The sequence below is a fragment of the Numenius arquata genome, chromosome Z, assembly GCF_964106895.1.
Source record: "Numenius arquata chromosome Z, bNumArq3.hap1.1, whole genome shotgun sequence".
Taxonomy (NCBI): domain Eukaryota; kingdom Metazoa; phylum Chordata; class Aves; order Charadriiformes; family Scolopacidae; genus Numenius; species Numenius arquata.
The window spans coordinates 14,173,700-14,462,057 of NC_133616.1; the positions used below are offsets into that span (position 1 = coordinate 14,173,700).

Genomic DNA, 288,358 nt, shown 5'->3' on the forward strand with positions numbered 1-288,358 from the left:
CTTAAGACATTTTGTAAGAGAGATGTGCCTCGTAGCACAGGAGATCAATTCATACATCTCTTTTTATCAAATCTCAGTCATGAAAGGGCCTTTTGCTGCAGAAGGGCAGTTTACTCCCTCAGCTGGGAGGGAGACTCTAATTTGCTGGCACTTTACGATTAAAAAGAGGCTGAAAAATTATGAGATTCTTTCATCTACAGCTTTTTTCAGGTATGGGCTGTAAACCAATACTCTGTTATCTGGAGAACTGCTGTGAGAGAGAGATTGCTGTTTCATGGGCGTTGCAACTTTCGTTTTTGTCTTCAGAGTAGTTTATGGGGAAGGGGCTACTGCCTTGTTTTTTCTTAGAGAAACAAGCAACTGATTTGACTTGCGGGTGTCGGTGGATGAAAAGCCGGCAATGTGCACCCCTGGGAAAGCCAACTGCATCCTGTGCTGCATCCAAAGCAGTGTGGCCAGCAGGTCCAGGGAGGTTATTCTGGCCCTCGACTCCACTCTGGTGAACATTTTCATCTTCAGACATCTGCTGTCAAGGCCTGAATTCTTTACAAACAAGTTTTGTTTGCAAACAAGCAAAGCCCCTTGCAGGTACAATGTCTTGATAACCTGTACAACTCAACTGCTAGCAAATTGCCCCATTTGTGATAGCCAATCTTGTCTGGAGAGCATTTTTTTTTTTTAAATTACGACTTTTAATATGTTTGTGCATCACAACATATCCATCAACATTTACTGACTGTGAGGCTGTAACTACCATCCAAAACAAAGCCTGAGTCTGATAGTTTTCACAAGCCTTTTAGGACAAGATTTATGAGTCACCATCTTGTCCCTGCTTTCTCTTCCTTCCCACAGCTGGCTGTGATCATAAGGAGACTTCTGTACTTAGCTAACATAGGATTTTCAGATTTTTTTTCCACCAGGAACAGAAGGTACTTATTGATCATTTCTTTGCTGCCCCTGTGGAGAAAAGAGAGTTTAAACCTTTGGGTGAAGTCGTAGTTTCATGGTTTGGCCCGGCTCTTAAGGCACCTGCCCTTTTCCTCGGGAGAAGATCACTCCCAGTACCAAGTTCTGCACTCCGGCCAATCCTGCAGGACAAGCTGATGCAGATGCTGAAGACTGCTGAAAACACACAGCCAGTTTTGTTCTCTGAGCCTACAGAAACTGTCAATTCTATCCTGATATATGTGTAATCCTGTAACAGGCTTTCTTTGAACCATATTTCTTGATGTTGGTCAAGATGCAGCTTCACTGAGAAACATGCAAATTCTTTTTCCAAACTATTACACTATTGGGTGACAGTAATTAACCACTGGAAATGAACACACTTGTGACTTCCACCAAAAATTCAAATTTCTTCACTACAAACATAAAAACTACTGCCATTGGGAAAGAGTCACCACAGCTGCATCTGTTCAGGCTACCACAACTAGTTGATGGCCACTGACCACATGGGAATGTTTTCTACACACGCCTGGGCACTGCTAGAAGAGCTCTGACACAACAGCATTATATAGATGGATGAACAGCAATGTTTTACATCACTAAGCACTTGTCCTTAATGTCTTATACTGGTGTCTGATCTTCCTAATAAGAGTCTGTATTTCATTTATTGGTGCCTATTTGTATCTCTTTCTTTCAAATATTCAAACTCTTTTAACATTTCTCTAAACTATTGTACAAGTAAGCTGGGTTTAAAATACAAGAGTAGTGCACATGCACATGAACATAGTGGCACACAGCAGTGCCAGTGCTCTGTGTCTGAATCACTTTACAGCAGAAACTAATAAACTCACTTTTATTAAACCAGTTTATCACAATTGTTAAGTTACAAAAATAATTTTATCCATAATGATGTTAAATATTAAATACAAAGGTAAAACAGTTGTGCAATGCTCTTACAATAGAATAAAATTTTTTGCACACTTGAGATGGGCAAAGTAGATGACCCAGAAGTTCTTGTTTAGGGCTGTTGGTCTGCACATACCAACAATATTTAGTTCTTGTTGACTTGAAGACATACGGAAAGCAAACTGCACTTTAAGGAACTGAATTTCATCTAGGCAAGACTGAAAGCAGTGAAGATTTATGTGCTGCTTAAGAAGAAAACCAATGCAAACCTCAATCCATTTAAAGTACATCAATGATTATTTTAAAAAATGAAACCAACCCAGCAACTGCTTGAAAGTGCACAGCAGATGAGAAATGCTGTTCACAAGTCTTCCACATCTGCTACCATTGCCTCAATTGCACTCCAGTCCAGTTTGCTGAGGATACTTCCCGTGCTCTCAGAAACACCATCAGTGTCAATCATGCCGAGAGGAGACAAACTCACGGGATGCAGTGCAGAGGCCTATTGGCAGAAAAGAAGATGAGTTGAATCATCACATATCATTCATGGAAAAGACCTCTGTGCAGCCAGTAGAAATGATCTCACCTTTTTCGAACATGTCCTAATCAAGGTACGTATCTGATTATTCTGCAACAAATTAAATTTATTTTCCTGTTTATGCACTTCCACTAGCATCTGCTGCCTGGACAGGCAACATGCCTACAGAGTTGTTATAAAAACCATTTATTTCCAAGGCTCACAAGAATGACTTTGCTTGTAAAGGCAAAATGTAGTTCTGTTGAATCACCATCATTTTTGTCTTTCTGCATCTATCCCACCCACATGTTTTGAATAGAGAACTACATTTTACATAAAGCAGAAGTAAACAAAGTGTTAAATGGCAGGTAGCAAATCATTCCTAGAATAAGCAGACATCCTACCTGAAACAAGGAGTCATGAGTATCTTGAAGTATCCTTTGGATATCATCAGGCACAGTCCAAGGACTTACTATGTCTCGATCAGCCTCTTGATCAACCTCTTCTGTCTGAACTGCAGCAGCAACATGTGGTGGCTTTTGTTTTGATGTTCTGCTGACTCTGTGCTCAGCAGCTGAGGAGAAAACAAGTTAACCACAGCACTGTAACATTTCTTGCTGTTTTCTTCTGAACGTCTTGAAACCTCTCCAAGAACAGAAGCTCTAAGTTCTCAGAACTCAAGCTGCGTGTAAACACATATAAGAGCAGCATGCCCTGTTATCTTGAACTGATGTGAGGTCATGGCACAAAAAATGCTGCTCATCCCTTCCAGCATCGCACTCTGAACTCTCCCCAGGGCAGAACAAGAAGGGGAGCAGGGCTATGCATGGTGCCTATAGCATCCGTGTCCTGCAGAACCACAGAATTCCCTGGGTTGGAAGGGACCTTTCAGATCATCTAGTCCAACCATCAACCTAACACTGACAAAACCCATCACTAAACCATATCTCTAAGCATTATGTCTACCTGTCTGCCAGGAACGGTGACCCAACTGTAGTGCAGTCCCAAAAAGGGACATTATTTGACAGAGGAATAAAACTGTATAAATTCTGGTTTTTGGCCTCTTAGAAGACATGGAACTTTAGTGAAACCCTTAGCAGTGATGAGATATACTGTAGGAACAGATAGAAGAAAGTGATGCGAAATCAGAGAAAGATCAACCTGTATTTAGTTTAAAAAGAGCTTGTATGGAAAGGAGGAGAATGACTTCCCACACGCACAGAGGTGAGTGATCGATTCAGGAAAAACGCCTGTCTGCTTACTATTGCTTCTGTCCCTTTCCTGCACTGCCAACTCAAATAAACTGACGTTTGACTAGCCACACAGGATCTCTATTATGCCACTAAGATAATTTTGGTGTAAGGGAAAATGGAATCAACCCATAGTATTTTCTAAATTTCAGACTGATTCTCTCCTCACTCTTTTTCTGTCTGATCAGAAATTCTGCACCTGTAATCAAGTCCTGAATCTGTCAAAGAATTTGGTAAGGAGGAAACATTTATGGGAGGAAACTTTTATGGATCTAGACCTACACAGATCGTCACAGGGAAAAATGATCACTAAAATCCAAAGTTTATTTTTAAAAAAAGTTCTCTCATAAACTTCTTCCACTCTAACCTAATGACAAAATAATATCTTAATTACAGTGCAGTACAGAGGGTTAACAAAGACAATTCCTACTTTAAGAGCTCAGGAAGTAAGCAGCACAGAAACGTAAGGGAGAGGCACAGTAATTGCGTACTGTACTGCTAACTAGCACCCTCTCTGTGGGTTTCTGGTGAAAGAAAGACTCAAGTCCTCTGTCTCTCATGACTTTGTAATGTCTGTTTCAAGAAATCAATGAAATCTAGCCCATTTGCTTCAGTAATCTTGGAACTGCCATCTGGCTAAAACCATTCAGGAGGTAAATAGAGGTGACTGGTTGAAATTTTTCACAAGTTTCTAATAAAAAGTGGTTTTATGCAGGGGAAAAAAATGAATATTTTTATTCTTCTAAGCTAATGATGTGTCTCAGGCCTGTGTTGCATAAATTCTGCCCTGCATGTATTTTGAAATGTGTTTCTCTGTGTCTTATTTTTCCCCTGTATTATGTGGCTGAACAGCACTATGTCATTGCTCTTTGTAACTTACACGGTCTTGAATTAATGGGACAGTTTGTAGCATTTCTCACTCTTCCTCTGGAAATACTTTTCCGTAGGAGCATACAGGCATTTCCTGGAAGGACAAAGAAAGCATTTCCCCTGTTAGGTGCAGCACATCAAAACTACTCACAAGATGCTTCAAATTTTCATCTATGAGCTTGCTTCCCAGATTACACAGTACTCTTGCTATGTCAAATTAAGCTACTTTGGATTTAGAAAGAGATGATAAGGAAAGGTAACTCTCATCATTTAACAGGCCAATTGCAAATGCACATACAAGGCACAGTTGCAAATGCCTCAGGACAGGAAACCTCCAGGACTGTAAGTCTGACTTTTGACACAGGTGTTAAAGCTCCTCCCTCCCAAAAATCTGGTAGTAACTTGAAGATCATCCTCAGTATGTGCCTTCATTATGAAAGTTCTGTTCTTACCCCTGGACTGTGTTAAACCAAGAGTTGGGGTGAAACGGTGTACTTTTTGTCCAAAGCTGGGTTTGGCAGCAATTCTGCTCCTTTCTGACAGAACAGGACTTTTCAGATGCTCTCTACAAGAAAAAAAAAAAAAAACCACAAGAAAGCTCAAATACTTACCACTGTTTACCATGTACCGTTCTTCCACACAACTTAAACATAACAGGGCTTATTCAGGCAAGACAAAAAGGCCACAGAAATCACCTTCAGCCCACTTATCTGAGGATCAGCATCACACGCTACTTGTGGGGCCAACAAGCCTCACCAGAATCAAAACTGCTGGTAACCACAGTGAATAAATATCAAATTGGCTTTATAAACAGACAGTTTAGGTGCAAAAAAACTTTATTAGTTAGAAGTTACTGTCATTCCTAAGGTGGCTTTGTGCATGACATTCCTTAGCACTTCTGATTCTGGCAGGGCTGATATGCTTAAACTGCCCTTGGACACTACCAGCAGACTCTGTACAGCACTTGACTACGTTCAGGGTAATGCTTTATCCTGGAACTTTACCTACTAAAAAGAGATGCAGAAATACTTAAGTCTGGAAGTTACAGGATTGTCTGAAGTACACAGTTCCTCCTGTTATTGTGGAAAACATAAAATTCTATGTAAAAGAAGAAAAAGTATTCTGCAATATACACCTGGATTACATACACATGTGATATTAATGGCATCAAGTAGAATAAATTTACAGATTTATAATACTCAAATACCATCATCTCTTCAAAAAGCCATAAGCATTGAAGTGCAAAAGAAAGAAAAAGTAAAATCTTAGGTAATGAAAAAAATTAGAAAGGAAGGGAGTAAATCTAGAGTTTCCTGAGCTGTAATTTAAGTAGCCTATATGCATGTACAGTAGTATTTTTATTTCTTTCTTACTTGTTACTAGACGCTCTTCAGACCATTAACTATGGTGCAGGCTATAGCCCTGTAGAACTGCTGTTGAATGGAATGGGTTAGGACATTGATTACAGCTCTGACTCTAGAGCTGGCTTATTCTGGGCTCTGAAAGGCATTTTTCAGGCTCCCTCTAAGATTTGTGCTTGTGGGTGTAAGAAGACTAGTACAAGAATTGGTACTGGTACAAGTCCTCTGAACCAGACAAAGTGTATATTTGATTCTGCCAGAATATAAAGCTAATCCTATTCCAGCTAGGTACAGACTGCAGGCAAATTTGAAGCATGGTAAAGACACCAATATATCAGAGCAGGGTTAATGCTTAAAGTTGTTACCCTTTAGCAGATGCCATATGCCTTTTTCTGTACTCTTGAGGTGATCTTGACCTGGACAATGGTCTATGTTCATCTGCAGGTAAAACCACTGTTTCGGACAACATTTCATTCATCAGAGAAAGTGCTTGTGATATTCTTATACTGTGATGTTCAGATAACAGGGCTCTATGAAGAAATAATATTACATATTAACTCATGGTATCACTCATTTGATTGCTGCTGGCTTGTGAACCTTGTAAGACTACATGATAACCAGAACAGACGACTACAGTTTTGCAACTTCAGAGAAGATATACTAACCCTTTTAAGATCATTAGTAAAAAGCTAAAACATTTATTAACAACAGGTTTAACAGAACAAATGAGTCAATATTAGAGGGGGGAAAAAAAAAAAACCAAAAAAAATGGTATTTGGAAAGTGAAAGATACAGTGAAACAATGAAACACGTTCAGTTTTTTTTAAATGGTAAAGCAAAGATGATTTGTGTATGTTTTTGGTTGAAATGCCATTCATATCTGAAGTTTCATAGACAAGACAGTTAAAACTACCACTTCCTTAAGACTGGAAGATTAATACATAAATAAGAATACCACAAGTTACATCTATAAGTAACTTTTTTATAGCAACTTACTTGTCTTTTTCTTCTTTTGTCTTCTGGAAGAATTTAATATCCTTTGAAGTAAGACCACAATGCTGTGCAAGAAAGTATAATAATCATTAGTTTATTCTGTATTGTGGTCTCATTCCAATTTCTCACTCACAATATGTAGACCCATTTGACTTGAAAGGTACTGTTTAAGACACTCTCCAGAATGAAAAACAATAAGTAAGCATATGGCCCTACCAAGAAATTCAGTTAAGATCGTCTCTACAAACTTCCAGGCTCTAAAAATATACTGAAAGCTTGCAGTTACACCTTCCATAGCTCATATGCTTAAAATATTAACATTCTTAAGGAGATGTTTTCACTGTTAAGCTCAAATTTTCAAATGGCCTCACCTTCACTTTCCTAAAAATCAGTGACATTCCTAACAATAACTAATTTAAAAAACAGGGCAAGGCTGCACTTTGACCTGTGTTTGCTAGGGCACGATTTGAATTTTTTAAAACTTTCTTCTGAAAAAAAACCCACCAACAAACCGTAAACCAAAAGCTGAGAATCCCTCCCCATCTAATGATTTCAGGAGAAAAGCCTACAACAAAAGCGTCAGGTATGTATTTATGGGTTGGCAACACAGGAGAGGGAGAAGCAGCAGCTATTTTTCCTGAATCACTTCCCTCTACACATGCACAAAAGCGCAGCCGGGTTCAACTCCGAAAGACTGTTTAAAACCAGAGGAAATACTGTATTTCATGGATGAAATCTGTTACCTGTTCTAAAAGTGAATACAATCGAATTACTTAGTAACAGGAAACGTCTGTGTTTTATATGTTTGCTTCTTGGGAGTTAAAACCAGTAGAGCTTGAACATGAAAAAATTTCAACTGATCAGTAAAAAGTACAGGGATATATTAGCTGTTTCTGGGTCTCATCTCCTGTAACCCTGGAGCTTCCCCTGACTCAGCAGTGTCTTTTCAGGTCCTGAAGGTTTTCAGGTGACAAATGCATATTTTAAGACTTAATACTGGTTAGGAAATAATTTCTGAACTACTTTTTTACCTTTTTTTCCCTTCAGTTATCTCCAGCACACTGCAGATCATAAAAGACAGATGTATCAGGCCATAAACATGTTTTTACTAATTAAACTTAAAATTAAAAAAAATGCTGGGAGGGACGGGATTGTTTGCTGAGCCTGTATTGACACCAGCCTTCAACAAAAATATTCATCAGAGACTTGAGATATGTGCCATATTCTAACATCTCTGCCAACTGTCTGTAATTGCATACACTTCTCTGTGTGTGAATGACAAGGATGGCTGCCCTCAGTATCCTGCTGCGTTCGTAGAGGATGCTGGCATCTGAACTCTGCTTTTTAAACTCATTGGGGGTTTTCAAGGTGTGTGTGGGAAGATGAAACAAGATGTAAACACAACTTTACAACTTCTGTAGTCATCACTCTCTGAATGTTAGATGTGTATCCATTACACTCAGGTGACTGTACTTCCTGAATCTAGAGCTGAGGGAGAGGTCATAATTGCCACCTGCAGCCAATTGCCATTACTGCAGCCTGTGAAGAACACTAGTATATTTGCTTACTGATCACTCCTGACACAATTATGGCCAGTTCCGATAAAATAAAATATATAAAACCCCAACGTTAAAATAGGAAAAAAAATCACCAATAGCCTTTACATTATCTAACCTGGACAATCAACACTTGTACAATACATAGTAATATTTTTTTTTTTTGTGTGGTTGGACTTGATCTCAAAGGTCCCTTCCAACCAAGAAGATTCTGTGATTCTGTGATAACAGCTACTTCTTCAAGATGCCCTTACCACATTCTTTCTTGGATTGAATGGATTTCTCTCTTTCTGTCTTTGTTCATCCAGTTTCTTCAAATATTCTCTCATTCTTTCCTTTTGCTTTCTTTTCATCCATGCTTGTATCTCTCTCTTCTCCTTTTCTGTTTTTTGAGAATGTCCAGCAACAGAATCATGAGCCCTGAGAGCAGATGTAAATGGGGAATAATCTAGCACATCCTTTAAAATGCAAACAATGGCAGCTACACATGATATAATAAAAATAATGCAATCCCTTTAAAACTCTGACTCAGATGAAAGTGTAAGTAACGAACAATGGGGAAATCTTCTTCTGCAAAATTTTACTTCATAAAATCCTGGCACACAAGTAATTTCCAAGAAGTTTCCTAAAATATTTCTTCTATTTGTCAACTACATTCAGATAATAGGGCCAAAACTTTAAATGTGGGCAATCTGCTATGGTCTTTATAGGATAACTGGCACAGAAAAAACTGGAAGGCATTTTGCTTTGATCTTTCATTTTCAAGCGTGTATGGTATAAGTACCTACGAAAAGAAAAAAAGACCAATGAGATTCTATCATCCTTTTAGTTCCCTCTCCTCAACCTATGAGCTCCTTCACAAATCTATCTATACAAAGTAATTTTAAAAACACTTAACTTATAATACTAACAACAGAAAATCACAGCCAATAAGAAATGCTAATGTAACTTCATCCTCAAATTTCTTCAGAAATATTTACTATTTCACCTTGCAATAGTCTTTAAAGTAAGCATCTGGGTAAGAAATACTTTCTTCACTGTAAAACTAAAAGCACTGACCTAAAATTTAAATGTGAGCTTTTCCAAGAGAAGTGTTTCAATTTTAAATGGCTCGTTTTTCACAGCCCATTTTGAAACTTCTCTCATTTTCAAGACTGGCAGGCACTAATAATTCCAGAATCAACAGAAGATACGTGTGTAGTAAAGTAAGATTATCTCTTGTAGCTGCAGTTCAACAGAAAGCTTATTGACTGAAGTTTTAAAGCCTTCAAAGGATTAGAAGAACTTTGACACATTTGAAAGTGATTTACTTTATGGCAAAGGGAAGTGTTATTATCAGAAGTATTCACAGTTATATGTGAGAATAACTATGTGAAATTGAGTTGTTTTGAGGTCTTTGGTCAAGTTGGATTAAATACTACTTGAATATATTTCTGAAATTTTCAGTAATTTTGAAAATATTCACATAATTGCACAAAACAGACCAGGTAAAGACATTTATATGTTGATGTAGTCACTAGTAATGTGTTTGGAATTCTCAAAGGATCACAAGGATGTTATGATCTGTGCGCAGATTTATGTTTGAAGCTCTTGAGTGCCTTTTACAATTTGAATAAATGTTAGAACAAGTAAACCAGAGCACTACACTCTACTTTAATGAGTCACTGGAACATCCTGAAACAGGTATCTTAAATTGGTGTGAAGCATTTCACCAAGCCAACTGATTGTCTGACATCCTGAACAGCTGTATTTTTGCCTTGTAATCAACTGGTATTACAAACAGAAGTAGGAAACAGCTGTAATTTCAAGGTATCTCAGGAAAGAGCACAGCTGATTTTATAACTGACAGTCATGAAGGTGTAGAAAGCCCCAGCAGGGAGGAGAGCATGACAAGCTGGAGTCTGTGGCTGAAAGCTTCTGAAGCTGTTTTGTCACTGACAGGAAATTTCAGTTGCCTTTCAGAACTCCTTTAGATGGTTTCAGTCCCCTTGGTTGAACTGAATATGTGTATATAGACTTGTGCTCCAGCCTATACCTGGCACAAGAAGAAACAAGCAAGTAGGAAAGAAAGAATTTTAAAACCAAAATAATAAAAAAACCAATTAGCACATTTGACAATAATGGCCAGTAAACTATTGGCTATTAAACAGTTCTAATACTAGTCCCATTCACATCAACTCAGATGACATGCTCTCTTCCATTGTTTATGGGGTGTGAACTATGAGAAGAATAACCAGGTTAAAACGATTTAGCTAACACATAATAAAAAACATCCACGGTATTACCTAGAGATTTTCTTAGCTTGTATTTTTGTTAAGCCCAGCTCCGACAGAGCGACATCACCTCCTGCTACAAGATCACTAATGATGTCAGTAACACCACTCAGACCAGTAATTTGCAGGGGATCTTCTAAAGAGCTTAAAGTTAGACAGGGGGAAAAAAAAAAGTTACTAATTTAAAGCAGAACATGCCTGTAAGAACTAAATCCTTCCTTTTATGCTTAAAACAAGAAAATTCAGGTTGTTTTACCAAAAGCCTTTGGACTGAATTTTCTTTCCCCTACATCTCAGTGTGCTAGTGCACACAAGCAATACCTGGATAATGTGCGTAGATGCACTGTCTTAAAAAAGCTACTAGCCATCACCTTAGCTTTGCTGCCACCACATACACTTTACCCAACTTTGTAGGTCCCCAGTGTGAATGGGACAGAATGAGCGAGACTGACAAACACTGAGGGTATTGCAGCAAAGAGGGCTTGAATAAACCATCCAGAAATACAGCCCCATCCCCAGCTGAAGTGCCTGAGCTCCACTGGGGTGCATTTGGTTGGCCCAGAGGAGGCTGAGCCTGGCAGCCCAGAAGGCCAGGAGCACCCACACGGGTTGTACTGCTGCCCATGCAGAGCTAAGGCTGTGGGATACTACCAGTTTCAGGAACACCAACTCTCAACGACCTTCTGAGCAAGAATCAGTGTGAGAGAGAGAAAAGTTTTACCTAAATTCCGCCCATTTCTTTCCTCTCTTTTAATCAGTTGCTCTCAAAAAATCTCATGTAGTTTATGATTACAAGCTGCAGTTGCTTCAAGTTATTCCTTTGGGTAAAAATCACCATCTGCTAAAGTTTATTGCCTCACACCCATCCTCAAGGTTATATAATCACTTCCTAACCTACTTCAGTCACAAAGCAGTTTCGCTTAAAACGCGTTAAGAAGAAACTTAACCATTCAGTTTAATGTTATGCTTCAAGCGAAACAATACAGGGTGGGTAACTGAGCAGAATGACCAGGAAGAAAGGGAAGCCAGCTACTCTTTTCTACTGCACAGCTGGATCCACAAGACTAACAGCAGCTAATAGTAAAAAACATGTATGTCAGACCATTTTATTTAGTGCATAAGATCATTCCAGCTCTGAAATCTTCAGTCTGTTGTTTTACACTGTTCATATGGTAACACTTCAAAATCTTTCTGGTCATAGCTGGCATCAGTAGATGACTACTAGCAGCAACTACAAGTACTCGTTTGAAAACAGTGTTTTGCAAATAGAAGAAATAACAAATGCACATAGACAACAGCACCTTCTACATTAACAGCTCTGTTACTTTTAACTAGAAAGCAACTTTGGATGCTTCTGCAGCTTTTGCATAAAGTAAATCTAACAGGCACTACTAAAATCAGAGTAAATGCCAGAAATTTACTAATAAAAAAGGCTTCAATTCAGTTTGAAAACAAATGCCTAGATTTTCATGTAAGTGACAGTTCCATCTTGACAGTCCCCTTTTTGGTATGAATTTAAACTGAACAAATTTTCAATAAAACTAATGTCAAAATACATACCTATCGCATAGGTCTCCACATACATGAATGCCTGAAACAGAAACAGTCTTTGTTAATAAAAGCCTTGCACTTGTACATAAACTAAAAATTACACATGTTAAACAGCCTGTGGGATAAAATACAGAAATACATAAACCTGAATACGTTGACACTAAAAATAAATCAATGTTGTACATAGGCTTAATGACTTGTTAGAGAGCATGTCATTGACTGCCAGGTCAATACAGAATTTTCAGAGAAATTATTTAACAGGTCCTTGACTGACATTGATAGTTTTGCTAAGAAGAGGAGATCACGGTTGTCAGCCTTCTGCCATGATCAGACTAAGCTTATCAGTTCCAACTAACTGGAAATTATCTCTTCCAATTAACTATACAGCATTTTATGGAAAATTAACAGTTACCACTTACTTGAAGAAGCCAGGCTATGAACTCCTGGAATTCAGGAAATGTGGCTAAAGAGCAGTATGGCTGTCTTGGAATGAAGAGCACTATTACCCTCCCTAAGCTAAACTGTACTCTCAAGAAATTATAGTTGCAATTTAGTATCACCTACAGTTTTCTTAGCTTGCAAGTAACAAGTTTATACTTAAAACTGTAAGTGTATTACTGTTTATAAAATTTATCTGGATGTGCATGCCATTTAAGATTCATTTCTGCTGTATGCAGATACTGGAATCACATCTTAACACCTTTTAAGATAGATTACTGCAAATGTGACTGTCAAATGCATGTTCACCCATACAAAGTATGTATCGTTTTTAGAAGCTTGAATACAAGCAATGCAGGCAATATGCAGACACTCTGCCTTTTTAAGCACAGACAACAGGTTGCTTGCATAGTTATTTTTCCTCCTCCTTTTAATGCTACTGCTGTCTTCATAATTGCAAAAATCAATTTACTATCAGTTTGCAAAATGAAATGAGACCTCATAAAATAATGTTTTAGGACACAGCCAGTAGTTGCTGCATAATGATATAAACCAATTTATTTTGCTGCTGTGGATTGGATATAATTAAGATCTCACCTCTCTAGAACACAGGAGGATAACAGAGATGATAAAGACAGCTTTGGGAGGAAGCTATTCTGTGGCACTGTGCCTATTTATGTTCATGTAACTAAATCATAACAAACCAACACAGTGATGGGTTTCAGAAATAGACCCAAATAATGGTGAATTTGATTGCAAGTATAATTCACTGCTGAACTGTTTTCAAAGCCTAGTGACACTGTTCCATCTTGTTATCAATGCACATTCATGAAGCCATTCTAAATAAAGCAATCCAGAAAGACTGATAACTGACTTTTATGAGCTCACTGGCATTACATAACATTCTGTATAACAGCAATGAGAAAGCATTACACCAGGAAAAAATGGTTCACTTATTTTTAAAAGGAAAAAAGGGGAAAATAAACATTAAAGATTATACCAGAAGATGACTTTGTGCCTCTGGGAAAGTTAGAAGCAGAGCCTGCAGAGGCAGGAGAGTGTACTTCCAGTGTAGTATAACTGGGTACAGGGTATTCCTCCTTTTCATCATCTATAACATCTTCAAAAATCATGCCCCTCAAATAGTGTTCTGATTCTATGAAAAAATAATAAATATAGTAATTAGTGTAGACCAATGAAAAAAAGCCCACAATGCAAAAACTATCACTCATACCTATTTGTTAGTGGCATATTTAGTTTATCTGTCAAGCCTAGAACAACCTGAACCTAGTTGTGCCTCCCTATGAAAGGACACTACCAGAGCTGTGCTGTATGTACCAGTCTTGTACAGGTGAGTAAAAAGTATAAAATATGAGTTACTCTGTGTGAGGCTAATGGACATCTTAAATATTGTTTTATGCATAAATACAGACATAGCCATGATTTGGTTCTACCACTTGGCTTTGTATTAACTTCATAAGTAGATTAGACTATCTTTTGGTATGAATGTAAAATGGACCTGAGGAATGTACCCCCAGCATTATCCTTATTGGCACAGTATAGTAGCTGTAAGTAAACAGGTACTATATAATTAATTGTTATACATTAAATTATTCAATACATCAGCTCTAGCAAATAGTTAAGCTTTTATTGATATCAGCAGATATTACAACTAAATAGGCACCAAAGACGTATGAAAAAAGTTACTTTATATACACAGAGAAAACTGAAGACAAATTTCATACCATTTTGTATCAGCAAGCAAAGCACTCATAAGCACCATGTTTTGATTTTATGATACAATAGAAGTACATACTATCATCTTTAAATTTTTATATCCAGTTCCTGTATTATGATTTTGGAAAAGATCAAAGTATACAGATATTTTAAAACTCATTTTTGTGGAAGCAGTACCCATAATACTCAGATTTTCTACCTTTAATTTTATTTCTCTCTCTCATATTTTTAATTTTTGGTGCATATTTCAATAACACCTTTTAGGACTGCAAAAAATTTCAGCAGTAATTAAAAGCTAGTCAAGTTTAATATTCAACTGCAAGTTTACTATCTTTCTGTTAACTGAACACATACCACCATCGATGATTCTAGTATCTTCAGAGAATGAAGGACGAGCATCGAGGTCTGAATTGGCAGCCATTTCAAAATCTTCTATTATTTTCACTAGCTATAAACCAAAAAACTAAGTAACAATATATTCTTCAAAGTATTTCTGAGACTTACACCGCAGATAACTCATTCAATGTTTGCTTTAAATATGATTTTTTCCTCAGAATCTTATAAACATTTTAATGGAGTATCCTTACTCAAAACAAAGAAAACAGTTCATGAATCAAAGTAGCTCAAATAAATTAATTTCATCTAAAGAGTTCAATCTTCTGGACTCCTACTCTGAGAAAAATACATATGAACTGTATTATTCTTGTGAGCAGTTTTACTCCTATTGATCACATTATCCATATTTTAAAAATAGCTGGAGTTTTCCAATATACGTTAATACCTTACCTAAAAATACAGAAATATTTTTCCATATTCTACGTAAGTCTGGATTTTCCTGAAGTTTAAAACTAGAAAGTGAAAACTAAAACTGACTAGCCCAGATTAAGACATTTTCCTGAACATTATCCTTACAAAAAACAGGCCTCAAAACTGATTTTTAATACATAAAATAGTTATAAAAGGAATGACCAACTGGTGTGCACTGAAATAAGGGCAAGAAAGAAAATTGGTTTATCTTAGGGATTTGGCTAGATAAAATAAAACCCAAATGCAGTGAAATGCTGAAACAAAGAAAGGATATGTAAAGATATTTTTTTCACTACAGACTTTAAAAATCTGGCTAGATCGTCACCTTGATGAAGAATATAAGTGATTAATCATCCTTCTTAGTGTAATAACTGTGTGTAGGTGACACAATGAGGTCCCTAAATTTCTGTGAGCACATGGAAGGACCGGGAATGGACACTAGTAGTTTGAATGATTATACAAAAAGTAGATGCTGTGGAACTACACAGGGCTATAGAATTAATTCTGTGTTAAGCCAGGTCTACAGGAACTGGAAATAGACTTAGTTTTCTTGATGTGCAAAGAAAGAAAATTTTTTTTTTACCACCTAAGTAAAATGAGAACATAATAGCTCATTCTTAGATTAGACACTCCCAGTTTGCTCTAAGCTACTAAAAAAGTCAAAGTAATGTGAAGAAATAATTGCCAGCATTCCTCATTTCACATACATCTAAAGTCAGCAACACCTTGAGTTTTAGGCAAATGACACTAGGTATAGTATTAAGAGGTCAGTCTGTTGAAAAATTTTCGCTTTTAACCATTCTCTCTGTCATGACCTATAAAATAGTAATTCCTGAACTATATAGAAGATCATCTGAATGCACTATGTCCAAAATGCTTTTATTTTATTTCTATATTTTGATTTGTAAAGACATGAAAAAAGACGTTGGGGGTTGGACTAGATGATCTCCAACCCCTTATCATTCTGTGATTATAATGTAAATATTTTATGAAAATAAATAGGAACAGCTTCCAGAAATAGTCACATAATATTCTGTAGAGGCATAAATGCAGAAATCTTTGCCAAAAAGTTTTGCTCAGCCTCAACTTTTGTGCTGTTCCATTTTCCCAGTTACAGAGAAATTAAATTCTTTCACAGGGAACATCCAGTGTACATTCACTAAGAACATCACCATTCTGACCAGCATTTGGTCCATTGTAAGCAACCATGTCAACCAATAGAGGAAGCACTAAATGAGAAAGAACTGCATATTATTATGCTTGATCTCTCTCAATATACATTAAGCCGATTTGAAAATACATCATTCCAAAACATGTTTTGTTTGTAATTGATCTAAGTTAGAAAATTGTTTCAGACACAGTTAGCAGTCAGAACTCACCAGCTTGGTATTTCTGAAATCCTCCTCCATATTTTCTGTTATGTTCTGTAGTGCTTGTAATTGCATATCCATTTCCTGCTGCTTTGTGGAAAAGTATTCTTTGTCAATTACTCTGGATGGAAGCCCTGAAGAAGGGAAACTGCTGTCATCTTCATGTACTATGTTCCAAGTTACATTGTCTCTAGCAGAATCTGACTTCTTATCTTCCTTTTGCACTTGGCTTGATAAATTTTTCAGATGATTGTCTTGAAATAAAAAAAAAAAAAAAAAAAAAAAGAGTGCACCAACATCGCTGAATAAACTGCAAACATTTCAGTACCACAAGTAATTAGGGATAGCTGTGCTATACCTCATAGTATGTTTTAGGATGCAGGAATTGTCACAAAAGAAGTAAAATGTATAAATGTTTTGATGTATAAGTCTAAAAAAGCAGGAGGTGAGCTGGGGAAAGGCTGCAGATTTTCTGTGAGAGATGAGAGTATTATAACATAGGCGTATAGCTTCTTTTTCCTGATTTAAAAACAAAATGGTTTACCTTTCTTCTGAAGCGCCTCGGGTGGAATTGCATTAGTAACTGAAGCTGCCATGTGGTGAAGTTTTGCAGTAGATGGAATTTCAAACTTCTCATTTTGCTCTGCAGTAGCTATCTCTTCTTCAGACTCGGGTATCATGGGCAAATTGTTAAGGATGTCACTGTCTTCAATGTCAATCACACTGATATATTCACGTTCACTCTAAACAAGAACAAGATTATTAAGAACTATAAAGTACATGTTTTGCATACATTGTTTACAATATGTTGTCAACCATTTACTGTGTTTACCGCTTACCACATTGAGTTGAAAGGCCTTTTGTTTTGGAGACAAAATAACTGCAATCTTCCCTATGATATTATACAACTGACTCATCCAGATATAAATAACCCAAATTCATGAGGTAAGACAAACGGTGTATTTAAAATTTATTATAACTATATGTACATTGGACCACTAACCAAATCAGGTGCATCTGACAGACAGGATGGCAAGGATCTCTCATTCACTTCAGTGGGGAATTTCGAGTTTAAATACACATCTGGAGGTAGTATCTCAGGGGCAATAGATGATTCTATGAGAAAAGAATAATAGTCAATATTATATTTACAGTAAAAACCTAGAAACTTCAGACAAACTGTTTGTAAATAGGCCTGCATTCTCTAAATAAGAAAAGCTTTGATTAGCACTTCTTTTAAAAAACAAAGATAGACAATGTAGCTTAAGAGGTATCTTTAACAATAAATTGCTGAATTATTCTTCATTTTGGTGATACTCGAAAGATTAAAATCAAACCAACATGCTGCAATCTAAATTGCTATAAATTTCCAATTCCCTCCTGAAGGGGTTAAAAAAATAAAAATCTGTATCTTTAGTTGATCTAAATAAATTATACTACTTGGCTAGAAAGATCTCTAATAAACTATCTGCAAAGAAATCACGTGATGTAGAAAAATATTTTTCCAAATGGAACAACACTGTTACATTTTAAAAGAAAGGAAAAATTACAATGCCCACTTGGTACCATAGGGAAAATACTTAGGTACTGAATTCTACGTAGTACAATTTATCAAGGATTTATAAAATGGGTGGAGAAAACCCAAACCAAAATAAGTCTTCTTTAGCCAAAATCAAAGTTACCTTCTATTTTTTGTTCTACAAACTGACACAAAGGATGACTGATTTGGAATAAAATTCCTGCTTGAGAGCGGAACATTATTAATTGGCATGTAGCTATGACACAACTTAGTAGATGCATGGAACAATGATATAATTAGCTGAGCTACTATAGCTCAATTTCATGTGGAGCTGTCATGTCTCTTAATATCCCACTGGTCAATCCATTTGGCCTACATAACACCAACTCCCCAAGATTAAGTGCCACTAAAATCAAGGTAAAATCCACAAATGTACCTCCTCATACAGGAATACAGAAGCATAGGTACATTGCACCATGAAAAATTCCAGCCAAACTTTTCATAAACAGTATTATAATTATTTTACATTTGGTTTCAAGAAGGTGGGTAAGTTAGCAACTTCTTATCTATGTCCTGCATTTAGCTACCTCATGTACAGAACCCATGTTAAAGTTGTAATATTTTTATAGACTTCCCAAACAACAAATGAAGTAGAGAAAGACTGAAGCCACACCTGACACAGGAACAGACATAACTGACTCATTTTTTCGAACTTCAGAAACCTCATTTCCAGCACTGATTCCAACATCCTGATATGATTTGAGCTCTTGATAGGAAAAAAAACAAAACCAAAATAGATTAATTTAAGGAAAGTTAAGACACTGATGGCACTATCTGAATGTACATTTCTGATTTCCCTGCTCACAATCAAAGCAAAGCTTGGGGGGAAGACACAGGAAAACAATTTCACTCACATGTGAAACATTGTCTAAAATGCCTTTAGATAAAGTCAAGCTAAGTTAAAAGGAGCTTTCAGAAAAAGTCAGAGAACTGACTTACAGAAAGCATATGGAGACTCTTACAAGACCCTGTTTTTCTCTTTAAAAACTTACTCCATTTTGGAAACTGACCAAATATCACAATTAACAAGAAGCAACATCAAAAATTGTTGCTGTAGATCACACAGGTAGCACTTACCTGGCTGAGTATTTGTACTTGCATCTTGAGTTTCTGCTGTTTTTTTTCCTGCAGAAGCCATGTAATATAGATCTGCTGAAGTAGCAATTGCTTCCCCCATTGCATCTAAAATGCAGTAATACACAATAAGTGTCTACAAATGATACAAGAATTAGAAACCTCTGAAAGCAATGATATTAACTTAAAACTAAGGGCTCCAACAGATTTTTCTTTGCATTTCTGACATACAATTTTAACCTTTCTCTAAGCATACTTCAGGAATGATTTCAATAAAACTTTTAGTACCTGCCTTATGTGAATATGCATCCGTATGGAAACTTACAATGTTACACTGAAGTGAAATCAAGGCTGAAGTTTGTACATGTAATTTTTAAATGAAATATTATAATACGCTATACAACAATAATTTGTTTCATATTTGAAAAGGGGCAAAATATTTATGACATGTATAGCTTTATTTCTTTACTGATGCTTCTACAGAGATTTGCAAACCAGTATTTCTCTAAGAATCCATTTCAGACAATGGATTGCATTTTGACCTCTGAAAGGACTAAATATTGTACTGAATTAATATTGGAAAGGAGCAAATCTTTCTATACATATGGTCTTCATTTTGTAAGCTAGAAATATTGTAAACATTCAGTTTCTTTTAAAAGACCCTTCAATTTTGTGTAATTAGAATATGCAGGCAAATAAAATTGGAATAGTACCTTTTAAAAAAAAATAAACTGATTTAGAATTTGAAAGCATTGTTTACAGCATTCTTCTGATGAATCACGTGAACAGAAATCATTGTGAACCAGTTACTGGAATTCACTCAATAGACTGTTGTTATTATTGTGTGAAGTCCATTGTTTATAAACATATATACGTGATTGTCACTTATTTTTAAGAAAACTTAAAATACTTCTATTTACAGATAAATGATACGAGATCTTAAATTTGCCTGCATGTCTCTGCACACCAACCCCCTAAGAACTGACTACCCCAAAACCAGACTGAATATCTGTTGTACATCCTGAAAGGTTTTTCTGTTTTTCTGGTGAAAGATCCCATAAGCCATTATATGCTGTACTGCCCACAGACTACACAATTGGGTTTTAACATCTTGATGACTATAGAGTTTTCCTTTGAAATCCAACAAACTTCTATTCCTTGTTTTATTTTATTTAAGCACTCAAAGCATTAAAAAGACTTGTACTTGCCCACTGAAATGAAAAAACCATCCTGAAGGTAAGGTGTAGATTTTGCTTGTTGATCCTAATATTAAGAGAAAAAGAATTATCATAAAAATTAGTTCCAATGCCAATTAAAGGCTTTTTTGATGCTGCTAACTTTCCAATATACCTCATTTGAGTAATAATTTGGGAAAAAAAAAAAATAAATCATTGTAACATACTTTTCTTAACCCCTTTTTTAGTTCTTCTGATCCATTCCAACTCAGTGGAATTACTGGCTATGTAACATTCTTTCCCATATGTACATTGCAGAGATCTGCAGTAACATTCTTCTTTGAGAATACGCTATCTGTACCATATCATAATTAACATCTATGTATTATTATCTGTATTACATCTAACATCTCCCAGGTCTGGTGAGGCTGTCCAGCTGCTGTCCTGGACAGGGAAGTCTCAAAGAAGGTATGCTATGGGTTAGAAATAGAGCCTGCTGCTCTGCGTAGTGATCTAACTTTAAATCTGGTAGTATTCTACCTTGGAATCTGGTACTTGCAAGGATAACCCGCAAATAAGTTAAAAGATATCAAAAAGGCCCAGAGAAACAAACAGTAGAAGCCTATAAATCAAAACCCAGCTTGACAAAGACTTTTATCAGTTTCTTGGCTGAGACAGAACTGAGACCTCATGCTCCTGATCCTCACTCTTGTATTGTCATCATCTGGCCTCACGTGAAAAGAGTACTGCCTGGGTCATTTGTCCTAGCATTACCATCAGGCCAAATACTTTTTTTCCCCAAGAAATTAGTGTTTGTGTATATATTTACTTTAAATGTACATACAGACAAATATCTCATCAAAACAGACAAGCTCATGTCCCAGGAAAAAACAAGAGCAACCTTAGAATACTTTATAAAAATAGATCTCTTCTTTACAGGAAATGCAAGCATATGAATGAAAGATGCATGCTGTTTCTAGGCTGCAGCCTGGAACAGATTTACATGATTGTTTTGGTTTACAATTTCCTGCTTCCTTCTTTCCTGTTAATACTTGAATGGAAAAAGGCAAAGGAAAAAACATATTTCTATACCTCCGTCTGTGATTCAGCAACCATTACAGTATCGCTAATACTGATGATTGAGTCGTCTGGGCAGAATGACACACTTAGTTTCTTCTTTTCCTCCTTCTCTTTCATTTGTTGCTTATCACGCCTCTTTTGTCTGTCAACATATTAATTACAAATAATAAATAAGAACTGCACTGAAATAATGAAAGTACCTATCATTGTTTTCTATGAAATATTACTATTAAGAAATATACACTGAAATAAAGGTGGAAAAGACAAACACAACTGTCACATACTAGAAAACTACATAAAATTGTTGTAGGAACTCATAAAATTACTTAACAATCACACCAAAATCTGTTAATTATCTAATAAGCTATTTATATCAAACATTATAAACTGCATAGCATTCCAAATCTGTATTTTGTGTATAATAATCATCACTAGACAAAATGCCTGTAATGAATCTATAAGAAATACTCCAGCAAGAAACAAACCTCCGAAATTGTTGACATTTCTTCATTAACTATTTTACTTAAAGTTGTGACTTTTCTTTACTATAAGTAGATTGTAAAACAACACTTGTAGCTTCAAGCATTTCAGCTGCCAATATAAAAACAGGAATTCTAAACTCCAGGTACAGTTACTTATGTATCAATAATTTTTCACCTTAAGAGTGAACAAGTCTGTGTTTCCAACTGCTGGAGTTAAAAGCATCATAATCAGAAGCAAATGTTCTGTTCTAGATGCAATGACATCATTAACTCTTCCATGGAAAACACAGATCTGTGAAACATCAGGAATCTGTTGACATTATATGACAACTGAACAAAGACATGCATGCAGCTTAAGCAATTTGTTTTAATTGTTTGTGCAATCAATTAACAAAGGATATATCAAATTTCAAAAGTAATGAATAACATACATATTAAAACAAGATAAAATATCCCTTCAGCAGGAATTTTGCTAATCACTGTATGGATTCAGAAACAGAGCCTGTATCTTGAATTATATCGAAAGAGCTTCCTTCTTGAATATTACTACTAACAGTGATGATATGCGGTGCAGACAGTAGCCTATTAAGGTTCCTTGTGTAAGCAGCAAAGCATTTCATATATATAGCAAACAGCCAGGTGACAACAAGACTTTAAACCACAGACACTGATATGAAAAACATTTCCTCTTGAATCTTCTTATCAGCTTGGTAACAGCAACAACACCTTCATTCCCTAAGGCTATACTTCTGCTGTGTCTTTACTAATAATTGTTATTTTATTCTCCTCCAAGAGAAATACATCCAATGCCACTTTGAAACTGCTGTTAAAACTCCCACTAATTTCAGAGCTAGAAGGTACAGGTTACCAGTAGATGTTTCAAAATGAAGACCCACTTGAAAAGTTTGACTTGCCTTTTTCTATTATTCTGCACATTTCTTAGTTCAAATGGCTCAACATCAGTTTTTAGTAACTGGATAGGTTCGGTTTGGTCTTGTCCAAAGGAAGTACCGGGCATAGTATGATGCTTTTGGCGTTGCTCAAATGCAATGAGATGTTGAAGTGGAATGAGTTTTGGTATCTGGAAGTGTTCAGAGAGAGAAGCAAAAAGGAAACAATGATACAGGAAACACAGAGGGGAACCCCAGTCAGACTGGATTAAAAGAGAATGTCCAGTTTGGACCTCAGTTACACAAACACAACTCCTGTAGCAATTTGTAAATAAAGTGAAAACGTAATATTAACAGTGTCAGACCAGAATCTCAGCTCCTGTGTAGGTGTAAACTATTTTCCGAAAGTAAACTAAAAGATATGATTTTTCTCTGTGTAATGTATCTCACTAATATTTGCATTGCTAACGTATGTAGCTGAGGATGAAAGCAGGAAACGTGCAATGTAGACAAGGACTGAAGAAGCACCTTTCAAGGAAAAACATTTCCATTCTTTTCAACTGGAATGTACAAGCATATGTGAGTCAATCTGAACAACATTTTTCAAAACATCAAGTTCTCAACATCCAGAAGATAGTATTTTCCTACCAAGCATTTCAGCATTCCATTTCTGCCCTTACAAAAGAGGACTTCTTACTGCATTCTTTGTATTTCTGTAAATAATTCTATTTAAATTTCTGTAAAGAACAGAACTATTTTTCACCATATAAATATTATCCAGTATTTTAGACTAAATTCTTTACATTCATTACAAATGGGCTGAATGTTGATGAACTATGGAATGTGGAATCAATCTAACATAATTAAAAACATTTTCAAGCTTGCATCCTGCCTCACATTGAGATGCCAATAAGAAGGTACCTTAGTTCCATATCCCTTCCAGTAGCTATGCTCAACACTACTAAACTCTATAGTCTGGAAACATTAACTTATTTTTGATGAATAAGAAACCATGAAACTGAAAAAACCACTACAACTTAGAAAAAATACATTATTAAAATCCGGTACCTTCTTTTTTTGAGGTAAATTAGCATGGAGTAGTGGTATTCCCGTGGGCTGTAGTGTTTCTCTACAGTCAGTCTCCTCTGTTGCAGGTTTAACAGGTATTAAAGTAGTAGTGATTGGCTGCCTTACAACTGGTGGAAGTCTAGATACTGAGTCAAGTTGCAAGTGCAATAGCGGAATACCAGCGAGGTTCTGCGTGATCAGTGTTTTGTCCATATTCCCATTTGCGGAGAACTGCTGCTGAGGTGAAACTTCTTGCTGTCCTTCATACAGATCTAGATTCAGGTGCTTGGGAGGTCCCTTATGCACTGTTTCTGCCCATCGTTTCTCTTCCTCGTGCATTTGCCTTGGGATCTCAGGATCATATCTACTCATGTTCAAGGCTTCTTTTGACTTACTCTTTCTTTGTGTGTATGAAGACTGGTGGTTACATAAGGAATCTGATGGACTCCAAGCTACTCGTGGTACTGGCGGTGGTCTAGCAAAAGCTGATGACATTTTTATTGGATGTAATAATGATGGTTTGAAATGATAACTTGATTCAAGCTTAAGTAAAGGAAATCCATTTGAGTAATTCAGGTTTTTTTCAACAGGGATAAACTTCGGTGTTTTCTGGATGTCTGAAGAAGGAGCTAGGAGATGAAGAGGTTCAGTAGGTGGTGAAGAATGCAAATCTTGAGACTGTGGCATAAATCCTGTTTCCTTGCTGTGGCTTTCTAATAGGCTTAAAGAAACATTCACATCCAGATGATTCTAAATCAGAAATGCAAACAAAAGCATTTACAAGTACCTTGAAATAGCACCCATGCATTAATATGCACAAAAATGGTCTAAATCTTTTCTGCCTACAGCAATCACTACAAAAACATTTCCTAATTTAACAGCACAGACAACATATCAGACATTCTCTAAGCAATCCTGCTTCAGCAGGGGACTTGGACTAGATGATCTATATGGTCCCTTCCAACTCTAAAAAAAAATTCAGTGAAATTCAGTGACATACAGAACAGTCTTCATAATGACACTTCGATATACCTACTTTTATGTGGTCATTGTTGCTTTCAACTCTTGAACTATTCCTTGGCTGAATATCAGAGCTTTTTTGACCACCTTTTCCATTATCTTCTTGAGTGGGCAGCTGTGTTTTCAGAGAGCCATCGCCTCCAGCAGTGTGTGCAGGCTGGCTTCCTTCCATGTGAAAAGATTGATGCTGTTGCAAAATTTGTTGCAGATTTGGCAGGCTGGCAAAGGATGACTGCACTATTTGCATTAAACTCATGAAGTTGATTTGCTGTAGCTGGATACACACACACAAAGTTAACATTGTAAACAACTGTAACAGGAATCTTAACAAAAATTCTGTACCTAGGCTATGTTATAATTGTTCATTATCCTGTTAATATAGGTGACAAAATAAACAACATCCCGAAGTTTCAATAATGATTCATCTGTATGATTGTTTATTATACTGAACTTTCATTTAAGATACATACAGGTTATGCTAAAGCAAGACAAAATCCTTCACTTTTTTGGTGCAGCTTGAGTAAATGTAAGGTCACATAAAACTGCCTCAAGGTACTAAAAAAGTTAAATTGTACTATAGCTGCAAAGTTATTACAGCTTCAGAATTTTTCCTAATCTATACTATTAGACCACACTGATTTACATGAACTAAAACAGTCAAACTTTTATTATTGTATTGCTCATTTTCTTGACACAAAAGCAAGAGTTTTAAGTCTAAAATAAGTTTTAGTTTATGTGGAACTGGTAATCTCTCAAAAACAACCACACAGAGTACCTTTAAAGCAGTAATTATCTCCATTGTTTTCAATAGTACAGTTTGTAGTGTAAATACTACTGTCAATGAGATGCTCTCACCTGAACTAACTTAAACATTTCATCTTGGAGCATCTGCCTGACAGTTTCTGATGTGTTTAGTTTCTCCTCTATAGGGACTTCTTCCTTGACTTCTTGTTTCTTTGCACAAATGAAAGCATCGGAGGCAACACTTGACATAGTTGACACAATGGTCTGAGAAGGCTGACCGTCACTTAAAGAAATCTCTTTATTACTTAAAAAGAAAAAGAACAAAACTATGAAAAACATTCATAGTTCAGAATGACTATATCAGGTTTTCTTAGACCAATCCAGAAAATTTTAAAGATATCATAATTTTTCTAAAGCATAATTAATTCATAGGAAAAAGTTAATAATTAACACTGCACAGTCTTTATTGAAGAGTATGTATGACATCTTTTTCCTAAGAAACTGAATGTTAAAACAGTAGTAAAGACACAAGTTCTATCTGATTTTTTAGTCACAAGGGTATCTGAAATGTTATCTTCGCTAGAGATACAGGCAAAACCCAACAATTTGACAGAAACAGGGCCTGGTAAGTCATAAAACCAAACAGCTGATGGAAAGTGGAGGTGGTCATTATTAGCTGAAATAGAGAGATGTGAGATTCACTGTCACTTGAATAATTAAAGGTGACTTTATATATTTGGAATTAAAAATCAACAAGATTTCAGATCCAAAACCAATTAAAATTAAAATAACATTTACGAGATGAAATTTACAATATATTGAATTTTCTGAAAGAGGCAATTAGATCTTTTAGTAGGTAAAGACCATTAAGTAGACAAAGTCCTTAAATGAAGAAGAGAGGGTTAGGATTTACATTAAGTTATAAAGAAACTGAAGGACTTTGGCTACGTCAACACAAATTGACCCAAAGACAGTTCTCTATTTAAGAAAAACGCTGACATGCTACAGGTACAGGTAAACTTTGGAGGATTTTTCACAACTGAACAGGACGGTCCCCAAGTATGTGAAGAAATAGAAGCATAAAGCAGTGGCTAATGAGTAATACTGAAAAGGTTTTGGATATGACATGGGCGTGAAGGGGCACAAGAAATATTTTGGAAGACAATTAGAATGTGTAAGCATGGCCTGAAACCCAAAAAGTTTGAAAGAAGTTTTTTCTTTAAAAAGCTGGCATGAAAAACTCAAGAAGGAAATTAGACTAGAGACACGTGAAAATGGAATCCAAAGGGACACATAGTTCAGATCCTGCTCTAAACTGAAAAAACTCAGAGGACTGTTCTCAAAGTAAAACCCTGAGACTGACCCCTGACCCCTTTTGCAATTCCAACATCTTCCTGTTTATAGAAACATTATGTATATATTTATATCTATCTAGCAGTTGCTGTAGGACATACACATTTTAATATTTTTACAGAAATGTTAATATAAGTTTATAATGTTATTGTCTACTTGTTTTATGTAACAATATATATTTTGTAGTAATATTGCATAATTATAATGATTCTGTCTGGAACTAGAAAACAAAAGTACCACTTCTCTTTAAATCTTGTAGCTCTGAATTAACACGTTTGATTCATGTGATATTCTGGACAATACACAAGAGTATATGATCCTCAAGGATTACAGTACAAAAAGGTTTCACGAAAGGCTACTTAGTACTACAGTTTGCAGGTACAATGTACTATACTTGCAGAAGAGTTTGTAATGAAATCTACACATCATGTTACTCCAGACTGGAAGTTTAATAGATATAGTCCATTTTCTATTATATAAACCATTACAGGTTTATCTTACCTGGGAACTTCTGCATCTTGTTCTGAAGAGAACGACTGAGAAATATTGCTAGCAACAACCTCAGTCATGCTATAAAGAAAGAAAAAAATAGGTATTGTACAATAATTTGTTACACTGTTTATTTTCATTTTAGATACATTTATATGCATATATGTGTGTATGTGTGTATATATAGACGTATCTAAAACCTCCTGAAAAAGTATTTTAATTAGTATGAGATAAAATACCTAAAAGCCACCTGATCAGAGCCATACTGATCTGCATTGCTACAACTACTGCATTACACTGTTATTTGAGCTGGCAAATATTGACATTCGTGCTTTGTCTCCCTAGCAATCGGCAACCAACTAAAACAAAAGCACTGAAAAGGTTCTGGCCGTTCAACATAAACAGCAAGCAAAACCCAGGTTGATCTGAATTAGTGGAAGAAGTGAAAATCCAATTTAAGCAATACTGTTAATGTCTTTACAATCTGCTTTCCTAAAAAAGAAAAGCCAGTATCATAAGAAATCCTGGAGGGCCACCTTCTGTGCAGTTACTTCTCTGTCTTGCAAAACAAAAACATATAAGTTTAAAAGAGTAGAGGATTCTAAGTGTTTCTAAAAATAAGCTATTTGAAAGTTTTCACAAATGTTATATATATCTACAGGAGTATTTATTTATATGCCATCACAATTAATAAGATTTTCTAAATATTAAGACATATTAAGGCACTGTGTATCAGAGGAAACAGTTTCATTACAACAAATTTGGTGGATTAAAGAAGAAAGCTAATTGAAATAATAAAAATAGGTTGACATTTTTCTGTCATTAAAACAAATGAAAAAAAATCACAGAAGACAAAGATTCCCCATGGCAAACAATGAATCTTACATTTACAGGATATACCTTCTTCCCTTGAAAAATTTCAGAGAAATCGAACTGAGCAGCAATGTATTAAAACATATGATGTGATAATCAGATTTCTGGACTGTTTCTATAATTTTATATACATTATATTATAAATGTAGAGATATTTTAGAACATAGTATTTTAAAAATATCATAATGAAGTAAATTTCTTATGTTGTGCAAAATACCTCCTCTCTCTTTCAGAAGCTAACAAGCTTATCACCCATACCCATTTTTATCTCACCTTCTGCTTCCTAGACACCAATCTCTCTTTCTTGTACATTGTATAACAAATCAACTGTTAAAATTTCCTAGAAAAAGACTTCTCTGCCTGTATTTATCCTGAATATACTGCTCCTATTTCAGGTCTGGAGAAGGAATTGTGTATCTGAAAACTTTTCCAATAATTATTTAGTGTTTTCCCAGAAATAAAATATACCTTCCCACAAACCATGCCTTTTTTATTTGACCATTACTAAAATGACCACTCATCCACCCAGCACTTTGTATATGTGAAATGTCTGTACATGTGAAATAGCAGATGACTGAAAGTTTGTTTCAAACTATGAGTTTGTTGCTATAAACAACAGCAAGAATCCTTTGAGACTTCACTGGATATTATAATTAACAAAATACTTTAGATTTTCAAGGACAGTTAAAAGAAATTAGAACAAGAGAAAAAAAGTCTCTCACACATTCTGTTCAGCCTTTCCTTCCTCTGTTCCTCTGACTTCTGCCTTTTTATCTTCCTGGGGACTATCAACATCTGAAATGACCTGCTGGAATATAAAAAGATGCATCTGAACTTGCAAATTTTTATATCTCCCTTCCGCTTCAATAAAGCACCATTCATAGAATCACAGAATGGTTAGAGTTGGAAGAGACCTTAAAGATCATCGAGTTCCAACCCCCCTGCCATGGGCAGGGACACCTCCCACTGGAGCAGGTTGCTCAAAGCCCCATTAAACACTTCCAGGGATGGGGCATCCACAGGTTCTCTGGGCAACCTGTTCCAGTGCCTCACCACCCTCACAGTAAAGAATTTCCTCCCAATATCTAATCTAAATCTCCCCTCTTCCAATTTAAAACCATTACCCCTTGTCCTATCACTACATTCCCTGACAAAGGGTCCCTCCCCATCTCTCCTGTAGGCTCCCTTCAGATACTGGAAGGCTGCTATAAGGTCTCCCCAGAGCCTTCTTTTCTCCAGGCTGAACAACCCCAGCTCTCTCAAGTCTGTCTTCACAGGGGAGGTGCTCCATCCCTCTGATCATTTTTGTGGCCCTCTGCTGGACCCATTCCAACAGCTTCATGTCCTTCCCGTGTTGAGGACTCCAAAGCTGGACACAGGACTCCAGGTGGTGTCTCACAAGGGCAGAGTAGAGGGGCAGAATCACCTTCCGGGACCTGCTGGACATGTTTCTTTTGATGCAGCCCAGGATGGGGTTGGCTTTCGGGGCTGCCAGCAGGCACTGCCAGCTCATGTCAAGCTTCTCATCCGTGACCACCCCCAAGTCCTTCTCCTCAGGGCTGCTCTCCAGTCATTCTCTGCCCAACCTGTATTTGTGTCTGGGATTGCCATGTCCCAGGTGCAGGACCCTGCACTTGGCTTGGTTGAACTTAATGAGGTTTGCACGGGCCCACCTCTCAAGCCTGTCCAGGTCCCTCCAGATGGCACCCCTTCCCTCCAGCGTGTCGACCGCTCCACACAGCTTGGTGTCACCAGCAAACTTGCTGAGGGTCCACTCTATCCCACTGTCCATATCTCCAACAAAGACGTTAAACAGCACTGGTCCCAGTACTGACCCCTAAGGAACACCACTCATCACTGGTTTCCACTTGGACATTGAGCCGTTGACTGCAACCCTTTGAGTGGGGCCATTCAGCCAGTTCCTTATCCACCGAGTGGTCCATCCATCAAATCCATGACTTTGCAGTTTTGAGACCAGGATGTCATGTGGGACAGTGTCTAACACTTTGCATAAGTCCAGGTAGATGACCTCTGTTGCTCTGCCCTTGTCTACCAATGCTGTGGCAATATCGTAAAAAGCCACCAAATTTGTCAGGCACGATTTGCCCTTTGTGAAGCCATGCTGGCTCTTAGCAATCACCTTCTTATTTTCCACGTGCCTTAGCAGAGACTCCAGGAGGATGTGCGCCATGATCTTGCTGGGCACAGAGGTGAGACTGACTGGCCTGTGGTTCCCCGGCTCTTCCTTTTTTCCCCTTTTTGAAGATGGGGTTATATTTCCCCTTTTCCAGTCAGCAGGAACTTCACCAGACTGCCATGACTTCTCAAATATAGTGGAAAGTGGCTTAGCAACTTCGTCCGTCAGCTCCCTCAGGACCCATGGATGGATTTCATCACGTTCCATGGACGTATGCACCTTCAGGTTCCTTAGATGGTCTTGAACCTGATCTTCTCCTACAGTGGGTGGTTCTTTATTCTCATAGCCCCTGTTTTTGCCTTATGCGACTTGGGCGGTGTGGTTAGAGCCCTTATTTTATCAGCCTAATGCAAACATACTTTTGATTAAACAGCCACTTGAAAAAATCTGGCTGAAAAATAATGGAAAGCACGTACTTATCAGATGACTGCTAGAGATCAGAAATAAGGAGATATCCTAATGATTCATTTGACCATCCTTCTTTTCAAGTCATTATTATAAGTTTTTATTTTAAAATTCATATCCATATAGTACCCTTGAAATATACTCCTTAATCTCACACCCTTTAGGTAAAGATGAAAATGTGGAAACAATCCTATTACACTCAAACTATCTACAAACTATGGAATTGAAACAAATGCAGGATTTTACACGTCACAGATTCACTAGAAGATTCATTGTAGAGAATACTAGAGAACAGAACACTAGAGAAATACATTGTAGAATTGAAGCTCACAATACATCTACTGTTTCTAATCCCATTCATAACACTAAATCAAGAGTACTAGAGGCAAGTAAACTGATGGCATTGCAATTCACATTTCAGCATAACAGCCCTTAGACAATTTCAAAGAATGAAGACTTATGACCAAAGATGATGCATGAAAAAACAAGGTAGAACAATATTAAGTTTTCAGACAGGAGCAAAATTAACATCTTTCTATATTTAATTTCAAAACAAGCAAGCATGCAAACAAGTAGTAGAGTCTTTACTTAATCACCCTGTGACAACTTCCAAGACAGCACACATTTTTAGAGAAAAAAAAAGTTCTTAACACAGCTTTCTAGTATAATGAAATATACATAAAATCTGGTCTATTAACCAGAAGACAATCTGTTTTTTTTTAATTTACATGTTTTGTATATATGTGTGCATACATAATCTTGTATATTTATATGCAGTGTTATAAATTACATAGATTTAATTTATATATGTAATCATATATATTTTATATATATGGCCATACACATATTCAGTTTTAGAAACAATGAATCAGTTTTCAAAACTGCTCACAGCAGATCTCACTTTACTGCTGTGTAATTAATTACTTGTGACTTTAATTATTGGTTTAAGCAGGGGAAAAAAAAAAAAAAAATCACTAAGCCTAAATGCTTCTACCCAAGATGGTAACTTGCCTTTCCTCTTTGATATTCTGCAGACTTGATCTTGACAGAGCTACTGGAGGTCTTTGGAGTTTCATATGGCTCCTCAAAGAGCTCTACAAAATAAACACAATTACTCTAAATCATGAAACCACATGACATCGAGCACAGCTATGCGATTTCAGTCAACTGGTCACATCAATCCGCTTTTTCCCTAGCAAGGACAAAGAAGCTGAGAGATGTCTCAACAAATTAAAAATTTGTGTTATTACTGGTGATGATGCATGCAACTGAAGAAAAAAAAAAGAGCCTATTTTCATGGTAAGAATATAATAAACTTAACATACGCATACTCAGCTCTTACAATTTTCAAATCATATTTTACACAGTTGTGCATGAATATTTTTGGAATGAAAGTAAATGAGAGAATTAAATATGTTAATATACACTGTCCTATCTCTATTGCAAAAAGAAGTTCATAAATGAAAAACTCATCATAAAGTCTTGAGAAAGCAATTGTATAAAATTTAGTTATAATATAAACCAGATACAATAATATTTTCCATAGAAAAGTGAAAACTTATTTCCATTTTTTAATTAAATAAACAGAGGCATATATAATCCTATTCAGGCAAAACTCCTACTCTTCTATAAGTCAGACCATATTAAAAGGATATACCATAAAAACAAACCTTCTTTTTCTGATGTTATATCTAGCTCCTCCTGAACAAATGATCCCACTTCATTAAGATCTTCAGTCATATGAGGTACAGAATTATTCCCATTATTAATTTTCTTCTTACCAAAATATTTTGACTTTGTAGACATTCTAGTAATTGGAATTATAAAATGTAATTAGAAATAGAAATAATACAAGTATCTGACATATTTTAAGTATGCTGTTCCTCTTGGATTGCAGGCTGATGCATAATTGTAAAATAAACACTGCTGTGATATAATTAATGTTCATATACATTTTCTCTCTCAATTTCACTTAAAAAAATTCTTATCAGAGAAGACACACAATAATGGCTCAGAATACCAAAGATGTTTTGTTTCTTTAGTGGACCAAAAGATGAAGAGAAATGTCTCAAAGGACATTTCTCAAAGGTTAAGGAATCTCCATCTTCAGAACTGTGTAAAATATTAACAAATAAAATATTTACTGTCTTTTCTATCTATTTTTCTGACATGCACACAAATGAACATAGCTAGACTGCAGATCCAGGGAAAAATAAACTAATATTGTGAACTCCCACCTCAACACAAAGAAAATTTCACTAAAGAGAGTGGAATTTATCTGAATTTTTAAAAAAAAACATGGTATCAATTATATCAGAAATCTAGATTCCATTTCCACATCACTAAGTTTATAAACAACTATGTACAATTCACTTCATATGCAACAGCTATATTGTTTTCTACCAAGAGTTACATCTGCTGATGGAGAGTATTTAATCTCTTTATGCAGCTTTAAACACTGTTCATGGTTTGAATTTGCACTAAAAATTAAACATACATATAACACATAACAGTAGAAGTCTTCATACTGACATGCTGCTTAGCTGAGGAATTACAATCAACTAGACGTCTTAGGTTAAAAAAAAAAAATTACCCAAAACCAGTTTCACAAAGATCATCATAGGCTTGTACACTCTGGACATCAAGAGGAGCACTGGCCAGTATGGAAGAGCCTTCATCCATACTACAAGAGCCTTCATCCATACTACTTTCTTTCTCTGTCCTAGACTGGGCTTCTGATAGAGATGCAAATTCTTTCAGATACTGATTTTCCAGACTCTATTAATAATGAAAATTCACTAGTTAAAAAAAAAGATACCTGATACTTTAAAAAAAACCAACCAAACAACGATTTCATATAGTATGTTTATGCTTAACTTCTATTCTGTATTATAGAGCTGAGAAATTCTAGATTCACAGTTGCCTGTGCAAACTGAGTTTTGCCCCTTTTTGCATTAAGTTGTCCTCGGAATTATCCAAGGGAAACATAAAAAGAAGAGAGATTCGTCAGTGTCAATTGAGTGTCAATTGTCAAAGACACTATGTGACAATTAAATATACTCTATACAAAGATATACAATCAGATTTGGCCTTCATAACACGTAATACAAAACTCTAAAATTAGCACTGAAGAAAGTATGTGAGGCAAAAAGTCATACATAATCAGGAAGTTTGATGCACACACAAAACTTTGGCAATAAGTAGTAAGTAAAATACAGGTGGCACATCCCAGTAAACAGAAAATAAAAACCAAAACCAAGACAAAATCTCTTTTGATTTGAGAGAAAAACCTCTAAAAATCTCCACAACCCTCTCCCCTCAAAACTTTTCACACAGCCTTAATTAAAGAGGATAAGTGATCCAGTTGTTCCTAAATATAAAATAAAACAATACTCATGAGGTTCTTCCAGCAAATCTCTTCTTTTACATTAACACACATTTTCCAACTCCGTTGGAATTCAAAATTCACTTTTCACCAATCTTTATAGTTTAAGTACTCCAGTCAGACTGTATCTGCACTGTCCTCAAACACAAGTTAATCTAAATTCAGGTCTCCCTAGAGAAACTATTTCTTTATTCCTTGTCTTGTTTTTCTGTACTCTATCTCCAATACCAGGTTTCTTCAAAGATGATGTCTAAAACTAGACACAATGGCTGAACTTGTAGGAATTTGCTCAAATAACATGGTATCTAGAGAAATTAATTAGATTTTAAACAGGACTTCCAAAGAGAACTTCAAATTGCAACCAAAGTCTTCCTACAGACAGAATTCCAGTATTTCTTCTCCTGGTAACCCTTAAAGGAAAGGCTATTACTCAAGGTTTTACTGAGAAGTATGAGATAAAAGATGTGTGTTGGTTTTTTTACTGACATAACTCGCACATTTCACTGACACTTACCCCATCCTCTTTCTTACCTTAAATGTTATGCTCTTTGCTTGAGATCCATCTCTGTACAACTGTTCTAACAGCCACAAAGAAGTAAGGACAGCAGCTGATGATGTTTTCACATGTATCATTGGGAGAATCTCTTCTAAGGAATCTTGTTTATTGGAACCACAGAGCAGTCTTTTATCAGACCATCTGATCATCCACTCAAGCAATTTTGCAATATTGCTTAACTTACCCATCAATTCTATAGCTAGTTCTTCTCCTGGTACAATATCAACTATATCAACAGTTTTGTAAATGTATTTAGAAGTTGCCTGAGTTTGCAGGCTAGAGAATGTTTGGTTAGGAAACATCTGGCTTGCTGGTGCAACAGTGACTCCTTGATTGTCACTGTGGGCCCTGTAAATCGATTTGTGCTTTAAACCAAATAATCCTTCATTATGTCCTTTCATTAGGCTACGCACAGAAGGTCCTGTTGTCTGCGCAATGGACTGTAACATGGCTGGATTTTCCAAAATATTTTGGTTTTCATTATAGACAGACACTATTTCAGGATCACAAGATGCCAGGGTGACAGTATAGCAAGACCCTGCCCTAAACACACTTTGGCTTCTAGCTTTGCCTTGTCGACGTTTTAGTGTTGTATGAACATCAAAAAAGAGAGAGTTTAATTCACGCTCTTGAAGAAGTCCAGAGAAGCTAGTAAGAAACGGAATTCCAAGGTCGCTGTACTTTATCAGGTCTCTCTCAAGAATATAACTCAAAAAGAGTTCTAAAAAATTAATATATTCATCATCATCACGCTCAAATTCCCATGCACCAACTATAGGCAAGTTACATTGATTGTGTGTGTCTTTTCCATGTACTTTGTCTTTATGTTTTGTTTTCCAGTTAAGAGCTTTTATCTTGCACATGGTATTTTTGCTACCTCTTTCTCCTTGTCTCTGCTGTTCATTATCCCTGTAAGACAACAAACATAAGGATTGATAAGGACAAAAACCATCTTAAGAACTATATGAAAAAAATAAGTAAATGCAACATTAATTCCTTTTCTTTCTCTGTTGTTACAAACAGGAAACTAACAACCCCAAATTTACATTAATACAACGTTAAGGTGGCAAATTAATAAAATGCAAAATCCATAGTTTTTACATAGACAGCAACTCATTAGCAGTAACACATATGAATGTGGTCATACCTGATAATAAATTTACACTTCAATAACATATTAGTCACATAATAACTGATACAACATTAGGATTTCTAAGATTTGGTAAATTTGTAATTCTTCATTTGATAAGTTACCCAAAGTTACAATTATCCTGTTTGGTGAAAAAATTACTTAAACATTAATAGACTTTTTTTTTTTTTAAATTTACACAGAAAGGTTTCTACTGCCATGTTTTTTCATACCTTTGGAGTGAAGGTGTTTGAGCTCTCGTTTCTTCAGTAAACAAAGCATCAGAAAGTGTATCTGCTGTGTCAGCATCACTATATACCTGAGGATTCTCAAGATCAGTAAGTGTGCTTCTGCTCAGACTAGTGCCTAACGAGAATCTGTCAAAACAGTGTTCCTCATCATCTGCTGCTCCCTCCTCTGCTGGCTCCCAAATATTAATTTCTATAGGGCCTATATTCCTTGTCACACGTCTCAAGGCCTTCATTCTCACTTTTTCAGTAGCCTGTATAACAACAGACATCATTTCTTCACTTTCAGAACCTATCAAAAGAAAGAAAACCAAGAGATTTTAAATGCAAACTTCTCAGTTTTCAATTATTCTCTCAAATTGAGACATGAATGAACTTGGAATCATCATAATTATTGCCATTTAGTAATACAGACAGAAACTGCAATAAAGTGAAGAAAGACCATCACCTTCAAGTCATGATATTTTGTTATTGGTATAAACATACCAGAAAGAAAATACAGAATTTGCCACAAAAGTCTCTCAAAGTTGTCTGACTGAATACTATAATAATTGTTTTACATGGGGTATGAAAGAAGGTATTGTCACAAGTTAATTAATACGTAGAAAGAAAGTTAATTTAATATTTCCTGAAGAAGGATGCACATTACCTTTAACAACACTGTGTCTGAGTCGCTGCTGAAGTCCATTATACTTATCTCTTAGTGGAACTCTTATATCTTCAGGATTAGGAAATGCTTTTACAAAAATGTCTGCCACCTGCACAAAATAAAGTATTGTTTCAAGTAGCTAAGACACAAGTAAGGTATAATTTCCAACAGAACCTACGCCTCTAGAAAGTCTAACAAGTAGTTTTAGAAGGAGGAGAAACATTTGTGATAACCTCTATTGCTTATGTTCTAGCTTTAGTGTCTTTTACCTTTTTCACCGGTGGCAATTCTCCAAGCAGACTCAAAATTACATCTTGAACTAATTCTTCAATATTCATGAACCTGCAGAAAGGAAGCATTCGACAAGCCCACTCCACTGCATTCAGACAATGCTCAACTATGGAGGCATCATATTCATTCTTCTTCAGATCCTGAAAAAAACAACCTTGCTATAGAAACGTTAATTGATATGAACAATATATTTCAGCTAAATTATTCATATATTGCAAATTGTAATGATTCTTCCCTGGCCAACAGAAAATAAAAATCTCTAACAACTGCCAAACAGAGAAGTATACAATGCTAGGAGACCGATCAAGGGTATAAAGGACTACAACTTATATTTAAAAATAAAGGAAAAAAAAAAAAAGGAGCTTTTTTTTAAACCGGCTTAGGCAATAATTCCATTAACAGTCTGCTGAAGAGTCTGTTTGCAGTCATTTAAACTAAAACCTGTGGTTTTAACTAAAGTGGCTGTAACTGATTAAATATACTGAATTACCAGGCAAAGTAGTAATTTTACTGTGACTTAAGGTGATCATAAATTCTTTCTTGGGTGCATGATACTTAAGCCAGCCAACAGGCTTTTAAGATGGAGTAGTTAATTTTGAAATAATCAGTGATTTCTACCTCATTTGCCACTATCGCACAAAGCACAGAAAAAGTAGACTATTCTACTGTCAGATAGAGAGGCATCCTGTTTATTTGAAGCTTGATTTTTCCACTGAAGAGAAATTTTGGACTTGTTTTAAAAAAAGGAAACAACCTTTGATAAGGACAGCTGAGTTGCTAGGCTAGCAAAAATCATCATCTCTAGTGCCACAGAATATATGACAAATATCATGCTAGGAGTTTCTTTCTCTCTCTTCCTTGACCTCTGACACTAACTGATGAGGGTGTAAGTAGAAAAGACATGATTAAATTTTAATATTTTTCATTATTCTTTCTGAAAAACACCTATATATTTAATGCATGAAAAAACATTTTTTGGTGTGTTAAGTATATCTTGGTCAGAAAACATCCAAAATATCTTAATCTAATGAAAAAAAAGTAGTAAATACTTAGGTAGACAACAAGTGTAGAAATTATTGCTCTTCTGGCAGTATCTCTTCAATTATCTTAGTTAAACACTAAGCAAAAGCCCAATATAAATACTATTATAAAGATGTAGCTCACATGGACAGCACTATCCTGTAGTATCAAAAACTTACTGCACATTATGGCACTGTGCTAATTTCTTCCTATTAAGCAAATAAAAGTTCTCACAGAAATATATAGCAGACCTTTAGAATTTTTCTTACAGCTTTATGCAATTAAAATATCTTAACTATATTAATAATATAATTACCTTATGATTGTTAATATTTTCCCTTGCAGTTTGGTAGCGCCTACAGTTGTCAGATAATCTTTCACGAACATGAAGCATCCAACACAATGCACATAGCTCTCTGAACCAACCTACGACACAAACATGCAATATGGTGAGGTTCTATTTAAATACATGAAATAAAACATTTTGAAAATTTTAGCTAGAAGAAAGGAATTAAAATTATCTTAACAGTAGTTAAAGAAAAAATTTACTCAACAGTGTTTTCAACAGTGCTCTGCAGTACCACTGCAATCCCACTTATAAGTGTTCACATTCTTTCAGATATGTCAGACCCATAACACAAACAACAATTCAGAACAGCAACTTTTAGGTTAAGAGTTTTGATAACCAACATAAAAGCTGAAAAGGGAATGTGTTTCTGCACACATTGCAGTATACTATTTCAAGCTAATAAGAGTTTCTTTGCACCTGTGGATTCTCACTTGTGTTCTTTTTTCCAGCTTTATATTATTCTACTTTATTGCATACAGACCTAAAATTTTACAGGTGGTATCATCAAACTGATGGTCTCCAGAAGATGTACATCTATAGAAAACAGTGCGGAAATTGGAGTAACGAAGCAAAGTCTCTGGGAATGGCCTCAGGGAAGGAAGAGATCCTTTCATTCGAATCTATAGATAGTAAAAATAAATAAATAAATAAACAATATATCAAAATGGAAATAAAAATCAGTTAAAGCTTTGTATGTATCACTACTAAATGTACAGCCTTTCAGCTATTAGCAGAATACTGCCAAGATCAGTAAAGTTCCCTTAAGCTTGCTTTCCATTTTCTTCACATCAGTATTATGAAAATTCATTTAAAGGAATATGTTTAGTGTGAGCTGTCACATAAAAAATGCTTTTGCTTGCATGGTACTATTACCATGAAATACAAGTGCAACAAAGTATAAGAAGAGATATGATTACAATTAGGAAACCAGTTTAATCCAACACAGTCTAGGTTGCTGTCTACCAAAGCAGACTACTTTTCCCTCTTGTTTGAGTTGGTACTTCTGATGATCTCCCCATGCCAGCATTAAGCATGCAACCATGCAATGAGCAAAACGGAGGAAATATTTGTCAGCCAGACCAGTTCCTGATCTGGACCACTGCATGAATGCTGATGCAGGGGCACTGAGGGAAGGCAGTCACACGCACCTTGTTTTGTAGCAAGTCAACCTTCTTTAAACGGCTGAGTAACAGTGACCTAAGAAAAGCCTCAGTTTTCACAAAATTTTTTAATCAGTATATTCCAAGCTTGGTTCTGTGCAAACAAAATGCACATGGGTAGAATGAGATCTTATGACTCCTGTGCTCTGTGCACTAAGATGATCACCTTACCTGCAGTCAGTATCATGTTCTCTGTTATATATTCAATGCTAAGTGATCCGGAACACACTTCAGTTAACAGCTATAACTCCCAATAAAAATCACCTTGTTTCTTTCAAATGGAGAAAGAAATGAGTTTGTATGTTACAAAGTGAGTAGAGAAACATACGTAGAAGGGAACATTTTTTGAAGTAGGTATTCTGCATCTTTAAACTCTGGTTTCCTAAAAGAACTGCACATGGAGTATAAAGCCAGGAGACATATAAAAAACATGACATAAAAGTCCAGATGAGACTAATGCTTCTGCAATGCAATTTCAAGCTTGTCAGTAATATTTACAACTGATTACAAAAATACCCACAAGTTAAATGCTTACTTTTTGCATAACTTTTCTTGTCCACTTCAGTTGTGCAATATACCACTGTGCTGCAGGGCAGGAACAACGAGCAGCCCGGAAGAGCAAGATAATTCGCTGAAGAACTCCTGACACTTTCTGACGACTTTCTCTCTCAATTTTCAAAAGAATGTCATTGCAGTCTTCCTGAAAAATGCAAATTCCAAGACAAAAACAAGCCCACAAATTAGAAAGGACAAATATGATACAGAACCTGACCTAAATGTTTTTTCTGCTCCTAAGAATATTTCCCTTCTTCTTCAGAGAATAGAACTTCTATGGAACAAACAGAGGCACACATACTTTCTTATCACTATGGCACTACTTAAGTAAATGAAGGGACGTGGAAAAAAAAAAGACAGAAAAATGAGCTGAAAGAAACCAGAATGAAGATCCCATGATTATTTCATGAATGCATTCAGACAAAAACACAAGAAACTTCTGTCATGCACACTTACCTCACTGAGAGAAGCTGGCTGAGGGCAGTATAATGGTGGTGCTGGAAGATAAAGCCCATCTGGAACTAAACCATACAATTTTCTGCAAAGATCCTTGGCAGAATCCATCAAAAGCTGAAATGTTTCTGAGAGAATATCAGCATCTGCCATAACAGCTGCTTTCAGTAATTCCTGTATTGAACTATAAAGAATGTTTGCATCTTCCTCTTCAATGGGGTCTATAAAATATTAAGCACAGAAACTAATAAATTAATTGACTCAATCAATATATGGCTTTCATTCTGAAATCACAAGGTTATGTTCTCAGAATTTGCATTTGTCTATTACAATGTAAACATTGCATCTACTTGCTTTAAGATAAGGTCTCTCACATTTGAAAAGAGTATTTAATTATTAATTTCAGTTTTTGCAACATTAAGGGGAAACCTATTGTCTTTCTAGATAGAGAACTGAACTTTTCAGACATGCATTTACTTGCCATAAAATTCTGGCAAATCATTCTCACCGAGCAGGCATAAACTAGGTATACTATTGATGATGACCGTAACAACTCTTTTATCAGCAAGTATGATGATCAAGAAAAGCAAAATGTATTTGTTTGATCTCTTTTAAATATTATTACATCTTTTATTCATCTAGAAGTAGCAGGACCTTTAAAATACATCACTAGTTGGTTCCTGAAATTCGCGTAATATTATACTGCTTTACTTCCATTTCTACTCTTCCTGCTTGTTTTGAAATATGCGCTGCCCAATCTTTCTGCTACCTATCCTACTTACAGGTTATTACATACAGCATGTATATGCATGTGCATTTGAAATAAAATTCTTGGAAATGAGTACAAAGAAGAATCTACACAGTCTTTGGGATACACCTTAAATATCAATTAACATCCACCTGCTGAAGGGAACTTGAGATGTGGTTTCCAAACACACAGAAAGACAGCAAGGAATAGAGATCATGCTGGTAAAGTTTCTGTAAATGTAAACAAGGACAGGTTGATCTAGATAATTGGGGAATTTCAGCCATAAAGTATTAAGTTAGGTAATGTGACAAAAAGCTTGTATACACACATACAATGGAGCACAGAGACAACAACAGGTGGGGGAAGCTAAATAACACCTTGACCCACCCACTCACAGTAGAAAAATCAACTCATGAAAAGCTCACCTCCACAAGCCCAGAGATGCACAACAGCAAATTATGTACTCAGAGAAACAGAGTTTAGGTATGAAATCCATCAAGATAAGCCAAGAAGAGTGGCTCTCTTCAGTATCTTTTTGCTTAAGAGGGGATACTGTCAAGAAGGATAGGACATACTACAGGATGCAGGGGAAGAGCTTTTTGGGATAGCACAAGGCTTATTTGGGATCTTTAGGAAAGAAACCAAAGGTATGGCATGGAGTTGTGGCAGCCTCACCTCTGTTGTGCTCTGTCACCACATCTGTTTTCCTAGGTGAGGGACTCTTTATTCCGTGTATAGGATTTTAAGTGCCAGCAACTGGAGCAGCACCACAGGTCAGAAAGCCTGTGTCGGGACGCCAGCAACTCCAGAGACTGGAAGTAAGTTAAACCTAGTGCCAGCAACTGGAGTAGGACCACGGGTCCGAGTGCCTGTGTATCCACATGGCCAGCAACTGGAGCAAGTGAGGCTATGTAAGTGAATGTGTGAGTGCTAGCAAGTATCAAGTCAGACTGACAAGTCAGTGAACCGCCCAGAGCACTAGGGGCATGCGCATCTTGGTCTTGAAACAGTAAGACCACAGAATTGGCAGAGTGGAAGTACCAGCAAAGACCTAGCCAACTGCTGGAGACCTGCTTGTATGCCTGCATGTCTCTAAGGGCAAGACAAGGGGATATGGATACTGGAGAGACTAAGCAGGTCATGACCACCTTCCCAGAAAGACAGTGTACACACAGGTATGTGGGTCTCTAAGGTTGAGGGACCTGGAAAGACTGAGGCTCCCAGAGCAGCTAGCTAGTCAATGGACTGTATATTCAATGCCAGGTGCTGTGGGAATGCATGAATGGTATGTGCACTGGGGAAAAGGGGATATCCATGAGTGCGTCTGCACCAGAAAAGCAGAGTGGGGTTGGGGCTTCCGTGGCACATATATGCAGTTGCTGGCAACTTGGGAGGCTCAGCTACTGGGTCTAAGCCACACATACAGGTATATATATAGGCAGACCTTCATCCTCATCAGCAAGAGAGGGAAATCGGGTGGGACTGTTGGTACTGTTTGTGCGAGTGCTGAGCATGTCTGTAGGTGTTGATCTGTGTGTCCAGCTATATACGCTACCTCTGTGTGTGCCTACTAGTAATACATTCTCAGCCTTGCTAGCTGTTGGACTTGTGGGGATGGAGCTCTCAGGGTACGAGATATCACCCCCCTCCCCTTTAACAGAAAGGAAAGGCAAAAATTAAACACCATCATGTAACTAATTTTAAGTACGATGATACTTTCCCTGTTGTTAACACATTTACCTTTGTTTCAGGACATTTTTTTATTTTAATGAATATTCAGTTTTCTTCCAAACTGAACTTAGTATCAAGTATAGTCAAATAAGATTTTGGCTGATATGCACAAAGACGACATGATTGATAATACAGTCCTTTTTTGGAATTATCAAAGTCAAAACACAAACCCCTATAAAATTAAAGTATTTGAATACATTATAAAGTTAATGCAAACATTGGAGAAGACGAGGTAATTGTTTCTCTTTTGTGCAGTGTATTCAAAGAAACAAAACAGAATATGCAGTGAAAAAACATGAAAAATAAACGCAATCATTTATAATTTTATGTACCTGTAAACTGCTTGTATTTAATAGATCCTGATGTTTCAGAAGTAACTGGCTGTCCTAACAAAGATTGTAACTTTTCCTGAAAAGTCTGCATTGGTGATAAGCTTAATGGCAGGGGACGCTCTGCGTTTTTCAGTCTGAAAGTATAATGAGAAACTGTTCATAAATAACAAAGTAAAACCCACAAATAATCTAATGAAGCTCTGTTAAATTAATATTTAAGACAAAATAAGTAATCTTGACATGTTAGGTCCTACATCTACTAGCAGTCTGGTAATATGAATTTCTGAGGCAAAGGATATGTCTTGCTACAATATACTTCAAGGAAACAACATTAATAACAAAATATAATATACTAATTCCAAGCTCAAATTTACCTTGAGAATTCATCAGAGTTCTGACAATACAGCTGGTAGGCCACACCAATTGAAACAGACAGTTTCCAGTCCCCAAGTCTGCGTGTTAACCACACAGCCTCTGGAATGAGTCCACCAATGAAGAACAAATCAAGAGCATATTCAGCTGTCCACACAGATGAAAGGTTCTGGTCCCTGACAGCTTTGGTAACCAAACAGTGTTGCAGTGGAATAATACGAGGAGATAAGTCTGTGACACAAAAAACATATCTGAAAGTTTAACTAAATGTGTATGCTATCAGATGAATAATCTAGAATTCATATGTTCACATTGCTTTTGGATTCATTCCAGTGTACAATTGCTGTTTATTTTTTTAGAGGCACCCTGCAGGGTTTATCTGCAGGAGGCAGATGCAGATCATGCTATGATACAATAGTGAGGTCAGTGTCGGATATTTTTCTGCTTAATAATGCGGGATACCCAAGCACGTGCAAAACTTGTGTTTTATTCTTCCTTTCAAGATTTATTCAAGGAACATTTGAAAGTATGCTACATATACTTAGAATATTCCAGAGGACACACCTGAGATAAATTGAAATTGAGAGTTTTCCTACTGTACCCATGTACTTTGTACTCACTGTGCTGCTTATTGCAGAAGACAGACAGCTACAATGTGTTCTCTAGAAAGAGTAGTACATTACTTTAAGAGAGCGTATCAAGACAAACTGACAGCAAATTTAGTATCTCCTTGTTTCTTGAGGTCTAGATCTGGTTTCCAATGTTACACTTCATGGGTTTCCTGCAGAGGTGATCAACATTAACTCTAAGGAGATATTTGCTTCTCTCACAGTTTCTGTTTACTGTTGAGGCAATGACATATTTAGGGAAATATTCACACTAATCCAGCTTGTGCAACACAATTTTTCCAAGATTGTCTCACCACGTACATGGATCTTTGACTAATGTAAGTACTAAAATCAAGGTCTTATTTTGTAGGTTTTACGTGGAAAGTTGCCCAATTAAAACATCCAAAAGACCATGAAAAAATACATACCACTGTATGTTGTAGTACAGAAATATATAGTCAATGTACTCAAACACTGCAGAAAATCTAATCAATCAAAATAAGTTAATATTGTAGAGAAATATCTGGCTTTATAATATGAACTTACTAGTAGAGTACTTACAATAATGCTAAACAACTCTTCATTCCTGTGGACATTTAATCACTTTGAAAAATTAACTCTGAAACCAAAAATTTCCTAACAAGGAAAATCTTTAAACAGAATCTCTTGCAGAAATATGATAAATCACTCACAGTGATAAATACTATTTCTACTGAGTGCATTTCTGCTGAAATACAGGACCTAAGCGAACAAGTACTACTTGGGTTCAACAACAAACCACTTGACACTCCCACTTGTTCTGACAACATGGTGTCTGAAGCGCTTTGGCTTCCAAGAGCCCAACTGTCAAATAAGCAAAAAATGCTTTCCTCTGGCTTTTCAGTTTGGATCACACCATATCACAGATTCAATTCAACTATTTGTTAAGCACTGCTTTAGTATCACTTGTTGGAGGATTGAAGTCAGTCAGAGATAAATCTTTAGGAAAAAGTAATGCAAGAACCATGAAATTCTAATATTGCCTAATTTAGGTGAAAACAACACAGCATCCTTTTACCTGAATATCAGATTTTGATCACAAACCTCAAAGCAGGGGGAAAAATTAAGAAAAAAAGGAGAAAAAAATTATTGATGTACTGAGACGCAGTCCCAAAGGCTGGACATTCTTCAAGAAGGAAATCTAGAAGGCACAGAAGCAGGCTGTCCCTATGTGCCAAAAGACAAGCCAGTAGGAAAAAAGACCAGCCTGCCTGAACAGAGAGACCTGGCTAGAACTCATGAAAAAAAAAAAAAAAAACCAGAAACAAAAACCCAAAAACCAAAACAACAAACAGCTTATTTACCTATAAGACAGGTAGACATGGTGCTTTGGGACAAGGTTTAGTGGTGGACTTGGCAGTGTTAGGTTAACCATTGGACTTGATGATCTTAAAGGTCTTTTCCAATCTAAATGACTCTATGCTTCTATTCTATGTATGAAATAGTTCAATTGCACAACTATTAACTTTAATTACTTTTAATAATCAAGAGATGCAAAACGTGAATCCCACAAACAGACACATGGCTCCCTCAACAAAGGTATCCGAAAAAAAACAAGTTACTTAATCTTTACAATTAATGGTGCTAAACTATGAATCACCACGTTACTGCATTACAGGCAGCATTGATATACATGTGAAAAATGGTAAGAGTTAAGCACAGCAAATTAAACTGCTTTTAAAGAAAATACCTTGTTTGATGTGAAGTGGATGCAGGATGTCAATATTGTGCGGGGGAAAGATATAGAGCAGCTGATTTGTGAAATAAGCGGCCATGAATCGTGCCATGGATCGAATCACAGCCATAGCAGTTTCAGTATGAATATCTGTTACCATCCATAGTTCATGCTGAAAATACTTGGTATCTAAAAAAACCAGGTATTAAATTAAAAAAATTATGATGAAAATTTAAAATAATTTAAATTCTGAAGTTGTTTAATCACAGCTTATGTAACATTCTCAAGAAACAAGCAAACTATGGTATTACTTAATTTCTTGACAAGATTTCAGGACTTACAGAGCTTAATCTTTTACACTAATTGCACATTATATCAATATTAAAAGACTTTTATATTTTTAATGACTAGAGATTGATCTCTAGTATCTAAATTTAGATGAGCACTGAGTCAAAAAAATTGTTTAAGTTTGGAAATTTAGATTTACTACTCTGACTTAATAGAAAAAAATTATTGGCATCTGCAAAAAAATCCCACTGTCTGTCAATTTAGGACTGGTAACCAATCTAAACCCCACTATTTCATTTTGTTGTATCATAAAAAAACGTTAAACCGATATAAAAAGAAATCACATCATTTCCCCCTTATTTTTCTTATCTAAAGTCTTTCCTTGAGTGATTTTAATTTAAGAATGTTTAAGAGTCTATGCTTTCACTATTAATAATAAAACGAAAGTTAGCCAAACACTTACTCCAACAAGTGCAGCTGAAAGAAAATCTGAGGATCAAGATCTTCAAAGTCACCAAAACCAGAATTCAGCCCAGTGTGAAGAGAAAAGCATGCTCTCAAGTGTGTGTATTATGGCACAGAAATTAGATACTAGGTTATTCAAACTATCATCATACCTTACCACACTTTTATGCAATAATATAAACATACCAGAAAATTTTTCCATCTGACTCATTGAGAGCTGCAATCGTCTTAGAATCTCTCCTACCAGATGATCACAGAGTCCCTGAGCCTCACACAAGTTGTATTGATACAAGTGGCAAAATAATATTGCAAGATAATATCTAATTTGAAGAAAACATGTTCTTTTTCCTCCTGCATTAAAAGAGAAAAAAAGGACAGAAGTCCAGTTGGAAAAGAAACAATAGACACAAAACCAGACACAACAGGGTTGAAAGTACTACTTCTTCCTCCCTCTCCAGAAACATACCTATGTAAAGATATACTCTGAGAATGAGTAGAACCAAGAGGATCTATTTTAGAAAATATGATCATTTTACAGCCTTTCAGTTACTAGCGAGTTAATGCTCATCCATAACAATTTCACTTCTAGAGATCCAAAAGTTTTAAAAACAATATAGTGTGTAACTGTTAAGACATGTACAAAGACAGAAGAGCTTAGGTAGCATAGCCTTCAAAGAAGGGATGCCTAAGCCACAAAGAAACTGCTTAGACATCCACCAAGCTTCCAATATCCTGTCAATTCTTTCTGCGTAAGGTATTCCTCCTCATAGTAACTAGCAAAGATTTTTTCTCATGATGCCTGGGAAGAGACTCTGGAATATCTGTTTTAAATCAACTCCTAAACAAATTCCTGCCATAAAGTATTTTGGTTTGTTACTCCCCAAACACTAAGTCTTTTCATTTCACAAAAGAATCCTTTATACTAAAAGGAATGGATTTTTGTTCATCTGTTTTTCATTGTCTCTTTCTTGCCCAGAGATATACCAAGAGCTTTTCTGCACCAAGTACTTCATAATCACAAGAAAACACTGATATTAAAATCGAAATCCATGCAATTTTCTCAAGAAGCAGACTTAAGTTTTGACGGGTTTCTATTCAAATCCCAGCTTAATTTCAAATATGCACCCTTTATGTGTCTTGCCCTCTTTTTTTTTTTTTTTTAAGGGCAGAGGGTCACAAATAACTACATAAAGTGATTATACAACCTACCCCTATACCGCAAGAAAGACTTTATCCCTTACCTTTTGCCTTGATTTCACAAAGGGATCTTTTCCAAATGTCCACAGATTCTCCATATGAGCCTAAAAGGAACTTCTCCTCACCTATCAAAGTCACATATGTAACATATTAAAAGCTCTATATAGTTAGTTTTACATGTGCAAACACACACGCACTTACTTCAGTATTACAGATTTATTATAATTTATTTATTAAATAAATTTTATTTATTATTATTTTACATAATAAAATTTGCGAGTCTCCAGCAAATTTCTATTCTCAGAGTTAAATCTAAGTTTTCAGCATCTGATGACTTTGAATAACCCTCCTGGCATTTTTTAAAAATGCTAAATCACTATTAAATGAAAAAAAATCAATCCAGGTTATAATTCCTCCTACAAGCTTTTTAGTAATTAGATTTTTTTTTTAGATTACACAAGGTTATAAACATTAACTATATAGTCAGAAACTTCAGTATTCAAACCCCACAAGAGTTTAATGGGGAAACGCATTTTCTCTTATCTGTTTTCATATTTCCTATGACGTGGAAGACGTTTTTCATTGAAAAAAGTAGTTTTAAATTACTTAGAAAGTTGAACATAAATGTTCTTTTTCACTGTAAAGGCCCTTTCAAACAACAGGTTTACGGACTGTTATACATTTCATCTCCCTAAATGTCACCTCTCCACCTCTATTCCTATTCCAATTTTTAATCCATTGATCAATTCCTAAATACTTTGACACAAAGGTAACTGCAAAAGAGCAGATCTCCTGGGCAAAGGAGGAGGAGGGAAATAATAAACTGCTACCATAGAAGAAAAAACAAGGACAAATTTGCCATTCTGCCCTGCTAATCAGCAGCTAGCCAGTTCAGGTATTGCCTGGCCCATCAGCATAAATATTACTCTAGCTCATCTATAAACGGTGCCATGTCTATTAGGCAAACTGAATGTAAATAAAGAACATAAGGAATGCGTGGAAAGGAAGGGTAAGTTGTATGTACTGTTAGGATGAGTGAAAGAGACATGAAGGAGCTAATGTGTCGTATGAAGCACATATAAATGGGAAGCTGGGCTTATTAGTGTGGGAGAGGAAAGGAAAATAGAGCATAGGACAGTAACGTATAGGAAATTAAGCTACAACATATACTGTTTGCAAAATAAGTGTGCTAGCTTAAGTCTATTACATTAGGTTATACTAAATTAGATGCTTAGTTGAGGCTGCCTATATTCATGACATGCTCATGTCCTCAGTGATCACATGGAATGAACAGGATTTCTACAAAGAAATCCAGCAAAAGACACATTGCAATGCCCGTCTACTTCAGAGGAAATAACACAATACAAATGAGATAAGAATTCAGATCCTGCATTCAGATTCTCTAAGATATGATTCAAAGCAAACTGGACAATAAAGTCTTTTTATTTAGCTCAACAAGCTCTAAAGATTATAGTACAATCCACAGGTATACCAGGACATGAAGTATTTAAGAAAGAGTTCTGATCAGAATTTTAAGACAAGTTCCACTATTAACTTTTCTTAAATCTGGTGGTCAGTTATGGATTGTCACTAAGTTGGATCTAATTTTTCTAGTATTCACTTATCCATGCAACTACCTAACATTCTTTCCAAGGTACTAACCAGACACAGAATTAATCTTCAAATGTTGTTCTAAGGTCACTCCTGAAGACTGGAGGGTCGCTTGTATGTGACTTAAAAGCGATGAGACAACAGACTCTTCTTCTGCATTCTTGTTCACTTTTTTGTTCAGTTGCATCTGATACCAAACCACTTTCTTATACAATAATCGCCACAGTACCATCAACCTGTAGTTCAAGAAATATAATAGTATGAAAATCATCAAAAGTCAACAGTTACTTACATCTATTTCTTATGTCTACGTTTTGCATTACGTATCCAAAAACTAAATTGTATTTTGTTAACAACTACTTTCTTGACTTCAATGACAGGAAAAAAATAAAACACTTTTTGCCTTGGTTTTTGCTTTTTGACCAACAAACACGGCTGCATTTATGCAAATCTGGAAGAATCAATCTACTTTAAGCATCCAAATGCACCCAAAATGAATCCCTTGCTATCTAAACAATGGTGAAATGAAATAACCTAAGATAAACCTCAAAACATGTATCAGTGTCTTTATAAACAAGACTGATTAAAAATACAATGAAAGCGTAACACAGAACAGCAAAGACAGGGAAACAACAGACTGCAGAGTATGGGTTTAGGCCTGGCAAGTCTCTGCTGCCCTGGTACATTATTAGATGTACCAGCTCACATATGTAATAAGCCTGTTGATACATGGCCAGGGACTTGAAAAAACTCAGAGAACTGCAACACATCTGCATCATCTCCTCTATCACTACTGCTTCCATTATTAACACAGTCAGTCACATGTACAGTGCTCAGTACCTGGAACACAATTAGTCAAAAATGCAGACTATTTTCTGAGAGAAAACAGAAACTTGCCTATCAAATTCGCAATGAACACAGTATTACATTTTAAGCTTACTAAAGAAATACATTACTGTCGTAAGATTAGTGAGTTACAACACTCCTTAGGTTCTAAATCTCTTGAAAAGAACAGCTTGCTCATGTGATTAATACACTTGGATTTGAATTCTGCAGTAGAGAAATACTCCAGTGATAATAACATACTTTCTCAATAGTTGGATAGCACTCTTCAGTTTAAGCTTCTTTCAAGTTTATATTTTCAAAGGACAAAGAGCTCTGATACTTCCGTAAGTTTCCATACACTGGGGGTTTTCTTATTGCTCTGGGACACCATATCCATAATCAAGTGCAAACTTTGCTGACTAAATTGACATTGTAAAAAACTTACATATGAGGAGCATCATGGCTCCACAGCATTTGGAACTTCCGCATGGGAAGGAGTGGACTAGGCAAGAGGCACAAAACGCTTCTTAAGTTGCAATACCTGGATTGATTCGGCACTACCACATATAGTGTGAGCTGTTAACCCACCAATTATCTCTGAACTGACTGGCAGTAATTACTTTAGGCACCGTAACTAAACAATATTCAACTATAGGTCTGAGCCTTAAGTGTGTGCTTTAACAGATTATCATGGTTTTCCATAGATTATGACACAGAAACTAAAGGGTGTTGTAATTAGTATAACACTGAAAAATAAAATTGTTGTTCCAAAATATAGAATTACAGAATTTCTTTGCTTGGAAAAGACCTTTAAGATCATCAAGTCCAATGGTTAACCTAACACTGCCAAGTCCACCACTAAACCTTGTCCCAAAGCACCGTGTCTACCTGTCTTTTAAATACTTCCAAGGACGTGACTTTCCTGGGCAGCCTGTTCCAAAGCTTGACAACCCTTTTGTTTCGAATATCCAATCTAAACCTCCCCCGGCACAACTTGAGGCTCTTTCCTCTTGTCCTATCACTTGCACTTGGGAGAGAAGACCAACCCCCACCCTGCTACAACCTCCTTTCAGCTAGTTGTAGCGAACAACAAGGTCTCCCCTCAGCCTCCTTTTCTCCAGACTAAACAATCCCAGGTCCCTCAGCCGCTCCTCATAAGGCTTGTACTCTGGACCCCTCACCAGCTTCACTGCCCTTCTCTGGACTGGCACCAGAACTTAGTGCCTTTCTTGTAGTGAGGGGCCAAAAACTGAACACAGTATTTGAGGTGAGGCATCAGCACTGTACCAGTGCTGAGTACAGGGGAACGATCACTTCCCTTGTCCTGCTGGCCACATTATTTCTGATACAAGCCAGGATGCTGTTAGCCGCCTTGGCCACCTGGGTTTTTGACCAACACCCTGAGGTCCTTTTTCACCAGGCAACATTCCAGCCACTCTTCCCCAAGCCTGTAGCGCTGTGTGGAGATGTTGTGACCCTAGTGCAGAACCTGGCACTTGGCCCTGGTGAACCTCATACATCACTGGCCGTGGCCCATGGATCCAGCCTGTCCAGGTCCCTCTGTAGAGCCAACCTACCCTCCGGCAGATCAGCATTCCCGCCCGACTTGGTGTCACCTGCAAACTTACTAAGGCTGCACTCAAGTCCCTTGTCCAGATCATTGATAAAGATACTAAAAGAAAACAGGCCTCAGTGCTGAGCCCTGAGAAACACATCTTGTGGGTTTAACTCCATTCACCACCACTCTTTGGGCCTGACCATCCAGCCGAATTTTTACCTGGAGAAGAGTACACCCATCCAAGCCTTGGGCAGCCAGCTTCTGAAGGAAAATGCTGTGGGAAATGGTGTCAAAGGCTTTACTGAAATCCAGGTAGACTACGTCCACAGCCTTTCCCTCATCCACTGAGCAAGTCAACATGTCATGGAAGGAGATCAGGTTAGTCAAGCAGGACCTGCATTTTGTAAACCTATGCTGACTGGGCCTGATCACCTGGTTTTCCTGTGTATTTTTTTTCCCATGCAAAGATCATCCGTACCTTTTTTCTGTTTTTGCATCATGCTTTACTGCTTGAGGAGGCTCTTGAAGCAGAGATTTCAGTGAGCTGAACTGCTGAGTACTACTCTCATCAAGAACTAGGAAAATAGGCACCGTCAGAGAGTCAAGTTCCACAAGGCTATTACCATGAGGAGACGCAACAAAATTCTCATATTCTAGTATGCATATCCTACTCAGAACATGAGAAACCATTTTCAATAGACAGAAGCATGCCAAAAGGTTTTTTGAGAACAACTGATCTTGTTGCTCTCTAAGCATCAGTTTTAAAGAGTGTAATGTCAGCTTTGCCACATGCCCAGTCAGACTGGCTCTTGAATGCCAGTACAAGACAGTAAAACAGTGCTTCAAGTATTTTAGGACACAATGCATCCAGTGAATATTCTTCACAGACTTGTTTAAAGATGCATCCTGGTTTAGCAAAGAACATTTCACAAATTGAAGAATGTTGAAAAAATGGATAATGCAGTTCACTGTGTAATTCAGCAACATATCTTTCTCTTCCATATTTTTTGAAATCCCTATCTGCCATGCAGCAAGGAGGTTTTTCTGAATGGAATATAGTTCCACTGACATTTTATCTTTCTCTTCAGTATTGTCTTTTGCATGGATAGTATCAGACATAGATGCAAATTCTAAGTGGCCTTGATCAGCTTTACCAACAAATGAATGGATTCTTTGGCTAAAGAAGCTGGAAGGGCTATTGCAAAACTGCTTTTCATCATCTGATTCTTCTTCATAATCCTAAACCAGACAAAAAAAAATAATTAAATTTTAAAAAGAAAATAAAAAGTAATCAATAGTCAAATCCAAGCCTATTGAGAGAGAGCATAGTATGCAAGCAATCACCATTTAATCAGTCTCACAATTGAAATCTTTAAGCTTAATTATAACTTGCTTAATTGCGAGTAAGTTTAATCCACAGCAATTTCATCTAGCTCTCAGACTAAATGTGTATATTTGAAATAGTTGGGCAGATGGAAATGAAATTATCTAAAAATAAAAAAAACCCACAAAACATTGTAAACACAGCAGTAGTTTTTATACCAGAAAGTGAAACCTCATCCTTCACTAAGCACAGAGTATGAGTAAGAGCTTTTGCCAGGTATCCGTAAAATATAAGAGCCATACAACAAAAGCTCAAAAACTTCAACGAACAAATCAAAAACCAAAAGCATGAAACAGAGTTGGGAAAGGCTGCACAGCAACTTTGATCACAGAAAGAAATAAGATGTTTGAAGATAAAAATCAAGTTTCAGTTGAGAAAAAGAACCATATGCTGTGCACCTATAAAGAAAATAAGAATTTAACCAATATTGATTTACTTTAAATATACTTAGTAAGAGCAAATATACCTATATTGTTTGAAGAAAGTTATTCTTTACATTTAGAATACCTTAAAGTTAAATCATTTGCATAACTATAAGTGGAAAAAAAAAACCTATTAAGTACCAGTAAATCCATGGTTTTCTCACTCATTTCTGTTGTGTCCTCTTCCAGAAATTTTGGAACGGTGGAAAAGATGGAACTTTGGTTTTGAGCATGTTTTAGAAGACTAGCTTTTAAAGACAACAGTGATCGTAGACACAGATGTCTCCCTTTAGACTAAAAGGAAATAACAGCGACACAAAACATAGTATCTCTCATTAGCAAGATCAAACCAAAAACTTTCTAAACAAAACAAGGAAATCTGTCCCTTCTGTAAAAGCTTCAGTTTAAAAGTCCCAGACAGAAAAGGACAACAGGTCAGCAGGCATATGTTGCAGAGAAACAAACTATCATTTGACCATGCTTCAGGAATGCAGAATTTCCTCAGCACCATACAATTTAACTGCTTCATACTAAAAGAATCTGTTTTCTTGATCCCTGAAGTGATGCTACAAGTTTGCCAGTTTGTAGGGCTTTCTTACACTCTTACTAGTTAGGTATCTGTTTAAATGCTCAAATCCTTGCCCACTCTTCTAGCTTATGCATGAACACCATCATAGCTCACTTCTCCAAAAATCCAAAATACAAACTGAATTGGAAGAGAAGTTGTGTATCATCACCAAATGCAGAAATTCTGAACTTAATCTCTCTTGTATCTTACACAGTTGGCAACAGTTGCAGGACCTCTTCCTTCAAAGGCTTCCCTTCTAGCAGACTTAGCTTGATTTAGAATTGTCTGACAACCTCGATTGAGAACCTACCGGACACACGCACACAGCACCACTGGGATTGTTGCTGACTGCTCTAAAACAGCAGTAGACTAAGAGAGGTTTTACAGAATTCTTTTTGCATCATTCTGAAAGGATGAGTTGGTCAGAGCAGCATAATACCTGTCAATGCCCTGAACCAACTCTGTAGATATAGAAATCCCAATTTCTTTTACAGTTCAAGAAAGAATATATTGTGACAGTTAAGATTGTTGTCTTTACTACACTGAAACGTCACCCAGACATCAAAGCAATAAAATTTTAGAGAAAGCTGTGTATTCATTGTTTTCCAGATTAACACTATTTCAAAACAACTTTAAAATTGAAAGGAATTTATAGAAATATCACAGTAAACACAGTTGAGGTACTCAGTTTAAAAATTACACATTTTTACACACATGAAGTTTTTCACTTAAAGCCTACAAAATAATTCGTAACCCTACCTTGGAGTTCAGCAAATTCTGACAGATGTTTTCAAGTCGTTGGGTTGAATCAAGCAAACGGGATCTTACAAATCCTGATGGTGAAAGGTTGCTAGGACATCTAAGCACTGTTATCATGTACCCATCAGAGACAATGAGGTAGGGTAATCTTGAATGTGAAGCAACAGAGAATCTCTGTCTCATAACATCACTTTCAGAAGCTGAAGACCCAAGAGACTGACTAGAGTCTTGACAAAAAGAGTACTGCTGTCTAAAATAAAGATACATATGATAGTTGCTTCTTATTTTTTGATACAATAAGCACAAAAAGAATAGAGAAGTAATAACTTATGAACATTTAACACCACTCACACTAGTGTCCCAATACGTCTATTCAGAATTATAAGGAAGTGTCCCATTCAATAACATTATTTATGCTTGCAAGATGCCAGTATTTTGCTGCAGTTGCAACTTTTTCAATTTAAAGAACAATTAAAAAAGCTTTCAGTTATTCTCTTATTATTTCATTAATAAGTACTATATGCATTTTTTCACAATTTGACTTTTCTCACACTTTTTTTACTGTGAAATTTTAGATTTAATATAAATATATATTTATAGTAATATTTTTCTATAATTATATTTATATATTTAATTTTAAATATAACACTTTCTTATCTAGCTCTTATTGTTTATGATGAGTGTTTGAAGATGAAATTCTAAGTAGCTTCTACTATATTCATGTATGAAAAATAAAAAATCCCTCAAGATCTGAATCTTACTACTGAATCTTACTACTTCAGAACAGAAAATTTTAAGTGAACACACAAGTCTTCTCTTACAAATGAAGCCTGAGAAACCCTTGTCTTGTCAAATCACACACTGAGTTCCAGAAAGCTGTGTTGCACATGTATTCTAATACTTTGAAATAAGGTGTAAAATTACTGGGTTTTTTATTTCTTCATAGTCCAAAAGTTAGTACGTTATCTGAAAACAAAGTAGCTGCATGCATTCAATAAATAACCATAATTAAGGTATTTTAATATATTTTGGTATCTGTTTCTTCAACCAGTGTAAGAAGGCATTACAAAGCTTTGAATATTTTCATGAAGTGTCACACTTACACACTATCTGACTTTAATATTTTTTTAAAAAAATCACATTAATTCTGAGGAATTAAAGTTTAAATTCTGTTTCTTCTAGTTACTCAGACTGTTACTTTTTGTAACTTTAAATTTACGCTAAAAAGCATTATCAGAGATCCTTCTATTCCCTCATGCACCCAGCAACATAATTTCAAAATTTTGATCTGGAGTAACGCCAAAAAACATTTAAAAAGCTAACTACTTTTTGTCCGCACAAATATGTTATTTATAAGATTTGATATGGAAACGTGATGCAAAGTTCTATAGGTAAAATTAAATAGTGAGCAGAGAGATACCACTGGATTAAAATAAAACCGCACTTTTAGTACTTCTGTAAGTTTAATTTCTTCTTACATCACAAAAACATGGTATTTTTAATTACTACTAAATTCAAATACATAAAAAACCCAAATCACTTTTGTATACTTACATTTTCATAATGCCAATTTTCATCACGACAAACCCATAATAAGAAATAGAAGAGAACTACGAATGAGAAACATATTGAGAAGACACATGAAAAGCAAAGGAGTGAATTTGAAAGATGAAGTTTAAGTAAAATTGTAAAAAAATACATTAGAAAGCAAGATATAATAATATGAAAAAAAAAAATATTTTCAAACCCTTTTACCTGTACATTATTAGTGGATGAAATGGAATAAACTCTGCTGGTCCAAATTCTACAGAGCAGCCAGAAGTAATCAAGGTCAGCAATTCACCCATACATGTCAATAAAATCAAAGATCCACGTTTTAACATGCAAGCCAAGAAAAGGCTATCAGGAGTCCAACTCATATCGCCAACCCAGTAAGATCTAAATTGGGCAGGAAAAAAAGATTTTTCTGTCAAATTTCTGTATCAAAAGGTCAGGACAGTAAAAAAAGATAGTTAAAAAAAACAACTACCCCTTCCCCCACCCAACACAAACCCAAAAAATCCACAACAGCAGCAGAGACAATGTAAATTACTGACCTAATAAACTTGGATGGGACTGTACTATTCTTGCTACTACAACCTTTAAGGCTACCGGAAACAGTTACAAAATTCAAAGTGTTTAAAAACAAAATCTGAGTTGCCTAGAAAGAAAAAGTAAATAAAACATAAATGTTTGTATCAAAGTGTCATTATAGTAAAAAACAATTTCTATTAGGAATTATGCATTACATTTGATATACTGGAAACATTATTATACATGAAAGAAGTGACATTGTACTTCAATATTTATTACTATTTATTAATTTCTATACCTATATCTACATTTGAAAAATAATTAAAATTACTGTATACATAACTTTTTCTCAAACCCTCAAAATAATATAACATCCCTCTTCTCCAACATTGTTGGTGAATAACAAGTGGAGCTTTGAAGGACTGCATCATCCCATCCTGGTACACGAAATAAACTGGTCCCTGTCAACTAAAATCTACATTAAGATTTGGCCTCTGAGATGTTAGAAGGAATAACATTATGAAGTGGGAACATAACCTCCACACATTAGCCTGAGAATCATTCAGAACCTTTGCAGAAAAGATGCAGTAACTGAAATGAATTTCTTTATTATTGTATTTCTTGGAGATTAGAAGCGACAGAGGCTCTCACATAGATTTCTTAACTGAATACCGGCATTCAGAAAATTACAAGTTGTGGCAGAATTTTTTAGCTATGGATATCAATGCGAACATAATCACGCGTCAATAAGAATGTTGAAAAATCACTCATAAAAATGTGTTATTAAAGGCCTGTTACTACTTCATTCAAACTGAAATATTAGCTTAAATGGCATCCTGTCTATCATTCATACCTTAGGATCAGTTTGATTAACAGCGACTGCAAGCAGAAGTCCATCCCTTGCAAATGCACATAACAAAGCTCCTCTTGACTTTACAGACGCACACTGAGGAATCAAATTAACAAGAGAACAAGTCTGCTGTACCCAGTGGATCTGGTATGGCAAAGAACTGAACACCAAAAGAGAAAAAAAAAAAAAAAAAAGACAACAAACCCAAGAGATTAAACTGAATGGAATGATTCATGTGTATTAGAAAACCATCCTAAAGACACATAAAGCATGAACAATAAAAAAAATACAGTCTATTTTTCTTCAAAAATCTTACAAATGAAAATTACTTTGTATTTGCATGAGTTTAAAAATTATGTCAGAGAACTGAGAATTACTTTTATGGGCCAGGAATTTGGACTATATGTGTAGAACATGCAAATAAATACATATTCACGCCATATAATTAAGGCACTTGCATTCTAGCCAGGAGTGGCATCTTCAGACAGTGTAATGTGATCCAACACAGCAACACTCAGGATTCAAAAATGAAAATCAACAGTATACTGCTCTGAACAAAGCAGTTCTGGATGCCCCATCACTGGAAATGGTCAAAGTCAGGTTTGATTGGTCTTCCACCAGCAAGATCTAGTGAAAGTTGTTCCTATCCATGGCAGGGGGGAGGTTGGACCAGCCAATCTTTTAAGGTTTCTTCCAACCCAAACTATTCTATGATCCTAAAAAGATTCAAAACATGATAGAAAGCACGAGAAAGATTCCATTTGGAAGCATACCACCTAACAGACAAAAGCCAAAGCATTAACATGAAAAAATTAATTAAACAATATTAAGCAACAAAACTGAGCGATAGTTGGCATAAAGAAATTATGAGTAACATGGCTGTGAAGCGTGATTACAATTTCAGGTTGCAAGTACTACAGTATATATATATTTGCAGTTCTACACTGGGAATGTTACACTCCATTTCATTTTTTGTACTACCACAAAGGCATTACCATGCTACTGACAAACTGAGTGAAGAGTGATACTGCTTACCTGGGCAAGGCAGAAATCATTACTAAAGTTAGTATCAAAAGAGCATCATTTAACAAAAGCAGTCGTACCCCATCAAGCATAGGGCAAAATATTAGCAAGTTACTCAAGCTCAAATCCTGCAAAGGATATATCCATTTTAACTCACACATCTCACTTAGGAAGATGAATGGACTACACATGTACTCAGGATTATTTTTCAATTGTTTTTTTTAAGTCGTTGCATCAGTATAACTATTACAGTGCACAGTCCCAGCCCAGATAAAGAAACGAAGTATGGCATACATACATAAAGGCTGTTACATTAACCATATTTAAATGCTTATCCATATATGGATCATATATATGTATACATTGTCCACATATGCATATATGTGGCATGCTAAGAATGTACATATGCAAATCTAAGTAAGTGTCTGTAACCATAGGCTAACTGGACATGAGTGCAAGCGTGTTCAACTGCAGCCCTGAATCCCTGCTCTAGAGTACTTAACAAAAATGTTCCTCTTCAGCTAATGTAACTTCTAATTATCTTTAAATTTACCTAACATATTTAAAGCTATTTTCTTGCCATCGAAGAATCAAAAATGTGAGCACCAAACATTCTCCAGAGTAAAACACAAAAGAGCACAAACAGCAATCACCCAGTATCTGTGGAAAAAAAACACAAACAACAATCAGAAGCTAAAACAAAACAAACCCAAGAACCTGGTTACACACAATTTTCTCTTTAAATATTTAGATCAATAGCTATTACAATTCAGACTGAATAACATAATGTTGTCATTCAGAAACATAAAGGCTGGCAAGAATATTACTGGGCCAGATAGACTTTGATCTGATCCAGTATGGCTGTTATTATGTTGTGATTAAGTCTAACATGAATTGAACAATTAAGCCTGAACACAACACCAAAGCAGCAAACATCACTCTCAAAAGTCACTGTAGCTTCTGTGGCTCTACTTAAGAGACTAAGTGATTGTTTCAGGACGTATTTTTACCTCATTTTGTATAAAAGCAGCATGCACTCCAAGTTCTTTTTCTTCAGTAGAAGGCAACATGACTGATTCATCAGGCAAAATTTGTGTCCAACGCCCAGAAGAATTTTTATAAGAGGATGTATTTTCATGTTCTGTGCTCTCCCACAAAAAGACACATGCTGTAGGAGTAGTTAACAGTGCCTTTCTACCATCTCCAGATACATACAAGTACAATCTCATTAAACAGTCTGGGGAAAGACAACAAAACAACAAACACAACAAAGTGCTAGACTAGTTTCTGCTCCTCTGTTATTTTTTTTTTAAGAAAGAAAAAGGAAATCTCTTTTTCTTTTCCTCTATCACATGAAATCCAAGCTCCACCTTAAGTATCTTTCATTCCCAGCTTCATCAGTAGACCTTGGGCAGCAATAGTGTCAGGTGGGATGCCCTTTTTAATGCATTTTATGAATTATCATTCCCACAAGACTCAACCACTAGAACTGCTTGCTGAGATCGCCTTTTCTGAAATCCATCTTTCATGAAAACTATTCATAAATGCGTAAGTGATCTACTATCCATTACCTTCAGCTCCAAATGCACTACTGATCTTCCCCAAAATGCCAGAATTGCCTGTACAATACTTCACTTTAGAACCCAGTATCAGTGAGATTATTCTATACATGACAATATGTGACATGGAAGTTTTCAAATACGTGCCTTTACATTATTGTCTCCACTTAGCATTTGTCATAAAAACCTACCTACAGAATAAACTTCGATTTATGCGTATAGGGTTAAAACCAGATGTATGTCTGCTCTAAGGTACTGATAACCTAGTAAGGAATGTTTTTCTAGTTAAAGAGTAACCATTAAAAAATAAAATATTTCCTGTATTTAAAAATTACTTTTTCAGATTGTACCAAAAAATGGTACCATTCAAGTGACCAAGAGAACATTTGTCAGAGCTTAACTAGCATACAAATTATACAAATACAAAACTGTGTGAGAATACAGCTTTTACTTGTGCAATAACACTTAACAAAAGGAAAATCACTTTTGCGCTATACCATTTTTCAAAAGACTAATTGAAAAAAACCCACCTTGTGCTGCTGCGACTACTTTCCTAGACTCTTCAATTGCTGGCACAATTTTCAAGCAGTCCTGGTCTTTATTCCAAAGAAACAGCTCTCCTGTTGTGAGTATTCCTGCCAACCAAGCACCTGCATTCACCAGGGGAGAGATGTTTCAAAGGATATTATTGTGAAGTACTTAAACTTTCTTCCCTGCCATCCTTGCCACAGTTCTAAAGCTGACAGTGAACCAGCAGATCCTTTAGATACTACACCTTTCTAAACTGTTACAACTACTAATAAAATAACACGAGTTTATAAGAAATAAAATACTATACTTAACCATTTCTTGATGTTGTTAGAACAACCACATTTTTCAACAATGACTGCAGCCGAGGGATCTTCTTCTTTGTCTTCCCTGATGTCAGGTTAATTTCATTTATATGTTTATCATCTAGAAGAAAAACAGCCTCTTTTTCCTGTTGAAAGAAAAAAGAGCATTTCATTTTTAAAAATATTGTTTTCTACATAAGCCTGCAAATTAATGCACAGATTAATACATGTTAGAGAAATATAATTAAAAAAAAAGATATTACAGCTGCAATTACCATATTAACTTCATTCTTTGGCCGATTTGCTTTATAGGACAACATTGTATCTAGCATCAACCTACAGTCATAATGAATCTGGTGCACAAGTTTCAATCTATCAAACTCATTTTACAATCGTTATTAAAAAGTTCTTCAAAGTACCTCAACTGAACTACCTACCAACAAATGACAACACAACAACAAATTAGACACTGGTTATTTCGTATTGCAGTGTTTAATTCAGTGAGATTTTTGCCAGTGAGTTCAATAGAAGAGGGAATTGGCCTTAAATGGTTACCTACTTAAACTCAGAACACATATTAGAAGAGAAGGAAAAAAAATTTAGTCTCATTTTATCAAAAAGCTTAAGAAAGCATGTCTTTCAAAAAACACAGGATGGAATAGGAAAAAGTTTTCTTCACAATTTCCAACAGTGTACTGTAAAAAAGGTTATGAAAAACTAGAACCATCAAAACAACAAGGCATATAAGACATAGGTCTTTTAAGTAAAAAAAGAAAAGAAAAAAACCCCACCTCCCTACTGTTTATCAGAAAAGTATTAGAAGTCCAGCCACAAGTCAGTAAGATATATAACAAAAAAAAAATATATCATTTATTTCAAGAACTCTTAAGTGAGGTACATTCAAATCACTCCCTGAGGCTTTTTCTTTTTTTACACCCCCCCCCCCCCCAAAATGGAATTGGAAAGTATTATAAAATTAAGAAACTTACTCTTTACAGAATTTTATTTAAATAAGAGTTCATTGCACTTACCTGTCCAATCCATGAGATGCGAGGCCATGGTTTCCTTTGCTTGATACACGTAGAGATGAGAACATCTAGTTTAATCTCCATTCTTATTAAACCTCTATGTAATCAATACAAAAAAAAAAAAAAGAAAAAAGGCAAACAGTGGCTTTTTCACATATCTATAGAAAATTTGAAGAAAGAAAAAAAAAAGACAAGAAGTTATTATGATTTGGGGGGTGGGAATAGAAAATGGGAATCAAGATACAAGCTCTTAACTACAGCAGCTTCTGCTAAAAGCAAACGGAACTGATGCTTACCTGTATTTCCAAACCAAAACAGCTATTTTCATTCACATAGCCCACAGGCTATTTGCAGTTTAGCCGTGCAGATTACACGCTTGTTCCAGAAGGAGCTGAGAAAAAGGAGCCACAAACCACAAGGACTTTGCTAAAAGCTCTCATAAGAACGCAGAAAGCAAGTAAAAAAACCCCACTCACAGCCTCCCTAGCGCAAAAGGTAAGAAACTCGAAGCAAAACACCCGCGGGGCTCCGTGGGCACAGCGCCTCCCACCCGAGCCAGAGCTGACTAAGTGAGCAGGAGGAGGGCGTCCCCGCCGCGCAGCCACCTCACGCCGCGGGCTGACGGGAGGCGGGATATACCCCCTCACCACAACCAGGGCGCTGACGGGCCGCGGCATCACCCGGGAGCTCCGAGCCCGCCGAAATAGCCCCACCGGGCCGAAGCCCGCCGCCGCATCACCCGGGAGCACCAAGCGCGCCGCTACAGCCCCCGCCGGGCCAAAGCCCGCTGTCGCTGCTGCAGCCCAGGCCGCACTCACCGCCCTGCTGGCCCAACCGCCGCTAACGGCTACGAGTCAACGGCCGGCGGCGGGGCGGGGGCAGCGCAGTGCGCAGGCGCCGGCCCCGCCCGACGGGCTGGTGCCGCCCGCGACGCCTCACTGACGGGGGAGTGTCTCAGCGCAGGGGCTGGCTTTTGTCTGTCTCCCTGGGTTCCCTGGCAGGGCTCGGCATGCGGGTTCCCTCTGCCCCTTCGCCGCGGAGCTTGCCGGCTTGGCAGGCTGTGGTAGAAGCCTCATGCGTTTCGAGAAAAGCGGTCACAGAGACCTGACGAGTACCTGGCCCTCGGCGGGGAAAGCCGGGCACCGCGCAGGGCCCGCGGCAGCAGGGCAGGCGGGCTGCTGAGGGAGAACGTGCGCGGTCACCAGCATTCGGAGATAGGGGGTGAGTGACAGCAAGAGACACAGCTGTGAGAGACCAACCCTGTCCGTGGAATACGGGACTTGAGGTGAAATACAAGCATTTTATTTTATCGCCTTTGATTCCTTTAAATCAGCTATTCCATCAAACAGGCTCTCGTTCCTCAATCCACTTTAGACCACGTCCCTTTCTACCTTCCTTTAACCACAATCTTGATCGTGAATGAGTAACATTGGGAGAGAAGGGGAAAAAAAAAAACAACAACAAACCCAAACCCAACAAAAGTAATCATCCAGTTGTCGATAGTTTTTTTAATGACGTGGGTCACATTCATGTCGGTCAGTTACTGCCCTGTACTTGTCACCCTTTGTTTCACCTGCTGCATTAATCCACCCACCTCTCTCTGATCCCAGGTTTCCACACCCCACCAAATTTAAATTGGGAAACAGAACCCACCTTTTCTCCACCTGAGAGCCGAGCAAGGGCTGTGAAAACAAAAGGCAACGTCTACACTGAAATTACCTGCAATCATCTGAAAAATATCAAAGATAACTTTGAAGTACTCTTACTTTGAAAAACTTGTAATGTTGCCAGAGGCATTCTTATTCTATTAACCGGGAAAAAAACAAACAGCTGAAACTTAAGTCTGTGACTTGTGCCTGTCCCCAGCTCTTTGGTCATTTCTCCACATCTGAAAAGACTACTAACCTGTATTATGGAATAGGCTCAGCAGAACATACTTTCGTGCAAATATTAAAATTCAGAAATAAAAGTTAAATACTAGGTAAGTCTCGGGACATCACTTGTATGGAGTATGAACAGAACTGCAGTAACAAGACAGGGGTAAGCTGGAACATAGGAAGTTCCATTCATATATGAGGAGAAACTTGAGGGTGACAGAGCACTGGAACAGGCTGCCCAGGGAGGTCGTGGAGTCCCCTTTTCTGGAGATCTTCAAGACCCAACTGGATGCAGTCCTGAGTAATGTGCTCTAGGCAATCCTGCTTTAGCAGGGGAGTTGGACTAGATGATCTCTAGAGGTCCCTTCCAACTCTGACAATTCTGTGATTCCGTGAAATGTACATGACTTCCTTGGTATAAAACACAGCTATCAGCAGAAAATAACTCGTAATATGTAAAGATAGTATACTTTCTATGGAAATGGTACAAATCTTTTTCCCAGGACAGAGAGAAATTCCTCTATTTAAATACTTTGTGAGGGAATTTCAACACTGACAAAAGCCATTATTAAGATTTCAGCTCTATTTTGATCTAATAAGAGGTAAAAAGGAGATGTATTTTAATTTACGTATTACTTTACTGGGTGCATTGTCTGGCTGAAAATCATCAGAATGTACATGGCAGTTCAAAGGGAAAGAAATTTAATGGCTGTACTTTAAACAAAACTTTAGAGCATAGCAACTAGATCGGGTAGTAAAGGCTGTAAGTAGATAACTTGCGTGTAAATAAATGTCTTTATCTATACTTCTTTTTTTTCTTTTTTTTTTAAACACCTGTGATAGATGTATCAACTACTTATTCTCCTGGAAAAGAAATACATTAATCTACTCTGTAGGCGTAAAGCTATTTGCTTCTTTCCCCCACCAAAAATCTCTCCAAACTCCTCGATTATTTACTTACATGAAATTATTTGAGAAAGACTGAAGACCAGCATGAACTGGTAATTTCTTGTGCACGTTATACAGTGCTTACGTTGTTGAATATGTATACAATACATACCAGTAAAACAGACAAATTTCCTTGTAGGATGAGATTTTAACATCTTGGGAAGCATGTATGCAGGATGATGAATAGGCTTTGCTCCATTAAAGGAATATACACAATTTGGTGCTTGTGTGTTATGTAATGAAAGTAGACAGAAGTCACTTCTTGACTTCTTTATTTGATTTTAAACAGATACAACATACTTACTAAAATGGAATAGGGAAAATAACCTGATGGGCTTTTAATACTATTCTTTCACTTGCAATATGAACTAGAGTTCTACTACTAATTCAACCTCAAACATTCTGTTTACAGAGGCAGGCTGCATTTAAAGTCACAGTTATGAAATAATGACTATCTATGTTATTGAAAGACCTGCCAATGAACTCATGCAGAAAGTTATGGTTGCATCACTACTCCCTGGTATGACAGCATTTACAACCTGACTCATCTACATGCGCTTGTATCATCACCGTGCCTTCTGCAGTTGTCATTTCTCGTTTTGATAGTTGTAAAACTGCTATTAAGTAGATTTTACATCCCACTTTTCTCCATTACTTTAAGTAAAGAAAACGAAAAAAAAAGTTTTCCAAATATTTTTAATCCTTAAGGGAAAGATCACGCAACGTATTTTATTTCAACAGTATAAAAAAAAAGCTTGCAATTGTTAAAAAATTTGGTAGTAGTAAAAGAAACTCCATTTGTCACATTTACATTCTACAATTTGTAGATACCTTTAGAATAGCACGAATACAGGCCACGCAATCGATAACTGCAGCAGGAGATAAAACTGTCTCAAAAGTTCTTTCTGAGGATTTGTTCTTCCAGAGATTCAGTGCAGACATCTGAACTTTTATTTAATTGTTCATTTTATCTGAGCTAATGATCACGTTATTTTATTAGCAAATCAGTGAAGCCGTTCTAATTTAGCCTGTAGTGATTTAAAATTCCCAACAGTAGTCTGCACCATCAATGTTGGGTTCATAGACTGAAGTTCAACCAGGTAGCAACTAACAGCATCCAAGCAAACATTTGTGAATCGTCGCCTGTAAAGAAAACAGAATAATAACAAGTTCCTTTTTATTTCTGTATATTGGAAGTCATCTGAAATAGAAAGCGAGCATTCTTTTGAGTTTTAATGGAATAGCATATCAGCAAGACATCTGTCAGCTACTTTTAAGTATTTAACTATTTATTAGAAAAATTGATTTTTAAAATCTAATGCTTGCGACTAAGGCATAATGGGAAAATAAATGAATCATTACTATTTGATTAAATATAAACAATAAAACATGATACAGTTAACAGCAATGTGAAATATTTATTTTCATATTTAGATATTACTTTAGATATTAATACAATCAATTTATAAATTATTAGTTTATATACCAATTTAAATATCTAAAAATACTATTAAATCACAACAGTTTAGGTATTAATATCTAAGTAGATATTAAAATTAGGCAACATTCACTGAAGTTCTAATAAGTTAGAGTATCTAAATCAGCTAACCATAAAAGACCAAAAAAGTAAGAAAAGATAGATGTAAACTCCATATATGAACAGTGAATATTTACATGTATATTTTTAAGAGAATCAGAAAAATTTATGGTTAGAAGAGTTGTCAAGACTTTGCCTAGTTCTGCTCATTGTTTCTGAGACAAGACAGTTCTGACTGATGTTTGTAGAGTCTATTCACAAAAGCTGCCAAAGCTAGATTCCAAACTATGCAGGCAACTTATTCAAATACATAGCTATTCTTTCAGCTAGAAACTTTTTCTAATATTAAACCTAAATTCTTTCCTTGCAGACTAAGCTGAATTTTAGTCTGGGAGAGTGATTCACCACCAACCCCTTAAAAACAATTTGGGAAGATCTATCAATCTATCCCCATGTTTAGACTTCTCTTTTCCAGAAATAAGAACTCAGTGCTTTCTAGCCTTTCTTCATGAAACAGTTCACTGTTTCATTCATGAGGTGCCTGATTCTCATTTTCCCCCACTTTTCCCAAATTCCCTTAAATTTGTCTGTACTAATGCTTAATGTTGACAAAATTTACAAAATAATCCTCTCAGTTCCTCATGAATCTTCAGTGAAGTGAAGAAAACTATCTTTATTGAAGTAGCTTATACAGAGGACCCTACAAGTTTCTACCAACTGGTTTTGAAGAAGAAATCTCAGTAACCACAGCTAGGAAAGAAATATTGAAAAATAAAGAAGAAAAGCTTTAGGAATTGCTGAAGTGCAGTGCTTTAGGACATTTTAAATATTTCACTATTTATTAGGATATAGTTGCCTTTCTTACCTCAGAAGTACTCTGCTTGGATCCTGTACATATCCTGATAATAATACATGAATACACTCCAAAAGGTGTAAAGGCTTTTTCATTCTATTCCAATAGGGGTCCTAAAAAAAGATGCCAAAATATTAAGGAGACAAGGAAAAAAAATGTGTGTGTACACAGAAATTGCCAGCTGTGGTAATTATTTATTCATCGTAACAAAAATGTAAAAGAAATGGGAAATCAATCTATATTAAGTTTACATTTAAGTACTGTTTTGACTTTTGAGTACTAAAACATACATGAATTTAACTCAGTTTTCCATTACCTACAGTCTGTAAACTAATAGATTAGGAAATTCTGAATACCTTACACTGTAAGGAATCTGGGGGAAAAAAAGCAAGTAAATTCTTTTTGTTTTCATTCTTTTAAGCCTTTTCTACAAACCAAAAGTTAAAAATAAGACTTCTTATTCTTTATGCCTATTGCATCAATAGATTAGACAAGATGCAGTAATATAGCAAATTTTAATCATTAATAAGAAACAAAATTAATATATTCAAGATATGCTGTTCCTTCTGCAACATAACAATTCTAATCTTACTTAATCCTAAATCAGCTTTATGTGAAGTAAAAGGATTAAGAGTTTTCCTCTTACTTTAGAATTGAAGAGAATAAAATCAACAGGGGGCAAAAAAGCAGCATTAAGCCCTTTTGAGTAAAAAAATACAACAAAAGCTACAAAATTTGTATTTTGATATATCACACCTTACATTATTTTATGTTACCCACTAATAGACCTTGATAGTAGTTGACAACAAAATTTTCAATTTGTGGCTATTTTCCTTACCCGTGCTTTAAACAGCTGGTCATACACTTCAAGCAGCCTTGGCAGTGGCACTCCAATTTCTTGCATGGTGTATGTTACAAAACCTACATCCCAGTTCAAGGTGCAGACCTGTTGCTCCAGAAACTGCACTAAAAAATCTAGAGGACAAAAATAATGAAATGTTTAGATTCCACCTTGTTAATGGGAGTCCAGCAAAGAAAGGCATTTGAAAGTAATCTACTCCAAATTTCTGTCTGCCACACAGTTGGTACCAACCTTCACAGGTATCTCCTGTGAAGAACATGTAACAGTTTCCTCCAGTCTGCACTGAGGGAAGCATATGCAAAATCTAACTACTTCCAAAGATGGTATACTCACACTAAGTACTTTAATAAAGCTCTGCCACAAAACTATTCTCTTAAGAAAAGTTCATTAACATTTGTTTCAGCACAAAAGAACACAGTATCATTTCATCTACTAGAAGAGCCAGCAACACCACTGCATCTTTTATCATGTTAAGTGTCAGTAATAAATAACAATGTAATACCAAGTTGTCAAAACATGGGAGCATCTCAAAAGCAGAAAAAAGCCCCCAAAAGGATCCTGAAATCTCCTGAATTCTTTTTTTAGACTCTGACCCTGCAGATAGCAGTATATACTTCAAAAGACAGCAGATAAATTTGGCTGCCTAAGACCTTATCATACGTATAAACAAACATCTTTAATTTGTACTTCGATACAAACAAAAATTACTATTTTCTAAAATGGGATACACACAGCCATCCAAAAACAACTGCTGCTACCTTATAAGCTTCATTTACTTCCCAGTCAGGGCGAAAAGTTGTAACTTCTGGTTAAATCCCTAGAAAAATTCTAGGAAAAACAGTACCTGTAAAAACTGTAATAATTTTGTAATCATACAAGTATACTGTCCTTACAAAATTAGAGGCCAATAGGAAGTCTGTTTCTACTTTTTGCCTAATCTCCTTCTCCTCAATCCCTTGTCAAAGTCACTGTAATAATGAGCAAGTATCACAATGCTTTTGTTCCTGATTTCCTGGACAAAACTGAAAAGTACTACCCAGCTATCCTCAAGATCAACTCCATCGCTACGGGCAGCTGAAATAATTTGTTGCTTTAGTTACAGCGAAAAATTTCACAAATAACTACAGTAGTTACGGATCACAAGCATGTAAATATGTATTAAAAAATTATCAATATTCTTTCCTTTTAGATTTTAAAAAAAAAGACATTTCTTAGGTTAAAACATTTTTTAAGAGGCTAAAAAGAAAGCTGAGACCCATTCATGTAATCCGTATGTTTATTTACTATGCAGGCTAAACAACTTGCCTAAAGGAAAGTAACGAGGTGTGCCAGCGTATATCTTTCCAAGCAACACCATCTTCAGACTAAGTGCTTGCATTCTGTCAGCGGGGCTCAGAGACACGCTATCGCTCAACTCTGAAAGTGAAAAGAAATAATTTCGGGAGAACTTCAGAAAAAAAATTCCACATTTATACACAACTGCCCTGAGGTACTTAAATTCACTACTAACACATCAAAAACATACACTATTGCCAGTGCAAGACTAGCGCATGGAAGAGAAAATACAACTTTTTCTGGGGTGTAGGCATAGATATTCACAGGTTTTTATGTTTCCTTGAAGTTCCATGCAAATCTACTTCAAACAAACAAAAAATCCCCCCCAAATCCCACCACCAACCCCAAAAACAACAAACCCACAAAAACCACACTACCACATAGCTCTTCCCTCAAATCACTGTCAATGTTGTTTCCACAATGACAACCTTGAGCACGGAATCCAAGAAAAATAAAACAAGAGTAAGAGAGAGTGAATAACCCACTCATGGAAAAGGGTGAGGCAGATTATCACAGCTGAGTGTATCACACAGGCTTGCAGAGCTGTGCCCACTGCTCTGCTTCTCTATGAATGGACAAAACCCTTACACTTCCACTCCATCAACATGATAAACCCACTGAACTCCCTGAAGATTCTTTAATCTTTGTCACGATAAATTTAACATTTTTATTATAATTTGCTAATAGTGAAACCTTCAGATAAAATTTCACAGGTATTCTGAAGTCCACATATAATGGCATCTACGAACAAGAAGGAATGAAATGACTTCTTCAATGTTATCTGGAATGTGATTATTCAAGCAATACATGCAATATGCTCCAACATATACTTAAAAATATAACTTTTCCATCCTTTAGTCACACAAGCTAAAGGTAATAACATTAATGAATTACTTGTTAACTATGCTTACCAATTACAGAGTAGTCCAGAAAACATGCATCTCACTTGGACAGCATATCAGTAGCAGCACACAGTAGTCTTAAAAGCTTTAATTGTACCGTTTTCCTATAGTTCTAGTTTGTTCCACTCCTACTCAATTAAGACCTACCTTTCTCAATGATTTCTTGCCAGAGAGTTTGCACCAAGATAGGATCAGAATGACCCGCACAATGTATAATTGCAAGCTTACACTCTGAGAGCTTAAAAGGGTCAGCAAATTCTCCATACAGCTGAAAGAAAAATTACCAGGCTTTACATTTAAGTAGGATAAAAAGGAAATTTTTAAATTCAGCTTTTTGTTATTTTGTATGGTAGACATCAGACTAGTAAACATGCAACTTAAGGAACTATTGCCAAACACTAAATGATTATTTATTTTTTTTTACTACCTTTAGTTTCACTTCTTAAATACAACCCCCAGTTTTATATGAAGTTATAATTAATACCGTTAATTTTCTAATAATTTTCCCAATAAATTAAGAAGTCTAAGAGACAGGGAAGAAATTAAAGCACTCAAGATTGAAGGAATATCAAAGTACAGAAAAAAGACAGTCAAGAGTAATAGACATTCTGAGACCAGGAATGCAAAACTGTCCTTCTATTACTTTTCCTAGTCAGCTTTTTCCCCCCCTGAATGTGATAAATTGACTTTTAATACAGAGAAATTTTAATCACCTTGGTTATATCCATCAACTCAGCATCAAGTTGGGAGATTGCGTCTTGCACTGAAGAATGATGGGAATACTGTCTTTGTAATGTTTCTTGTATTTGAAGCTGGATCCTTGCAACCTTGATTAAAAAGAAAAATAAATTATTTCAAGATTGGCTTAATTTAATTAAAGTTTAAGAATACACCCAGAATTAACAAACTTATTTAAATGTAGAAATGTTACTATCTTACACCTCAGAGTCTTCTACCAACTGCATAACTGCTATGTCAGGAAGAAAACAGAAAACTGTTTCTACAGAATTGGTAATTAAAATATCACGTGCCAATGAGGCAAGTGAAATAATGCATTTACAGTAGCTTAGATTAATATTTTTCTTACTTCCATTTTCTCTTCAAGTTCATGTAGGAATTCACCATCTGCAGCTATAGAGGATATGGCAGTAGAACTTTTGGCACTCAAAATGGCACGAGCAATGTACTCAAGACGCTGCTGAAGAGAAATTTCTGTGCTGCAAAACAAATATTCAAAAGAAAACGAGTATTTAATATTTTAGGGTTAGTTATATTCTTACAAGACTCTAGGAATTAGTATGTGACTTCTGGTTTTACTAAATCACACAGGACATTATCCAACCATGTAATCCCATCTTTGTTGCACGCTCCATTCTAGTGTACTTCTCAATCCACTGCTTCACAGTTACACTATGACATTATAAAATTCTGTGTAAGAAATAACCACTTAATACTTGCAACAGGAAATAGATTGCAAGCTAATGTATAATACATAAAATAAACATATTATTTCATTCCAATAATGACTTAGATTAAAAGCTAATATATTCCATTCTTTTAAAATTTTTTTAGAACACGTCCTTGGGCACTGGCCTTTTCTTAAAATACCTAGATCATAAGGTTTTGATTTTAATTTGTTTGACTTTTCCCCAATTACCTCAATATATGCAATAGATCATACATACTCCATACCTATGCAGGTCAGCCAACTTAGCCAAGACTCTGGCTGCATTACTAAAATTTCTGTTCTTTTCAAAGTATCTCCACAGTAAATCCATATAACGGACTTTGTTTTGGTCAATCTTGGTCATCCGCACAAGGTAAGGTTCCAAAAAGGGGGCAGTAACCTGCAAAGGCATAAAGATAACAGTTACACTCTTGCCCTTTCCTCTTTCTAAAGCATCAGCATTATTACTATTAATGCTTCCAGTTCAGTGGATCCCTCCAACAAATTATTTCGTTGTGTAGAGATGAGCTCACCTGTAACAGTTTGTCCGCCAAGTCAACCTGTATCAACCAGTTGTAAAGTGCAATACTGAAGAGTTCATCTGTTGAACGCTGAGCCAGCTTTAGCATTTGTTCAAACTAAGGGAAGAAAAGGCCAAAACTGTCATTCCAGAAGTCGTTACATTACATCAAGCATTGAATACGTATGTGATAATACTTAGCTTCATGTTATTTGCATGTCATCATTTCTTTGAACACTGTACATAAAGAAGCCAATTGATGACAAATCTTGACTTTTATCTAGTTTTCTGAAGTATTCCATAATTTTTAAAAAATAATAAATTCTACACCCCTTCAAATCACACTATTTTCTGGAGTGCAGTCATGATTTTTTTGTAAGCTTCTTACATGATGCCCTGCTTCTTCATTGCTTAGCATGTTGGGGTCAGACGACAGCACCGGAGGACCTGGCTTTTTGGGTACACTGGGAGACTGAGGAGCAGCTTTACTTTGATTCACTAACTCCTGAAGGGTGTCAGTGATACACTTGTAGCTGTTCAATCTGTAAACACAGCAAAAGAAAATAAAAGCCTCACAATTTTCATTGCAACTAACTAGGAAACACTCTTCTCAGATGTTGTTATTGTATGCCTTTGTAAACACCATCATTAAAATTTAAAAAAGGACACAGTTTTTCAGGTGGTTGCCACAATCTACTTTGTTCTCAATCATCTTTCTAAGGAGTATTTCTGTAATGTTCTCACGTTTTCTGCATCTATCAGTTTACTTTCTGTTCCAGATTAATTTGGTGCCATATTAATGATTATCAAGGACACCATGCATGGCAAAACCACTTATATTATGTCCCTTATTATAAAATGCTTGTTTGTCATTACCCTGTATACCTGTAAACCCCAAAAGAGTTACTTTTCCAGTCACTTGAAATAAAGCACCTCATAAAAGGTATCCTGAAAACTTGCCTCTCTTGAAAAGCTTGGAGTCCAACAACATCCTCTTCTGGTTCTCCATTTTTATAGAAATGAAGGCCAAGGCCTTGGGGATCTTTCTTCTCAGCAGCTGTAAGAGAGAGTTCTACTACTCCCTCATAGAAACGCACTAGAAAAAAAACAACAGCAAATATCATCATTCATTATTGTATTAAATCTATGACAAAATGTAAATGACATCAAACACTTCCCATTTTAGCAAGCAAGTAAAAATAAACCTATTCACTCTAGTCTGTGTCACATAAAAGTTTATGCCTCTACCTAACCTGTGGGATTTTATGCAAGTTTGAAGTCACATATTTGTACAGAGGCTGAAATCTTGACTGTTACAACAGTTACATCTACATATAAATTATGTACTAGCTTCTACAGCACAAACCGGGATTCAGAAACATCCTCAAACAGCTTATTTGGCATAACACTTTACCTGCAGAAGTACAGTCATTTACCCTCTGCTTACATAAAGCCCAACAATTTTCCTAAAAACATTTTTACCACATGTATAAAACAAATAAACACTACAATATGAAAAAAGTGGATGGGAATATTTTTATACAGAAGCCAGTTTTTTGATGGGTTGGTGAAATCTAGAGAGGCTTTAAACAAGAACAGGTAGATATATAGTAATTGTAAGAGTTATTAAGAAACTGCTTATGGTAAACACTATAAAATGGCTTGAAAGGTAGTAAACAAAACAAAGAAAAAAGATGATGGGCACAAAAGGATACTACAGAAACTATTTCCCAGAACATGATCAGTGATTGCCTCTTACCTTGCCTATATTGAGCACAAACATTAGCAAGGTCTACTTGATTGCTGATCTTCTGGTACTCTTTCAGTGACTCTCTTAACATCTTCTCTTTTTCCAGTTTGCTTTGAGCCTGTCGAGACCGCTGAAGCAGTTCATTTGCCTAAAGACAAATGATGTGAAATTATTCACATGAACACATCATGAACAGATCCTGGACATCGTTGTAAGTTAATAAGCTACTATTCCAAACTTCAAAGCTGAAACAGGAAAAATATTACCCTCTCAAAAGCACTCTCATCACTTGACAACACAGGTTTCCAGCAGAAAGACTGTACAATGGCAATAGAGAGAAGGGCTTAAGACTTCAACAACGAACTGGGTCCCTATTCTCCCCTCACCAGTCACTTTTCTCAAAATTTATTTGAAGAGCTTCAAAGAGTGAAGTTCTTAAAATTATCTTTCCACAAATTCCATGAAATCAGGCAACAGACAGAAAACAAGACTATGCTGAGGAAAGACTGGAGTAAGAACACATTAACATCAAGAAGAAAGTTTTATTAGACATAGCATTGGAGGTAGAGACCCTATAAACACTACAAATAACTGCAAATGCTTCAAACCAGAGCTCATGTAATTTTCAGCATTAATCACCTACAATACATAAATATGCACGTGACCTGCCTTTGTTAGTTCTTGTGCTCCTGAAACTACTTGAACATAATGATTTACAAGTTGCCCAATTTACCTCATTTGAACACGTTCTGAAGTTGTGTTTTGGTGCTGTAAAATTTGGAAGTGCACTTACCTTGGAGCACACAGCATCATCAGTGCTATACAGAAGAGGACAGATATCTTGCAAATGGGCGATGATGCCATCCACAGCAGCGTTATCTCTGATATAACAGTTTATGAGAGAAGCAATGAGTGCTCCAGTCAACTCTCTGTCTCTAATCACCAAATCTTTGAAAGCAGTAACCTTTAGATGTTCTTGAAGTTCCTGAAGTTAGAAAGAATTTCATTAGTGTTTTGTTTATTCTCTTTAGGAACACCACAACATTATAGCAGTAAAATTAACAGTTTCTAGTAAATAAAAACACACAAAACTCCAAGGACTGAAGTGCACAGCATAGAAATACGTTATTTACAATACATACTGAATAGCAAAACGGAAATAATAAAGAAAGGTCTATCAATGAAGGCACTAGACCCTTGGATGTCAAAGGACAGTGCGACCTCCTCTTAGCAGACTTCCTCTGCCATCTTCACTATCCGTCACTTTTGTTTCAGATCTCCATGAGTAAGAACAGAATTAGCAGTTTCCCTTACTTCACAGGGCACTGTCAGAATGCACACCCTATAAATTGAGTATGTCACAGTTCTTAATAATGGGAACCATCTGAGTACTGTCATAGATGAAAAAAAATGACAGATGCATAAAAAGGAGGAATTTTAAAAGTTTGAGGTCTGTACTCTTTATGTTTTTTATATTAAATTACATTGAAGGCTATTACATTTTTTTAACTATTAGGAATATTTTCTCACATAGAGTTGCCAGTAGTGTCTATGTGTGGTCTATGGATGATCACTAACAGCATGAAAATACTATTACAAAAATTCTAAAACTACTGAAGACAGAGGAAAAGGCTCTATTTGTTAAACAATTAGTTAACTCCTTTACCAATACAAGAGAAAAGCTGCCTGTGTTAGAAATTGTGCTAACTCCCCAAAACAACAGTGGGAAGAGCTCTATTTGGAAGGTTTGAAAATTGTTCTTTTTAGTGTCAAAGAATATAACTTCTCAAATAATCTCTTTTCCTATCAAGTGCTAGGACAGAATGCCTAGTATTCAAATTAATTGCTTCTTTCACAGCTGGATGCAAATACAACACCAGCAAAGGGTACATAGCAGTAGCACCCATAGTTCTGTAACGTTCCTTCTTTACAAACAAGGAGAGGCTGAAAGAACTGGAATTGTTTAGCCTAGAGAAGAGAAGGCTCAGGGACCAGTGTGTGGGATCTTAATAATATTTATGAGAAAGAGTAAAGAAGGCAGAGAGAGACTTTTCTCAGTGGTGCCCAATGACAGAACATGACACAATGACCAAAGGCTGAAGCAAAGGAAATTATACCTGAACATAAGACAAATCTTTTTTAATCTAAAGGTGGTTGAACACTGGAACAGGTTGCCCAGAGACCAAAAAAGCTGAAGCAAAGAAAATTACACCTGAACATAAGAAAAATCATTTTTACTCTAAAGGTGGTTGAACAATGGAACAGGTTGCCCAGAGGGGCTGTGGAGACTCCCATCTTTGGAGATGTTAAAAATCTTACTGGACACGGTCCTAGGCAACCTGCTCTAGTTGACCTTGCTTTGAGCAGAGGGGGCAGATAACCTCCACAAGTCTCTTCCAACCTCAGCTGTTCTGAGTGCAAGAGTCTAAGACTCTGCAACCCTAGCACCCTCCACTGTTTAAGGCAAAGAGTGAATTCCTCTCAGCTGGACACCATTAGTCTATTCTTTCCAGCACATTTTGCAGAATGTGCTTAAGATGAGAACACAGTAATTTATAAAACCAGACTCATCATTAACTGTCAAAAGTAAAATAAAATCTATTGTTAGTAACACTTCCAATTTGCTAACGTTGGATGATGAGGTCAATACTGCCTGTGAATCTCTTAAATATAAACACTTACAACCTGATTAAAAATCTGTATGCGGTTTAAAATTCATGTTTCTCAATGAATTAAAGTAATACTTCCTCGGGAATACTTAGGTAGCAAAAGAAATTCAGATGTTAAATACAAACAAATTAAGATTACATGATTCAGCCCGTACCTTCTGAAGCTCGCCTACCACAACACTGAATTGGTGCTCACAAAGCAGCTTCCATAAAGCCAGTGCCTGGCAGGTTTTGCGTACAAGCTGCTGGATGCCTTGAAGTGAGGTCTTCTCAGTTAGCTGTGCCTCAGCTGAAAAAGCAAAGAGATTGTCAATAAGTAACTGTTCTACATTTCAAATTAGCATGTAAATTTTTGAGGTTTTAAAACAACAACCTCCTTAAATTTTTAACTCTTTTTTTCTCTTCCATTCTTGACTAATGCTTTCTAGCTTCGTTTAGAAGAAAGTGCCATGTTAACATTTCCCGCAAACAAATAACATCTGTTAACATTTGCTTCAAAACTGCAACAGAGGAGGAATACTTTCTGAAAAAGAAGTATGGCTTCATGCGAGTGCACTGGTTTTACATACCAGACTTCAATTTTTGCTTATACATATTCCATATATAATCCCTTTTTGTTTGATGACATGTATTTGCTTTTAGAAAGAACAATTACAATTACAACTTGGGTCAACAGCGTCTACACTATTTTTAAAGGAACAACAACAACAACTCCAAAAACTAGTAGCATTTAAATCTGGTAAGATGTATTATATTCACTGAAAGAAAAATATGGACACACTTATTACCTTGGTGGAACACAATTGCAAGAGTTTATGTCTTTACTTTTGAGTGCTTACAGTTCAGATATGAGGCAGCAATAATTATATTGTGTCATTTAGCAATCGAAAAGAGCTTATGGGCTCTGGAATGCATAAAAATGTAAAAAGTATTAAATATCTACCAGTTCTACATAATGACTTAAAAAAATATTTGCATTCACACTCTCGAAAGTGAGCAGCACAGAAAAAGAAGTAGAAATTAAAACCTGGGATTATACCCACATGGACCACTACCATCTTCAATTCTGTGTACACATCAGCAACACCTCCCAACTTGCCTTGCAAGTGCTGGGCACAAGTAACACTATAGGATAAAATGAGTTCAAGTGGGCCGTGTGACAGGCCTCTTACTTCTAAACAAAGTTTTGTAGACATTTCAGTGACTGTAACTTTGGCAACTTGCATTGCAGTATTTCTTTTTAATAGGACAACATACTCACTTGTCTCACGAATGAATTGCTTAACAATTTCTATCCTGCTATTAAGTAATGTAATGAGGAGATGGAACAATATTATGAAATATCGAGAACATTAGGAGGAAAAAAAGAGACAGGTAAGCGTACAAAGAAACCTCTCATTTTGTATTTCAATATTGTCTGAATGGTGAAAACAATATAAAGACAGCGTGTATCTACACAAAATTGAAATTTAATTCTTTGTACGAAAGAGAAGTTTAGAAGTGCTTTTAAGTTCAAGCACTTTTATTTTAGTTTAATAAACTAATATTTTAGTTTAATTTAATTTAATAAAATATACAACATGTGTTTTGCAGTGGCTCAAAACCACTAGACGTTACTGTGCTGAAGCCCAGGTTCACTTTATAGAGATATTCTCCTTTGTGGACTGCATTAAATAGTTGCAGTATTAAAGCTTTCAGTATCAAACTGAAAGGTAACATCCGTAGTGTGTAACAAAGTCTCTTGCCACAGCCAACCTGAAGGCTAGAATGTTTCTCTGTCTAGATTTGAGTAGTGTTTCTGGGTATATACTTCATCTCTACTACAGTCATACATAAAGGCTTTTTTCACGTCAATTTCACTGCAGAAGGACTGCTTCTGATGGAACAGTATGATATAGTATGGAAGCAAAAGAAAAGTGCTAGCAAAGTTAGTTTCCAAACTACAATGTTTTTTCTGAAGAACTTGTTACTGAGTATGGCATAGTGATTAATGACAAATTTTTATGGAAAAATGGCATTCAGAGGTTTTAACAAGAAAAGCGAGAAATGCAACATCCAAATGCACCACTCCCTGATACCTCTTGTTCAAAAGTAATTACATACCATGATATTTCCTCTGGAGCTCTTGCTGGACTTGCTGAGAACTTCCACCATCAGGCCGCATGAAACCCAGAAGCCTCTGTTGCAGATTAGCTGGTGTGCTGAAACTGCAATTCCAAAATAAAAGGAGATACTAGTATGATTTACTGAATCTTTTAAAGATGAATTAACAACTCATTTTAGCATCTGAACAGCTGAACCTGGAGACCACACATACATTTCAACTCAACACAGATACACATGGTATAGTATTTCAAGAACTGGACATGAAATACCACTAGTAAATTTAAAACACAATGAATAATACCTTGGGTTTCCAAGGGCTCCTACTGTAGCAAACTGTGAATTTCTATCCAGAAATTCTTGTAAACCTTTTAGTTCTTGTAGTACACATTCCAGTACATGGGATGGAACACTGCTTTCTACCTGCAAAAGAAAACAGACTTCCTTACAGAAAGCTTAGTTTCCAAACTTTTATCCAAAAATTTAGTTTTAAGTAAAGCCACTAAAAAGACAAACACAAATAAATACATAATAGTAATGCTATCGCTAGAACCCAACACAGTCACTGAGGAGGGGACATATGTGAAGATAAACAGTATTTAAAATGTTACTTTACTTGCCCCTCTGATAACCAGATCAGCTGTGTTTTACTATTTCCAACTCTGAACTAAAACGATTGGGCATTGCTAAGACACAGAGTCTTAGCCAAAGTCTTCCACAGTCTCCCAGTTACCTATAACTGGAGGAGGAAAGCTCATGTGGCAGTTAATTTGCACTGTTGAAATTACTCAGTTCAGGATTCTATTAACATCCATAGTCAGAAAAGATTTGGCTATTTTGATCATGGACAAAAAGTGAAACACCAAGATATTAGTGAGGAAGATGGTGGAAATTTTTTTTACGTTCTTACATAACTGCAATGTTTATCCTAACCCACTCAAGCATTTTATTTCTAGGCTTTGTCTGGAAGGGGTATGCAGAAATTAAGGAAGTGCTATCTAGCCATTGCCAATTAATAACAGAGATAAAATTAGAGTTAGGTTTGTTAAAAAGTAACATTCAAAATAGTAGCTTAAAAAGATTTAAAACCTACAAAGACTCCTCAGTTAAGAGAACAACATTAAAGAAAGCATTCAAATGACAATGATAATTTTTTTCCTTATGAGTTTATAATTGGGAAGAGAAGTATAACAGGGCTTAAGACATGTACTATAAGGAACTTTTAAAAGTACAGAATAATCTTTTACATACTGCAACAACTTCTCGATTGCCACTTTTGAAAACTCTCTCCACAACTATACTGCCATCCCAAATGTTTCTGCAACACAAAACAGTACTGCGTTAAAAGCCAAGTAATTTAAGCAAGTATTTTTGCAAGTCTTCCATTTATAATTTTGCAAGAAAGAAAAGGTAATGCTTTTTACTTCAAGATCTAAAATAAGGATTTAATTTGGATGAAAATTAAACATTCAAAAAAAGTTACCATTACACATTTCTGAATGCTACAGATGTAGATAATTAACAAAATATCAAATTCTAAAACTTTAATCAAATGACATTCGATGGTCTCAAATACTTTAAATATAGGCCAATGTTACTCTCTGGAAATACAGCGTAGGCAAACAGATCTCTTAACAAAAATTTCTTTCCCAACCAGCATGCAGAGAGACTACCAAGATATGAAGAGGTCTGTTCTTGCTTGGGGTGTTTATTAACACAGGACTCAACTTCCAAGTAACAGAATCCTCTTTAGTCTTGCTTCATTGCTCTGTTTTGAGCATTCTATTTAAAGCTTCTAAACAGAAAGGACTTCAAGCCAGGACTTTGATCCCATAAAATCTTTCTGCATTTCTGTTTCATCCTTTAGTAGGAGTTTGAAGCATACAGCTCATAGGTTTGACAAATAAAACCGTGGTTTTCAGTTGTGCAAATATAATCTACTCGATTGCAGAATCAATGTCTAAGCAACTTTCTTGTCCAAGCTGTTCACTAAATGTATTATTATTAATAGAGCTCTAAAGAGAATGTATTATGTCAATGAGTACTTCATAAACAACATAAAAAAGCACTTTACTGATTTCAAATTGAAATGCTTTAAAGATAGAATTCACCATCTACAAGCACTAGGGGAAAGAAAAACTATGAAACAAATTGAGTGACAGAATCTCTTTTAACACAAACACCTCACCCAATAATCCGAGCAAAGTATATGCAGATGCCATTGTGTCTTCCAGAAAATACTATCTCGGGACCCATCATTCCACTGATGGAAGTACCAGGGTGAGACATGGAATTCCCAGAAGGAAACATGGGAGTTGACATACTAGGAGGCTGTATACCTAGTGTAAAAGTAGGTAAATATTACTCACTTGAATGTAAATAAAAAAGCCTAGCTGAAAAAAAATAAAATTCTCCAGCAAAGGAAAAGGCTGCATTACCTTGAGCAGGTGTTGTCAAAAAGCTAACAGGATATGGACTATCAACAGTCAAGGGGGGACCTAAAAGGGAAAAGAAATAAAGGTAAGTTTGTTTAAAACAAACAAATAAAAAAACCCGAACCCAAAATACAACCCACAAAATCCCCATGCAAAAGCAACATTGTTGTTATATCAGGTACTTTAAAGTTAGAACCATTCCAACAGCTTTTATTTACAGTTAAATAACGAATTGCACTCATTTCTTAACAGCCCAACACTCCTTAAGTGAACCAAACAGATATGCTTTTTTCAAGAGAAGTTATTAAGCATTTTTTAATCCAGCATTCATTGATTTTTATTGCACACGATCTATTCCCTGCCTTGAATATAATACTGCCCATGTACTTTTTCTTGTTGTTCACCTTCTGACTGCTCCCACTCCTGATATGAGCACCTATTCTCAAAGCACTCACTTTCAGTCATTTAGATCTTTTTTAAAAATTTCAGTTTTACCTTAAAGCACTCAACTGGAAGAAACTGGTATTCCGTTACTCTCAATTTTTACATAGGTCAGTTGGACAAACACCACAGCAACACTGTTAACTTGGAACATTCCGTTTGAGACTGTCCACGGCCTCAGATTCAACTGTGAATACTCAACCCTTGCAAATTAAGTCTGAATAGCTGACTTAAGACCCCAAAATATGAGGAACACATCTGGTCATCTACAAAAATGTCCATGTACCATCAGCATATATGATGATATATCACAGAAAGGGCAAGAAAACTGGAACTCTGGAAATCTGGCTTTTATCAAAGAATCAGTCCTTCTTGCCTTATTCACTACAGTTCTCTCAACTTGGAAACACACAACAGTGCAAAGGATAAAAGTCCTTCACTAAACAGTGCCAATCCATTCTCAGAGCACATTCTCCTGCGTGCCAAGCAAAGCACAAGCTTGCAGAAAAGCAGCACAGAAATGCACAACTAGACCTTCAACAGAAAAAGAAGGAACTAAGTTAAAGGTGCTGTCCTAGTTTCAGCTGGGATAAAGTTTATTTTCTTCCTAGTAGCTATTGCATTTTGGATTTAGTATGAGGTTAATGCTGGTAACATACTCATTTAGTTGTTGCTAAGTAATGTTTATATTTAGTAAAGGACTTTTTCAGCTTCCCATAGAAGCTCAAAGGGAGCACAGACAGGACAAGGTGGTCGAAGGAATATTCCATACCATACATGTCGTGCTCAGTGTACATATAAGTGGGTGTTGGACAGGGCACAGGAATCCACGATCACTGCTCGGGATGGGATGGGCAATTGATCATCGGGGTGGTGAGGGCAATTGTATTGCATCACTTATTTTGTATATTATTTTACCATTATTATTATTTTCTCTTCCATTACTGTTCTATAAACTGCCTTTATCTCAATCCATGAGGTTATTGGGTTTTTTTCTCCCTACCCTACTGGGCGCAGAGGGGAGTGAGTGAATGGCTGTGTGGTCCTACTTGCCAGCTGGGGTTAGACCATGACAGGTGCCTGGCCTTTTAGTGCTAACATTATTGTAATGTAGCTTCGCATGCAAAATGTCATGGTGTTTTAATCAATTTCTGTCAGCACTGCCTGACCCACCACATGGGACATCCACAATATCAGAATCTTAATTTCAGTGGCAGTTCTCTACCCTTAGAGCAAACGGAGTAAGGAGTAGCGGAAGAATGGTGCCATCTTCTACCTGGACCTGTCACTGAAGCAAAATGGAAACACATGCTTTGATAATAGGTTTCAAAGAGGCAGATATGAGAGCAAATGATAAAAATGTTCAAACATTTAGACTTGGGAAAATTAGATTTACTTCTACAAGGAGTCACCTTATTGATTACAGAGATTCCTGTCATTTTCCCCACACCTTACTTTCATTCTCAGTCTGCTCCTAGCACTTCTTCTCCCCATAGGTGCTGTCCCCTCTAACTTGGATTTAATTTTACATCCTCACTCCTTGCCTCAGCTCCTGCCCACATTGCTATTGTTCCACATCATCAGGCCTGGAAAGCGATGCCATTGATGCATTAAAAATAGCCATTCTTCTTAGTATTTTAATACTAGTTAAGAACTCTGAAAAAGCGGGACAAAACTTCCTCCCAGTTCAGTACACCTTTCTCCAATACTTATGTATTTGGATATATGTCAAAGACAGTAATGAAATGGAATTTCTTTGCATTCCAGACAATCAAGTTTTTTCCCCAAGTCTGATGTGTAAAATTGAATGCCACATGTCAGATAAGGGTAAAGGATCTTGGAAATTAAGGAGTTCCTGATTAAAAAAATAGAATTCATTTAATTTAGTGAGTTCCAAATTCATAGAATCATTTAGGTTGGAAAAGACCCTTAAGACCATTGAGTCCAACTGTTAGCCTAGCACTGCCAAGTCCACCACTAAACCACATCCCCAGCCACCACATCTACAAACCTTCTAAATATCTCCAGGGATGGTGATTCCACCACTTCTATGGGCAGCCTGTTCCAATACTTGACAACCCTTCTGATGAAGAATTTTTTCCTAATATCCAATCTAAACCTCCCCTGGCACAACTTGAGCCCACTTCCTCTTGTCCTATTGTTTGTTACATCAAAGAGAACAACAACAACCTCGCTACAACCTCCTACATCATTATGAATTTCTTTTTTAAAAACCCTTAAGACCTGGAACTGAGTAACATATGTTAAGGGACAAACTCCTGAAGCAACTGTAGAAACGTTAAGTGAATCCAAGCAACACAGAAAGGTTCCAATAAGCATCAAATTCTGAGGAGAAAGAACAGGCACTATTCTCATTGTAGGTGGCACTGACAACCTAAGCAGTAACCAAGTGCTGAAGCTAGACTTTTTACAGGGAGAAATCACTCCAAACAACTAATCCATTTCTTTATCAAAAGTTTTCTTCTCATAAGCAATATCTAATGAAATGTGACAACATCACCGTAAGAAGATAATCTGCTACGGGCACACAACAACCAACTAACCTTTGTAAAGTTTGTACTATGGTATTCATAAATTGTTCTCTGGCTGCTGAAGTGAAACATATACCTTCAGATAATCTTAACAGATGATCTGCAACATCCAGACATAGAGTTCATATCAACCTCCCACTAAATCCAAAAATCACTCGAGAGAAACCGAAAAACTCCTGTAATTAATTAGCCAGTGAGTGGAAATCAAGAACTATTTCAGGCAAAAAGAACACAGGTACTTGGGAGAAAAACAAAACACACTGTATTTAAGGGAAAAAAAAAAATAACCTGTACAAAACAAATGTTTACTACTTACTGGCAGGAACAGGAGAACCCAAGATAGGTCCAACATTGCTTGGAGGAGGCAGAGCTGATGGAAATCTCATTTGTGCTTCTCCACCATACCTACAGTTTACATGCAAAGAAAAAAAATTCCTCAGGCTCCATACACAGTCCATTTAACTTTCATGTCTTCGAGAATTAACAGCAATTTTGGGGTTCTTTTAAAATGAGGAAAAAAACCCAGCATAACTTTTCAGAAATATCTTTGACTTCTGACAGAAGAAAACTAAATGGATCTTTCATTTTGCTTTTCATAATGCTTTCATAAATGCTTTTCATTTTATATTAAAAGCATTAACATATGCAATCACAAAGATAATTTAGATAAACAACTAAGTATTTTTTTTGTGGATGTTTTAAGTTCTGTCGTGATTTGATATGATCAGGCTTAGGGAGAAATTTACCGAATATCAAAATCAGGCTTATGCTTTACTATCTTTTTAAGGTTTGCCTTTACAGGAAAGTGGAAGGAAGGACACAGCTGAGATGACCTATGCTTATCCTTCTATCACCCACAAGCAATTTATATCCATCTCTCTCCTATAGTGCTACATGAGCACTTTGTTATGTCTTCCCTTGTTTAATACGCATCTCTCCAGACTTATCATCCACATTTTCTCTCAGATCTTGTAATGTAATTGAGTTTATAAACAGCAACTATTTACAGCCTACTGAGAGTAGCTGACTTGATCTAACACCTGCACAAGTTTTGGAAAAGAACAAGCAAGCTTTAGGGAATATAACACTTGAACTCTAGCGCAAACATACAGTGACAGCCGCACATTTTATCATTGCTTTTAACAGCTGTATTTTACCAAATCCCTTTTTTCCTCCAGACTACATGCCCTGTTAGGACAGCCGAGAGACCCATAATTTGTATAAGGCAGCTAACTGAAATGTACAAATCTTACCAAAACCCCATTTTTCCTTCAGTCTACGTGCCTTGTAAGGACAGCCAAGAGTGCCATGACACACCAACTTGTATAAGGCAGCTAATTAGAATACACATATCTGCACCATACCAAGAATATACAGTATTTAAGATATACAGATGACAAATTAATTCTCCAGAGTGGAAGCCCATACTTCTTCACTCAATTTGGAGTGGAAAAAACCAAACCAACCAAACAAAAAAAAAAAAAAAAAAAAAAAAAAAATCAACATCTTTGATCAAGAGCCATCAGGCCCTGAACAGCGTAAGTCCATTTGAATATAAATTTCCTTGGAGCAAAGGTGAACAGCACGACTAACTACAACACTAAGAAAAAAAAAAAACAACAACCAAAAACCACACACCCCTCACCGTCCCCCATCACCCCCAAAAAATTAAAAAAAATATAAATCTGTCCTTTTTCCAGCTGCCTGAGTTGGCCTCATTAAAGATAATACTACACATTGCACTTCAATGAACTGGAGTACTGTGAAGGATAGACAAGTGCATTTCAAGCAGATTAAACTGCATTTTCAATATCGCCCTCTAAATGTGGAATACAAGCATCTAAGAGGAGAAATAACAAGAAATCACCATTACAGGAAGTTTCCTTTGTTGAAAAGCCCTAAACTAGTGCAGAAGCATTCTCTACCAGGTTTAGTAGCCTATGCTTATTTTAAAACAATGCTCACTCAGGCAGCAGGTTAAAGAACCTGTACAATTATTTAGTGGCTGTAGTGATCCTGCATAATATTCAAAACAACCTGCAGAATTGAAACTTACCTGAAGAATGCTCGAGTAGCCCAGGCTGATACTTCTCTATCACATGCAGCATTAGAACAGGCCAAGATAAGGCAAGTGGCACAGGCCTGATCCTCCTAGAGCATATTACACTGTTAGTGTGGCAGCTTATATCAAGGTGATAAGAAATGTATAGAAGTTAAATTGCTCAATAACTCAACAGTAAATATTTTTGCATCATTTTATTTAGAAAGGCAAGGAAATCAGCTCTTCCCAATTATAGACAGGAAGTGAATCATAGGGATGCATCCCACTACAGCAGGTAGGTTTTTGCTCTACAGTTTTTGCAAACTCAGTATGATTACGGGTAGGAAACAATCTCTATGTCTGTCACCTAATTATGACTAAGAATCATGCATTTTCTACAGAAACGTAAATTAAGATTGTGCTTGAAGAAAAAAAATCTATACAAATAATGGTTTGCATATTCTAATGACATGTTAAAGTATCACTTAGTATGTCCTATCAAAGCACAAGTGTACTGATTACAGTGAACATTCACTACAGATAATAACCAGTGCTACTTAAAATTGTAATCCATGATAGTTTTCTTCCTGCTTGTTTACCTTAAACAAAAACATAGACCAATTACACACATTTCTACTAGCCTTCAAAATGTAAAAACTTCTTGTAGTGGTAGGAATTTCACTTTTTTAGAAACTCTTCTTCCCCTGCTAAGAACTGCATTATATTTCCATCTACAAGAATCTAAGAATTTCAGAGAAAGTGAATTACACTTCCATTTTGAAGTATCATAAAATGAGAAGTTATTTCTCATTATACAATTTTGCTTTATGTAGACAATACAGGACAAAAAGATAATACTTTAATCAATAAATGAAAAGCTAACTAGAAGTTAAAGAAAGTTTTTAGATTTACATAAATATTATAAATCTTCCATTTTTCACAACAGGTCAAAAGCTCTTACCTGATGCAACTTGAAAAACCTTTCAATCTCTTCTCCATCTCCACCTATATTGCTAACAAGCAGATGCCGCAGCTGATCAACAGGTCTGAGTTTATGAAACATAAAGCTCCCCTAGAAGTAACCCAAAATAAGTTAGAATAAAGATGTCTTTACTCTCGCCGTCCCAACACACCCTCCCCAAAATGCTTATCTTTAGCATTCTGAACTTTCCTTTGTTGCATTATTGGATCAAATTATAATGTGAACAATGCCAAAAACTCAATTTTCATTCACATGTAGAAAATTCTCTAGCGAGTTTAGGAAAGGCATAAAAAATACTGCAATGACTATAAACTCTCCATAAACTAAGTTAATTTTGCTGTTCTTAGCCTAACATGAAGCATATAATACAAATGTATAGCAAGTATATACAGAAAAGAAAGGCTTTATGTGTCTTACAAATCCTCAAAACTGCCTTGAAAAAAAAATGCATGAAGAATTCAAGATCAAAGCCATAGTAAGACTCTTCACTCAATCACCTTGCCTGCATCCATACTAACTACTGGAGAGGGTCCAATTAGTGTCTTTAACAAAGCAGATGTGATTAAACAAAGGCAGCTTGAGTTTAGAGGTTGCAACACATTAATGATTAATCTTTTTTTAAAATTGCCTATTGGTTAAGATATCAAGTGCCCTAAAATATTGCTAAATGTAATCAAAAAAGACAAGTAGGGAATTTAATTTCTTTTTTCCTTTTGTGGATTTTGTTTTTTAAAAGCCTTTCAAAAAAACCCTCTGGGACTTCTTCTATGACAAAGAAGAAACTATATATTCAAATTTCAATTGCCAACAATATTTACTCAAAGTAAATTTCTGGGCAGCCAGTGTCTGTTTCAATTTCATATAATCATGAGTACAATCAATGTTAAAAGAGCTTCTCAGATGATCTGTATCTACAAGGGTCTCCAGAGACCAACAAAAACTATTAATACACTGTACAAAAGAAGCTGGCCCAATAGCTTTGAGTAAATTTAAAGTAGGTACAGATGGTTTCAGCAATCTCCTTCCTTATTCCTTTTAATGTTAAAAATATAGTTCTTAAAACATAACAGAAATATCAAATAACGAATAAACATTTACAGGTTTAGATCAGTCTTCCAACTTTATACTTGCTCTTCTGATTTCCTATATTAAGAAAAATAATACTCACCTGGGCTGAAAGCAGAACAAACTTCTTAGGTGGCAGCATGTGTTGCTGCACAACAACAGGTGAATCAGTTATTGGAATAATGTCTTTATTTAGCGGTGTTACAATCTTCTGAACTTTAAATTCATCAATAGCAGAAAGAGCCCAGGAATGTCCATCAACACGGGTGGTCATCTGAACAACAGACAGATATTATCATAAGTCTGGTAACAGACATGGATTTTGAACATCCATGGTGATATTTTACTATTTACCATTTAAAATTACACAGAATAGAATCTGCTCTTGACACGAGAAAACCCAAAGAAAACACGCAAGTTCTTGTATTGTCTAACAGAAGGTTACCATCAAATTTACAGCTATATATACACTGCTCCTTTTGAGAGACAGGGAAATAATATATTGCTTCTTTTGGGGGACAGGGATAGAGTTTTGTATTTTAACAACTTGCAAAATGGGATCTTTTAATGCTGCTAAAATATGAACAGCAACCATTTGCTAACTATATCAGAATGAAGTACAAAAGGTATCATGAATTTAAGTTATTTCTTAAAGAATCAGAAAATGCTGCAACTGAATCATAGAAGTTTACAAGACTTTCATGGTTGGCAGCAGTACTTCAAATATAACTCAAGAAGACATATGGTAGTAGAGACATTTCAGATGACCATGTATGCTCACAAGGAAGGACTGCTGCTCAAGAACAGGGTACCGTTTTGGTTAGGAAAGCTATGTGTCTGTTACTGTCAAATGCCTTGGGGAAAAAAAGGAGGTCAGCACTCAGGATATTTATGTGTAAGTTTTTGCAGGGAATGGATCCTGAATAATTATAAAGCTCCCCTGTAAGTTAATGAAGCAGCAGATAAATCAAAACCTGACTTCAAAACTTTTATGCAGTCTCTCCATTCACTCCAACTCTACTGCTGTTCCTCCAACAATTCTATTTTTGACATGTCACTCCTCTACTTCAGACTTCTTTCAGAGCTAGACTACACGAAATGTTGCGTAAGGCAAGTAACTCCCTCCAAACCCCTCTCACAAACCCACTTACGTAACAATTAAGAAAATCAGAAAAACACAGGTAAAACAATGAAGAGATTAATCATGTCTGAAATTTAATGAAGATGTGGCATACCAGTTTAAATAAAGAAACGCAAAGTCTCTAGCACCTACATTTTAAACAATCTTTGCCAAATTTTATCCTCATCAACAAACACCACTATGTACTGTGGGCCACATCTTCCTGTGCTTGTGCACAATATGCAGCATGCTAAAAACAACTGTGTTTTCAAATAGGTTAATTAGAAGTCAAGTCTTAGGAGTCAAGGCAATTCCTTTTGATACATAGCTTGCATCAAGGTAGAAAGTATGGTTTAATTAGGACTTCCTAGTAAGACATCAGTTCCCATTCACTGATGAAACTGACTAATGATTTTTTTTTTCTTTGAAGCATATTGATTAGTAGTTTTGTAAGCGTTTCCAAACTCCTCATGAAGGTAGTATTATTCAAGTATCTGTTATCAGAAAGGAAAAAATAATACATAACTTCCATCAAAATTGTCTAAAAGTTTGCTTTAGTACCTGTGTTTCCATCATTGGCTTTTGAAAAGGGAAAGAATCGTGATTGATACACCACAGGATGTCATTATCCTCATTTTCTGAAGCTGTCATCAGCAAGACCCCTAGGAAGAACACCATTATTGTTTGTATTAGAAGCCATAATCAAACATTAGATGCAAATTCATTAATTCGTTCCTTATTTAGTAAAAATCAATCTTTAAGTCCTAATCAATTGAACAATTTGAACAGCAAATAGTTATCTCCTGAGTTTGTATGCCACGGGGGTCTTCAAGTGGTCACTTTTAACATCACTTGTCATCTACTCTAAAAGGTACAAACAAAAATAAGCCTAAAATAGGTAGAACATGCCTCAAAAGTGAGATGTTTAAACAGATTATGCATGAAAAAATATCCAGAAATTACTTCAAGGATAAAAATCATTATGTATGACCAGAACGGTCAGCAACATAGAGACATTTCCCCACTCGACCCCAGCCCTGCATTTCTGCAGCACTTCTAAAAACTCAGTCTACAATCAGAAGTGACGTAATGCTGGAACCACGTGGCGGCTGTTTGGTATCTTACACGGTATCAGTAGCTAAATGAATTAAAAAATAAACAACAGTAAGCATACATTAAACTCAGCATGAGAGGCACTAAGTAGCTACAAAGCCTATTCTATACCCTGCTTTCAAGAACTAATCACACATGCCTAGAGATATGTAGGCAACTATAAACACATTAAATCTATTTTACGGGGAGCTTAGAAGAAAAAAATTTTGATCAACACATGAACAGAGTTCTCCGTTCAAACACAGCACCTTGTATAAGAACTAAATTCTGAAAAATATGACAACCTTCCACTTCCAAAAGAGGTTTTGGAAGTGGAAGGTTGTCATATTTTTACCTCTCCCATTAACACACAGAAGCCATGCTTAGTTGGCAGTTATTCCTACTGCTTCTAACTCCCCAATGTAAAAACCCCAAAGCATGACAGTGACTGCCACAAAAAAATAATAAATCAATCTCACCTGAGCTGTTTTCCATTGCTTACCTTTGCTATAAAGAGCTCTGTGAACCTTTGAGGGCTTCTCCACATTAGAAGAAGCTGAAAATCCAGGTGGCAAACGGACATGAACCAAGGTTAACATGGAGGGACGAGCTGTTGGTTGCTTAAATGGTGAAGTACTAAAATACAGTCTGACACCTGAACAAAAGACCAAAAAAAGTCACAATTTTGCTAAACTGTGCAGATTCCATTTATCAGTTTACAAGGGGTGGGAATAGCCTTGCTTTCTTACCTGCATGTGTGATTGCTAGTAGTTGACAGTCTATGGATTCAGAATTTTCAATCACTGCTATTTGAACAATAGGCTTAAATACAGAACGATCTATTGTTCTAAAAAACAAAATAAAAAAACCCCATACACTCTCAATCCAGATAAATAAGCAAACAACACTTTTCAAAAAATATAGCACGAAACTATTTGCCTTAAAGGAAGCTTCTTATACTTATGACAATTATAATGTACCTGGCAATGCTCCCAGCAGCAGAAACTATAGCATTTTGTGAAAGAGAAGTAACCCTGGTCATTCCTTGACCATCTTGTCCCAAATCGTAAACCTGCAATTCAATAACACAGGTTAGTGATTTGCGGTTCAATTAACACAGCCTCACCTACCAAGCAGCAACTCAAACTGCTTTTATTACATCCTCATGTTTCCACATAATTAAGGAGAAGATCAAAAGGCTACTCTTTCCTCAGAAAGAAGTTTTTTAGATCTTCAGCACACACTTTTCTTACAAAAAGATGTATGGAATAACATCCTGACATACCTACAGAGAATCCCCAAGTACTAAGGAAAACTTAGAGTTACAAACACATTAGTACCATAGCCAACAGTCATTAGAAGAAGTCACATACTTGCAGCACTCCTTTTTCTGAGCGGGTGTGTAAGATATTTCGTGAGTTGTCAATGGCGATTTGTACTACAGGATCTGGGGAGGGGGGCAAAAAAGTGAGAACCAGCTAATCAACACCAGATTTGGTGAAAACAAGTTTAAGACAGAATATCTATAAAACAATTAATTGTAAATTAACAAAAACTGCAGGAGTCCCACACAGGACTCCTACCAGAATGAAGGGAATTGTTTAATAACTTCAAATTAATTTTTCACTGAACAGTGAAACAAGGTAAAATTATTCACTTAAAGATTCTACTGTTTGCAGTTATTTCACTAAGCACATACTAGTTTTGTACTACAGAACATTAACTTCAGTCATAAATATCAAACTTTCCACGTGTTTGTATATATATATCCTGAGCTAGACACACAAACAAGTGACCTGATTTTTATAATCATCAACCACTGCAAGTTTCATTGACAATAACTAAGTGTTCTGAATGAGAAAACTATTCAGGAAACTAACTTCTTGGCAGTATTATTAAAAGATTTCATTAAATTATTGGTTAAGTGTTTAGCATCAGTACTTACCATCCTCTGAGAATGTGAACTGCAGCAATGAGGGAATAAGGAAAGATAGTGCGCTCTTCGAATGATTAATTTTTCTACAGCGCTGGCTAAACCAGCCTGCTTCAGCCTACAATTGAAAACAAATAAAATACAGCATTGAAAGAAAAAACAAAACAAAACAAAAACCAAACAAAGAGTTACATTAAAAAATTAGTTAATAGGACAAGTATGAAAACGAGTGAAAATCTAACTACACACCATTGATTTAGTTGAAAAGTATGTACTATTCAACTGAAAGAAATAGATGGCCATTAAAAGGAAAACTTTTCATAAAAAAGGGTGCTGGATGTCACAATTTTATTTTTGAAGCTGACAAAAGCTGTGTTGCTATTCATCATATAATTACTACTTCTTCAAAGAAAATGTATCTACACTAATACATCAGAGTTGCATGCAACATAATTACAGAAAAAAAAAGACAGCAACCCTGACATGTTTTAGAACTCTAGATCCCACAACTGTAAAACAACGAAAAATGCCTGTTTGTAAAACCTATAGTCACCTGGTATGCTACTTCATATAAGCAGCCATCTTTTCCAGCCAAAAAGATACGCCCGTTATCGGTGGATGTTATTGCCAGAATGTAAGTGTTGTCAGTAGGGAGTGAATAGAGAGGGTCTGGTAGCAGCTGCATTCCGCCAGACATACTGTCATTGAGTGATCCGGTACCTTAAATAAATAAATAAATCACTTTTAGTTATTAATTTGTTCTAATAAATATTACAGGTCTGCGATAAGAAGCATTTTGGAAAACAGGGAAAACTATAGCAGATTTCATAATTACTAATGACTCTCAGTTACTAAACTACTCTCCAAAGTGAACCGCAAAGTAACAAATCTTCTGTTTTTTACAAAATTACAGTAAATTCTCTGTAAAAGTTTCCAAGTAAGGAAATGCAATGTTTTTCATTTCTATACATTGTCATCTCCTCTAAATTGCAAAAAGTCTAAAACACAAGATTTCTACTTTTTTTCTCTTTCACATCAAGATTGCATAGAAATAGACCAAAAGATTGCAGTCCTCTCACTTTCTCCAAACAATTTTGTATTTTCTCTATTAATATATACCATAATAAAAAAATAGTATCAGGTTCTCAATTTCTATGGTTGGAATACGTACGCCAAACAGGTTAATGTATTCACCACTTCCAAGATCCGTGCCCACTCTTTCCTTCCTCTCCAATATGCTGTTTAGTTGACATGAGCACCTCTTTCAATAGCTATTTTTATGTTAAACAGGTGAATAATACAACTCAATGCTCCTATAGGAGTCCAGGATCCAACAAGTGCACACCACATAAAAATTATTTTCCCCCTGGCTGTGACATGATTTAAAAATTAGCAAGGGGCTTAGCACATGGTCTTGCTTTTCTTTTTTTATTTAATTTTTATTTTAAAATGGTTACTACTAAAATAGCCATGTATGCTTGTTAATGCACAACTGAGAATGAGGGGAGAGGAGAGAATTACCTGCTTGTATATTAGAACAACTGAGTCCTAAAATCACAATATCCACAGGAGTTGCCAGAACAAGCAAGTGTCGTACATGAGGCTGGAAGATACCTGAAGAAAGGGAGAAAATAAAATTTTGGTTTGCAGCCAACCTCTCCAATCACAACAATGTATCCAATGTATCCATTGGAAAGACATACGAACTGATTAGAGAGAATAGTCACATTTAAGACCTGTCTAACTCTAGAATTAGAAAGGAGTACCACTCAGAAGTTCAGCTTCCAGTTCATGAAATACAAGATCTTTAAAATTACATTTTTCTTATAAACATACTTCTTTTAAATTCAACTCTATTGCCAATTCAAGTTTGACTTCAATGTTATCTAAGCAGTAGCTATGAAAAGAACTGGGAAGGCTAGAAACCAGGATCTCATGGAAGTTATCACTTGAAAGTGTAAATTTCTAAAAAGTACAAATGCTAGAGTACGGTGTGGCAAAAAAAATGCAAGCTTATCAGTGTAAATGATTGTTAAACTAAATGTTACTTTTGGCTTGTATTTAATTTCATAATGTTTCTAAAAATGAAACAAACCCATGCATCTTGCGTATGCATATATATGCACACAAAACACACAGATCTGCACATACATGTATGTAAAAAAAAAATACTCAGAAGGTTCATTAACTGCCTAATTCTAGTCACTGTCACATATTCCTTACCTGGCTTTGGTTTTACAAGACCCACTGCAAGAATAGTTTCACTAAGGCCATCAAAATAAGCCAGATCTCCCCTGTCAAAAAACAAGGAAAAAAAAACCAAAAAGACCACTCTGCATAAACCTGGTCACAAAGTATCATATAATACAAAGTATCACCTAATACCAAAGTAAATAAAATCAGATTCTGTGTATTTAAAAATTATTAATACTTATTGTAATATTCTGAGACCATCTACATCTTTTGCTTTTGGTGAAAGTAGGTCCAGCAGAATGGAATGACAGAGAAGTTTCACAGCAAAACTGTACAATTGAGCTGCTTGGTGCCCCAATAGTCAACTGCAGTATTTTATATTTTTGGATTTTGTTAATTCATACAGTCTATTCTGAATTACACAATGTACCATCTGTAACGCTGGTTAAAATCAAGAGGGAGAAATTTGTATGATTTTTTTTTTCCCCATGAAAATTATCTAAATCAAGAATTCCCAACCTTCTCTCCAGCACCTTATGATTAACAACATGTACTGTTGTTTTATTTGGGAAATGTTTTTAATACAATGTGATACAATGTAAATGTATGGATAGAAGCTATGTGAGCCACAATCTCAACTTTAACCTTTTTAGGAAATGCAACAAATATACAAAGCAATTCTTACTGAACGAATTCTTAATATATAGGCAAACAAAGAAGCAAACCTGCAAATGAGAAACACATCACTGCCTTTTCAAAATATAATCAAATTATTTTCAGTTTTATGCATTCTTAAAATAAAGTAGGCAGGAGAGCTTCAGTCACAATACTTCACAGTACTAATGCTGATTACTTACCATTATGGGAATGACCAGACACTGTACACACATCAGAGTACTTACTACATTTACTTTAAAAAGTTAGGCAATAGGAATAATTTTTTCTAGTTTTTTTGGCATAAGCAAAGCTCTAGCATAAATTCAGCAAAAATGTAGGATATATCCAACCCCAAGCAAAAGCATTTCCCTTTCTTTCATCTCTAGATTTGGCAGCAATACTACTAACTCTTAAAAATCCTTAAGCACTTATTCAAAAGTTTTAGTAAAACCTAAACCGAATCAAGATAAGTTAAACTGAATAGCACACCTCTGTGCCACCAGTAAATAATCTGCCACTACTGCAACAGCTTAATTCCAGTATAATACCAACAAGGCATATCAGGAATGTGTTCTCTACATACCCATCTTCATAGTTCCATATAAAAATGTCACTGTCAATGGTCAGCCACGCTCTGCTGATTTCTGGGAATACTCCCATCATACAATTGCACTGCATATCTGAAGCACTGCTGATGTAAGGACTAAATGCATTTCGGCTAGCAAAGGCAAAATCTCCTTTGAAGAATTTTTTAAAAATTAGTATTACTTTTTATACAGCAGTAAACAAACTATGTACCATAAACATTCAAAGTTCTTCATACAGAAACTAATTCCACCAGCAACTCCACACAAATGGAACTTGTTACCACTTGGACCCTTATGAAGGGAAAATGCACAATATTTTAGCTCATTACTGGTAATCTGACAGAAAGATTGGGGAAGAACACTATGAAAGAAAAAAGTTTGTTTCTAATATTATGACTTATACAACGTAACACATTAGTTGTCATAAGGATACGTCCAAATTGTTCCACTAGCTCTGGGGGAAGTGGTACTCTGCGGACAGAGCTGATCTCTGGAAGATTAGGTATCGACAGCAAACCTGGTCCTTGCAAAGGATAATCCATATCTGACATACCAGAAACAGTAGGGTTACCTGCAATTAAGAAAAACAAAAAAGATTAGACTTCTTATAAAGAATAAGAGATTTACAAAAAGGTTTATATTCCCTTTCTTTAACTTTACCGGATTGTTTCCTAATCCATGAAATCCAAATTAAACTATTACTCTATTTTAGATGAATACAGGCCTTCAGACTATGCAGAAAAAAAGCCTTGATACTGCAGAGACTTTAAGCATATAAATACCACTAGTCACAAGATATGGGTGAACAGATGTTTCTGTAGGAGCTGAACCATAAACAATAAATCTAAACCTCAAATCAGATATGAGCAAACAGATTTGCAAACAAACTCTAACAATAACTCATTTGGACCCCACTTTACTGCACTTTTACTGTGGTACTCTCCAACCCTTTCATTGTATGGCCAGACATTAAATATGCCATGTGAAAAAGCCAGGAGCGTATTCCTTCACCTAGAAAAACTGATCCGTGCTCCCAATATCAAGTTAAAATACCAATATGAACTGATTACTTTATGTGATGCATATCCATGACACTGCTAAGGCAGTTGCAGTTACACTTCAGCCATGCACATCACATCATGACGTTAACAGAAAACAGATACTCTTTGCTTGTACCTTGACACCTGCTGCATATATATTAGTCTAGTCACCTACAGCTCTACAGTGTCTCTTCACAGTGCCCTTTGCCAGACAGTTGGCACCAGTGAAGTAGGAAACTCTCTCTTCATGTTTTAAAGAGAACAAAACAAAAGTTTGAGATGTATACCTTAAACTGTAACTACATGTGATACACAGTTATAGACAAATGAAAGTCACTGAAAGAGGCTTAAAAGAGATTTTCAGGCTGCTTGTAACTTAGGGATGGTGCTGGGCACTTAAGTGACCCCAAGACCATTCTGCCAGAACTTCCAAAAGGCAGAACGGAAAACAAATGCCATTTTCTTCACCTTCTGGAGAGCGATGGCGCCGAGGAGCCAACCCAAGCCCATTCCTCCTGCTTGGAGAAGGAGAAATCCCTCATCCACAGCTTTCACACAGCATCCACTACATGACCCCTGCCCACCTCCTCACCCCCCTGCGAGGCCTGAGAATTCGTCAGGCTCAGCCCTGTCGCCTTCCCTGGGAAGGCAGGGCCAGCAACCGCTGTCTCCAGGGCCTGCCTGGGGCGGTAGCCACCAAGGGGAGGGGGTCGTACCCCCGCGGAAGGCCTCACGCGTGGCCGTCCCTCAGGGGGTGGCGGTGCGGTGGGGGCACGGGGGCGGTTGAGACGACGGGAGGCAGAGGGCCACCGAGCGCTCCTTACCAGGCGCCGGCACCGCCAGCAGCTCGGACAGGTCCGGGTAGCAGCGATCATCCTGGATCTGCTGGTCGATGAGGCGGCCCGCGACCTCCAGCGCCTCCTGCGCGGTGGGCGCCGCAGGGCTCATGGCGGTGGGCATAGCGATGGGCTGCGGATGGGATGATGGCGGTGATGGCGACAAGAACGGCGGGTCCGGGTCCCGGGCCGGTGGGCGGCTCCGCGTAGGGCCAGAAGGCGCGAGCTCGCGGCCCGCCGCGCCGCCACCCGCCAAATCCCGGCAGGCCTTGCGTGTGTGACGCAGTTCCGCCGCGCCAGTTGGCCCTTCCGGCGGTGGCTCCGTCCGGCGCCGGGTCCCGTGGCTGGAGAGCAGCTGCCGAAGCCGGCCGGATTGTGACGGCCTCAGCGAGGGGCCCCGTGGGCCGCCACGCCACCCCTGTGCACCGCCCGAGGGCCTGGCGTGATCTGTTGTCACGGGCCTCAAAGGCACAAACTGCCGTCGGGAGCCCGGGGGCTGGGTGAAGCCTGGGGCTGGGAATGGAGCTGTTTTGTAACTCGTGATTGCTGCCCTGACTGCGCCGACACTGTGCGCCTGGGAGGGTCCAGCGCCCGTTCTGGAGAGCTTCGTCTATGGGAGAAGCACCTGGCACGATAAAGAAAATTCCACCCCCACAGCCCTCCCCCCCACCCTCTGTCCCCCGCTCTGCTTTCCTGATGGAGAACCTGAAGTTACACCCCAAACCCCCCGGGGATTACATGACAAAGCAGGAAATTCCACCTGTGTCTTCTCAAGATTGAGAAGCCGGTGGCTGGTCGCCAGTGGGGTTGCCAGGGCTCGATTTTAGGGCCAGTACTCTTCAGTAGTTTTGTAGGTGATCTAAATGCAGGAATCAAATGTACAATAAGTAAATTTGCCAATGGTACTAAACTAGGAGGAGCTGTGGACTCCCTCCAGGTTAGAGAGGCCTTACGGAGAGCTCTGGATAGAGAGCTGGGCAGCCACTAGCTGAAATTTGACAAGAACGAGTGCAGGATTCTGCATCTGGGATGGGGTGGTCCTGGTTGTATATACAAATTGGGGTATGAGGGCCTGGAAAGCAGCCCTGCTGGGGCAAGTCAAACGAGTCAACAGTGTGCCCTGTGTGCCCAAAGGGCCAACCGTGTCCTGGGGAGCATCCAGCACAGCACAGCTGGCTGGGTGACTGTCACACGCTGCAGTGGCCCCACCTCGAGTTCTGTGTGCAGTTTTGGGCACCTCAATGTAAGAAGGACATCAAACTATTTGAGTGTGGCCAGGGCAGGGTGACCACCGTGATGAAAGGCCTTGAGGGCAAGACTTACGAGGAGCAGTTGAGGCCACTTGACTTGTTCAGCTTGGAGAAGAGAAGGCTAGGGCATGCCCTGATGGCCATCTGCACCTTCCTTATGGGGGGTAGTGGAGCAAGGGAGCACTGATCTTCTCTCTCTGGTGACCTGTGACAGGACATGAGGGACAGGACATGCCAGAGGAAGTGCAGGTTGGACATCAGGAAAAGGTTCTTCACTGGGAGGGTAGTCAGCCCCTGGAACAGGCTCCCCAGGGAAGCAGTCACGGTCCCAAGCCTGTCAGATAGACGTCAAGGAGCACCGGGGCAGTGCTCTTAAGTGATGTCGTTTAGTTTCAGGTGGACCTGCGAGGAGCAGGCAGTTGGACTCGATGATCCTGATGGGTCCCTTCCGACTCGCAATATGCTATGACTCCACGAAGATCTAGTCGAGGCTTTCCGAGCGGCGAGGGGAGATGGGCGTCGGCCGCCTACCACCCCAAGCCGGCGGCGGACACACACCGGGGCCCCGTCCCGGCCGGGGGGCGGCGCTGGCGGGCCGGCGTCCCGGCCGCTTCCTGCCGGCGCCTGTTGTGGTTCCGGGGCAGCCGCAGCATGGAGCCGGCGGCGGAGGGCGGTGAGCGGCGGGGGGTTGGAGGCCCGGCCGAGCTGACCTGGCGCTCCCGGCTGACCCCCCGCTGGTTTTCTTTCTCCTTGCAGACGCTGAGATGGTGGGGGCACCCGACCCGGAGCTGGCGGCCACCATGGGTTTCTCCGGCTTCGGTGCGTTGCGGTGCGGGCCGGGGGGCTGAGGGGCGCGGGGCGGCGGCGGCGGCACTCGGTGAGGGGAGGCGGGGAAGGCTGGCGGTTGGAGGTGGGAAAGAAACGGTCGTGGCTGTCAACCTCCTCCTCCCCCCCTTTCCACCCTCCTCATCCCCCCCTTCCACCCTCCTCATCCCCCCCCCCCCCCCCTTCCACCCTCCTCATCCCCCTCCCCCCTTCCACCCTCCTCATCCCCCCCCGCCCCCTTCCACCCTCCTCATCCCCCCCCCCCCCCTTTCCACCCTCCTCATCCCCCCCCCACCCTTTCCACCCTCCTCATCCCCGCACTGGAGCCGCTGGAGTGCCTGTGGCCAGGCTGGGTCTGTGTTCCAGCCTCCTTTTCCTTCATTTTCAGGGAAGAAAGCCCGGACTTTTGACCTCGAAGCCATGTTCGAGCAGACGAGAAGAACTGCAGTGGAGAGGAGCAAGAAGGTCTTGGGTAAGATACGGGAGCGTAGTCAGTTAATGCATCTTACACTGTGTTTTGGTTTTCTGACGTGAGGTGACATTTGAAGCGTCTCAAGCTGGTTCTCTACAGTACAAAAAACAATTACAATTTTGTTCAAGGGAGACAGTCCTAAACAGTTTTGGGCTTGGTAAACTGTAAAGTTGTTAATTTATATATGTTGTCTGAATATGTAAGAGTAGTGTGCTTGTGCAAGGTTCCTGTTGTGGGGCATAGCTTACAGACACAGGAGAAAGGTGAAGCTGTGTATTCATTTTGGAAGGGAAGTTGGTACAGACAGTTTTAATCTAGAGAGAACAGAATAACAAAGAAGAAATGTTTGTCTTACACTGAATAGCAGGTTACATAGCAGCCCACAAATTTGTTTCTGTTTCCTGATGTGCTGGAGTGGGTAAGTTTTCAAGGTGGTGGTTTGAGAGTGGGAGAAAATTATCTCTCGTGGCCTGTATCCAAGCAAATACCATCCCAAAGAAGGTTCTTGGGACACACTTGCATGTTTTAGAAACCTCTTTGCCCATACAAATGTCTATGTTTTCTCCCTCTGCTTGGGCAGTTTGTGTAGAATGTGTGGCTTTTGTTCTTGTTTTTTTTTTTTCTCATGTGATGCCATCATGGTTGAGCATTTTGTATCCTACGAGATTACACTTAACCCGCTCTCTAAAGCGTTGCAGTTTATGAAGTTATTAGACTTGAAGCACCTTATCATGAAGAAGGCAATTATGTATAAAAGGATGAGATAATTACGATGCTGATGTACTGTGTTGATTTTACACAGAACCATAAGAATAGAGCTCTGTTGGAGGTTCATTGATTTTGTGGACTTTAAGACACTGTGAAATTCAAATATGCAAGGGATTCCAAAACTTGATTTGGACCATTTTTTGTGTTGGCTGAATCTAAACACAGCAATGTGTTTCCATGTGGGAAACCTTTTCATATTTGATACTGGTTCAGTTTGAGCTATTGTTCCTTATGAGAGATCATTTGCTTACACCATGTTTTAGTCTAGGAGGGAAATCCAGTAAGAGATGCCAGCAGTGTGCCCAGGTGGCCAAGAAGGCCAACAGCATCCTGGCCTGTATCAGGAATAGCGTGGCCAGCAGGAGTAGGGAAGTGATGGTGCCTCTGTACTCAGTGCTGGTGAGGCCTCACCTCGAGTGCTGTGTTCAGTTCCGGGCCTCTCACTACAGGAAGGACATTGAAGTGCTGGAACGTGTCCAGAGGAGAGCCACCAAGCTGGTGAGGGGTCTGGAGAACAAGTCATATGAGGAGAGGCTGAGGGAACTGGGCACGTTTAGTTTGAGAAGAGGAGGCTGAGGGGGGACCTCATTGCCCTCTACAGCTACCTGCAAGGAGGTTGTAGAGAGGTGGGTGTTGGCCTCTTCTCCCAAGTGAATAGTGACAGGACCAGAGGAAATGGTGTAAAGTTGTGGCAGGGGAGGTTTAGATTAGATATTAGGAAGAATTACATTACCGAAAGAGTGGTCAGGCACTGAAACAGCCTGCCCAGGGAGGTGGTGGAGTCGCCATCCCTGGAGGTATTTAAGAAACGTGTAGGTAGACATGGCACTTCAGGGCATGCTCTAGTGCCTGACATTGTTGGTTGCGTCTGTTTGTGGGTGGGTGTGGTGTGGGGTTGTGGGTGTTTGTTTTGGTTTGGTTTGGTTTTGGTGCTTGGTGTTTGGGTTTTTTTTTTGGTTTTGTTTTGGGTTTTTTTGGCTTTTTTGTTTTATTTTGTTTTTGGTGGTTTTGGTTTTGTTTTTTTTGTTGGTTGGACTCAATGATCTCAAAGGTCCCTTCCAACCAAGAAGATTCTGTGTGATTCTGTGATTAGAAATACATAATGTTTTTAAGTCAAAACATCTTGAACTGCATCTTGAATGTGTCCCTTCCCTCCCACCTGCTTCCCCCCATACTGTTCCACAGGGATTCTTTTTCAGGAAGTGAAGTAGGAATAAACACGTAATACAAACAACCCTTTGTATTTATTTTCCAGAAATCATATTTAGAGTTCACTCATTTATACAACTGTGTGTATTCATGTACTAATTTAGTTCCCTGCACTATGAAAACTTCAAAAACTCCCTGAAGCAATCAGAAGTGTTGAAAATCTTGAAATATCAGCATCCTTGTATGATCAACTTATGTTTGATCATGTGTACAAACTAAAAACTGGAAGGGGTTTGCATTTTCCTTGTGACATTTTATTTCTCTGATCATTGGAGTAGCAATGGAAATTTAATTTATATGGAGAAGTAATCTCTTTTGCTGTTAGCTGTTCAAATATCTTATGTAGGTCTGAAAATGAAGAAAATGAGACAATTTACTGCCCTCAGCAAGCCTCTAATTTTATTATTTTCTAAAAGTCTTGCTTTTTTGTCATTTATGTGCTCTCTGTATTCAGAGGCTCGTGAAAGAGAGAAGGAAGAACAAGCTGAGAGAGAGTTTAGAAGTCGAGGCATCGGTCCATCAGCTTCAGCATCCAGTGCAACAGGAGCTGCGTCTTCATTACCCCGAAGGTACTTAAGATGTGATGGGAGATTCAATGTAACAGCTTTCTTATGAAGTGGGTTTTTGTGGTGAGGTTTTTTTTTTTTTTCTTTGAGAGCAAGCATGAGTGTCATTTAACTTGTGTGAACATGTCTATGTTATCTGAAGTATTTCAGTGGAAATACTAATTTTTGATTTTTTTTAACCTATGATTTCTTCAAGATGCATCAATATTTGTAAATAATGACATTATGTATATTTAATAGCTAATTTTGCAGTCTCCTCCCTAAGCCTGTTTGGCATACTTTTTGTAAAAATCCCAACAATGTTGTTATCAGTGGGTATTTTTAAAGTATTAGGGCAAATACCATGACTACATGTGCTGACTTAGTGAGCAGCTATTGCTCCCACCTGTAGATGGAATATACTTAAGAGAGCAAAGTGGGTGAAAAACCTCTGTATGCACATTGTATAGGTTAGTAATGGGGTTGAGAAAGTAGTTTGTTTTTACTTCAGTCTGAAATTTACTCTTAAACTTGACATTTGTTTGTTATTGACAAACAATAAATACTACTGCTTTGACAGTTTGAATTTTGAAATGCTGGGAAATCAAAAGTAGCTGAAGGTATTGGGGGCCACACAGCTCCGTTGCATGGCAGGGAGATCAGTGCGCTGTAAATTTTTAGGTTTTTTTACCTATGGATGTCTAATAACTCATACCAGATGCTAGTAGACATATGTATTTCATGGGCTGATAGAGTATATATGTAGTAGGTTATTACAAACAAACCTCTAGGATTTCCTACTGTGAACAAATTTTTGTTACAAAGTTTACTTTTCTCCTGTTGCGCTATGGAAAAATCAAATAAGCTCTGCGCTCTTACTGAAATAACTGTTCACACAATATACAACCTTATAGATCCTGTGTTACGTCTGGTGCATGAGGGGAAAATATTCTGTGCTCCCATTTGCTTTTGATGATCTTAGATACCTAGCTGATGAAATAATGGGGGATCACAAGAATTCAAATATAATGTGATTGTGTACTGTATATGGGTGACTTCAATACAAAGAATCAATTAAAACAAATGGTAAGGTGGAAAGCAGTCAGATGGTATAAAACCTTTCCCTAATCATCTCATTTCCCTAATGGATTTCACAGAAGAGAACTCCAGGGACTTTGTGTAAAGGGAAATAACAAATAGATACCTTTCAGTATTCTGAGTTATTAGGTAGGCTGCTGATATTAAGTTTTCTTTGTTTTTGTTTTTTGTTTTTAACAAGCATTGAGAAGGGAGAGCATGACACGAAAAGCTCTCCTGGAAGTTTTATATTTCCTTGTAAAATCTGATATGTAGCTTAGTACTTAGTGCTAAAAACAGGAAGCTAGTAAAGGAGACGTGCCATTATGACTCAGCTTTAATTCGGAGGAACAATCCTACACCTGATAATTTAAGTCTGAATATAGGACTCTCCGTAGTTCTTTTTATAATGTGGATTGTAGGTACTATAAACTGATCATACAGCTTTTTCTATTATCTGAAAATGGCAACACTTTCCTCTTTTGAAATATTTCAAGTGCTTTCAGTTATTGTAGCAGCCCTCATACTGACTTTTTAATTGTTAAAAAGTGGTTGGTTTCTCCAGGGAGATGTGAAGAACAGCTACTGATTCTTTTTGCTTTTGAACTGCTTTGTTGCAGAGAAATGTTTACAATAGTTTTGGTACTTAGGTATTTATGCGTAATAAATAATAAGTATAATAATTATGCTTTGTGAAATTAAAGTATTTGCTAATATATAAGAACTAAAAAACTGCGAAAATAGAGTAGGTTATGTGAGGAGAGTGAACACATGGGGGGGATATGCCCACATAGTTGCACAACTCAGAATGTTTTTTGTTATTTCCCCTGTCTGTGTGGCATCCGTGCTCTAATGTAGGTTTCCTTTCTAACTCTCACAGCTTGTTTCACTTACTGAGGAGGTAATAAGGGAAGGCAAAAAAACCAAAACAAAAACAAAACCCCCAAAACAAAAAAACAATTCCTTATACTGCTCTGATTCCTGGGAAAGGGGCTGGCAAACTGCTTATTTTTCTCTACGGCATCTGGCAAGGCTGAAAATTGAAGGAAACACCACTTCTTTTGTCCTTTCTGTCAGCACCACTCCCGGTCACTTTTAGGAGGCTAGTTGGGCTTTTGGTCTGGCTGCGTTAGGGTGTTTTTACGTTTGACTTTCTTCCAGTCAGGACAGAGGAGACCAGTAGCTGTAGGTGGAGTACTTGGCTGTCCCTGCTGAGCTTGGAGCGTACTGAAAAATAGCACTGCAATTTTGGCTGTTTCACATGCAGAGTGATTACACTGCCTCTCAAAATACTGAAATGTTTGATTTTCTCAATTTATCCTCCCTAGCAAATAAGGGTATGGTAAGGATAGGTAATTAGAAAGAAGCTAAGTATTGTTCTTGGGTGTCCATGGAAAGATCTGAAAATCTGGGACTCCAGAATTGGAAAGGGCTCCTTGGATAATTATGTTGTATACATTCTTCTCAGTGGCAGCTACAATGTGTATTTGTTTCCATTCCAAAACCAATTAACTAGTTTGACTTTTGGGGAAAAGATACCTGGTTTGGTAGTCTGGGAATGCATATTGACTCTTGAAACACAACTCTTTTGCACATAGTATTGTAAAGTTGATAGTTTTGGGGATACCTAATCTGAAGAACTTTGAAGGTCCCAACTTGTTTCTCACATGATGGAAAAGCTTCGTTTTGGTAAAAGGATATTGATAGTCCCATTGTTGTAGAGTAACAAAATATCTTTTTCTTTGAATTAGATTTATTAGATAATCATATCCTGATCTAGGTCTTTAGATGTCTCTCATTGCTATGCAAAACAAAGCTTGTAAGTAGAGCTAATATCTTTTATTAGGCTAGTAAATATAGTTGGAAAAATTAGACAAGCATTCAGGCATGCAAACCCTTCTCATCACTAACATCCGAGGACCTAATTCATGTTGGTTTTAGTTTGTTTTGATTTCTTCCTAAAATAGAATTTCAGTTGCTTATCCAACACAAATATTTGCTGTGTAGCCTACTACATGCTTGGTGTACAGATGGTTTGGGGGGCTGAGTTGGGCTGCATTCTCTGTCACAATTACATAGTTTAGAACATATTTTCTTAATCCTTTGTTATCTTCTGCAACTTCTGTGTTTTCCTTATAGTTTCTAAGTGATAAGCTAAGCTTAAAAAGAACCCCAATACTTCTGTAGTCTTCTTTTTGGCTTTGTTAAATTATCTTTTGCGGTCTGCTCACTTAAAAACTCACAAACATTTTCTTAAAATATAAGGTTCCAAATGAAGTCTTGCAATTTGAGTTTATCTCACTGAATCTGAAAGGAACATCTGATTTCCTCTGCAAGGTATCGCTGTAATGATACTCTGTATCTAGTCAAAAGGCAAGGTTTTCTGCTTATCAGTTCCACACCTTCTGCCAGTTACAATACTGTCTACTTGATAACTACCACCAGAGGGAGCACGTTTATTTTGTATAAACTGGATGAACGTGGGCTAAATAGCTCTACTTTGCAGAAATTTTCCAGTGCCAAAAATAATGTGTTCACACAACTGATTTGGAAAATAGCAAATTGATAATTCAATGTAATTTTTATAATCTAGATTTGTGACAGTATCAAACACTTGGTTGAAAGTGCCTGATTCCCTGTTATTCTTTACCAGCATTATAAGGCAAATGCCATGCTTTGTGTTCTCACTCTGGTTGTGAGTCTGGGTGATTACAGTTTTGAGTTCCACCCAGCCAACAGAGGTGTGGAGCATCTGCACAAGCTGCACCTTGAAGCAGAGTCTTGAAAGTGATCTGTAACAATACATTCTGTTGCCTTCTAAGCAGTGTTGAAATCCATACTAGTGATGTTGTACTGTTGATTTTACAACTCATCTAACTTTTTCTTTGTTTTATTTTGTCCAGTTTTTTGAACTGTCTGTCACTACGGTATTCCTTTTTTTAAAGCTTTGTTTATACTTTCAGGATGATGGTGGGCCTTCACTCTGTTAATTAACATTAGTTTATGTTTTGCTGCTAATTTCAGTGTTTACAAATTTACAACAGGTCTCAACATTTTCTATCTGAAATTCTTATGAAAGTGCTGATGTTCTTGAAATAGTATTTTTTTTAATTTTTCCATGCAGAGAGAAAACCTGTAGTGAAAGTGAAGATAGCTCAGATGAAGAGTTAACTGGTCCTTCCGTGAAACCCCAGACTTCTGCTCAAGGTCCAGCTGAAGATACTGGTGATGATGATGAAGATGATGAATTCATTGGGCCACCACTTCCACCTGGGTTCAAGGATAGTGATGACGATAATGACAATGATGACACAGAGGAGGAAGATAATGTAAGTATTTTGTTCCTCTTTCGTGTTTTAACGCTTTGAGTAGACTCTAATTATGAAGTGTGCTCTTTATGATTGAATTTGCTGGTGAAGTATGACTGTTGTTTGAAATGCAGGGGTTTTGTGTTTTTTCTAATCATTATTCAAGAAATGCAAATAATTGTTTTCATTTAAAAGTACCAGGATTTTAAAAAAAAAGTATGGTTGTGAATCTCAAAGGAAATTCATCATCAGTTAGTATACATTGTTTACTCTTTTTTGTTTTCACAATATTAAAGAACTATATAAATAAATATTTTATATGAATTTTTTATATGATGTGTTTCCTAATGCATATGTAGAAGAGAAGATAGAGGTGGGCTTGAATCTAGGGAGAACTGCTCTGAGAAAATTAACTGTGGTAATTGAGGGCTTCCTTTTTTTTTTTTTTTTATTTGGTTTGTTTTTATTCTAAACCTAAATAAGTGCAGACTGGTTTGTTAGAATGAATATGGATTGTCTTTTCTATCTATGTTAAATGCAAGAGAACCCCTGACAGCCGAACTTGGGTATCACAGATCCTCAGTTGACAAATCTCTCTCTCTATTTAGTTAAAAGTTTAATGGTTTGATGTTCATTCTCCAAAACTTACTGTATTGAATATTTTATGGCAGTGGATTTTGTGTAATGTTTTTTAGCAACAATGATAAAAGTCCTTTAAAAAAGGCCTTATACTGTTGTGAACCATTTGGTAACAGATAAAAACTTGTATGTCCTGTTACACAAATATAAACCTGATACTAAAAACCAAATTCCCAGGTGTCTCAAGGGTTTCTTGTCAATTCCTCTTCAGTTTTGACTAGGTGGTCAGTTTGGTTTTTTCTTTTCCTATAAAATCTCTCCTTTTGCATCTTGTGAACTTTAAAACATAAATTTAGACTACTGAAAATCAGTGAGAGGAGCTTCTTAAGCAATGGCATAACTGATTTTTAGAGTTAGCCTAACCTTTTGTGATCACATTTTTTTTTTTTTCTGTTGATTTCTAAACTGAGTATCTCCAAATTGTTCTTCCTAATAATTAAGGGAATTTTGCATGTGTTAGAACATCATAGAGAATTTTGCTTAAAAAACACACATCAAATTAGCTAAATAATGGTTGTTCATCTTATATACCTAATTTTTTCCTGTAACTCATGCCAGAAATTATTTGAGTTTTGTTTTGCAAATCAGAATTGAAACAAGTAGCTTGTGGTTTGACCATAATTTTGTTGTAAGGCTGGATTAAAATTTGGGAAAACTCTTCCTCTGGTTCCATGGATTGTTAGAGATGTCACTTTCCGTAAAATATGTATATACCTTTCCATTGAGTGTGCTGTCCATAATCTTGCCTACTTGTAGTGAATGAGCAAAAATATTCAGTTGCATCAAAGAAAGTTTCACAACATTGGTCAAGTAAGCTATAGTGGAAGTACACTAAATATTCAGTATCTGGTTTATTGCATGATTAGTGGAAGGCTGGCATCCTTTGACATCTCTTTTGTTGAGTAATTTTGTTAAGTTCACATCAACCAGGAGTCCTATACATACTACTGTTCCAGTTTCTGGTATAATCATCTCTTTCGTCTCAGTAATGAGTGCTATATGGATTCCTGAATGTAATCATGTTTGAACTATAGATTAGTGCAAGTTGTAGCAGACTCCTTCATTTATTCATATTTATGGAATAAATGAGGTCTTGTAGGAGAAAGTAACTAAATGCTGAGCATGTTTATATAGCATAGCAGTGTGGGAGAACAGTGGTATTTAGTAATTGAGAAATTTCAGGAAGACGCATAACATCTCTTAAGTGGTAATACTATGTATTTTTGGAAGCAATCTATATGTTCCACAGGACAGGGTAAGGATTTTAGTAGTAGAGGTAGTTTGTGAAGAGAAGAGGGGGTATCAGCAACATAATAGAAAATATCGATTTCTTTTTAACGCCTCTGTGCTATAGTATTCTGTGTGCATGCTTTCTGTTGTCCTCCGTCAAAGGGCTGCACCTTAGTAGGGCTTTGTGCATTGAAATCTTTAAAATGCCATCTATTATGCATGTAAATAATTTTGGAAAAAACAACTGGATTGTTACTTTAACTTGATGTCTGTCATACGCTGATGAGATATGGATTTTTAAAAATATTTTTTAGATAATTGCTTGTATGCCTGTTATTTATGGATTCTGAGCACTGAATATAATTATTTTCACTATCTCTCTCCAAAGGGCAGTGGGCGTCTTGTTTAGTGAAATTCTTGCTTTAGTTCTGTAAACTTCTCTAGAATGCCAAACAGAAAACAATGTGTGGAAACAGCTGATTTTACTTCAACCTTTCTCAGAAGTTGCTTTGTTTGCTGTTTTAATTTCTAGCAAGATTGTGTTATTAATTTTTTATTTATATGTATTTGAATAATGCCACAACTGTCTCAATAAAGTGGAGTTGCTGGAAACCAGAGTTAAAAAACCCCAAAGAAAAGTTTCAGACAGAAAGGTAACTTGCAGACTGGTGTGATTTAAGTTCGTCTGAACTTAAGACAATAGTTACAAAACAGTCTAGAATAGATTTGGTTGAGAATAAGCAGAGCAGCAGAAATATGAGACTTGTGGGTTTTCAGTCTAAACAGTTAATTTATAACTGGGAAGATTTTGTGTCAGCGTGGATGCCAGAGGCCTTTGGGGTCTAGAGCCTCCCCTTACTGCTGCTCATGAACTCGGTTAGTTTCTTTCCTGTGAAGGGAATCAGGAAGCAGCTGTGCTTTCCTGATTTCCTGTTGATCGATTGGTGATCACAGTATGATCCTGTGAGCCCCAAGGAAGGCAGGTGTTGTTGTTATAAGAGCTCTGTGATTCCTTTTTCTTGCTTGTACATCAGGCCGTGGTTGGTATGCACGGGGGCAGAACTGGGAGAGGAGAAATGGAAAGCTCCATTGAATAATTCTTTTGTTTTGTTTCCAGATGTACGGTGAGACTGTCTCTCTTTTGTTATCATATTTTGCTGCTGAAGTAACTTCTTTAAAACACAAGTGTCTTTATTTTTGACCCTGAAGGAAACAAGTTTTTCTTTAATACTTGTATGAGTTGCAGTTCTGTACTCTGAAATTCTGTGAACTTTGTATAACATAAAATACACCAAAATACTGGCTTTACCCTGGTAGCTTTCCACTGTCTCTCAAGCCTGACTTTAGATGTGGTTTGTTTTTCCACCTTTGCTTGCTCAGTTGTTTTTTTCCTTCTTAAGAGAGACTGCCGATAGAGACATTTGTCAAAATTGCTTGCTACGAGGTTAGCGTCTTTTGAGTCTAGGGTTGGCCCAGGACTGCCCAGCTCACATTGGGTATTTTAGTGAATAATCATCAGGTGGAAGGAGTAGCTGGTGGTTATCTTTGCTGGGAATTTTTCATACTTTATTGGTATTTTTATAGGAAAATGAATAACAGCAGTTAATTGCTGAATATTTTTAATCAGCACTGTTAGTTTTTGAGTATTACACTTTCCTGTAATTTACATGTGATATGAAGTGAACATAAATTTTTTGAGGAGAGCCGTAGATATTGCATATATGTGAATTATGGCTTGAGTTAGTTTTTTCTCTGAATTTATTTAAGTTCGTCTTATACTCAAGTCTGTGGTAGCTGTTGCAAAGCATTTTTATGTATTTGATTAAATTCTATGTTAATACTGATGGTAGTTATGTTTAACAAATAAGTATTTAGATTTAATGACATATTCATTTAGTATAATTCACCTCCATTCGGTCCAGAAGTGATGATTCTTAACAAGGCACAATATGCTTGTAAGTAGTTATACGAATATTTTACAGTGCTTGTTTTGTAGTAGTGGAAGGATTACTGTTGTATCAAGTATATTGTAAGGACCATAGGTACACTTCATATAAATTCCCTCTGATATTTTCCTCTCATTGTAGCTTTCCTTTTTACATGAAAGATGCATTAATTTGGGCAATGAAGAAAATGTGAAGAAGAGTTGTCTATTTGAATTGTGATCAGTGCAGTCAAAATCGAATCTGGTTGGAGGGGGACGAGAGACTAGACAAAGCACTCATGTCAGGGTTGGTGGGCGGACAGCTTTAAATGTAGGACACAAGCATTTTTCAAGGTAATGGATGACACCTATTAAAATACAGTAGTGAGAAAGCATGTTTTTACTAATCTTTATGTGTCATTAGAAAATGTGCTGAGATCTTTAACAGAGCTTAATGGAATGTTAGCATCTTGTGACACTTCTCGCTTGAAGCAACGGGTATAGAGGTGGTGGTTGGAAGAAGTTGCTGGGTGGATTTGTAACGCTTTGTCTTCTGTCTGGAGCTTATTTACAGTTGATTCTTCTTTAGAATGGAGAACTATTTCTCCCTTCAGTACCAAAGGGATACTAATCATGTTGTAATTATGTCCCTGAAACAAGTACAGCCTTGGGCCTCTCCAAGGCCGTACTCTGATTTGGGCATATTTCCAGAATGATAGCATAGCTGTATTCCAATTTATAGAATTGTTTTGAGACACTTTTAAATTTTTGCAGAGGTTTAACAGGACATACCAGTAACACTCATTTGTTCAGAGTGGAAGAAAGCCATTTCCTGCTGATTTAGATGGAGAATTTAAGTAGACTGTAATTGCTCCAATTAGAATTTGGCTATGGTACCAGGCTAAAAATCCTGGTGTTGTAAAAATAAAGAAATGTTATGTGAATTTTTAGTCATCCTAAGGAGTTATAACATTCATGCTGAGGATTTTCTGTCCTGGTAACTACTGAATCTTATTTACCCAGTCAAGTTTCATCTTGTCTAAAGAAGAAAAAGTGAAGTAAGCTGAACAAAGCAATTTTTGTGTGCACAACAGAGACAGGAGAGTGTGAGCTTGAGGATAAGAGGCATTATTTTTTAACTATTTCTAGTCACTGGTACATTGGTGAAAAATAGGTAGCAATTACCATTGCTTTCAATTTCCTTTTGTGTTATCTTTATATATAATTATGGGAAAAATACTCATATGTCATATATGTGCTTAATACGTTCTTAGGTCTTGGTAGTATTTCTGCTGTAAAAAATCAGGAAAATGTCTTTTCTTTATATTAAACTTGGAACAAATCATGGAATTTTTGTTAAGGATCATAGATGTGATTAATAGTGGTACAAAGAATGAGATTATCTCAAGAGCAGGTTAGACAGGATTTTCAAGCTTCACAAAAATTAAAAGAAAACAAAATCAAACCCCTACATTTTTATAATGAAGCTCTGTGTGAGAATGTGAGACAATCAGTCAGAAGCTGAAAGGGAAGGAGTACTTAAGAAACTGAGAGCATCACAATGTAAAAGAGGAAGCTAACTGGGTAATACTCTTAAGGAATGTTTGTCTTTCATAAAAAGGCATGGGTGTTTGCTCGTCTCCTCTCCAGCACAGTGCCCCAGGGTTTGTGATTACCAGTTGTCCCCAGAGAAGAAGAATGTACTTATAAGATCTCTATTGATCAGTTCCGCACAGCATAGTCACACCAAGACTTCTCTGTTGTATATCATGCCATACCTTTTTGATGACACAATATTTGTCTTAAGTAATTAGTAGTATGACTGAATATGAGCAGTTTTAGAATGTTTCCTCTACAGATGGATACTTACTCCTATGAGTTTGTTTCTAGAAATATTTTGTGAGAATATATGCACATACTTATTGACTTCAAGGTACTTAAAAATTAGAGAGAGGTGACTTTGGTAGTATTACATAAAACGTGATATGGAACATAATTGTTGTTACTATTATCCTTTTTAACGAAGTTCAGAGATATTCTTATGTCCTGTTTTTACTCTTTGTCAGTTCCTTTAGAGACCGTTTATCAGGTCAGCCTGACCTGGTGGAGCTTGTAGAAAGCTTCAGGAGCTGCTGGTACCATTTCTGTATTTGGAAAGGGAACTGCCAAGAGTGATGCAAAGTGCTCTTCATCTCTAGGCCAGGTGCACTGTGGCTGTAGAGCTCCCACCCTTGAAACATGGGACCCTTGCGCTCATCTCTCCTGACACCCTTGGTTTCTTTATAGCCAGAAGATTTTGTGGAAGCTACTGTCCTTAGAGGGATAGTGGAAATGTTTGGGGTTTTTTTTCTGTCAGGTATGTTTGGCATGGGTATCCTTGAGGCTGTAGAATTCTCTGACCTACCTCTTAAGAAAAAAATTTCTAAATCTTTCTAACCATGTATTCTAGATGTGTATCTCAGTCACAAGACTGTACTTTCAATTTACTATTATTTAACAAGAATATGTAGTTGGAAATCCTAGGATCCTAATTGCATTCATGCAATGGTATATGAACGCCTGATCCTAAATATTACTTTCTTTACTTCTAGTAGAAATTGAGATCTTTGGAGGTGAAGAAGCTGAAAGGAATTTATTCTTTAAGAACCTAAAACACTTACAAAGTCAAAAGAAAGTGGTGACTACTGTCTTACATCATGCTTTTGTTGGCTGTTGCAACAAGTTTACAAAGTACTTGTATAAAGAAGCACAAATAACATTGTTTCTATCAGTGTTAGAATATATAAAATAGTTCTATATTTGGACAGGGATCTCACAGCGATACTAACACTGTTCGATGCTGTTGGTATCACTGTGGAATACATAAACGGAAGATAGGTATTTTTTTATCTGGCATATGAATGTTATCTTTTTGAAAAAGTTGTTTATACTCTAAGCAGAATAATGAGAGATACAGGTATAGAGAAGTCTTGCATGAATGAAGAAGAAAATAAAGTGGATGATAACCCATATTTGAAATATTTATGGTGGGGATGATTAAATAATTTAAAAGGGCTATATTTGACGGAAGAGTGTAAGTGACATGCAGTTACATTTCCTTTCCAAAACAAGTCTTCACAGCATTTTCAATTAACAAGTGATTTATGTTAAACTGTTGGAACTGCAGACTGCTCCAATGACATCCTTGGAGAGTGATTTTTTTGACTCCTGGGATGTCTGCTGTTTGTTTAAAAGATGGCCTTGGATTTTTATGAATGTGAGACAACCACATCTAATGTTTTACAACTGCTCCAATGGCATCTCTTATTTACAGGTGGGCACTTAGCAGTACACGGGGACTATACATACTTGGTGCTAACACTGTCCAGATTGCACAACAATCATACTGAGTTTCCTTCCTTTACACTGGCTTATCTCTTTTTTTTTTTTTTATTTTAATACATAATACAGTTATTTTCAAATTATTAGGATCTTGAATAGTATTTTGCTGAGTTACCTTCCTTGTCTGTTGTTTATAAATTTTTATTCGATGCATCATTATAAGTAAGGATTGATGAATGTTCATATAAGCAAATGCTACAGGAATATGTTATGAAATTTTTCTGATTTCCTTTCATAAACCAAACAAATTACTCTCTCCAAAGGAACTGACGAATCATAAAGAATTATTCGTATGCACTTTTGTTAACCATCCCCTTTCATGGTCCAGTCCTGAGGCTATTGAAATGTGTTTAAAGCTCTTAGTTGGATTCCAGTGAATGCACTTACTGCTTTTTTGTAAACTGCTTATTCCTTTATTCTACTAGAGGAATTTTATTTTAATTTTGAAAATTATCAGTTTTACTTCTGTTGTTTTGTAGAAAAACCTACCTAATGAGCGGTAAGGTACAAGAAAACTGAAAAATAGTCCTTTAAGATCTTATATCTATTTATACGAGGACCCTAATGTAGTTTAAAAAGTCAAGTGAATTAAATACAGCATTTGCGTTTCAAGTAAAACTTCAGCTCGTAAAGCAAAAATTATTTTCATGTCATAAACATCATGTGCAAGAACAGTGACAGTGTGATAAATTATGTAACCTTTGCTTCCCAAAATAAAAAACAATAGTTCAGACAGGATCTTTATACAGTAGGGATAAGGAGCTTTCTGTTCAGTTTTCTAGATGAATGCAAAATAGCTAATAAATAGCTATCTCATGCAACTCAGGTTCATTAGATAAAGTTGGAGAATGAGATCCTTATCCAGGTAAATACTTGTGTTGACTTCAGTGGCACAACAGACATGGACTTCCAGTTTTGTAAGTGGGACTGAGTGTGCATAATTAGTGGAACTACCGGCATTGTACCTTTGCTTTTACACTATTGATGAGACACAAGGCACAGACAAAACGTAGTTTGCTACTAACAGAAGAAAGGCGATTTGTAACTTCCATATTTATTTCCAGGTTTAACCAGTTTAACAGTGTTTAGTAAATAAAAATGTATGGTATTTTGAAGCAAAGCATGCTCTCAAGGTGCAAATAGGAGCTTACAGAACTGAGCAGTCTTCTATGTGTGAGAGCAGTGACATGCTCCCAAAATAACCGCTCCGCATTCTGGGCAGCTTGGGACAGCAGTACACTCCACACAGGCTAGTTAGGAAGGGAGCGTGCTGCAGGGGCGTGGGCAGGTTGTTCATTCTCTGTTGTTGTGTCTGCATTGCAGTTTATACACAAGTTACCTAGCTGGTACACAAGTTTGAATTTATCTATATGTGATGCTGTTAATGTTTGACTTAAAAAAAATTCTGATTTCTTTGATACACCTTAACCCAAATATTGCTATTTTACATCAATATTCTTTCTTTCCCCCCCACAGATTGCAGTAGGGGGGCAGTGAGAACATCTTAGATGCATACCTGGAAGGTCTATTTGTCTTGCATAGTTTCTGCAGCCCTCTTTAGCAACTAGCTTGGAACCAATTTTCAGAGGAAATAGTATTATGTAAAGATTTTGGTTGGGATTATTTAGATCATTGCAGTGAGCACGTGTACATTCTTGTATGGTGAAACACAAGGTCTTAAGTAAGGATTGGACTCAATCATGGTGGACCTTTTACAGTACAGAAGCCCTGTGGGTCACCTTTCATATAATAATGAGTATGAATGCAGGAAATAAATCCTGGAAGAGCTATAGAAATTAGGAATACAACTTACTTTTCTATGCATGACCGAAATTAATTCAAATCATGTCTGGAATGAAAGCAAAAGCTAGAGTTCTCTCAAATATGTGAGTTGTTTGCGTGGATATGCTAGAAAGCTTGGCTTGTTTTTTTAAGTCAAGTATTTCACAAATGTCACAAGATAGGTGATATTTCCCCATCACTTACTGTGCGGTGTGGATTTGTGGGTTTGTCAGAAAGAGCTGAGAATCTTTATTCTAGAGTTGCAAAGTTCTGTGAATCATGACAATTTTTATACTAATGTCTGTTTCTACTAGCTTATGTGAATTAGATATTCTCTCCCTATTAGTTAGTATAGGCAAATCATAGGATTTAATACTTTTTTTTTTTAATTTAAGGAGGGAAACAAAAAAAATCAAGATATTTCTTTATGTTATACATATAGCCTTCTTCCTTTTTCCCTCCTGTTAAAAAATGGAATGGTCAAGTTTGGAAGATTAGTTGAAGGATGGAGAAGTTTCTTAGGATTTATGCAGCAACTCCAATCTTTAAAAAGGAGTGGGAAAATAGAGCTGAATTTTTAACAGAGATTTCCCATGACAGTTTTCTTTTTCTTTTATTTCAATTTATTAAAGTATGAATGATTTTTTGATTGAGTTTGACAATGTAGCTTTTGCATATTGGAGTCCTTGATTCTTCAGACCTTTCCTCGTATAGGAGGAAAAACCTGTTCTGTGGCCAAAATGTAATCAGTGTGTGTGTGTTGCGTGTGACTTTGTATTGACCACATGTAAAGTGGATCATAGCTGTAGACTGCATCTTACCCAGTGCTATATTAGAAAGCAGGTGGACGCCATTCTTTTCCAAGTTTAACCAGGTGATTATGACTTAATAGCCATGTTCACTGTTTACCTATTGGTTCTTGTGAAAACAATGATGATCCTAAATCTCTGGAGTTTCAGAGCAAACAAAATCTTACGGCAGGACAAATGCAAACACAGTAAAAAGGAGTCTATAGATAGTACACTTCTACTGCTGTGTCCTGTGACTTGGCAGTTTCTCATTAGGCAATTAGAGGGATTTAAAGCCTCCTTGACCCCTGACTGTACTAGTCATAAACTGTGCTAGTTTATGCCTGTTTTGAAATACTAAAAATGGACGTAATAAAAGACTTCAGTTTTCTCAGAATATGCAGAGATTACCTGCTTATTTTGCAGTTAGTCTTTGTCTCCAAGAGACAACTACCAAAAATGGGTGACATGTTTTCTGCGTGTTATTGAACCTTCATCTCTGGGCCTACTTTGAAGCCTGCCTTTATATTTATTGTAGGTTGAGTAAATGTCTTGCTTGCGAATGTTGCGGTTGTGCTACACATGTGCAAGCACAGAGCAAATTTTGTAAAAATGCTGAGTTGACAGGACCGAAAGAGCTGAATTAGGAGTAGAAGATCAGATTTCATTCAAAACCCAAACTGTCCATAAGTGTTATGACTGATGCAGACAGTTTAATTGAAAAGGCAAATCATGTCAGCATTAGATTTCAAGACTAATTTGGAATGCTTTGGAAGAGGTGAACTCTAATTCTTCATATTAGGAATATTCTAAGCAGAAGGGGAAAAATTAGAAAACTAATTAATTCTTAAACTTTTGAACTACATCTGAATGGCACTTAAAACAATTCTTCAGACTTTCAGAATTTCAAGCACAATTTTCAAACTAGAATCTTTCAACTCTTTGATTAAGACAGAACATAACATAGATCTCTCTATATCAAGAACGTGCTAGGCTTCACTTAAAATATAAGTTGGGGTGAGAAAATCATAGCTCATAGAATATTTACTGTTTCTTTCTCAAGTTGGTATTTTCCTAGTTGGTATTTCCCATGCATCATCTGGATTTATAGAAATTTACCTGCCTTTTTCTGACCATCCTGTCAGAACTTAGGGTCTCTTGGAACATGCTGTTCTCTGCAAAGAAAGCAGACTTTCGTATCAGGCTATAACCACATCTGTAGGGATCAGCTGGCTTTCAGTGCTACCAGGTTTGTAACCTTTTTCAGTACAAGTAGTCAGTTTATGTCTCCTGCAAAGGGAATGTCATGACGTAACTGCCTTAAATATAAGAATTAACATATTTCTCAGTAACATTCCTTCTTCAAGTACATTAATTGTATTACTTCTTTTTCTACTGAGTTCAAAACAATCACAAATGGAAATTCAAATTAAAAAATAATTAGCTTAATCATCCTCAATGTCTGCAAATCGCACATACCTATTTTACAAGACCACTGTGACACAGAGCGCTGTATCATTTTAAAGACAACCCCTTCAGCAGATAGAAGTATGTGCGTCATCCAAAATTAAATCCTAGAAATAACAATGCCAGAGCAAACCTCACAGTGTATCTTGATAGAAAATAGTTTAACAATTACGACATGGTTCTCTTTTCTGCTAACGATGGAGTAACTTATTTTAATGACTTTGTTTTAATTTTGAATTTATTACCTTTCTTTTCACACAAGACCTTCAGAGTTGTTCCTCTGTTCTATGATTAAATGCTGCCTTATCTGGCAGTTTCTTTGCTGATGGCAACCAGTTGCTTTGGGGGTTTTGTTTTTTCTCTGTGACAGACCTGTGCTGTGTTGTAATTGATATTTCTTCCCAAGGTGCCTAGTAGGGATCAGGCATCCTGTTGATCCTCTGTCCCCTTCCTGCTTGTATCCCTATCTGGTGACTCCATGTCATATTTTTGTCCTTTCTGAAAAGGAATCTCTGAAAAATGAGGTTTTAAAATATTAAATAGATGTTTCTATTTCTATTGTGATAGTGCAAGCCTTTAAGTTATAAAGTAATAAAGGAAGTTTCTGTACTTAAGAACTGCAATTTTAAAAGCAGATCTTTTAAATTTTCTCTAAATTAATGGTATAAATAATACCAGGCTTAGTCCAGTTGCTGTCCATAAAATATTTGTTTTAGGGAACACCATTATGATACACTGAATAGACAGTAAATTTATGAGAAGGCCCAATGGTAGTTTTCTGTGATTTCCTGAAGTCTTGTAGTCCAAATTAGAAACTGCAATCAGTGTTTGAATGCAGAATGAGCAGTAGTCAACTAATTCACTGCTTTTTCAGCAAAAAATGATAACTCCCCAGAGGAAGATGAATGTTGCTAAATCTAAATTAGTTATAACTATGCTATTTATAATGCTATTTTAAATCAGCATCTGCCCAAATCACATGATAGTTATGAAAACTAGTTCTACCCTGTCAAAAAATAATAGTTGTCAGCTGTAGTTAAATTCTATGTAGTTTAATGCAATTTGCATTAGTTTACCTCTTGGGAGTTGCCTCATAGTGTAGGAACTAATGGAAGCTGCTACCCTGTCTGATACTTTTAGGGAGAAACCTCATGATGGAGCCTGCAAACAAGTTTGAGTGAGTGGCAGAGTATCATAGAAATTACTGAACTTCTCTGGCTGATTAGGAGACATTAGCTGCATCTTGAAGTACTGTATAAAGTCAGATTTATAATAGCAGGCCTTTTATAATGCAGATCATACACAGCAGTTAGATGATACAGAGATGAATTCAGCAAATAAGAATCAGTAATATGAGAAAACACTTAACAGTACAATAAATCAGTGGGATAAGAACAGAGTGTGGATCCTCTGCTGTTTGTGAGGGAGGGAAGTGTCAAAAGAAGAGTATTACTCTAAGTATTAATCAGAAAACTATGGAAAGAAAAAAACAATGAAAATGTGGGATTGCGAAGATTAATTTTTCCTCCTGCCACTTATGTATGTATCAAACCTACTTGCTTTTTAAGTATAGTAAGCAGTTTAGTTCAAAGCTGTTTGTACATATTGCAGTTTTCGCAGATTAAAAAAAATAAATAGGGAGTGACTGAGGCACAGATAGTCTAAAAGAAAGATTATTTGTGGTTTTAGTCTTTCTTTGTTAGGAAGTACGTCTAGCAGGCCAGGAGCTGATATGACAATCCAAACACATGTACAGAATGTTTGTATTTGAAATAAGATGAATAAATGGTACTTAATTTATCTTTAATCTGTAACCACTCATCTCTCATCAAAGAAAACAACCCAGCTTTGGATATCATAGGTTTTTTGGAAAACGCTGTGTGGCAGCCCCTGCTAATGCACTGCCTGACTTCGGTCTGTGACATCGTTCTTGCTGAAAAGGCATGGAGGAGATCTGAGGCACACTGACAATAATCTCTCAGCTTGGAAGGGCTCATTTTACAATGAGAAGGGCTCACTGTATAAATGGTAGGCTTAACATACCATACCTTGTTATAATTACAAGTTCTAAGGAGGTCATCTCGGGTCTTGCATCCATTGGGGTAGATGGGTTAAATTGTATGCAGTTCAAAATACACTTTATGGGTTATTTGAGTTCTTTAAGTGCTAGTTTGTAAACAAGCCTATCACTTGAACAGTAATTATAATCTCAGAGCAAATATCTAAGCTTATGAAAAATTCCAGTGTCTTAGCCAGAACTCCCCCACTCCCTTTATTGTGCAAAATTTTGACAGTGTATCTCCCCTCCGCCTGTCAGTATTAATAGATACTTCTAAGCTCTTGATACCCACAACCAACTGCAAAAATCTATTTATATGCATTTGCTCACTCTTGCTAGCTTGTTCCCTCACCTATGTTCCACACTACTGCAGTTGTTCAGTATCATAGTGCCTGTGAGGATCTAAGAATGCATGAGTAGCTCATGATGGGTTTTAATAATTTTTGTACATGTTTGTGTCAAACTGATGATTAAGTTTAAAAAGCAGGGTTCTTTTGTTTTCTCTATTTTCTTATTTCTGTATTACACTGAAATTCCAAGGGCAAGTGGTTCACAGGTAGGAACAGATTACCATCAGGGTCAGGCTTTTCCCATTTTAGTAGATTGCCCTATACAGTGGTTTCTGAAATAATTTGTTTATGAAGGGAGACTTCATCTAAATAAAGCATCCAGGAGAAGTTTCTCCCTGTCTATAGAGGTTTATGGATCTCATGAGAGGAACCTGAAGACAAGAGGAGGCCATCATTCTCTACTCAGGGTTCCATTTTTGCTATCTCAGACTAGATGTTACCTGTGGCAGCCAGATAAAGTGAGGATCCAGAGTATGTGAATGTATGATACAGAAGGCAAGGTAAATTTAAAAAGCAAGCATGTAAAGAAAAGTGCCTTCAAGTGCATGTTGCACTTTGAACTTTATCTGTAAACAGAATAATGGCATTGAAAAACTCAAGATGAAACAATTTGTTTTGTAAGCTTATCTACTGTCCGTTTTGTGTGGCTCCCAGGAGGTGAAATGTAAATTGTTAAAAGGTCTGGGAAACAGTCAAATCTAGGATAGCAGTAGGTTTTATGTGAGATAGCATTAGTTTCAGAACAAAACCGTATCACTTCATGGATCATGTGTCCAAGGTGGATGTCAAACACGTGGTTAATGGGAAGAATTCAGGCTTACAGAACAAATTCCAGAAATGGGAGTTAAATTCTCCCAAGCCCAGCAAACTATGCAAAATTGGGAATCGTTGTTTTGGCTTCATTATTGTTTGTCTGGAAAATGTCCATAGCAGGGAATTTGAACAAATCAGAATAAAAATTCTTGGACTGCATTTGATTCATATTATTTTATAGTTCATGCATTGCTTCCCACCTCTTCAACTTTTCTTGTGGAAAGCCAGTAAGTGTTTATAAGCTCTCTGCTTCTCGCAAGCTCCTTTTTGGCTTATTTTATACTTTCATTTCTCTTCTGATAGAATGGCAAGTTGGACCTATGTTTAAGCACTTGCTTGTTACAGGGAAGAACTGCTGGAGGGTTTTTTTAGCTTGCTTATTTATGGAAACAGTAGTTATGGAATTGTGCATTCTCTGGTAACTTCACCAATTGTGGGAGATAAGAAGTACCACAGATCTATTTTCTCAGCAATTGCAAGACTTCATGTGTAATATGAGTGTTATATAGAGAGCTCTTTTTTTTTTTTTTTAGTGTGTTTTTTGTTTGTTTTTACTTTGTTTTGTAAATGAATTTAAGGGACTTGCATCATACTTTGAAGTACCTTATCTGAGGGATTGGATACCGTTCAGTGGGACTTGAACAGTCTTGAGAAGTGAGCCCATGTGAACCTCATGAGGTTCAACAAGGCCAAGTGCAGGGTACTGCACCTGGGTTGGGGAAAACCTCCAGGATCAATACAGGCTGGAGGATGAAAGGATTGAGAGTAGCTCTGCCTGGAAGTACCTGGGGATACTGATGGATACTGGAAAGCTGGACATGAGCCAGCAATGTGCACTCAAAGCTCAGAAAGCCAATCATGTCCTGGGCTGCATCAAAAGAAGCATGGCCAGTAGGTCGAGTGCAGGGAAGTCATGGACCTGTTGGAGCGTGTCCAGAGGAGGGTCACGAAGATTATCAGAGGGCTTGAGCGCCTTTCCTATGAGAAAAGGCTGAGAGAGTTGGAGTTGTTCAGCCTGGAGAAGAGAAGGCTCCAGGGAGGCCTTGTTGCAGCCTTTCAGTATTTAAAGGGAGCTTATAAGAAAGATGGGGACAGGCTTTTATTGGAGCCTGCAGACATGGGACAAGAAGTAGTGGTTTTAAACTAAAAGAGGGTAGATTCAGATTGGTAAAAGGAGGAAATATTTTACAATGAAGGTGGTGAGACAGAGAGGTGGTAGATGCCCTATCCCTGGAAACATTCAAAGTCAGGTTGTACGGGCCTCTGAGCGACCTGGTCTAGTGGAAGATGTTCCCTACTTATTGCAGGGGGTTGGACTAGATGGCCTTTAAAGGTCCCTCCCAACTCAAACTATTCTATGATTCTGTATTAATAGGCATTAATAATGGCTTCTGGCTCGGTAGTTTGAACAACTCAATACATGAACAAACCTGTCATACTTACTAATGGATCATTGTAGCACACCTGCAAGATGGAACTTTTTATCTCATTTGCGACATGATACCTACACATACAAGCAATTATTTTATCTGAAAATCTCACAGCAGATATGCAAGTTGATGCGTGATCTGAAATCTGGAGTTCCCTCTGTCTGTGGACTGTACTTTCTTTCTGGACTCCAAAAGAAAGTAATTGCAGAGCACCATCTGAACATCCAAAATTGTCATCTTTGCACTATGTAAGTGTGAGTTAAAAATATATTGTTAACTCTATTATGACCAAGTTGAAGATGCATGTTATCAATTCTCAGCTAGATTAACAAGATTATTTTGTACACGATTAATAGTCACTTAATTTGAATCATGTAATCCAAACTTAAATTTTAGATGTAAAAGGAAGAAGAATTTTCTGGTAATGCAAGTAATCTTTGTATAGTATAGAATATCTGCAGCAACTCCTTGTGGAGAAGATCAAGAAGCCAATTGAATAATTTAAGGAAAGATCTCATAGGATGTATCTAATACTGTGCATTCTCTAACAGTTATGGAGTAAGAAAAATATACAAGGTCTGACCATAATGTCAATAAAAGTCTGTGAAATGAGGCATTTCAGTGTGGTATGATGTTCTTGAATTCTTGCCTTCTTTCTCCATGCACACAGCTAAAATTTTATGTATTGTCTAGACAATGGTTCTTTATCATAGTCTGGGTTAAAAAATGAAAGCGTTGCTTCTGCTTGCTTTTATTCCTCAGGCTCCTTGAGGAATGACTATGACAAGGGCAGGATTTGATGTGTAGGCATCATTCCACTGGAAAATGTGTTGAGGCCTTTATTTTGTTCCTCTATAATCCACAACTGAGCAATACTGAATAATAGTTGTTTAATTGCTATGTAGAAATCAATCACTCTCTGTTTAGTTGTGTGTCTTGTCAGGTTTAATTGTAATCATTTGGAATTTTCAGACTGCGTTATGTGTGCAGAAATCAGTATTTTTGATATGGTATGCTGGAGGGGTCTCAACATTTATAAATACTATAGGAAGACATACCATAAATGCATGGAAGGTAAGCATGTTTTATTATTCTTGGGCACAACTTTTAAAAATGATGGGTTTTATGATTAAAAATTAAACCAAGATATTCACACTGGCTGTGATTTTTAATGTAGTGCTTTTAATTTGCCCTTAACATTTTTAAAATTATTTGCAGTGTCATTGGGTATTAAAATAGTTTTAACAATATGAGATACATCATCTGGCCATAATGCACTACCTTCTTCTGGCTTAAGCTTTAGTTAAAGGAATATACCTGAGTGAAGTGTGGAGAAAGGTGTGTTTCTTCCAAGCATGGACCTCACATGTGTACAATATAAATGTATCTTTTCCTCTTTCCAGATGCATAGCTAAAGTCATTTAACAATTTATTCTCATGTCACATTACATAAAATTGTGCTGCTATAGGACAGCTTAAATGTTAATGTTTTGAAGGTAATTTATGGGTGGCATGGGAGAATTAGTAATCGAAACAGTAACAGAATTGGAACCAGCTGTGGGAGCTAGATAGGAAATTGTCCTTCCTTCCTGCAGTAACTTAGACGTGCTGTAATTTTTAACCCCCACCCCCCTGCCTTCGCCCTGTGGTCGTAGATCTTCTTTGCATGACTAGCTGATGACTCCTCCCCTGCCCCCCCTTCCCCCACTGTTTAATTCCATATCCTAATTGATTAGTACTTTTGTAGACCACTGGAATATTTGTCACTATGGATATGGGACGGTATGCATAAATACCTCTCTCAAGATCCTGGAGTAAACATCTGAGTGGACACCTTTTTACAATCACAGTTGAAGAACTGTTGAAAAGTATAGTCTGTGGACAGCGCTCTCTCTAGAGATGAGATAGTTTAGTTTTGCTGATTGTAGTGAGTTTGCCCAGAGTAACAGGGTCCCTGAGGAATTTTTAAGAACTTCACAAACATTGCTGAATAAAACCTTGTTGCAGATTCCTTATGATAGATGTTATTTATTCAATTTTTTCAGATAAAGAAAGTGGGACATGCAGGAATGAAATAAATTGCACAAAATCAAAGATCAAGGATTGGTCTACACCACTGTTGTATTGTTTTAATTTGGTCATTAGAACATGTATAATTTAAGAGTTGGCTCACTAATGAGTTTGCTATTATACTGGTATAGAGGTTCTTATTCATATTGTCTTGATGCTTAAGAAATTCTGTGCTAACATGATGACTAGAAGTCTTAAAGTGAGCATCAGGCTCTTGTTTGGAGAGGAAAAATACATTTTATTGCAACTGTAGTAGTCTCCCTGTCTGTTTTAGATGGCAGTGCCAAATACTGACATCTTTTGGTTGTATTGACTTTTTGATGAGTTCAAAATTAAAATTTACCATGTGGCGCTGCTGATGGACTTAGTTCCACTGCTTACAAAACTTGCAAAAGAGACAGTAATACTTACTCTATTGTATCTATTATTTTAAAATACTTCCATAGAAGTGAGTGTAACTAAAGTAGCCTTTTGCTGCATGAACTACAAAGGCGTAATAGTATCACTGACTTTTAGAATATTTAGAGGGAGGCAGGGTTTTTTGCAATAAATTTTCAACTTTGTACATATATGCTTTCTAAATTCTAAAATACTTCATAAATAATTTTATTGTAAGATGGAAAGTAAAACTGGAGAATAGTAAAGCTATTTTAATGACTGAAAAACTTGTAGAAGTCTTCTAATTATTAAAAGGCAGGGTACTGCTGCTGGAATTCTTAAGTGTAACCTCGTTTTTCATGGTTTCTCTTGGTCAGTCAGTTGAAAGAACTTCACACACTTTTTTTCCTAACTTTGCCAAAAAGTGATAATGATAAAGTGTCTGTATAGTTTAGATAAAGGATGGTTTAGAGTGAGTTTAATGTAAATAGTTAAGTGAACTGGCTAGCAAGCTGAAAAATGTTATATGTTGTGTTCTTGGATTCTTTCATGTGTGTCTTCAAGAGTGTATTCCTTTTGGTAGAAATCACACATGGAATCTGTGTGGTACAGAAATTCTTATCAAGCTGGAAGTGAAATACGTGAATGTGCAAGAGGCGCGTGTTTGCATCTGAGCTAAGCATTTGGCACTTAGGGTCCAAAGAACTGCAAGTTCACCATTATTTGTCCTTTCTGATTTCAGAATTAATCTATTCTTTGATTGCCTACCAGGCTGAGTAGAGCTTTCAGATCAAAGATATTAGTTGTGTGTTTTGTTTCTCTTTGTTGTCAGCTGATCTGTGGTTATGTGTGCTATTTTACTGTTTTGAAGTAAATAGAAGTATTCCTTTGAGACAAAATGAAATACTCCATGCAGCTCTAAAGAATAATCGTAATAAAAGATATGTCTGACTGAAAATGCTAGTGGTTTTTTTTTTTTCATTCTTAGCATACTAGGTAGTAGTAATTGCTGTAGGAAAACTGTGTCTTGATGGAACATGGTGCTTTTTGGTGGTATGTGGCAGTTGTGCATACTGTTTCAGCAAATGAAGTATTTATATGCATTTGAAACTGAGGTGATGAAGATGGAATAGGTAGGTGGTTATGTGAGCAGAGTGTAACATATCTGAAATATCACCAGAACACTCAGCTTAAGTAAATCAGTTTCCCAGAAACTGCAAAGGAAACCTGAATGACCACAGGTAATTTTAGATTTAAATCAGTTTTATTAGTGTTTAAAAATTGTTTTAGAAAAAGCTTAAGAGAATTTCTCTGGTGTACACTGTGAGAACAATTCCCAGGTTATAAATACTAATATAAACTATGACTTCATAAATCAAGGGCTTGTTATAAATTTAGAAATTATCTGAATGAGATTTTAGAATCTAGGTGAAAAATAGTAACTTCCCGACAGCTATCTAAAACTATCGCCTGGGAGACAGATTAGGCAGGCTTTTTGCTGTACTTTAGAAGTATGATGTTTACATCTAAAAAAGGTATTTGTAAACCATGTTGAGACTCTAATTGCAATACCTTTTTTAAATTGTTAAGCCATTGGAGTCTTTTCGAAGGGGACATGCCAGTAAGTGCCATGAAAGGGAAGAGGAGATTTAGTTATGTCTGGGAACAGTCTCTGAATTACTGTTTGACCATCATCTAATAAAATATGTTCTATCTGACCTATAATAACATTACAAATTTATTATTTTTAGGCAGTCATGTGTTGGAATGAAGATTTAATCTAAGGTCTTTTCCCTTGCCAGTTAAACCTGACAAAGCACTCTGGTTCAGATCATCAGCGAAAATTTCATGAGGCTGTGAATTAGATGATGTTGAGAGAAGCTATCCGTAGTACTCTTTCCATATTGAATAAATAAATTTACTTCCTGTAGGCATTTGAAAGGAAGTTCATCTACTTAAGCACCTCCTTAATTTGTGAATGTACTCTGAAGCAATGCATTTTAGCTCACTAAAGAAAAGAATAACCTCTCCTTAGTCTTCCAGTACTTAAAATTCAAGACACAAGCTCTGTGCTGTTTTAAGTGTTACCCAAATTAAACGATAACTGGGAGAGGTAGCATTTTGTTGGGTCCTTCCAAAATTTCTGTTAATTTTGAAGTTTGTCTGCATTTGTCATATAGTTATGAGTTATCTGTGTTTTTCTATGAGTGACAGATATTGTGGGTGTTTCATGAGAATATCAGCCAAGATGATTCATACGTGTTTGCATGTATCCTCCTGTTTTCCATAATATTTTCCATTTTCTTACCTTCTTCTAGCCAAAAATTTAGATAATACACACACATAGGCCCTGATTCATCCAACCTAATCAAGGCATCTATGTTAGGAATTTAGTTGCCTTGCACTCCCTGAATAATTTATGAAGAGGAGAGATCTCCAGATGATTCAGCTTTTTCATACACTGATTCTTCTTCTTGGAGTTGTCTGTCTCTTTTTGAAGGCTGTATAGGAAGTCTGTAGTAAGTGTTTTCCATATTTAGATGCATCACATTTGGAAACTCAGATTATATGAATCTGGGCCAAACTGAGTTTAATAAAGTGCAAGTTTGCATCAGAATACATCTGTTAACTCTAGCACCTAAAAGAGAGGAAATTAAAAGTTGTTGAAACATTCTTTCAAATCTGGATGCTTCCTTCTGCGTGCAAGTTTGTGGATAATACACTCCTGTAAACCCAAAAAGGTTTCTGTTTTTCTGTTGCTGTAAAACAGTGACTTACTGATCTCTCACATTGTGGTTTTTCATATTCCGTCTTTCTCTTGAGTGTACACTTGTGCAATCTTCGTGCATATCTTAGGCATTTATTTTCAGTTTAAGTTGTGGAGGAAAAGAAGGTAAAATTGTGACTCGGAAAAGCTGCCCATTTTACAAGTAATATGTTTTTAATCAGTGCATGAGATTTAATTTGTGAAACAAAACATCAATGTCAGTGTGTGTTTGTTTGCAGAATGAATTTTAAAAAGAACAGAAAAAAATCAGTTTAAACTCTTATTACTATCTTCAGCTTTCACTGCTGTCATGGAAAATTCAGCGAGTGCCTAACAACAGCTTAAACATTTTTTTGAGTCTGAAAAGAGAAATGAGACATGTTTTCTTCCAGATCTTTGAAATATTCCCCTCCACACCCTTTTATCTTTCTTCTAATACTGTTTCACACTCAATTCTGAAGGATGGAACAAGATTCTGTTCTCTCTGTTCATCATCAGTAGAATAGCCTCTTATTTCACTTATTTCCATGTAGTATCTGTCAAAGTTGGATGTGAGGTGCAAAAGAAAAATTGCATCTTTGTGGCTCTGAACTTAAATGCAATAGAGGGAGGTTGTGCAAGGGCTGCCCAATGAAGTTTGATGGAATTCTGTAACTTCTTTCGCCTGGAAAGAGAAGCATTTGGTTTGTATTTTAGGTGATGTTTGAGAGAGAATACTTGGACCTATAAACCAAACACATTTGATACAGAAATTAGCAAGAAACAACAAGTGTGACTTGCTTTTTTGTTGTAACTTTTAAAATAAATGTAGTTTAAAGCCTTCTGCAATTATTGGTATTAGCATATTGTTGTGCCTAGAAACTGCAGCGGTTGGACCAAATTTCTATGATGTTGTTCTAACAGTTTAGGTGCACAATTCAGTGGTTTTCTGTGGCGTTTTATCTGTCTAAACCGAAGAGCTTGTGGTGTTGTACCTCTCTGCTTTGGGAATTACCGTGTCAGAAATCCCATCCTTTCTGTTGTGATTGTTGATGAGTTGTCTGTCCATTTGTTTTATTCTTACAATCTCTTAAGAGCATTTTCTTTCAATATGTTACATAGTTTACAGCACGAACGTTTTTATTGGGAGACACTACATCTTTTTTAACTGTTCCTGTCACTCTTGATTACTCTTTTAATCATGCTTATTACTTTAAGCTCTTTCCTGGAGAAGAATGGAAGATATGGAAAATTGCTACTGTGTGGTCACAAGAAGATTTCAACACTGACGGTCTGTACACTGGAGTCTAAAATAAAAGCCTTTCAAAGGCTCTCAAACTTTCCTGCTCCACCACATCGCTTTCCAGCAGTGTGGCATTTGCTTTTCCATGCAATACAGTAATTTTGGAGAAGAAGCAAGGGGGCTTTAAAAGAACTGAAAAAACATGAACATGATGTATTTAAACAAAACGCTTGAAAACTGAAAGTTCTTTTTTCTTAATTACTAGAAGTCCAGGGATTTGGAATTTTAAAACATGGTTTTCTGCAGGGAGTCCTTCATTTGGGAATTTGAATTGATACAGTTTAAGTAGATGAAGGTAATTCCATCACCATTTGATGCTAGGATTTTTTGTCCCTCTCCCACTTCCACCAGCTATTTCTGGTGTCCATTAGAAGCCCAGTTATTCTGCCTGTCTTCTAGTGAGACAGCAATCACCAGTGTCAGACCACCTCTTTTAAATTTGTTTTGTGAAATGTGCAGTTTCACCAGAAATGGAGAAGTCTCTGTAAAGTGTAGCTCTTGCCTTCTTCTCTTCACTCCTGCCCATGAACAGGCAGCATCTTCCATGTGGAGTGTAGCAAACCAGTGAGAGCAAAAGAGCAGGGTGTGACTGATTACACTTCCAGCAGAAGGGGTATTTTAGTATAGTACATAAGGTATTTAAAGTAAGTAGTAGCCAATTGCGAACACAGAGGAAAAAAAATTGTATTGTTTCCTTTATTAAATTGTAGTCTTCTGGGTTCCCAGAAAAGTTCCCTTTAAGGGCCTGGTGTGTGAAGAATTACCTATAGCTTCCAAGTCTCTTTCACTCAGGATAGTTTCCACTTAGTAAAATACAGACCTCTGCAAACAGAGCAGTAGAGGTACTTTTAGGCGTAATTGCATCATTCTGCACTTCTCTGACCACATGAAAAGGTGAGTCACTTGAAGACCTGTATTCTGACTTGTCAAGGTATTTTCTCAGGGGAGAGGTCAGATTCTAGTGGATGATTTTATTTGTCACCAAGTACAGGTCACAGGTACTGTGTGTTTGGGGTCAGTGGATTATGTCATTGTGGAATTTTTGTTTTGTTCTTCGTAGTCTTTGCTTTTATCCATTTAAGCCTATGAACATAGTCTAATGGTCATTCTAAAGTCATTCTAAAATGCCTTTTGGATGGTCAGTCTGTTAGAGGCTAACACATGGTAAAGGCTGAGGTATTTTTATTGTAAATTCTTCTCTCTGATACAGTGTAGTGGATCTTTTTATTCATTCTGTAGGTCCTAACTTCCTTCCCAAGCCAAATGTTTGTAACGTATATACCAGCCCATTCTTTTCTCACTTCTGTATCCCTCCCTCTTTTGCCAAGTCCCAGTGATAATTATTGCCCATATTCACAATCCCAAGGATATTGAAGGATATCTTGTAGGATGTAGGAAACTAGGTTTTACCTAATTTTTCCTTTTTTTTGTTTATTTTCTCACTTGTCTGGTTTGACCTGCACCATTGGTTTATCTGATTTTTTGGTTATGTCTTTGATTTTTATCAAGACATCTTGGAAACTCTGACCTAGTTTCAGCCCATGGTTTCTAGTAGCATATTTTCTGAGTATTACTTTAGGATAAGGAAGCTCCTAAAAGGAACAAGAAAAAAAAAATATCCACAGTACTTAGGGACAGTGGTGCAGTGAATAGAAGAGTGTTTTCAGGCACGGGAGCTTAACAGTCAGCTAGGGCTGGAATTCCCTGAAAAAATAACTGCGAACTGCAGATGTGATGCCTGACTAGCAGTGTCCCTTTGCAGAAATTATTTAAAAGGTAAGATATTGCATTTTTGAAAAAAACTGCGAACTCCTCAAATACAATATTTCACAAATTTAGTATATACTATCTTATGTAAGCCAGGGAATTGAGAATTTTTGTAAAAATGTTAGGAGATATGTCCACACCAAAACTCTTTTCTTTGTTTCTCCTGAAAGAGCAATTTAACTTATTGTCTTTTCCTGATATGGTTTAAAAAGGGAAAAAAAAAAAAAAGAAAAAAAAGAAAGCCAACAAAAAATCCTGTAAAGATTTAATCTCATCTAGTTTTAATTACAATACATATTTTCCAGAACAGCATTACTAAAATACTAACATCAACTTGTGTAAACTTAGCAGCTGAAATCAACAACTGGAAGACCTCAAAGTGCAAGTACACTTTGGGCAAACTCTACCTTTTCATTTTTTCAGATTTACAGTAATATTCAAGTGTATATGGAATCCTGATGTTCACATCAGCATAAAATGTATTAACTATGTTTTCCTTTGATAGTGTGAAAAAAGGATCTTATCGCATTCCTCATTCTTTGTAATGTAATAACTGGAAAAGTGGTAGTTGCTTCTGATTTTTGTGTGCACGTATAAGCATTTGTTGTAGCAGGTTAGAGATATTTATAGCATTCTCAGTCATTTAGGAAGTTCATAGTTACTAAAATAGAATAAGCCACCTTGGTTTTAGGTAAATATTTGGCTGATGTGAAGATGTTATGCCAAGATACGTTCCTGCACGTTGTTATCTTAATTTTTTGTTTTGAATAATCTGAAGAGTTATTTCAAATGTCAGGCATCCCTTGGATACTGCAGAGCGTAGCACCACTAGCACTCGCCAAATGTCCAACTTTCAGGCTCAGGCTGTTTGATTTATCAGGTGGCAGAATGTATTCTGTTCTGTTGTTCTCCCTTAAAGATAAGTAGCCAGAACAGTGTTCCAACATGAGTGCACTGTAAAGCAAAAATATTTTTCTGTGGGTGATTTACTCTTCTCATTAAGAGGGGTTTGATTATTGTCACCTGGAGGACCTAGGAATGAAAATTAAATGTTTGTTCTAGCACTTTTTGTTTATTAATAATTTAATGGTTTTGTTTGAATTATTGAGAGAACTCTTAAAGTAGTTAAGATACTCTCTCAAAATTAAATTCAGTGCTGATGCAATATAGACATACAATACCTACCTTTGTGGTAAGGTATATGAAATGAGCAACGTTATAGTAGTCCAATAAGTGGATTGGAATACAGAATCACCTTGCAGTGATTAAGATGAGAATCACCAAAACGCTGTTTCTTGTTCCAGCAGCGGATGGTATTTGTGAAAGTTCTTGATTCACACAGTACTACATCTCTTGTTGTGGGTGGTGGCATTATGAATCTTGGAAGCTGTTTGTTTCCTTTTCACACTTCCATTTTTATGGAATGTGCTTAGATGGCAAGTACAGGCGGTGGCTGTTGAGCATTCTTTGCATCCTGAGAACAGCAAATTTCAATATGTAGTACAGGAAATGATGAGGCATGGGAGATTAATTCTTATTATTATACCTTTATTTGATACTTTGCAGTGTCAATTGAACAATAAATTCATTTTCGTAATCACAGCTTCACTTGGAAATTTACAAGTTGGGAAGCAGGTGTAACTCAAAAGTGGCAAGCATGAAAAAAAAGGAAGGAATTGCCAGACGTGGATAAAGAATGAGATATATAAAGTGTGCTTATAAATTATTTTAAGATCAGACTTCAGCAACAGAAACTTAAAATGACCATGTTGGGCATCGAAATGATAGGTTGCGTCTGTTTTAGGAAACCAAGACGGTACCAGACAAATGAGCATTTTGAAAGTAATGATTCAAATGACCTTTGTAGAACTTTGCAATCACTTGAGTACTTTCAGTACATTTCTTTTTTTCATATTTGTGTTAGAGATGTTAATGTAATGTGTTAGGTGTTTTAAACTGTAATTGACTTTGAGCTTTATGTTGCTATTAAATGAAGTTCCCTGAATTACATTTACTGTGTTACAGCTGCCATCAAAGTGGCAGTTGTGAAGACCCGTAAGAGCTGGGGATAATGGCACAAGTGGAAGTTGGAAGCCAGTCCGTCGTCTTAATAAACCACATAGATAACTTAGCTCATGTAATAAATTTCTATATTTTTTCATTAATTTTGTTTACTTCATGGAGTCCTTTTATTTGAAAAGGCATTGTATAATAATGATGGATTGACTAAATTACGATTCAAGATTGACTGGTTTTGTTCTTTATTAAAGGTAGTCTCTTTTTTTTTTTAACGATTATTTGCCATATTTCTAAGGGTATATCCATGAAAATAAAAATATGGAATCACTTTCTTGTTTCTGATTTCCCTCTGCTTTCTTCTCCTCAGGTTATGACTGGTGTAAGGGAGACCTTTCTTACGCTTTTATGTATTGCAGTATTGGTTTTTCTGTTTGGTTGGGGAAGGTTTGTCATAGCATTATTTTCACAAAGGTGGATTTTGGTTGTTGTTTTTTTTTTTTTCCAGAATCCTGTCAAGAAAATTCCAGATTCTCATGAAATTACACTCCAACATGGGACAAAAACAGTAAGTGATAACACAATTTCAACACTTCTTGTTTTTCTGGAACTGAGCCAGTCTATGAAATAAGTTAACAAATACTTATTGTCAGCTAAAGTTCAAGAAGCTAATTATTTTTCTTAATTTGTTATTTTAAGCTAGCTGTTTTTCTTATTGCAATTGAAAGTATGTTTTAAGGCTGCCTCTTCACTTTATTGTAATAACCCAAACGTGCCTCCATTTGACTTAATTGTAGTATCATTTTCTTCTTCCTTTTTGTCAAATATGCTATCTGCAATTGTTAGAGTTCCTCTTCTAGGCTGGACCTTCCCAGTGTAGACAGAGGTCTAATCTAGACACTTCTTTGACTGTTCACGGATGTCCAAAGAGAATGCCATTGCTGAAGTTTTTAAGACTTCTTTTTAGCTGAATACAGATCTTCTTCATTTTCCTTGAATCTTTAAGTGCTTTTTATATACCATTCTCAATTTATTGAAATCTTGTTCTTTGTCTTTGCATCTTTTCTAGGTTTCACCTCCAATATTGCTCCTTCACTTTCTTTTAAAGAACCACTGTCTTACTTGGAGCTATCATGTCTTTGTTCTCAATATTTTTATCTCTGGGTAATCTCATCATCCAATACCAGTTCAACTGTGTTTATCTGCTGATTGATCGAAGATCTGTTTTTATAGAATGGAATTTATTTTCTGACCATCAATAGACCTGAATCTATTCCTAAATCCTTTCTCCATATTTGTCTTTATTCATTAAAAAAGAGGCTGTTGCTGTTCATCCTCTTCAGTTTGGGCCATGACTTAAGCTTCAATGAGAAAATATACTAGAATTTCTTCGATTGTTATTATATCCCTGTGAAAGCACTGTCAGCTAGTTAATAGAATTCTCACTTAGGCATTTCTGAGAGTTTCTTTGGAGAGGGGAAAAAAGAAGAAAGGAAAGAAGAATAAAACAAAAAAATATTAGAGAATAATGTTTTTTCATGAGGTTTTAAACAATATAAGGAAATGATTTTCCTTTATTGGATTTTTAAGAAAACTCATGGATTAATTTTCTGTTTATGTAATTAATATAATCATATGCTTAATAATTTAACATTCAACAATATTAAATAATTATTTAATAATAAACTTATTCAACATATAAAAATATTAAACATCAGTAATTTTTGAGTTTTATATTTGAACTTTTAACAATTAATTTCTTAATATTTATCAGGCATTCTAAAGGAGTTTTCTGGGCCTTCAAACTTAACAGTAAAGATCACAATTTATTTATTTATTTTTAATAAGCTTTCATAAATAGTTATTTTCAGAAGTGTGTATTCATTAATCTGGCATCAAACTTTGTCGTAGAATGTGGAGAGGTGATAAGGCTTACCCATTTGTTTTATCATAGTGCTAGACATACAGACATGGAGGGAGGAGACAAAAGAAGTAGCAAGCGTGTTATAAGTGAAAATAGTAAAGTATTCTCATTTAAGTCTGTAAAAGAAGCATTGTATTACACTAAACAAAATCGGAGTGTATTTTTATGCACACAGTGCATGTAACTTTTTTGCATACTCATGTGTACTAGGCTTTGCATACTAGTGTGCTAGCGCAAACCAATTACATTTTACATGTGACAGTAAATGCTTCTGCAATATGTCTCTTGAACACGTTTTCTAACAAACTTTATTATGGAATTTTTTTTAAATTTCTTTTTATTAAACCAGTAAATCTTTTGATGGCTTCTTAAACCATAAGCTCATGTTATTTCTAACTAAAAGGCTTTGCAAAGTGGAAGTTACAGTTTTGGAAGACTTCTGAGGTATTTTGACTGCATGAGAATGCAACTGTCATCACCTAGAGCAGAGGTGAATTATAGTGTGGGTATATATAGCACAGTTGGATTAGATTGGATGCAGTGAATGAAACATATCATTGAGAAAACCAGATTTTCTGTAGAAATACTATCTTTTCATTTTATTTGTTTGTTTTAGAATAATGAAACTACTTACCCATGTCATTACACACACATAAGGCAGGGAGGAACTCCATATCTTGGTATCAGTGTTTCACCCCAGCGTTTTAAAGTACAGCTTTCTCATTAAGTTCTTACAGTGTACAGTATTTCAGCTAAACCTATGTATTCCATCTGTACCTCTTCAGTCTAATGAACGTGGGTTTGATGATGACTATTCCTGTGCAGCTGAAAAATCTCAGAAAAGATTTCCCAAGCTGGAGATTCATTCCAGAAACCTGATTAATTTCCTGGTTGCCTTGCATATACAGTGTAATAGGAGTTACTGTTCTCAACAAAACTTCAGGGATATATGTGTATATACATATATATATATATAGTATTTTTTTCTCCTGCCATTTTTGGTACATAGGTGGGTATGAAAAAGAATACGTAATTAGAGGTATTCTGAACAGTGTGTCTTCTAATGTCTCATATCACAGCTGCTCCTTCCTATAGTAGCTATTGTAGAAGAGAACACTTGAGTCTATTAGTTGAATGCATGATTAATCTGGAGATGCCCTGTTTTTCTGCATGTTAGAAATCATGAATGAAATGAATGGGATTCAAAATTTGCATTTAAGTGGTAAAAGGAGCTTTTTTTTTTTTTTTGGAAACACGTAAGAGGTTGCATCTGTTTCATTTGAAAATAAAATATGTCACAGTGACATAATAGCTAAGTGGAGTTTAATTCATTCTTAGGAATAGCACAAAGCACTACATTTAAACATTTGATTGAGGGGCATAAAAAGAAAAATGTTGAATCTATAAGTAACTCTGTGAATTAGATTGCGGGGGGAAGGAAGGGGGGAGCGGGCACTGGATTAGGACATCTGGTGATCCTTTGCATTCTTTAGAAGAGTGAGGTTTTAGACATTCTCTAAGAGATAAGATTTCTGCAAGTGAATGCCTCTAAAATTATGTAGGACAATTAGATTAAGGAGGAGTCAGTTGCCTCGTGAGCAGCAGCATCACGTCTGCAACCTTGTGGTTTTCTTGAAAGTACTTTTTTCAAACTGTTGGCTATATGATGGCACTGTATGTTAGAAATACAGTGGGGGTACCAGCATGAGGAGCAGCATGAGCCTTAAGGAGAAGGTGACTAGAAATGAGTCTTTGATAAAATAGGAAATACGTAAGTTAACCTATTCTACGGGAAACTGGAAAAAGAAAACTCAAAACAAACCCATACTCTTTCATATAAGGAAACCTTAATTTTAGCAAAACAAATTTTCCATCTTAAAGAATAAATTCCATTAATAACTGGTGTTTTTATTGAAACATTTATTTTCTGTAGGTTACTTTTTCAACTAGGGATGGGAAAGGGACTATCTCATGCTAACTTCCATTTTTTAAACTGTTTTGTGTGGGAACTATTCAACAGTTTACATAAGTTTTAAAAGTCTCCATAACACTGTGTATATACTAAAACTTAAAAAAAAGTACAGTAGTAGACTGATATATCTTTGAGACAGGGTTTCTTTGGTGGTACTTCTATGTGTCTGCATGAAATCATAGTGACTGTCAGTACTTTTCATGTATACGTGTAAAGAAGATACATACAGACAAGCATACTTTTATGCAAATTATTGTAAGTTTTATACATCAATATCTGGAATTTTTAATACAGCTCTAGACAGCTGAGAGTAATTGGCCTGATTTTTAATTTTTTTCAGAAGTTCAGTGTTGCTAGCATATAGCCATGACGCTATTCTCAGGTGTTATCTTTGACTCAGAAATTAAGGCTTTTCTTCCTTTTGTTGTGTAAACTAACTTTTCTCAGCTGTCTTCAGTGGTTTATTCAGGTTATGTAATTTCCATTTCCATCCTTCATACCCCTTCCGAAGTACTCAGACATAGTACAAGCTAGTGAAAATTCAAAACTAAAATATAGCTGACGTATTTTAGGAAGAACTAGCACAGTGAATAATTTTTTGTTACTTTAGTAGTGTTTTATTTTTTGGTGACACCTGAAGAACTGTAGAGGGGGAAAAGAAAGCAAGCTTGAATTATCTTAATTTTTTTTTTTTCTGTGTAGGTTTCTGCTTTGGGGTTGGATCCTTCAGGTGCCCGTTTGATAACTGGTGGATATGACTACGATGTTAAATTTTGGGATTTTGCTGGAATGGATGCCTCTCTCCAAGCTTTTCGGTCACTCCAGCCTTGTGAATGGTAGGCATGAAGGCTGCTTTTTAACCTGAGACTGTGCCTATGTTAAGCTCCTAATAGAATGCACAAAAGTCTTGTAAGATAGCTTGTTCGAAAGACTTTTGTATCCCATTGTACCTTTTGTGGTAAATGGAATGTGAATCTAAAAACTTGTCTGCTTATGTCTTTTCATGTGGTTTCCAACAACTTGCATATTGTCCCCTTTTAGAAAGCTACAGGTGAGTTTGCAGATGAACTTGTTAATAGAGTATCAGGAAATAGTTATGAACCTCTGAAATATACAGGTTGACTTTCATAATTGGAATCACAATTAATAGAATACGCTTTCCATATGTACTCTGCTCATATAAAATTAATGAAGAAGAGAAGAAAGTTAAAACAGTTGGCACCTTTGTGGAGAGCCTCTAGTTGCTGTCTGTATTTCTGAATCAGGAGGTTCCTAATTTTCGTTAGATCTACTGTTTCTGGAAGCACTGGTCCTTTGCATTGCACTGATAAGTGAATAGCTGCATCGTATGAATTTAAAAACGTCTGTCTTTTTTAAAGGAAAAAAGCTATACATTTATTTACATTTATGTAAATATTTATATATAAGTAAATTAAAAATGATAATAAAGGAAGCGTTTTTTAGAGAGTGATTTCCATACTATCCGTACTGTTCACTGGTAATTCAGCAAGTAAATGAACCATTTACTTGTTCCAGAGAATTGGAATATGTAACTCCTTCAAAAAGGAGTGCGTGTCTCATGCACAGCAAACTTTCAGATAAACACATTCCGAAATTAATAATACAGTTGTTTTTAGCAAAATACTTTCTAATGTCTGACTAGTGTGGTGCACTTCATAAGCATACTTTGGTATGCTTAAAAAAAGGATTGAAATTTATTATGCAAAGTAAGTAGTCTTTAGAATATCTATTTTTAATCATTATTGTATGAAAAATCTACAGCTGAATTTTGGTCAGTTTGCAAGGTTAGAATGTGTGTGACTAATTATAGATGTGCCAAAATTTACATAATGAAAGACAAGACAAAGTTGGGGCTCTTAGCCTGAAAAGGGATTTTACTGATGTTCTAAACTGTGAAAAATCCGGAGAATAATAAGTGTGCTTCGATTCAATTTTTCAATTCTAATCGCTTTGACAGACTTATCTTGTTACAATAAACCAATGAATGGCATGTTTACTTTGAAAACATAACTTAGTAAACATACTGCTTTGAAGTAAGTAAATAAATAAAATTCTCCAAATGTGAAGTCACATTCAGACTTTTCTGGCATGAATTTCATTTACATGATTATTTAGCAGGATACAAATGGTGTTTTCCTCTCCTTCGTCATAACTGAGAAGTAAGAGCGAGCCGACAGTCTTTACTCCTGCAGTAGGAGATTATTTCAACTGAAGTGTTTCCAGATTGGGCAGAAGAACGCATTCAAATTTAGTATTACTTGGTAATAATGGTATAGGACACAAATATCATATAAAACCTGCAAGTACAGTGTACGTTAATGTCTAATTTCAAGGAAAACAGCTTGCTAAGTACATTTGCAAAAACTGATGGTTAAATACGAGCTTCAAGTGGTTGTTATCCCTGACATTGTTCATTTAGAGTGTTATAGGTATCTCAAGTATTTTTATATGAGTGTTCTTGGTGAAGTGTACACTCTTGTGGTTTGAGTGTGTTGAAGTATAAATGGAATAAAAATATACATATAGAATAATATTAAAAATACAATTGGCTGGTGAAAAGTTTGGGAATGTCACTTATGTCAATTTTCATGTACTAATTTTGGATTTTTTAAAATATATTATTTAAATAGCCCTTCTGTATCTTTTTGTAAACATAAAACTGAAACCATAGCTCTGTCTGGTAAAAAGATCCAAATTCATGAAAAGTTCTTTCATGCTGACATTTAGGCATCCTGGTGAGCACTGTATGGAGTATTATATAACTTACACCCAGGTGTATATATATTCTTATATTAATTTTTTCACTATGGAATTTATAGCAAGGACTATTAGCATTCACAGACCTTAACTTCAAAGAATTCCGAGGAGTTCTGGTATGAAAGCTTAGGTGTTAGCAGAAATCCAGTTCTGGAGCCATAAATTTAATTTCATTTAAAGAATAAAAAGCCTGAGAACAATTCTATATTGTCCAGGCTCCATTTTGTAGCATAATATCAGGTTACTCTGTTAATTTCTCCTTGGGTTTGGGAGGTAAGGAAAAAACCAAACAGCCTGACAAAAAACTAGTATGTTCAAACCGCACCTCAGAGTTTGAGGCGAAGGCCAAGATTAAGGCAAAGCTGTGTTACGTGTGTAGAAATTATTTGTGTGTCATGGTTCTACCCACGTCTGTAGCTCTGTTCTGCAGGTCCTGGCAGAAAGTACTCTGCACATTTGGCAGCTTTAAACCAAAATGACTTGGATTAATGCTATTAAAGGGAACTGTTTTTGTAAGTTTCCCAAGACTTTTTGCTTTAACATTAATAAGAACCAAAAATGTTTTCTTTAAGAACTGCCTGTGCAGAGCCTCACACTTGGTCATACTCCAATAAACATCTGAAAAGCGGTAACATCTAGGGCTTTGCAAATACCCTGGCTATAGAATTAATTTTTGGACATGATTTTAAAAGCCATATTCCACAGTCACAAAGGTGTTTTGTTTTTTTTTTTTTCCTTTAGGTAAAGATTGCTGAAATCTTTTCTCTCAGACTAATTTTTTCACGACTCATTTGATGAATTTTTAGTTATGATGCCATTGTGCAGGCACTGTAAAATCAGGTGCTGTCCCTTTTTAGAAGAAACTTTAAATCTAAGATGAAAACAAAGTTTGTTTAGATACGGATATAAAACTATAGCTATAGAACTACAAAGAAGCAGTGAGATGATATTGGTCAAATTATGAACAGTGCCATGTTAATCGTGTTAATGACTGTAGTTTTAATTTCAGTACTTCAGTGTCTGAAACGGTTTTCTTGGAAGACTCAGTGGGCCTTTACTTATAGTGGATTCTCTCAGAAATCAGATTTTACTTCTGGGCAAGCTGTTTGATCATATCTAGCAGCCAAATCATCTTCATGCATGAGGTGTGCATCAAACAAAAATAGTATTTTATTGTAGTTTTTAAATGTTTATTTTTCGTTCTTACATTTCAGCAGTGAAAAGTGCAAAACGTGAATCTGCTTTGTAGATGTGTTGGGTATTTTCTTTTGACAATTTTGGCATTAGAATGTGAGAAATATAACTAGATAAGTACTTCACTCTGCATGCAGTACTCAGGTGGGACTCAGGAATGTTTTGTGCTTTGGATGAATCGGGTGATAACAGCAAGAGTACAGCTGGGGAAAATTTTTTCATTCTTAAGATGTTCTACTTGTTCTAAAGCTGAATCTGATGGATACTTTAGGTTTGTCAGGTGTTTGCAGAGAATATCCTAGACTTTAGATACTGTTTCTCTTGTGGGTTTTTTTATTAACTTCTCAGTGTTTCCTCTGAGCTTAATACCACTGGTCTTCTTTCCCCTCTTCTGAGCAAGTAACCATTTTTCCTCTTGAGGCTCAGGATGCTTTTTCAGACATCACCTGTGATGTATTTCGGAAATTCCCAGATTTGAGCGTCTCCTTTCTACTGAAAATCAGAGTTTATAATAATTCAGCCAATTTGGCTGCCACTTTGTATTACATAATAGGGTGCTTGAAACAATTTTTGGCTTTTGAATTATAATGTAGTCAGTTTTGCCAAACAAACATTTTTTGAATGAGGAACTTATGCTTATTTTACATTACTATGATCAATGCAGAACTTTTAAAATATGTATTACAGTATTTTATGTGCTTTGTGTAGTAACTCACAGTGTGAGGACAGATTTAACAGGTAATAGCTACTACTGAGTCAGCCATGAAGTCACTACCATGCAAGAGGTGAAACGTTAAATTAAGTTACAAGTTGCATAGTCAGTTTTGTTGATCATCTGTTAATTTTACTGATGTGGAATTGTGTTTAAAAGTAGTTTCCTTGAAGTTACTAGGATTTACTAGAATTCTATGATTCTGTGTTCTTCACCAAAAGGAAGATAGTCCTTTGAGAACAGTTTGAATGCCATGGGAATCCAAACTTAGCTGGCAAATGCATTCCAGCCCTTAATTTGGGGCTAATTTAGCTGCAGAGCTGAAGCATTAATACAAAGTACCATTATTGTGCACATTCTGTTAGTGTGCCAGGGTATAAATTCTGTCAGGTGTGGAGGGGATACTGCTTTTTATTCTTTGCCATAATTGTAATGGTGTATAGCCAGGTAGGGGATCAAAGGGATATCTGCTTCAGATATAGCAACTGCAGGGAACTTTGTTCATAAAGCAGAATGCTGAGAGAAGACGCTGAAATTCAAAATGAACTTCTCACTCATCAGCCATCTTCCCACTTTCAGTTAATACTTTTTTGTTACTTGGTATTATTCCACAATTTCTGTCCCAGGTTTTCTCAATCAGTAGAAGACGGATGTAAGAAACCTTTGCAGAAAATAGGCAATCATCTAAAACAAAGTACACTAGGAAGATTGTTATCTACTGTCATGTTTCCAGAGTTGATGGTATATTTAACTTTTCTAAGATTCAGATGAAATTGTAGCCCTGAACAAAGGAAAAGATGCAAGAATACTGACATATGACTAATTTGCTAGGATACAATGTACAGTGGAATTTTATGTAGGACTACAGCATCATATACTGCTTTTGAGAAGATGAAAAAGAATTTTCAGCCCTGAAGAGCTGAATCTGACACATACTATTTTTCACTTGGAGTTATAAGAGCATTCTGAAAGTTAACTATGTTTGCCAGAAATGACATTTTAGGTGCCAGTTTTGTAAATAATATTGTTTGATGTCCTGTGTGGTTGAAGAAGGAATTGTGACATGTGCGCACACACACACAGAGGAATAAAAAGCTTTAATCCATTAATCTCAGGGGTTTTTTTTCCCCATCTTTTTAGTATAGGAATGTGTATGGGTCTATTTCTGCAATGTATTTTCTCACCGTTGACACTTTTGCTGTAGTGTAGGCTTACGGGAAGTGAATTAAAACAGTTTCTTTCTTTTTTCTTTGTAGTCACCAAATCAAATCTTTACAGTATAGCAGCACAGGAGATGTCATCCTCGTCGTCTCTGGTAACTCCCAGGCAAAAGTTCTTGACAGAGATGGCTTCCCAGTAATGGAATGCATAAAAGGAGACCAATACATTGTGGATATGACAAACACAAAGGTAAAGTCAGAAATTAATTGAATGCCAGGAGACTGACAATATAATGTATTTCTGCTCTTAACACGAAACCTTGTGAGGTTCAGTAAGGAAGAATGCAAAGCCCTGTTTCTGGGGTGCGATAATCCCATATATTGATACATGCTGGAAGTTGTGGGACCTTCATCCGTGAAGGTTTTCAAGACCTAGCTTGAAAAAGCCATGGCTGACCTGATCTGGTGTTAGCTTATCTGGCTTATTAAGAGGTCTCTTCCAACTACTGGTTCTATAATGCTACAACAACTTAATCTATTTAAAAGTGTGTCTCATAAAAATTGTCAGCATCCCCCATACCCTTCCTCAACCAGCCAACCAAAAAAAACCCCAACACATTAGAAACTAGAGCTGATCTAGTCTCTTGCTTTCTTCTACCCTCCATTCTTTTGCTGATAAAATTTACCTCTTTCAAGGCAATGGTTGGAGATTGTTACTGTTACTTGCATGCCATAAGTGTAAAACTAATAAGCAACAATGCGTACATTTTTAATGGTAGTTAAAATGCAAATAGAGAAGAGCTGATACTAGTTTTGAAGTATTTTAACAGTGGTTGGATTTTCACCACTTTGCCTTCTTATCTCTACAAACTGTATGAGACAAGGATTCTGTTTACATAGGTGATTTAAATTCAGGACAGTTTTTTTAAATAACTTAAACCTAAAAAATAATGATAAAATCTACTGGTCAAACTGATGATAAAGTTGATTTATTTATTGCTTGTAAAGTATAGTGCCAAATAACTAGGCTAAATGCTGTTTTGCCTAAAGCTGTTCTTGTCAGACGACTATTGCTTTTGGCTAGTGATATGTATATAAAATCATCAAATAGTAACATCTGCTTTAGTTCTTGTTTACTTAAAAATAATTCAGATTTTCTTTCTCTTGTAAACTTCTAGAATTCCAGTGTATTGTGGTCCAACAGTCAAAATGCTAAAATATTTGTTATATTGCCCCATTAACTTTTCAGTATTTGTCTCCATATTTGTGTGTAAAGCAAACTGAAGTAATTCTAGCATTGCAGGAGTAGTTTCCAAATTTCTCTTTGAACGTAGTTAATGAGCACATGGCTGTGCTTCAAAGAAGTAAAGCCAAGTGGACAAAGACATTTTATATTCATAGTCACCATAATGGAAATAGCTTACTTTGGATAAAATGCTTACATTCTGGGTTTTTTTCCATCCTAAAGAAACAGGGCTGACTTCTCAATTTGCAACTTGTAATCTTTTATGAAAAGCTCACTTGAAGCTGAATCCATCTTGAGTCTCATATTCTATTTCCTCAGTTTTATCGCACAAGGTCTTTGGCTAGTGTAGTTTGGCACTGAGTATATATATTGTGTCACCCTGGTAATTCTTGTTATTCCTGGTATTTTTGTGTAGCTCGGAACAATTTGCATGATGACATATTGATCCCTATTATTTCATCCTTTATCTGCATTACAGTTCTCCCAAGAGAAAAAAGGGAAGTATGATTCCATGCTATTTTCTGAAAGAAAAAATACTAATAGAAGAATGGCAGGATTTTTATGATTCAAAAATGGAAACAAGCAAGGATGAAATGGATTAGAGTACATAAAATCTGTTAAATCATTGTGATGTCAGTCAGCCATTACTGTGGTCAGAAGGGTTTGATTTGGCCCTCAGCTTTTGTGTGATTCCACTTGAAGGGTTTGGAGTAAAATTTGTAAACCCTTGTAAGACATCTTACAAAACCTTTGTGTTTATTTCCTTAGGGTCACACAGCAATGCTGAATTCAGGATGTTGGCATCCAAAAATAAAAGAAGAATTTCTGACATGTTCTAATGATGGGTGAGTATTGAGGCTTATCTTTTGTCAGGGTTTTTTTAGAGGCTTGTTTGGCTTTTGTTTTTTAATATTATGCCCTAATTTTCTTTAAATATCATCCTTGTAAATCTTGAGCAAGTGCTCAGGGAAATGTTAGGTGAGATCTGGAAGCAAAGATTTTACTTGTTTTGCCTCCAGATAGTGAATGTATTTTGTCTGTATTATTTTAGTTTTGTAATTTAAAATGACTTTTAATGATAGTTCATGAATGTTGTTGGTTAAATATGTTTTTACAAAAACTCTGTGACAAAATTTAACTTTACTCAGTGTATCTTCAGAGTAGAATAATTCCTATGTAGAGACTTGAATGTAACTGAATTGACTGTGAAGACAGAGTATTTCAGTTAGAACATGCAAGTTTTACGTTAAGTGTAATTGAATATTGATGAATGTTTGACAAGTGTCAAAAAGACTTAGAAATTATTTTGTGGCTTCAGTCTTGATATTTGTGGTTAGAATCAAACTGCAAAATGTCACTCTGGCGATTGTATTCATTAATAAAGTTACTGCAGCTGTCAATAGCAAGATCATGAATGATTTTTGAACTGGTGTTTCAAATACACATCTCCTTTACTCCAGACTGACAGTGAGTGGGAAGACTGCATTGCCTCACTAAGGTATATATAGTGTGGTCCATGGTAAACAGGAGACTCCAATTATCAATTCCTTCAAAAGACGTGTTGTAGAGTGGTTTGTTTTTGGTTTTTTTTTTTCCCCAAAAGGGACTAACTTACTGATTTAACACGCGGGTACAAAATGATTTTAACGGGAAAATACACAATTTCTGTTGAGACTGTGGCAAAAGAAAAAAAGACTTAAATACTACAATGTCCTTTATGGACCAATTCAGTTGTAAAAATACATACAAGTTAAGACAACTATATACTTTTTCCAGTTTGTAGACATAAAGGTTTTACTTCCATAGCAGAAGTATTTATTAAATGGTAGAGCAGATACTTTAAAAAAGTTTGTTGCTTTTTTGAATGTAGATAGACATTAGTCCAGCTTCACTATCTACAAACTATTCCAGTTGAATAGTTTGTAGATAGTGAAAAATAAACTAAGATTATATAAATTATGCAGATTGTCTAGTTTTGTCCTGTCTAAGCAAGTGCCTAATTAATACACAAATATGGATTCAGTGCATCCCTGATGCTTGGAATTGCTGTGAGTTGAAATGGCCTGGTTAAGTAGGTAAAATCCAGATAAATACTGCTATAAATGGCTGCATAATTGCATTTTCAGAGACACTACACGGCTGACATTGCAGGAAAAGTATTTTAAACCCATTTAATTTTGTTTCATGCTAGTGACAGGTCTTTCAAGGATTTGGATGCGTCATGTGAAAAATTTGGATTGCTTAATTTGCAACACACAGCACTTAAAGACAGTATTCCATCTGTGAAATTTAATAAGAACAGAAACTATAAAACCTCCAAAGTTTAATCAGTAATTCATCTTAAGACTGGAGCTGCAAACTAGAATAGAATAGTTCCAGTTGGATGGGACCTAAACCAATAATCTAGTCCCACCACCTGAACACTTCAGGGCTGACCAGAAGTTACAGCATGTTATTAAGCTCATTGCTCAAACGCCTCTTAAGCACTGACAGGCTTGGGGCATTGACCACCGCTCTAGGAAACCTGTTCCAGTGTGTGACCACCCTGTCAGTAAAGAAATGCTTCCAAATGTCCAGTCTAAACCTCCCCTGGTGCAGCTTTGAACCATTCCCACCTGTCCTGTCACTGGCTACCAGGGAGAAGAGCTCAGCACCTCCCTCTCCAGGTCCCCTCCTCAGGAAGCTGGAGAGAGTAATGAGGTCACCCCTCAGCCTCCTTTCCTACAAACTAGACAAACCCAAAGTCCACAGATGCTTCTCGGAGGACATTCCTTCCAGCCCTCTCACTAGCTTTGTTGCCCTCCTCTGGGACCTTCACATCCTTCTTAAATGGTGGGACCCAGAGCTGCATGCAGTGCTCAAGGTGGGGCCACATCAATGCTGAATAAAGCAGGACAGTCCCCTCTTTTGACCAGCTGGTTGTGCTGTGCTTGATGTACCCCAAGATGGGGTTTGTCCTCTTGGCTGCCAGGACTCACGGCTGACTCACATGGAGCTTGCTGAACTAAGAATAAGTAAGAGTCTGAGTAAGGAAGGTCATCTGGTTATGCCAATGTCTAATGAGCTTGGGAAACTTAAGTAATTCAAAGAGATAAATGAAAGTGTTGTTTTCACTAATTATTTTGTTTAAAGGCTTGTTAGTGAGTAGCACACCTTTGACAACATACGTTCCATTAGTAAATGACAGCAGTTGTTGGTATTACACAGTATCGGGTGAATTTCTGACCTCTTTCTGGTTGTCGGTCTTGCCATAGCTTTTCTAATGTTGAAGAATGCTCAAGTAGAAATGTGACTCTAAATAAATGAAGGTACTGTTTAGTGGGTTTTGAATGAAGAGAAATAGCTACTGTAATATGCTTTATTATGGTAATTTCAGAGAATATTTTGCTTAGCAAAGTAACATTAGAATAGTTAGGTCTCAGAGCAGAGATGTTTAAAGCTAAAAAAGAAATGGGCCATACTAGTGAGAGATAATTCAGAAGTGCCATTGATTTGTGCTTAAAGGAAGCAAGTTTTCTGAATTTCAAGTAAAACCAATTAAAAAATACTATTATACCAAGCAATGAGAAGTTTTTTATTTTGTACTGATTATTCTACATCATGCATAGAATGTGTTCATGGACATGATTAAATGCTACAACTGTCTGCCTGCCTGCCTATTTACACCTGACCCTTATGTGTTGAAGAACTGTATTTCATTGATTTGTAAAACTGTTTTGTTATGGTTTTTTTTTTTTTTTGAGTTAATAGATTTGCACTTAATTAAATGCAAAACTGTTGAAGAGTCTGTGTGAAAACTTGGCTTATGTTGCATGCAAAGCAAACAAAACAACTATAACAGAACTTGAACTTTGGAGTCGACGGCTTTATCAGATTAGATCAAAAGACTGGCAATCATTAGAGAGGTCTAAGTGGAGATAAGATGTCATCAAAGTCTGCAAAATGTTCAATATGGTAGATGAGCTGGCTGGGCAACTGTTGTTCACCAAACCCTCTTATACTAAGAGGAATGTGTTGAAAGTGGCTAGAGTTAAGTTTAATTAAAGAAAATACTTCATTTTGGATACTGGTGAAATATATTCTGGAATGTGTTTGTCACAGGAGGTTGCGGAGGTAGGTTTAAAAAGAGATGAGAAAAATTCATGCTCGTCAACAGATAGGAAATGCAATAGGCATTATAACATGTCTTATATGACAGTTGTGGTTAGTGAGGGGGAATGAAGGGAATAAACTATAATGGCCAGTCTTGGTCAGTATTATTATTGCTTTGTGATCAAAGACTGAATACTGGGCTAAATGAAGCTATGGTCAGATTTAGTTGGATGTTTCTTATACTTTTGTATGTTCTTCAGTGACAGTTAATAATTAAGATGGAATTTCATTCCATACTGCTGTTGGAAATGTAGTGTGTGAGTTGTTCTCACAATACAATGCTTTTCCAGTGGTTTTATATATCGTGTTGATGTGGTTTTAATGCAGATAGGTTAACTGTTGGTAAGGTCTTCTGTCTCAAGGTAGATGTTGAGACAAAGCCCAGATCTTTATGTGGCTTTGATATATAGAAATTTCAGGAAGAATGTGTCATCTAGTTGGTTTTTTTTGTTGTTGTTTTGTTTTGGTGTGTGTTTTTTTTTTTTTTTTAAAAAAAAGTCTTCCAGTCCTGGATCAGTCTTTCTACAGAGCAGCGACCTGCTTGTACCCAATTTTGGTATTCCTGACTTTATACATGGATGTGATTTTGCATTCACAGTCCTTGAAATATTCCTCTCTGTCATACTTTATCAAGAAAGTCTATATCCATAAGAGAAATGAAAAACTTTACAGTATTGCATATCGGAGGAAAGAGTGAAATCGAACACCTACTCGTCTCAAAGTTTTTTCTCCTGATGGTGCACTGCTGCTCTTCTATAGAGTGTATGTGGCCTCTGGAAATTTTGCAGTAGATTTCTGTTAGTTTTGTTCTAAAATTTGTACTAGACATTGATGTAAGATCAAATTACTTGAATTACGGTGACTGCTCTGGAATTTTTAATAGGGAATGTGATGCTATCTATATTTCTAGATGTTGAGATTTAATTCTCACATTGGAACTGCCACAAATGGCAGGTGTGGAGTAGGACACCTAGCACCGAAAACGAAAATGGGACTCTTTGGAGGGTCAATCTTGTGTGTATGGATGTAGGAAAATTAAACCAGTCTGGCCTTTAATAGGCATGAAGGAATGTTGAACATCTTCCAGTTTTGCTGGCTTTAGCCTCTGTTGGATGTCACATGAAACACTAAAGCAAGGCAGTATTAGCTCTTAAATAGAGATTTTTCCATTCTTATTGGTCAATATTTCTGCATGGACAGCTGCTGGCTGGGTACTCCAAACCTGGTTGCCGGAACGAACACCCGTTTTTAAAGATGCTTGCAAGAAAATGTGTAAGTAAGGGTTTTCAGTTTATCACCTATGAGTTTGGAAGCTGATGAAAGTAGCAGTTGCCTGTATGTCGTGCTCCTTGGGACATGCTGAATGGCAGTGTCTGAAGTTGAAGGAGAAGAGGACACGGGGGAGTACCTGAGGGATGTTAATTTACTGTTAAGCCCTGATCTGTATATTCTGTGCTTCTAGATAACATTTGCACCACCTCTAGAGAAAACAGTCATTCATAAACTGAATATTAGAACTATTTACAAATTGTGGAGTATATTTTATCTGACTACTGTAGCATTTGCATTGTCTGTCTCTTTAGTGGAATGATTGTCACTTGCATACGATTTAAATATAAAGTAAGGAAATAAAATTGCATTTTCTGGTTGGTATGTTGAAAGCAGGAATTTTCGTAATTCATGAAGACGTTAAAAAGCAAACTTTGGAAGTGGACTTCTGGAGTCAAAGGAAAATAAATTTTAAATATGCTTTAAATAAATGCTTTAAAATATTTTAAATACATATTTATTTTATGTTAACCTGCTATAACTCAAATTCTTCCTTAGGGGGATAGTCTTTATACACACTTGACAGTTTCTTTTGATTCCAGGTGATTAAGGCAGTAGTAGTATTCTGAACTAAAAAGTAATTCAAATGAAGGCTCTTAGAATTGCTATTGTACAAGAAATACTTTTGAGAGATGTTCTGTTTCTTGTGATTTATTCATGGCATTCAAATATGCTCTACATTTAAAAAAAAAAATAAAATTCTAGAAGTAGGTTGTGACTACAGTGTATTCTAATTTGTGGTTATTAGGCTGTTTGTAAATTTACTTCAGACTGCAGATATATAGGTTACCAGCAGGGAGTCTCAGTGTGTTTTGTATGACTGTTCAATGAACTCAGGGAAAGACTACCTAAGAAAAAGAAACAGTTCCTTCTGACCCGTGTTTGAGAAAAACAGAAGCTGGTCAGCATACACAGTGGAATGAGCCGGACCCTAGACCTGGCAGTTACAGAATAAGTCTGAAAACTCCTCTTGTTAGGTTGTATAAGTTCATGTCCACTTATGCAGTTGTTAGTGAATATATTAAAATTTACAGTAGCTCACTTAATTTTGTTTTCCTTGAAAATATTCCAGATGATGCCTTATCAAACATGTAATACCATACCATTAATTTTTTGCATGTTACAGTTAAGTTTTTTTAAAAAAAAATGTATTTTCCAAAAGAAGAGTTTCATTTTTCTTGAATTGGAGATGAAAAATAACTTTGTTGGCTTTTACAGATTGCTCAGAGTTTGTTAGCTTTTGGTTGCAGAAGGAAGTAAGAAATTTGTCAGTTCTGTAAGCAATCTGGTGATTAACCTGAAATGTATGGATGAATTAACCTAGAGATTTACGTAGGTTCTTTGTTTGAGTGTATTTTTTTTAAGTACATTAAATCTTGTGCATATATTCTCAGAACTCTGTAATGTTGCTTTTAGCTTTCCAACATTTCAAATGGTTAGAATAAAATTGTATCAAAAGAAAAGATAGACATAGAAAAGCAATTATCTTTTCCATGGAATTGCAGTAATTCTCTCTTTAAAAGACATGTCTTTGCCTTACCAATACAATAATTTCTGTTTTCACTAATTTGGCTGTTGGTAATTCATACCAACCTTTCACTGTTTTTAAAGCATACATACATACAAAGATCTTTCCAGTATTGGTATTAACTTGGTTTAAGCTCTCTTCTTGCGCAGTCTGTCTTTTCATTTATGGCTATGTGTTGCCAGAACTTTAAATACCCTGCAGCTATTCCTGAAAGATCATTCTGTCTCATTTAATTGCATGTACTCCTTGCCATTCTAGATAAGGTTCAGATACGGTGTGTGATCAACAACACCTTTGTCTTTTTCATAATGTCTTTACCACATTATTGAGGCTTATCTGGAACATACACTTACTAAGGCAAGCATCTGTCAATTTATCAGCAGTACATTGAACATGTCTACAAACTGCAGTAAGGTTTATAGTAACAGAAATGCCAACTGTAATGCATGGCCTGAAAGTGAAAGAAAATTTTGAAAATGAAAGACCTTAAAAATTGTTCTCCTCTCTGGAAATGCACCTGAGCAGAGTGACCTAAAAAAATACCCTGTGTTTTAAAACATAACTAAGTCCTTGTTTATATAATTCCAAAATATCAGTTGACTTAATTCTATATTAAAACAAAGGAGGAAGAGGAAACGGATAATATTGTTTTTGTTATTTGAATGTTTTCTTATCACAAATGTGATAGGTAGTGCTGTGTGAATAAGCAAGAGAGCTCAGTGATATTAAATGTTCCAGCAACAGGTGTTCTATGTCTCCACTCTCATATATTTTTTCCTTTTAGAAGTGGAATCACAGCCAAACTTGAAATTTAGCAGTCTTGAACTTTGAGATTTGTCATCGCAGCCAGGGCTGTGGTTGCTTAACAGCTGGTTTACTGTAGAAAATTCTTCTCACAAGTCTTCCTTCTCTCACCCTCTAGGAAGTTAGTGTTCATACTCTTTAAAAGGTATCTTAGGAAATATTGACTGCCATCACCAAGTGATCTCTGTAATAAGTTATTTAGGAATAAATTGTGCTTCAATATAGATCTATCTCAAATTAAATGGAGTTATTTCAGCAAAGTAACTTCAAATCTTCAGAAATAATATTTTGCATTTAAGGTACAATTTAAACCTTAGTCTTCTGTTAAACATATGTTTCAAATATGAAGCTACTCTGCTCCATGGGATAGGGTGTTAAATGAGTTTTTTTAATCATATAGTGCTACTTAGTAGGTGTTCTCTGTCTTAATAAAAAAGAGAGAGACAGATTTCTGCCACTTGTGGTGTGAATTAGAGTAAGTGTTGACTGTAGAAAGTGTTCAGAAAGGAAAAGTGAATACGTTCTTAAAATCCTTCTTTTCAGCTTTAAAACTATTAACTGTTTGACAATGGTAGCTTAACTACCTTTTTTAATGGAACAGTTGACAATAAGCTTAATTAAATTTGCAAATATGATTTGTAGTTGAAAGCACGTAAAATATAATTTATGAAGAAGTGGTTTAGATAGTATTTTGCGTGACTTCCATCTAATGTTTGCGAGCATTGCTGTTTAGGAGAATTTTCTCTCCATTAGGATATCCATTATATCTTAGATAATACTTGTGAGGACTTTTGCAATTTGATAATCTTAATGAACAGTACTGTTTCACGATCACTTTTATCTCAGCTACCTTTCACTTTTTAAATATTAACCAATTCCATCCTAATAACCAGGTTCACATCTAGAATAGCTGCTGTCTCATCTCCCCTCCCATTAGCTGCCTAGTTTCTACGTTTGTGTAGGTGACAGCTATCAGTATATGACTTCTGCGTCATGACCATTCTTTTCTGGCAAGTGTTCCTTTAGTTAGTCCCAGAACTGCATAAAGCCTTGATAGCTTGACAGAAAAGAGATTTGAGCAAGGTCTGGAATACTACTGCTGAAGATGGCCAGCAGTCAGCTTTCCTGCCCACAGAGCAATCAGTTGCTCTTCCTCCCATGTGCTGTTCTGTTTGTCCTGAACTGGCAAGCTCCCTTCAGCCCAGATGATCCTGTTTTCATTCAGTTGATGATATCTGTGCCCCATAAGCTTTAGAGCCAAGTCACCTACTAGAGTTCACATCCTTGCTCCTTAGGGGTTTTTTCGTGGTAGCATGTTCTCAGGAGAGTGTGACATCTGGTATCTCCAGCATGCTTGGCCATGCACTGTGAAAGACAGCCCTGCTGGATGTGAAACTGGGATTACATGACATTTCTCCTGGATTTAGTGCATCTAATTTTGAGGTTACATATTGTCTGCTCACTCTAGGTTGATAGCCTCTCAACCTAAGCTGATTATACTTTACGTGAATATTATCCTGGAATTTGTCTGAACTCTGTTAAGGCCTGGAGTAGCTTGGCTGACAACTGGAAAACTCATATAATTTTACTTTTCTTGAATGTTTTAAGTATCAGTAATACCCTGCATATGAAAACATAGGTGAGAGCAGAATCTGGACTTGTGCAGGTCGGTGTAAGTGTAGTTATATTGTCTTGCTGTTATGCAGAATTTGTAGATTTTGTGAATAATGTCTTTGAAGAAATATGAAATTAAACTTGTTACATATACCAACTTTTTTTGTTTTGTTTAAAAGCACCAAACAAACTGCACCACTGAATAAAGCTTTTGGATAAATATTATTAGTCCTGACACCTTCAATGTGTTAAACATTTTATGTGTAATAAATACAGTTAACACTGATCAGTCTGCAGCTTTGAAAACTGCTGAGACCATTAATATAGCAATGCCAAGGCTATTCCCAAGATGTTTGTATAAACTTTCATTAGAATCTAAGCTTCAACACTGCATCTCTCTTCACAAATTTGAAACTAGTTGGCAACGCATACTTGAAAGTAATTACTAATGTTTCATCTTTATCTAGGGGATCATTTGAAAATCTTTGTTTAATTGCAAAATCTTAGGCTTGTGCTTTTGTGCAGTTTTTAGATTTACTTACTAAAACAAGCTGCATGCTGTAGAGCATAGGATCTGCTTTGGCACAAAGTTATTGTTCCCCCAAAAGGTCACCCTGAATTATATCTAGTTGCATCATACTGCTTTATAGTGTAGGGAATGCAAACAATACTGAGGTGAAACAGCTGAATTTGCCAGTGGTGTAGTATGGCTTGGACTTCCATCCTAAGAAAAATAGTAATTCTTGCCAAGTTGTTTCAAGCATTTATGTCTGTAGGTGTATATACACATACATATTCATGTGAAATATTCTATATGAAGATGAAATTCTGAAGTTTGAAAATTTTTCTTCAAGATTTTTATAAGATACTTTTTCCCCATGACAATATTACAGTTTAGGTAAAATTTCACAATTAATTTAGAACATAAAAGAATACAATTCAGTTCAGTGATTTATTTTCAGTAGTATGAAGGTAGTGTTGTTTTTTATTATGGCAAGAAACTTGAAAGTTGTTTTCTTGGTGTCAGATGTAAATATATATTAAAAAAAATTGGTTTGTTTATCTGGCAAGCACAGAATTTAAATATTCACAGTATTTCAATACTTTCTGAACAATTTTCTCCTTTTAGAACTGTGCTGTGAGTGGAGCAAGAACGGACAGCCTTTTCAAAGGAAGGTGGCTTTTGCTAGTTAATTGCAATGTTCTCAGCTTAGCGTGGGAAGGCAGTAGTTGCAGTGTATATCATAGAATCATAGAATGGTTAGAGTTGGAAGGCACCTTAAAAATCATCTAGTTCCAACCTCCCTGCCATGGACATGGATACCTTCCACTAAACCAGGTTTAGGCCCAAGGCCCTGTCCAGCATGGTCGTGAATGCTTCCAGGAATATATGCGTTTGCTTCTCTTCTCCCAGAACACCTAGTATTTCACTTCTCACCTGTATTGTGCACAACTTAAGTTATATGGATAAGCTTTCCCTGGGACTTGTTCCCTAACCCTTTGCTGTCAAAATGAGACAGATTGGAAAAACTGTTTAATTATTACATCTTTCCTGGTCTTGGCTCACTTTCACTGAGATGGGTTAGATAATCGTTTGAGCAGCCCCATTGGCAGATCTGAGGGGTAAGTAACTTCTGACAGGATAGAAATGATGGGAGACTGGAAGTTTTAATATTTCCATCAGCTCAGCTTTATATCAGATAAGGAAGAAGACAGGAATTTGCCATTTTTAAAACTGATAGGAAAATTCCCATGTTTCATATATAGATTGTTGAGCAAACACTTCCACTGTGATGACTTTGTTCCTCAAGTATCTTTTACTATGGCAATTTCCTTTCCTGTCTTCTCCCATGAAGAATTTATTATGTCTTTTATTATGTGAAGATGAAATCCTTTCCTTGCAAGTATTCAGTGATTATTTTAACCTATAACTCAATTTAAAGGACTATTTTCTCATGAGATATGCATCTTATTTGAATGACCAGAATTCTCTGATTATTCTAGTAATAATGGGAAGCGCAATAGACTTAGTAAGCTAAACTCAAATGTTTTTGTTTGATAATGAGAAAGTAAAGTAGAGTAGACAAAAATTTATTTTGGCACATTTGCTTACAAAGATAAAATATGTATTCTGTCTAAGAAAATAAAATTTAATTGCCATGATTAATGTTCAAATCTGATTCTGTATTAAAGTTATGCAGTAATGATTAGTGGCCAGCCAAGCTTAAACCATAACCGTAGTTAATATCCTATAGATCAAAATTCTAGGAAAATATTTGCTTTGGGTTTCTGACATTTGGAATTGCAGGTAATTTCATTGTTTGCATAATGAAATTTAAAGTTTTTCCTCCTGTCAGGGTCCTCATGTTATATAATTACATGTTTTAATTAAAATCCCACTGATAAGTTACTTGGTTAGTGCCTAAGACATGTATGTGGGTGGCTTTTGTTTTTCATGAAATGAGGTGGAACAGTCTGAAGTTGCATTTCTCAATTGGTAGGCTTTTCAAAGGTGTATGGTTTCAGTGGATTATGGTTGGTCTGGAACTGCTTTCAATTCAGAAAATTCTGTTTAAGGCTGAGAAATCCCATTTCGCAAGTGGGTTAGAATATAATGGAAATTCTGTATGGGTTCTTGTGAGAAAAACTTCTCTTGTCTAATTAGTCAAACATTTTATAAATTTTTATATAGTAGCCATTAGTAAGTTACAAGCAGCAAATTACAATCTAAAATCTGTTGATTTTTTTCCTGTTAATTTCAGCGAGATTTGTTTGTGACTTTTGAAGGATTAATCTTGTAAATACATGCAAGACGTTTGTCATACGTCATCTGGACTAGCTGATAGGGAGAGATCTTAAAACTGGTAATCTGAAATAATCAAGACAACATGTTTGTGATGCAGTTTCATAAGATTGGACTATTGCCTCAAAACATATATTTTTATAAATTATTTTAATTAAAGTATATTTTATCACAGAAAGTGTGAATCTATTAAATCCTGAATGCTAAGTATTAGTCACTATTAATGATGGAGATTGGTTATTGAACTGGGTGAAGACAACAGCATGTGAGGTCACCCGTGAAGAAGAATCTTTCAAAATTAGACCCGTTTCCTGAAAGTTATGTAGGGTTAATTGTATATAAATTCTTAGTGTGAGGCTGTGGAAGAGCAGATACACTTCTTTTAAAAATCCATACACACACAGAGAATTAACTTTTACTAATGACATTGGTAAAGGATATGATGCTAATGTTTTGTTTCAGCAATTACCATTGAGACTACAGTGGAGTTATGTGTCTAGTTCCAATGACAGCAGCCTAAAAAGGATGTTGAAAGACAGTGAAAAGGAAAAATGTCAGAGAAGAATCCTGAAACTTTGCTTAAAGGAGCTCAATATGCTTCTCAAGGAGCTGAATATGCTTTGGTTTGAGTGAGATATTAAGAGTCTTGGCAATAGTAAAGAAATACTGAAATGGAGATAAAATGCTAGCCAGTTGAAATTTCTTATAATTGTTAAAGACATAACTAGATCCAGTGATCAGAAGTGAGCAAGGTTTGAACAGGAGAGCAACAGAGGGATTATGTGGCTGTGAAACTCATTAAGGAAGGAATGCAGTAAATCCTGTACTGTTTGTAGCCTTCACGTAGAAATTGGTGGATGAAATTTCTCTTTTAATCATCAAACAAACCAGTGAGCTCCAAAAGCACCAGTTAATAATAAGGCTGAGATTGGAATGGGCATGTGGATTTCTTGGTGATAAAAACTCTGATTAACTCATACATGTGACTTAGTTATTCAACTTTTTGAGGCTAGGAAGAAGTCCATACATAGTCCTTCTGAGGATGGCAGAACTGTCCATGTGGAACTTCTGGTGGGAAATGGATCTAATAGTTCTTTCTGAAGCACATTAATTGTAAGATATTTTTTCTTTTTTTAGTTGTATGTTATCTCTTCAAAATCAGTCTGCCTTCACAGTATTATCAACCAATTCCTTGTTGACTTTTTATATGATTCCCCCCAGTCCCTTGCTGTCTCTGAATCATTCCCCAGTGGATTGTTTTACAGTCCCTTTATGGAAATAATGCTAATTTTTCAAGCTAATTTTATCATTCAAGTATTTGCTAATAAAGCTTTATATTAAATGCATTTCTCTTGAGAAGGATTAGTTTGGTTTTGGAAACGTTTCATCTCCTTCTTGAAATGTTTCCAGACCTGTGATTTGTGAAATCTTCTGTTTGCTAGGACAGAAAACATCTGATCGATATTCTTCAGTTTAGCTCATTAATGGTAGTGGAAACTTCTGGTCAGCTAATGTCTGCAATTAAGATCTGCATTCATCGGTGTCTGTATGATTTAGAAGCTGCTGGCAAACATTTCAGTCTCCTAAGGTTGAACTTTTGGTGAGATAAGATGCAGATCTTCTTTTGTCATCATAAACTTACTAGGCCATATATATTCCTCCCTTCAAAATAAATAATTTACTTATACTCATTTGTAGCTTCCTCCTGTTATGTGCATCAATGTGAATTAAATGGATGGCAGAATAACAGGTACTGAAGAGTTTCAGAGAAGTTTCAGAGAAGAAGGGAAGTGTCTTCCCTTTTAATTTGGCATTAGAACTTTTTTCCAGGAGTGTTGGTTTTTTTTTAAAGAATACTTCATTTTTTCATTGAAGTTATAATAATTCTGAAAACAGACTTAATTACTTGTCTATAAGTTGATATTTCATCCCAGCGTGTGTCTGTCCACAGCATGAACTGCTTTTCCTTTGAAATTTTTTTGTTAATTTTTTAAGGACATTAGTGAGTATAATGGTAATATAGTAGTTGTCTATATGTCTATATGTAGTTGTCTTTTTGGACCATTAAATCAAGATTGTCGTTGCAATACAGTGTGGAATATATATTTCCAGTTCTTTCATGCAGAGAGACTACCTCAGAGGACCAGAGTGGACTCGTGCAGTCCATGGCCATGGCTTGTTTGCTCTAAAAACTTTTCCAAGAAGACAAAGGGTGTCTGGTATATTTTATATAGTTCACTTTTGTTTACATGAAGGTTAGCCATAGAGTAACAACTATCTCAGTGACTCTAGAATGGCAAATTTTTAACCCAGGACCCGTGTTTAGAAGGATCTAGATGACATGAATAGTCTCCTGAGCACTGTACATAGAAAATAACAGCATTATAGTTTAGTTTCACAGGTACTGATATTTTGTGGAACTGTCCATGCAGTTGTAGAGTAGCAATTCCACACTCCCTTTTTTTTTTTTCTATCCTCTGCTGAAGGTTAGCATCCTTTTAACAGAATTGGTGGAATGAGTGATGTGAACATTACTCTTCTGCTTTGGTAGAAAGTTAGCGGCTTGGTTTAAAGAGCCTCCTCATCAGGTTACATTCAGATGAATGATTTAGCAATGAAACAGCCAGATGATAACATCTTAGACAATGCTAAGGAGATTTTCAAGTACATATATAATAACATCTATTTATTCAAAATACAAATAAATTAAATATTTAACAGGTTGCTTATTTGTTTCCTCACTTCTGAGCCTTTAGTCTGAACCTACTTAATATTTCAAGCTCTTTGTGGTTCTTTCAAGTGAAAGCTGAAGTACTGGTGCAGTCTGCTGATTTCAAGAGTGTAAGGTCTTGGTGAAAGTAGGCTTCCAAAAGCATTAGAGATGTGGTAGATCTGCCCACTTTGTTTGGAAAGGCATATAATTATGCGGAATATAACTTTAAAGTATGTGTGCATGTTCAGTGCCGTAATATAGGAAGACTTTAAGGTCATGAGCATTACAAGCTTTATTTCTTGTAGTGACTATTTTTGAATTTGAAGTGAACTTAAGTGAGGCACTCTCGAACTATTGCAGATAATATTATTTAGAATTAAATATCAAATCTATGTGACTAGTGCTACATCCATAAAATTCAAAGCAGGAAGAAAGTTAGAGGTACACAAAACAACAAGATTTTATGGCTTCAAAGAAATCAGATGTTTCGTGTGCATGCATACAAGTAAACACAGAGTAAGGACCCGATAGTCTTGGACCTGGTCCCAAGATAAAATTTTTTTTTTTTTTTAATTCCTCTGTCAATTACAGAGATTGTAGGTCTCTCTCTCTCAGTTTTTACCTATGTAAAATGTAATACATTTTGCTTCCACACAAACCTGGTTTAAACAGTATTTTATATACTCTGTGTACTATAGAGCTATTGCTTAAATACCTACATTGAAATACCATGTAGATTACCTAAAAACTTGTTCTCAAGAGTTGCATGAGGTAAAAATAAAGCAGAATTGGCATTTATGAAAATCAAATTACCCAGGAGGATTTGTATAGCCACCTTATCTGTCCTCACGTAGTTGATGTTTTATTCTTTATTTCAGTCATAGCAATTCAGCTCTTTCCAATAATGAGGCTTAGGAATTACATCCGTCAGTTGTGTTAATTTCTGGTGACTTTTTTCTTGCTCCTGTCTCTGTAACAGCACGAGTTCTCATCCTCTCACACAGGAGCATGGTATTTTGCAAGAAGAGGGAGCATTGTGGTTGTGTAACAGTGAAGTTCTTTTGCTGTTGTGAAAATCTCCCCTGATTAGTCAAAATCATAAGTCTTTGGAAAAATTGCCTCTGGAGACTTGTTTGTAATACAAGAGTGCCTTCATCGAGAAATTGCTGCTATCTTGCATGTGTGTAGTAATTTGCACTGCACTGGCGTGGTAGTTTGTTTTTTGACATGTGTAAAGGTGTGAAGTCCACTCCAGATACGTGAGGATGGCTTTTCCTAGACTAACTTATCTATTTATAGATATATATGGAGTGCAGAGCTGATTAAGAGAGAACAGCAAATGAGGAGGCCTGGTTAAGAGGAGTTTGAATAATGACTGTGCTGGCCCTTGCTGAAAGCTGTATGTTTACAAAAGGGTTAGTAGAGCTATTTTCGTCTTTATAAACTATGTACGTTTATATTAATATTTTTCTGAAGTTTTTCTTGATTAAAATGTTAGCTACTGCAATAAAAAATGCAGTCAGTTGTAAGAGCTTGCATTTCAGAGTTTTTTTTCAACTGACATTTTCACTGCATAACCTCATCTTTAAAGGGTTCATACAATTTCAGGTAGATTATCTTAAGAACTAAAAATTTAAAAGGAGAGAAAAACTTGCTGCAATTCTTTCAATTTGCAGAGAAAATGGGGGACCAATGCATTCTGAATTGTGCCAGTTCTTTTTCCTCATTTATTTAAGCAAGTCTTGATATCATATTTTCCATGGTTCTGTGGAAGTGAATATGGCTAGTGCTTTGTCCCTATGGAATGGTTTTAATTTTAAAATCCAGAAGCATTTACAGACATAGGACCAAAACTCTACTTTCTACATAGCATGGTTGAAGTGAAATCAAGTGGGTTTTGTGTTACAGCTCATGTAAACACAAACTTTTGCTGAGGGAATGGAATGAATCTGCAGCAGGGGAAATTCAGGTTGGACATAAGGAAAAGGTTCTTCACTGAAAGGCTGGTTGGTCCCTGGAACAGGCTCCCCAGGGAAGCAGTCATGGCACCAAGCCTGTCAGAGTTCAAGGATCCTCCAGACAATGCTCTTAGAGATGTGGTTTAGTTTCAGGTGGTCCTTCAAGGAGGAGGGAGTTGGACTTGACCCTGATGGGTCCCTTCCAACACGAGATATTCTGTGATTCTAAGAAAAAAAGAATTATAAATTTTGCTGATTCTGCAGGTAAAAAGGAAGAGTAGAGCTGGGTATTTACACTCAATTAAAGAATAGCTGAATTACTAAGGAGGCATCCATGACTTCTAATTGGAAAACAAATTAGTTGAGAATTTTCCTATTACTTGATTGACCTGCGAAGGAGTGCTTTCAGCAGCAAGTTAAGCCTTCAAATTCAAATGTATTCAAATAAGCATGGGGATAGCTGCATGTGTGCAGAAGGGAGTAGAGAAGTAAGGCATCTCATTTACAGCATGCAGTAACAACAGAGCTGAGTTGCCAGCTGAAGCTTCTGCAGTTTTCCCAATATCCATCTCCCAGTAACTCTTGAAATCAGCGATACTGATGAAATTTGTATGTCTTTGTTGTGAGTTTGGCCTTACTGGTTTTTGAACTAGATTTATTTTGGTTCATAGAATTTTAGGTGTAAGAAGCGTGGCTTCCTGCCAAGAATATTCATGTGCTCTAAATGCATTGTAAAGCACCCTTTCAAGTTGTCTGGAGTCACAGAATAATTTAGGTTGAAGAGGACATCCGGAGGTCATCCGTTTCAATCCCCTGCTTAGTGCAAGGCCAACTCAGATCAGGTTGCTTAGGTAGCAGCAGGCTGTGCAGTGAACTAAAAGGTGAATTTCTGAACAGAATGAAATTTCGGGGCTAAGGCAAACAGAAGACTAGAGCACTACAAAGTAATGTGTTCAAACTCTAAAGATATTAGATTTTTGTATCTCATTGGGCTATGAAACAAGTTACTTCTCTGGCCTTTTTTATTTGAAAGGAAAAACATTGTTAAACATATTTTCTTAGTTGTTTATGTCCTGCTTTTACTATTTTTAAATCTACACATTCTCAACTCCAGCAAAACAATATTTCCCCCTATGTGGAGAACGTAGCTGATAAGGGAGTATAAATCCCTTAGTCTTCATTTGCAGAAATAATAAAATTTAATAATACTTTGTCTACTGACCTCTTCTTTAGACTTTTAACCTTAGATGAAGTCAGAAAAGAATATAGGGGCTTTTTCAGTAGCAGTAATATTATGATGTCAGCAGACCATGGTGACAAGTATATGAAAAAATGATACTCTATGTGGTTGTCCAGACAGGTACGGGACAGTATCATGACTCCTTGGAGACCTAAGTTTAAGAACCGTATTTCTTCTCTACAAAAGATGCTGTCTTTCTTTCTGAATTTTTGGGAGGAGGAGGGAAATGTCTTAGTTTGGTGTGCATTCCAGAAAATATGATAAATACATTAATTTATATTCACTTACACTTTATGTACTGCAGTTTGCTGTGGTCTTTATAAGCCTTTCATAAGATTTTGTGGAGATTGTACTATGACACAAAGTTTGATACTTCATACAAAAGTACAAAGTAAAACTCACTTTTAAAATTTTCTGTAGCCCAAAGTGCGTAGTTAATCTGTACAGCTGAGTCAAACTTTGCATTGTTTAGAAGATTCTGTAAATTAAAAAATTAAAATACATTGAAGACTTACAGTTTGCTTTCTTTCGTTACTTACCTCTGTTAGATTGTAATGGAACTGCAGAAAAGTGGCTGAGATCAAGATCTAAGACAGCAGTAAAAGTGGTTAGAACTGATTGTCGTGCATATAGGATCAGCTGAGGTGTTGCTTCAGAGAGATTTTAATTGCTTGACTGCTTTAATTTCAGTTCATCTTTCACTGGTTTAATGGAGGTTTCTGCTGAGTGTTAGTTCTAATCTAAGTTATTTATTGGAGTGAAGGAGAACTTGAGATCCAAATAAGCCTTAACTATTTTATAGCCATGACTAATCAGCTTTTCAGAAAGCATCCTGTTTTCCTACTGATTTACTCTTCCTGCTTTTGCAGTATCATGCAAGACTGCTCTTGAGTCATTTCAGTTCTTGCAGGTGACAGTAACTTGAACTGTTAAGATGTTCTTTACCATAAGTCTTCCCCTTTGATCTTAATCAGATGTACCCCATAGAGAGATTGATTACATCCCACTCTTAGCTAAGTGGGAGATGAGATCTCAGTTTGTTGCCTTCTGGCCTCATTTGGAAAATGACACAAAATTGTACCTCCTTTTACTTTCACAGCTTTCAGAAGTCAGTCACTTAGCATCCATAATTTATTTAATGTTCTGTATAGAAATAATAATACTGAAGGTAGATGTTGCTGGAATAGTAACTGGAGGACTTCTTGTGTGCAAAGTGCTACATAGTCTCAGGAAAATAACAGTGCTTGATTCTTTTTAAATAGCACAGCTTTAACAGAGACTTTGAATTATTATTAATTCAAAAGCATATTGACTGTTAACAGAGCTCAATATACTTTGTTAAAATCACTGAATTTGTTACTCACTGGATGAAAAGGGGGAATGGTTCTCTAGCCCACTGTATGGATGGTTTTCTGAAAACTTGCTTAAGATACTTGGCTGATTTGAACTGGAGAAGTGTTATGCTTTGATGCAGACATCAGTGATTGCCAACCTAATTGCTGACGCAAAGAAAAACAACCTCTTTCTTCAGTCAGATGTGTATCTGAAGACTTCCATCAACAAGAAACAAAGCAAATTAGCTGTCAGTGCCAACAAGAAAGTAATTCAAAACTAACAAGCTTTTTTTTCTGTTAGTGCAGTGTAGTTGCCCAAATAGTCATCACTGATGCAATCCAATATATTCAGTGTTTTAGGGAAATACAAAAGGTAATACTTCAATATTTAAGGAAATACTAAGGGAGAAAAGCTTATGCAAATTTCAGCATGATGGGCATGCCCATGGGTTTTTGCCCATACATAGGCCTTCGCAAGGGGTTTTGTGAAACAGACTACCTTGGGTTAAACTTGAGAAAAAATTCTCCGAGAAAGAAACTGTCATACCCATACCGTTTGAAACACCTGAATGAATTATTTTTTATTAATTTATGAGCCCTGCAAATGCTGTTTTCGATATAGTATATGCCTTCAATTTTAAGACTGTTTTCTAAGTCTGAGGAAGCCTTTTTCTGTATAACTGTTTTGGGAGTCTAAACAGTGCTCTAGGGCATGTTTGTGTTTTGGTTTTGTTTTGGTTTGTGTGTTTTTTGTTTTCTTTTGTTTTTAAAAAAATGCCTCAATGATTTGCCTTCCAATTTATCTTCTACAGAATTTGAATGTATTTTAAGATAGTGCTCAGTGCAGTGCATTCTCCTCTCAATAATATCGAAAGCTTTACTTAACATATTTTTTCTTCTATGTGATTTATTCTTTTGCATTGGTTCTTGAAGCTATTTGTTTGGTTTTGTGGTAGAGGGGGATGAGGTTGTTTGTTCCTCGCCATCCCCTTCGTCGGACAGTTATCCTGTCCTCAGGCTGTAATAACTGTTTTTATTTTCTTCTATTTTTCTGTATTCTAAGCAGCACTGAATGAATATAACATGCATATGGAGTCTTAATCCTCCTTCCTTGGAAATGGGACCCTTACTGGCATAATAATTCAATACCTGCATAGCCTCTACTACTGCTTTCTGTCCAGGAGTTAGCTTTAGTTAACCTTTTTTGTTTTGCCACAATTGATCTGTTTTTCACTTCCATATTCCTCCTTAGCTTTTTTTTTTCCCCTACTTGTATGTTCGTTCTCATAATATTTCCTTTCCTATCTTTTCTTGTGATATTTTGAAGTTTCTCCCACCAAGCCTTTTGTTTTACTTATGTTCAGTCTACTTGTCTTGATGTGAGGAAAATTCTGCTGAGCATTATTAACTAGTTAGCATTGGAATTGGAATACTTCCAATTAGCATTGGAAGTAGCCTGTCACTCCAACTGTTAATGGAAAAGACATACAGTAATGCTATTCTTTTGTTTTTAATCAAAATTTTCTCTCATTTGCTTTCTTCCTGATCTTCTACCTTTCTGTATATGATTTATATTTTAATACGTTATACTGTCTTCTAGGATAGTGATTATTTTTCGAGCAGATTCCTGGTATCCTCATCTGTTAGTAAAAATGATGTATTATATGTAATGTGTTTTCTAGCTGGTTTCAATTATGTAAGAGCACTGGATTTACAAATAACTATTTCAAGATCTATACATGTGGCAAAACAAATCAGACATAAGAAATGAAGGGTATTCTTCTTTAGATATGTTAAGAGCAAGTGTAGTTTAAAGTTTGAGGGTCTTTTGAAAATCTGTGAAGAAGGTATAGATAAAAATATTTTTAGAAAGGAAAAAATGTCCTGCAAAACTTTTAGGTCCCAGGTGAAACTTACTGGTTTAAATGAAAGCATTCAAAATCTTTGAAGTTAAAGACTGGAGAGAGCAAGGTGTTTACCTGAATTTTGCATTGTGTAGTATAGTTCAGTGGGAATTCACAGGGGGGGGGGAAAGAAGTTAGAGCAGAATCTTGGAACTTCTTTTATGATCCATTCTGAAATCTTCTCATGTGACTGGATGCTCTTTATTGTGCTTTGAGCTAGCAGCTGCTGTTGATAGTTGATTAATGTCAACATTTTTAATGTAGGATTTTTTTTTTCCTGTGTTGTATTTTGTCATTCCTTGTCTCTGCCAGTGTGATGTGTCAAATGTGTCTGCTCTAATCTTTGACTTTGAGAATAATGGAATTTTGGAGTTGGTCATTTTGATGAGCCGACCTGCAAATACTTTGGCAAAATTTTCAGGTTTTGAAAGAAATAACAATGTACACAAAAGTGCAAAATTCCATTTTTTCCATCATTTGGGACAGGCCCTTAGAAGGCAATAATTGAAATAGATGTGTAATTCATATGCGAATACAACGTAACTTTATGTACAGGATCTGCCGATTCAAAAAATTGCTGAGAAAACAAAGTCTTTTGACATTGGCTTGCTTTGTACCTTAGTTATATCTCCAGCTCTGCTTATATTCTCTGTGAATACTCTTCCTGTAGTGCAAAAACTGAAGCAAGGAAGAGATGGATAGATGATGTCCCCTTGTTCATCACTGCATGATCAAGGGCCTAATTAATTGTATGGACTGAACAGATTCTCTTCTCCTGTTGATAACCTTGAGGAAGGAAGGGACTGGATGGCTGAATGACTTCAGCAAATCTGGGTTCTGCTTGGATGATATTTGTCAATACTAAAGTGGTAAGATTTGTAGTATGTTAATTACTAGCTTATTTCTAGGAAGTTTGTTGCTACTCTTTATTTTTTACCATTTTGAGGAGTGTCTTTTTGTATTGTTAGCCTGACCAGTGGTTTAATCTGGAAAAACAAAAATCACTCAGTCTGGAAAGCTTGTGAGCTTTGCATATCAATAAAAATGAAGTTCTTAACGCCCTAAATAAGAGGTTCTGTTGTCAGGTATTCTACTGTGTCTTTACAACTGTGTATTCATTATAACCTGAAAGGGGTTATATAGATGTATTGATGGGTAATTCTTTGTATCTGAAGGCATCTGTTGGCCAGTTCCTCAGCCGCAAGTGATCGTGTCATAACTTGCTAGTATTTACTGCTGCTGCTTCTGTTTTCCTTTTATCAACGTGCTGCACAGCTGACTTGACAGCAGTCATGCCAAATCTGGCATGACTTTATAACTGTTATATTCTGTTCCTTGCTTTTTTTCTCATTATCCACTCAGTCTCTTTCCATCTCTACTCCTCTCCCAGACCTCCATGAGGAGTTCTGATTCCTTAGCGCAGTTAGTACTCATTCATAGTCAGTTCTTCTCTGTCTTTTTTTCTAATTTAGTTTCCCTCAAATCTTCCATACATTGACCAGCAACAGGATTTTTGCTTAGTAATTCAGAACATCTACTCTCCATGCTCTCTCAGACATGCTAATGTGTCATTGCAATTTTGAGTTGGTTGCTTTTTAATTCATTCAAACAGGACAATGGAAGTAGTTGCCATTTGTTGTTACTAGATTTTAATCTATTTTTCCCCCCAAAATAGTATAATTCAGCTGTAATTACACAAATGTTTGTAATTTCTCCTATCAAAAAAAGGGCTACCAATTTTATTTGGAAATATGGAAACACATAGGTTCATGGTTGCTTCAGCCCATTCACTGCATGTGACATAAAAATTAATTTTGATGGTTTTATTTCTTACCCTGGTAAAATGTTTTGTCTGTTAATTTTTCTGTTTGTTTTTTTTTTTTTTACATTTAGAGATTATATAAGTAACAGAGAAGCTGAAGAATTGTTATAAATTATTAAGTTGTGTCCATTTTTTTGGCAGCTCCTTCCACAGTTACAATTTTATGCATGCATTTTATGCATGTGACATTTTTGTATTCTAGTTTAAGTTAATTTAACTCTGTTCAGATGCTGGCTGTAGGTAGCTTATTTAGAAGTTTTTCTGCCAAAAAAGTATGTAAAGTTTCTCTGAATTTCTCCATCTGTTTGTGTGTACAAATTTTGTCAGTGTCTGGCAGGTGATTTAACCTTTGTTGGGTCCCATGTGCTCAACAGAAGACGACTATAACTCACTTCTGCTGAAAGAGGGCAAAGAGAATACAAAAATTGAAGTTTTTGCTGACATAGTCTTGTACCACCATGTTCACTAAGTGCATCTTCACAGAACTTTCCAGCTATTTCTTATCTATCTATTCTCTTTACATATTCTGCTTTAGGTGATTTTTCACCGTATTATATAAGCATGTGTAGGTAAGGTTGTTTTATGTCATAAAAAATGAAAAAAATCTTGCTTTAAGTTTGGTCACTTAAATTAAGCCTCTTTATATAAAAATACTTTTTAAAATGTTTTTTATAACTGATAAGATTACTTGGAATTCTGTGCTGTGCCAATAAAGTCCATTGCAGCAGTGTTCCTATGATGATTTTATGTTATAGCTTTCTAAGGTAGCCTTTTGGGCAACCTTATATTACATAGGTAGGCATTATAATATATTGCAAACATAAGCATTATAATATAGGTACTAGATGTACAACATTAAGTCTGAGCTGTACTTTAGGATTAATGTATTCTGTTGCTTTTTTGTATTTTAAGTGTGATCAGAATAGACTTCATTATTAAGAATGTACTTAATGTATTTATACTGTATTAAATGCCAATGACATTCAGTATTGTGCAAGCAAGTTTGCAGTCCAGTAGAAACAGAGGAGATGGGACAGGCAGAGAAGCTTAGAGGCATTTGACAGGTCAGGCTTTTTTGAATGTTTGGATTGATTGACTTGTTGAATTTCAGCAGACTGTATTAGAATAGTATTAGAATGGGTAGTGGCTTGTTGAATCAGGACTTAGAGAAATTTTCTGTTCTTGCAGGCTGGGAAATGCAGCTACGTAAATACCTTTAATAATTTGTGCAATACAGCAGTATTATCAATAATTTATTAGAAATTTTGACAGTAAGAACATTAGAAAAAAAGGAGTAAAAAACAGAAAAAACATTTGTGGGAAGAAAACCCAACACATACATACATGATCCCCAGTAATTAAATTAGTTGTTTATTATGGGTTATTTAACTTCTCAGTGGTCAGGAAAATATCCACATTACCTTTCCAAAAGAACATTCCCATCCTTTTCTAAGTTCCTTTGAATTGCTCTTGGCAAATGTAAGAACTTTGCAAAATCTGTTTTGCAGATGTGGAATCCACCATAAGAAAAGTTAAATTTAAACTTGTGTGGAGCCTTTTTCATGGAAGTTTTGTTTAAAAAGAAGTTTACGAAAAAGAAATTAAAAATACTTATATGGCTGTGCATATCAGTACATTAAAATTTGATGTGATAAAAGAATGACATTATATGTTGGAGGGATAGTTTCAAAAAAACAAGTTATATATTGGGTTTTTTTTACTAAAGAACAAACTTTAATTAAACATCCTTTGTTTTCAGGTGGAAAAAAGCCTCATTCAGGAAATGTTTTTCTTTTGTTTTCAGTGGAGTTCAAAAATCTTGGTTATACCTATCAACAGATAAATATCAGTATTACACTTCTGCTAAATGCTGCCACGTAGAGTGTAAAACAATGTTGTTCTTTCATCCCACACTTATTTAGGCCTAGGGAGGCTTTTATTTAGGCCTCTTAGGCTTTTTTGACCAAAGTGAGTCTCGTGGAACTGATCTGATTGATCTAGGGGTAAAGTTTTTCATTCATTTCAACACAAAGAACATTATATTGGACCCAGAGTAGTTTAGAAAGTGAAAATGGGGCTTCTGTAGTGCAGTCTCAGTTATTTTTTTGTTATGTCTGAGGAGGAGGAAGAATCATTAAATGGTACAAAATATTCTGTAAAAAAGCCAGAGGCATAATTCCAAATTGTGCTCTCTGAGTTGACTATGATATGGTATGGTGACTGAGGGTCAGTAGCAGAAGGCAAAAATAAAATAAAATACAGAAGCAGCCTTAGTTAGCAGTTGTTTGCCATATCGCCAGTTTAAAGACATATTCCCAGAAGGCAAATTGTTTGGGGTTCTGTGCTTCCTTTCTTGCTATCCCCTTTCCTTTTGGCTAGAGTGGGAGGAGTTAAATAATATAAGGTGTTTTGAGGGAAAGGGACTTGAAAAATGCTTCCAGTAAGTTTCAAGTGTAGACATTAGGTGGGGGGAAAACATCAAAGTGGCTGCTGAAAGAAGACACAGGATGCTCAGATAGTTATTGATGGAGCATGGAGGGTAAAAGGGGAATGTCAGGGCAAGTTAGTCCACGTCGTACTCAGACTGTGTGATGAAGGTCCTTAGAATGGGGTAGTGAAAGTACTTATCTGAGGTCTTTCAGCAGTCCCTGTGTTTCTAGTCCATCAGTCGTCTGAAGGAAAATATAAAACTTTTATAATTTAGAGATGATTCCTAATGTTTGTTGTGATTCAGTCAGAAACCATGGGCTGATTGATTCATGTGGTAAGCTGAAATTTTGTCCATGGTATTATGAGATGTGTTTGCAATACAATGTTTGGTTTTAAATAAAATTTTGAAATTTTTCCATAAAGAATAAAACCGCTTAAAAGATGTGACATGAAAGGTCTCAGTCTTAGCGCAGGAGTTAAGGGCTCTCTGGGAATGGTTGAACAACTTTTAAGCAATACATAGATGATTTCTTATAAAAATATTTCTTCACAGTTGAAACATAAAATGAATAAGAAGGTTTGACTATGTTCTATTTAACAGAACATTGAGATCTGAAGGCTTTAAAAAAGGCTTTCTGTGCCAGCAGAAATGAAGAATTAGGGTAGTGAAGGATTCTCAGAGGTTATTTTTGGAATTGCAGCTGAGATGCTTGTGGGGCATCTTAGATAAAGAAGTCAAACAGGGGGAGGCGGGCTTTTAGGTACATCATCTGAGAAGTGGATATGCCAAGGCAGTCCTGAGAAACTTGCATTATATAAGAGAGGGAGTAGCTTTCCAGTGGGAGTTGGTCATCACAAGAGGAAGAAGAGAAGCTGGAGCTACAGGATATTCAAATGAGTTTCTTAAGTATTGAATATTATGAGGGAAAAGGACTGGAAAAAGAATCAAGTTTTGAGTAGTTATCAGAATGGGAGAAAGTGTCAATGTGCCTGTTGAAAGGTATGAGACTGGGGTTGTTATTGACAACACGTGGAGAGGAAAAGGGGAATCTCAGAATCACATAATGGTTGAGGATGGAAGCTGGAAGTGATCTCCGAAGATCCTTCAATCCAACCTTCCTGTTAAAAGAAGGATCACCTAAGCACCTAGCACATGGCCATGTCTGGACAGGTTTCGAGTAACTCCAAGAAAGGCAACTCCATAACCTTGCTGAGAAGCCTGTTCCATATAGCAGCATGGATTTATTTAAGTGCCCCTAGAAAATGCATCATAATCTAATGTTTCACTTAAAATGAAACAAACAAGCAAACAAACAAAAAACAAATTAAAAAAACCCAAACCAAAACAAAAAACCAAAAAAACAACACAAAAACCCAAACCACCCATCAGAATACTTGACTGTCTTATGCTAGAGCTCCAAGTATAACAATGAAGTGATGACTTACAACTATGAGATTTGAAGACTTTTAAGTATGAGACTAATCTTGACTTTATTATGGACAACTGGAGATTCATTCTACTTTGATTACTTATTTTTCAGTACTGTCATTAAATGTGCAATTAAATATAACTTCTATGACCTATTTCCAGCTCATTTTCTTGTCAGTTTTATGCTGGAATTATATATATGTCAGCTCCGTAGCCTGTCTGGCCTTGTAGCTCTGATGAAAGTTCCTAATGTTATGCCATGGTGTCTTGTCTTGTTCTGGAGAAATGGCAGCCTTTGTTAAAGTGGTATTTGCTTTGCTAGAAACCAGTGAATTACGTGCTCTTGGATTACAGGCAATGTTTGTATAGTCTAAACAAATGAGGTTGTCTTGAGAACTTAGTGATTTTTTTTTTTCTTTCTAAATTAATGATCTTCCTTCCTTTGCCAAATCCTGAAACTCTTCTCTGCATTAGATGCCAGAAGAGTTTTGAATTTTTATCTGGAAAGAACTCAACATATTAAATGGACAGAAAACATTTGTATCTAAGACAGTTTAAAGAGTCCACCTGTATCTCAGTGTTTTAGTTCTCTTTCATTTGGATGTTTTCGTGTATCTAAGAAACACTGAAGATCCAGGCAGACACTTTTTTCCATTAAAAAGAAAAAGGATGTATTTGTTTTGCTAATAATGTGGGAAAAACTCAACTTGAAAAGACAATATTACATAAATGAATCTTTGTGAAATATTTGAAGAAGACTTTTACAACAGAACTCTAAGGATTAGAGAGTTCTTCAGGATTAGTGGAAGAGAACTACAATAATATTGCAATCAATTGTTTAAAGTGCCTTTTTAAAATAGTCTGAAGAATAACCAGCCAGTCTACCATACTGCCAGTTAAAAGCAGGTTTGTCAGTTGTTGTCATGTCAGAACAATTAGGGCAATCAGTTTAGTGAATGAATTTGTATAAGCATTCATGCCTGTTTCCTGAGTTCTTCATTTTCTAAAGGACTGACTACTTTCATCATCCTGATCTCCAATGACAGTGAAGACTATGTAGTACCTGCTTATTAACGTTTGGTCTTTTGTCCAGTTGTAAAGAATTTTGTGTATTTACGGGAGAGTTCGGGAAGAACTGATTTATTTTTTTTGTTTCAACCTTCACATGCATGTTAGTGAATATGATGTTTCTTACTTGGAAAGCTGTCACATTAGTTTCATGGCTGCCATACCATATATTAAATGCTATTTTGCCATTACAACTTCATGTGAACAATGTTATATTCCATTTATGCTGAAGAAGTTGTTTGATTTTAACATAAGAATTACTTCATATATATTAACTTAATCTAAAATATCTCTTTATTTAAACACTTTTCCAGAACTGTCAGGACGTGGGATGTTAACAATGAAAAAAAGCACAAAAGCGTATTTAAACCACGATCAGTTCAAGGTAAACGGGTGATTCCTACAACTTGCACGTACAGCAGAGACGGTAAACTTATTGCAGCTGGCTGTCAAGATGGGTCCATCCAGATCTGGGATAGGAATATGAGTGTAAGTTGAGTTTTTGATAACAATATATGCTTCTAATATAGCAAGTGCTGAATTTGAAGCTGATGGAATCAATTTTGGTACATTTGTACTTACACTTTATTTTTTTCCTCCCCCGAAACCTAAATAAGTCACTGGCAAAATTTAATATTTCTCTCTACAAGTGATCATTCAGTGTGTTGCTATTCACTTCAAAACACTGAGGAAACTCTTGGCAGTCTGCTTTTCAGAAGAAAAAAAAAAAAAAGGTTGGCCACATACCTGTATTTAGACCATTATTCTTTTAGGATGCAATATTTGTGGAAAAAGCTGTAATTTCTTGTTGGTTCTTATGTAAAACCTAAAATGTATAGTTCCATTTTTTATTTGAGATATTGAATACATTAAGCAGGAGGTCATAAAACTTCATGCTGAAATCAGTTATTCATCCTGATAATAGGCAGAGGAGAATAGCATACAAGTGAGTGAGGATAAAGGGTAATGCTACATATTAAGTGCCAAATGTTGTTAGAGTCCAATGTGTAAAAAATAACACTGAGGCAAATTTGAACAATTTGTGTAAATGCAGTGCTGTGAGAAAGAGTCAGAATGGGAACTATTTCAAATTCTTAAAAATTTTGAAATATACTCTGTAATTTCTCCTGTTCACATTGAACTTAAACTTGAATTTCCAGTGGTTATGAACCTGACAAAGAATACATACAATTCTTGCTACTACTTTATAATCAGTGCCCTCTGTTGCTTTGTGTGCTTTCCAAGAGTTAAATTTTGCAATGTCGATTGCAAATTCACCAGGCACAGCTTTACTGCTTTTAAAATTAACTATCCTAATAATCATTCATATCTTCTTTATGCCCTTCTTACCCAAAGAATTGATGCCCAGTCCCTTTCACTTCAGGAGGATAAGTACTTACGGCACACATAGGAGGAGAAAATAAGATTAGGGTCAACTATTTTGGAAGCCAATGTAAAATTACAGAGGAAATGAGGCAGGGGGTACAGGATCCTTTGAATCAAACTGATATCACAAATGTTTGAAAACTGTACAATTCCAATGGGATGGCTTTGGGGAAATAATACTGAATTAATACAAGTTACATTAGTCTGTTCAACTTAATCATTCAAAGCAAAATCATTTGATTTTAAAAAGCAAAACAGGCAATTTAAGGAACTTTTCACAAAGATTAAATAAAATTTGATTGCTGGGGGCAAGAGGAAATGTGTAGATGTAAAAGGAAAAGAAACCCCGTTGATCATATTCAAAGAACAGCATGTATTTTGGGATTGTCATCTATTTTTATTTCTGTTTTTATTTCCACTATAAACCCAGTAAAACTTCTTAATGGCATGAAGCTTGAGAATTCATCCTAAGTGTAAACTTGTTCTAGCAGAATAATAAATTTTTCAGAGACTGGCTTTCATCACCTGTGTATGTTGTTTATTTTAACATATACAGTATTGAAATATTAAGCTTTCTGGTGTAGTTTTAACAATAGTTCTCTTGGTAGTCTGCTTTTTCATGTGCTTTTCCTTTTGAACTTTTGTGTGTCTATAAGATGACATATTGCAATGCTTACTGAGTGCAGTTTAAGGTGATTATGAATAATTTAAAGATACATCCTGTGCATCTTGTGCAATTTCCAACTGGTGACCCCTGTATAACAATGCAAGACTAAAGCGATTTCCTAGTGGAAATGAAGTTGGTAGTGTCCTTGAATTTGTGTTTTTAAAGCCTAAATAATTTTTGGTTTTGCTTTTGTTGATGTCATTAAGAAATGTGCAAGATTTTTGTGTAAAACAGCAGTGAAAATTTTTTTTTTTAGTGGCATTCTTACCTAAAACTGCTAGTACCCTCTGTAAATCTGTGTGTATAGTTAAAATCAGGCGTTTCAAAAGGCATCTTGATGAAATAACTAAAAAAAGAAAAAGCTTTCACCTCTACATTTTGGGGGGTGGAGGAGGGATAAGAAAAAAAAATACTTAAAAAGGAACATGCATTCAAGGTGGAATTTAGAAAGAGGAGGATGGGATTGACTCCTGCACTGGAGTGATGAAGGGATTGACTCCTGCACTGGAGTGATGAAAGCGCTTAGCGGCCTGACAGGATGCAGAGTTACTTCCAGTCATGACAAAGTGGTGCAGTTTTGGGGGTACAAACTGTAGGTGACACAGGAAAACAGATAAAGCTGTGGAGAATCAACATGGGAGGGTTATGCTGCTTGAAGAAATATATAGTAAAATACTAACTTCTGATTTTTGAAGAAGGAATTTTTTTAATTCCCATACAGTACAGCTCTGTTTCAAGTCAAAAATAAAGACAGCATTTGTGCAACAAAAATAACTAGTGTTGAAAGCAGAAAATAGTTGCTATAATTTCTTATACTTGATCACTTAGGAATGATTCTGGCATCAGTATTTTAGGCTATTGATTTGGCACATATGCAACAGGAAGGTGCTTAAAGTTAACTGCAGCTTAGTTGGCCTCGCTGTCATGCCAGAGCTGATCTGATAAAGGCTGTTTTGACTGTCTGAATTCATTTTTGCATTTAAGCAAAAAAATAAATGATATTTCAACCTTGCTGTTGACTGCCTGTACCACTGTTCCTGCAGATGATAATAAAAGCACAAACTAAATCCAGGAAGGTGTACCTGCCAAGTAGTGTGGCTCACACTACATGCTATCCATAGAGCCTGTTATCCTGATATCTGTGGAGGTTTTTTAGAAGCTACTCTTCCTCTGGGGGTTCACAAAGACTGTAACACTTAAGAAGGTGGCAGAAGCTCCCTGATGAAGCTCCTGGGAATCTTCCTTGCCATTGTAGTCACAGTTTCTGACTGCTGCTTGCAGGTTTATTATAGTTCGAACCCCAACTGTGACTTGATAGGTTAACACCTAACTACAGGAATCCTACTGATGTGTCTATCAAAGGGCAAACAAAAATCAACCCGTAGTGCGGTGGTGTCCACATCACCACAATGGTGTCACTTGTGTTTGCTGCTCGTTAGTGTAGAAGAACTTGGTGCAGAATGGTGTGATTAAATAATTCTTTGAATGTATATATTTTTTTTTATTTAATAAGAAACAACATCTTTTCTACCCCATGTTTTATCATCCCTGCTGGAGTTAAAGTGGCTGTTTGTTGCAAGTTAGGGTCATGAATTAGGTTTTTTTTTCCTAAGCTACTTAGAGCCACCTCAGTATCTGCGTTTTTAAAAGTATGTTTTTGTGTCTAGGGAGTGATTCTGCTGTGTGATCAATTCCCTTTAGTTCTGACTAGTAATGCACACCGTAAGTTTCATTCAGTTTTCTGCTTCCACTAGTTTTTTGGTGCAATTCCAAATCTCCCAGCTGTGTGTAGTGAGAGTAAAAACACTTTTGGAACTTTTGGAGGAAGACTTTTTTGTCTTTGTGACACTGACATTGGTAACTTGCTAATGCTGAAGTTAGCCAAATGCATTCCAGCTCTGCCTTGCCTTTCTCCAAACTTCCTCAGCATGATCATGATCCATTATAATCACCTGCCTCAGAGGATTTTTTCATTTTATCATAAATCTCTGCTATTTTCTCACGTATGTTATTTTGTCAGTGCATGGTTTTTCTTTAAAGTTCACGTACATGTGCATTTACAGTGCACATTAGCAGAACGATCTGTCAGCTTGTTTGAAATATTATGAACACTGTCAGCTTGGCTTAAAATAACAGCTTCAAAGGACATAAAAAATAACTTCCCTCAAACTTCCAATGAATAGTGGAAACAATAGTGTAAAATAGTTGATCATAACATAACACATTAGAACTCTCTCACTTTAAATGGTCTGCGATGTGGAGAAGTGTCTGGCAAATATGTAGAGTTGGAGAGCATTAGCGGTCAAAATAAGACAGGATCTTGAGAATTACCGTTTCATGGGGCAGTGCAGTAAGCCCACTAGATTTACCTCATCTTGCCTGTGCTTGCCCATTCAGACCTCTTTGCAACACCAGTAGTAGTACCTATTGCTGAACAAGCTGATCCGTGGAGCTGTCTTTAGTATCAAGAATCAAGTGTGTCTTGCATTCAATGAATCTCTTTGTGCCCAGTTTTCCTGTGTAGAAGTCAGAGTATCTCATTCATAAAAATAAGGAAAGACTGAAGTCATTTTGTTAAAAACTGTTGTCGTACTTGCTGGGTAGGTTAAAAATGTATTATGAGTTAAAATTGATATAAATCTCTTGAATGAGTAAAAAATCTCCCCTAATTTTGCACACTTGAAAGGACAGAGATGTTTTTCATTGATTACAAATAGGATTTATTAGGGTGAGAAAGCTAAACTTCTTAGCCTTTCTTAGTCTTTCAGACCACCTGATGGTGATCTGTTACATGATGTTTTTACCGCCAGCTTTTCCTTGGTGTATTCAGCCCAGGACTGCATAAACATCTTATCTGCATATGGCAGCCTGAATCATGTTTCTCAGTTTCATACATCACCTATTTTATTGTGTATTATTGCAGCCGTGATACAAAAATATTGATAAGGATGTCGAGGAGGCAGAGTTTGTAAGAGTAGTGATGTCTTTTAAAGGCTTTTAAGAAAACAGCCTGGATGCCCAAAATCTTGTCTGTTTTTTTTTTTCTAGCTGTATTAAATTGGGTCCGTTTAGAAACCTTGTGTAATTTTTATAAGGTTTTAGCTATCTAATGGCTGCACTGTAAGTAGTCAAGAGTTAACTTTGACAGATATATCTGTAATAGGTTTATCTTTTCATGTAATGTAAATCAGAACAGGAAAGATAGTGTTTTATAATTTTCAATATAATATAATTCTCATTAAACACAGATTGATTCAGTGTTCGGGGAAAGATTTTTATAGCTAGCCATTAACTTGTATTTTTTTTAATTTTATTTCTCATTTCATAGAAGTGGTATGTTTAGCTCTATTCTTAAGCTATTTCCCGCTCAAGTGAGCATCTACTACAGTATTGCTGAACTACTACCTTGTTAGTGTTTTTGTTTTAAGACCTTACTTTGATTTTAAATTACTAGAATAATTTATGTATTTTGATCAGTTTTAAATTACTTAGCTAAAGCTCAAAGTGACTTTCCAGAACTTAAAACGTTCACTAATAATGAAATCCAAAACTATACTATTATGCTGCCCACATGAATATCCTCAAAAGTGGTGTGATCAAGTGATAATCCCAGTAACCATTTTTCCACATGCCCTTAAGCCACCCTATCCTCAAAATATAAGAGGAAGAAAAGTGGGATGTTGCAGTACGCCCTGAAGTTAAGCAGATCTAAACTCTGTACATTTTAATTACAAATACTTATGTTAGAAGTATTTTCCAAATAATTGCATGATTAATAGATGTAAGATAAATACATTTCTATATTTAGTGATGGTTTGCTTTGAAAGGGTTTTTGTAAGCTTTAGTTTTGTGGTGTGCAGTATGAAGTGTTAAGGTAGAATTTTCAGAGATGAAAAGTTTTATGAATATTGAAGCCATTTTGAAGAAATACTGTACAACTAAGTACACAGGTTTAGATAAGGCAAAAAGATTGTGTAAGACACTTCCCCTCCTCCCCTCCCCTTCCCCAAAATAGGATGACCCTTTGTTTTAGAATGGTAATCCAAGCCCAGATCTTATTTGGAAATTTTTTTTTGTAAACTTTATTTTGCTGTTCTTGATGGATTTTACATCTGATCCTGCCAAGACAGAGTAATGAAAACTAGTAGTAAGATCTGAGACTTGCTGTAAATATTTTCTCCATTAATTGGAAGGTCCTTTGAGGGGATTTATACTCATGCTTTGGGCAGATGAGATTGTTGGATCTTTGCACAGTTGCAGGATGCTTTTTGCATATGCTGACATGCAAAAGACAGAACTCTCAGTAATAAATTCTTGAAATGTTATGTCTTATGTCTGTCTAATAGAAAGCTTTACTAGTATGCATATGCCTTTTTTAGATACAGTTTCTACCAGGCAAAGATCATAGTGTCTTTAGTGTCTGGTCTATCACAGCATTCCAGGATTATGCTCTTTTCACACCAGCTAGATTTTATTCATTATTTTGGCCATCGAATATTCACTCATCAATTTGGATAGTTTGTTTTTGTTTTGCTTATATAGAATTTGGGGTTTATTTTGATTTCTTCACAGAATTAAAATTATTCCAGTGAAATGTCAATATTTAATAGCAACAATTTACAATTACTATACTTGAATTTGCTGACTATCACTGCTACAGCTAAAAAACAGGCAAATCTTCTGATTACCCCCAAGTATGTAACAAGTTTCATGCTTTGAAGAGGGCAGTCTGGCTACATCTGGAAATTTCTTGTGTAAATACAAGATGAAAGATATCCAAATACTCTATATTCCCCTTTCAAACTTAAGGTAAGTTTTCCATATCCATAATATCCCAACCTTTCGTTCCATATGTATATGTGCCAGACCTCTGCTCTAGATACTGGAAATCACACACAAGCTTGCCAGCAGCAAATACTAACAGCTTCATATATTACTCCTTTTTGTATACGTCTGGTTTAACCAGCACATCACTATCTATACCCTGAAGCTAGCTGCAGTAAAGAATCTGACAATCATATGCTAAGATAAAATGTGCCCTGCTGTATTTCTAAGTGCATTTCTCTCTTATGTAATAAACAGTTTATAGTTAAGAACTATCTAAATGTTTGCACTGTCTAATATAGTGATGAAAGGTAATTCTAAATCTTGAAGTCTGTCACACCCCAATGAAAATAGCATAAAGGATTTTACCTTGGATTCTTGTTTGGTTGACGGAAAAAGGCTTATCCCATGAGGATTATATATCTTTCTTTGATTTACTGTTTAGAAAAATAACAGTAGATCTTACAGAAAAAAATTTAAAATGACAGTTTGAGAAGAAAAGAGTAGGCATTATGGCAACTTTATTGGCTTTATTAATATTGTAGTGTTATTAATATTAATGTAAGATGAATAATGTTACAGAAAGAGATAAAACAATGAAAAATAATGAAGCAGATTCTTGAGCTGGCTTTGTTATTTTAGAAAAACTTTTCTTTTATGTAGAGGGAAGAAGTTAAAAGTACATATGCTACATTTGTTCTAACAAGAAGTGAGTTCCAGAGTTGTCTGGCTTATCAGAAAAATGGCTTTTACATACTGCAGTATATGCACTGCTTAAGCAAGCTGAACGCTTCATTGGTCTGGAGCCTGATAGGGTTTGTATATTACAAAAAGAATTTTGTGCTTGATGTGTGTATTAGGAAGCTAGTTTTGCGGCCAAATGTTTCTCATTGTGGTTCATAGTATGTCAGTATTTCTTGAAGGTAGTGAGGAGATGAACAGCAGGTTTATACTGTGAATTTCATAAAAGCAATGAAAAGTGTATTTCTGTACAACTCTTGGTCATTAAGTTTGTTTTATTAGAGAAGCCTAAAGCTCACATACTTTAAAATATGAAAGGAAAGCTGTTTCAGCTTGATCAAGTGGATTTATTTAAGAACAAAAAAGGTAGAAAATGATGATTTCTGATCTGTGGAACATATTGAGTGAAGATTAGGTACTTTAAGTCTGCATATGCTTGCTCTATTTTTGGGTTAATTTATGGGCCCTTTGCCCCCTTCCAGCTTCATATTTGGATGTATCTCTTACAGGCTTCACTTTTCTCATCAATTCATAACTTCTAGAAACCTTTCTATTCTGGAGGATTCATAAAGAGTAATGTGAAGTGAATTTTAGCAAATCGTGTACTAAGAGCTAGCTGGGTTGGGTTTTTAGGTTTGGGTTTTGCTAATAACAAAGGAAATTAGAAGTAGGGTTTTTTTAAATGAAATGGTCATTTCACACATATTACAAAAATCTCAAAACTAAAATAATGATCTGGAATTTTTAAACTTTTGAAATGTATTTTACATTTCTCAATTCTTCTTGTTACTATAGTATAGTAAACTCTTTTACTTCTTATTTTTTCCTACTCTCCTTTTAAATATTACCATATTTCTAACTTTTCCAGAGGTCTAATGTAGAAGATGGGTAACAAATTCTTCCCATTTAAGTGTTTTGGGATTTTCATGTATTCCTGTGTCAGTGACCACTATGAGAGAGTAGATACTGGCCTAGGAAACAAACAGCTTAATGCTGTGCAGTGCTAGTGCATAACCTTTTTCATAACTGTTTAACTTAGAAAAAATAAATTTACCAAAGAGAGAAAGCACTTTAAATTTTTTTAATTCAGTTGAATGAGAGTGATTTATTTTGAAGTGTGCTCAGTTTTATGACATTAAGAAATATACTCACATTTTTAGTATAAAAATATCCCCCATGAATCCCTTAGAAATTGAGAAGCTGAAAAAAAGAAGATAAATTATAGTGAAGCATAGCTTTTTATGTAACACTAGGTTACATACACTTGACACAGAGGATGTCTGATAAAGAGCAAACTGTTTCTACATAGATGACGGTTGTTTCATGGCAGCATCCATTAAAAGGTTCACTTCTTTGAGGATACAGTTTTAAATGCACTTAAATAGTTGTCTATAGTACACTGAAACTGCCCTCAGTTTTTAATGAACATCTCATAAGTCTAGTTAATTTTAATTAAAAAAAAGTTTGCATGGCATTTGTAGAAAATTCATAGTAAAATTATAAACCAAAGAAGTTATTTTTGTGTCCATGAGAAGATAAACTGTTCAACTATACCGTCTCTTGGAAGCAAGTACAGAACTAAACCAATCATATGAGAGGAAATGTATTTGTAATAATAGTATTTTTTTTGTAAGAGCCTTCAGTGAGCAAGTTTCTTTCAACTCCAGGTATAAGTCTCATGATTAAAACCTAATTGAATATATGAGGCTTTCTTTACGAACCAGTAAAACTTTTTCCAGTGCAAAACATTTTAAAATAAAGGGTTTGTTTCATGATGTCCGTATTTCCTAAAGTTTGATTTCAACAGATGTTAGCGCTAAACACTTAGTGGAGAGGGTGGTGAAATAGGTAGAGCGTTGTCCAGCTGTGTTTTATTTAATGTATGACTGCAGTGATACTACACAGACTGAAATCAGATACATCCGTGGAACAGCTGCCTTCCTCGAACCAAGTTCTAAATTTCTCATGAGATAGGGAACTAGAGTTGGATTTGGATATGACTACCTATATTTTTCACACATTATGCATAAATATATTGTTTCTCTGTGTGTCTGAGTATGCCTGCGGACTTACTTATAATGAAATTCTAGTTTAATAGAATTTCTGTATGTGTATAATCACTCTAAGCGCTAGTAATTTAAACAAGGTCCTCTTAGATAATTCAAGGTATGTAATTTTCATTCAGATGAAACAATGTGCAGGGTTTTAAAAAAAAAACAAAACCTTTATGGTTACTGTTTAACTTTTTACAATGTATTTGTATGACTTCCAGAATTGGCTTGTGACTGTACTGTACTAAAATCAGCACTAAAACTTAATTTATATTAAATTTCTGGTGAAATGCATTTTATTAAGGTTGGGATAGGAAGGTCACATTAGAAAGTACTGTGCTGGTTCACAAGCAGTAAGTGAAATATTCTGAAAAAATCCAATTAATTGTATAATCATGGAACGTGTTTTTTATGGACAGATGCTCTGATGAATGTAGCTGCTGTGATCAGCACATACCCTGCTAGGAGCAATAAAGGACACTGTATTCTAGCTCCCTGGTCTGTTTCATTGTCCTCACCAATATGCAGGGTTGTGGTCTTCTTTGGAGAGCACATTGAGCCCAAGATCTGTAAGCAAAGTGCATCTTGTTCGGGTCCAGAGTGTACTGCGGTGGCCTTTATAGAGGCTGTTTCACTAGGCTTGCAAAGGCGCAGCTAGTACAGGTAGCATGTCCCTGCCCTTGTAATGGAAGGGCTGCCTTATATTCAGTAGACCTCCTTCAGGAGCCTGAGTGATTTTTCAGAAGTAGGGACACCTGTTTTAGTCAGCAGAAAGCATTGCTTTGCCAGCCATTGGCTTGTCACTTGTCACAAATGTGCAAATGCCTGGTTGATTTTGATATTTGATGCATGAAGGTGTGGTGCCAAACTGGGTAGGAGTTGACAGGGGTGTAGGAATGTTTCCTGTGCTCCAGACAGGTCACTGTTGTTTCTTGGCTGCTGCCTTGGTGCAGGAGGGCAAGGCAGGGCTGCACTAATGTGTGTTGCTGTGTGTCTGCAGGTGTAAAACGAACTTCAAGTATTGATTGTTCTCCTTCCTAAAGAAATGTGGTTATGTCAGAGGATGAATCCTTTGGTGTCAAGTTGGTAGGAGGTTTATACTGACAAACAAAAGCAGGGCAGTGTGCGGACTCAGTTGCTACTTGTCTCCTTTTTTTGGTCATTTTTAAATGATAGTTTACTGTATGTCCATATGTGTTATGGAACAGAGTGGTGGTTTTGTTGGTTTTGACTTTGTTTTTCTTTATGTGAGAAAAACAGATGTGCTTGAGGTTTAACTGAGGGTTCTGTAATTGCTATTATTGGAAGAATATATATTTAAGTCATTGGTAAAATACAGCTATTAAAGAAGACAGAAGCAACAGTGGAACCTAAAAGTAAAGGACGATTATCAAGGAAACAAAGAGGGAAAAGATATCAAAGTAATAATAATAACAAAGTAATAATACTGGAATGATGCATATAACAACATTTTTCTTATGATGAATGGTTAGAGTTTAGATCTTCCAGGGAAACTGAGGAGATCCGCGTAAGAAAATCAGAAACAGCTTTCATCATGTCGAATTTGAGTTTCCATTTAAGCATTCACAAAGCAATGTCAAGATGATCTAAGATGTTTAGCAGACAAAGAATGATCTACCTTAACTTGGAAAGTAGTTTAATAGCATGAAGATACTGGTAGTCATGGTTGTGAATAAGGTTTTTAAAAATACATTGCAGAGTGACATGTTCAGTGACCAAGGGGATTGAATAATGGTGAATAGCCAGTGAGAGAAAGAGAGAGAATGACACAGCAGAGAGAATGGTGAAGCAGGGAGCCGACATGTGGAAGGTTTACAGGAGATACCGGACAATAAAACAATGAAGAAAGGGATTAGAAAATAGGCACTTTTTTCCAAGGCTGATGAAAATGAGGATGGGGTAGCATTGTTGGATTTGTCAGGGAAAAATCTGTTGAGAGTAAGGAAGGAATTTAAGTGGGATTGACAAGGAATGAAGATGGAGGAGAAGGAAGTATTGGATGAAAAGGATAAAGTATGAAAAAGTAATAGAGAAAGAAGCATGGAGCTATTTAGTGAAAAGTGGATGATGCAAATGAGATTTCTGAGATAAGACTTTTACAAGCAGCAATTCATTTATCTCCTGTGCTCTGAAGATGCCACTGCTGATGGAGAAGAACATGAAGTTGCCATGCATGAGTGTGAAATATTGTGCTGAAATGAAACTGGAAGGCTAGGATGATGGAAGGAATCTTTGTTGGATGGATAAGAATTTTAGGGTTGTTAGTGGTGAAAGACAATTGGAGTCAAGAGAGGTACTGCAGAGTATCATAAAAAAATGGAAATAAGAGAAGAGAAAAGAGGTTTTTGAAGCAACATTAACAGTAGAAGAGAAGGCTAACTGTGGAATGAAAAAATCTGTAGTGATTCTGTATTCCTCAGAAAAATTGGTATGGAAATACTGCAGCCTGTTTGAGGGAGTCTTAGATATTGACTAGGACATTTTTATATTACCATAGCTTGAATAATCATGTTACTATTTATATTAAATGAGATGGAAGGGATTAATTGATTGAAGGAAATTCGGTCCTCGTATTTAAACAGTAATATGTTTTTAATCCTATTAAAAAAGAAAACTAATTTTAAAAGCAATTGATGTATGAAATATATTCTGGAATTTCATAGAATCATAACATCAGTTATGTTGGAAAAGACCTTTAAGATGATCAAGTCCAACCATTAGCCTAACACTTCCAAGTCCACCGCTACACCATTTCCCTAAGTGCCACATCTACACATCTTTTAAATACCTCCAGGGATGGTGACTCCACCACTTCCCTGGGCAACCTGTGCCAATGCTTGACAATCCTCTCAGTGGAGAAATATTTCCTAATACCCAATCTGAACCTCCCCTGGTGCTGCTTCCTCTTGTCCTATCACTTGGTATTTGGGAGAAGAGACTGACCCCCACCTCACTATAACCTCCTTTCAGGTGATTTTAGAGAGCGATAAGGTCTCCCCTCAGCCTCTTTTCTCCAGGCTAAGCAACCCCAGGTCCCTCAGCCACTCCTCATAAGACTTGTGCTCTAGAGCCCTCAGCTTTGTTGCTCTTCTGTGGAGCTCCAGCACTCACTGTAGAAGAGCAAGCCACATTTTTCTAAAGAATATTACAAGTTTTTTTCGCTCTACCTAATGCTTAGGTATTTGGTTGCTACTCTGTAGGCTAGCTGGAAACTTGATATGACAGGGTGTTGTGCAGTGTGGATGGATAAATATACAGTGTGTTTTGAAATGGAAACATTAATTTTCAAGTAATTTCAAATACTGAGTGTCAGAAATCAAATCCAAGTATGCCGGAGCCTCATCTTGCAGAAACAGTGAAATCTTGATTTTAAATTTAACTTATTTTATGAAGTATGTTTAATCATGAAAGGTTTTAAGGGGCTCTTTATTTTAGGTAGAAGTTGATGCAACCATAAAACCTGAACTGCCACAGTTATTTAAGACAGTGTGTTGTTTCTGAGCTAGATGCCAGATGAATTGAAATGCAGTATTCAGTTGTAATTTGTTGCGTTTGAACAAAACCACATTTTGTCAAAAGAGTTTTCAACAACTGTATATTATATGCGTGGAAACAGTGATTAGCACTGTAGTATTTTACTTGTAAAAATCTGTAACCTTGGGTTTACAGAGTCTGAAGCTAAGTGGGAATTTATTTCCTTTCCCTGTGGAACACTGTGTTCAGTTAGTATAAACTATTTGCAGAGAACAATTTTTGAAAATTTTTTCCGCTGTGCCAGTCTTTTGCTTATGAATGTGTAGAGTTATTTGTTTGCTTATTTAGCTAGTCAATTATATAAAATTATTGTGAAAAGAAAACACGGTCAAAGACATAATCATGAAACTGAGGAATATTTCTTGAAAAGAAAAAGTTTTCTTGAGTTACCTTTTTTTTCTCTTTTTTTTTTTTCCCAACTAGCTTTATATTTCTACTTTTACATTTTACTCATATCTGACTCTAGGGCCTAATCCTGAAGTTGCTGATATCATCACGTAAAATTCTGAGTTAAGAGTAACTGAAATAGAGGGCATTCAGCAACTCTATGTTTTGTGGATTAATAGCTACATATCTTTAATATCTATACATATTAAAAGAATGCATATTCTACACCATCCATAAGTGCCTAGCTGACCTGTAACAGAAGAAAAGGAGTTTTCTTTAACTTCTCAAAATGGTTTCTCTCAACTTTCTTTTCTGAATGAAGATGGCATTTTTTGTTTTGTAGAAGCTTTTAAAAAAAAAAAAAATTCAAATATGTAAGGTCCTTGAAAATCAGTGTTAAGTATATTGACCTAATAATCTCATCCACCTTATGCAACATTATTTATAAACCGCTAACTCTCTGAGTTAAGAATGCTCCTTTTATCACTGAAATGCTTCATGTGGCAAAATACCACTTACCCTTTTAGCTGAGGCATTCTTCCTTCTTTGAATAAATAAAACTAAATCCATGTTTTAAAAAAATTATATTTGTTTAATTAATAAGCTGAAAAAATACATCATAATGGTTTACATTTTTATCATAAAAATCAAATAATTGAGAATAATAGCTCACTCTATGTTACAAGAAGTTTAGTGAAAGTGACTGTTCATTTCTTACATACACACATTTCATTGGAATATGCATATTTTAGCTACTTTTTCAACAAATAAGTAAATTTATTATATAACCACCTTTGATAACTCACTGCAAACTACACCTTTTTTTTAGCTCAAGTGTTACTGAACCAGAAATATTAGCTTTATGTTAAATTGTATATATTTTCAGTTATGTTTCACTTTATTCACACTGTACCTCTATTTGATCACTAAAATGGGTCTTATGCTTTGGAACTACTGAACTACTGAAGACTGAAAGATTATGAGAAATTATATTGAATTATGTTGGGAATAACTTTGTGATAGTTGCTCTTTAAAGGTATATTTGTAGCTTCTTTATTTTTTTTCCTGTTTATATTTTTGCTTGTTTATTGCCAATGGGCAAGAAGCTACTTTTAATTGATATGAAACATCCAGTGTTGGCATAGATGAGTTTGAAGCAATCTCTAGACTTAAAGTGGGGTTGTAGTATATCTTAACTAAATTTTTAATGGATTTTTTACAGAATATCATTGATCAGATTTGATTCTTTTCTGGAAGGCAAAGGAACCTTCAACAGCTGGGCAAGTCTGAGTGATTAATTTATTTTTGAAAGAGGCAAAAGAAGGGGTGGTGGGTTTTTTGGTTTACAGAAGCCATATTTATGATAGTTAAAAGGAGGAAAATCGTAAATTTGCTAGGATAACATGGGATGGGTTAGATAAGTTATGAAAAGATACAAAAGAACATTTCTTTTACATCCTTGTATGTTTTTCTCATGCAGTGTAAAAAATCCCCAAAGGAAGCCAACTGAATAGTTTCCAAAAGCTATTTTTATTAGTAATATTTATCGTTTTTGTAGCCAAGATAGATTATTTTCTCAAATGCAAAGTTTGACAGCGCAGCCAAACATTCAGCTGGGGTTTCATTTTCAAACCATTAGGCTAACATTTAGCAATGCTGTTAAGAAGCCGTCTTTCTAAAATGGTTTCCTAAAATCTTTCTTGATAAATAAATTTGAGAAGAAATTGTTTCTGGGGTCAGCAATATTCTTAGGAATTGAATGCTCTAAGGGGTGAAGGAAGCATGGGCAGATAGGAAGGACTTTCTTGTCTCTCTGCAGTGGCTCAGAGACATCTCTTAAGGTGAGGCAGCCTGCTTGCTTCCTTGTTGTGTCTACAACCCCATGTAGTCAAATGGATCATGTGCTTTGCCTCATTGCCTTCTGTGTAAAATCTAGAGATCTTTTTCAGTAGAACTCAACTTTTTGTATCAATTGCAGTTAATGAAATGCTAGATAATTTTTCACCTTTACTGGCTACACTGCTCTATGGCTTCTCTTCTAAGAATGCTGCTTTCCGACTAAGCATTTCACACTTGAGTTTTTATTTTCATTCATAGTTACATCATACATTGCAAGGGGTTGAAGATTTTTATAAACTTTAAAAATATCTACAGAGCTGTTATCTTTTCTGGGTTTTATTCTAGTTATCTATTTTTTTCATCCCAATACAGTGGCTCAAGAAAAACTGCAGAATATTTAAAAAAAAAAAAAGCCAAGTCTCTTATCTGTTTAGAATTTCAAATAACTAGGAAAACTTTCCTGTGAAATACGTGTGAAAGACTATTGGAGGGTATTAAACAACTGCTGAGTGTGAGAGAGAAAGAAATCCCAAAGACTTGCCTCCCCTGGAATATTTTCGGTCCACCCAGAAAAAGGCCTTAGTTGCAACAGATGAGAATGTAATGCACACACAGGACAATTAAATTGCCAATCAGATGTCCTGGTTATGGCAAATAAAGTTAGGCTACTGTATTCACAATTGGTTAATTAGGATACAGAGAAAGGAAGAAGTGTTTCAGGTCTGCTAATGATACATGTAGATGTCAGTGAGTTAGAAAATTACAGAGAAGAGCAAATCATGTAACAATGTAATCATGTAAACACTAAAACCTCAGATTTCACAAGTTAATCTTGTTTTGCATCACTATGGTCATTACTGAAATAGCATCCATTTCTACACCACGGGAAGTGGTATTGAAGAGCTGTCACATAAATTGAAAGCCCAGGGATCATGTTTACAGAGACTTAAGGAAAGCATCTGATATAATCTGCAACTGCCTACTTAGGGAAAAAAATGAGAAATTCCTGAATTCAGCTGGCATATGTAGACCTGAAAATTTTTAAGTGATATGCTAAACCCAGAAAGTACAGTTACGTTTCTTTTCTGGACTATAATTGAGAGCAAAGCAAATAGGCTTCCTTCAGTGGAGATGCCCAAAGGGGGGATGGGGAAATGGCCATTTGGAGAGTGTAACTTGTGCCCTGGGAACCTGTCTGTCTTGTCAGCTGTGATCACAGCTCTGAGATCCCTGGCTGTCTCTGATGGGAACACTTTCAACAAAGACCCAGACAGCTTTGCTCAGTTGTGACTAAAAAGGTTTCTGGTTTGTTTGTTTGTTTGTTTGTTTTCTTCTTTCAGCTTTATAGGTCATGCCTTTGTCACCTTGAAACTGGCCTCTGATAATATGTTATCTTGGAAGGCTTTATACGTTTATTAAAAATTATCATTTTTGCCATTGAATATTGACAGTGTCAGTTAATTTATTTTGCTGACAGTATGTTAGTTGGGTGAAATCACCCATTTAAATCTCAAACAGCCATACATTGGGACTTGCCTGTCTGGCATCTCTGACCAGCTAGTGCTGCCCTTCTGCCTCATGTTTGAAAGCAGTGTAAATCCTGATTTCTAGCTCTCTCAAGGAGCACTGGAAACATTCCTTGATGTGAAATAAGGGGAACAGATGGTAAGCAAGCATGAGAGTCATCTCTAGAGCTGAGCGTCCCTGTTCAGAATACACCTTCCTTGTGCTGGAGCAAACTGGAGTAGATTGCACGTTGCTGGTGGCACACTCTGTATTGGATAGAGTTCCTTTTGCTATAGACATGCTTGTGGTTGCATGGTTGACTGTGTTCACACTACTAAATGAGTAAAATTTTGTTATGCATCTGTAATACAGGCAAAGATTGATATAGTCATCTTTGTAGGTCTCCCTTTCCCCAAGGCCTTCCCTGATTTACTGCCTCTGCTTTTAAAAAAAATCTTGAAGACTTTAGGAACAAGAAGGAAGAAGGATGTCTTGGCTGACACTTTCATTGCTGCGTTAAAAGAAGAAAGGGTGGGGGGAGGAAGCATTATAATCTTTGGAAAGTGTTGACTTACTGTGAAACGTTGTATTCTAGAAACAATGTGGAGAGTTTAAAAATTTCAGTAGTTAAGCATATTGTTGATTTTCTCATGGACGTGGCTTGGATTTCTGAGGTGAACAAACTGTCTAGGTCTATCTTGTGCTTTTTCTAGAACATGTTTTATTTAGGATTCTGGAAAAGGAGAGCAGTTGTGTGGTGCAGAACTCTAACCATGCAGCTCTGTTATAGGTCATTCATTTGTGATAAACACTTCATATGGCCACTGTTTTCTTTACTTCCCATATTGGTCCTCTTCAATCCACCCAGATTTTTGTACAAAGGATATTCGTTCCTGACACTCCAGTCATGTACCTTCCCCCTGCCCTCCCATCCCTCCTTCCCAATCCTTTCTGTGGCTTCCTTTTATCTTCTGGTTCTCATCCTCTCTATGAGGACTGCTGTGATATTGCGAACCTTGACATTTATCTGTTATCCTAGCTTTTTTGGTACATGCAACTGTGTCCTTTCTCACACGTGCTTCATGTTTTCTGCCTATCATTTCATGTTGCACACAGGTCCAGTCAGCTGTAGTTGCTTAACAAAAATATACATGCTAATACAAAGCTAGAAAGAAAGTGCTTACATTGCTGGAGTTACTTGCTAGAAAGCCTTCAAACAAGTTGCAGAAGACAAGAGTGTATTACTGCAGAATTTGCTGAAATAACTAAACCCTTAAAAAATTTTAAGGACTAATGAACTTGTCAAATTTTGTATGGAACATGACTAGTACTCCATAAAAGCAGGCACCTCTGCAACAAAAAGAGAGTAGTAATGAGGGAGAAATGTAGATAAACTTTGCCCTAATTATCTTTACGTCTTTATCTAGTGTTTCAATACTCTCTCCCTTCCCTTCCTGAATCAAACTTTTGAATTGTGTACATTAGTTCTGTTGTTTCATGTGTTTCCAGCAAGAAACATTCTGATAACAATTTTTTTGCTAATGATTTGTTAGCAAGATTAGACATCTGTTGAAAATGTTAAGAGGCCAGAGGCCAAACACATTATTTTCTTTGAAAACTGCAATGAACGTTTGCCAGTATATGTAAAAACTTCTTGTTCAACCTTCTATCATTTTTAGAGCAACCTTCAATCATTTTAGAATATTTGATTTAGTATTACAATTCAGGGTTATAATCCTTTGCAGAATAATATATGAAGGGCAAGCTTGCAGAGCTCAAAGTTAGGAAAACAATCTTTTTGATGGTAAACTGAGAAAATTTATTTTTAAAGACAAACAGAATTCCTCATGCAATCTTACTGTCCCTTTCAGACGAGTCTTATTTTACGTGAAATCCTAAGGCATCGAAGCTGGATAGAGCTGGACTAAATTTGTTCTGTTGTTTTAATTTTTGTGGTTAAGGGTCAAATACTGTTTGAGTTTTGCATATCTGTATGTTGCTATTTTTCTATGGGACAGTTAAAAAAGGGTAAGAACTGGTCAAAGTATAGGTACTTCATTGAAAAGACTCTATAATGGGTGATGCTTTTAAGGTGAGCTGATAAATTCCTGAAAGATACAGTTTAGATTTGATTAATGGATTCATAAATTCATGCTAAATAAAATCAGTATCTTTGACCATAGATAAATAACAAAACTCCTGAAACATTGTGATTTACTCTCTCTCTCTCTATATATATATATAAATGTTTGCATTTTTTACTAGTAAACTATAAAAGAAAAGGCATAGGTTGTACCCCAAATCTTTTACTTTATTCTAATTTGTATTCAAAACAAAACAAAAGGAGGGAATTTCAGATTGATTGGGTATGAAAGAAAAAGAAAACCCAGCCTTGCACTAACTTGGGCAGCAAAATTAAAAAACTGTTATTTTAATACATGTATGTCAGTGTGACATTGCCAAGGAGGAATGGGAGTGTTAAAGTAGACAAGTGTTGTGAAGCCCAAATGAAGTTTTTCCAATTTATTTGAAATAGCTAAATACCATATTGTAATCTTTCTGTCATTTTTTTAGGTGTGATTATTAACCATTTATGATGTTTTTGCAAGTGTCCATGGTATTTCTTAGACAGAAAATACATCATTTTAATTGCTTGTTAGTGTTTAACAAATATTACAGAAAATTTATTTTCTGATAGCCAATTCACAGTTTATCCTTTATGTTACCACATACTTGGAAAATTTTATGTAATTGGATGCATAAAATATGTTTCTTAGTATTTATAAACACCCCTACCAAAGACATACAGTTGTAAACTGCAATCTGTTCATAGAGTTTCTCCAGGATATGCACAATTTGCTAGAAGTGACAGTAATTTCAAAACAAGTACTATGGCTAAACGTAGCCTTTTACATTCTATCTCCAAATGCTGTAAGAAGCATTTACATGGTGTTTGGAAGACCTTCTTTGTTTGTTGAAGAGTCATTTGTGGAGGGAATGACATAAGCGAGTCCTCTCAGAACACCAAAGTAAGCTTGCAGTCGTTATTAATGTCATCACACAAAGATTCTCTAGCGTTTGGACCAAATTTAGAATAAATATTTGAAAGGGTAAATAACATTAGTTACTTTACTAGCTTGGGTGTCTTGCATACAAAGCAGCCATAAAAAGAGCCTTAGTAAGGTGCATAGTCAAAAATCAGAAGATACAGTAACTGAGTATTCCTCTGCAAGCTTAATTCAGTCCATGTGTTTGCATGTTGTGATCACATCCTCCTTTTTTGTTCTGTAGAACTGTCTCTCCCTTAATGTATAGATTGGATAGTAATCACTAAGCAGCTGCTGTCTTGTCCTCTTACTGCTCAGGGTGTGAGTCTAGATCTGACTTACTGCATGCTGTTCAAACCCTCCTCTGAAAATACGTGCTTCTGTACATATTTTTCTGTTTTGCTCATTGCTGTGGTAAATAAAGGACTTTAAGGTCACTGATTTGGTCTTTTCCCCTCTGTATGAGGAAAGGAATGTTTTAATTCTTGTCTTTCAGATAGGAAGCTGAGATACAGTTGTGCAAGCAACCTTTAATTCTTGAATGCTTTGTTTTACAGCTATATGGATTAGCTTTATGTTAGGAAAAGAGGGCAAATGAGAAATGTCATTTCCTAGGTATTAAAAAAGGAGCCAACCTGTCTCAAAATCTTGAATCCCTGTTTCTGTCCTTTTCTTTTTCTTCCATTTTCCCTTCATGTGCAGAAAAGACATCTTGGTATCTTAGCTGAGACCATTGTTTTTGGTTGGGAAGTAGGAAATCTTGATTTTGCAAAAGTGCTAAAATGTAATTGAGGTTCCTCCCTTTTTAATAGAATTTTTAGGGGGTTTACTAAATAGTGACTTAATAAAAAGTCAGCTCTATACAAGTACAAAATGTTAAATTGAAAGTAATTTCTGCCGTTCTCTAGGATTATCAGCAAAATAGAAATAATTAAAAATAAACATACATCATTCCCAAACTTGAATTTTATTGCAGCTAAATGGAATACAAACCTCAGAATATCTGAGCTTTGTTCTGTTACATAAGCCATTAATTTTGGCAGGGATTAAATCTGTCAAAAGTATATTATTCCAATCTTTCTTCAAGTCCTTCCCAAATTATGTATTTTGGTGTATTTTTTTAAACTATAAGCCTGATTAGGGGAGTGTTGAGAACTGTCTTAAAATTTATTTTTGTCCTAACCAGGCATAACTACCTTTATTCAGCGTTAGTGGGAGTTTTCCAAGAGCACTGATGCTATGTAAATGTGGGCTTTATAATTAAACCTATGAAAAAGTCAAATTTTGCATTCAAGCTCTTATTATGGAAGCCTATTCTGAAACACCATGACATTTTTAAAAGGCTGCAGAAATATTTAGCTTCTGTACCTGCTAAAAATGCAAGATTTTCTGTTTGAGTTTAGGAATAGCAGCAGAGTACAAAAAATGCTATAAAGAAATGTTTGTCCTGTCTTGAAATAAGCAAATTTTCTAATGTTTTCCTTGTTTGTCAAACAGGTACACACAAAGTTCCATTGCAGGCAAGCCCATGCTCCAGGCACTGACACATCATGCTTGACATTTTCCTATGATGGTACTGTCCTTGCCAGCCGTGGAGGTAGGTGTTTGAAAGAACCCTGTGATGTGTTGAATGTAAGACAATTTTAACTTTACTAAGTGAAATGGTTTGGTAAACAAACCATTTAAATTGTATCATCATTGAATGTAATCTTTTATGATGGTGGCAAGATAGTGAAATCAGAAACTAGTGATTTAAACCTGAATTATTTCACAATTTACATCTTTTATTTTGATGCACCGTACAATACTGTGTTCCTGAAAGTGCATTTTATGGCAGTTAAGGAATATTTTAAGAGAACTTTTCTGTTTAAATTACACAGTTCCTGATCTGTCTTCTTGTCTAGCATTAATAATACACCAAAAGGAAATTACTAGCTTAATTAAAAATAAAACAAGACCAGTTTCATTACTTACTTCTTTCCAGGAAGATTACTGACTCTCAATAACAGTATCTCTGTTCTGTCATTATTAATTCCTCAAGCAGCTTTCTTATGCAGTGTCCTTTTCTGTTCTAATTGGAATTTTTATCTAGTCTATATTACGAACATCAAGAGGTCATGTCTGGAAGTGAGTGGCCAAAACATGCTTGGCAAAAAAAGTTTTTAAATGTCAGATAAAACTTTCATAAAAAAGTCTTAGATACAGAGAAGAGAAAGAGATAAGAGAAGGCTTGAGAAGGGTTGAGAAGAGAAAGATACATTCGAAGACTCATTCACGCCGGTATTAGATGTATTGGATAAAATGGTGTCTGCCCAAGACAGCTTTTCATACAGAGATTTGTCTACCCAGTATTTTGCAGACAGGTGCAGGCATACAATCCGAGCTGTCTGGATGGAAACCAGCTGTAACCAGAAGCTATGCGTATGCATTAGCATGGCCCCAAGGCCAAATAAACAGGCCTAGGGAGAGGCGCTATATGTTCACGTCAGCTAACATTGTGCTTAACATATGTACGGGACATCTGGCCAGTTTGCTACAAAGGCAGAATGAGATTACATACACAAAATACCAGGATAGAGGTTTTCATAGATGGCAAAAGCTCTGAAGCAGGGGCTGTAGTTTGCAGCTGCTTTGTGTCCTCCCCTTGTAGAGTGGGACCAATGAGTAGAGTGGCATTGGTGGCTTTTACAGCAATATGCAGCTGCTTTTGGGGGCTACCTCACTGACTTCTTTGTATGTTTTGCCACATTTCTAAGAGTCCAAACATTATGTTCCCCAGATCACATGTTTCAGAGTAAGATGATGGTGGTCTTGTCCTTGACAGCTTACTAGGGCACACTAATTGCACTTGGGTTGTTTCTTATATTGCTGTTCAGGCTCCTGGACCCAGAGTTCTACTGCCACTGTACCCATCATGAATAAGTCCTAAGTGGTTGAGTAAAACTCTTAACCTTGCTGTTCCTTACTGAAGCCAACAGTAACTATGTGAGAACCTTCTCCTCCTTGGAGAGTAGGCAAACCATCTGTCTTTCTGTTCTGGGCTAAGTGAAATGCTGCATCTGTCTGCCGGTGGAGTTGCCCCCAAAAATTCACGCAGATGTACTTCTTAAGATTTAAAGAGAAACCTCAGTGTGCTTTTAAATATTAACAGCAAACAACGTTAATACATACGTGAGGAATATTCAGTAGTGCTGTCTTGAAATGTCCATTTATGTAAATTCTCTTATGTTTCACATTTATAAATGTAGATCACATAAATGACCTTTGCTTGTTTTTATTGCATGTGGCAATTTTGGTTGCCTGCGCTTCCTCACCTGTCTCCAGATTTTGTGTCACGTTAAACAGACTTTCACTTACTTATGTTTTATCTACCACACTGCTCTAAGCTATATAAATTGTTGATTGATTGTTCACAGAATTTAAGACTGTACGGAAATTTGGCCCTTCAGTGTGGATGAAAGTGTTACCTTTGTCTAGTGTATTAAAAAAAAAAGCTTCATGCTCTGTGTGCACTATGCTAAAGAATAAGAATTCATACCTTATTTTGACTTGTTTGGTTAGTGCTTTAATATGAGTATTGCTTTGAATCCATGCCAATAAAAGCAGATGTGGATCCAGCATTCATAGATTAACACACCTGCCAAGTGCTGAGGATCAAAGAGAGAATAGTTGCTTGGCGAATGGGGACTTTCACTGAAAGCCTGATTGACTCTCCTGCATCTGATGTAGATTCTGTGCTGGATATAAGGGAGATGGAGCAGGGCTCAGCTGCAAGCACAAGGGAAAATGAAAAGCTAAGGAGCTACTTATGAGAATTCCCAGGCTTACTCTTTTTGGATATTAGGTAGGCAACTTGACAGAAACTTGTATTTTTGCACTCCTGTAACCATGAAAGTAATTTTTTCTACATACAGTGAAGACAGTATTTGGGGAATGATTTCTTTGTTTAGCAATGAAGAGGTAAGCATTAGGACTGGACTTGGGGTCCTATTATAAAAATTAAAAAAACCACCACAGGCAATGCTTTTTTGACTCCTGATACGTTCAGAATTTATGGAGTTAGTTTTTGTCATAATGTGAAGCGGTGACTTCACTGATTCTGTGAATCTCGTCATAGCTATTAGTTTCGTGGGTTGTTTATTTTCTGTGGTATGAACAATGTGCAGATTCAGTGCCATCTTAATCAGTAAATTTAGGTAGGAAAAAATATTCACGGAATCACAGAATTGTTGGAGTTGGAAGGGACCTCTAGAGATCATCTAGTCCAACTCCCCTGCTGAAGCAGGATTGCCTAGAGCACATTACTCAGGACTGCATCCAGGTGGGTCTTGAAAATCTCCAGAGAAGGGGACTCCACAACCTCCCTGGGCAGCCTGTTCCAGTGCTCTGTCACCCTCACCATAAAGAAGTTCTTCCTCATATTTGAGTGGAACTTCCCATGTTCCAGCTTGTGCCTCTTGCCCCTCGTCCTACCACTGGGAACCACTGAAAAGAGTTTGGCTCCATCCTCCCTCAAACCGCCCTTCTGATACTTATAAGCATTAATAAGGTTTCCCCTCAGCCTTCTCTTCTCCAGGCTAAACAGCCCCAGCTCTCTCAGCCTTTCCTCATAACGGGGATGCTCTAATCCCTTAATCATTTTTGTTGCCCTATGCTGGACTCTTTCCAGTAGTTCCCTGTCTCTCTTGAACTGGGGAGCCCAGAACTGGATGCAGTATTCCAGTTGTGGCCTCACCAGTGCAGAGTAGAGGGGGAGAATGACCTCCCTCGACCTACTGGCCACACTCTTCCCTATGCAGCCCAGGATCCCATTGGCCCTCTTGGCGACAAGGGCACATTGCTGGCTCATGGATAGTTTACTATCCACCAGGACCCCCAGATCCTTCTCCTCAGAAGTGCACCGTAGTTAAACCCAAGAAGGAATATTCACATCTAAGCCTGTCAGATAGCTTATGAAGATCCATGATTTCTTTTGAGCTTAAAAAATTATTTTTTGTATATTTCCTTCTGATGTTTTGGTTTTGAGTTTGGTGGGGTTTTTTTTGTTTTAGCTGTATTTCTCTTTGCACAATGTTCTTGAGGAAAAATCAAACATTTAATTTTGAAGTTGGTTTAAAAAGTAGGAAAGTTTCCTTTTTACTTAAGGATTATGAAGCAGCATGTATAGCGACTTTCTATTTTACAGGGTAATAATATATTCCTCTTTAAGGTAAATACAGATACTAGGATTTTAAAAATCAAGTTTTACGTCAAGTAATATTTCTCAGGAGATCAACGCTGATGTTCATTTCAAACAATGCCAAAAATGCATTCACTAGCTTTAATAGGCATAGTCAACTATTTCTACATTTGGAGTTGAAATGGCTTTCTCAAAGTCTTCCAGTATCCTTCACTTCCATGTATTTAGACAGTGATGGACTTACATATTTGGCCAGGCTGGTATGGATGCAGGTGATGGTGACAGCTGTTCAAGTGTAAGTGCAGAATCACAGAATGATACGGGGTTGGAAGGGACCTCTGGAGATCATCTAGTCCAACCCCACTGCCAGAGCAGGTCCATGTAGAGCAGGTCGCACAGGAACGCATCCAGGCGGGTTTCCAATGTCTCCAGAGCTGGAGACTCCACCACCTCTCTGGTCAGCCTGTTCCAGGGCTCTGCCACCCTCAAAATAAAGCTCTTCCTCATGTTTGGATGTAACTTTCTAAATGTTCAAGTTTGTGCTGTTCAAGTTTGTCCTGTCCCTGGGCACCACTGAAAAAAGGCTGGCCCCATCCCCCCAACACCCACCCTTTAAGTATTTATAAGCATTGATCAGATACCCCCTCGGTCTTCTCCAGACTAAAAAGACCCAAATTCCTCAGCCTTTCTGCATGAGAGATGTTCTATTCCCCTAATCATTTTTGTAGCCCTTTACTGTACTCTCTCCAGCAGTTTCCTGTCCTTCTTGAACTGGGGAGCCCAGAACTGGACACAGTACTCCAGATGGGGCCTCACCAGGGCAGAGTGGAGGGGAAGGACTCGACCTTCTCTCAACCTGCTGGCCACATTCTTCTTGATGCACCCCAGGATGCCATTGGCCTTCTTGGTCACAAGGGCACATTGCTGGCTCATGGTCATCCTGTTGTCCGCCAGGACTCCCGGTTCCTTTTCCTCAGAGCTGCTCTCCAGCAGGTCAGCCCCCAACCTGTACTGGTGCATAGGATTATCCCTCCTTAGATGCAGGACTCTACACTTGTCCTGGTGGAACTTCATCAGGTTCCTCTCTGCCCGCCTATCCAGGTCTCGCTGTATGGTGGCACAGCCTTCTGGTGTTTCAGTCACCCCTCCCAGTTTTGTATCATCAACAAACTTGCTGAGGGTACATTCCATCCCTTCATCCAGGTCATTGACGAATATATTGAAGAGGACTGGACCCAGTACTGACCCCTGGGGAATACCACTTGTTACGGACATCCAAGTAGACTCTGAGCCGCTAACCACAACCCTCTGAGCTCTGTCTTTCAGCCAGTTTTCAATCCACCTCACTGTCCATTCATCTAACCCACATTTCCTAAGCTTACCTATGAGGATGCTGTGGGAGTTGCTGTCAAAAGCCTTGCTGAAGGTAAGGCAGACAACATCCACTGCTCTCCCCTCATCTATCCATCCAGTCATACCATGGAAGGTTATCAGGTTAGTCAGACATGATTTCCCCTTGGTGAATCCATGCTAACTACTTCTGATAGCTTTCTTTTCCTCTATATGCTTTGAGATGACACCCAGGATGAGCCATTCCATCATCTTCCCAGGGATGGAGGTGAGGTTGACCAGCCTGTAGTTTCCCAGGTCTTCCTTCTTGCCTTTTTTGAAGACTGGAGTGACACTGGCTTTCCTCCAGTCCTCAAGCACCTCACCGGTTCTCCAGGACCTTTCAAAGAGGATGGAGAGTGGCCCAGCAATGACTTCCCAACTTGTGACTTCCCTCCTAAGGCCTTTGGCTTGGGGTGAGCCTGGTCCTGACCTGTAGTGCCTCCGAAGGTCGTTCTTTAGCTGTTGCAGCTCCTCTTGCAGAACCAGAGTAGAATGCAGAGGCATATACTTTGTTCTGTAAGGTGCCTCTCCTCGGATATATATAATATGAGCCTTCACAGAAAGGCTCAGAGTTTGTAAACATAATATGTTCTAGAGCTGCCTCTCTCTTTAAAGTAGGAGCTTCTTAAAGAGTATTGCTGACTTCAGCAACCGTTTGAGTTTCTGGAAGCACTTTTGCTTCTTTTGGGCCTATTTGCATCCATGTACTTGTCTTCCTGGTCAGTGTCTTTTGGAGAGAAAAAAAAATCAGATAAAATCTTTATAGTATCAGTGCATTACTTTGTTTAAAAGCTGTTTGAAAAATGCCTATCCTGGCTTACCAAAGACTGTTTTCTAGGACCTAATTTTTACTTCTTTGTAAGTCCAGTGCTCAATACCATTAGCATAATGGTGTCTGACCTGATCGTATCAGACCAGAGCCTGTTTATTGGTATCCTCCTTATTAAAATGGCAAAGAATAGAGTTTGAAATGCTACTAAAAATGCTATAAAATCTTCGAATAATCCTGCCAGGCTTTGGAGAAGTCTGCCGTCAAGAAAAGTAGTGAATGATCTGAGTGGACTATATTGAATGCTTCATACTGAACTGCACAACTTCTGTTTCTGTGTTTTTGATTAAGGATAACTGTTTTTGTCCTTGTATGAAATAATTAAAAATAGATCAGTACTGCTACAGCTCTCATAAAGAAGCCCCTTAAGCACCAATAGAAGGATGCTAGTGGAAAAAATCCTTGGTGGTGTGGAAAGTTACCAAGTCTGTTTTCTTAGTGAGAGTGATTTCAACTCCAAATGCAGATTAGATTTAGGAACCAATATCATATTTGCAACACAGAAAATTTTTGATAAGAAGTGAATTTGGACAAATCCTTAATGATGGTAAGGGTTTCACATCATTGACCAATCATTCTACTAGCATTTCTCCCTTTCCAAATACTTACTCATCTATTTCTGCGCAGTGTAAAATGTGTTGATTTGAAATCAACCACAACTTTTGAGTCCTTCTAGAGTCTACTAATTTTTTTAAACCAGCAGATTAAATTTTCTTGTTAACAGAAGAGCTATAGCTAAATGTCTGACAGCATCTCTCTTGCTAAAGCCTGGCAGCACTACAACTTGAAGATCATGTCAAGGCTCATTCCACTGGGAACAGAACAGCCTTGGCTGCTAGCCTTAGGTCCGTCCCTAACCAGGAGATTTGCAGAGTGGCCAATTGGTATCCTTTGCATGCAGTTATAAAGTACTTGTACTTTAGATATAACATCTCGCAGATAAGTAGGTTTTTTTGTTGGGAGTAGGAGGGAAAAGAGAGGATTCATATTACAAGACCAAATGCTTTGAAGTGCTGGGGATGGAGTGTACTGAGAAACAATAAGAAAACAGATATTCCCAAAATAGGGACTCAACATTTTTCTTTCTTGTCATTTTTTTAGCTTTCCAATGAACAGAATTATACTCTGCTCTAGACATCATTTATTTAAGTTGTCCACTTCTTAAAAATATTTTGTAGTAAGGAGTTATCCTAGTCTTTAATATAAACATACATGATGTACGAGGCCACACATTACTGCTTTCCCTGTAAAGGGTACTGCTGGCCTTGATTTCTTTTGTTACAGCATGTTACTTTTTTTTTTTTTTTAACATTTTATTTTCAAGGCCTCATTTAAGCTTTTGGTCTCAAAGGCTGTGAATCCACAAAATACTTTTAGACAACAATATTACTTCCCTGCAAGGATTGTGCTTTGGAATGAAGCAGGTCTGTGGATTACCAGCCACTTGCCTCCTTTTCCTCCTAGGATGGGAAGATTTTTTCACTTTTTGTCTAAAATTAGTCTCTGGATATTTTTAAAGAGAATTGTTGTTTGAAACTCCCTCTTTTCACTCTTGAAGGCACCGAGACACTGATGTCCAATCCAAGATGTCTCAGTGCCTGAGTGAGGTGCTTCAAAGCTCAAATTCTGTAGCTCCTCTCATGCGGGAAATATGTGTCCCAGAGGGATGATCAGCATAGATTTAGATAACTAATCTCTTTTTTTTTTTTTTGCCTGTTCTCACTTTGTTAATATGTCATAACTTTTCGAAAGGAATAAACAGGCTGACTTTTACAGGCCTGCAGTCACACCATGTTTATCAAACACAGACAAGAATTGCTATAAATGTCTTGCTGTAACCTCGATTTTGGCTTTTATGGCCAAAGGTGGTGTGGAGGGGTGTGAAAAGGTTTTGTTATACTAAGTGCGGGTTCACTTACTTCCCTTCTGTTCCTTCCCAAGGATTTCTGACTGATTCCAGGGCCTGTTTTCCATACTGAGATTGCAGTTTGTTGTTTGCCTTCTAAAGAAGGGGGAAGACTTCATGTGCCTTCCATTCTTCTTGATCATTTTTTCAGGGCAAGTAGAAGGCAGACACATAAAACTTGTTTAGTTTTTGATCTAGACCACTGATAGCAACATTTTAATTTCTTTTGAAATCTTAAAACTTTAAATTTATTCCCAGTAGCAAAGCACCAACGCTCACAAATGCAGAATAAATTAGTGTTTGAGGAATGTGATTTCACTGTGAATAATGGTTCTTGTGAGGAGGGATTGCCATGATGTAGTTGAGCCACTAAGGAGAAGTTTCTGTTCTACTGGTGTGCAGCAGGTGGAAATTCTCATCCTTGAACTTTCATAGCCATTTGGGGACAAAAAACTTCCAAATCATCCCCATTTCAAGTGCTTCTACGGTATCATTCTCTTCTTTTTGTGTCTGAATCAGAGGATGAAATTTTCTGCAGGTCTAAATTCTTGACTTAAATTCTTTATTGCTAACCTTTGTTCTCTTTGTTTCATAGGAGATGATACTTTAAAGCTATGGGATATCAGACAATTTAAAAAGCCTCTTAATTCAGCAGAAAGACTGCCCAGCTTCTTTCCAATGTAAGTACTCTAATTTATTCCAGCTAGTAGAAATAGCAGTAGTTGTGCTGAACAGGAGGGAGTCTCTCAGAGTTCTCCTCCTCAGTTTTCACTAGGTTCATAACTGTACAGAAAGGACTGCACAGGGAGGACTGTACAGTGGGGATTCTTTGCTATTCTAGGACTTCACATTGCTTTAAAAGATCTTGTATTTTTTGTGATAATTCGTAGATAGCTTTGCTTGTTTTATGCCATTTTTCAGTCTCATATGCCTTCTGTCTAATTAGATTAGCAATTTTTCAGGAGGAGGCCAGTTCATTGCCTTATGTTTGTGTAATGAGATATATAAGTAATCCTCATTCTTATTTGGTCTATGATTAATAGAAAATGAGCTGGATTGAAAAGTAGACATAACATGAAGGTGCATGGTATTAATTCAAGTTATGATGTTAGAAGTGCTGATGACTGTTCATTAAGACTAAAATACTATACCGTACTGCATAGTGCTAAGTATTGTATTTAATATTTTTACTGGTATTACCTGCATTTTTATAGCTGTAGCACAGCCAAATCCATCTATAAGGACAGTTTATACTTTTGAAATAAGATCTTAGAAAGGCAGGCCATGGACAGCTCAATCTTGACTGCAATTTGTAGCATAGAGGAAAAGCAAACATACAAACATTTTTGGCCACTGTATAAACACACTGCCTTGCGTTGTTGAAGAATGTTTCATCAGCAAAAACAGATTTCATGATTGATTTATTTTTTTACTTAACGATGATAACCAGATTTGAAAACAGTTTTTGTTTGCTTGTTTCTCATGTTGAAAAGTTTACAAGACTTTTGAGTGGAGGATAATTTTGTTGGGAGGAGAATTTTTATTGGATCTGCCGGTTTTGTACTTTCTGTGCACAGCTGTAATTGTACATGTGAACTGTGTCTGATAAATATAGTTATAGGTGACAGCTGGCAAAAGATTTTTTTTTTTTTAAAGCTTTGTCTTGAAATAATTAACAAATAGAAAGTTACATTTTTAAGGAGTTCAATTTATATATGTTCCCTATACATTAATTATTGATTTGCCCAGTATGATGATTTGTTTTCTTCAACAGGACAGATTGTTGTTTCAGCCCAGATGATAAAATACTTGTCACAGGCACCTCTGTTAAGAAAGGTGGTGGCAGTGGGAAGCTTTTTTTCTTTTATCGGGAGACATTCCAGAAGTTGTATGAGATAGAAGTTACAGATGCGGTATGTATTTTAGTTTTCTTTTGCCAGCCATTCAAAATATGAATTAAATCATATTCATATGATTTATATATGGTCCCTTCCAACTCTAAAAAAAATTCAGTGAAATTCAGTGAAATATGCTTTTTGTCCCTTATATGGGTAATGATCTACTATCACTACTATAATTTCTCTACTCCATATTTAAGAGAGAGAGGTGGAGTGGCCTGAATAGGTACTATTCTTTCAATTAAAAAAAAATAAAATCCTTGAACACTTGGAAGTGTTTAAGTGCTAGGAGATCCCTGCTTTGGTGTTGCCATTGTGTTTCTCAAGGATATCTGTGAAGTGAGGCACGAATTCTAAACTTCTTACACGTGTATGCTGTTTACTCCACTCCATGGTGAAATGCCACATTGTGACAAAACTCCTCTTTGTCCCTGACACTAGGTTTGTGCTTACTATAGAATGTATTTCAGTGAACTCTAGCTTGTGTAAATGCAACAATTTTGTGGCAAAAGGAAGGCATCATTAGGAATCCCTCCATCAAAAATACCATTCTCACCAGTAATATGAAAACCTAAAATTGTGAATCTGTGATAATATCATAGTTGAAAAAAGGTCCTTTCACTCCTGTGGTGTACACAAGTAAGCTAATAGATTAAAACAAACAGGATTGGGAGAAATTCAAACAGAATTGCCATTGCTTAAGTATTGCTCAGTTTCTCTCAAAATGGAGAGGTAGATTTCTGTTGTCTGGCCATACATTGGTATGCTGAGGTCCCATTAGTTGTTGCAGTCTACCAGATAGCAATTTTGTCGCTTTGTTTCAGAATATTGTTTTATCTTTCTGCACTTTTCTTAACCCAACACAGCTGGCTTTCCTTGCACAGCAGACCATAACCCATTGTGCTGGAGATAATTTATGCAGAATTTATGTTTGTATTTACTTTTCTTTTCAAACCCCATTTTCTCTTCTAATTCATCCCAAAGCAAAATCTGCTTAGATGAACATTATATCCATCATTTCTGTGGGAGCAGTTATGCAAATAAAAAAATGCAGAATACATGTCAGAGCAGAAAGTTTGCGTTTTTTATGGAGGGGAAAAAAAACCCTATTTTCATTTTAAACATATATTCTAAATACAGTTTTTGTATGACATCGGAAGTTTTATTTAGTACTAAAGAATTTCTCCAAAGATAGCATAAATTAGATTTTAAATTTTTCTCTTATGGAACATACCAAACCTCAGCTCAGGAGGATTTCAGTTTTCTGATACAAGTATTATAGCCAACTATTTATAACCTTTTTCTGAGACAAAACATGATTGCCTCAGTATCCCCTCTGAAACTTCATGACAGAGGAAAGGAAAACAACTACCTAAGATGAAGTGCAAGAAGTAGATTGTTGTAGGAGCTCTTCTGTCCTTGGGCGCAGGAAACAAAATAGCTTAGCAATTCACATGAATTTGGACTCCTTAGAGCTAAGTGTCTGTTGTGGCCATGATGGCATCTCCATTTAGTGGTAGTGAGGCTGGTAACAGCATACAGAAACTTCACTTGAGCTTTAAGATGGGAAGAATGAGAAGCTTGTCAATGGTGGATTCTGTACCTCTGAAAGAAATGAAATAGTGAGAATTACTGCTCACCAAGCTACCTGTTTTATGTTCAAAGGAAATAATTTCATTTGCTAACTTTGTTTCCCAGAAAAATGGTTCTTTGATTCTCTGAAGTAGAGGGTCAGTTTACCTCCTGGGACAGATAATGCTACAGCAGAGTCTAGAAAGGATTGTTTTGCTATCAGTTTCTCTCAAAATCAAGAGATAAATTTCTGTTCTTCTGCTTCAAAATGCAAAAGAGAGATGGAGCTGAGAACCAACAGTAGGAAATTGTTGGAAAAACAAAAGTAGGGGTCAGTAAGCGACTTCACTGGGGCCACTAACAGTAAGATTTTAAGTATGTGTACAAATCTCAGCAGGTTCATAATTTCATACTATAGGTGTTGATATTTATATGGTACTTTTTAAGACTGTAGTAAATTACTTTTGTCTATAGAATTTTAGTGCTGCTGTTTTTCTTCATTTATAGTTATAAATTATAGTTATAGCTATAAAATTTAAGACTGTCATTCTCCTGCTTTGAATATAATGGATCAAATGAAAATAGTGGAAATAGTAGGTGAAGAATTGAGACTTCTAAATGCTGATCTTATGATATAATTTTCAGTGAGTGAGCACTAATAATATGTCTACAATCAGTCTCTCTAGCTTCCAACTTCAGCACTACACATCTAAGCTAAGCATATCAACCTGAATCTAAAAGAAAAATTACTGTTAAGTGGTGTTACAAAATTAAAGCAGTATATTTTTTCAAGATATTTTTATTTCTTTTAGCTTTTTCATTAGTGTTCTTTTCTTCTTCTCAAATTACAGTGTTTGATGAAATATAAACACAAAAAGGCATACTAAAACCAAAAGAATTTTCAAGAAGCTGGCTTTTGTATTTTATGAGCAGTACCTGCTGTTTGTTGGAAAAATATAAATTTGGTAGATTTGGTCTATAATATTGGTCTATAGTATCTTGTGTGTAGTTTATCATAGCTTTTTTTTATCAGTGCAGTAATGGCTTGCTTTCTATAGACTGCTTTCTTAGTTTCCATTTTTTCTTTATACTCTCTCAAAAATGCAGATAGCAGTGTAATCAAAGATAAACACGTAATGTCTAAGACTTCAGTTTGTCTTCTCTAACTAAATAACCTACTTTACCTTTTTAATGTTATCTAGTGCTTAAATATGTAATTTCAATGTTTCTATTTTTGATTTTTTTGGCATTGCATAGATGAAGTTACACTATGCCAATATATAATAAAAGCACAAATGCACCAACATCTATCTCTGCAAAGAGCTTTATGTGCTCTCATTCCTTATGAAAATAATTTCAGTGATTTCAGTTGGATTTAGTCCAAATTGCTAAAGAAAAAGGGCATCATTAGTCATTTATTTCAAGTATAAAATGAAAATAATAAGACTTTTTGAGAGTAAACGTGTACTAGTTTAGTGGTAGAACGTATATAATCAGAATTACAGAAAATCTACTGAGAAGAGAAAACAAACTATTAATGTGTTACTTTTTTAATTTCACAGGGATCTTTTAAAGGAAATGCTGGTAAGCTTAGAAAATTGAAAAACACTAAAGAGCAGTAAACATTATCTTAAACCTCCTTGGTAAATAGCCAGTGCAATTGGCCTGTGAATGAACCTAGGGGGTAATGGGAAAATATTTAGTGGGAATGTTTGACCAAAGCTGTGTCTGGCATTCCTTTCCATCATACCACACAAACCTTTTTTCACCTTTTCTTTCAAGTTTTCATGGGAAAACCCATTACTGTTTCAGAGCTGCTGGAGTGAAACCTTGTGGTTTTACTAATGGACTAACAGTCTGATTAGTCTCTGTTGTTGTGGCTGGGTATAGAATATTAACTGGCTTTTCATTTCATGTATTAGGTTTTTTGTGTGGTGTGTGTTTGTTGTTTTTTTTTCCCCCAGTTACAATCCATGGCTAAACTAGTGACAGTATCGTGTTCACTACTGAATGCCATCCCACCATGTAGGCATTGGGACTTCTGTAGGACTCAAGCTTCTTGGATTAATAGCAATACTTTTTGAAGAAAAACCAAATAGATGTCAGAAGTGGTGCAGACCATGGGCTCCATCTCTGGCCAGTAACAGTGCGCTGGCAGGAGGACGCGTAATCAGGGAAAACAGGCAGTGATGCTTCTCTGACTATCCTGTTCTGCCTCCAGTGATCCTTAACTTAGAGATACCTTGATGCAGACAGGAATTTGACAATTAATAGCACTGAGTGGACTTTTGCTTTTTTCCCATGAGTTTATCAAAGAGTGAAATTACCCATTTGCAGGTTACTGGCAGGGTCATTTACTTACTGCAGATTAGATCAAAATTTGGGAGTGAGAGCTCCTGCCTCTCCCGCTTTCGTAAGGAAGCTGGTGCTCTCTCCATGCAGTGCTTGGGCTACGCTCTGGCTCAGTGTGTACAGGTGTGATTGGACATTATCAGGGTTTTTTACAGTAACCATAGTTACGTGTGCTGAACTGTAGAGAATTCCTCTCTAACAAGAACCAAACTTCAAAAAATCCTGTTATGCACATGCAGCTTTTTCATAGTTTTTCTGGTTCTCTTTCTTCTACCTTGACAGTATTATCTGTGAACGGTTCTTTTGCTCTCACCTCAAATATCCACAAGAAAACGTTTGTGTTAACCTTTCTCAATTTGAGCCTTTGAGGCATATTTTATGTGAAAGATTTATAATTGCATGCAGAATGTTTCTTCACTCCATTTAGATGGATGAGGAGACTTAAACAGATGTCAGGAAATGTGACTGCCAGAAGAGGGGTACAAAGTGTGTGCACAGAACCTCAGAGGCCATTTCTTGTTCTTCAGGTATTATGAGAGGGAGGAAGACCCGTAGCTGCTTTGGGATGAGATCTCATCTTTTGGAATGTCTGTAACTGTAACTCTCTTTCTGGAATAGAAGGAGGATTTCATTGTCAGATGCAAGTCAGGGAGGGTTTATTCCTAATTCTTGGTTTGGTTATGCAAGTATGAGATCTTCGTGGGAACCAGTTATAAATACCTAGTGTATGGGAAATGGAGTTGGGTACACAACATTTCCCCCTATGTCAGTTTAACTTAAAATAGCTGTGGATAGCCACTTGAATCACTCTCACATGCCTATCATTCACTTGCTAGTTCAAACAGATCACCCAGTAGTTATCCTTATTACAGACAAGATTGATTTTGGCAGCAGTAAAGCAGTCATTTTCCCCATATGGAAAGGAGTAGTAGTACACCCCGTTACTGTCAAGCAAGAGTGGGCACTGAAAAAGAAAAAAAAAAAGTTGCACAATTGTAGAAATTGCTATTTTTAAATGAAAATGTAATTATTTAATTTAAATATGAGCCAAGATGATGAGATTGTGTACATTATAAAATGAGATGTGCAAGTTTTTAAAATATCCTGCAGGTTTTTGTAGATAAGCAACAATCCAAAACCATAGATTTGTTGTTGTTTTGGGAAACTTGTTTCGGTTAGGAGGATTCTTCAATATTTTCTTAGTTTCTCAAATATAGGCAAAAGTTAAATTATTAAATACTTCTGAAAATACCTCTAAGGGATGTTTCAGGAAGGTCTTCTGAGACAAGCTATAAATAAAGCTTCTTTTTAGATTAAAGAGTGAAAAGGAAAGAAGGAATACGGAATATGAAATTTCCAGCATCCTTTATGCACAGTTGATATAGGATTGCAGTATTTCTTTCCTTGACCTCAAACGATATCATTTACTATTTATAAGGTGCAGTAATACAGTAAAGGGCTTTTCCACTGTGGCCCATTTCACTAAGATTTAAAGCTTTTGAATTTAAGAAAAATAAATTCTTTAAACTTCTGGAAGAGATCATCATGCTACTTCGGTGTTTGGTTTTTTTTTTAAGCCATTTATTTTATTTGAAAGGAAAATCCACATTTCCCACAATAAGGAAGTAAATACAATATCTAAGGTCCAGTAAACTTTTGTGCTGATTAAAGTTTAAAAACAAATATTGTATAAAAGGTGAATAACAGGAATGTGTTTTCTTTTATAGTGAGATTAGTTGTCATTTTTCATTATCTGCTTTCATATATGTAAAGACAATGTGGCCCTTCCCTTTATATATCCTACAGCAGCATGTACTTTGTTTTAGGGGAGCTGTCACTAGAGGTTTGAGATATGCGGGAGAAATAAACTGTGCAGGTTCTCTCACTGAAATGGAGAGTGGGGTTGTAATGGAGATTGGAGGTGTATGTGAAGGTTGTCTGCCTTAGTTCTGTGATATACTGTCATGAAAGCGTGGCTGTAATTTTAACAGAGCGGGTGTTTGAAAATGCCCTACCTTGCGTTTACAAGGAAAACAGTTTGCCACCTTGATTAAGCTGCTTTTTCTATGCATCAATAAAGGAAAGTGTTGTTCAGTGGCTCAATTCACTTCTAAAAATATTTTTTATAGCTGTACCTTGAAAGATAAGTGATATAGCATTGCTATCCATATGTTCTATATTGAGATCCTGTTTTAAATTATTGGCCTCTGAAAAAGTTTTTAGGATATTTCTGTTTTCCACGTAGAAAATTGTAAATTTTATCCATTTCTGGTCCCTTTTCTATTGAATGCTTCCACACATTTCCTAAGTCATGTTTCACAAGGGAAAAACATTAGTGTTGTTTCCTCTACTACTGCATTCTCATGAGTATTTTAAATCTAATGATAGCAGGTCACTGCATTCTAGATATTCCCTAACCTCCCACCTTATTTATTGTAGTTGGCTCTTTTCCTTGGAAGAGCTCCAGGGGAATCTCAAACCTGAAGATTTTTGCAATTGGGGTTTAAAGTCGATTTTAAATGTAATATTAGTGTATTTTTATTGTATGAGCAGCCTTTTTTTTGGATCAGAGCATGCATAGTATCAACATATGAGTGTTAACCATGTATTTGCTCAAAAGAAGAAACAGGGTGGAAGCAAACAGATAACATTTTTTTGTTCAGCGTCACGGACATTTGGAAATGGCATAGTTCTGAATCTGTTATTTAGTACTTTTTAAAAATAAAAATGCAGCGGTTTTGTAAGGTTTTGTAAGAGTTACTCAGTCTACGTTTTTTTTTCCCCTCCTCTGGTCGATGGGAGCATCCAGGAGGCAGAGCAACCTTTCCCCCATGCAGCAGCCTGGCAAGCCAAGTCATTGGCTTTTGGATCACCACTGTGCTCTAAGACACCAGCGAAAAGAGATTACAGATCGTGCAGTGGGAATTAATGTTGTCTCTGAGCAGCATTATCTTTCAATGATTCTTAAGGCAGAACTTCTATTGTTCTTGAAGGGGAGCAGACAGTTAATGTAGCTGCTGTTTCATGTAGATTTTCGGTAGAGAAATCAAGGTGACTGTAGGAGTAGGAAAGACCTATCTATAAAGAAGCCTTTCCTTACCATCCTAACTGTACCAGTTGATTTTACTTTCCATTCTCCATGTCAACCACCATGATTCATGATCCTTGATTTTTATGTAGAAATAGTGATGTTTCTGAAGGAAAGATTGCCATTAGCTTCAGATTAGAATATTGAGTTTCTGATTTTTTTAATTTTTTTTTTAATTTTTCCTTTAAATTCCAGTTGCATAGAATTGGAGATAAAATATCTTTGTACATTTGGGAAAAAATGTGCTGGCATGTTTCCTTAAAAGTCTTTTAGGCATGTTTCTGAACTTTATGTGGAGTATGAGGGAATGAAAGGGAGGAAATAAGTGTTTCCTTTTGAAGCTTTGAGAAGTTGAAGACAGGCAGGAGTCATTCTGCTGCCTGTAAGTTAGAGTGCATATGGGCCTTTCTTGCAGCCCAGCATAATGAAATTTTTATTATATACTGAAGTATTTTCCTCTCTTTTAACAAGTGGTGTATGCATTTTTACTTGGATCTATTTCATAAGTAGTTGCAGAGAAGTTTTCACGTGGTAACTGTGGACCCTTTCAAACATGTCCATGAAGACTTGTACGAAAGCTTAATTTGTATCCCCTGTACAGCAGTCTAGTATCTGAAGTTTCTAAATGGTCCCACACCTTCATTACGGAATGGGAAAGCTTGAAAGCCACTGCTTTAATATCCTTCCTAATTAAAGAAATTGTTTAAAAGAGGCAATAGCCAAATAGGGATGGCGGGAAACAATCGTTGAAAGGTTTTGTGGAAATGGAAAGCTGTCTCTAGTTGTTAGCATCCAGATATTTTAATGTTTTGTTTAAAGATGTAAACATCCTTTGAAATGAGTAAAGGTTTTTTTTTTTTTTCTGAAATAACTTTATACATTTCCCTGCTCTTTTGGGAAGTTGTATCACTAAAGTCAGATGGACTTAATGTTGTGCAAGTTCCAGAACTGTAGCAGATCAAGCTGGCACACCGAGATTTGATCCTTCAGTCCAGCACAAGCTTGAAATTGCTTACCCCTCTCAAGTATAAACATAATGTAATATAACTGTAGGCTTAGGTAACAGGTAATGTTAATTTGGAAGATAATTGCTGTTTCTTTAAAAAACATACAAATAAGCAGTTAGGTTCCCCAAGTAGCATTACTTAATTATGTTTTAAACTCTTTTGTGTTTAAAAGATACTGCATTGCACAAGCAGTACTTCACCATGAAAGTGTAGGGGTTTTAGAGGAGAAAAGACAGAATAGATGTGCTAAATAAATCAGTTGCATGTGTATGTACACTGATTTTGACATACTGGTTTGTTGGGGTTTTTTCAGCAATGTTGGAATTTGTAAAAATTACAGTTAAGATAAATGATCTGTTCAGTCAGAAAAGCCCAATTTGGCCACTGGTGTGGTGACCTGTCCTTAAAGAGTCCACGACCATGTTCAGACTGTCATTTTACACGTTCACTATCTTCCCTGCTGACATGCCACTTATCTAGCTGTCTGGACAGCCAAGTGCAGCAAATCCCAGCAGCGCTGTTCAAACAGAACCCATCACATACCGTCATGGCCACTGAAGCAAAGCCTACACATAGGAAAGAGAGAAGGTTTGTTTAAGTTTTTCTTTTCCTAACTGAAAATATTTTCTTAGAGCAGCAGCTCTTGCTGTCACTTTTTTATTGTATGGCTTCAGAACAGATTCTGAAGGAATTATTTATTAGATTGTAGGTTAGGAAAGGGGTAAGCAAAAAGGGCGAACATAGGCTGTGTTTGTTTCTGTTTTATCCCCATTCAGTTTTTAAGTATCTCCAGAGCTAGACCTGATGTTTCAAGCTAGGATTCTAAAGATTTGTTGGACAGTTGTAGGAGTTTGTATCTGCTGTATTCTTTCTGCGCTAGGAGTATTTAATTTGGCTTCCACTGTCCTTTATCCTTGAACTGGAGAGTTTTATGTAAGTAGCACAACATGTTGTAGCATAGATCCTCATTAGTTTTCTGTTTTTCTTATGTAGTTATTTTGGCCACTGTAGGCTGCAGGGATTCACCTGACCAAATATAGACGTCTACAGCTGATCCAGTCACCCTAGTCTCCTTTTCTAATCAACAGAGAAAAATAAACACATCCAGGCTGTGATTTTATCTCATCCTAAAATAGATATCTAAAATAGGTTAGATGGAGGCCACTGTAAAATGCTTATTTCTCTCCATTAACTATAAAGGGAAGTGAAAGTCTGTAGGCGTTTAAAGAGCAGACCTCTAAAGATTAGAAGTGTAGACATCTTGGGTTTTTGAGCTAAGTCCTACCTAAGATCCTCACTTACCTCTATTGGTGCTGATTTTCCCCTGCTAAAGCACTGGGACATTTCATCTCTTGTGCTCTGACCTTGCCAATAGCAAAGTAAGAGACAATGGGTTACTTCTGCAGTCATTTCTATTGATTTAAGGATTTATGACCGTAGGCAATTTACAGGAAAAAAGCCTGCCACTCTATGAAAGGATTGTGCTAGCTGAGAGTTAAGTCTATGCTCTGTTACTTGCACCTGATTGCCAAACATAACTGTCAAAACATCATCATTTTCACCTTAGGATTACAGAACTTTATCTAAATTTTAACAAACTTTTATTTTAAATCAGTGGAAATATCATGTGAAGGAAACATCAAACCCCCATGAGTTCTTCCTTCAGCAGTTAAGAGATGTGTGAAAGCTTAGGATTAGTATGTTCCCTCTCCATTTTCAGTATTTATCTGAAATCAGCAGTATTTTTTTTTTCTAGTGGTAATTTGCAAGGAACTCACTTTTGCTTTTTCCAGTTGACAAGTGAGATGTTGGCTGCACACTTACCACAGAGATGGAATGAATATCAGCTGTATGTTAGCATCACTCAGTAGGGAATTCCACCCTCTCAGTGTAGTTTTCTGTAGGTGTGGAAGTAGATAGATGCAACTTCTCCATTTACCAGATTTGTTTGCCTGTACTGTTTAAACAGTTTGCACTAATAGCAATGGGAGCAGACATGAATTTAGTGAACTTAGCCTAAAAGTCTGATGGCTGCAGATAACTGAATAATCAGTTCTGGCATTTTGAAGCAAATGTATAAGCAGGCTGCGAGTCAAGGACTGTCAGAGAAAGGCTGTGCCTGAAGTGAAGAGAAAGAAAAATTGAAAAGGTTTATTCTGACAGTGCATAACTGGTATGGAAGGATGTTTATCTTCCCTTGTGGCAGGAGGAGTTTTACTAATGAACTTGAAAAAGCTGATACATTACCATGCAATATCTGAAAATACACTTCACATGAAATACTCATTTTCCAAGACAAATGCATGGTATTTAACATTAAATCTTAACTGTCTTTAGGAAGAAGGGGTTGTTTCCAAAGAAAACAATGCCTGATTGAGAAGCAGTAAGACCTCCTGAAGAAGAGAGAAGAAATTAAAACATCATTGTAAAATATGGCTCCTCTAATTGTCTAATTTACTTTTCATCTAGTGGTAGCAAGGAAAGAGTATAGCCCCATTGACCTAAGTGCTGGATAAAAGTATCAGGATTCCTATTTATATCAAACATGTGAAAGTCCTTGGAATTTTTTTGGAAATGGTGACACTTGATATCATACCAGTCTTGCAGCAAATTATGACCTCTATATTCCATGAGATCAGTATATGTATACACACATATGTGTCTGTTTAATAAAATTTTGCTGACCACAAAAGATTGAGTATTATCTTGGGGTTTGTGTACATATAAAGGTAGCTACATTTTGTTGGATATCAGTCAAAGTTTCAACTGAAATGTGAAAAATAAGAAAACAATGCTTTTGTACAGCTTCAGCTCACAGACATGTAAAATGTTAGTATAGGAATACAAGAAGACAGCAATGGAGGGAAACCTTAATTTTCCCTGGCTCTCTTGCAGCAGAGTGAAAGAGGATAGAGGTGAATAATACTTTCAAGAGATGTTCTGTATATATCCTGTCCTTTTATTCTGTTACATAATAGGCAACATTACATTTTGGTAGATTCAAAGGATATTAGTGAGTTCAAGTGATTGCTCAGGCTCTGGAATGCGGCAGAAAAATATTTTAGGCATAAGAATTAACATGTAGGGGAAAGATCTACATACTCTATAATATGTAGGCACTAGGAATGCTTGCTAGGTTTGCTCAGGGTTTTTTTCTTAATGTGGTTTATCTGTGTTTTCCGTAGTGCATCACTCCAAAGCTTCTCATAACTCCCCTAATCTCTGCCCGTCTCTCTTCCCAATGAGAAACATCTCTAACCCTTCCTAGTCCCTCTTACTAGAATTTATTAACCTTTCTTCCCCTTCCTGCCTCCAAACTGTACTGACCCCCCTGAGACTGCTCTCTTCCCATCCTGGATCTGCTCTATTAATGGTGTAAAACTGAGTATTTTTACCTGAAGCATGGGCCAGGGATCTGAATTTTGCCTTTGCTGCTGCAGTCTTGAGCCATCTTTATAAGCAAAGATCCAGGAGAAATCTTTCAATCCTTGACATCTGTAGTTTTATGACCCTACCAGCTTTATAGTTTCATCTTAGGGGTAAATTTTCCATTCCTATGCCACAAATCATTTTAATCTTTTCTTGCTGACCTTGTAAAATGCCCTCCCTGCATTGTTTACTCCCATCGGGGTGTTACCCAAGTGCTCTGGACAGTTTCAGTTGAGGTAATTAGCTTTTACTTGCCGAGAAATCTGCTTCAGTTATTCTTCACTTTGCCTGTGAAACACAGGGGTGTATTTTTAGGCCAGAATAAATGTCCCATTCTGTGTTACAGAAAATTATGTTTCAGGCTTCAGTTTCTCATTTAGAGGCACCTCTGTTAAATCCCGTCAAAGCTCTGTTAGGTGCACAGTACCAGCAAAGCCATGTGTGTGTTTGCCTAGTGAGCTAGCCCAGATGGAGAATAACCTAAGAGAAAAATTGTTTGGTGTAGTTTACTGTTTACCTGCAGCGGCAGCTCTGCTTAGATGATACAAATGGAAACACACAGGTGAGACCAAATTGTTGGGGGTGAGACCATCTATGAACCACACCAGAAATGCACATGAGCTGGGACTGCACATGTGTCAGAAGCAGTGCAGGTGGAATACCACACAAGGGAATAGTGATATCATCACTTTTGCCTGCCACCTTTCTATGTATTTATGAGTTTTAAGGTTTAAGATTACCGCATATTATTTAGCTTTTAAGTTATTATAGGTAAAACTTTCTAAAACTGGAGTTTATTTTAAAAGAGCTGGGTGTATGAAGTGAGTATAGTGCTTAGTTTAAAAATAAAGTAAAAATTATGTATTGTTTGGGTAATTAATATTTTCTATTTAAAACAATATTATAGCAACTTTAGGCAAAGGTATGGCTAGTTTCAAGAACAATCAGTAATATGTTCTTATTTTTATGCGGCAGTTTTTAAGGAAAATGAACATTTTCATCCAGATTGCCAGAAAAGGTGTCTTAATTGTGTAGATAATTTTTAATTGACTTTCAGTTTAAGTCAGCGTTACAAGACAACCTGTTACCTGAAAATGACAAATACTATCAATAGTACCCGCTGAATCTGTTCTAACCTCTCTCATAGCGACAGTGAAGAAGGTAAATTTGGAGTGTTTCTGTCAACATTTTTAATATTTTTCCTGCCTGACTTCACAAAAGTATTTTCACAATCTTTTTCCAGTATTTCCCAATGCAGGCTACTGTGTTTGTATATGCAATAGACATTGCCAGAGGCTTTTCAGATTTATTTCATTTGAAGAACTTAATGTTTTTGCAACAGCAAAAGTACCAAACAGCTTTTAAATCATTACTAGTAATTGTCTTTTGTAAGTCCTGTAGTTTCAGTTCTTATGGTCACAAAGCTGGCCACATCAGTTCCATGGATAAAATTATTTTCAGGATTTTTATGATAGCCTTCCAGGACTTAATGCTCGCAAGATATACTGTCCGGAACATCTAGCCATTACAGAATTTTTTTTTTCAAATGTTGAAGATGTTTATGTGATGATAAATTCTGCATTTTATCGTTCTTATTTGTTATAAGAAGATGTTATTTTCCATTTCCAAAGCTGAGCTACAACCTGAAATTTTTTTATTGCAGATTCTACATAGATTTGCCTTGTTTCGGCTTTAAATGTTATAAGAAATGGGTTAAATCTTTCTACGTTGAAGGTTTGAAACTAGAATTAGTTAAGTGAAGCAGTTTTTTTGTCATCCTGGTGTTCATACTTTCTGAGTCTTTAAGCTATTATCCACAGGATTTCCTTACAACCAGTTAGTCAAGTCTTTTGTGCTAGGTTTTCCAAGAGCAGTGATAGGCAATTTAATTCCCTGCTCTTTTACTTCTCTTACCTAGTATGGAACCACTTTGGTAAGTGGAGTGAGAGCTTGCAGTTGGTTCTTAACTGCTGAGGTTACTGCTTCTAGCCTGAGCTCCTGTGTCAGGGGCAATTAAAACTGAAGTACCACCTTGTTTGTGTTGGGTTCCACCACAGGGCAGAACCTTAAAATGAAACAAGTTATTCTGAAACAGTGACTGTGGAGTGGCAAATCCACTTTCCGTCTCAGAGAAACAGAAGGTGGCAGCAGGAAGCCCACAAGACATTTGTATCAGACAAAAGCCCGTTGTCAGCAGGTGGAAGGGAGACCATCTTTCTACACAGTGCTGGTGAGACACATCTTTAGTGCTGGGTCCAGTCCTGTGCTCCCCAGTACGAGAGAGATATGAACATGTTAGATTGAGCCCAGTGAAGGGCTGCGAACGTGATTAAAAGCTTTGCGGGTCTGGCACAGGAAGAAAGGCTGAGAGAGAGAGGATCGCTTAGCCTGGAGAAGAGGATGCTCATGGGGATTCTTATGTATAAATACTTGAAGGGGAAGAGGAGAATGAAGCAGATAAAGCGAAGCTCAGTGGTGCCCAGTGACAGGGCAAAAGGCAATAGACACAAAACTAGTAACAGGAAATTCCACTTAAATGTAAGAAAATGGTTTGGGGTTTTTTTGTTTGGTTTTTTTTGTTTTTTTTTTTTATGGTGGGGGTGGTCATACATTGAAACAGGTTGCCCAGAGAGGCTGTAGAGTTTCCATCCTTGGAAATATTCAAAACCAAACTGGACAATGTCCTGAGCTACCTCTAGCAGATGTTTGAAGCAGGGGAGTTGAATTAGGTGGCTCTCCAGAGCTCTCTTTCAACTGCAGCCATTCTGTAATTATTTAAAATTCAGTATCAGTAGGTATGTATCTACATATGTGCATAGGTAGGCCAAGCCAGGAAAAAAATTCATTTCCTACTATTAACTCGCTTATTTGCCTGGAGAGCTGGGAGGTAGGACCTTCTATGACCTAGAATTTGATGCTTAGCATTTCCAGTGATAAAAGCATCTACCTGAGTTATTCGAAGTGTAAACAGTAGAAAAGTTAGAAGCATAAAGGATAAATGCTCTTTAAGAATTAATTATTTTTGTAAGATAAGGAATCCCCTTTCCACCTGAGTCCCTATGTTAAGACCTAGTTTGCAATAATCCCTTTGTTGTATAGTTGTTTAGAATTTTTACTTCTTTAGGATTATATAATTGGGAAAAATTAATAGCATTTAGTTCAGGAATTCAATATTTTGAGCTTTTTAAAGTATTGCCCATTTCTAAACTAATCTGAAAATCTGCATAAGCAACTTTTATTATTTCTTATAAAGTAGGTTTATATGCCAGTGGATTAATAAAATTACTTGCATGTTCAGAGTTTGTGTTTGTTCAGTTTTTAACAAATTATATTCTGGGGACATTTTACGGTTTCAGAAGATTTATAGGGCTACATTTAATGGCAGTTTCTTTTGCCTGCTCTGGAGCACGTGCCATGGTGGATTTAAGTGTGCTGTGCATGTTTGACAAGTTAGAAATTTAGCAATCCGCATCAGTGCTGAGCCACTCTGTCTCAAGCTTTGTTTTTGTTGGCAGGTATCCAGTACCATGCTATAAAATACATTTACTTGACAGTAGAAAGTGGAGAACCACATTAACTACAAAGTTTAAAAAGGCTGGCTAAACACATGCAATAAATATTAATAAAAGAAAAGGCCACCCACCTTTGACCTTCAATACTTGCTATTAGCTTTGTGTGTTTTAGAGTTATTGTAGCATTTTGAGCATTGCGTAACTGTATGTGGAAATCTCTTATTTAAATCAAACAACTTATTAGCAACCCAGTATTGGTTATTTTGGTCGCTTGTGGCAGGGATCATGGACATCGTGCATTATCAGAATTCTGCTTTGTACCTCAGAGTTACCTGTAAAAAGATTGTTGTCCTTTAGTTGTCTTGTAATAACCAAGACAGGTTTATTTGTACCTGTAAGTAGCTGGGAAGTGGTATAATGTTGTATGTATATCTATAGAGAACGAGGATGCTTTATAGAGGAACCTTATAAAGTATGGTCATCTCACTCAATTTTTCTTCTTCAACAAGAACACAAAGCAGAAAAACAGCTCAGAAGAGAGTCATCCATCATCTTGTAGTAGAATGAAGTTCCAATTCATAATAGCTGAATGGGCTTCAGAATTTTTTCAATATTATTTATGTCCCTCACAACATTCAAAAAAATGGAATCTGGACCAAGCCAGAAATAGTATGGAACATGAAATGGGAAGTGATTCAGGAGTCACTGAAGCTGATACATAACCATTTTCTTCCAGAATACATGGTTGTCATCTTCCAAGTTATAGGGCTGTATTACATCCCTAATTTTAGCTTTGGTGTATTTCTCTTGTAAAGACGTTAGTGGTTCCCATTTTGTGGGGATTTCATGTGCTATATTATGTGAAAATAAACATATATATATAATATACACTTTAATGATAGGTGGATGATAGTAGTTGAATATTGAATTATTAATTCACTTTGGGAAGAGTCTGTTCCTGTTTTTTAAGAGAGGAGGGGTAGTAAGTTTGGGAGGAAAAAGGGGCTAGAAAAATGAGCATTGTTCAGTGAAGTACTAATAGGTTGCTGCATCCTACTAGTTCTGGATACATTTATTACATAGGTTAACACAAACGCTGTTAAGACCCATCTTCAGTCTTGGGCAGTATTCCTTTAAAGAGTTGCTGTCTCTCAAAAATAGATGTTTTTTTCCCCTCCAGTTAGTCAGGCACATGTACAGGTTTTATGTTTGTGTTGAGATGTGTTGTACTTCGTGGGAGGTTGTGCTCACTTCTTTGGCTCTCTCGAGTCAGAAGCTCCAGTCTTACAGAGTTTCTGTGCTGGCCTGCTGAATCAGACTGGATACAGTAATCACATGGAGATTCAGAGTCACGTGGAGAACCACGCTGTCTGTATAAAAGAACAATACTCTTAATGTCTGAAAATGAGTTTCTCTGCTGACCAGAAGGGTGACGGAGCTGTGAGGCATTGGCTTCAAATACCAAGTTCTTCTGGGTGTTGTGGGGAAGAAAGAACCAAGAGTGAAAATCAGCTAGTCTTCCATTTCTGCAGTCAGCAAGTAAAAGGTCAGCACTGTGTGAGAAGAAGGGAAAAATAGATAAAGAACAGGGTGAAAGAATTCAGAATTAAAGATGCAAAAGTCATGAAGGTCTGTGTTGCTGTATCTGAAGCACTTCATTGTTCTCATTCAAATTCCCCTTTAACTTTCCATTTCCATAATGCCCATGAAGACCCTGGAGCAATTAGCTTGTGGAAACCACTGGTTATCACACTGCCACCAATTTGTATTTCCTTCTCTGCCTACATCCATGTGTTGTCAGTCCTTTTTCAGTGTCTTCGGCTCTGGAGAGGAATTTTTATTCATTCACATATTCATTCATGTGCTTAAGCTTGTTCATCCTAGACTGTGACTTAGATCTACTATTAGACAATATGAATATTAATTCTAAGATCTAGATGAATGACTAACTAACTATCAATATGTTGCTTTATTTCAGAGCGTTGTGCGTTGCCTTTGGCATCCCAAGCTGAACCAGATCATGGTTGGTACAGGAAATGGTTTGGCCAAAGTGTACTATGATCCTGTCAAAAGTCAGAGGTACGTAATCATGATTAATGATTAAGAACATTATTTTTTTCCTAAAATTTAGCCTGATTCTGTGGTTCTATGACTATACTAAGAAAGGAGAAAAACTGGTTAGTAAAATTTGTTTTGCAGAGTTTAACTTATTTAGTAACAGTATAAAGGGAAAAAAACCAAAAACAATGAAACCAGTTTGTTTCTGAAACGCCATTTGTTTTCCCCTGGGTTTTTTACAGTGCAGTATGCTAGTTGCTCTATCTGAATTTACAAACACTTTTTTAATTGTATGAAATCTGCAGTAAGAATAACCAACCTTTCATCTGATCTCTTGGAGGTTACTGATGTGGTGTCATTGAAAGCATATTTATTGTATGTAGTCATATTTTTGATGGCCTTTTTTTTTCCCTGAAGTAAAAATCTTGTTTAGCAGCATTAGCTTAAACTTCAGTGTCCATGAAGTAATACTGGAAGACCCAATTTGAATGGGGGCAAACCAAGGAAGCATATTCCCATCTTTCTGCTAGTCTTCTGGAGTCTTCTGCTCCACCCCTACCTATCACGTGTGGATTTTGCCCGTACATCTAATCGAAAGGTTGTAGTCATTCATCAGAAGGTGACTTGTCAGCCTGGAATGGAAAGAAGAGGACTTAACTAGTCTATAAATACTTCTTTTGCAATTAATATGCTTTCACCATCTGGATTGGTTGGAGAACTGGGGCATGCTTCCTTCCTGTCAGCAGGGCTGAAAAGTACAATTCATCTATACTGATGGGTATGATTAAGGTGTTATTCCCTTGTATGTGCACATCTTTGTTTCACCAGCATCCAAAAACATACTGTGTTATAGTTCACAGTTTCTGGTTACTTACTGTGACCTGGACACTTGGAGGTGAAGATAAATGATAGTTTACAAGTTTATCAGAAATAAGCTGTATTTTTCTGGTCTTCGTCAATTTAGAGAAGACGACAGCTGGTCGTCATTGTTTGGACCCCTCTCCTGAGGGCATCCTGAGTCTCCTAGGCACAGATCACAAGAGCCCTCACTCAGTTTTGTGCCCAGTTTGTTTCCGGGTACTTACCCTGAGGAGGAAAATACCACCAGTTCAAATCAGCCTTGCTGCAGGCAGGCTTAGGCGGTCTCTCCCGCTGCGGTGTGATCAGGCACCTCTGCTGCTTGGTAAGAGCACTAGGGGCAAATCATTGCCCATGTTTGGAAAGGAGCACTTCCAATGTGCACACTACAAGTACTGTGGACAAATGAAGTGTGAAATGAATCTTCCACCCTTATTTCCGCATGTCATATAAACCGCTCTGTAACCAAAATACTGATCTCTCTACCCTTCTTCACATGTGCATGGGCAGGCAAAGATATACAGGTTCATGAATATTTGAAGTGCTACATAATTTTATTGAGACTGTCTTGAATAAAAAAATGGTTTCTGTTTGGTATAAACAGACCAACTGATCTGCTGTATGTTTCCTTCTAGGGGAGCAAAATTATGCGTGGTCAAAACAAAACGAAAAGAGAGACAAGCAGAAACTCTTACACAGGATTACATTATAACGCGTAAGAACTTTAGATGTATCTTTATAGCAGCATCCTTAGCTCTTTCTCAGGTTTGAAATTATTTGAAGATCATTGAGCTTTATATTTTCCCCTCCAAAATGTTGCAGTCTTTCATTAAGTATTGATCATTACTGTGAGATCTTAGTGCTTCATTCAGATTTTTTTGTAGCCTTGCACAACCAGGAAGGCATATATCCCATATGCTCTGTGAAGTTGTTAATGATGATTGGTTTCTAGATTGTGATGCACCTGAAAACACAACTGCCTTTAAAAAAACCCCTAACAACAAAACCAACAAAACCTCAGAAATTTTGGAGCTTTCTTAAATGTTCAGTTTTGCATAACTAAATTGGTGAGTGTAGATGTGTTTAGGTAGTGTTTTGCTAGTTGGGAACATTAACAGTACCAGTGGCAAAATCAGAGACATTAGAGATGGGTCTTAAACAAATTCCAAGTGACTTTTCAAAATGTAGAACATGCCCAGAGTTATATGGGATTTAAATGGCTTAAATATCTCTGTAGCCTCAGGGTTATACTTGTGTAAGACCTTATGTTCATATTTAGGCTCACTGGTGCTTAAGAAATAGTCATCATTGTTACTATAAAATGTATAGTGATCTGCCTTTTCTCAAGGGCAAATTTTACAAGGGCACGATGGCATCGACTGAGATTTTGGCCCTCCCCATTAGCATTGCCCTAAATAGTGTTTTCTTATGTGAAATGATAACAGTCACACAGTTGTGCTGTCCTGCTTACTTCTCTTCATCCTATTGCAGTTCCATGGTGTTTGGATTCACGCTGCTTCCTGGTAGTCTTGGTCTTAGGAGTAGCTAAAGCCATTTCTATAGAACAAAGTAGTTGTTTGGCAGCATAATAAACAAAAAGAAAGTTTAAAATGAGAAAGTTTGGGCAGCCTTGGTAACCAGGCTAGAAACCATATCAAGGCACTGTGGTTCTGGGTTCCCATCTCAGGTACTTTCCAGCCACAGCTGTCTCCTACTTACCTCGCTGCTGCAGATGTCCAGCTCCAGTTTTTGGCTATCACCGAGTAAAGTAGCAGCAGGCAAAGATCAGGAATATTTATCTCCTTTGGGTGGTTTTTTTAATCCATCCTTACTACAACCTTGGCTATATCTAAATGCTATGTGTGCACTGTTGTTAGTGTTTATACTGTAAAGAGCTTTTGTGATTTAAAAAAAAATTCCTGCTTAAAATCCAATGGAACTTGTGTATTCAATGGTGTTTATAAATGCCATTCAAAGACTTAGGTCCCAATTATGCAAAGTTTCGAATTTTATCACTGAGTTTTAGCTGTTTAACTGTTTCTTCCACATCATTTTGAAGCCGAAAAAACTGTATAAAGCAACGTAGAAAAATGTTGTAAGGATTTGCTTTGCAACTTTTTAAGTTTGTTGCATATTTTGGAAACTTTTCAGAGGTTAAATGTCTGCTTTTTAAGCTTACAGATAGAACTGGCAAGAACTGAAGATCTTGGAAGTCCTTTTGTAAAGGACTTATCTTTTTTTTTCCTCCTTTTATTTATTTTTTTTTTTTCCTTTGGTCTTCTAGCAACTCTTTAATCTCAGACTTGCCTGTAATGGCTGTTTAAAATGCAGGAATGTTGTTTTGAGGGATTAGGTGTGACTTTTAAAACACAGGAACATGCAGTTTGGGTTTCCCTTAGGCAACCTTGACTGCACAAATGGCAAAAGCTTGGATCTGTGCATTAGTCACCTCAGATGCTCTGTGCAAAGCAATCAAGCTGAGTGCTTGCCAGCAAATTGTCCCAGCCATTGCATACCTTATGCAATCTGCAAAAACAAAACCTAAACATTTATTTCCAAAGATCTACTGTTGTGTTACCTGGCTGTGACTTCTCAGTCTAATAAATTGAGCAGCCTTCCAGAAATAAGTTGAAAAATCAAACTGGTAGGTTCCTGGATGACAGCTTCCATTTTTTTTATTCAATACAGAGCTGGTGCCCCTAAACTTAAGACTTTGTTGGTTGGTTTTTTGTCTTTGTTAGGTCTTCTGATCCAAACACAATTTCCCATGTTTTGGGAAACAGCAGCAATTGGCACACAGGAATATGAGAACTAAACCTCACCACAAGAAAACTGTGTCCCTTAACATGGTGTTTCTCTGTTGCTGACAGATGTCTCTTGTCTGAGCAGACCAAAACCATTGCTGCGATTGGAAATACTGCAACAGGCTTATGAGAAAATAGAGGTTTTAAATACTGATCATTTAGGCAGATAGTCTCAGTTATGGCTATTCTTCCAATCGTGATTAATATCATAATTTAAGAAAGAACATGTTTGTGATTGCATACGCAGAAACATTACATTTTGGATCATTGAGGGGATTCCACCCCTCTCTGTTTCAGATGGAAGAATGCATTTAGGTTTTTGTCATGGTCCTAGAGTGTCACAAAGCTGTGGAAGCATGGAAAGCTCAGAAAAGAGCAACCAGTTGGTCACAATGCTACTATTGAGACCCGAATGACAGGGGAATAAATTAAATGTGCATAAACTGTGCAAACAGTATTTCAGATGAAAGGCTCCTGCCTGAAGGAACCCTAAAAATCCGGCTGCTTTCATCTTTGAAAAATTCAGCAGAAAGGTACTCTAAAATACAACTCAGTATACCACTGCTTGCATATGGAAGAACTGGGAGGCAGCTTCTGCCACCTTTTCCATTGAAAGCAATAATCCCAGTCTTTGCCCTTGTAATTAAAAGCTTACAAAGAAAATGGAATTTCTAACATTTATTTTTCTCCAAACGGTGACCCTTCAGCCCATGCACTTCCAATGTTCCGTGAACCACGACAGCGAAGCACCAGGAAACAGCTGGAGAAGGACAGGCTGGACCCCATGAAGTCTCACAAACCTGAACCTCCAGTAGCAGGGCCAGGTAATCTGCGCATAATCATTTCAGACTGTCGCATTCCCAAGGGGCCATCATGCTAGGGTTCTACACTTGTTTGGACTTGCATTCAGACTTTTTTTGGAGGCAACTCTACTATATATTTATGTGCAGTGTAAGACATTGCTCGTTAATTGGAATGCTTGCCTGGAATGTATTAATAATCACAATGATTTACTTTAAGTTATATAATCAGTAAATCACTTGAATGCAGCTCTAAATTAGACTCTTCCTATAGTATTAAATAACTTCATTGTATCAGATCACTGTTACAGACACAATACCACATTTCTCTGTTTATTTCTTGAATATTTTTCTCTAAAATACTCTTTCTTTTTCTTTTTTTTTTTTTTTTTGCTACAGGTCGTGGTGGGCGTGTTGGAACTCACGGAGGTACCTTGTCATCATATATAGTCAAGAATATTGCACTGGATAAGACAGATGATAGCAACCCTCGAGAGGCTATTTTACGTCATGCAAAGGAAGCGGAGGAGAATCCGTACTGGGTTGCTCCGGCGTATGCTAAGTAAGGAAACAATTGAAAATACAAGTAATATTTCTGGAGGCCAGTGGGAGTTTGGTAAAAATAGAAGACACATTTTTAATGGTATACTTTGCCTTTTCTGGATTGCTGGGACAAGTATGTAAACCAAGAATATGCCATTCTCCTTTATGAAGATAAGATTTTCCAGGAGATTAAATTGTTGAAATTTGACATTTCCATTTTTAAAATGTACCTGTCAGTGCTACAAAATTATTTTAAAGTTTTCCAAGTTGATTAGAATTTAGAATCTTCTGCAAATTGTCTGAAATTGCAATATACTTTTTAATACGGTACTGTCCCATTGACAGACAAGGATGATAAGTTTTCCAATATGCCCTCTAGTTGTGACTGATTCTTAGGTTAAGCCTTCAAAATATTTACTTGGTGTTATGACAGCATATTTTAGGTGATTTCTCAAATGTCGTAAGTTTTTATTTGATTTTTTCCTACACAAGGACCTGAGTACTTGCTTCAATTAACTTGGTGTTAAAGGTATAGCAATATTAAAAATTGCACCAATAAAATCTCCTGCAAAAATTAAACATAAATAAACAAGGGTTCAGTTGTTTTTACATAAATTAAGGAGTCTCATCAAGATTATGGTAGTAAAATCTCGGTAATCCCACAGATGGTAATTTACTCAGTTTAAATTGTATGTGTGGGTGTGGTATTTATGTGTATATTTTACAGTGAGAATTGTGCAATATGCTTCTAGAATGCTTCCTACCAAAGATTTTTTTTTTCTAAAAATAGATACACTTCCGACCATTGAATAAATACATTCACAATACTACTATCATGAATACTGCATAAATACATTTCATACTAATGAACAGAAACTACAACTTTAAAAATTACTAAAATTTTCATATTTGATTATTATCATTGATGGTTTTGTTACACAAAATAATCTCTTCAGTATAAGTAGTATTTTCAAATTGGACAAGGAAAAGATTTTCAGGGGGTGAAATAGTCTGCACAGAACAATTTGCCAATAACAAACTATTTTTTCTTGTTTGCAGTGCAGTATTTTATCTCCTAGGCTATGTGTTTATTAGTACTTTACTGACTGTACTTTCCTTATTAGCATTTAGCTCTTGAGTGAGACAATCACCACCTCTTTCCAGAAACTCAAAATAAATTAAGAATCATAGCTGTTTCTAGTAGTGACACTTGTTTTCTGCCTTGACGCACATGTTCACGGAGGTAGCTGAATAGCTCCAAAGCAGCTTGAGAACATCAGTGACCCAGCCTGGCTTTGACTGTGTAATTAATAAGTATGGCATACCGGTAATTAATAAGTATGGTACTTGATATGGTACATCAAATCAGTGCATTATACGGTATCACCCTTGGTACCAAAGAAGGAATATTGGAAAGCCTGATTCTGTAACAATTGGTGTAATTAATATGTTAAATATTGATTTCTAATTGTTTGAGAGTTCTTGTTTGCTAGAGATAAAATTTACTTTGAAAGTGTAGGCACCTGGTTTTATTTCAGATATGCAACTATCCATTCTCACAAGTAAATACAATCACACATTCCATCAGGTAGGTGGATACCTCAGTATATATTTTTGGCTCAGTAACTTCACTGATTGCATATTAAGTTTCATCCCTGACACTTGCAACGTAGTAGACATGAAAGTTTTAAACCATAGCTGTATTACAGAAGGCTTACTGTGTCGTCAGGTGGGCAGATCTCGTTACAGTTCCTTGTTAAAGATGTAGCTGCAGGGGAAGAAGAGAGCTGGCTGAGAAGTGGGGAGGATGCAAGTCCAGACTGCTATTAACTTACACACCAGACGGCAATATGTATGTGGAGAAACTGGACGGCAGCCAAGAGCGGGCTGCCTTGATGGTTTTGTCAGCTGATAAATCTCATGCCAGTGAAACTGCCCTTGTCCCTGCTTTAAGTGTTGACTTTCAGATGTGCTCTATGCAAAGAGCAGTTTAAAAATTGTTATTATTCCTGCTACTACTACAGCTATTGGATAAGACGCTGAAATGCAAAAACTTTATAACTGTGTTATGTTCTTAATTTTCAGAAATGGAGGTCTGTATTAACCGTTTCAGACCAATGATAGTCATAGGTTTCGTTAGCTGCTTGCCTGCACATGCAGATAATAGAGACAGTTGTGCTAACTATATCCTATATCTGACTTTACAGGGCATGTATGTTTACCCTGTACATAAAGTATCTTACAGATATTTTTATGGATGCATATTTAATAAAATATGCAAATTACAAGTAATTGATAAGAATTGTCATGTAGTACTGGATTGTAATTGTGTCCCAGTGACCCTGTTAAAAATCAGGAGTTTGTAATGACAACCAGTATACAAATGTAGGGAAAATGGCTGCTATAGCATAAAATATAGAGTTAGGAGAGGTGATATGCTGACACATACTTCAAATTACTTACAGTCTTGAGACTCAAAAAACATACATCCAGTACGTTTCATTTTTTTAAGTAGGGTTTATTCTTTTTACTGCTTTATTGCTCTTCTATCAGTTTTTTCACATTTCTTATAGTAAATTTTCACTTAAATAATGGTGTAAAACTATCCAATTGATACAGCTCTTGTTTCACAAGGCTTTTGTTTTTATGTTGTCTAACGGGAGGTTATTCACTTACAGTTTTTCATTCTCCTTCTTAAGAAAATGTCTAAGGATACTATAGTTACTTAATTTTCTTCAGTGATCGTTGTTAAATAATTTTAGACTGAGAAGACTAAGAAACGCTCAGGCTGATCAGAGTTTTCATAACTGATTGTGATGACTGGTTTAGAGTTCGTCTGGTCCAGATTCATACCGATTAGGTCATTCGAAATCAGATAACTGATTTCATGCTTTTTTAATTGTATTTTCACTTCAATAATTCTTATAAGAAATACCTGCAACATGACTTTTGCTGTTAGTCTATACACTGTATATAAGAATTTTCCCTTTTTATTGGAGTTAGAGGTGCCTAATTTAATCTTGAAACCAAATATTCATTTGCATTATTTATCACTTGAAATTTTTTTCAAGCTTGTTATCATTAGCCTGACCTTTCTGTTTCTCCTAAAATTTGAGCCAGAAAAGGAGGGGGAAGTATGTAAGAGGCAAAAGGATGGGTGAAAAAAACAAATGCTGCTGAAAAGGTTACTGGGGATGATAAGAAGTACGTGCCGAATCAGGGTATGACATGTCACAGGAGCCCAGTGTGAAGAAGTGTCAAAAAAGATGTGATCAACACAGCAGAAAAGTCATAATGGATGAGAATAAAGAAAAGATCTTGAGTTTTTTTCAGGAAAAAGTTTGTTAGAGACCTTGGCAAGAGCCGTTCCAGTGGAGTGAAAGGAAAAGAAGGACAGATTGAAGATTTCAAGTAAAGAACTACAGGAAAGGAACTTGAGGCATCAGTTGTAAATGTTTGAAAACTACATTCTTTGTGAGCTGTTTGTTTTAACACAGCTGTACAGAGATACTATAATGACTTCAGATGTCCCTCTGAAGGATCAGCAGGAATTACTAAGCATTGTAGCTGAGGGCTTAATCAGGCCCAGATGTAGTGCTCTTCTGTACCATAGAGAAGGTGAGGGTGAAATTTCCCTCCCCACTAAGATAGACCAGAGTTCGCAGAAAATACCTTCTGGTTCAGTGATGTTGCCCCTATTTTGCTGTCTTTGTCATTGTTGCTCGTCACAGGCAAACAGGAATGGCTTGAAGCCACTGCCTGTCGCTGTGCTGTGTTCACTGAGCTTTTTCCTCAATAGCAGTACCAGTGTGTGAAGTGTTAGCCGTGTAGTTACCCAAGTATCTTCAGCTGAAGAAGCAGGACTGAATGGAATGTTTTGTAGTAGTGATTTTGTTGGCATACGTTGGTATATTTAAGATAGATCTTTTTTGGGAATCGGTCATTTTGAGAGGGAAGCTCCTAAGATTCAGCGAAGAGTCAGGCTGGTTGGTGGGGTAAGGAATTCAAAGGGGCTGGATACTGAAAATCTTCACTTTTCAGTCTGGAAGTAGCCTTTATGACATTACTCTGATTTCCAAGCATGCCTGAAAGTCTTTTTTTTCTTTTTCTTTCAGTGCAGTATAAACACAAATTTCAAAAGTTACTGTGACATGAGTCACATGCTGTGATATGCAATTGTCATCTCCGGCTGGTTTAGCTGTAGCAGTATTTTTGTAAGCTTCTGGTCTATGAACCCCAGATGTAAATGAGCTACTTTTATGGGATCCCTGAAAGGTAACTAAAACAAACAGTTGATAACCAGAGGGAATTATGGTCACTCTAAAGTAGTCTGGAAATTGGCCTGTGGAAATTGTTTAGGGGTCTGCATATCTGAATATGTTGAAAACCACAGAAATATAGAAGCACAGAGTACGAATAAATCATGTTAGTTTGTTTTCCTGTTTTTCTTTGCAGCCTGTTAGCGTAATCCACAACAGGAATGCATTCGTCAGTGTATAAGATACTGATTTCAGCTGACAGTCATGTGGAAACACAGGATCATAGGGTAATTTAGGTAGGAAGGGACCTCTGGAGGTCATCTAGTCCAATCTCCTCCTTAAAATGTGTTCACTTAAATCAGGTTGCTTAGGTCCAGTTAGATTCAGGTTGTTCAGGGAGTTGCCCAGCCAAGTTTGAATCCATCCTCAAAGATGGAGATTCCAAAACACCTCTCTGGGCAGCCTGCTCCAGCATAGTATGCTCTTGATAAATACATGCTGGCTGTTCCCTATCACCTTCTTGTCCTTCATGTGCCTGGAAATGCCTTCCATGGGGATTTGTTCCATAGCCTTCCCAGTGGATGAAGTTAGGTAGACCATCCTGTAGTTCCCCAAATCCTCCTTTTGCCCTTCACAAAGATGCTGATGATTTCCTTTTCTAGTCACTGAGAACCTCCCCCAGTCACTGTGACCTTTCAAAGATGATAGACTGCCCTTGCAATGACATTGGCTAGCTCTCTCAGTACCTTGGGACCCAGCCCATCTGATCTCATGTCCAATGAGCTATGTACTCCTTGTCTCCGTCTTCCTCTTCTGTTGGTAATGTCTCACTCCCTCCCAAAGACTCTGCTAGTAGTGTAGGGATCCTCAGAGACCTGAGGACGGTCTTTCTCAGGGAAAAAGGAGCCAAAAAAAGCACTGAGTATCTTGACCTTTTCCATATCCTATGTTAGTGGCTTACCTGCCCCACTGAGCACATTTTCTTTAGCATTCCTTTGGCTGTCAGCATAGCTGTAGAAGCCCTTAGTGTTGCCTTTCACATTTCTTTCCAGTTTCAACTCCAGCTGAACTTTGGCTTTCCTAACTCCGTTCCTACATGTTCACGTAATGCCTCTGTTCCTCTTGGCTAAGGCTGTCCCTGCCTCCTCTGTGTTCTTCCTTTGTGGGGTTAGGGGTTTATCTCAGGAGATCCCTGTGCATCCATACTAGGCTTCTGCCAGACTTCTCTTTCTGCACACAGGGTGGAATGTGGTGGTGTTGTCTCAGATCAACCAGCTCTCCTGGACTCCTTTGCCCTCCATGGCAATCTCCCACAGGGTCTGCCAGGCAGATGCCTAAAAAACTGAAATCAGCCCCCAAAGCCAGGGATAAAGAAAATTGAGAAAGTTGATGGTGAAAAAGAACATAGATTTCCACATGTATTATTTAGCCTCAGAAATAAAAATATTTTGAAGTAGTAAACCTGTTTTGATATTTTTTGTATAAATATTAATCATTGCAGCAAACTCCTGCTACACTAGCAATCTGTAGTGCAGTTACTAAGCAGAACAATTTGTGTTTAAATTAAATGATCACTGCTGATAATGCTATAACAAAACCAGTGTTTTCTATGCTTATGTCTTTAAAATGGTCAGGCATGTGAATCACCGTAGGTGCCCCAGTTACTGCTGTGTAGCTTGTGGAGGTGGAACAGTTTACATTTCAGCTGAGCTGAGGCTACAGCCATTTCATGCTAATTTTAAAAAATGAGATAGCGAGCCGACTTGATTTCCTCTGTATGTTTTTGCTTTAGCTGGTTACTGCTGGATTATGCTACAGTTTCTCCCTCCCCCACCGCCCCAGCTTTACTGGACTCAGTAGCACACTTACATTAGTCTATAACTTTTCTTTGTGCAAGTCCTGTCCTGGAAAACGCCTAGGTTCTGCTGCTTGTTTCACAAATTAAGTCATTCTTCTTGGTTGGAAGTTTTTAACCAAAATTGTGACAATTGGAGATTTTGTGGTCAGAAATTGTAAGTTTACACTCGATTAGTTGCACTTTAATAACAAGCATCTCAATACTGACCTAATGTGATCCTATGGGTTGTTTAGATACCTTTCATCTATTGTGATAAAAGGAAGGTATACTGTTAAAGTGGACTAAATAAACTTCCAGCAATATGTTTTGAAAAAAGAGGAGATTCCACACATTCCACCTCTTCAGCAGCTAACAAAATCTAGTATTTTGGCCAATAAAGCCTTCATTCCTGGTGTCTGTTTTGGATTGAATGTTGATTTTTCTTTTTTTTTTTTTTTTTTTAATCCTCCTTCAGTTGTTGCTTAAGCAGAGTTTATGTAACTATTTTCTAATGACATTTTTAAATTGGAATTTTTTTAAAAAAATCTTAGTTCTGCTTTCCATGGAGAGCAGAACAACTCCTCTAACTTCGAGTAGTGTAAGTCTTCATCTGGGTACAAGGTCTGCTCAGGTGTAATGAGACATACAGCCTGCACCCAGAGTCCATGTGCCGGTAGAGACCTGGAGTGGGACCATGTCTGGAACATCTTAGTATACTCCTTACCTCCATGGTAAGCTTGGAGGATGGAGGAGAAGGCAGCCCAGTAGAAAGATCCTGTATATAAGGAAAGTTGTCTTTGACTGGTTTTGGTGACTGTAAACTTATTTTGTGCCATGTATTTAACAAGTGGACAATCCTGCCCTTTAATAGGGCAGGTTTAGTGATGGTTTGCTATTGCTTTTGGAAGTCAGTGGCAACATTGAATTATGCCCATTGTGTTAACAAAATTGCATCTGCCTTACTTAACGTTTATGCATGTTGCAGAGTCTGCCAAATAACAGTTGTTATAATAATAGTGCTTCACATCCTTAGACTGCTGTAAAAACATTAGTTAATACACTAATGAGATGATGACTGCCTTGGCTGCGTTTTATACTTTATCGTGTCTGTTGTAAAGAGAAGTCAAGCACAGCCAGCATCAGAAATCTAGTCGTTTTGGCTCCGCAGTGATTGTGGTGAGAATTACGTTGGAAAAGGGGACCATGCAGTGATTAAAGTGTAAAACAGGGGAACTGAATGTCCAAACAGTTTATTGAAATGCTACTTGATACTGTGTTCGTTTAAAAAGTAATCAATAATTATTTTTGTAAAGTTTAAGTGTTATTTAAAATACAAGTAAACAGTGGAGGAATAGATACGATCAAGCTTGACTGTAGGATACACTGTGTTCTCATATGAAGATCATTAGGTTTTTTATGTTACGGTAGTGCTGGATAAAGTCTCTGGAGGAGAAGCTGTTTTTTTCATGCATAGGCTAAGCCAGAGACCTGGCTTAGCGGTTCTGTTTTCACTTACTGGCTGCTGTCATACAGCAGTGCATCAAAATGGAGGTTTCTTTTTTAAAAATCATGGGATGAGAAGACCTGTGGCTCCATTTTTCTAGCTTGTATTAAACTGATTTGTTCCTCTCTTCTATCTGAATTTTATTCTTGGAATATACAGGTAATGACTGTGAGCTGATGGATAAATAATACTTGCAAAAGCTGTGTGTTCTTTGCCTGAGAGCTGCAAGTTCCTTCGGTTCTTAGAAGGTTATTTGATAGGTTTATGTTGAAAATGAAAAATGAGCAAGCCTAGGATGCTCTTTTTTTAAGCACAGAAGGGATAACATTTGTGTCTAGTGCATGTCTAATACAGTTTCTGATAACGAATTATAATCTGAGTATTATTTTAATCTTTTTAATGTTTTCTAGAACGCAGCCAAAAACAGTTTTTGCAGAAGTGGAACCAGAAGATGATGAAACAGACAAGCCGGAATGGAAAAAACGTAAAATTTGAAAAATGTGGTTTGATGAAGAGTTTTAGAGTATTTGAATCAAAGTACAGCATTTATTTCTTCATTTTGGATAGTGCATCAAAATTTGAAAGCAAAAATTACTTCAGTTCCTAAACTTGCTACAGTGTAAAAAGGGATTGTTGTATTACACTGGATTGTAATCCCACATCTGAATTTTGCAATCAGGAATGAATTATATTGTGCAAAGAACTCCTCTCTAGGTCAGTTATTTAGTTTTGTGATTTAAATGAAAAAAATTCTTTATAAATAGAACTCTAGTGAATTCATTATATTGCCAAAGTTTTTTTTAATTACTGCCAACTTTACAAATGCTGTGTTGTGTCAGTGTTCAATGATTCTAAATATATAAATAAAATAATACAGTTTCTCAGACTCCTTTTTATTTTTTCTAGTTAAGATCTAACAAATTACCTCCTTTTTTGCAAGTGTAACAAAGTTTATGCTTTAATTAATGTGGAATAATACAGTTTAGTTCATTTGTGTGTTCACAGAAGTTCCAATTTAGTTCAACCATCTGTGTGAATTGTAGAAAACATTTTTCTAGTGTCTTTCTTGAATGTTGTTCGTTTTAACCTTAGTATGTATACTAAACAGTATACTGCTGTTTAGTATACTACTAAGTTACCTGTAGTATTTTATACAGCTTTTATTTTTCAACAATGTAAAACTGGAATGGGCAATTATATATTTTGGTTTAATAAAAATAACATGCTTATTGGCAAGTTGATGTAGAATTCTGTTCAGGCTTCCTATCCCTATTAGTTTGTATTGGTAAGTGTTAGGATAGAGCAGAACTGTGTATTTATTACCAGGTCTTTTTATCTATTGACTTTGTTCTGTGCCTGAATTATGTATATTCTGCCTCACGCTATCTGAAGACTGATACTATCCTTCATAAAGTGGTTTCTTAAATACTGAAAGTTTTCATTGTTTAACACCAAATTGCAATTCTGAATGTCATAAAGTGAAGGACATTTAAAACTACTATCCTTTAAAGGAGAAAGAAGGAACCTAGGTTAGTTTTAGGCATTTATGTTGTGATTACAGTAGTACACAGTATGCTAACTATTGTGATTGTAATAATATACAGTATAGCAAGCACTCTGCATTTCCACTAAGAGTAGAAATTAATAGACATTGTACACAATCAAGCTTTCTTAATTATGCATAGATTCTGAAGGCATATTTTAATGCTATATTTAGCAAAGCAGTTAATCACCTTCCTAACCTCCAGTGTGTGTTCTTGATAGTCAGCAGAGCTTAGATTTTTTTTTTTTTTTTCAAGCATTGTTCTGCATCACTATTTCATTGCATGATTTCCTTTTCCAAGCTTATCTTTCTTTCTCAGTTATCATTTTTATAATTTAAGGAAAAGTAAGCCTGACTTCAAAAGTTGTAATGAGCATTGGCATTACATTCCTGCAACAAAATATGTCCACTGCTTTCACTCAGTGTAGCCTTTTGATAAGAGTGGAATCTTACTAAATAATTAACAACTTGTCTTTGTCCGTTGTAAAAATACTTTCGTACCTGCTTATGTAGAATAGCAAATCAATGCTTAATTTAAAACTGCAGCTGTAATATGTAGAATGAAGGACTTAATACCTAGGTGGACAGTAAATGGAGGAGAAAAAGAAGTACCTGATGAAGAGCAGTGGTTGTTAAGAAGACCTGCTAAAGACCTCCCTGTGCAATGTCCGCCTCAGCAAATAAACATTAAACGACATTGTTTCATTTAAGGCTATTTTTTGTCTTTTTTTTTTTTCATCTAAATAATGCACTACAAAATGAAGTATTTTCAAATAAATTTCTGTAAAATCTTGAATAAGATTTTAAAAGGATAAACATGTCCTTGATTTTAGGCTGAATATTATTAGTTCATCATTTCTATTGTCAATTGTTCACTGAAGCAGGATGGCTTAGGGAGCAGAGCTGCAGGGAAAGGCAGATGAGGAAAAATGCTGCAGCTGTTCTCTAAGCATGAGGGGAGCTTCTCCTTTTATGTTATTTGTTCATATCAGCTAGATCTTGTTTCCTAATTCTTGGAAGAATGAGTTCTGTAAGTGAACCCTGCAAAAGTTCTGTTAGAATTTCTCTAAGCATTCGTTGTTGTTACTTAGTTATTATCTTGAATGACTGCTTTAGCAGCCTAGAATTTAAAACAGTGCCTGTACAGATATGTATTTAAAAGATTTAAAACTAAAATTGTACTTCTACTTTAACTCTTGGCTTGGTTTGTGTGCCATATCCTTACTCTGGATTTTCAGGCATGTTTATCAGCAAGGCAAATCTTAATGCATTTTTAAAAATAGGTTTTACTCTTGAATAGCTCAATGGTAAGAGTTAATCCAATTCAGGAAGGAGATATGAACGGTCTGCTTGACCATTCTTGGGACAGCAAACTCTGATTCAACCCTTTGAATTGTCCAGGGAAAAATCTTAACATTAAAAATATTTACATGATTAAATATTTGGTATGAAAGGTGGAACTCTGCATGCAAACTGGAATATATTTGTATTATATTTTTATGAACCTAGATTTCTTTTAAACTTCAAAAAGGGCCTAGGTTTTAGTAATTGCCAAGTTGTAATCTTTGTCCTCCATGTGTCCACATTTAGTGTTAATGTGGCCAGAGTCCACATGGGCTTTTGTTTCCATTTTTCTGAAACAAGGTAGGCTTTTACTGTTTGCTTGCTTCCTCAGAAGACTTGCTTACAGAGGTGCCACAACCATCACCTGGATTTTTCTCTCTATGTTCTGTGCAGCTTCTACATGTCTTTTTTATAGCAATTTATGGTCTTTTGTCCTTTGTGCTAATGACTAGTTAAGACCAACTGTTGAATAACATGCCTGTCCATAGGACCAAGGCTTTTTCTCCCAGATCATTACAGCCTACCAGGTAGTGGTCAGCCCAGTTTCCCATTCATTGTTTGTGTTGCAGCTATTGGTATAGAGGTCTTAATTTGACTCTGTAGTCCTTTGTCTCATCCTATCCTCCTTATTCCTGTGTCCTATCTTAATTTTTAAGTCTTCTGCAACAGGTGAGAAGATTGCTAAGGCTGTCTTTAAGTCCTAGCACTTTTCTTCTGGCTCTTTGCAACTACTTTATGATTGTTGAATGATTTATGATTGTTTAATGTTTATGATTTTTCCTCTGTGGTCTACTTCCTATGACCTGTAATATACTGAAGATGATACTTTTGTCTCTGTTGATTGTGATTGACAGCAAGAACTGTGAATTTGTGCCCAGAGGCCTCCAGTCATTGGCTCCTTGCTTATAATTACATGCCTAGTTTGATGTTCTTTGTCACGCCTGCCTTTTCTTTGTTGGGCTATAGAAAATATGTATTATGGGAAGAGAAACCACGAATCTTTATCCTGTTCGATCTGCTGGACCCTGCGGAGTGTTTTGCAATGAGTGACATTGCTGAACCGAAGTGCCATCCTCTTGGTTAGATCTTTGTCCATTAGTTTCTTGGACTTCTGATGCCTTTGGGGATGTCCAGCTTGAGACATTTGTAGCTCACATTCTCCTTAAATACTGCATCATTTGAATTTTGATGTGGCCTGTTAGTCACAATAGTATTACAAAACCCCTCTTCTATTTCCTTGTCTTGTTAAATGTCTGTATCTCCTCCTAGCCTGCCTCTCAGCAATGGGAACTTACTGAAAGACCTACAGTTACCCTCATTAAAAATCAGCAGGCTTGTTCTGACTTTTTACCGTGGGTAGGCTTGGATTTTGTGAGTTTCTGTCCACTATTATTGATCCCTGAGCTTTTCTCATCTGTTGAATTTTTTGTGTATACACGTAAATGAAGAGTTGGATAGTTGGCTAGCAGAGATATCCGTATGCTTGCCTGGTGTTGAAGCATAGATGCATCTTATTACATCAGTTTTTAAATCTGCTAGGACTTTTGGCTAATCCCATTTAAACAAAATTTTGTATACAATGTGCACTTCATCCGACCTCTGGGATTCCAGCATCTAATTGCTTCATGCAGTCTGGATAGCTCTGAAACACGAGATATTTCTCTGTCTGTAGCATATCATCCTGGTTAAAATTTGCTTTGGTTGTCAAAGCTTCCCATCCTACATGAAAAGGTATTGGAGCATGCTGAACAGTCTCCCACTTTGGCAGGAGTGTCTTATGCTCAGATCAGCTTGTTGGAATCTCCATAACCTATGTGTTGCTTGAGTGCCTTGGCAATAGTTAATGATTTTTTTTTAATGGCTGATGATCAGACAGTATGTTCATCTTGTACTCTGAGAGATGACTCAAAAGAAGCAAAAGAAGGCTGATACAGGAAGCATAGCCAATATGTCTCTTTTTTTTTTTTTAGGTCTTTTTTTTTTTCACGTTGGCTATCATGCAGAGCTGTTGTATATCAGGGCTAGTACTTAAAATTTTTCTTACTGTTTCAAAGAAGTATTCCTGCAGGCTTTGGCCTTTTACCTTGGTTGTATCATGAAATAGTAGATGCAACAGATGAATACCTGCGGTAGATAGACTGAGCTAGATGGGTCCTTGGGAAGTTATGTAGTCCATCCTTGACTTAAGCTACAGCTGTACCTGAACCAGTTCTGGCATGTTTATTGGATCAGGTCTTTAAATGCTCCCATGGTGGACACTGCACAATCTCCCTGAACAATCTGTTCCAATGCTTCATTCTTCTTAGCAGTAGAAAATTTCTCATAATCTCTAAGAAAAACAGTCTTGCAACAATTTAAGCCCACTATTTCCTATCCTGTTTGCAGCAACCATGGAAGTCAGTTTACGACGTTCCCCTTTGCAGCAGCTTTTTATTATGTTTGAATTTTATTATCTTCCCCTGTCCCCTCTGGTTCTTTCAGTTTTCCTTTATGGTCTATGTTTTCTGGAATATCATAATTTATTTGCTTTTCTCTGCCTTGTTCTGATTGTCCATATTTGACGTGTATTCCCACAATGTATTCACTGTTTCAGATGAAGCTACTTTTTTAGCACTACCGAGAAAGCAGGAAAACCATTTGCATGTCTCATTATAGTCACTTTTTTCTCTGCAGTTTGGCATTACAGATTTGTGTTCAAGTCCTCATCCCCCTCAAACTCTAGAACCTCCACTCCAAAGCTGCTGCCAGGCCAATTCACTATCTAGTAGTTACATATTATTCATAAGCATTAGATTTTGTCCTTTGTACTGAATTTCATTGCATTTTCTCAAAATGCATCACCATTTTGTTCAGATTATTTTGAATTTTCTCTTGGCTCCAAAGTGCCTGCAACTTTTTACAGCTTCCAGTTGTCAGCGGATGTAATGAATGTATTCTTTGTTCCCTCAGCTAAGCCACTATTGAATTTGGCGTTTAGTGGGAAATCCGTAAGGTTTCCCATATGTATGGGAGGGAGATGTTGCATACAGTGTTAATTTTCTTAAGCATTCATAAGCTTCTAGTTAATGTACTCAGAAATTTTTGGAAAAACACTTGGCTTTCCTAGAAATTGCTGGATTTCTTTCATGTCCTTTGGTTTCAGGATTTTTTTTAATGGCTCTGTCCCTTTGTGTCCAGCAGGAATCCTTCTGACATTAGTCGTGTTAGATGTGGGAGACCTCAGGAACTCCTTGTGTTCAGCATTTCAATACTTCGCATTCTGAACATATTTCCAGCATGTCCCAGTTAGTGTGAATTCAGGATCAAAACACCTTACTTTAATTCTCCCTCTATAATAAAAAATGCCATCCGCTATAATCTTGTATGATCTGTGAATTAGCAATAGGACTAGCCACACACCTATAGGTGTGCATCTGGTCTGACCTACGCTGGGATTGCATTACTACATTCACACCTGCCAAGAGCTGTGGTACGGCAATGACATCTGTGGCTGCCTTGCTTGTGGTGACTGTGTTGCCCACTCATTGGCTTCCCAAAACTCCAGTCATGATGGAAGCAGCAATGTTTCTTGTTCCACAGCTTTCCTGTTCACCATCTGCTCTTCCAGTGGCCTCAGGAACATTTTACTGAAAATCATCATCTTTAGGCATTTTTCTAGCCCATTACTAATGTTTAAGGGTCTGCATTGCAGTTGATTTAAGAACACAGGAGCATACGCGGCACTTAGCTTGCGGGTGTTAGGTGACACTTGGTATGCAGGTTTCCGTAGTGCTCAAATGCTGAGGAACTTGGAGCTTGTTAGAGATCTTCTCTGGAAGTCTCTCTCTTCAGGCACTGTCTGTAGTTCTGTGCCTTGCATGCCACTGACCACCCAGTACCTCGTTTCTCTCCTCAGGGGCACCGTTGTTCCTAGACTGAAAATTGTCTCTTGCTGTTTCTCCTTGAGTTCTGCAGAGTGTGCACCTGACTGAGACACCTGCATTTCTGGTCCATGCCTGTCCTGTGCCTGCTTAGCTTGATTCTGTGGATGTGTTGTGCAGCCTAGGTCCACTTTAATACGGAGTCGCCATGGCTAGTAACAGGCCAATGTTTTGTTTTAAGGTAAGAGGCCTCGGGAGTTACGTGGGTTTGGACCTGTCTTGGGCTGCCTGGAGCTTTCAGCTTCTTCAGCTGCTGTCTAACAAGCAGGTGATGGCTGCTTCATTTGTTGAAGGTTTTGCTTAGCTTTGTACAATGATCATAGAATTGCCTAGGTTGGAAGGGACCTTTAAGATCACCTAGTCCAACCGTCAACCTAACTCTGATGAAAAACCAAACCAAACTAAAACAAAACCACCACCCACAACCCATCACTAAACCATGTCTCTAAACACTATGTCAACCTGTCTTTTGAATACCTCCAGGGATGGTGCCTCGACCACTTCCCTGGGCAGCCCATTCCAGTGCTTAATAACCCTTTCAGTGTAAAAGTTTTTCCTAATATCCAATCTGAACCTCCCCCGGTGCAACATGAGGCCATTTCCTTTAGTCCTGTCGCTTGTGACTTGGGAGACTGACCCCCAGCTCTCTACAACCTTTTTTCAGGTAGTTGTAGAGAGCGATGGGGAAACTCATAAAATCATAGAATGGTTTGGGTTGGAAGGGACCTTAAAGGTCATCTCATTCCAATCCCCCTGCCATGTTATCATTCATGGCTTTGTAACTGGTTAGTAATTCCATGTGGTTGTTCTGTGTTGAGTAAACTATTGAGGACCCTGGAATTAAAATGCATTGTAGAGGAGTACGGGCAGGGGGTGGTAGCAGAGCCTTCGAAGGTGTGGACACAGGACTGTATCAGCAGCCCTGGGGCTAATTGGAACCTGCCAGTGGTAATTACTGGTCATTCAGAGAATGCAATTTAGGGAGCTGGATAAACTGTTTTTAGGGATAGCAAATAGGAAAAAAATCAAGTATCTAGCAAATATAAAACCAACCATGTATATTAAATCTGACAATAATATGGAACTACAGAGCAGCAAAGAAAGAGCAAGGGGTTAGTAAGTCTTGCAAAATGTATAAAAATACTCCCATGCAAATTCTAGATGAGGGGGAAGAACACCACCACCATCGCCAGAGGACCCAGGGGGATGGCGGGTGGGTGAGAAGGGGGGGTACCTACTAGGGCTTGTCTGTATAACAATTATAGCTGTATTGTTATGCAAACTTTTCTGTAGTAGTATTTATTTTTGTGGTGCTGTATACCGGCATGCTTCTTCATCCCATATAAACTGCATTAGTTTTAGTGTAGCCATTCTATGCCAGTTGAGGATTATCCTTTTTCTGTATTATTCACTTCCCTTGTCACTTGGTGGCATCTTTTGCTGCAGTGAAACCTAAGTTTGCAAAGGTTATGCAAGCAAAGGACTCTGAAACTTAGGAGTCTGCATGTGATGCTAGTAAAACACATCTCTTAGCAAGCAAACGTCATATTTTCTAACATTGTGATTTGTGGCATCAGCAAAGGGGACAGACTGTGATGAAGTTGGTGTACAGTTTGCAGTCAGCTCTTCATTTAAAATTGTCTAAGTAGAGGCAGACATCAGGAATATTCCAAATAGAGAAGTCTGCATCTTCAAAATGCCCTTTGCCAGCAATGTTATCAACAACAGCTTTAAGTTTTTATGGCATTTTCCACAAAGATCTCTTTGATTAGTCATAAAATAAATTCAATGTGTCTTGATATATATTTTAATTAACTAGCTGAGTTAATAGGAAAAGCATACATTTATTATAACATTTTTGAGAGAATATGAAGTTTCCAGTTTGTTACATAGTGCCACTATAATTTGTAACAATAAAGTGCCTATAGCCATGTTCCCATAGCTTACTAGTGCATCACAGAATTGGGGCAAAACTGTCTTGTTACCGTAACAATTCAGAGAAATTTAGTTCAATCCTTAAAGGCACAATGTAGCAGTCAAAGGAAAACCGGAAGGAATCCCAGACTAAGAAACTAAGGCCCAGTGACTCAGGAATTTTCAGCTGAAAATGGCAAGTCATACGAACACAGCGTGAGCTCTTGCAGAAGACAAGGGAGCAGGTCATGGTAAGTAATAGGGCACAGAGATGAGTGGGAGGTGACCGGTGGGATGCTGCAGGAATTAGGGAGTTTATGTCCGGTTTTATGTAACATCATTTTCAACTAGCCCCTTCGAGATCATTAAGCAGGATGTTAATGAAATTAGCAGATGATGCAGATGAATACTGCAAACACCATTGAAAAAAGAGAAGCAGGAAATAACAAGGAGTCACCCTGACAAATGCAAGATAATACATCTTGAAAACAATAATTCAAAATGCAGATTATTTTTTTCCTCTGTGGCGGGAGGACTCTCAGCTGCACCAGAGTTGGTGGATGGCAGTTTGTGTTTCCGTGTTTCCTCTGACAAGGCAGACAAAAAAAATGCATGTGGAGCTTTTGCCAGGAGGATTGCTCCTGACTGAGCAGCCCGAGTGACACCCCGAAAGGGAACATGGCACGTTCTGTCTCGCAGCCACTGAAGAGTACAAAAGTGTTTGGGGTGCTTTTGTCTGAAAATCAGCTTGGTGAATACAGCATAGAGGGGTCTCCTTTTGCGAGCAGCAGATGCCGATATCACATACTACAAGTTAAAGGCGCTCCTTTCTATTTGCAGGCTTGCAGGTTTGGCTGGCTCTCTGAGGGGCAAACTCTTGTCCCCTACCAGATTTAAAAATCCACTTTCTCTCTCCTGCTTCTAATTACAGCATTTTGCATCCTTCAAATAGTAGAGTTTTCAAGGGAAGTTGCTGGAAGATAGGGGACTTTTTATCCCTCTCTCTTTTTCTCTCTAGTTTGAAAATTGTCACATTTCAGAAAGCAATTCTGCTGATCTCTTCCCAGTCATGCTGTTATCCGCATGGATATGCTACAGGTGCTCTGTTTTAGAGTTTCTCATGAATGTTGAATTGTTGGGACAGACATTTTTCCATTGTGAAAACAACCTTTAAACATTTTGGCATTTGATTTCCCATCCCTTCCCTCTTGGCATGTAAACAGTATATAGAGATTTCAAAGAAATATACGTCAAGAAAAAGTGATAATGAAAAAATAAGCCTGATATTGGACTTGCCAGCCCATTATAAATTGTCCATATGTAGTAAGGTGGAAGATACCTTCTGCTTTGTTAATTTACTGAACAGCCCATGCTTAACTTCCAGATCCATGATCCTTGTAAAATTTGGTGTTTGGACAATGCCAGCACAGCAGGCTCCTGATTCACAGGAGGCACTTCCTCATCCTGCAGTGACACCACTGCTGGGGACTACCACAAGGCAGATTATCTTCAAGTGCTAAGGATTGCCTAGAAAATTGTTCTGAAAGGAGTGTTCTGTGTGACACTGAGAAAAAATGTTACACTGACAAAAATGACAAAACCTGATGGTTCAAACTGTAATCTTCTTTCAGGTTAGCAGGTCACACACTAAAGTAACTGAGAACAGCTTTGTCTTTAATGTGACAACCATTTTTATGCACATATGTGTACATATATTGTTTCTTTGGTTGATACGTATGTTGTTTCTTTTATCGATGGGGACATGCTATGCAGAGAATTATGGCCAAGAAGTGACACGTTAAGTATCTGAAGTGGTGCATTAACTGTGTGGGTGAGCAGTTACCTTGAGGGTTATTTACCTTAATTAAGGCAGTATCTTGGGTGAAATGGAAAGGACCAGGGAAACTGAAGCTGGCCAAGTAATCCATGAGAGGCACAGCCAATGAAAGAACAAGTAGAATAATCTGCAGTAAGTATTTTAATCTGAGAGACATGTGTCTCCCTCACCCCAACCGGGGTACACTTAGGCAAAACACTTATATTAACCCTTTGCACAGTGGAACAATGCACTGGAGTAACCCAGAGAGCCACAAAATGGAAAAAGAAAAAAAAAATAAAAACAGAAGAGAATTAAACTGATGTGATGCTGAAAATTTTCTTCTTGGTGAGATTTTTCCCCAGTGCTGAGGCACCCATTTTTAGTTATCCTCAGCTCTGAAGTTCAGGCTTGTGTCCTATTACCCTGACACTGTTTTAGAAAACCTTTCCAGAAGTGGTTGTGCTGACAGATGGGCACCCCACACTGGTAGTAGGATGAAGTTGAAGGATGAAGATGATGCACGCCCATGCATCACAGCCCATGGTCATAAAAAAAAATAAATGAGTTAGCATTCAAAGGTTCCTTAATGTTTTCCAAAAACATCGTAAAATCATCCTGCAATGCAAAAAAGATTACAGAAGATGACAGTTTCAGTGAAGATGACATCTGTCACATTCCCCAATGCAGCAAGAGATTTTGCTGTTCTCAGGGTGACAATCCTTTTTGTTGAGGCTCTATAAAATGTCCATTTGCAGGATTCTTTTGTTAATTTTTACTAGCTTTTAACTTGTGTTTACACTAAGAAAATAAAAGGGATACTTTAGTTCTGGAAATGAGATAAGTATCACAGTGGTATATAGTCTTTCTGTTTCTTTTAACCACTGGTTTTACTGTCCAGCATACTGTCCTACTCTGGTGTACAACAGAGTTTAAACAGTTCCATAAGGGAAGTTGTTAAATGTTTTTCTCTTTCTTTGGTGGGGAAAAAAAAAAGTAACTTCATCAAATCCTAGGGAGTATCTCCACTTCCCCCTTCACTTTTTCCTGTGCTACAAGAAACCTGGTTCACTGTCAGGCTTTTATTCTGCTAGGTACTTCCCAAACTTACAATCAGAGGTGGTGTCATCTGCTTTAAGACTCTAAATGGGAAAAACAACTACTACTGCAGAATTGAAGAAACAGAAATACAAGATGAGGAGGGTTAATCAAAGTCAGAGTACTGGCAGATCTAGGAATATAGTTCACCTATTTCAGTGTCCCTTTGGTGCTCTTTACCAGCATCTCTCTGCTGCTGGGGAGTCTGTAAGACATCTTTTTGAAACAGGGGAATGCTCTTATCTTGTGGTGGTAATCTAAGTTTTGAGGGTTGTGCCTGTAACTGCGTTACAGACAGCGCTGTGTAACTGCATCACTTGGTTGTCATGAGAAACCGAGTCCTTCAGGTTGTGGGCATATCACACTGGCAATTCGGGTTGAAAGGGCTGTTTTGGAAATACACCCCAACTGACACATCGCTTAATTCTGCTTTTCACTTGTCTGTCTTCACTCTTCTACATAACTCACTTGTCCTGGTGCGTGATTCTCTGCTCATGGACAAGGAACATTTCCCTTCCTTCGGGAAGCGAGGTGCTGTGCTGGCTCTCCACAACCCAGCCTCGGCAACGATGTTGTCTATTACTCAGTCATGCTGCACTGCTTGGGAGGCAGGCTTTTTTTAATTGAAAACGATTGGAATGTTAAAGGTAGGGCCCTCAGCCTGCAGGAATGAGTGCAGGGGCTGCAATCCGACAGTCCTGAGCAGAATCAAACCTTGCCATTTCACTTACGTTGTTTGTAGATGTCTAGACAAGCAGACAGGATCCTGGTGACAGCTAGACTCTCTTCCTTGTCCTAAGGTGCTTTCAGCACTCCCATTTGCTTCACTCAATATTCCTGCATGGTTGGGCTTTGGTTTAATTTTTAATTTGTGGATTAAATGTGACTTTTTTACAGTCAGTTTTTACCACATGGAGGATTTTTATTGTTAATTGTTGTGGTATCAGTAGACATAGAGAAGATGCTTGGGGGGAAAGCTGTGCACATCTAGTTGCCCTGTGCAGCACAAACATCCAGCTCCCAACATTAACATGATTTGTTCGGCTCCTACTTACACCACTATCAAAAATATTGTGCCAGTAGCAGCAGAGCAAACTGGAGTTCCCAAACCAGCACCTCTGCTAATGGAAATGAGTGCAAAGGAGCTGCTGTTACTTAAGCCAGCAGAGGATGTTGCCTTGGGTTTTAGCATGTTTGTTTTTCCAGAAATTGTCACAAAGACACTAGTTTTGTTTTAACTAGACAGAAAGCCAGGCCAGAGTTCTGTCTGCAGATTGTAGCTGTGCAAAGTGGAAGAAGTGAGTCTGCTCCAGCACAATGTGAGCATATCTCTGAGGTGAGCTAGTTGATTACACAAGGGACGGGGACCGGCTGCCAGCTCTCCTGGCCGGGGAACAGGTCTGGGAAGCAGCGAGGGAAAGTGTGCCGAGAGGGAATGTCAAATGTCCAGTACGGGCAAAGGGGGGATTAGCAGAGCAGTGGGTTTGGGGACCATAACACGAGTCTGCTTTTACAAGTAATCTCCTTCTGCATGCTCCATGATAAAATGCCTTGGTACAAGCACTGTAGATAGTCTTGTCTCTTTTCTTTTCTGTAATTGCAAAGAAATCCATCAACCTCTTTTCAATAAGTTTCTGCAGGCACAAGAACTTCCGAGCAATTAGAATTTCTGAGATTTAGTGTGTTACGTCATTTAGATGAAAAACACTATAGAAATAAGGAGTTTTCTTTCAAAGCTATGACTCTCGTTGCTAGAGAATAGCTATGTAAAAATATCAGACAAAAAGCTGGAGAAAGGTAAATTGGACCAAACAGGATCATTGGGTTGGTTTTGCATGCGGTGCGATCTGTGGGGCCTGTAGGTGCAGTGTGTGTGATACACAGCTCTCCTGGAAGGCCTGCACAGCGCCCGGGTGCAAACTGCCCGGGGCATTCCTGCAGTGAAAGCCCTGCTTTATTAATTCTTCTTCAGAAGCGGAGCATCCACCTGAGGGATTTCCAACACTACCACCAGCACGCCTAAGCTACCACATTTGATTTCTATCTGGATTTCGTACCTATTAATGGCATCAAACATACATGTGTCTGCTGCTAATTGATTGCTGGGAAAAAGGCTTGCAGATGCTGCTGTTGTAGCAAGTAGCAAAAAGAAGTCCTTGCCCAAAAATATTTCTGGCTTAAAAAGTGTTTTCATAGATGTTTTCTAAAACTACAAGAAACAGCTACTTTTAGCAAACCAGGTGCCTTTACTTGAGCGTGTGAGTGTTTGGTGCTCGACTTAAGGCTTGTATCACCTTACTGTTTTCTTAGGGCTGCTCCCATTGACAGTCATTATGAAATCCTGAGGTTCTGTGCCATATGTTAGTGTCATGAGCACCATTATAACTGTGATGACTAGCTAATGATGTGCCAAGGTGATCAGGAGCAGCAGAAGCCTTGAACGTGTTTTGAAGAGAGGGTTTGCTTAAGGGAACGTAACACCTTGAGATTTGCGTAAGGAAATAATTTTAAACCAGGAAAATAAAATAACCTTGGAAAAAGCATCTGGATATTTGACAATTATTCAGAGCTCATAATACACTGTGGTACTGTATGTGGCTCACTCAGTAGCTAAAATTAGGTGATTATGTAAGGAGACCACAGTGTACATCTGAATAGCTACTGTATTGGGTTAATGATGTCACTCATCTTTATTGAGTCTTTAGCTATTCTATGGCTTGGCCGGGGGGCAGTGTGAATTCAGGAGTCATGAAATCATAGCCAAATTAAACTTTAGTGAAGCAAACACAACAGAGCTTTTACAAGGGAAAGCAAAACAACTCCTGACCAAAGGTCTCCTGTCGTGACTCCCAGGTGATGTTGTTGCCAGCTGTTATTCCCTGTAAGCCTTCATGAAGGCATGTTTGTAGCTTTTAAGCCAATGATAATAGAAATGCTACAACGAATCTACCAATTTGCAATTGGTTTGGAGAGAGCAGAAGAACTATTGGTTTCAGCGTTTTGATTGTTGCTTATGAACTTGGCTATGTTTGCATTGACATCCTATCTCTAAGAAAACTTATGAACTCCGTACTGTATACACTATTGACATGTACAAATAAATACTTGTACATCAAAGGTACAGTGAGAATTAAACTTTATCCACACATAGTAGTATGCCTGAGCTTTCACACCAGTTACAATCCAAATCTAATGTCCTATTAGATTTTTTTTATTTTCTCACCTATGTTGCATGCTGTAGCTTTTTCACGTTTGGCAGCAGTATGTACGCCATATATTATTCTCCACCTAGTTGCTGGAACTTTTTCTGAATAGTTGCCAATTTTCATAGAATCATGGAATCATCTAGGTTGGAAGGGACCTGTAAGATTATCAGGTCCAACCAGTAACCTAACACTGCCAAAACCACCACTAAACCACGTCCCTAAGCACCATGGCTACCCATCTTTTAAACACCTCCAGAGATGGTGACTCCACCACTTCCTTGGGCAGCCTGTTCCAACGCTTGACAAACCTTTCAGTGAAGAAATTTTTCCTGATATCCATCCTAAACCTCCCCTGGTGCAACTTGAGGCCATTTCTTCTTGTTCTATTGCCTGTTACTTGGGAGAAAAGACTGATCCCCACCTCGCTACAACCTCCTTTCAGGTAGTTGTAGAGAACAATAAAGTTTCCTCTCAGCTTCCTTTTCTCCAGGCTAAACAACCCCAGTTCCCTCAGCTGCTCCTCATAAGACTTCTTCTCTAGACCCTTCACCAGCTTTGTTGCCCTTCTCTGGACACACTCCAGAACCTCAGTGCCTTTCTTCAAATGAGGGACCCAAAACCGAACACGATATTTGAGAAGCAACCTCACCAATGCTGATTACGGGGCATGAATCACTTCTGTAGTCCTGCTGGCCATAATATTTCTGATAAAAGCCAGAATACTGTTGGCCTTCTTGGCCACTTGGGCACACCGCTGGCTCATCCTCAGCTGGCTATCAACCGACACCCCCAGGTCCTTTTCCTCTGGGCAGCTTTCCAGACACTCTTCCCCAAGCCTGTAGTGCTGCATGGCTTGTTGTGACCCCAGTGCAGGACCCAGTACTTGGGTCTTGTAGTGTCTCATAGCATTGGCCTCAGCCCATTGAACCAGCCTGTTCAGATCCCTCTGTAGAGCCATCCTACCCTCAAGCAGATCCATACTCCTGCCCAAATTGGTGTCATCTGCAAACTTACTGAGAGTGCACTCAATCTCCTCATTCAGATCATTGATGAAAATGTTGAACAGAACTGACCCTAATACCGAGCCCCGAGCCCCGGGGAACACGACTTGTGAGCTGCCACCAGCTGGATTTAACCCCACCAATACTCTTTGGGCCCACCCATCCATCCAGTTTTTTACCCAGTGAATAGTATGCCTGTCAAGTCTTGGGCAGCCAGTTTCTCCAGGAGAATGCTGTGGGAAATGGTGTCAAAGGCTTTACTAAAGTCTAGCTATACAACACCCACAGCCTTTCCCTCATCCACTAAGCAGGCCACCTTATCGTAGGAGATCAGGTTAGTCAAGCAGGACTTGCCTGCCTTTTAATAAACCCATGCTGGCTGGGCCTGATCACCTGGTTGTCCTGTATGTGCCGTGTGATGGCACTCAAGATGGTCTGCTCCATAATCTTCCCCAGCACCAAGGTCAGACTGACAGGCCTGTAGTTTCGTGGATCTGCCTTCCAGCCCTTCTTGTGGATGGATGTCACATTTGCTAACCTCCAGTCCACTTGGACCTCCCCAGTGAGCCAGGACTGATGGTAAATGATGGAAAGTGTCTTGGTGAACACTTCCACAGCTCCTTCAGGGCCCTTGGGTGGATCTCATCTATCCCCATAGGCTTGTGTGTGTGTCTAAGTGTTGTAGCATTTCCCCTTGGATTATGGGGGCTTTTCTCTGCTCACCATCCCTGACTTCCAGCTCAGGGGGCTGGGTGCCCTGAGAACAACTGGTCTTACTGTTAAAGACTGAGGCAAAGAAGACATTAAGTACTTCAGCCTTTTTCTCATCCTTTGCCCCGATGTTTCCCCTCTCATCCAATAAGGGATGGAGATTATCCTTAGACCTCCTTTTGCTGCTAATGTATTTATAGAAACATTTTTTTAATAGTCTTTTATGGCAGTAGCCAGATTAAGTTCTCGTTGGGCTTTGGCCCTTCTAATTTTCTCTCTACTTAGACTTACATATTTGTAGTCCTCCTGAGTGGCCTGCCCTTTCTTCCAAAGACCATAAACTCTCCATTTTTCCCTGAGTTGCAGACACAGCTCCCTCTTCAGCCAGGCTGGTCTTCTTTCCTGACATATACTTTTTCAGCATATAGGGATGCCTGCTCCTGTGTCTTTAGGACTTCCTTCTTGAAGAATGTCCAGCCTTCCTGGACTCCTTTGCCCTTCAGGTCTGCCTCTCAAGGGACTCTGTCAATCAGGCCCCTAAATAGGCTAAAGTCTGCCCTCCCAAAGCCCAAGGTGGCAGTTCTGCTGATCTGCCTTCTTGCTTCTCCAAGAATCAAACGCTTTGGAGAAGACTGAAGAGGGCCATCAAGTAAAGGTGTGGATGAGGAGACAGCCAGCTTGGTTTCGTCAGATTTTTGTGTGTAAGACTCTCTGAGCTGTGTCAGCAGTTACTGGCTGTCACCAATCTGGTGCCTTCATCTGGAACACCCCTGTTTAGATGAGCTTTGGGGCTGCCCTCTAAAGTTTGTCCATGGCTTTTCTCTTCCAATATCCTTGAGTGCAGGTATCACAGGCCCTGGCAGACAAAGCCTCTACAATAAAAAAATCCGGAAGTAAATGAAAGCCTGTTTATTTCTCAGAAACTGTCCAGGACCACAGAGTCACAGGGCTGTAAAATGTCAGAAGTAATTATTTTGGGGATAACCTGGCAATGAGCAGCAAGGGTCAGCGCTAGGAGCAGGGCATTGATGGTGGCCATGGTTTGCAGTGCTGACAGTGCACTGCGAGTGCCCAGGCTGGCCATGGACAGAGGTCTGATCTTCCAGAGCAGAAAGCAAAGGATGCATTTGGAACCTTATTCTTTTCCTAGATGTCTACTCCTTTCTTTGAAATAACCATTCCCACGCATTTCCTGTCAGGGGTCCTCTGGGCCCCAACACTCTCTTTTCACTCCTTTCTTTTTAATCCGGAAAGCTGCCTGCTTTGGGAAAGTTTGCCTGGGATTGCACTGTACCCATTTGTTTGCAATGAATGAGAAGCATTTTTCATTTTCTCTGAATTATTGTTGCCAGATACCATGTGTACACATGTTGCAGGCCATCTTGCAGAGGGAGCTGGCAAATCTGCAAAGCTGATGCGCACAGCTTCGGCAACTGAAATGGGCTCCTCTCAGCCAGACCCCTGCTGAGGTCAGGAAACACACATTTATTGCTCTCTGTAAGATCTCAAAAAGAGGGTTTTCTTCGGCTGGAATGAAGTAGTGATATTACAGCCCAGTCTCCCAACTCCAAGCACCTTTCTGCTTTCTCATTGCACTCTCATCTGTTTCATTTGCTGAGCAGTTTCGGCAGCACAGGCAGCCTAGAGCAAGAGTTAAGCTTTTGGGCAACATGTAGAAAGCACACGGGTTATGAGATTAAAACTGTGTGACTTAATGCAGTATTAGGACTCTCTTTTCAAGTGATTTTGCTCCTTTTAAACTGTTAATGTGAAAGTTGTTGCTATCTTCCGTTGTCTTCAGCAGGATGGTTCTGTAGTGGTTAGCTGTCAGGAAGGAGTGGCTTTTTTCTTCTTTGTTTTTTTTTTTGTTTCACCATGTCTCAGAAAGTGTGAATATGTGTGCCCTGATTAGTATCCCATCAGTTGGCTTGACAGGACTTGCTAGGATGGATACAACTTGCAGGCCAATATTGAAAATGAAGTGCCAGGAATGGGTAGCTAAGGATTTCTTTCAAAACCTGGTGGGATGTTTCATCTTTGCAATGCCAGAGTGTTTTGTTTCAGCTTTGACGTATAGTCTGATGTGCTGTGTGAGATCCACGGGAGAGGTGAGCTGAGCTCCCTTTATTGCTCACCGTAGGAAGCATTGGCTGAATGGATGAGTTATCACAAAAGGTTTCCGTTTTGCTGAGCTGACTTCTTCTGACGGAGAAACAAACTGCTGAGTTTGGAAAAAGCAAAGGAAAAGCAGTTAGTCTTCACTGTTCTTCTTAAAATATTTGTCTGCGGAAATGCGTAAAAGTCCAAGAAGCAGATTATTTGCTTGGGTCCTTTCGCTAAACAGTTGTCTGTGTGAATCCCTGTAGGTCTAAAGGAGGCTAGTAACTGCTGAAGCAGCATCTTTCTGCCGTGACCATTGTGTACTATTCCTTGGATGAGGCTCAGAAGACTTGCCTTAAGGTGGTCAGCCCTCTAGGGATCAGACAGTTTTACTAGATGATTGTTGTAGGTCCCTTCCAACTCAAATAGTCTATTCTTTTCTATCCTGAGACTTTGTATGGACACAGACAACACCACAGCGTTAGAGAATCCTGTGCACAATGGAGGCCACTACACATTTACATACCACCAGTTTGCAGTGTCATGCCACTGGTAGTAGACTTCTGTTGGCTGTGAATGTGGGCAAATGCTTGCATTTCTGCATTACACTGGCCTTGCTGCCCACGGTCACAGTGTCTGTGCTCAGGGAGGGCGGCAGAGACCAGGCATGGAGAGCAGTAGCCCAGTGCCACAGACCAAGGCCCTTGCGGTTTATGCATTTGTGTTACTGGGCAGAGCAGGAAAGGGATTTTTCCATGGGGCCTCCTGAAGAAAGGCGAAATCGGTACACACAGTGAGTTTTAACTGCTGCTTACGGCTCTTGGATGGGGTTGGATACCAAGATCAAGACATCAGCTGGGCCATTTCTAGTGTGTGAGAAATCATTGAGCCAAAGCACTAAAAAGTGAAAAAGAGGCCCTGTGTTAAAAATATGCTATTTCTTGGGAAAAAAACAGCCATAAATGTCATCAACAGGCCAGGGAAAAGAAAGGCAATAGTACCAAATGATGAGTGGGACTAGGGGGGATGTGTGTTACAGAAAGCAGGTCTCTCTCTCATAAGGAAGAACGCTTGACAGTTTGAGAAGAACTGACAATAAAACACATGATTAAATGAGCACCAGAGAGCAGACTCAGCCATAAAAATATACATTTAGTGGCTGTCCTAGCTAAGCCATAGCAGTATTTATTGAGTTATAACACTGGAAGAGGTGAATAAACATGACTGAGACCATGCGAGCTCAGAGGGATTACCTTTGTTTTTAAGAGAGGCTTTACCATATTTGCTCAAAAATCTTCACACAGTATAATTTTAAAGTGCACTTCTGAGTCTGTAGTTAGTGTCAAAGAAGATAGAAGAGATTTATGGTTTATCACGAGATGGGTAAATTAAACCAATACATGAAACTTTTAAGGAACTTTCTTGTCCTAAACACAATAGCATCACTGTGGCCTCTGATTCTGGGCACTCCTCTTTTCCATTTATCCTTCAGATGGTGGGGATAGGGAAACAATTTTAGTCTGTGCATTATTTCACCTTGTGCAAAAAATCACATCGTGTAGGGAAATGTCATGTTATATCACTGAGGTAATGTAGAAAAAATCTATAAGAGATTTGTTTACATTAAGTATGGCCAATATCACATGTATTCTAAAAGAATAGAAAAAGATTTAAAGGGATTTAAAACCATCTACTCAAAGCAGCTAGCCCAAGTGATATCATGACAGAGAGGTGTTTCTTTGGTTCATATTAGCAATAATAGACTCTCTCACGGTCAAATATAAACTGCAGTCTACCACTGAGACTTACTTGCATTGTCCTATAATAGTCATATGCCACTGACAGTAAGAAATCAGCCTACGGTGTTACAAAACCTTTCTTAATAGATGAATGGAATAAATTCCAAGGTTTTGGAGAACTTTTTTTAGCTATTCCAAATTTTGTTCAGAATTTTGTCAGAATCACAAAGGGAGGTTTCCATACTTCCTGCAAAAATACCTCGTTATCACTGACTTGGTCTGGGTTTTTAAATGAGATTCCCACTTGTAGCTGAAATGAAACCAGATATCCTTGATAGGAAAAGATTTTCTGTTAGCAGAATTTGACCTCCTAAATAAACACCAGAAAAAACTGCTGCAGGACTTTATTCAGCCCCCTTAGGTCATCTTCATTTCTTCATTGTGGTAGTCCATGTGAGAGCCACAGAAACTTTCTCTTTTGAATACATTTTTGCATTTACCCACTTCTTTCCTGGCCTGACAAGAAACTCTTTTCCACTGATCATCACAGCTTGGGGGGGGGGTGGCTTGTGCCACATTTCACGTTCTCCCTGAACCCCTTGTTCGCAGCAGCACTTGGTCACCATTGCTTGTCCTTGGGCTAGTGCCCTATCCCTTCCTCCAGTAATTACTGTTTTCAAAAAGGGCCAACTCACTGCCTATCATCCTTTCTGTGAGGGTGGTGAGACACTGGAACAGGTTGCCTGGAGAAGTTGTGGATGCCCCATTCCTGGAAGTATTCAAGACCAGGCTGGGTGGGGCTTTGAGCAATCTGGTCTAGTGGGAGGTGTCCCTGCCCATGGCAGTGGGGTTGGAACTCAGTGATCTTTAAGGTCCCTTCCAACCCAAATCATTCTATGATTCTATGATTCTATGATTCTATGATTTATGGCAGCCCTCTGGGTGGTTTCCGGAAGGCAAGGTCCCCTTAATTAACTTTCTGTGAGCAATGAGATACAAGTTTTGCTCCTAAGTTAGACACGTGCTTCAAACATGGAGACTTGGGGTCTCTATACAATGACAGCTCTGGGAAGTGGGTATCTACTGGTACCGCACAGTGGCCCAGCCCTGGGTCAATGCTTTCTGGCTCCACAGCGACTGCACACAGTGGTTTCACATCAGTAAAACAAAATCTTATTTTGGTTGCCACGTGATATCTTGTATAGACCAACACAAGTGGAGTTAGTCAAGTTCAGACCTGATATTTGGCAGAAGTTTGGTGTTAAATCAAGGGGATTCCCAAAAGGATGCAACATATTATTGGAAACAGAGTGGAAAACAGAACAGAAAATATCAATGTGCCTCTTTGGAAATCCAGGGTTTGCTCCCATCCAGCATCCTGATGGGAGCATCTTCCCCTCAGGAGGGACGTGGTCCAGTTGGAAGAGAGAGAAGACACGGATGTTGAGAGGTATGAGGGCTCCTCAGACTGGAGAGACCCACGTGGACTACAGAGGTGGAGGATGACTAGCAACTCATCAGGACACAGAAATGAATGGGCAATCAATGAAATGGAGGTTGAGTGCCAGCAGAGAAGTACTTACTTGTATTGCACAGAATTAAATTTCCCCAGAGCGCAGGAGAGCCCGAAAGAATAAATTCACAGAGGAGGATGTTGGGTGCCTTCCCAGGGAGACAGACCTGCCAAAGGCTGTTGGACATCAATAAAACATCTGGCTCAGAAAGTTCCTGAACTGCAAATTGTTGGAGCTGGGGTGGGGTTTCCAGGGAAAATACCACTCCCAGTTCGCCTTTTTATTCTACTCTTTCCTTTCCCAGCCAAGGGCCACTACCAGAGATGAGGTGCTGGGAGATCTTCATCATTGCCCTGGCTGTGCAGCCACTCTTACCCCTAGAAGACCTGGCTAGTCCTGCAGGAAAGAAATCTGTGTCTTCTGAAATTCAGAGTTACTCAAAGCTGATCTCTAAGCTGTTTTTTTGGGGTTTTTTTTTTAGGAAATTTTTCATCTCCAGATTAGAACTGCTATTAAAAATAATACCAAATGCTAACAAGGAGTGCCTGTTGACCCCTGTTTGTATCTCAGAGAGGAATGATTTTAACCTGAAATAAGGGAATATTTGAACATGTTTACAGCATCTGTGATGCCAGAGATTAATGTGGGAGTGATGAGATGGTCAAGGAAGAGAAAGCTGTGGAACAGCACCAATGGAAAGGGAGAAAAAAAGGGGGAATTAGAAACCTGATAAGAGCTCAGTGAAATATCCTGAAGCTCTGGAAATCCCAAGACATGTGAAATAAGAGAAACTTGACTCAGAAACAGAAAGACTAGGGGAACTGTACAAGGATCCAGTCATTGTAATCATTGTATTTGTATGTGAATATTGCCAAGAAAATCAACCGCTTTGATGTACTTATTTACATCCCCGTGAAACTGGAGTAACTCCATGACAGTCAATGGAGCACCTCTGGCGAGGATGTCGGTGGCTTTAGACCTGCTAGGACACCTTGGGGATAGGATGTGTGGCTCTGGGCTGGGGTCTGATGTTTGTATCTTCCCTGGGGTGACAAAGAAGGAAGCTTTCTTCATCCAGTATTCTGGCAGACAGGAAACCAAAGGTTTGGGGCAATGGGAAGAAACCTGCACCTGTGGCCCAGGGCTGGGATTGCTGTCAGAAAGCAAGAGAAGTTGCCCACACAACTTCAGCCTTGTGGCTAATTACAGCAGATCTTTGCAGCCCTCAAAAGCCCATTGTGCTCTTGGCCATTTCTTCAGCTGCAAAGCGGAAAGGTTTCCACACTTGTGAGTGACCCTTCTGGGGAAAAGTGAACAAAAAGCCACAGTTTCAAAGTGAAAAAGCCAATGGCAAGTGAAGATGTCTTGGTGCTGACCTCAAGTACTTGTGCTCAATGCCTGCCCAAGGAAACTTCTTGGCATCAGTCTGAGCACGGTGTTTCTCTCACTGGCTGATGCTGCAACTTGTCTGAAAGCTACTGGGATTACTACTGCTAGAATATATGGCTTGTTTAGCTATTTTTATTGACCCATGAATATATCTACTGTATAATTTATTGTAACATTAGTAGTTCAGTCCTGTGATGTCTGCTATAGAAAATATCTTCAGTTCAAGCCAGTGGGAAATTTTGCTAGGGTGAGGAGTGCAGGCCTGGCCTCTGCTTTGCCTTTTTTCTTTTCCATTGCAACACAATTAACCTTTTCATTAGAAGAGCTCTGTTCCAAATAAGCAAACTTCTCAATGTGTATTACTGAGACATTTCAAGTTGTCTCTTGCTTTGGAATAAAACATCTTTGTTCCAGCCATGCATGACATTTGAAGACCTATTTATACAATGTGTCAGCTCCATTTGTTTTCTTCATCCTGATATTTTCCTCTGTATTTTTGGTTAGCCATCCAGATTGCAAGGAGTGAGGTTTCCTCCTGCGCTGTTCCAGACCAAGGCACTGGATGCCTTTGGCCTTTCTCCCCTTCTGCGGGCAGAGGTGAAACAACCCAAAATCAAACACAGTTTTGCCTACTTCATCCCCTCTGCACTTAGCCCAGCACCACCAGATAGCTGTGGGGTGGAGCACACACGCGAGCTTGCAGAACTTGGTAGTATTACAATTTCTTGTTGCCCTGACTGTGGGTGACCCTGCCTGCGGGATGTACATGGCTGCAATCCTTTCTGCTGGAGGGGACTCTCTGAGGGCCAGATTTTCAAGTTGCAACACTAAATGTGCCCTCCTGCAAAATACCTGCTTTTTCCTTAGATGTTCAAAATTTGTCTCAAGACTCTAATCTGCCCTTCTTGTCTGACAGCACAACGCCAGACACTGATATAAAAAACCCAATATAAAAAGAAAAAAAATTTCCTTGCCAAGATGTCAAGTAATAAAAGTAACACCCTCCTGATTTTAGTATTGAGTAAGTGTAAATAATCATGGTATTTGGTTCATCCTCTCCCTTGTAAATAATTTATCTAACTTGGGACATGTCTTCACCCTCCAGAAGGGACCCAGGGTAGTACTGTCCCCGCTACTCAAGCAGTGATGTAATGTCTCTTACAGCGCTGGCACTACCTAGTGACAACTGAAAATTTAAGCCCTTTTTGAAATCTTTTACACAACCTGTCAGCTGAAGGTTTCAAGCTGCTTTAACGCATACAGGATGCCAGGGAAATACTGCAAGCCTTACCTTAACAACAAAATGACGCTGAAGGTGCCAGCACAGCAGTGGTCAGCCCGGGTTTGCAAATGCAAAACCTCCAATACTATCCTCACCAGGAAGGTTGGGGAGGCAGGGTGAAACAGCTCCATGCAAGCAAGCCTGCTCCTGCCAGCTATCTCATGGACCACTCAAAACCTTTGATAAGGCCAAGCAAGGCTTCAACATTGGCCTTGTGTTTTGCTGTCCACGTAAGACGAGACAGAAGGTTTGGGCTATAAGACCAGTGATTTGGCCTAGATGATCTTAAAGGTGTCTTCCATCCTAAACAATTCTATGATTCTATGATTAATCTTCAGAGCACCTCATGGTTGCGTTTTACATAGACACTCCCACCAGCTCTTGGGAAAGTGCGTGATCCCCGCTGAAGATGAAGCTGCAGGTCATTTTCATTCCAAACAATTAATCCACGCCATATTCAACCAGACTGCAATCAGCACTCTTTGTGCATGGTGGATGGGCTTCTGCTATAAGGAGAGGAGGTGGTGGCACGTAAGGAAGAATGCCTTCAATACCTTGTGCTTCAAAAGCAGTGCTTGCAAGCTTTGCTTTGCATTCCAGTGGCTGGGCTAGACCTGCGTGCATGGCCTCGCACAGCACAAATGAAACAAAGGCATCCATATGCTGTACATTAAGAGAACGAGTGTTTGATCTCCTGCTCACTGGCTCACTGTACAGATGCTCCCTCTTCCTTCCTGTAGCAGTTTTGAAGTGTACAGAGCCTCGTGTGAAAACCTGTAAATCTGCATGTGTTTATCGGCTCTGTGATGGGAACTGCAGCACTTAATGCAAAACAGTTGAGAAAACGTTGCTGGCCACAGCCACAAAACCTGTCCTCATCTTTTCCATGATGGTGGCGGAAAAGAAAATTACTCAAGTTGTATTTTCCTATTTAGAGATGAAGGGAAAAGGACTGCCAAAGTGGATGAATTTAGTCCAACCAATGTAATGCCTGAGTTAGCAAAGCAAAATGCAAACCTTCTCCAAGTGCAGGATTTGTGGCTGTGCATAGCCAAGGCCACCACGAAGCCATGGGAGTCCTGCATGGGCAAGGGACAGCTTGAGTAACACCAGGCTTCAAGGCTGTCACTGGGTTGATTACTGTGTCACTGCTTACCATGAATTTTTTGAATCATTTATTGCAGTGGTCAATTAATGTTCTGCTAAGAAGCTACAGTTATTTCTGATCCACATTGAAGATGCTGGTGAGATAGGAGAGGAAAGCTCCACAGCACAGATGACTTGCTGGCTCTTCAGCATTGCCCCATTTGGGTTGGAAACCAGGCAATACCATAACTGGGAAGTGGTACAATGAGGAAGATGCACAAGCAACAACCAGGTAACAATAGAAATGAGTTTTATTTTGTAAAAAGTTATAAAATGAATATTGTACAAAAATAAAGTCTGTAGAGAACTTTGGTTGATTAACACAAATGACTGAGACATAAATTGCAGGTGAAGTAAAAAACTCCAGAGAAGCACACTCCTGTCTTCAGTAAGGTCTAGAAAATTAAAAAAAAAAAAATCACAAACTTTACCCTTTTGTATTGTGAACACAGTGAATTGCTTCAGTTGCTTCAATCTGCCCAGAAAATGCTCTGGGACAAGTTATCAGCAACTGGGGCAAGTGAAAGCACAGCTCAGTGCTGCGCCTGGGCAACTAACTGCCCAGCAGTGCAGCTGACCCTCAGCTTAGCTGGCTTTTACTGCCCAAATCACGCTGATGCTGGCAATGGTGCCAGCTGTACCACCCCTGCCCACCACGGAGGGGTAAAATATCCCCATAGAAGTGCAAGAACGGACCCCCGTGGGTGGGCTCTGGGGCTGCCCTCCGTCTGCCCAGGCAAGCAGCGGAGGTCAGGGCTGAATTACATTCCATATACCTGGTACATCTTTCTACGTCTGTTTCAAACTTTTTTGACCTTTACACCCCTCTTCTGTGGCTCCCAGAGGGGCCCAGGGCAAAATCAGTGCGGAGATGCATGAGATAAAATGTCAGACCATCATTTTTTGTTTTTCCGTAAGGATTATTTTTTTTTCCTGTTGTTTTTGTGGGAGTTGATGCTTCACTGGTTATCAGGTATCTCTAGTGACCTGCACTGCTGCTCCTTCAGGAAAAAAGTCTCCAGAACAAGAGCTTGCATTAGCAGTCAGGTATGAATGCCTTTGCTGTACAACCCCCCTCATCCTAAGGAAACTCAGACTGTTCTGCGGTGTGGGTACAATCCTGTAACATTTCAGCAAATTACATATAACACTTTTGTTATTTAACACAATTGTTTACCTGCAGGCTATATTAAATCCAGGGCTAACTAGTAAGAGGGATTTAACCTCTTCTATATGGAAATATGGAAGGAAAAGCTTAAATAAATATAACAAGAAATTATAAGGCTAAATGTGATTATTTTCCATTTGTTACATGAGGTCAGTTGGCAAAAAGTGTGAGAAGAAAATGTGGCTACATTTTAAATATGACTAGAATTACTTTTTCTAACAAATTGCTAATGTTGAGCCAAGTCCTGCGACCCTCACTCATTCAGAGCCATTGCTGGTCCTGTGAATGTATGACTGCAGTAATTTTCAAAAGTATTACTGGACAGGAGGAAGGGCTGCAGGCTTGAGCACTACAATTTGTGAACATAGTCAGGATTTTGTTTAAAAGAAAAAAAAGGTAAAGTAAGTGATTTTTTGCATTCAAGTTAACACTTTCAATCAAAAGCATGGACCGTTGTTCCCAGCTTCATTGTCTCTCTGCATCTTCCAAGCACCTTCTACTTTGGCACCTTTGAAAAGAAACTTCAATAAATAAGGAAAGGAGACTCATTACTGAACTGTAATAAATAACAATAACTTAATCTCAATAAATATCTTCTGAATATTTATGTCTCTGAATGGATGCATTGCATCAAGTAGTCTCTGCTCACTCACAATGACCAAATAGAAATGTAGTTACGCAAGTGACATTAGTTCTTTGTAAACCAAAAGAAACATGTTTTGTGTAGGCTGGGCTTGTTATTTTTCTTATTATACTAGGAAGAAGTGCTTAAAATCTCAACTTGTTTTCATAGGTAGCAGAAGAATGAAATCCTACACTCATTCTGAAGAAACACGAGATGGAAATAACAAAACTTAACCAGTAACCAGTAAGTGGAACTGTTTTGCTTCATATCTGGCTCTAGAGAACTTGAGCCTGGGAATTTTGATATTTGTCTGATATCATCTTACTTACGAGGTTAATCTTATTATAGCTTAGAAATTGTCCTAAGTGCTTAGGAACCTCCCTTCAATGAGCAGTAGCACAATCTGTCTTTCAGTAAAGCTGAGGGCACAGGGGATGAGTAAGGAACTCCTAAACTACTTCTCAGCTAAGCTTCCTGGCACGGATGGTATAACTACAACACAGCGTAGTATGGCAGAGTTGTGTTTTTAAGCACATTCCTCATGGATCCGAGTCTCACTGGCAGTGGACTGTGTCAAACAGGAAAGGGAGCGTGCACGCCATCCCGCCGTCGGCATCTCCACCTGAGCTTTTATTTACTTTCCTGTAGGATGTCAAAAGGCTCCATCCTCCTACGCCGCCTCATGTCCACCACCCCAGGCTCTCACGACCCCTCGTTCTGCATTCTTGGTCCTCTTTTCTCTGCTCTGAGCAGACACTTCCCCAGGAACCTTGGTCCCTCTCTTTGCATCGAAGCAGGAATGCAAAACTGGCGCCGCCTCTGGCATGCAGCCATCAGACGCATCCACACCTTTTTGCGGAATGTTTTTTCAGTATGTGGTAAACCAGGTTATCGTCCAAAAAGGACAGGTCATCATCAAAGGCTGTGGGTCTGCAACAAGCTTGCCTCACTTTGTCAGTGACTAGTTTTTTCTTTCTGGTTAAGTTTTTTAAAATCTTGTCATAGGTGGTCTCGGCTGCATCACAAGATCCACTGCAATACCGGAAAATTAGCTCTTCTTTGGTTTCGTATCCCAAATCCAAGTCAGTCACGTTTAAATGTATTTCTGTTAAGACACATCCCCGATTTTTGCCCTTTTGGCTCCTTCTTCCCTTTTTGCTGGAATTCTCTATGTTCATGGCTGCATTTTGCCGGTTTCTCTCCCGCCTAGAAAAAATTGGAGTCTGCTTATCCGGTGACCTCCTCAGTCTTTTAATAGTAGCTTGAATAAAGTCTACTACCTCATCAAACTGATCTGGATAATCCTCTGGTATATTAGCTGTTTGGGAAAGAGAGAAAAGGCTTTGTCACTCATTAGTTGTCATTAAGTTTGTCCGTTTGTGGCTCAAAAAGGTTAGACACATGCAAGCTGCTCTGCCCATCACTTCAGGGCACACGCCCAGGAGCCTCAGAAATCAGGGAGAATTTGGAATGGCTTAGATCATCATAGAAATTCATTTGGAGAAAAATAAATGAGGTATGTATGCATCTCTGTAGGTCTCTGCTGATGCTTAGTAGCACTTCAGCACATCTTTCAATATTGAATGAGTCTCCTCAAAATCGAGGGAAGGAAAAGCACATCATGAATATTAGTTAATCTGTGGATGAAGCTACTGCAGAGAGGCTATACAGGCTCTTCCCAGCAAAGCAGCAAAAGGACAAGGTTTCTTTAAAGCAATTTTATGATTATAATTGTTAATTGTTATCTTTTCACACCAGTAGCAGTTAGTATTGGCAAAGCCAGCTATTGATAAAGTTTTCTGGGCAGGACAGAAAGAGGAATTTCCTAGGGTACCAGGCCAAGCTATTATTCCTGGCTGAACGCCTGCTTTTTTTACTGCATCTAAGGGGATAATTATTATCACAGCTTTTGCAAAATTTCTCATGGAAGTCTTTTGTATCACAAGATGCTTATTAGACTGCTTAGAAAAAGGTCAGAATAGAAGTATTATGTTAATTTTCAAGGGAATGTTATTAGTGCATTTTCTTTTTATGAAGTTAAAATACTTATTTAATTTTTCACTTGTTATATACTCTACCAGTGATAAATTATTGAAGTAAATTAAATGCTGAAGTCAATGAAATATTTTGATACTAGAAGAATGAATCTCTTCAAGGAGGGTGAAATTGAACATGTTCTGAAATGTACTCAGATTTCAGCATTTTGAAATCTTTAAATTTCCCATGGACTAAATCCCTCAGTGTGATCTGCTTTAGTGAATACAGTGATTTAATGGAGGGTAAGGCTGCCAGGAGCCCATGGGTAGGTGGCCTTATGTGGTATTATTAATCATTGCCTCTTAAACATATAAACTACATTGCAGTATTGAGATTTTTTTCTCATTCATTGGGCCAAAACCAAGACTTGAGGACTCACTTCCTTTGCAGTAAGACCTAAGAGGAAGCTTCTTTCTGTACTTAACTCCTAAGTTCCCACTCACATAAGAGACCAGTATCATGTACCCAGCCCTGCGTGTACCGGAGCTCCACCTGCAGAAGGACCCCTAAAAATATCCCAGGAAATGCAAACATTGGGAACGATGATATCCAACACAGTGCACCTGCCCAGGGGTTGGTACCTCCATTGAGCAATGAAGGTTCTCACCAGGCGAGCTGTTGAGGTAGGAACAGCTCCTCAGGCAATGGCTCAGCACCACATTTCCCTAATGAGCACTGTAACAGACACAAGCCCTGATGGGAGATGAGGTAGCACATGTACCCAGACCACACATGGCGGCATGGACTCTGTTAAGAGGAGAGAGGAAGACATAAGGCTGCCTCCCATTGCCTAGCGAAGGTGCACCTTTGTATCCTCAATAGAAGCACCAAATACAGAGGAGATGGGGGCAGCATGATCTTAATTCTGTTAGTGCAAAACCCTGGTGAAACAGTGCATCTGCACATAAGAAGGAACACAGACCCCTCCACAAAGCAGCCACATCCTAGAGACCCCCCTCCATGACAAACCAGTAATGGATCAGAAGTATATGGTTTTGCATGGACAGCTCCAGCAAAATAGTACAGTCTGGTAAAAAAGTAATGAAGGCAGGCAATCTTGTACCTTCACATAATGAGGACAGCACACAGAAAGACAGATCCTATAAACTGTAGAGTTCGGGGCTGGGAAAAGCAAAATACACTTTGATTTACAGATATCTATACTAAAGGCAATAATCTTGCAGACCAGTGACTGTCAAAAGACATGAAGAAGGGGTGTCTGCTGTCTATACAGCTACATGGGACCTGAACAAGGCAGGACCATGCACCAAGACCTATATTCCTGGGGCACCAATGGTAAGTGCACCCTTCTTGCACTCCTCTGTCATTACCTCTGTAGCAGGTACCAAAATACCCACTATAAGCCATACCTAATGGAGTGGGGTAGCTTGGATAGATGTGTCCATTGGATGTACCACCCAGCTCTGTTGCAAGTCAGGATGGTCTGCCTACACCATACGAATGCTGCCCTACTGAGCAAGGTCAAGGTGATGGGTGCGCTACATTCCTTAAAATTAAGAAGGGGTAGACACCTTGCTAGACTCAGTCAAGCAAGGCGACCCAAGTGGAACTGGCATAGCCCCATGAAGTACCAGTGTATCCAAATAGAGGAGCCCTTCCTACAAACATGGACTTGGTGCAACCAGAAAATGAGGTAGTTGGCAGAATGACTGATCCCATTAATCTCATTGTGGCTCTAACACAAACCATGCAAGAAGTGCTCCAATCTGTAACCTGGGATGAGGTGTGCATGGCCAATATGTGTAATGGAGCTGGGGATCCCTGCTCAGCTCATCCCCTGTTGCAACATCAGGCTACTTGGGAGACTGACTGAGAGGGATGCCAGCACTATGAGTAAGATGAATGCAAATTTTCTGTCTCCAGAGTGGACTTCCCCTGCAGCCCAGAGGATTGGAAAATATCCCAAGCAGACACCCAAATCTCTTGAGCGGACTCCTGCAGTGACCCCCAGTATTTTGAGACTACATCACTGGAGGAGACATAAGGCACTTGGGTGATATTAGGGAAGCGGTGGGAACAGAGGGGACAGACCCCACCTTGAGAAAATGTATTTGGCCTATTGACTATGGTCAGTGTCTGCCCATCTACAACCACACATGCTGTTATGTGCCTATGTGGGTACACCACATTAACACAATGGCAGCTGCGTTACAGCAGTGAGTGAGTGAATGAGACTGAGGACTACATCCTCAGTGAGTCCTTTCGAGTTGCTGTAAGCAACACCACCCTCAGCCCGTGGAGCCCCAAACTAGTCATGATCAATGCAGTGATGGTCTTTTTGCCAATATACCCCAAGTTTGCTTCCATATTTTAGCACCATTCGAGGAACACCTCCAATCCTTGCAATCAGCCAGCCTCTGGCTGGTATAACTGAATTATTATACCAACCCACAAAGGCAAGTTTCAACACACACTCGGTGGTGTGGGCCTGTGCTCTCAGTACTGCACCAAGCGCAGCTGGACTCAGGAGCCACTGAACCATGGACCCAAGCAATGGGGCTCATACTGATCCGATGTGTCTTGGTGTTAATTTTCTGCAGCTTAATGAAGCATAGTCATCAGCGTGACTACAAACATTCACTAGGAGTGGCTTGCAAGGATTTGAAGAAAACCTCGACAGCCAGGAATGAAGTGAGAGCCAACTTAGCAGCCGATGCCAAGGTGCCAGTCATGACTCAGTAGGGACATTCAGCTGTCCAATAACTATGGGTACGAAGCCTGAGAGTCTGAAGAAAAATTCTGTAAAAAGCTGCTGAAGTAGGACCCTGGGTAACCAAGTGGAAATGCCAGCATTAACACTGGGTGTGACGGGTTGAAACAAAGCACTAGAGGTAAGGGCTAAGGAAGTTACTACCAGACATCATACATGAATAAGCAATAACCACTGACCAAGGACTAAAGACTGTAAAAGGCTAATGGACAGAAGGGAAGGTGGAGAAGACTGACAGCAGGACCACCCCATCCTGATGTGCACTTGGTAGCTGGGTTCCGGGCATGCTGAGACCTCTTTGCTCCACAGCCACCACATGCTGAGCACTTGTTTGGTCTCTGCACTCTGTTAAGTGTGAAGACAGTGCTGAGCTGAGCTGCGTGGCCAGGGAACACCACCAGACTCATAGTGGCTGCCTTGGCATGAAGTGCTGGTTTGTAACCTGAATAAAAGCCACTCAACTGAGGGATACTTAGTTACCCCTCTGTCTCCAATACTGTTTAAAAACTCTTTATAGTCTCAGAACGAAGGTCAACAACCCCACAGCTTTACTTCTCTAATACTGCATGGACTGTGCTGACCAGACTGTGCAGCAGACAGAGCTTTCCGTGGGGATTTCACACCCCTGGGAGAAGCACATATTAAAATCCCTTCCTCTAACAGTTTGCATGTGTGTATATGCGGGTTGTATTTACACATACACGCATACAAATATATCTAATTATACATACACAACTTTTTTCAAAACAAACTAGTTTACTGACAACACTTGCCTTCTGGTGGAAAAGCTGAGAACAAACACATGACAGACGCCTGTCACACTGTACAAAGTGCCAGCAGAAAATGCTCGGCTTCTAAGCCAATACCAGCAGTGAAGGTCTCTGAGCAGTAGTCCCTGAGCCCAGGCTCCATGGTGTGAAGGAATTAGAATTTAAAAATCCAAAGCCACCTAGCATAGGAGAGGACGGGATGGGACAGAATGGGACGGAATGGGAGGCAATGGGATGGGATACCCCAAAACAGCATGCGCTCAGTATATGTTAGCAAAGGTTGGCTCTTGCGTGTGATGCACCTCAAAACGGGTGTTCCCTGAGGGAAAGGATCATATGTCCTGGAAATGTAAAATCCTCCCTCAAGGAACACGAGGCCTCTGTGTATCTTATTCACAGCATGGGAAAAAGGCTCACAGACCCGGTTTGGGCAGTGTGATGGGCTGAGCCCCACCACTTAGACTAGGGTGCCACGAAGACTCACAAGACCGGCGCAAAGTCATGAGATTTCATTTGGGTTTTAAGTCATGTTTCTGAAAGTTGTTTCCTGCCTGTCCAACTCGCCGGGGAAATCCCTTGAAGACAGTCTGCACATGGGCATGCACACGTGTTTTTCCATCGCCTTTGCCTAGCACCCCTCCGGCAGGACCGTGGGGCAGGCAGTGGTGCCTGCAGGAGCTGTGGCCAGCACGTGTGTCCTGCTCCTGCTCATCTCACTCTTCTGCGGCTCCCTTCCACGATCCCTCTTTTGGTGCCAGGCCAAGGAACCTGACCACCCAGACAGGAACAGGCAGAGCCTTTTCCTCTGATGGCGACCAGAGTATAAGTCTAGTCTACTTTCTAGAGCTGGACTATCAAAAGTCAGGGGTATGGATGGCAGCCCATGTGCCAGTCTGCCTCTGGGCATCTTCTCTGTCTCCCATGTCCAGCTGAACCAGTGCTCTTGATCTGCCAGCAGTTTCTCACATGACCAGAAAATTAATAAAAAAGCAAAGAAAGAAAGAATGAAACATCACAGGATTGGTGCATGTAGGAATCTAGAAGAATGACCAGGCAGGGGGCAGAGTTGGTGAACACCAAATGTCCTGAAATCCAGGTGTCAAATAAAAAAAACAGAACAAACAAGACTAATTTAAAATACTAATTAAAAACCAAGAATATTTGCATCTCCTGCTTGCTGTTTGCAAGCTGTTTGCTTGCTTTCTGAACCTTTAGGGCACACACAGATCATAGTTTTGACCCAACCTCTTGGGTGAGGAATGACCCCCTTGAGCACAAACTGAAATTTCTCACTTCACTGCTGCTCTCTGGAACCTGAAGCTTTTACCTGCCCATCCCCAAGCCAGTCCCTGTCCCTTGGGAAAGAGCTGGCAGTGTGTATGGGCACAGGATCCCGCAGCCAAACACCCATGGTGCTCCCCACTGGAGCTCTGCTTTGGGCACGTAGGGAAACGTGCCTTCCTCTGGGCATCTTCCCTGCTGCAACCCCCCCAGAGCCTGCCTTTGCAGTTCTAATTAATTAGAGACACCGCATGCCAGCAGGATCAGGATCTGATGCCTGTGCTTTTCAGAAGAATAAATTATACAGTGCTCCAATAGACTTCTACATAAAGTAGGTCTAAATGAATATCCAAACAAAACTCATCACATTCTCAAGAAAACAGCCTCCATTAAGGAAAAACAGACAATTTATTTCTGTCTGTTCCAATGTGATCACAATTACATTTTGTAAAACTATTCCTTTGTTTTCACTAGCAACAGATTTATTTTAAAGCCAAATATTCCCCCGCAGTGGCAGTAACCCAGCATGGCAGAGCAAGAAACCCTCAGTTTGTACCTGACCACAAATTGATTTCAGTGGGAACAGATGGATCTTCAGCTTTTGAGAAAAAAATCCAGTTACTCATTTTGGTGCCTGGTTATGGATTTAAAAGGCTAACTACAGTCTCTTCTGACCATGCTGTCTATTATGGTTTACCAGAAAAGCTTAAATTCCATTAGTTGTAAAATAATAATGTATTTAAGTGGGTTTTCCTTTTTTTTTTTTTTTTTTTTAATCTCATGAAACTTGACTTTTGAAGATAATTGAGACTGTTTGTACCTTATAGAATAGTTTTCCATACTGATCTCAGGAAAATGTAAACACATCACTGCAGCGTCATTTGGCACTTTGCATATCCTGACTTAAAGTGATGTAATAGAAGTCACATAAGGTATACTAAAAATGATAAAATCAGATTTTTGCTTTACATTGTAGCTTTTATGCATGCATTTGTGGCAATGTATAGCTACTACATCAAAATGTCAGGCCAAACATTGAATAAAATTACCAAGATATTTCAATTAACCACAGCTGTCTTTCAATTAGAGTTCAAACAGCAGCATTTGGACTCTAAAGTATGATTTCCAAGTTTAAGGGAGTTAATCCAGCTCATTATAGTGGTAAGCATTATTTAGAAAATTCGGATCTAGATGCGTGTTAGGATCAAATGCCCTTTTTCAAAAACAGTTCTAGTTCTTTAATCTGGACCCCTCATAACTAAAGTATTTTCATTTTCTTTCTTTCCCAGTTATTTTTTAAATTTTGTCCAAAGTTATACTCACAAAGACGTTTCTTCTTAGATCATTTGCTAGTGGGAAATAGACAATTAATGTGACTCTAACGTGACTGCAACAAATCACCCCCATTTTTTGTTGCTTTTGAAGATTACCCTGGTATACCACTTATTCATTAGTTTTTTTGTATTCAGCTTTTTTTGCAGTAGTGTTTTCAGGTACTTATTATAGTGGACATGCCCTGTCCAAACACAGAATCCCTCCATCTCACACAGGAAAGATGTACTTCAGGAGACCCTCTGAGTAACCTGTTTGTGGAAGTGCGACCTTAGCGAGGTTAAAATTACTAATGTGATGACCATTCTGTTTTGCAAAGTCAAAAAAGCATCAATTGTAGTAGGGATAAACCATTTATTTTATTGAAAATTAAATACTTGCCATGAAAAATGAAGCCTATCATGCAGGCATCAAAGCAAAGGCAGGAATTAAAAATAGTTATGCTGAAAGGTTTGGGGGATTTAAACAATTAGAATATCATCTCTGGGGCATGACTTTGCTTTCGTGCCTTGCCTGAAAATCTGTGGGGCTAAGAGTGAAACAGAAACCAGTCAGCTGTGTCCATTAGGAAATAGAGCATCAAACACACCAGGGTCAGCTCATCTTTAAATGTTTAATATGGTTCTGGTTCATTACCTCACTCCCTGCCTCGCCAGCTCCCAGGATGTGCTGTGTCCTCCCCTCCAACTCAGAGAGACCTTAGAAATGGAGCCTCTCACTTGTTTCTCTTGTCTCTCATCAAGGTAAAGTGCTAAGTAATCTGGAGCATGACTCCTGGGCCAGTCACACCAGTCAGGTATGATAAGGCAGCACTGCAAAAAGGCACAGGGTTAACCTAGCTGGTGTGCTTGTTCCTAATGGAGCAGCCAAGTTTTGCCTTTGTAGCTCACTAGCTAAGCCTGCCGCTTTCCATGTGTTGGTCGTAATGGCAAATCTGCAGAGTACTTTGTATTTTCACACTGCCATTCTCGGCAGTGCCTCTCCTTGCATCCTTTGCTTGCTTTCTCACAGGTATGAAATGCTGGTTCCCACCAGGAGAAGAAAGGGGAGAAGCAGCAGGACCATCGTAATTGCTGCCAGCTCGGGGAATTCCCTGAGAGCACGGAGAAACAGTGAGGTCAGATGAAATGGGTGAAGTAAAGGAAGCTGACCTGTCCACAAGTTTTTCATCTGGTCCAGGTGGGGTTGTTCACAAGATCCTGCCTGACTTTGGGCTGGGATTGGGTGCTGGATCCCTCCTCTGGCCTCTCTGGGGTGGGCAAAAGAGTGTCCCATCTGGCAGACAAGCAGCAATGGAGCAACAGGGGGACATGGTCTTGCCTCTGATTCAGAGCTTTGAAAAACCAGCTGTGAAGCACTGAGGAGCAGACAGCTTTTCAGCAGTCACTCTTGAGGTTTTCTGGCAGCTCCTGCAGCAGCTGCCAGGAGCCTGTCCACACCAGGGACTTATTGTATGGGGCTGTGTGGATACTCGAGCACCCATGAGTGTTGAGCACTTTGAGAACTTGAAGAAGTTATGCCACAAAGAGTGCAAAAGGGGAAAAAAAGAAAAAGTGGTAGAGCCCTGCCCGAAGGCAGTGATGAAGCAGGAGCCAAGCCTGGGCAAGGCACATACCAGTCTGTTGTCCCCTCACTTATTGCCTTGTACCTCTCCAAATCCATACCGTGCTGAGTAAATACCCGGCTTCCCAGCAAAACCTGGGTTTATGCTTAGTATTTGATTCTGTCCCAACCCTGCAAGAGCCTCAGATGAGTACGTATGACTGCGACGCAAAACCTGTGACCTCTATGAGCAGGAACGCACACAGCCAGCTAACGAGCACGGCACCGAGACTTTAATGGAGGAAATACCATTGGTAATAAAAAGAAATCCTCTTTAGCATCCCTGGTGCAGAAGTGATCCAGCTCAGCCCTCGCATGACATCAGTAAAACCCCACAACAGTATCCCAGCCCCACTTCAGTGCCAGCTCACTGAATGGGAACAGCATTCCTAAATAAATAACAGCAGCTGTTCCCGGGCTGCCTGTGCTCTTATAGTGCATCTCCCATTGGGTTTTAGGGATATTCCCAAGGAACAAGCACAGGCAGCAAAGCAGCAGGAAGGAATGCTATCCCAGTATCTTCCCTGGGGCAGTAAAGCAGAGCCATTCAGGCAAAAACATGGCTGATGACCCTCCTGTGGCAGTCTCTGCTATCAGATTCTGATCTGACCTATTAATAATATGTGTTCTTCCATTGTTGCTTTTCATTACGTGCATTTCAATGTGTTTATAATAGGAAAGATATGCAAAGTTTTAATATGGCAGCTTGGAAAATTTTATTATTATAATAATCAGTTGCTGGCTCTAGGGCAGGTGCTACGTGCTCCTCTGCAGAAGGTGTCATGTTGGGATGTGTGGACCATGGCCTGCCAGACGGCGCTGGCGTGTGCTCAGAAGCACAAGCTCCTTCCCAGCCACTGTGCTGGATCCACACCTCCCCGTCAGAAATTTCCTGAGTAACAGCTGGTTTTGCCAAAGAAATCTTACACGCTTGGGACGGGAGCAGAGGTAGCCCAGATGTTTGTATGTAGCCTGTTAGTTAACGGGGATACGACCAGCTTGCCTCTAAAAACATGGCCACCTGAGAAGTTTTGGCATTCTGCTGTAACACTGCCTGGCCCCAACACAGGAAAATAAATATTTCTATTTCAGTGTTTGCTTCTTTTGAAGACTATTACTGATCAATAATCGTTAAAGCATTTTTACAAGTCCCACTGACTTCAAAGAAATGTACCTGCAGGTTTCAGTTTAAGTGCTGTACCAATACACACAACCTAAATAACGGCGAAATAATACAATGTGGCTTTATTCCTTAAAAAGAATGCTGATATTTGAAATGACTCACGTAATTATCTTTCTGTCCTTGATCTTAAAACCAGGCATACTCTAATGTATATTTTGTGTCTTCATGCTTTGTTTGTACCCATCTTAAGTCTTTTTGATTCTAATTTCTTTCTTCTCTTTGTAATCAGGACTGGATTTCCAAGAATCATTGAAATCTTTCCTTTGGTTCCCCTTACCAAATACTACTAGATCAGAAACTACAGCTGTTTTTGTCCAAAATTACAACAGTGCACTATCAACCATTCTACCAGCACTAATGTGGCAGTGGCCTATTTAGATGTCTGATGACCCTGAACGTGGTTATACTGCAATATTTTGTATTCTTCATTTATTACTTGTCATTAGCTTACTGCCTCAGAAGTATGAGAATCCACAACAAGTGTTGTTATGTGGGGTCTGACCTACGTACCACAAGTTTTAAGTTGCAGTTGCTCGATAAGTGTGCTTGGGGTTGAAGGCTGGATATTTGCATTAGGTGTCCATCCTTGATCACTTGCAGTTGCTGGGGGTGGAACTTGATGACATCAACGGCCTCTCTAGCCTCTATAACCTTAAATATTTTAAACCTACTTTATGCAGTCCTAATCAGGAACAGTATAACTTACAAACACGTTACAACCTATCAATCTGATGATCCTCTTCTACTGGACAAATAATGCCTCTCCCATCGATTCATCAATAGTCACTACACAGCTGAATTCTTCAGCCTTTCAAGAAGGGTTTTGCAGCTTGTCATCTGCAGACCCAGAACATGGGGATTTCTAAAATATATCGAAGAGTTCTATGAAAGGTGACTAAAAAAAGCATGTTCGGGTATGTTATCTAGCAATCCACACCTGCAAAACATCTAAGAGGATCCACACTTCCACTGGGGAAATTTTTGAAGTCCCTAAACTTCACAAGCAGCAAAGACGTAAAACTTTAAACAAAGTATAACTCTTAAAATGAGAATAAAACCGTACTCTCTTGCATTTCAGTCCTTTCCTCCTTAAGTCCCAGAATACTCTTCACAGGAGTATATACAGTAGTTATACCTGAAACTGCAGAGAAATCAGTTTGTAGGGCTACATGCATCTGGATTTAACCAGATATATCCTATTTTAATTTTTCTAGAATTTTGACCATGAATGGGCCAACTTGAATGCTTGAGATTTCTAAACATCTAGATAACCTGGGCGTGCCCATGCAAACAATCTGTACTGCATATATATATGCTGGCCCAGGGACACGGGCACACTCGGTCTGACACTGGCTGGATGCTTCAGTGGAACTGGGTACACACAGATCAAATGACGCAGTGTGGCACCTGCTTGGTGTGGCTGGTACCCCTCCAGTGCTCTGGACTAACCCTGCCTGGGCAGGTTACCTCTCTACCTTCTGGGCATCTCAGGCTAAAGCCCATATGCCACACTGTAGGTGTGTTGAGCAGGAAAGCCTGGACAGAAACATGAGAGTTCTGGTTTGTAACACTGAACATGCCTAATAAATATTGTAGGGAAGGAAATGCATTCAGTTGGAAGTATAATTTAATACTGGTTTTGCCTTAAAGAGCCCTACAATATCACTGTTTATTCTAGATACTTTCTGTGTTAGTCGATAATGTTGTAGCTAAATGCATTAACAACATTAAATACCCCTTAACAGGGCTATGAACAATTTTTAACAGAGGTATAACGCATACATACCATGGTGCATTGTAGCATAAGAAACACACCAAGGGAGCTCCAACAACAAAGGACCACCCAGTGGCCACAAAATAACTCAGACATTATGCAAAAAATACCCTTTCCCCCCCATTAGGAGAGAAAAGCCCATGGCAAGGTTTTTCATTTTTAATTTTACATGCTTGCCACTAGTCCTTATTAAAGATGCTCACTTGATCAAGAGACTATATATCATATCCTGGATTTCAGGATATGCAAGTCCTCATGTACATGTTGTTTAGGGCCATACATCAGCAAACAGTTACAAAATGTATTCGCTGGAAACCATGTATAAGTCAAACCAAGTGTTTGGCTCCCTCTGCGCTGTCATGCTGCTGACTTAGTATTTAGTTTATAATAATTTGGTTTATATTTGTTCTGTTTGCAGTTGCTCTTTAAGCTAACTGTGTCTTTCCCTGAGCAGACTGTAGCATGAGGGAAGCAAAGAAAGGGTTTTCTAACCTTACATGCTCTACAGCTACTCTTCTGTGTGTGAAATAAGCTATCCCATGAACACTGATGCCTAAAACACCTATGAACCATGGATTCATCTCAAATGCACTGCATTTATGGAAGCTACTCTCACTCCAGCCTCCAGTCCACTAAAAAATGCAGAAGACTGCAATTGCCAGCACCCTCTGCCATCTCTAATTACTGCCCTGAACAGCAAAGGTCAGCACATTACACCTGATCAGCCCAGAAGGTTAGGACCTTGCCTGTAGGCTGGAATGAGGGGAGGTTGCGAGCCAATCTGAAAGGGATGGGGTAACATCAGGTGACCTCAGAGCACTTTGCAGAGAAAGCAATCCCGTCAAATGAGAACACAAAAAGGTGTTAAGGCCCTGGGAAAACAGATCCGTGCTCCAGCAAGGTGTTTGGCCCTAGGAGTGGGATGTGATCTCACAACCCTACTAACCCCTGCTGCAAGCTATGTATGGGAGAGCCATACACAGCTTGAGACCAATGCACACCTTGGGGTTCAACTGCTACTCCCCACCTAGCCTGCTCAGAGAATCGCTTTAGAGGAGAGCAGGGCACCCTTCTGTGAAAGCACGCAGTACCCGGTCCTGCCGAGTGCCCACACACTGCCCCCATGCTGATGAGCCGACCTGGGCGATGACAGCGCTCCTGCCACTCTGTGAGCTGCCTCCTGCAAAGGCAGCTGACCAACAGTATCCAACAGTATACATTAATACACGTTGGGTCCACCAGCAGATGAGCCGGGGAGCTGCAAGCACACCCGCGTGCTCGTGGCGCACTGCCCTCTGCTTGTAAGGAGAAACCTTGAAGAGAAGAGGGAAGTCTACATGGTGTAGATGTCACCCCTCCTGTGTACGTCGTTCTACCTCTTTTGTGTGTTTGAGGGTGTATGCCACCAAATGGTAAGCAGAGAGAAACAAATACGTCAAAGATACTGATGGTGGTGACTTGAAAAAAGTGGTGCTGCGCAGTGATGTGCCTGGATAGGATCAGCCTCACGTGCTGTGTGTTTGCAGACTGCTCTCCAGGTACCACACACTTCTAAATCAACTGAAAACAGCATAAAAGTGGATCAAAGTATTTTACTACTCTCTTACAGCTGCAGGTCTCCCCTGACTCATCTGACTTGGCAATGTAGAGGAGAGAAGAGTTTCTGACTTTTGGGCATGGGTGCTGCGTAAGCCACTGCCTTGCAAAGACCACAGGAACTCCCTGGGTTTTCCCCAATTTCTGTTGTGAAGAACAGCACTGCTTACTTTCCCCTTGCAGCCAGGCCCATCTGTTTGTGATCCACAGGGTTAAGAGATGGAGACGAAACTATCAGCCTTTTCTCAAATGACTATCCTGGGCAAAAACCTGTGACCTCGCTCTGCTTGGCAAAGCCTGTGTCTGAACCCTGGAAACAAAGATTTCTGGAAGAGGCTGTCTATTGACACTACCATAGCACAGCTATAACACCAGTTATCTTTCTTCCCACCTCTTGTTTACCCAGACCACAGGAAAAAAAGAGGCAACAGAGAGAAGTTTTGGACACTAGGAACAGAAGACTGTTACTGCTCCTGTTCCTTGAGCTGCTGTGGAGAAACTAGCTCACCAGGAACCACATTCCCAGAAGCAAGATTCAAGATAAATGCAGGAATCGTACAAATACTAACACCCTGGAAAGATGGAGCATTAATGCTTTCCCACCCTGCAGCTTCTGCCAGAGCTACAGACTGACTGGCACCACTTTCCCCCTAATGCTCTTCTTGCCACTGGTGCTGTGGCAAGCCTGTGTAGGGTGGACCAGCACAGTGGCCTGCAAAGCCGATCACTGCTTTTTTGTAGGACAGCACCTATCCCGCCACGCAGCTCGGCATGGAGAAGCAGATCACTGCGTGTGACGGCCCTGCAGCCCTGGCAGGCTGGAGCCCTGAGAGGAAGCACTTTTGGCCGACCTCCCTGTGTGGAGGGGCTGAAAGGACGTCAGGGGCTGCTGGTCGGTGAGCTGCAGGAGCCCGGGCTGGGATGCGCGGAGGCGGCAGCCTAGGCAAGATTCCAACAGGGGGGAAACACAAGCAAGAAAAGGAAAGAGAGAAGACTAAATGGGGAAGGACATAGATGTGTGTGCAAAAGAGGAGATGGGTGTTGGGGAGGGGATGAAAGTGCAATCACGGCACACGATTCCCTGCTCGGTGCCTCCACGCTGTGTTAGCCCGTCTGTGCCTGGAGAAACCAGAGCGGGGCTGCCCGTGGCTGGAGCTGCGGCAGGCGCAGGGAAAGGACATGCCTCCAGATAAGGAGATAAAAACGAATCCCAATCACTGGATACTGTCTGCATCCTGCAATGAGCTAAACAGAGAGGGCTGAGCAAGGGCAAAGGGACCAACCTCCAAGCTGTGTCTTTACCTTCACTAAGTGAACATCTTCACAGCTCATGTGAGTATTTTGCCACTCCTTACTGAGTCATATAAACTCTCACTTTAAAAAGCCACCAGAGTTAGTGTAACACTCACCTACCACTGTGAAAATCCTGTATCTGCTATTGTAGGAGACCTATTATTAGTGAGGCATTATTATTATCTGTCATTTGGATTGTAAGCTGTTTTACTCTGAGCCGGTTGACGTGGATTGCTCTGCATCAAGCTCCTAACCCTGCCACTGCTACTCTTCTGTAAAGTTCCACACGGACACACTAATTTTGGGATCAGGATCCAAGGAGGAGATAATGAAACCCAGTAGCACTCCAGAATGTGTACTGTGCCTCCCACCATGGAGCCCAATCTCCATCAGGATTTGCGCCCACTACAGACAGTGAATAATTGCATTGGCAGGTCTGAGCAGGGAGAGGAGGATGAAGCGGTGGGGAAGAAGTTTCAGTGCCTGCACTGCGAGGTGATTGAACCTGATGCTCTTCTCAGCTCCCCTCCACAAAACTAACTTTCCAATCTCTCCAGGTTTTTCAACCAAAGGGATCTTACGACTGCCAGGAAGGTAGGGCCGGTTCTTGGGGGGAAGTGGGGGCATTGTCACTGCAATTGTCAACTCCAAGCTTTGGAGGATGACTTGGTTTGGAGCTGCTGGAGCTAGAGCGGAGCCTGTGACCCTACCTGGGGAAGGAGTGAGGGCAGAACATGGGGGAGTCCTTTCCCCACCCTGGTGCCTGAGCAAAGGGGAGCGGGTTTAGCAAGACAGACAGCAGTGGCTACAAAGGGGAATGTTTCTTACAGTCACTGTGCACAGCATAGGGAGGCAGCAGGCTGATGGGGGAGAGATCATCTTCAGGCCCCTCTACCACTGAAGGGGGTCCCTTGGGAGGCGTCTTACCGGTGGGCAGGGGCGAGGTGGAGACCGTGTTGAGCAGCACCACGCAGACAGCCACAACATCCCATAACTTCATCTTAGATCTCCTTCCAACACGGGCCCCTGGCAGAGAGGAGAGGCAAGGTTAGCTCCCAGCTACTGCTGTTCCGCCAGTCCTGCCTCCTCATTGCCGGCCCTGAGACAAAGCTGGGGCAGCCTCACACCCCAGATCATCCATGTTCACCCTGCCCAGGCCCGGGGACAGAGCAGAGGGAAACAACTTGTGCCCAGCTCAGCCTCCCACCCCCATCTCCTCCCAGGGTTAGGGAGGTGGGCTCTCTCCAAGTGGTGTGGGAGAGGGCGGTGCAGGATGGCCTCCAGACCCTCTATGACCAAACAAGCTGCTTTGGGGGATGCGGCCAGGCAGGTCCCAGGAGCCTGCGCCCAGGGACGTGGGGGTGTGACCGTGTCCCTGTGCTGGCAGACAGGTCACCTTGTGCTTGTCCTCCTACAGCACCCGGGCGGCGCCATGGCACCTGTCCCTGGGCTGGGTCAGGGTGGACCAGGCTGATCTGGGGTGCGGAGCTGTGCAGACTTTTTGTGCTACAGGCAAGCCTCCCTTTTCCTTTCCCTTTCTTGTCCTTCCCCTCTCCTCTTCTTTTCCCTTTCACTTTCCCTTTTTCTTTTCCCTTTCCTTTTTTTTTTTCTCATCCCCGTCCCAGTTCTCTTTCTCCTTCCTTTGTCTCTTTTTCCTTTCATTTTTCTGTATTTTCCTCTTTCTCTTCCTCTTCCACTTCCTCTTCACTCATCACCTTACCTTTCCCTGTTCTCTTTCTTTCCCCGGTCCTTTCCCCTTTCCTCTTTCCTTTCCCCCTTCTCTTCCTGTTTCCCTTTCCCCTTGCTGCAATATTTCCCTTTTCCTTCCCTTTTCTCTTCCCCCTGTCCTTTTCCCTTTCCTCTTTGTTTCCATCCGACTTTCATTTTCCTCCTTTTCCCTTCCCTTTCCTTCTCGTTTCACTCTTTCTCGTTTCCCTCTGAATCTCTTCATATCCTCTCCTCGTTTCCTTCTCCTCCTCTGCTTTTCTTTCTGTTCCTCTTTCTTTTCCCTTCTCCTTTCCCTTCCCATGTTCTTGTCTCCGTTCTCTCCTCCTTTTCCCTTCCCTTTCCCTTTTTCTCCTCTCCTCCTCGCTCTCCGGTCGCCCCGCCCGCAGTCAGCCACGGCACGCACCCGATGCCCGCCGCCGCCGGGGGATCCCAGCTGCCCCCAGCCCGGTTCGCCCCATCCCGCCCCGTCCCGGAGGGCGGCACAGGGCAGTGATCGGCCCGGGGGGTGCAGCCCCGCCGGGGGGGACCCTCCGCGGGACTCGGTGCGTGCCCGCCGCACGGTGCGCGCTTTCCCCGCTCTCCGCTGCCCTCGCACCTCGCCGGGTCCGGGGGGCTGGGAGAGCGGACCTGTGCCCCCCGGGGGAGGGTGCCCACCCCAGCCCGCCCGCCGCGGCCCCCGCCTCGTCCTCACCTCTGAGCTGGTCTCGTCGGACCCGAGATGGACATTAACGCCGGGGAGCCGAGCGGCCGGACGGGCGATGCATGCGGGCCAGGTCGCGGTGCGACCGCCGGGACCCTCTTTGAGCCGGGACTGGGGGGGGGAGACGTAGGGAGGGAGGGGGAGCAAGGTCTCAAGTCTGGATGGAGAGGCGGAGGGGATCCGCTAGCACAAGCCCCGGCCGCCTCCCCCGCCGCCGCCGCAGGTGCTGTGGCCGCGGCAGGAGCGGCGCCGCGGGGGTCTCTGCCCGCTCCGGCCCCGGAGCCCCGCTCAGCAGCCGCGGGAGCGGCCCGAGCCGCGGGGAGCGCCGCCTGGCAGCGGGAGCTGGCTCTGGGTGCTGCTCTTGGGACCCTGCCTGGAAATCTGAGAAAGACACTCCATCAACAACTGCGGGGAGTCAGATGAAGACATCAGGGCTCCTGTAACGCCAGCTGGTCCAGCGCCGCGGGGAGCCGCGCACCGCTCGGACACGCACGCAACGGCGGGAAGGAAAAAAAAAAAAAAAAGAAAAAGAAAAAACCCACGAAAAAACCCACCCCAACTGAGGAGGGGAGGGAAAAATAAAAATAATAATAATAATAAAAAAAATCAAACTACCCCCCTCAGCTTGTTGGGAGAATCAGAGGCCGGCGCTGGGATCTGTAGGGCCGGTAGCAGCAGCAGCAGCAGCAGCGAGGCTTCCTCCTCCAGATCGGGGGTCCCGTCGCGGCGAAAGCTTAGATCCAAGCGGGGAGCGTGGCGGGAGCGGCGGGATCCCGGGCCGGTGCCGGGGAGCGCCCGCTGCGGCTGGGCCCGGGCGCGCCCGTCTCCCCGGGGCCGGCGGGACTGTGCGGGGCGGGGGCGCGGAGCCGGGCGAGGCGCGGGGGGAGACCGCACCGGCGGGCGGAGGGGAGCGCGGAGCCGGACGGGCGGACGCGGGGGCTTTGCCAGGGCGACTCGGCGCCGCAGATGGATTTATAGGGCCCTTTGGCAGTGACGCGCCCTCCGCTGATTCGCTTTCAGACCCAAACACACGCTGGCCCCCCGCACCGGACCCCGCGGAGCCTCCAAATATCTCCCGGCTGAAGTCACCGGCCCGACATACCGTGGGCTGCGCGGCCGCCGGCGCAGCCCCGCGGCACCCGCTGGCCCCGCGGCGGCGGCGGCGGGTCCGGGCCGGGGTAACCCAACACCGCGTCCCTCCCCAGCGCTGCTCCCGCCGCCCGGACGGACGGACGAACGGACCGACGGACGGCGGCGGGGAGACCGCCCCCTCCTCGCCCCGCGCCGGCCGCAGGTGCCGCCGGCCGCCAGTCCCCCGCCGGCAGCCGCGCTGCGCTGCGGAGCCCCTCCGCCCTGCTCGGCCCCTGCGCGGGGGGCGGCGGTGTGACTCGCCGGAGGCCGCTGCAAAGTGGCTGTAAACAGTCTCGGCTTTCAGCCCTGCGCCGTGTATTTATGACTCACCCAGTTGTCCGGAGGTATGAGGTCCTCATGTCGCCGGTGCTATGAAATTAACGCGGCGCAGCCCCGCGGGCGGCGGGTGGGCGCGCACGGCTTGTGCGGCGGCCAAGAGACCCCTCCGTCCGCCCTGCGCTGCTGCTCTGTTAAAAATTTATTTTTTGCTTTTGGATTTTTTAGTAATTTTCTTTTTTTTTGGGGGGGGGGGGGGATGGGTGGGTGCTAGGTCGAGGGGGATGTGTGTGGAGGCTCTGCGGTATGGGATGGAGGAGCGAAACCCCCAGGAGACCAGCCCGCTCCCGCAGCGCGCTGCGCCGGTACAGCGGCAGGCACCGGAGCTGCGGGGACGCAGGGACCCGCGCAGGGCACGTCCGGGCCGGGCGGGCGGCAGAGCTGCCCCGAAAGCTGTAACCTGGCTGCGGGTTTGTTTCCATACTCTCCGCCCTTCCTCCCCGGGTGTGTGTATGTGCGCCGTTACGGTTGTGCATCCACACGTGTGCGCACTGGCTCGTCCCTCTCTCCCGGGAGAGGCCAGCAGCCCCCGGGCAACCCCGCCGGCGGCGGCTGCCCGGTCCCGGCCCCCCCGCGGGTGCGGCTACCGGCTGCGGCGGGGGCGGCCACGGCTGCTGCCGGAGGGTCCGGTGTGGCAGGTAGGATGGGCCGCGATGGGACTCATCCCGCCCGGGCACTGCCACCGCCAGCGGCACCGTGGGCTGCCTTTCCCAGCCTCTGCCTCTGTCTGCTGTATAACTCTTCCCCTCTCCCTCTCTCTTCCCCTTTCCTTTTCCCTTCCCCCTTTTGCTTTTCCCCTTGTTTCCTCTTTCCCTTTTCCCTTTTCCTTTCCTTTTCCTTTTCCCTTTCTCTTTTCCCCTTTTCCCTTTCCCTTTCGCTTTCCCTTTCCACTTTTCCCTTGCCCTTTCCCTTTTCCTTTCCCTTTCCCATCCCCTTCCTCTTTTCCTCTTTCCCTGCCTCTTCCCCTTTCACTTTTGCCCTTCCCCTTCTCCTTCCCCTTCCCCTTCTCCCCTCTGCCCCATTTCCCCGTGTATGTCCCAGCCAGCCCAGGCCTCACGGTGAGAGGATGCAGGAGGCAGGTGGGACCAGCTTCTGCTGCCCATCCTGGGCTTTCTGCACAGCCCTTGCTGCACCTTCTCTGCACCCCTTGGCTAGCAAGTAGGATGAGGACCTCAGGTGTGGACTACAGAGTCAGGCACGTGCACACCAACAATGCTTGCTTGCCCTTCTTCATCAGTGTGAAACGTGCAGGATCCTCCAAGCACCCAGTTCTGGAGGAGATCTCAGGCTGGGGGCTGTAGATCTGTAGAGGGTGTCGTGGTCACCTCACCGGATGTAATGGGATCGAGGAGAAATCCCTGTGCCCTCCATGGTCAGAGTAGTAAAGGTTTTTAAGATGTGTTTATTCGAAATTTGGGGGATGATAATGTCATCTGGATGAGTGGCCAGGACAAATATTTCTGCGGGAGGCATCTTCTAAATTTCCATGGGATGACAAGATGGAGGGATGAACACGACTCTGCCCGTGAACCCCATTGGGCAGCATGGCTTTTCCGTTGCCGCAGTCATCTGCCTCCTGAGGAGAAATTTCACAACTATCTTCCACTAAATGGGGTATTTGGGATGACGGGGCAGCCTTCCTTGGGAACATGTCCACTCTCTACAGGAGCAACAGATTTGAGACTCTGAAATAGTGTCTGAATTAATTACCTTATTACATTTTTTACAAAAATTCAGGCTATATATTTTTGTAACTGTGCTGTTTGGGGAAAGACTGATTTGCACAAAAGAGATTTATTGTAAGAGCAGCAGAGTAAAATACCCCACAAAAGTTATCTCCCTTTATAAATTTGAAACCGTATTATACATCAGTAGTCACTTAAAAGTCATCTTAACTTTTTTTTCAGTACAGACAATCCAATGATAGGCACTTGGAATAAAAGTTTCTGAAGTGCAGCCTCTTTACAGACAACAACAAATGGGTGGAAAAAATGACAGAACAATCTGTTAAAAAGAAACAGAGTATATGGTGTCTGTACAATAAAGACACAGCCATCTGATAAATGCATCTGTTTATATATATGTGCATGCCAGAAGGGGACAGAAGGCATTACAAGAAGCAGTGGTTGGTTTGGCTCGGCAATATCGTTCAGGTGGTGCTACCTCTGCCACAAAGTTATTTACAGATAGTTGTGAGATGGGTCATCGATGGATGCAAGTGCTGTATACACCGAGTGCTGTATGCACAAAGTGCTGTCTACAGCAAGTGCCGTATGCACAAAAACCTGTTCCTGGCTCCCAGCCTGAACAGAGAGCAGTCAGAAATGTTAGAGGAATGGGTCCAACGTGGTGCCTGTATTAGAGACGAGGGACTGAGACACATTGAAATGATATCTTGGTTACCCCATTAACATGCAGTGCAATGGAGTCCTAGTATTTTAGCTAAAAAACCATTAACTAAACCTTTACTGCACATACTGAATAAAATGAGCTCAATGCATTATTCCTTTGCATGGGTTTCGTCAGTGCAAAGTCACTAACTCTCTTTAAATAACTTCAGGTAATGAAGCCAAGGCAGAGATTGTGTATCTGTAATACTGCAGGAGTTTATTTTTCCTTGCTATTAAAAGCCACTGAAAGCCTGGTCTTTAACATATGCGTTATTTAGCTCACATGAACCATAGCGAAAGGAAATGTTATGCAGACGTCTTAGCTGCATGAATAGGATGATAAAGATAAATGGAGAGAAAACCTGCTAATTCTTAATCACAAAAATAATGTACCTGCCTCTCCCTGCACCACCATTGCGAGCCTCTTGGTAAAGAGGGCTCCTGAGAGCCCTGCCACTCTTGCTTTGTGGAAACTAAAGTAGTTGCTGGAAATTTTCCATAGTTCTATTATAAGCTAACAAAAGCTACAAAAACTTAAGACTCGATTATATTTTTCTATAGAGATCATAAAGTTTTAAGCACAAGTGTTTAGGAGCTGCTTGAGATAAAACTCTTTTCTTGGTGAAGAAAAAAAAAAGGAGCTTCTGCTGTCAGGAAAAAAAAAGAAAACAGACAGAGAAAAATGACCCATTCGGACCTAAATAAAGTGTGTCTTTACATTGTAAAGGTTGCCTCTTTTAAAACAAGCTAAAAAGCTGCTTGACATTATGCAGTATGGTCTCATTTTTTGTTTATATGTGTCAACATGATGTATAGATCTCTTAAGTTGTCAAGCCCTCCATATTGTAATTTCTAAGTCACCTTTGAAATATGAAACATGATTTCTTAGTTGCAGTATGACTGCTCGGGCAATAAGCGGTTGGTTGTTTGGTAATAGTAACTGAGGAGATTGCGCTGTGGTTGAAGTGAGTGCCCTTGGAAGTCATCTGAGTACCAGGGAAATGCTCTGGGTGGCTACAAGCCTGGGGAAGCAGTTGTGTGTTGGGCTACAGCTGCCTGATCCTGCATGATGTCGAACATCCTTGGTCAACCCTGGACCTGCAGGAGGTTCCATTGCTTGAAACTCAGTTTTGAGCATTCATTTCCTTTCTTAGATCTGAGATGAATAAGGTTTGTATGAATTAATGTGTTTCGGGGACCTGAGTGGCCATTCTGCTCTGCACTGGCACCTAATGCTGGACCTGCCGTTCCGGCATCCCATGGTAGGTGTATTATGGCGACACAACTGGTGCACAAGTGGTGAGACCTTAATTTAGATAAGAACTAGAGTGAAAATGTGGCACTGAAAATGTGTGCCCCTGAGCAGTGCAGGTGTGTTGGGGCCCATGAGGATTTGCTCGGGTGCCCAACCTGTGCTGGAGCCCAGACTATCTGCATTGTTCAAGCAATCTAGTTAAAGCTGGCCCTAATTGCTGTGTTTATTAGAATTATCATGAGCCAGTGCCAAGGTCTGTTCTTTAGCCTGGGGGCCAACTGCTGCTGTTTGACCACATCCTTCACACTCCCTCCCAGGGAGGGTGGCTGCACGTATGTAGCCTTGGGGGTGGCTCCTGGTTCCTGTGGACTGCTGCACCCATGTGGGGATGGGATTGCCTGGGACGGCATGGGCCCCAGCATGCCAGCGACTGTTCTCCCAGCATGATAGTATCGATGGTGGGCCTGGCAGCATCCCTGGCAGTGTTTATTTTCCCATGATAGGTGCAGCCAGCGTGTCTTCACATGTTTCAGGCAGACCTCCCCGCTCAATGGAAACGAGTCCTAAGCAGGGGCTCTTCTCTTGCTGGGATGTGAGAAGGAGAGAAGACACACCGTTTCTAAAATTGGTTTGAGATGTGGCAAATGGGGCTTAAAAGCAACCTTAACTTTTCTTTGCTTTGAACTTTATTGAAGATAGCTGCTTGTATTGTTTAACTTGTATATTTATAGCTAAAGTTTAACATGTGATTGGGAACACTGTAGGCAAATCGTGCTTAACAGTTCATCTGGGCAGTGTCCTGTGCCCAAATTTCCCCCATAGTTGAAGTTCCTTTGTCCTTAAGGAGGCATTTTTCAGGGAAATACTAGCATATCATGTACAGCTTTTCTACTAAAGCCCTTTCATGCAGTAGTTGGTCCAGCAGAGAGCTGCTCAAAGGACTAAGGAATCATGAACTCAGGAGCTATTCTGGTTGCATACTTCAAAGAGGAGCCTGATAACAGAGTGTTTAAAACTTGCTAATTAAAAGTAATTGTAAACAGCTGTCACATGCTGCTACTGTTTTAATTGGCATTCATCACAGCTACATCTGTATTATGCTGCCACTGGGATCCTGGTGTATTTACTCTAATCTCAGAATGTGTCACCTTCTGAGAGATTAGGAGATCATAAAAGCATGAGGGCAACATATTTGTCAGGGTTGAAGGTCACTAATCTGTGCCGAAAGCAGCCAAGAGGAGCAAGCCATGCAGCGGGACAACTGGAACAAGCAGCGACATTTTGCAAAAGCAGTGAGCTTTTCCATTCGGATTCTCTCTCCCAAGGTTTTTTTTCCATATTTCTGAATCTGTATTCTGCTGTCAGATGTTGGCATAAGGCATAAGAAAGGTCATTTCAGAAGTATTCATTAGCTTGTTAGACTTAAATTCTACCAGACCATATTGGTAAAAATAAAAAAAATATAATGAAACACCCCCAAATATCCCCCCCTAATTTTACAAGATATATAGCAGAAGCTTGTTTCTTTTGGGTGAACATCCCTCTTCGCCTGTTACTAAGGTTAGGAAGAAGCATCTCAGCAGCCTGAGTGACTGCGATACACTCAGCAGAGTATTCAGCTGTTTGCTTATGGCAGGCTTGCAGCTCTAACTGCATTGTCCTTGTAAACCACTGGAATGTCAGATAGCAGTGGTTAACCCTAGCCCGGGCAGTCAGGCAGATGTTTTAGGGTGAGCAGAGACACACTGTAATTGGGATTGATTGTGAGAACAACTGGGCTATAAATCTGCTGCTCCTTGCTTAGATGTGCTTCCTCATGTAGAGATAATTAAATGATTCTTTTTCTCGAGAATGTGGAATTATGGTAGTGTTTGCTTAAAATATTTTTTACATAAAACAATTTTAATGTGTGCTGACCATCAGTTTGTAATGCTTCAACATGCTGTCTCACATTGGGAAAACTTCACTATTACTGAAACTAGAAACACTTATTTGGTTTCTGTCTTCAGAAAGAGGCATTGATGAATAAACTTTCACAGACCAGAAGACTTATGACTTGTTACAAATTCACAGGAAATAGCTCACATGCAAAATAGGTATAATAGTGATTAATACAGCTGTGAACATACCTATCTGAAAATCTTCTTCAGAAGTTAAGAAAAAGTTCTGAAAACTTCAGGCTGTAATCTGGGACAAAAATGCAAACTGACACATTTTATTTATACCAGGCTCCTTTTAAAGTCACTCAGTAGGAGCCAGTCAATTTGTTTTGATTTTTGTGAAGTCTCTGCGTGGATTGTGCATAGACCTCTACATCCTTTAGCAAGGAAAAGCGTGGGGTACTGTACCATGCTCTTGCCTACACCTTAGTAAGACTCTGAAGTGCAGTGACGTAGGTGATCTTCAAGGAAGTTCCTCTGAAGATTACGTTTAGCATCTCAATTCAGCAAAGCAGTGAAACATTGACTTTGAGCCAGGGATGATTAGCATACTTAAGACACATGCAGGCTTCTTGCTGAATTGGTTCCTGGATCTTTAAATGTCTCAGCATCTAGTTATAGTTACACTGCTTTTGTGCAGCCAAAGTGAAAAAAAAATAGGCAGTATTAATCAGCAAACTGAAATAGAGTGCAGCCATTTAGGAATGTAGAGGCGAGCAAGTGAGGAAGGTGTGAAAGAATCCCAAATTTGCAGGAAAGATACAATCAGTCATTTTTAAGCTGGAAAGAAATGTCAGAAATGTTATAATTTGCAACACAGCTTCTTAAAAAAATAAAAAATCGTATATCTTTGGATGGCAGGATGCTACAAGGCTTCATTGATAACTGTTGGTAAATTTGCTACAAAGGTTTCCAAGTATCTGCTGTCTTAGGTCCATGAAAGTCAATACGAAATACACAATATTGGGAACTGTGTCTGCTGTTCTTACTCAAGCAATATTTCCATTGGCTTCATTGTGACTATTTTCTGGAGGACTGGTTCTGTCCAGACTCAGTGCGGTGGTGCTGCATGGGGGATAGTCCTAGCAGGCTTGTGCAAAAGGTATTTCCCGTGGAGAATTATTATTGCCTTGGGTCAAATCACCCCCTCATTTCCAGTCCTCCTCTTTTCAGATCCTTTCCCGACATCACTCTTTCCGCGAAATATCTCACCTGTACTCTCTGAGCCACTCTATCAGATTTTTCAGAACTTCTGGTTTTGTTGGGAGAATGGAAATAAAAATAGAAACAAGAAGACGTTATTTTTGTAAGAAGAAATTCACTCTGGTGCAGGAGTTAAGATTACATCATTATTAGCTAAGATCTCAAGGAATTCATTTTTCTGGAAACGGGTAAAAGGGGAGTTTCCCCTTGCATTGTTCTTCTGGGACATTTAGAAAGGAGCCAGGGAAAAACTGGCAGGTCTCCTCAGGAAGAGCATGTGATATCATGGTGGGAGCTATTAAAGGTTGTTGGTTCAAGGAATCAATTATTTTTTACTTGGCGTGTTTAAAGGCAAACCTGCATCTTTAGAGTGGAGGATGAACCTATATTGCAAGACACTTCCTCTGTCTGTTCAGGAAAAAAACTCTAGTCCTTTGCTATAGGAATGACACAACATTGCTATAGGAATTCACAACATATTACACTATCTGTTCCC

General features: G+C 38.1%; 4 protein-coding genes across 5 annotated transcripts; 1 reads left to right on the forward strand and 3 right to left on the reverse strand.

Moving 5' to 3' along the window:
* Positions 1-2,212: 2,212 nt before the first annotated feature.
* Positions 2,213-62,904, reverse strand: CPLANE1 (ciliogenesis and planar polarity effector complex subunit 1). Its single transcript, XM_074165834.1, has 52 exons — positions 62,750-62,904; positions 61,729-61,864; positions 61,416-61,535; positions 60,337-60,563; positions 59,880-59,986; positions 58,307-58,463; positions 57,477-57,580; positions 57,136-57,318; positions 55,381-55,630; positions 54,195-54,347; positions 52,726-53,486; positions 49,916-50,100; positions 48,298-48,378; positions 47,243-47,407; positions 46,319-46,492; positions 43,984-44,212; positions 43,610-43,743; positions 40,802-41,019; positions 40,326-40,490; positions 39,112-39,250; positions 38,598-38,707; positions 37,240-37,401; positions 36,971-37,079; positions 36,307-36,613; positions 34,920-35,853; positions 33,597-33,781; positions 32,674-32,810; positions 32,015-32,097; positions 29,124-29,209; positions 27,541-27,609; positions 25,798-25,990; positions 24,959-25,216; positions 23,923-24,672; positions 22,879-23,045; positions 21,495-21,624; positions 20,436-20,490; positions 19,231-19,335; positions 18,767-18,859; positions 17,578-17,690; positions 17,119-17,317; positions 16,584-16,828; positions 14,752-14,845; positions 13,661-13,810; positions 12,232-12,262; positions 10,684-10,815; positions 8,653-8,818; positions 6,846-6,907; positions 6,215-6,379; positions 4,941-5,053; positions 4,499-4,582; positions 2,773-2,942; positions 2,213-2,353 (listed from the first exon to the last, which is right to left on the reverse strand). Exons 1-52 carry the CDS (start codon positions 62,828-62,830, stop codon positions 2,213-2,215), a joined length of 9,567 nt encoding a protein of 3,188 aa, XP_074021935.1. The 5' UTR covers positions 62,831-62,904.
* A 3,344-nt stretch (positions 62,905-66,248) lies between these two features.
* NUP155 (nucleoporin 155) lies at positions 66,249-98,777 on the reverse strand. The gene is made up of 35 exons (XM_074166033.1): positions 98,512-98,777; positions 97,081-97,218; positions 96,644-96,740; positions 95,434-95,504; positions 94,732-94,824; positions 93,764-93,930; positions 93,223-93,328; positions 92,651-92,724; positions 92,258-92,349; positions 92,027-92,124; positions 91,780-91,932; positions 90,747-90,847; positions 89,169-89,339; positions 87,980-88,090; positions 87,034-87,128; positions 85,294-85,382; positions 81,988-82,047; positions 81,738-81,888; positions 80,801-80,867; positions 79,854-79,972; positions 79,550-79,653; positions 77,602-77,735; positions 75,571-75,762; positions 74,787-74,925; positions 73,988-74,123; positions 73,416-73,569; positions 73,041-73,145; positions 72,753-72,907; positions 72,148-72,277; positions 71,774-71,887; positions 71,208-71,328; positions 70,129-70,239; positions 68,800-68,936; positions 67,974-68,074; positions 66,249-66,714 (listed from the first exon to the last, which is right to left on the reverse strand). The coding sequence occupies exons 1-35, from the start codon at positions 98,645-98,647 to the stop codon at positions 66,576-66,578; spliced, it is 4,161 nt and encodes a 1,386-aa protein (XP_074022134.1). The 5' UTR covers positions 98,648-98,777; the 3' UTR covers positions 66,249-66,575.
* Positions 98,778-100,416: 1,639 nt separating this feature from the next.
* Positions 100,417-236,311, forward strand: WDR70 (WD repeat domain 70). Its single transcript, XM_074166134.1, has 18 exons — positions 100,417-100,446; positions 100,530-100,592; positions 100,987-101,070; positions 103,502-103,616; positions 107,794-107,998; positions 134,629-134,688; positions 138,719-138,852; positions 143,957-144,110; positions 145,875-145,951; positions 173,549-173,723; positions 194,735-194,834; positions 203,139-203,223; positions 204,318-204,456; positions 221,380-221,480; positions 222,953-223,032; positions 225,829-225,945; positions 226,321-226,483; positions 234,475-236,311. The coding sequence occupies exons 1-18, from the start codon at positions 100,425-100,427 to the stop codon at positions 234,557-234,559; spliced, it is 1,959 nt and encodes a 652-aa protein (XP_074022235.1). The 5' UTR covers positions 100,417-100,424; the 3' UTR covers positions 234,560-236,311.
* A 26,102-nt stretch (positions 236,312-262,413) lies between these two features.
* GDNF (glial cell derived neurotrophic factor) lies at positions 262,414-278,179 on the reverse strand. 2 transcript variants are annotated; one of them, XM_074166683.1, is made up of 2 exons: positions 278,107-278,179; positions 262,414-262,898 (listed from the first exon to the last, which is right to left on the reverse strand). In XM_074166683.1, the coding sequence occupies exons 1-2, from the start codon at positions 278,177-278,179 to the stop codon at positions 262,414-262,416; spliced, it is 558 nt and encodes a 185-aa protein (XP_074022784.1). The 2 variants fall into 2 exon arrangements, with proteins under 2 accessions (XP_074022784.1, XP_074022783.1); XM_074166682.1 differs by having other exon boundaries at positions 278,008-278,179.
* Positions 278,180-288,358: the final 10,179 nt, after the last annotated feature.

Bases quoted from the DNA above. Each gene is read 5' to 3' on its own strand.
- CPLANE1 (XM_074165834.1), bottom strand. From the start codon at position 62,830: ATGGAGATTAAACTAGATGTTCTCATCTCTACGTGTATCAAGCAAAGG. The intron at 58,464-59,879 runs GTAAATTTAAAG...TTTGGTGTTCAG, and splicing joins AATAGCTTTAAATATGTTAG to TTCTTTGCCATACCAGATCC. The intron at 43,744-43,983 runs GTAAATTTGAGC...TTATACTTTCAG, and splicing joins AACTCTGATGAATTCTCAAG to ACTGAAAAACGCAGAGCGTC.
- NUP155 (XM_074166033.1), bottom strand. From the start codon at position 98,647: ATGCCCACCGCCATGAGCCCTGCGGCGCCCACCGCGCAGGAGGCGCTG. The intron at 88,091-89,168 runs GTGAGTATTATT...GGTTACTTCTAG, and splicing joins TTGTTCTGCTTTCAGCCCAG to GGGAGCTTTATGTTTCATAA. The intron at 66,715-67,973 runs GTAAGAAAGGCA...TTTTCTTTACAG, and splicing joins CCAAGCAGAGTACTTCTGAG to GCGACGATTCACAAATGTTT.
- WDR70 (XM_074166134.1), top strand. From the start codon at position 100,425: ATGGAGCCGGCGGCGGAGGGCG. The intron at 100,447-100,529 runs GTGAGCGGCGGG...TTCTCCTTGCAG, and splicing joins GGAGCCGGCGGCGGAGGGCG to ACGCTGAGATGGTGGGGGCA. The intron at 226,484-234,474 runs GTAAGGAAACAA...AATGTTTTCTAG, and splicing joins GTTGCTCCGGCGTATGCTAA to AACGCAGCCAAAAACAGTTT.
- GDNF (XM_074166682.1), bottom strand. From the start codon at position 278,179: ATGAAGTTATGGGATGTTGTGGCTGTCTGCGTGGTGCTGCTCAACACG. The intron at 262,899-278,007 runs GTAAGAAACATT...TTTCCCAAACAG, and splicing joins CTATGCTGTGCACAGTGACT to CTAATATACCAGAGGATTAT.